Source organism: Lygodium microphyllum, chromosome 17, assembly GCF_053477565.2.
Source record: "Lygodium microphyllum isolate KBCC chromosome 17, Lygodium_microphyllum_v1.1.10, whole genome shotgun sequence".
In the NCBI taxonomy this organism is placed as follows: domain Eukaryota; kingdom Viridiplantae; phylum Streptophyta; class Polypodiopsida; order Schizaeales; family Lygodiaceae; genus Lygodium; species Lygodium microphyllum.
The window spans coordinates 116,494,866-116,783,223 of record NC_141151.1 but is presented as its reverse complement, the minus strand read 5'-3'; the positions used below and the strand labels follow the sequence as shown (position 1 = coordinate 116,783,223).

Genomic DNA, 288,358 nt, shown 5'->3' with positions numbered 1-288,358 from the left:
ATACTAAATTGATTATTAGGCACAAATTTTGTGCGTGCATCTTAGATTACCATTATATATAAGTATACAAGATTGTGTAGGATGATTGCATCCTTCAACCTCTTAAAGAGAATTAGCTTGCATTTACATTAGACATGATGAATTGATGTACCTCGCACTTAAAAACATAAGTCACAATTTATGATTTGCATAAACTCATTGAAATGAATTTTCAAAAATAGAAGCTCCGCAGTGTATCATCAACTTAGGAAAGGCTTGCATCTAGATTTGAGTGGCATCGTGAATAGTTTCTATTGCACTACATGATATAGATTCATCTTAAAATATAGATTTAAGATGCGCATGTGAATTATTAAACTTAATTACAATAGGTAGTTTGATAAATGAAACCCTCAATGATAAGTAAGGCTAGGGTTTAACTATAAATAAGCCAAACTAATGCTATGATCATAGATTGACTTAGAATCAAGTAAATACATTCATAGGTCTCTATCCTAGCAACTAGCCACGATAAGTCCAATAACACTCTTAGAGGTATCATTTTAAACCATGATACAACTTGATGTCAACACGAGGAAACTCGAATGTCATATCTGCAAGAAATGACCCTTTGCCATGTGACATTCGATGCTTGCAACTACTGAAGGATTGCAAAGAACTTAGTTTACTCTTGGCTTGCAGGAGGAAGAAACAAAAGTTTTTGTTATGAAATCTTGAGGGAATGAAACCCTAGGGTAAACTTAGGAACCCGATAAATTTCTAAGGAGAAAAATGGTTATCAAATGACCAATTTTGAATCCTAAATTGAAACATCTAGATCTTGTGATCTCAAGACAAGAAACCCTAGTCTAAAGGTTAGAAAATTAGGCAATTACCATCCATGAATTATTGGATATAAACCCAATTGAGTAAATGCTCGCTCCTATCGCATAAGAATGAGGGTCGGAATGAGGGTTAATCCCTACTTTTCAAAAGGCCATTGCAGTTGACACTAAGGCAAGAAAAAAAAATCCAAAGGGGGAATGCTAAGCATTCAAAATAGGAACTCCACCTTAGTCGATGTTCAAAGCACTCGTCTCCATTATTATTTGTGCTTGTAAATTTAGGATCACTGTCTGTGAAAGGATTGTATGACCCAAGCTCACATAAGAAATTGGTATAATGAATCAGGTTAAATTCATGGAGGGCGCACCAAATTACCCCCACTTGGCCGCCAAGCCTGTCCAAGGGGGTTCTAAATAGTTGTGATGGGAATATGGACGGAACCCACCATGAGAGGTCTCTCCATGGATTAGTTTGAACGTAGGAGGATGCTCGAATGCCAAGGGGGATCTGGTTGTAAATTCCTTGCCTCCGGGTCCTACTCAAGTAATTTACGTGAACTCAAGAAAGAATCTTGGAGCCCTTTTACTAATGCAAGGGCAGAACTTGGAGGAAAATAAGACGTGTCCTTATGGATGGTGGGAAACATCCTATGGACGAAACTTGTACCTCAACTGAAATTTTAATGTAAAGTTTACTTCCAAGTAACTTGTCCGAGTTGTTTTCATGTCCATGCCATAAGTTACACGAACAAACCATGTTCCCTAAAAGGCTTAATTAAGGAAGCTAATTTTAAATGTCACACATAAATGTGATACGACCTAATTAGATAGCTTAAAAATGCCTATTGAGGGAAGCGAGTGAGCAGAACCCCCGACGGGTGGATGGTCCTAGAGAACTGGAAGGCTTCTCACAAGGTTCTACCATTGTACGAGCTTTAGGTATTGTTAGGTTAAAACCCAATTCATGCCACTTTAGGGGACTATAATGGGACTATACCACCTATAGGTAGAGAGGTTGAGTGACGCATCCCTCTCGTTTTTTATTCTCTTTGCATCAAGTGCGGCATGGGTGAGCTTTGGCTTGGGTATCTCTACATAAAGTAGGATGCCCACAATCCATGTTGTAAGGAGACCTTGACCACGAAGGACCCAAGTTTCAGGTCAATCATAGTGGGTTTGGCCATGAACATTCCATTGTGAGACAAACTCGAGAAACCCTAGGCGACAAACCCCAAAACATTCCATAGTAATGCCGAGCAGCATCGCTTAGATTCGAATCACTAAAAATGTGCCTAGACATCCCGATAAGTGACACGTTACAATTGGTATCAAAGCCAAATCAACGAGTAAAACAATCAAGATATGAATAAATCAGGAATAGTGAAGTGATGTCTTCACTGGAGAACATTTTCTCTTTTACTCACTTGTGGATTGTTGATGCTTCCAGACCTACGAGGCATGGAGCAAGATCCTCATATTCCATATCATGTTCAGAACTGTTATGAACTCTTCAAGTTATCACAGAAGAACTGACATGATGGGGAACCTAGATTGGCTCTACAACCCTTCATCGATGTATGTGGAAAGGCGTTGGACTTGGAGTGCAGATTACTGCTACATGGATGCCAACCGGCTTGCCCATCTTCAAAACAATGTGAAGAGGTTTAAATGGTTGGAGGACTTGAAGGTTATCAAGTTATTCATCTTCCACGAGGCGCATTTGAACTCATTCCTATGCATCGGATGCTAGCAAGTAGAAGAGACTTGCTACATCTATGAGGAGGTGGTCAAAGTCTTGCCAGTAGATGGAATTAAAGTAATGGCGCAAAACGAACATCATGGCTATCAAAAACCGAGATTTCTTGAACTTCCCATGACTTACCGCTTCCTAAGAATCCATTCCCTAAACCCATATTATTATTCCATTCCCGTAGCTGAATCCAATAGGGAATTATTAACCTGGTGTTGATGTATCCCTAAAAAGAAAATCATCCCAGCCAATCTCTATCTTTTCGAGTAATTATACTTGAGGCTTATGCTTCTTTATGAATAAATAAGAATTTTATGGTTGTTTGATTTGTTGCATATTATTGATGAAAAATGATCTGCGCATTGAGATTAGTTGTGAAGATATGTGTAAATGTAATCTTAATGTGAAGGTTTAAATTGAAATCAGATACAACCCCAAACGCAAAATCTGAACTCTGCTCCCAGGCACTAAGCCTGGCAGAGGAACAGGAGAACCACTTTCTTCTCTAACAAATCAAACCTCTGGAATTTGATGGGAAAGGGAAGACTATTGAGGCCGATGCCGAAGTATAGATTGAATCCATGGAAGATTACTTCAATGTAGTAGGAACACCACCTACAAACCAGGCCATGATTGCCAAGCTCAAACCGACCAACAAAGCTAGACTCTGGTGGAAGCAATGGTGTAAAGACCAAGTAGTCACGGAAAGCACAGTAACTTGGGATAAGCTAAAAGAAGCAGTGCATGGAAGATACAAGCCACCTGTGTACAGAACTCAAAAGATGAATGAGTTTCTTAAGTTGAAATAGTTGGGCTTGTCTCTAGAGGCATACTACTCAAAACTTGTCTCCTTATTAAAATACGCCCTGACAATGAGTATTCCCCAACAAGTCTCAAAGTTATGTGATGGACTGAACACACCAATGAGCACTCGATTGGAATCAATGCATCCTTCGGATTTACAAGATGCATTGATAAGATTGGGACCCATTGCCCTAGAAGTCCATCCAAAGACCAAGATTAATAGACCTTGGTCTCACAAAGAGCAGAATCCAGGGACGTTGAAAGCTCAAATTAAAAGGGCACAAGCATAGAGTCAAGGTCAACGGAAGAAGTCGAGGGCAAATGCAATTAGTGACTTCGTCCCCACTCAAAGAAACGACCAAAATCTGCAATGTTTTTACTGCAAGGAACTTGGGCACTTCAAAAGGGAATGTTCCAAACTTGGTGAAGATCGTCATCAAGGAAAATTCAGTGGCCAACAAGCCAAGACCACTCCTAGCCATGGTTGTGCAACAACGGGAAGAGCAAAAACTTCCAATATCACCACTAAGGGAAATAACGAAGAAGAAGACCTGTCCATGGAAGCTAAGATTGAGAGGGCCTCAATTTATTCTACTCTCCAAAAAAATGGCCCAAATCGTCAATTTTTGGTGATCCAAACTCCATCGGATTACCAAGGTAAGAAATTGAAAACCCTGATTGACTGTGGAAATACTCATTCTTTCACTTCACCAGCCTGTGCGAGATGGTTAGAGATAGCCACCATAGCTGCACCTACTTTGCTTGTCAAACTAGCAAATGGGTGAGCAATTATTTGCACAAGACAAACTACTAAAGTGGAATTCTTGCTCGAAAATGAGCCCACATCTATTACGTTCAAGGTAATGAATCTAGATATCCATGAGTGCCTTCTTGATATGGATTGGCTAATCCCCAATGACACCCACATCCATTGTCGAAAAGGACAAGTCTCCTTTTGGAATCCTAAAGGTGAGCTAGTTACAACTCAAGGTGAAGCTGGTAAACCAAAGATCCAGGTAGCCAAGGCAATGTGAATAGCTCAAGGAATAACGAAAGGATTACTCGTCTATCTGATCAAGCTAAACAATCCGGAACAGGTGGAGGACTCCAATGAAGAACCTTCATGGTTAAAAGAGTATGTGGATGTATTCTCGGAAGAATTGACAAAATTACCACCGCCTAGGAAAGTTGACCATGAGATTAATCTGATACCATATGCTACACTAGTTGCAAAAAGGCCCTACAAGATGCCCATTCTTGAAGCTATTGAGTTAAAAGAACAACTCAAACAACTGTTGGACAAAGTGTACATATGGCCCAACAGTTCTCCTTGGGGGGCTCCAGTCTTGTTCCAAAAGAAGCTTGTTCCAAAAGAAGAAGGATGGTAAACTTTGCCTTTGCATTGATTATAGAGGCCTAAACCAAGTAACCATCAAAAATAAATATCATATTCCAAGGATAGACGTGTTACTTGATCGATTGCAGGGAGCAAAAATATTCTCAAAGATTGATTTGAGGTCAGGATACTACCATATCCGTGTCAAGGATGAGGATATTCCTAAGACAACGTTCAATGCTACATATGGTCATTTCGATTTTAGAGTAATGTCTTCTAGATTGACTAATGCCCATGCCACATTTAGTGGGCTAATGCATGAGATTTTTAGACCATATCTTGATGATTTTGTACTTGTATTCTTTGATGACACCTTGGTTTATTTCAAGGAAGAGGAGGATCATGAACCCCAAGTTCACATTGTCCTTGAGACCATGAGGATACATAAGCTCTATGGTAAGAAGAAAAAGTGTGCCTTACTCAACAAACAGATAGAATATCTTGGATTTATTGTGTCAAATTAAGGAATATCTGTAGACTCTACAAAGGTTAAGGATGTCCAAGAGTGGTCTCCACTAACCACCTTCAAAGAGGTGCATAGCTTTCAGGTTGGTACAGGATCTTCATTAAGGACTATGCCTTAATAGCAGCACCCCTCACAAATCTACTAAAAAAGCAGGTTGCCATAATGTACACGCCCACCAAACAATCAAGTTTTGATCAACTAAAGCATAGCTTAGTGATAGCACCAACTCTGAAACTCCTTCACTTGAGCAAGGAATTTGAAGTTTTCACGGATGCTAGCTCACTTGCACTAAGCTGTGTACTAATGCAAGAAGGCCATCCTATAGCATATTCTCCAAGGAAGCTAATAACCCATGAAAGGAATTATGCTACTCATGACCTCCAGCTCCTAGCGGTTATTCATGCCCTTAAACTTTGGCAACACTATTTGCCTGGCAATAAGTTCTCTTTGGTCACAGACCATAAGACCCTTAAATGGATCTTCACTGAGACCAAACCTCAATATGAGGCAACATCGTTGGATTGAAGTTCTATAGAAATATGACTTTGAGATTAGGTATCGACCTGGCAAAGAGAATGTGGTTGCTGATGCCTTAAGTTGCAAGTCATTCCTTAACTCTCTTATTATGGAGGAACCTTCAATGGTGGAATCATGGAATCATTAACAGCTATGGTGTCAATGCCTAGTAACCCTATCCTTGAATTAGCTAAGGAGGAAGCTAGTCATGACCCAGAATATCTGATGATGATAAAGGAGATTTGGAAAAGAACCAAAGCCCCAGGCTTAAGGGCAAGTATCAAGAATTTTCTGTCAATGGGGGACCAATCTATTCTAGGACAACATTATGCATACCCTCAAGCAAGAAACTCAAACAAAGAATACTTTGGGAAGCACATGACTCTCCCTTTTCATGCCATCCCAGATATGTCAAAATCCTCAACACGGTCAGGAAGAGCTACCATTGGAAAACACTTAAGGGAGATGTACTCAAATATGTCACAAAATGTTTCACTTGCCAGCGCATTAACACATAGCATGTCAAGATGGCTTGGAAGCCACAACCTCTTGGCATTCCCTATATTAAATGGGAATTTATCAACATGGATTTTGTTGTTGGGTTAACTTTAGTTCAAGGAGGTTACAATTCAATTATGGTTATATTAGATATGCTCACCAAGGTTGCACACCTCATTCCAGTCAAGACAAACTATAAAGCTTCAGATATTGCCAAATTATTCATCAAGGAGATATTTAGACTCCATGGGTTGCCTAGAAGGATCGTTAGTGACCACGACTCCCTCTTCACATCTCACTTCTGGAGAGGGATATTCGAGGCCATTGGGACTCAACTCTATTTCGGTACAACCTATCACCCTCAAACTTATGGCCAAATGGAGAGAGTCAACCAAGTCATCAAAGATATTCTTAGAGCTTATTGCTTCCACGAACCTAAGCAATGGATCCAATATCTACCTTGGTAGAATTTGTCTATAATGCTTCATACTAGCAAAGCATTCAAATAACACCTTTTCAAGCATTGTATGGGCATGATTGCTGTACTCCACTGAATTTTTTAGATCCTACCTTAAGACTAGCAAAGCATTCAAATAACACATTTTCAAGCATTGTATGGACATGATTGTCGTACTCCATTGAATTTTTTAGATCCTACCTTAAGAGTAGAAGCTTCCAAGAAAATGTTAGAGGAGATGGATGAGCAAGTCAAGGCCATCAAACAAGACATTAGAGCTACCAAGGATAGGCAGAAAGCCTATGCAAATCTAAATAGACAAGAGCGACTTTTCAAAGAAGGGGATATGGTTTTTATTCCTGTATGACCCAAGAAGAGTTCTTATCATTGGGAGAATTTAAGAAACTAAGTCCAAGGTATTGCGGGCCCTAGAGGATTCTCAAGTGCCTAGGGCCCAATGCCTACAAACTCCAACTTCCTGAGAACGTAAAGGTTCACAAGGTATTTCATGTTAGCCTACTAAAGAAATATGTATCCAATCCTAGTCATGTACTCAATGATTAATAAATTGTAATGCCAAGACAAGGAGTCCTTGAGCTCTAGCCAAATAGATTCCTAGACATTCGGGAAAAGAGATTGAGAAGTAGAACTCTCAAAGAGTACCTCATCCAATGGAAGGACTATCCAAAAGAAAATGCCACATGGATTAAGAAGAGTACGCTCAACCAACAATACCCCCAATTTCTTTCGAGATGAGGACATCTCGATTCCTTAAGGGGGGAAGGATGTAACAACCCATAAGACCCCCCCACATTTCAACATATTTAATCAATTTTTTTCCAAACGCCCCCTGTCAATGCTGCCAGCTGGCGGACGAAGGGGGAGCTGCAGTGAAGAAATGACTGTGATGGCAAAGTTGTAGTTGATGATGATGTCTAGGATACTGATGAAGATGAGAATGACAACAAGAGCGACAATGGGGAGGAGGGGCATGCATGTGCCACCCCCACCCCCCCCCACTATCTCTCTTTTTCCCCCAAAAATAGGCTACATGCCACCCAGATTTAAGTGGAGGAGAGAATCTCCATCATGCCTCTCCCTCCCCAATAATACCCTTCTCCCCCCTCTAGAAAACCCCCCTTAAGCAAAGGAGATCCACATGTCTTTGTTTGTCGGACTTAGGGAGAGAGAGACAGAGTGAGAGAGGATGAGAGAGTGTGTGTGTGAGTGAGTGAGACTGAGATAGAGAAAGGAAGAGAGAGAGTCTCAGAAGGAGGGAGATATATATATATATATATATAGAGAGAGAGAGAGAGAAGGCTCAATGAAATTCCTTCCCTTCCTTTCTTGAAAAGAAATCACAAGTACCCTCCCTCCCTCACTATTCTTGCAGTTTTTCTATCAACCACCCCTCTATTTGGCAAAAGGTTGTTGGAATCAAAGAAGAGCGTGCAAAATTCCAGCACAAAGTAGTGCACCGAGACAAGAGAAGAGAAGGCCCACATTCCAAGCTCCAAAATGGCCCCAAAAAAGCATAAATTCTCCCAAGTAACCAAAAACACCACAACACGGAAGGAGGATTGGGCAAAGATGCCGCTGCTAACATGAATGGGTTATTGGGCAAAAATGCCACTTCATCACTTGAAAACCAAATACCACTATGGTGTCTTGTCCTATGAACGGAATGGTAGATCGTAATTATCATAGAAAGGAATCATATTTTTGCATGGCATAGCTTGTATAACTGGAAAGGTAGATGCACATGTTTGAATCAAGTTTATGATGGTCATGATATGCTACGAGTTGATTAAGCATTTATGGATTGTCCACAATACTAAACTGATTATTAGGCACAAATTTTGTGAGTGCATCTTAGATTACCATTATACATAAATAAACAAGATCGTGTAAGACAATTGCATCCTACAAACCCTTAAAGAGAATCAGCTTGCATTTATATTAGGCATGATGAATTCATGTACCTTGCACTTAAAAACATACGTCACAATTTATGATTTCCATAAATTCATTGAAATCAATTTTCAAGAATAGAAGCTATACATTCTATCATCAACTCAAGAAAGACTTGCTTCTAGATTTGTGTGGCATCGTGAATAGTTTATGTTGCACTACATGATATAAATTCATTGTAAAGATAGATTTAAGATGCACATGTAAATTGTTTAACTTAATTGCAAGAGGAAGTTTGATAAACGAAACCATAGATGATAAGTAAGGCTAGGGTTTTAACTATAAATAAGCCAAACTAATGCTACGATCATAGATTGACTTAGAATCAAGTAAAGACACTCATAGGTCTCTATCCTAGCAACTAGCCACGATAAGTCCAATAACACTCTTAGAGGTATCATTTTAAACCATGATACAACTCAATGTCAACACAATGAAACTCGAATGTCATATCCGCAAGAAAGAACGATCATTCGCCACGTGACATTCGATGCTCGCAACTACTTAAGGATTGAAAAGGACTTAGTTTACTCTTGGCTTGCGGGAGGAAGAAACAAAAGTTTTCGTTATGAAATCTTGAGGGAATGAAACCCTAGGGTAAACTTAGGAACTCGATAAAGTTCTAAGGAGTAAAATGGTTACCAAATGACCAATTTTGAATCCTAGATTGAATCATCTAGATCTTGTGATCTCAAGATAAGAAACCCTGGTCTAAGGTTATCAAATTAGGGCAATTACCATCTAGGAATTATTGGATATAAAACCAATTGAGTAAATGCTCGCTCCTATCACATAAGAATGAGGGTTGGAATGAGGGTAATCCCTACCCCTCAGAGGGCCATTGCAGTTGACACCAAGGCAAGAAAAAAATCCAAAGGGGGAATGCTAAGCATCCAAAATAGGAACTCCACCTTAGTAGATGTTCTAAGCACTCACCTCCATTATTGTTTGTGCTTGTAAATTTAGGATCATTGTTTGTGAAAGGATTGTGTGACCCAAGCTCACATAAGAAATTGGTATAATGAATCAAGTTAACTTCATGGAGGGCATGCCAAACCACCCCTAGCTGGCCGCCAACCCTGTCCAAGGGGTTCTAAATAGCACTGATGGGAATATGGACCGAACCTGCCACAAGAGGTCTCTCCATGGATTAGTTTGAACGTAGGAGGATGCTCCGATGCCATGGGGGGCTTTGGTTGTAAATTCCATGCCTCCATGTCCTACTCAAGCAATTTTTGTAAACTTGAGATAGAATCTCAATGCCCTTTTACTAGTGCAAGGGCAAAACCTTGAGGAAAATAAGACACATCCTTACAGATTGTGGGAAACGTCCTATGGATGAAACTTGTACCTTAGCTAAAATGTTAACATAAAGTTTACTTTCAAGGAACTTGTTTGAGTTGTTTTCATGTCAGTGCCATAAGTTACGCGAATGAACCATGTTCCCTAAAAGGCTTGATTAAGGAAGAGTATTTTAATGTCATACATAAATGTGATACGACTTAATTAGATAACTAAAGAATGCCTATTGAGAAAAGTGGGTGGACGAAACCCCCGATGGGTCCATTCTATGGCAAGGTGGTCCCAGGGAACTAGGAGGCTTCTCACAATGTTCTATCGTCATACGATCTTTAGGTATTGTTAGGTTAGAACCCGATTCATGCCATTTTAGGGGATCGAAATGGGACTATACCCTATGGGTAGAAATGTTGAGCGACGCATCCCTCTTATTTCCCATTCTCTTTGAACGAAGTGTGGCATGGATCAGCTTCGGCTTGGGTATCTTTGCGTAAAGTAGGATGCCCATGACCACGCTAGAATGCTATCAGGAGACCTTGACCATGAGTGACCCAAGTTCTAGGTCGATCCTAGTGGGTTCGACCGTGAACATTCGGACTCAAGAAAACCTAGGCAATAAACCCCATAACATTCCATGGGAGTGCCAGGTGGTGTCGCTTAGATTCGTCTCTAGATGGTGGACCACTAAAAACATGCCTGCACAGCCGATAGGTGGCATGTTACAAGTAAGAAGAAACCAATAATGTCTTTTTCTTCTACCGAAGAAAAATACAAGGCGGCTGGTTTTGTTGCATGTGAAGTAATATGGTTAAGGAGGGTCTTATGGCATATGGGAATATAGGATAAAGATCTAATGTTGCGAAGATATGACAATCAAAGTCATATTCATTGCCAAAAATCTAATGTTTCATGTGTGTACTAAACATATTAAAATCCAACATCACTATGTGCATAATTTGATTTGAGTATAAGATAGTAGAATTGGTCTATTTTCCAATAGATGAGAATGAAGCAAATATGTTCACCAAAGCTCTTACAAAGAATTTCTTTGAATTTATCTTTAGAGACTCAATATTACCCCAATGATATAGTTGACCTACTACTAATGGACCTTAAGGGGGGGTGTTAAATATACTTGATGCCCCACCCTTATATGGTGCCACCAATGATCCATGGTACTCAAATATTTTAAAAAAAAGATGAAAGAGATGTAAATCAATCAAGAGCGTGCGCGCGCGCGCGCACACACACACACACACACAATGGAGACTTGAGCACATAGAGAAGTAGGGCTAAGGTCTTCTTCTTCTTCTTTCGTCTTCTTCCATAGAAAAGAACTTAGTCTACAACATGGTAAAGGACTAGAATGAAAGTAACTATAACATAGGTACATGGGGTTACTAAGTGTGAACCTATGAAGAATAGATCAAGTGACACAATGAATATACCATCACCAAGAGTAGACTACCTAGGTATAGTCCAACTACAAAATCATTGGCATATTTTGTATGTGTCACCTAACATGCCAATGAGTAAAGTCTTGCCACATCACCAAGGTGTATAGTGGATGTGAGCTCATATGGGGCTCAACATGGCAACATTCCCCCTCTAGGTCAACATGAGCTTATATACTCTAAGCATAGTCTTAAAGTGGTGGAGCTTCTTTGCTCCCAAGGCCTTGGTAAAAATATATGCAACATGATCCTATGTACTAACATAAATCAAGTCAATATTACCTACTAAAATTTTCCCTTGAATGAAATGGCACTGGACCTCTATGTGTTTGCTCTATGCATGATATACTAGGTTCTTGGCTAGCTGAATGTTACTAAGGTTATCATAGTAGATGATAACCTTTTTGTCCGCTTATAGCCTAAAATCATCAAGTATCTTATGTCTCCAACCTACCTTACATACTGCAATTGCAATACCCCTATGCCTCAGTACTAGATAGTGCAATTGTATATTGTTTCTTACTACTCCAAGTAATAGCACTACTCTCAAAGAAAAACATAAATCCATTTGAAGTTCTCCTATTTGAAATACTACCAACCCAATCTCCATTAATATAACCATGCAAGTCCTAGGTACACCTATTGTGCATAGAACAAAGCATAGTTAAGTGAAGACCTAACATAGTGCAATGTTCATCACATTGTATCCAAATGTGGCTTTTATGGAAGCTAAATGAACCAACTCTTTGAAACAATTGTATAGTTTAGATCTTGCCTAGTGATTGTCAAATAAATAATAATGCCACAATCTTTATATACATATATTGACATCATCAATCATGTGACCCTTATGTGCACTATGCTTAGGGTTAGTAATCTCGATATCTAAAGATGTCAAGATTGGCTTGCAAAAATTCATACCATACCTTTTTAGTATATCCAAAGTATATTGTTTATATGACAATCATATACCCTCTGGAGTCCAATTTATCTCTATGCCAAGAAAATAGTGCAACTCTACCAAATCCTTTATTTTAAACTCAATCTTGAAAAGATTCTACACATGGTCAATCTTTCTCTCACTATCACCCACGATAATCAAATTATCTACGTATATAGTGATGACCATAATATCCATATCATCCTCACATACATTAAATAAATTATCAAGCTATGCTCTAAAGAATCCAATGCTAACAAGTTATTTAGCAATTTTGTCATGCTATGCCCTTACTGCTTGCTTCAGCCCATATAAGGCCTTACGAAAAAGCTTGCATACATAATCAAGATAACTGTCATCCAAATAACCAAGTGGCTGCTCAATATAAACTTCTTCTTGCAACTCCCCATGCAAGAAGGTATTTTTAACATCCACCTAATGCAGAATCCAGCCCTTTGATGTAGCCACTACTGTGACAATCCTCACAATAGCCATTTTAGCTACTTGAGAAAATGTCTTCTCATTATCAATACCATGAGTCTACACATGCCCTTTGGCAACTAGCCTTGCCTTATAGTGCTCAACTAATCCATAAAACTTATTCTTCACTTTGTAAAACCATTTGCAACAAATAGCTTTCTTGCCTCCTAGTAAAGGTACTAAATCCCATGTGTCATTCACCTAAAGTGCAGCCATTTCTTTATCCATAGCATTGTCCCTATGCTCATTTTCCACACTGCATTCTCAAAACTAGTGGGCTCTATATCTTTGTGAAACCTTAGCCATGTATGCATAGTGATGAGTTACAAAGCTATCACATGTCAATCACTACATGCACTTTCTTATTCTTGTTGATTTGCATGGACCTGGATCACTACCAGGTGTCTTAAAATCCTATTGTGTCTTCCTTGCACCATGTGTCTTAATAGATAGAATCCCAAACTCTTCATCTAAACCTTCCTCAAAACCATCTAAATCTACATTAACAAGAGAGAAACTTGATGTTACATTAGTCTTAACACGTGAGTCCCCAATCTTCTCCTTACCTTTCCTTAACACTTTGACCAATGACCGTAATCTACTATTCCAATGTCAATCAACAAATCCGTGACTAGGAGACTCCTATTTCCCACTCAATATCTATGGCTATTGACCTATTTTTTTGCATAGTTACACTCTCATGGGCACATGAGCCCCAGCTATTTTTTGCACATTGGCATAGCAGCTACTCATTTATTAAAGAAAATATTCTTGTTAACACTCCTCACATTTAATAGGGTTATAACATATGTATCCCTTCTGCTTTAAGAGAATACCCCACAAATACATATTTTTCTACTTTGGGATCCAATTTACTATGCAACTTATCAAGAATATGCATAAGAAATACATCCAAATAATTTCAAGTGGGATAGATTTGGCTTGTTACATACATACTTCTCCTCGAGTGTCATACCATGTACAACAATCATAGACTATCCTATTCATAATATATGTAGCAATAGCAACTACTTTAGCTAAATAGTGGTGAGGAAAATCTCTTCCAGACATTAATGCTCAAGCCACCTTTACAATAAATCTATTTTTCCACTCGACAATTTGATTTTGCGATAAAGTGTATATATATGTAAAAACCTCTTAATACCATTTTTCTACAATAAATCCAAAAACTCATCGAAGAAGTACTCTACCCCTCCATTTGACCTTAGGCATTTAATACATAACCCTATCTGCTTCTCAACCAAACCTCTTTTGAAGTCAATAGACACCTCACTTCTCTTAGGTATAAAGTAGATCCATAGTTTTTTAGTATAATCATCAATGAAAGAGACATAATACTTGTAGCCACTCGAAGTTGCAAATTTTGTAGGATCCCACATATCAAAATGTATCAACTCAAGTAGATAGTTAAATACATGTTTTTCATGCACTTACTCTTACTTTGAGAATAAGAGGAATTCAAGCCAAGGTTTTTATCCTCAAGTATCAATATAGAAATCAGATCTGCAAAGTCAAGGATGTCATCCCTAGTATTCATAGATGACTTAAAGCTCTTGTACTCATCTCCAAGTCCATCTGCTTGCACAATAACATCATCATCATTTGCTACATTGATAGATTCAAGAGCTTTCACGATACCCTTGAACTTTAATACATGGTCATTTATGGGTAAATTTCCTCTTTTAACTTGATTCAACTCTAACTTAAGGTGTAACATTTGGCCATTGTGTTTATCCAAATGACTGATGCCAGGAGGCATATTCCATAGTGGATTCCATAAAACTAGAGGCATATTCCACAATGGATTCCGTAAAACTATATGTATTTCTTGGGGCTCGTACATAAGGTGGATTCCTTGTGCGAGAAGTTGATGGGGACGCCTGTCCTTTTCGGGTGTCAAAATAATTTAATGTGCATGTGGGTGATTCCACAGCGAGTGATTCTGCAAAATACATACTAAATTAATGGACATTTATGAGTTTAGAGTGCATTCATATTAAATTAAGGTTAGAACAAAGTCCCAACTTATTTAATTATTTTATACATGAAGACTGCTAGGTATTCACTTTTGTGGATTTTATCTTATTATTTTCTAACAATTGTGAATGCTTCAGTTGATGTGTAGAGCAGGCAGTGGTAGCATTGGGAAGCACTGGATGATAGTGTGTATTCAAATTACCTAAAATAATTATTAATTTTTATGGATGCATGTATTATCACTAAAGGCGTGGTGTCAATATTTATTTAGGCATAATTGGCAAACATTTATTATTTTTGTATACGCATAGGTGCTCGATAAAAATATTTCATTATTGGACATTGTATTTGGGCACAGCTCGACTTTTGGGACACCCAAATGCTTTACTCTTTATTTGGGCAAAAGCAAACACAAAAGCCAAAAGCATGCTAATTGTAAAGTGGGATATTTTTTATCTTGGAGATTAATAAATCTATAAATGCATGCCTTGTGAAGCGCTCACACAAGGCATGGGGGGAGATTGCACCCAATTGGTCTTATTGTCTCTTATCGTGCAAACTCTCTTCTTGCTTTTATGAAGCATTTGTAGAGTCCTTTGTTCTTGGGGACCTTTTGGCATTCACTATGCACGCATACAGCATCTGATTTGCGCACTACTGGTATCAGAGCGAAGTTGATATCAAGGGCTTCCAATTGCTTATCATCTTGCATGAAGGCAAAGCTCCTGGAATGACGAGCTTTGTAGGCTGTCTTGCGACGAACCGTCAATACCAGCGTGTTCCTGGCAGTGAAGAACCCCTTGATGTACTCTCAGATTGCAAAGGACCACTCTTAGGAGGTGGAGGACCACTTCTCAATCTCCTTTGTCAAGTCGTTTTCTTCTCATAGAAACATATAATAAATTTAATTAAGTTTGATTTTATAAAGCTTAATAAGCTTAAGAAGAGCTTAAGCTACAAAAAATTCAACAATCGATGGAGGCAAGATGTACTAAACGACAAAAAATCTGGCGTGAAGATACCACCATCTTGTTTGATTTCTCAAAATAAACATTAAGCTTTTTATAAAGCTTAAGGTTATTGAGCTTACAAAAGCTTAAAATTCTCAAGCTTTAATCTTCTTCCTATTGGGTGTTCACACCGAATTGCTCCCAAGCCAATTTCGTAGTCCCAGCAAGCCTCTGTTCACACCTGCAATTTGGCAGAGTTGATTCACAATGTGGGAGCTTTCGCTCAACCGCCAAGACCCATGGACCGCTTATTGATTCAAGCATTCCAAGCCGAGCACTAATGGCTACCTCTCACATAGCCGACGCGCAATGCATACCTTACGGGTGTAGTGAGCTTACCTTGATGCCGTTTGAGTTACCTCCTCTCCTGCGCACTCCGGTAGCTCCACGATCCAAGTGCAAGCTTCAAGCAAGCTCCATCCTCAAGCTCCACGCTCCAAGCTCCATTGCCGCGAGCAAGACAAGAGAAGAAGAGAGGAGACGATGGAGAGCTTCTCCTCCTCGGTCCCTCACCCTCACACACTCACTCCCTCACACTCTCACACTCCCTCTCTCAAGCACAAGCTCAAGCAAGCAAGAACAAGAAGAAGAAGAAGAAGAGGAGAGCTACTTTTGGCCATACACAAGAATGAGCTTCTCATTCACTTTTCAACTTTATATACAAAATCCTAAATCCCTTTCGGGCGGTCATCCTCTTTTCCCTTTTTTACATGGCCGGCCATAGCTTAGGCCCTTTTTCCCATTTACAAATTGCACGGGGCGCTCTTTTACAAGATTTCAGGGTGCGCCTTTTTATTTTAAAATGCACCTTTCCCCTTTTGCCTTTCCTTGGACTTTTAAGGTTGCCCTTGTGCTTTTGGCCTTTTCTCCTTTTCTTTCTTCAGTCGGGCTACCTTTTTTCCGCCTTTGCCCTGTGTCTTTCCCACTTCCTTTTGCTTTCTTTGTGTTGGGGTTAACATTATCCCCCTCCTAGACGAGTGCCAGTCCCATGGCACTCACCATCGTAGGTAGCAGGCTGTAGCATGCACCGAAGACGTGGGTGACAAGGACGCCTATGGTTTTCGTGGAGGAGTGTTGGTGGTGGTGTGGCAGAAGGTCCTGGGGGCCTGTTGGTGGGCAAGGTGGCTGGTGGAAGGTTGTTGGAGTTGATGGTAGGGCTATGTTGTGTTGGGGATTGCATTGATGGCCAGCACAAGTGTTGGTTTGTTGGGGATTCTGCACATGAAGATTCTTTGCGGGCTTGTCGAATGGTAAGGGACAAGCATTCAAAGTTGAGTATTGATGAAGAGCGAACAACACCTTATACCTACAATTGGAAAACCTCACATGTGGTCTCTCCTTAAGGGGTAGTGCTAGGCTTCTCATCGTGCCCAAGACATATTTTGATTAATTTGGGAGACAGGTCGAACTCTAAGCAAGCCTAGAGTATTGTCCTGTACTTGAGGACCCAAATTGTGGATATACTTCGGTGCAGATATTATGTGAGTGCTCGTGCATACTTAGATATTACATAGTTAGAAGACCGTGGGCTAGTTTCTCATAACAATGCGTGGATGAAGCAAAGTTGTCCATGTGGAGAATGAGTACATGTGAAGGTATATGAGACATCCTTTGCATTGCGAGTGCACGATGTAGCATAATTGAATGCAAGGACACCACACTTTCAATAGTTGGAAACTATTGGACTTGCTTGATGAGTACGGTGTACTTTCATGGCCAATTGTGCGGTGCTTATCACCACTGATTGCAATGGTACTAAGGCAGAGTGCAAAAGAAAATTGTGCAAGTGGGTCAGGGTGACAGGTCTAACCCTAGGCGAGACAAGCTCCCCAGGTATGTCCTACCCTTGATGTGCCCTGAACAATTGTGGGTGATTGTAAGGGGCTAGGGGACTAGGGACGAAGCCGGTCGACCAAGGTCACCAGACGTACCTAATTTGAGGACCCTAGGTGATGTGCTGTGATCCTGGGTGCTTCTTATCTTTCCATTCATTTCCTTTTATTTTCTTTTCTTCTTTTTTTTTTTTGCCTGAGTACAACCATTACAATATGTTGAGGCTATCAGCCTTTCAACGGGTTGGAATTTGTCAAGCTTCGAAGGCTCAGAAAATGGATAGTACGATGATGATTGTGCCGTAGCCTCGTTGTTAGAGAAGCAGTTGGCGAAAGGGGGAGATACACTTGAGACATTGCAACCCTCCTTGCGGCACATGCGATGTGGGTACAATTGAGGTAGCGACTGCCATAAGCCAACTATAGAGCTTGACCCAGAAAGGGGGCATGGCCCAGGAATGTGTTTTGGGCCATGCAATGTGGGTGGTTGGCAAGGGTGATTCGTGATTTCAGCAGCGTGGCTTTGCCACGGCTCCTTGGAGGATGGATGGTCTTGCGGTGATCGGGCATTGAACACTTTCGCCCAAAGATCTGTCTCATCCTGTATCCACTTGTCACATCATGAGAGTACATGCATGGCATATGCCGCAACTATAATAAACCGGTGCGATGCAAGGAGACATCACTGATCTGAATCCTATGGTGTTGACTTAGACAGTTATCACCTGCGCTTGATTAGCTTTTTCTTTTGCTAAAGGCGTGAAATATATTAAACGAAGATATGAAAAGTTCATACAAGTCGGGAACATGTCAACACTTAACAAGTCGGGAACACTTAACCATTTAAAAACAAAAAGTTATGGCCAGTTATCATTTGATAAACCCTTTATGCATCATGGGCTATTCGATTTGTACGAGGCGGGGCAAGTCTGGGTGGCCGGGTGATTGGGGCTCTGCTGGTGTGGGGCTCCCGTGGGGTTGAGCGGGGAACATGTCGGCCGAGACATGAATGGTGTAATCCCGGCCCGCTACCGTCTCCAAAATGTCTTTAAATAATTTATTAAATTCTTCTCTTTCCCGAGCTGCCCTTTCTGCCTTTGAGCATCTGGGGCCCGAGCGGGAGCTGGGATTTCGTGCCACTAGTGCTGCCACCTGTTGCACGTTTCGAGTCTCGACTTTCCTGACTCGAGGATTCTTCGGCCTTCGCCCTGGGCAATGTCGCTTAGGGTCTCGCTTCTTGGCATACCTCTTGATGGTGGGCACATAGCACTCCGATGGAGGGGCGCATGCCACATGCTTCCGCCTTCTGCGAAGAGCGTCTTTGCATGCTAGATCTCCATGATTCTCCATGCGTTCCGCTGCAAAAGGAAACCTGCAAAACGCAATCCAAGGGTTAGACCTGGATATAGGATACAACTATTTGCATGGAAGGGATTTTAGTGTGGTTCATGAAGTGCATATGACAAGGAGGGAAGGGGTGAGGCATGCGGTGTTTGTTGTAGAGGAATGGCCCCCATGCTGATGTTCGCCTTGCCCCCAATCATTAGCGGATATTAGTCTATGCTAAGTCGCGTGGACTGGTTGTCATGGAGTGGGATAGGGCACATCCTCGGAAGGGATGACCAAAACAGGAAGAAGGTGTATAGAAAGGCACTGCACCCTATCTACAACATTAGTGTTGTTGGTCAAGGCCTCCTATGGTGGTAATGTGGGTTGCATGCCCTTCACTTGGGGGTGGGAATGGTCACACAGCTTTTAAATGTGTGATGAGAAGAGGACTTGAGGAGCTTAGCCTGTCAGACCCAACTCTTCTGCCTGCACTTGACTATCATTGCTTGCATGTGTTGATATTGTTTATACAAGGTGACACAAGAATCAGTGTTTATTTATATACATATTCATGAATCCATGTCACTTCACGAGGATAAGAACCAAGTGTAGAACTCAGGGTTGTACCAAAGTGTGGCACACACATTTAGTATTCGTGGCAGCTGACTTAATACTGATAGATATTTTGCCACGTCGAGTAGCATGGAACCTTGACCGAGTCTACTGGCAATATGTAACTCCCCCTCAGTGAGAACCTTATCAATCAAAGGGCTCTGTAGCCTAGTCCCAGCTAAGTCCGTACCCCGAATGTCAATGAGCACTCGAAGGGAAGTTGGTGCCACGTAGGTTGGGTCTCTTTGTGACCGCCATTTGGCCAATCGCTCTTCTGAGACCGTCATGATCTGAGAGCCCCTAGTTCGGCCATTACAACGCGGCTTTCGCACCAACACTGCTCAAATTGACTCTGGCCTGCTGACAGTTGCTTTAGTAGCTCTATGTCTACGAGATTCGGTTGGCAGAGCACTTCATTGAACGTGATGGTTAAGCGCAGTTCGTCAACCTCCTCGTCACGGATGAGTAGCATATGTTCATGCAGGAGCCTGTCGTAGTGCCTGTTAAGATGTTCTCCTTCTTCCCATGATAGAGGAAAGGTCGAGTAATCTCCAAGCTGCTCCTTGGGGATCGTGCCCATGTCCGCAAGGATGTAGACATGTGCAACCACTTTAAGCTTAGCCTCCAACTCAGTTAAGCATTCTACGACACTTCTATGTTCAATGAGGGCCTGCTCGGTTGCTATCTCATGCAAAGTTCTAAGAGTTTCCTTAGGCTTTAGCATGGCTAGGGGCTCAGGCCTAGATGAGCAAGATTGGTCAATGCTAGGATTTCTTATGCTTTTGGGGTTCTCATGTTTCTCCTGAGGTTTTGCTGCTATTTCATCATGGTTCTTCTCGGATGTGACTGGTATAGAGTTGTCACCCTGTTGTGACAACGTTGTATCCACTCTTGATTGATCAATGTGAGTTCTATTGTCAGTGGATAGAGTGTTGCAAGCCATTGTTGATGGCAACTGTTGCTTTGGTTTGTCAGAGCACACAGATGTGTCTGAGGTTTCACCACTCTTAGGAGAGGCATCAGTGGGTTCATTGGTGGATGGACTCGATGCTTTATTCATCAGCTCTCCAGTGCCCTTCGTCTCAATGTTCTTGGGGTTCACAACCACCTGTAATAACTGATGCTGTTTTTTCTACTTTCTCCTCTTTTTCTTGGTCAACGAAGGTGCCTCTCTCAACGACTCAGGACCCTGGGCTATATCGACCGTTGATGTGCTTGGTCGGGCCTCAGCATTTCCCTTCTCTAGTGTGTCCTTATGGGACATAACCATGGTTTGCTGAATAGCCTTGCCCGGTTGTGAGGGCACAACTGCCGCTCTTTTATGAGAGTCTAGCTTTTCAACCAACTCCCTTGCGTTTAACTCCTCCATCCTAGGCTTTAGGCACTGTGAAAGTGTTGGACTTGTCGAGGGATTTGGTTGCGACACCTCCTCCACAGGTAAACTACTAAGGACACGTTCCATTAGGGGCATTGTTACAGCCAAGGGTTGTGACTGCTGTGATCCCTGATTGGAAGTAGTAGCAACTAGTTCAGTGGGCTGGCTACCCTTGGTGGATTGCGGTGTCAAGTCCCTAGGGCGATCAGAAGTGGTTGTGTCTTTTGTTGGTCTTTGAGTACTCATCTGTGTAGATCGAACATGAGCTAATCTAGTTGCATTAGGTGGCTCAGGCATATCCTTGGGTTGAGAGCTACAGATGGCATCATGTCCCACCTCTTTGACGGTTGGAAGCTTAGATGGGGATAGAGATTGGAATTGAGCAGTTGCCCTTGACAATTGCTGTAGCGCTTCCTATGTCTGTTTGGGAGAAGAGGGCGTAGGAGATCTAGGACTCCTAGGTGGATGTGGCACTAGCTGAATTATTTTCTCAAGGCTATTAGATGATTGTGCCATGTGCTTTGTTGAGCGAGTAGCCTTGCCATGAGCAATGTTGTGCCTATGATGTTTATTCTCCCCTTGGGAAATCCAAGGCTCATTGGGCACTAATAGCTTTTGTGCATGCTCAATGGTTACATATGACATCTGCTTATTAAGCATGCTAGGTTGAGGCTCTTTCCTTTGAACAATCATGTCTGGTTTCTTGCCTTGAGACCTAGAGTTTCTCTTAGATTTCCCCCTGTGTCATGCTTTTGAGGCACTCTGGCCTTCAGCTGATAGAGGCGGTTTAGCAGGGGATTTTGGTACCCAAATCCATTGGTTACCTGCGTAGTACCCTTGAGCACGTAGCAACGCTTTGGATATCCATCGCGGCGTTATGCTGACTCTCCATCGATGCCTTTGTCTATAAGGCTTGGGCTTCTTTTGGGGTCTTCTATGATATTTGTAAGTCCAAAGCCCGTCCTTGGCATTGTCTCTTAACCTTCTTGTTTCAGGCCTGGCCTCACTCACTGGTTCTCGTTGTTCAACCTATGCTTGTATTAACTCTTCCAACAAGTCCTTTCCCTCGCTTGCAGGCTTGACTGTTATGGCATCACCTTCCTTACCTTTCCCTTGAGGTTCGATGAGGTCACCCTTGCTAAAGGTGGTGACTATCCTCACACCCGGTAGTGTCAGGTGTATCCTCTGTGTTACATAGTCAGCCTCACATTTGGTCGCCCTTTTGAAGGGTCTTCCTAGGAGGGTTTCTTTCCTGCAACTAGCACTTTTTGGAGGAACGTGAAATAGGATAGGCAAGCTTTCCGTTTCAATTGTCGCAAGGATTTTGCACTTCCCTATGAGTGCTTGTGGGTGTCCCCCATAAGGGCTAAGAGTTGCACTAGTCAGTGTGAGCTCTGGTTGGCCCAGTAGGGTCCATGATTCATGTGTCAAGATATTAAAATCTGCTCCTTCATCAATTAGAGCATCAATAGTATGCTCTCTTTTCGCGGTGAGTTTGACCCTAAGATAAGGAGGTGGTACTATGTCTTCATCTTCCGGGTCTCGACTTGTAAATTTAAGCCTTCTGACAAATGCCCTTGAGTTCTCAACTGCACGACCAGATGTGGATTCTCCACTGCTATCTTGGATCATCAGTGTAGTGCTATTCAAGGTACATCTCTCATCAAGAGTGTCATGTCTAGTCATCTTCGCATTTGTAGCTTGCTGAAGTTGCATTTTTCTCTGACTAGTCACGGTTTGAACACAATGTCTTTGTGTTCTCGTGGTGTGGCCTTTTTGCCCTTGATGGCTAGATTGGCCAATTGATGTTCTAGGGTCTCTGTTTCTCTCTGTTTGGGTATGGGCTTTTGGTTGCTCTATTGCAAGTGAGACTCTATGCTGGTGTAGAGCCATCACTTTACTAGGGTCCAATTTGGAAGACCTGCCACTATGCGCGTTTTCTCTCCAACCTACTCGGGGGAAGTGAGGAGGGGGCACCTCTGTGGGGGTCCGGGGGGGGCAGCCCCTCCCCCCGGCTCGCAGGGCCGTTACGGTAAAAGCCATGCACAATTTGGAGGACCGTTTATAGCCAAATTTTGAACTACGTGCTCTAAATTTTAGCCCAATGATGGATCTGTGATGTGCTTTTAGCTCTACATAGCCTTTGGGATCAATCTCGGGGTTTAGATGTGTCAAAATTTATGTTCTAGATACCTCTCCGATTTTGACAGTTTTCTGTCCGATTCTCAGATGTCCGATTTTCAGGAGCCTGATTATCAGAATCGGACGTCCAATTTCGGGTTGGTCCGATCGGCCAGTGGTCCGATTTTGGCCACGTCCGATTCTAGGAATCCGATCGGACAGGGTAGTCTGATTCTGACTGGTCTGATTCTGACTGGTCCGATTCTGGGTGATCCGAGTGTCCGAGTGTCCGAGTCTGACGGGTTGGTCCGATCGGACGAGGTTGGTCCGATCGGAGCGTCCGAGTCCGAGTGGTCCGATTTCCAAAATCGGACGGGTTGGTCCAAGTCCGACTGTCCGAGTGGTCCGAACGTCCGATTCTTAAAATCGAACGGGTTGGTCCGATCGGACGGTTGTCCGAACGTCCAATTCTAGGACACGGACGGCCTTATCCGACGGCGCAGACGACGGCCTACGAGACAGAGAACCCTACTGTTTGTTTCATTTTCTTTGTTTTTTCCTATCCTAATGCATCCAATCACAAAGTAAATTCCTACACTACTTCATTCCACAACATAAATCTCAAGAAAGCAATACACCTACTTGCCAAGGAGATCGAATACCATCTTCAACCCCCTCGCTTCCTACCTATCTACCTCAAGCACCGGTTCAGGGAAAACCCTACTCCAGTGCTCGATTCGAAGCGCGCAAGCGCTCAAGACTTGAATCCGTTGGTCCCGGCAATGGAACCAAAATGTGGGAGCTTTTGCTCAACCGCCAAGACCCACTGACCGCTTATTGATTCAAGCGTTCCAAGCCGAGCACTAATGGCTACCTCTCACATAGCCGACGCGCAATGCATACCTTACGGGTGTAGTGAGCTTACCTTGATGCCGTTTGAGTTACCTCCTCTCCCGCGCACTCCGGTAGCTCCACGATCCAAGTGCAAGCTTCAAGCAAGCTCCATGCTTCAAGCTCCATTGCCGCGAGCAAGACAAGAGAAGAGAAGAAAAGGGAAGAAGAGAGGAGATGGTGGAGAGCTTCTCCTCCTCGGTCCCTCACCCTCACACACTCACTCCCTCACACTCTCACACTCCCTCTCTCAAGCACAAGCTCAAGCAAGCAAGAACAAGAAGAAGAAGAAGAAGAGGAGAGCTACTTTTGGCCACACACAAGAATGAGCTTCTCATTCACTTTTCAACTTTATATACAAAATCCTAAATCCCTTTTGGGCGGTCATCCCCTTTTCCCTTTTTTACATGGCCGGCCATAGCTTAGACCCTTTTTCCCATTGTCCTTCTATCTTCCTAGCTTCCTGTCCACCACCCATTTACATTTACAAATTGCACGGGTGAGAGCCCGACGCTCTTTTACAAGATTTCAGGGTGCGCCTTTTTATTTTAAAATGTGCCTTTCCCCTTTTGCCTTTGCCTTGGACTTTTAAGGTTGCCCTTGCGCTTTTGGCCTTTTCTCATTTTCTTTCTTCAGTGGGGCTACCTTTTTTCCACCTTTGCCCTGCGTCTTTTCCACTTCCTTTTGCTTTCTTCGTGTTGGGGTTAACACACAGCAAGGAGACTGTCATACACAATCTATATGGAAGAATTTTTTACTTGAAAGAAGATCGCCATCATCAATTTCCATACCCGCGAAAAAACAAGATCGTAAAAGAAAAAGTCAATTTTTTAAAACAGCAAGCCTTGTAAACCCAAATTTGAGCTATGCTCATCCTTCTAAAGAGATTTCAAGTGTATGAGGTTGTTTGAGATTTTTGCAAGATGTCCAATCAAAACTTCAAGAAAAGCAAAGAGCACGTCAAAATTTGCTAGCACAACTGGCTACACTTCAACGATCCACTATCGATCAAGACAGAGCGTAACCTAAAGATGTTATTTGACATACGATTGATGTAACACTCGATGCACAGTCTCTCAGGAAAGAAGCCAAGATAAGTAAAAGAAATTTTAAATTTCGTACTTTTAATGGACAACCTGGTGGAAAATTTATTCTTGATTTCATCATTCAGTTTGATAACTATTTTCATGAAGAGCAATATGCTGAAAAAAATAAACTCAAATGCGTCACTAACCATCTAGTAGATAAAGCATCGTTATGGTGGATTGTTGTTCGCAAGAGTGTTGATTGTCCCTCTACTTGGAAGGCCTTTCAAAAGAAATTTTTGCAGAATTTCCTTCCACCTCAGTTTCATGAAAAAGCTATCAAACAGTGGGATCTCCTGCAACAAAGAGATCATGAATCCATCCCGCAATACATTGAGCATTTCTAGAGTGCCTTACTACAACTTCAAATGCTTGAAGATGTTTCTGAGGTGATCCACAAGTGCAAGTATATGTCTGGTTTGCTCGGTCACTTCTATGCGGAATTGAATATGTTCAAGCCAAAGACTTTGGAGGATGTGATTTCTTTAGTGCATGATGCAGAAGATAAAATTCATGGACGAGACAAGTGACTGCAATAATTTTTTACTTATGGTAACTTTGGTACAAAGCAAATCAATTCTAACTTTCGAAGATTCAATCAAAATCGCTTTGTTCCTTCTTCTTTCCATAAACCTTGGACTCGACCTCTTGCTTTACCATCAAATACACTTTCAAACCCTAAGCGTTCTCTCTAGCCGAATCCCAACATACCCAAATTTCTAGCCCTTACCAATAATGTCTCCAAAGCAAAGCCTATAGTTTGCTACAAGTGTCATCAACCTGAACACTTAGCAGTGAACTGTCAATCCAAGAACCAAGCTGTTCAAATCAATCACTTGGGAGCGATTGAAGACGAAGACCATGAAGATATGCCAAACTTCACTAAAGATGATCATGATGATATCGGCGATGCTTCAAATACTTTACTAGGTATACCAAATCATCATTCATTATTAATGATGAAATGTTTTGTGCATGGTCAAGAAAAGATTGTTTTACATGATGATGGAAGCACGCATGATTTTATTTTCGCAAAGTTGGTAAAAGAATTGAATTTACCTACTGTTGGAACTCATTATGGCATAAAGGCTCCATTCTTAGGCACTAGATACAATGGTACACAAGAAGTTCATGATTTAGAAATTAAAATTGGTGATTATGTTGAGCGTAGAAATTTCTTGGTTGTGCCTTTGCAAGCTAGTAATATTATTTTAGGAATGCCTTGGTGTCATAAATATAATCACAACATAGATTATTCCACACATTCCATGAAAATTAATCTTAACGAAAAACAAATCACATTACATGGAACACACACCTTTGATCATTTTTCCCTATTTAGTCACACACATGCTAAACGTGCATTGAGAAAAGGTAGCAAATCATACTTAGTATGGATTAATGAAATTGAAGCTAAGAAAAATTAGATGCATCCTAGGCATGCACAATTTCTTTCACAATTTAAAGATTGTTTGGATATTGATTTACCACCTGGTTTACCACCTACACGTCCCAAAGACCATAAAATAGACTTAATCCCAGGTTCTCAACCACCATGTAAAGCACCTTATAGACACAATCTGATTGAGCAAAAATAAATCCAAAAACAAGTTGAAGAATTGTTGAACCGAGGACTCATTAGGCCCAATAGTTCTCTTTTTGGTGCACTTGTTCTATTAGTTAAGAAGAAAAATAATACCTACAGGATGTGCATTGACTATCGTGCCCTAAACAAGATCACTGTTAAGAATAGATATCCGATCCCTAGGGTAGACGACATCATGGATAAACTACAAGGGGCCACTATTTTTAGCAAGATAGATCTCAAATCTGGATATCATCAAGTACGATTGGATACACTTGACATTTTCAAAACTATATTTAGAACTCAGTTTGATCATTATGAATTTCTTGTTATGCCTTTCGGTTTGACCAATACACCAGCTACATTCCGTCGTATAATAAATCGTATATTTTTTAAGTATCAAAATTTTGTGATTGTTTTTTTTAATGATATATTGGTTTTCAGTAAGATTGAGAATGAGCATTGTGAACATCTATCTTTGGTTTTCAAATTATTGAAAGAGAATCATTGTATACTAACCCTGACAAGAGTGAATGTTTCCAAACCCAAATTGAATATTTAGGTCACATTGTTTCTTCTGATGGTATTCGTGTTGATCCTAAAAATATAGAGGTAATTTTGAACTAGTCAATCCCTAAAAATGTGCACGAGTTATGTTCTTTCTTAGGTCTTGCCAGGTTTTATAGAAAATTTGTAAGAAATTTTTCATTGCTTCCATTGCCTTTAATGAAATTGTTAAATAAAGGTGTTGTGTATCATTGGTCTGACAACTAACAAAAGTCTTTTGATTTATTGAAGCATGCTTTAAACATGCACCTGTTTTGCAATTACCTGATTTTTATCGACCATTCTTCCTAGTAGTCACTGAGGCTAGCGGATCAAGAATGGGAGCTGTCCTCATGCAAGATTCACATCCCATAGCCTATTCTAGTTGCAAACTTAAACCCTCTGAACTGAAGTATTTCACCTATGATAAAGAATTATTAGTTGTAGTTCAAGCCTTACAACAATGGAAACATTATCTAATGGTATCCGAATTTATGATCAAAACTGACCAACAAAGTATCAAACATCTCCTTAGTCAGCCACAAATTTCTGACCGTCATATTAAATGGGCTTCTTTCATTCAAAGTTTCCATCCACTTATCCAATATCAACCCGAAAGAGAGAATGTTGTTGCCGATGCATTGAGTAGAAGACCAAGTTTCTGACCGCCGTCATATTAAATGGGCTTCTTTCATTCAAAGTTTCCATCCACTTATCCAATATCAACCCAAAAGAGAGAATGTTGTTGCCGATACATTGAGTAGAAGACCAAGTTTCTGACCGCCGTCATATTAAATGGGCTTCTTTCATTCAAAGTTTCCATCCACTTATCCAATATCAACCCGAAAGAGAGAATGTTGTTGCCGATGCATTGAGTAAAAACCAAGTATCCATAATATTTCTGTTCTATCTTTTGATTCCCTTATTCTATGAAGAATACATATGACCATGACCCCAATTTTCAAGCTGATTGGAAAAAATTGGTTGCTAATAACTGAATTCCAATTGATTCTTTGTCTTATTCTGATGGATTTATGTTTTATGAGAAAAGATTGTGTGTCACTATCCAATTTAGATCATTTGTGTTGCACGAAATTCATTGTCCTCCATATCAAGGCTATAGAGATATTATTTCCACTTTAAGAACGTTGGTTGAAGATTTTTACTGGCCACAAATGGAATCTGATTTTTCTAACTTTGTTTATGAGTGTTTAATTTGCCGAAGAGTCAAGCGACACCATGGTAAGCAGCATGGTTTGTTAATGCCTTTACCAATTCCCGAACGTCCATGGAAACATATTTCAATGGATTTTATAACCGGTTTTCCTAACACACAAGCTAATCATGATATTATTTGGACTATAGTAGATCAATTTAGCAAACAAGAATATTTTCTACCATGCAAGAAAATATTAACTGCATCTCAAGCTGCACAATTGTTTTTGAAGACTATTTTCACTAATCATGGTTTGCTAAAAGTTATTATTTCTAATCGTGATTCTAGATTCTGTAACAATTTTGGACTACTTTATTTGCTAATTTGGGTGTACTAAGATTGATTTCTCATCTGCATTCCATCCTGAAACCAATGGACAAACAAAAGCTACTAACATTAAAATTCTAGATCTTTTGCATGCATACACAATTACAAAACTACAAACGTGGGATACACACTTGCATCTACTTCAATTTGTATACAATAATACACTATACAAACCTACTCAAAAAACACATTTTAAAATCATTTATGGACATAGATTGCCTACATCTGTTACATCATTGTTGAAAAAGTTAAAGTTGCTTATGATATTGCCAATACGCATGCTATTATTTTTGCTCAAGTTAAAGATATGATTGCGAAAGCCCAACAATCATATACTAAACAAGATAATAATAAAAGAAAGGCCATGAGTTCCAATGTTGATGATTATGTTTAGTTACACATTGAAAAGAGAATATTGCAAAGTGTTTAGAAGCACCCTATTGTTAAATTAGCACCTAGATTTTATGGACCTTTTAAAATAATTCATAAGATCAATGACAATGCATTTAAATTAGAACTACCCCAACATCGAAAGATACATAATACTTTTCATATCAATTTACTACGACCTTTTAGAGGCCAATTACTTGTCCACCCTATCTATGAAAACCTTCCTTTATTGTTAGAAGAAAAAACTGAAATCCTTGAACATGAAACTATTCTAGACATAGACTTTATGACCACTAGAACTGGTTGTAGATATTCTAGATATTTGGTTAAGTTTAAAAATAATCCTATTGAAGAGGCCCAATGGATGCACGCTCGCGACCTAAGTGCTTATCCCTCACTGCTTGCTCCACATTGAGCTAATAGCAATTGAGGACAATTGCTATCCCACCTCGGGGGTATGATGCCAGGAGGCATATTCCACGATGGATTTCTTAAGGTTTTTCAGTGGATTAGTCAAACTAGAGGCATATTCTACAGTGGATTCCATGAGTTTTTTGGTGGATTCTGTAAAACTATATGTATTTACCAAGGCTTATACACAAGGTGGATTCCTTGTGCGAGAATTTGATGGGAACACCTGTCCTTTTTGGGTGTCAAATTAATTTAATGTGCACATGGGTGATTCCACAAAAAAAATACTAAATTAATGGACATTTATGAGTTTAGAGTGCACTCGTATTAAATTAAGGTTAGGACAGAGTTCCAACCTACTTAATTATTTTGTACTTGAAGACTGCTAGGTATTCACTTTTGTGGGTTTTATCTTATTATTTTATAACAATCGTGAATGATTTAGTTGATGTGTAGAGCAGGCGGCGATGGCATTGGGAAGCACCGGGCGATGGCATGTATTCAGATTACCTAGAAGAATTATTATTTTTGATGGGTGTACGTCTTATCACTAAAGGCGTGGCGTCAATATTTATTTTGGCACGCTTATTTATTAAAGTGCTTGACAAAAAAATATTATTTTTGTATGTGCATAGGCGCTCTGTTTAAATATTTCATTATTGGACATTGTATTTGGGCACAACCCGACTTTTGGGACGCCCAAACACTTTACTCTTTATTTGGGCAAAAGCAAACACAAAAGTTAAAAGCATTCTAATTGTAAAGTGGCCTATTTTTTAGCTTGGAGATTAATAAATCTATAAATACATGCCTTCTGAAGCGCTCACACAAGGCATGGGGGAAATTGCACCCAATTGGTCTTCTTGTCTCTTGTTGTGTAAACTCTCTTCTTGCTTTTATGAAGCTTTTGTAGAGTTCTTTGTTCTTGGGGACCTTTCGGCGTTCACCACATGTGCATACAACATCCGATTTGTGCACTAGTGACCTTGCTAGATTTTTCTAAAAGGTGAATGGAAGATGGAAGTATTAGCAAAAGTAAGAAGGGAGCAAGAGCTATGGAGGTCCAAGTAAGAAGAGAGAGACTAATGTGTGAGAATTGCAGCACTCACAATGTGTGACCTACCTTCTCTTATTCTATTTGTCACTAAAAGAATAAAGAATAAAGTTATAATTATGGGTGTTTGCCACCTACTGTATATAGATATATGAGTTTATATATAAATAAATATAGATGGCTAGACTTTGACCCCTAACAATCTCCACTTAAATTTGAATGTGCCTCAATGATGAGTGAAAGAAAAAAGAGATAAGTACAACATGATTAGGAAAGATATCATCTCATCCTATGTCCATCAACCTCCCAAGAAAGGCACATCATTTAGCTAGGAAACTTTTAGTAAGAAGATTTGTAGGATTTGTATCCATAAGGATCTTAACAAGCTCAATGGACTTGTCCTCGACCACCTCTTTGATGATGTGATAGTACACCTCAATGTGTTTTATCTTTGCATGGAAGACTAGATTAGGGGACAACTGAATGGAACTCATCAAATCCAAATGCAGTGTAGCATTCATAGTCATACCAAGGTCTATAACCAGACTGTTAGATATGATCAATGCCCCGCCCTCATTAGGTGCTACCAATGATCCATGGTGCTCAAAGTTGTAAGGCCCCCATTATGAGGAGAAGCCAAATGTGAGCCCGGACATTGGTTGAGTCCTGACTTGTATATTAGATGAGGTCTATGTGACCGGATGGCAAAAAGGTGACTGTTGTGGGTCTAATCTTTGGGTTAGATGGAGTGGTTAAGCTGGTAGCAACTCGAGGTGCATTGCATCGAGTTGCGGTGTAAGGGAGTTAAAAGGGGCCCCTATTGTGGGGTCCGGGGTCCGCGGAAGCAGCCCCTGGCGGGGGTCCGGGGGCAGCGTCCCCCAGCTCGATGGTAAAGGAAATATTCCCTAGAATATTCCCTGGCCGACTAGTAGAGGCTCATATGGTAGGTCAGTCAGCAGGCCAACCTAACGACCTTCGCGGGCTATAAAAGCTAAACCCCTTCGCAGCCATCTTTCACTCATCTTTCACCCAGTCAGAGTTGTTGTTCCAGCTAGCCTTAAGCTTTTCACCTATCTTCTGTCTAGATCGCCATCTAAGCTTCACACAGTGGAAGTGCACGGGTGGACAAAGCCATCTTTGTATCAATTGTTTGGAGTTAAAGAATTTACTGATTCTCCTCTTATCTGTTGTGTACTCTCTATCTCTTTCTCAAATTCTGTTCACTGCGCCGTGTAATATTTTACATGGTATCAGAGCCCAGGGGGCTCTAGAGATTGGAGAGTGTGCAAGAGGCAAAGGCTTCAACAGCAAAGAGAAACTATGTCGACTCCGGGAAGCGGTTCTGGCGCATCAGGAAGCGGTGCAGGAGGTGGTGCTGCTGTACCGGCTATTCAAACACTGAGGATTCGTCCACCAACCTTCAGCGAAGGCAAGTTAGATGGTACAAACTACACCTTGTGGAAGTTCAAAATTACAACTATCCTTGATTCTTATGAGCTTCTGGAGATTGTGCTGGGGACTGACGCAGAACCACAGCCTACTCCCGACCCATCAAATCCTAGTGTGATAATTCCTCCGAATGCAGATCTTCTACGAGCTTGGAAACGAAGGAATGCAGATGCATTGTGTGCCTTAGTTACAAGCTGTTCTGATTGTGTTTTAACTCTGATTCAGCATACAACCAAAGCGTCAGATGCTTGGAATGTACTAAGGAGTCTGTATGAAACACAAAACCAAACAAGGATTTAAAACTTGGAGAATCAACTAGCAGCGGAGAAGTTTGCTGAAGGAGAGACGGTTGAATCATTCATCACTCGGATTAAGAATCTGCGCGACCAGATGGCTGGCGCTGGGATACAAAAGACTAGTGAAGAGCTAGCTCGGAGGTGTCTTCGGATTTGTCCACAAAAGTTTGATGGACTAGTAACTGCCCTTAATACTTAGGTGAGACCTCAAGCTTTGACTTTTGAGGAGTTTTGTGCATTATTAAAGGAGGAGGAGTTGAGGCTGAAAGCCTGAGAAGGAAGCAACAATGGAGATGCTGCATTCTCTGCCAATGCAAAAGGCAAAGGTGTTTCCTCCACCAAAAATGATGGTGACAAAAAGAAGAAGGGCGGCAAGAAGAAGTTTCAAGGAGAGTGCTTCTACTGTAAGAAGAAAGGACATGCAATTGCAGATTGTCGTGTCAAGAAGGCAGATGAAAAGAATGGTACCCTTAAAAGTAAAGGGAAAGAGACAGCCAATACGGCTGAAGCAGAGTTGGAATTATTCATGGCGACCATTAAGGAAGTGTGCTCCTCAGCGCAAGAAGAATCTACCACTGACTCATGGGTGTTGGATAGTGGGGCCTCCCGTCACATGACCAACAAGAAAGGTCTATACAGTTCTATGCAGCCTCTACAAGAATCCATCACTGTGACGGTTAGAAATGATGCTAAATGCCCTGCTGCGGGCACAGGTACTATTTCTTTTGTTGTTGCAAATGGTGAAGTCAAAAAGCTTTCAAATGTGTTGTACGTTCCGGAAATCAGGAGAAATCTCTTATCAGTTGCTGCCATAACTGATCTTAGTCATGAAGTGAGGTTCAAGAAGACAGGTGCAGAAATTATTGATAGTGCTAGCACAATTGTTGGCAAAGGAGAAAGAAGGAACAACCTATATGAGCTAAGTGCTCTTATAGCCACCGCTGGAGTGGGCACAAGTAAGCTTTGGCATGAAAGGTTTGGACACATCAGATTTGCAGTATTGAAGGAGATGCAAAAGCAAGGTATGGTTTCTCACCTACCTACAATAACTGAATTGAAGGAACCATGTGAAGCTTGTATGATGGGCAAGCAACAGAGAAAGGCATTTCCACAAGAAAGCAAGAATAGAGCACAGGCTCCTCTAGAGTTGGTGCATGCTGACTTGTGTGGTAAGATGCCTACACAGGCCTTAGGGGGATCTTCTTATTTTATGTTGATTGTCGACGACTACAGTAGGAAGATGTGGGTGTACTTCCTTCGTGATAAGGCTCAAGCTTTTGGTAAGTTTAAAGAATGGCTAATACTTGTTGAGAATGAAACAGGGAAAAGTGTGAAGAAATTTAGAACAGATGGTGGTGGTGAGTTTAACTCAAAGGAGTTTGAAGGCTTTTGCAAGAGCAAAGGGATCAAGCGTCAATTGACGACGCCTCACACACCTCAGCAGAACGGTGTTGTGGAACGCAGGAATTGCACCATTGTGGAGATGGCAAGTTGTATGCTAAAGGGCAAGGGATTGCCTAACCATTTTTGGGCTGAAGCTATTAATACTGCAGTCTACATTCTAAATCGGAGCTATACAAAGGCTCTCAAGGGAAAAACACCTCATGAGGCTTACACTGGTAAGAAACCATCTGTCTCACATTTCAGAATTTTTGGATGTGAATGTTATGCATATGTTCCAGATGAGAAGAGAAACAAGTTACAACCAAAAAGCAGAAAATGTATCTTCTTGGGTTATAGTGATGAGCAGAAGGCTTACAAATTATATGACCAAGAGGCAAAGAAGATCATCGTGAGCCGTGATGTGGTGTTCAAGGAGGAGCCGCATACAGTGGAGGAGGAGAAGGCAAGTTCTTCCACTTTATCATCAAGCGAAGAAGTAGTCCACTATGAACCTGTCCCGAGAGCTATCCCTATCCTTAAGGAGGAGAAAGCATCATCTTCAGATGATGAGGAAAAAGTTCACCAACCTAACATCACCCCACCGGAAAAGCCATTGCCGCGCTGGGTGAAGCAGCTCTATGACCACAATAATCCTTTGCATGCATCTGTTGAGGAGAAGGCAGACGGACCAAGGAGGTCTCAGAGAATAGAGGAGCAAAGGAGGGCTTCTAATCACATAGTCAATATGGCCTTGATGGTTGAGATTATGAGAGAAGTAAAGGAGCCAACTGACTTAGAAGAAGCACTTGCAGATCTATCATGAAAGGCTGCTATGCAGGCAGAGTATGACAGCATAATGAAGAATGACACTTGGGAGCTAGTGGATCGACCAGCAAAGCGGAAGGTTATTGGCACCAAGTGGATCTGGAAGGTAAAGTACAAGGCTGATGGTACCTTAGAAAAGTACAAAGCTAGACTGGTTGCCCAAGGATTTTCACAAGTTGAAGGGTTTGATTTTCAAGAGTCATTTGCCCCAACTGCCAGAATGACCACTATTCGCACAGTACTTGCAGTGGCTGCCCACAAGAAGTGGCCAGTGTACCAAATGGATGTTAAGTCAGCGTTCTTAAATTGTGACCTCAAGGAGGAGGTGTACGTGGCTCAGCCACCAGGATTTGAGGCCCCCCATTCTGAGAACAAAGTGTGTAAACTGAAGAAGGCATTGTATGGGCTTAAACAAGCCCCCATAGCATGGTACCAGCGGATAGATAGGTTCTTTTTAAACCTAAACTTCAAAAGATGTGCCTCAGATGCTAACTTGTATGTTTACAGGGATGGTAAAAACTCTGTAGTGATTGTCCTATATGTGGACGACCTTCTTATTACAGGTGACTATGAAGATATGATCAACCAAACTCGAAAGGCTTTGAGCTTTGAGTTTGAAATGACAGACTTAGGCTTGCTACACTATTGTTTGGGGATTGAAGTCTGGCAAGAGCCAAGAAAGATCTTCATCTCTCAGAAAAAGTATGCATGGGAGATCTTGAAGGCATTTGGCATGACCGAGTGCAAGGAGATAGCTACACCTATGGAGGTGAATGCAAAGTTATCCGTCGAGGATACATCAGCACTAGTAGACATTGGGAGGTATAGGAGGTTGGTCGGCAGTCTGATCTACTTGTGTAACACCAGACCAGATATCAGTTTTGTTGTTGGTGTTTTGAGCAGGTTCTCAAACAAACCTCATGAGAGTCATTGGAAGGCTGGGATGCGGGTGCTCAGATACTTGAAGAAAACTCTTGACTATGGTATCACATACAGTTTCGGAACTTCTCTTGTGGGGAACTGTGACTCAGATTGGGCAGGAGACATTGATTCCAGGAAGTCAGTTTCTGGTTATTGTTTCTCTTTGGGTTCAGGAATTTTCTCTTGGATTAGTAAGAAGCAACCAACTGTGGCATTATCTTCTACCGAAGCAGAGTACAAGGCAGCTTGTTTTGCTGCATGTGAGGCCGTATGGTTGAGAAGGATTCTATGGCATATGGGAGTGCAGGATGAAGAACCAACTGTGATGAGATGTGACAATCAGAGTTGCATCGCCATTGCCAAAAATCTAGTGTTTCATGCACGCACCAAACATATAGAGATCCAGTATCACTATGTGCGTGATTTGATGGAGGATGGGATAGTGGAATTGGTCTACTGTCCAACAGAGGAGAATGGAGCAGATATCTTCACCAAAGAACTTACGAAGGATCTGCTTCAAGTTCATCTTCAGAGACTCGGCATTGGGACGAGAAGATAGTTCACCTATGGGTGGACATTGAGGGGGGGTGTTAGATATGATCAATGCCCCACCCTCATTAGGTGCTACCAATGATCCATGGTGCTCAAAGTTGTAAGGCCCCCATTATGAGGAGAAGCCAAATGTGAGCCCGGACATTGGTTGAGTCCTGACTTGTATATCAGATGAGGTCTATGTGACCGGATGGCAAAAAGGTGACTATTGTGGGTCTAATCTTTGGGTTAGACAGAGTGGTTAAGCTGGTAGCAACTCAAGGCGCATTGCATCGAGTTGTGGTGTAAGGGAGTTAAAAGGGGCCCCTATTGTGGGGTCCAGGGGCAGCGCCCCCGGCCCGATGGTAAAGGGAATATTCGCTAAAATATTCCCTGGCCGACTAGTGGAGGCTCATATGCCGACCTAACGACCTTCGCGGGCTATAAAAGCTAAACCCCTTCGCAGCCACCTTTCACTCATCTTTCACCCAGTTAAAGTTGTTGTTCTAGCTAGCCTTAAGCTCTTCACCTATCTTCTGTCTAGATCGCCATCTAAGCTTCACATAGTGGAAGCGCACGGGTGGACAGAGCCATCTTTGTATCAGTTGTTTGGAGTTAAAGAATTTACTGATTCTCCTCTTATCTGTTGTGTACTCTCTATCTCTTTCTCAGATTCTGTTCGCTGCGCCGTGTAATATTTTACAAGACGACCTAACCATAGGGCCTCCTTGCAAGCCTTGGTGGCTATAATATACTCATTCTTGATAGTAGATAAATCTTTGTATTTATACACCCTTGACATCCAAGAGATAGTGCTTCCAACATAGGTAAAGACTACCTAAAGGTGGACTTCTTACTATCTGCATAACCTGCATAATCTGAGTAAGTGTAACCCAAAACTCTTGTATCTTGGATACTATAGCAAATGCACATATCTACACTACCTTTAAGGTATCTCATGATAACATACCAAGTATAGCCATATAACATACCACAACTCCTACTGCAAATTGCTATGTCAAAACGAGTGGCTATCATGGCATACATCCAATTGCCCATTGTAGATGCATATGGAACCTTGGCTATCTGATTCGTCTCATCATCTAACTATGGACAATTAGCTTAACTAACCTTCATATGATAAGGTAAAGGACATCCAATAGTCTTATCATCCTACATATGGAATAGTTCAAATACTCTGTGTATATCCTTCTTCTAGGACAAGTAGAAAAGACTCTTAGAGAGATTGCACTTAATATGCATACCAAATATATGTGAGGCATGTCCCATGTCGTTCATCTCAACTCTCTTCTTGAATTAAGTCTTTAAGGCATCCAGCTCAACATGAGTACTCCTAGCATAAGCATATTATCAACATATATAAGGCTACTATCATGGGCCTTCTTCATATGGAAACATGAAACCATATCATTACAAAAATATCCCTATGAATGCAAAAGTATCAAACTTATGGTACCACTCTCTAGGTTCCTATTAAGCCCATAAAGACTATACTTTAATTTGTTTACTAGATATTTCCTATCCCTTTTTACAAATCCCTTAGGCTATTGCATATAAATATCCTCACGCAAGTTCCCATGTAAAAACATTGTGTTAAGATCCATTTGATAAATATTCAGATCCAACTAGGAAACCAAAGCCTAGACCAAGAGTATGGTAGTCACCTTGACTAAAGAGAGAGGATCTCATCAAAATCAACTCTCTTTTATTGCTTTAAGCCCTTTTCAACCAATCTAGCCTTATATGATGGCTTGGGGTGACTAGGGATACTTCTCAACTTATATACCCACTTGCATAGCAATGTACGCTTTCCATCAAGCAAGGAAACTAGGTTCCATGTACGGTTCTTCCACAGCACTCAGATTAGGATGAGAATCATCTCCATGTATATCTCCTCATAGGTAAGTGGCTAACCAAAGTTTGACACCATGAGATAATCCATAGAGGGCTCATAGTGATTAGGAGTATGGGAAGCTCTAGCAAAGCATCTCAAAACTTATTGTGGTACTTGTACAACATGTCCTCTCTATCCAATATCATGATCCTATACAATAGTTGGATCTTGGGCCACTACATCATCAACAACTATAGCAAGCTATCTTAATAGGGCAGGGATGCACTATGATAGAACCTCTTTCTAAAATATCACCTTGCATATTGCAATCACATGCTCTGGTCTCATATGCATCTTATTCTCATGGAAGATAACATCTTGGTGGCTGCATATAATATTTTAAGAGTCTATGTATCCTAGAGACAATAGCACATCTCACCTACACCCCAAATGCAAGAAAGATACAATTAACAAAATTTGAACCCAACTTCTTGCACTTGTCTTTGGGTATATGGTAGAAAGCCTCACATCTAAAGAGTTGCAAGTGTGTATATGAGGGAGATTTGCAAGACCATACCTCCTCTACAACTCTACCATCACCAAGAGCAGTACATGGAGACCTACTAGTGAGATGCACAAAAATAGTAAATGCCTTAGCCCATAAGCCTATCTAACTAAGCATACTATAGACTCTTTCTTGAATAGTCCTATTTATACACCTTGTAATACCATTCTAGGGTGGAGTGTATGGGGCAGTCAACTAATGCTTAATACCCCACTTGCATCACATAGCTACTCATAAGCCTTAGAGACATATTTTTCCCCATTATTAAACCATAGGCATTTGAGAGATGATACCATTTCATGCCATGATCTAGACTTGTTCAACCATGGTGAGAAAGTGTTGAATTATAGACAAAATATCTAATTTCTACTTATTGATATGCCAAAAATAATTCATGCCATCTAAGGACTAACAAGGCATGGAGCCATGAACATCTAAATGCACAAGAGTCAAAGATTCTCCCACATGTATAGAACCAAACTTCTTTTGAAAATTATGAGTTTTCTTACCATAAAGACAATGATCGCATGAATCAAAACAAGAGTAATCCAAGAGCAATAGATACTACAAACGGTTCAATACTTTCATTCCTTTTTGAGACATATCCCAAGGTGATGGTGCCATAAAGATACATACGAAAGATTAATCACACAACCAATATATGGTCAACACGCCCATAAACAAGCAAAACCAAACAACCTTAAGACCTCTAGCGAAAATAAGACCGCCATGGGTAATCATCCATGAAGAATCACCAAAAGATATATGGTACCTATCATCATCTAATTGTCCAATTGAATTAAGGATTTTTATTAAAGCCTGGATGTAACATATATCATGAAGCACAAATAAAGCACCAATACCAAATTGTAATCTAACATGCAAAAACACTTGAAAGGAAGCCCTATACAAAAAGTTAACACTATTGAGAGTAAGTGGATGATGCATCGCTCAATGGGGTAGTATCAACAGATGTACATGTAAGAATATAATCATTAGAACTATATTGTAATGCATTTGTCTCCTCTATCTTCACACTAGACTTGGGTACAATATCAATGGGCTTTCCATTTTCCTATAATTTCCCCTTGCCTTTCTCATTGCGCATTTTTATGCCATTACAGTCTAATATGACCCTGTCGTCCATAATAGTGACATGTCAAAGAGGACTTACAACTATGAGACTTATTACAAGATTATCCACAAGACTAAGACTTGCCCCTGTTGGGCTGTGAGTCTCTACCACTATTGTTATTACCATTTCCACTATTTTTTCATCTAACAGTCAATGCATGAGAAGTGTGGCCTGCATCAATATCCTTCCCATTTGCTTTTTCTATTAATAGATTACTCTCTACATCACTACATTTAAAATTACCTTTAGGAGAATTAATAGTCATAGTAGTAAAGTATCCCATGACTCAAGCAATGTGACAAGCAAGAACAAAGACTTTACATTATCCTCAAACTTGATGTTATATGAAACAAGATGGCTAAAAATAGTGTGAAACTCATTCAAATGAGTAGACATAGGTGTGCCCTCCTTTATATGAAAGTTCACAAGCTTCTTCAACCAATATAACTAAGATGTAGGGCTCTACTTGTTATAAAGATCAAGGATCTTCTTCCATAAATCATATGCATCGCCCTCGGTAGAGATAACATTGAAATACAAATACATAGATAAAGACAGTATGATAGTGGACTTACATAACTCATCAAGTTCATCCCAATCATGTATATCCCAAACTTTTTGGCTTGATATCCTTTGTCTTCAATGGCATAGCATGCTTCTTTTCCACAAGTCCTGCCATATTTGCCTCTTCTAATATTAGAAGCAATTGCCATCAATCTTTTCAATGTTGAAATTCACACTATCGGTTGATGCATGAGAAGTACTTATCATCATGACTACAAATGACAAGAATATGGGCTGATATAATTATAGCAAAACAACCCCAAAACTTATCTAAAAGAATGGGCAAAAGGGTAGTAGAAAAAGAGGGTATAGTTGTCCATAAACTACAATCAATAGAATGCTAAAGCAAAATCCAAAAGAATATTCAAAAGAGTAATTACAACACTACTATAATAAATGTAACATTATAAGCCAAACCAACTTTGAATAAATAGACAAGATAGCAAGCTCCCACTTCCAAGGATAGGTGAGCAACAACTAGAATATACAAAATGCAACTAGCAATGAGGAGGCATAGACCACCAATATTAAAGACTATCACGAACTCAAAGTGTCAATAAACCATACATTTCATAAATATATATATCATGCATGCAAAAGATCTCAAAAGCAACTATAGAGATCTACCAAATGCACACTTGGTTAAGCAAAGAGTAATGACGCTCAGTACATGACCAATATGCCTTTATTCATCACTAATAAACTGCTAATAGAGGTAAATGACAATGTCCAAAGCATACAGAATCAAATTAATCGACTAGCAAAAGTAACTATATTAAGTAGCATATATGAGAGCATAGAGTCCCATATCTCAAAGAACCAAGGTCTACCACGTAGATACAAGTATCTCCCACTGGAAGCGAATCTGGAATGATAAATGAGAAAACCAAGCTCAATGCATGTACATCAAATCATCTGAGAAGGCCAAGTGTATCAAAGATACATCTCGGGAGCAATACATTAAATAAGCCTTCAAGATCTAAGTGAGTAATCACTGAAGCAATAGTCCAAATCTCAAGTACATCAAGTGTAGCTCAAATCCAAGCCTCAAAACATGTCATAAGCATATCATGATGCATACATCAATGTAAGCATCATTGTAGACATGATACCTAAAATATTACATCAATGAAAAGCCAATTAAAGTTGAGCCAATGCAAGCTCAAATGTGCCCCCAAAGCACCTCAATACATCCACAAATGATCCAGCATCAATATATGAGCATATGGGCATCAATATAGACACAATAGCGAGCTCCAATCTATAAGAAAAACAATATTTTGGACATGTAACAATAGGTTTGTTGTATATTCCAACAAATAATTGAGATCTTATGCCGCAAATAAGTACTCAATCACAAGATCTAAATACTAGGGAAGTTTCTAGTGTGTTTGCCCAATAGGCAAGAGCGCTAGGAGTTGTAGGAGAGATGTAGACTACTAAGAATAGGGCCTGGAAAGCCAAGTATAATTCATACTAATGTGATTGATGCTTCTACTACTACTATTGATTAGATATGGCTCAATGAAGCACTTCCTAAGGCTCAAAAAGATCCTTGGAAAGGCTCGAATAAGGCCAAAACAGGTTGGAGTGAAACAACAATCAATGGGACTAATGAATACCTCAAGGTGTAGCTACCATGAAAGCTTAAATTGAATCTTCTTCATGGGCTAAAGAAAATAATGGATAGCTTCTTGAATTCCCACTTTGATACCAGTTGAAAGGTGAATAGAATATGGAAGCACTAACAAAAGCAAGAAGGGAGCGAGAGCTATGGAGGTTCAAGCAGTAAGACAGAGACCAATGTGTGGGAGCTCCAATAGTCACAATGTGTGACTTGCCTTCCCTTATTCCATTTGTCACTAAAAGAACAAACAATAAAGTGACAATGATGAGCACCCACCACCTGCAGTGTACAGGTGTGTGGGTCTATATACAAGTAATTAAGTATGTATTTCTCTTTTTTTTTCACTTGAGCTTGAAAAAATGGTATTTTGGTAATTCAGAATATGAATTTTCATGTCTATATAAGTTTGCATAGGTTCCAAATAGTTCATATGTATATATGTGACTATTTTTGTACTGTAGACACATTGTTTGTTGTCTAAACTCATGTATGATGAACTTATTACATATGGGCTATATGTAGGCTAAGCCATAGTCTTAAGTCTTGGAATATATGTTGATATATATGTTATGTGCATGTTTTGGATACAAGCTTATATGCAATATTTATAAGCTGTAATTGGATTTTGAAACATATTGGTTCCCTATTGATGCATGTCTTTTATTCTCTCTTTCTTATCAACTTCTTCTATATTATCTATGAGACTCATAGAAAGCCAGTATATTAATTTACTCTATGTTTGCCTCCAATCCTTCTTAGCCTTTATTTGTTTAATAATAGCATTTTGCTAAGGGACTTTAGGTGCCACTACCATGTCTCTTTCAATGTAGTTCCAAATGCCTTTGCTTTTCAAGAAATTTTTCATTCTAAACTTCTATGAATGATAATTATTATTATCAAGCTTCTCATTGGAAATTTGGTTAAATTTGTAATGGATCTGCCTAAAGATACTAGTTTGGTAGTAAAAGAGGATATCATCTTGACTCTCTAGGAGGTTAACTAAGCTTTTCCTAACTTATGTATTCACTAAAGGCAAGGCACCTATATATGTATGACTAGCCCCATAATCACACCACTATCCTTGGCATACTTTTGCACACTTGGCATCAAGTCTATGATAGCTTCTTGGAGTTGTTGGCAACAATGAGATGGAAGCATTTGCGCTTAAAGACAAAACTTTTTGGGAGGTCACCCCTCCTGTTATTGTCTACACCCAAGCACGCTTAAGTGCAAATGCAACTAATAATCAAGTTAAGCCTTGGAGCTTCTCTAAATAATAGAGAAATTTTTCCTGCTTGGCAGGAGATAAAGAGCTCTTCAAGGACCTTTCAACTACCTCTTGACATACAATGCCTTAAGATTTCTACCACATCGCTCTTGTAGTTTCGTGAATTGTTTCACTATGAAGACATTAAGGATAAGAAATAATTTTCCTCTCTCTATTTCAAGCATTGTCCTCGCCTTCCACACTCATAGCATGATGAACATGTAAACATGAATGAGGATGAGAACATGAATGATTTTGATGCATTTGAACTAATGGACAAGGGAGAATTTGGTGCTTTACTAGCTCACACAACAATACTAGAGAAAAAAAATTCTACTCTCAATGAAAATGTTACAAGATCTTAGAATCTTAGAGCTTTTAAAGAAATTGGTATAACAATAAGCTTTGGGTATCTAGAATATGCCTCTTCAAGATGGGGTTGCTCCTAGCACCACTTTGTCAAACAAAATTACCTCAAGGCATCAATGCCTCTAGCTCTCTCATTACACATGAGGTTAATAAAATGTTAACAAAAATAAATCCACGCATTTCAAGGAGAGGAATGATCATAACAAGGATGCAATCAATACTTTTTTACAAAAGTGGAGGGACGTAGGGAATGGTTGTTGCATGATAGTGTGCATATATAAGGTGCCTAGGGGGGTTCCTCAAAGTAGTATGCCTCCGAATTCCTTGGCATTGTTCGTTTATGCAAAGAGGACCATGAAGGAAGATCTAGTGAAGAGGGGAGAGAAGTCAGGGAGGAAAGGGGGCATTGGGGAGAAGAGGGACAATGCTATAGAAAAGTTAGGCAAATAAGTCTAGGTGTCAACAATCTAAAGACAGAGATTTCTAGAAAGGGTGAAGTCTAGAGGTGGAAATTTTGGAGTCATAAAAGTCTAGGCAGAGGAGAGGTTTCGAGGCAATGAAGTTTGGAGTCAAAGACCAACAAGTCTAAGGAAGAGGAGAAGTTTGGGGAAGGAAGAAAGTCACGGGCCAAGGAGTTAGAGACGAGACAAAGAAAATTGGGGAAGAGAGAAATCTGAGAAAAGGGGAGAAGTGTGAGGTAGAGAAGTCTAAAGATGAGATGGAGAAGTCTAGAGGCAAGGGCTAGTTACAAGAAGTCCAAATGAAGAAGGAGAGAGAAGTGATCTTGGGTGAAGGGGAAGAGTGAAAAGAATTCTAGAGATATGCTGCAAAGAGAAAGATAGTGATGCCTAAGTGGTGAGAGACAGAAATACATAGATTTGCAAGAGCACACTTCTATTAGCATAAAATCATTGCTTGATAAACTAGTTTCCTTCCCTCTCTTTTGAGCTAAATAGAGGGGAGAGCAAAAGACCTTCAACTTGAGATAGAGTGGTGGAGGAGGTTTTTCCCAAAAAGTTGCCAAAAAATCTCTAGGTTGGGTGCTTGCAATCGGATCTAGTGTGCCTCCAAAAGTCTCCAAACAAAAAGTGTGGAGGAAAAAATCCCTAGTGGGGGTGGTTGTTGAGACGGCAATCTGATAGGGTCCAAGAAGTCTCCATAGGAAGTATGCCTAGTGGGGGCAATTGTTGAGACAAGTTGAGAGCCAGTCTGCCAAGGTCCAAGAAGTCTCCAGAGAAAGTCTATCTAGAAAAAAGCCTAAAACTCTCTCTCTAGAAAAAAAAGCATCAATCACTCAAGTAAAAAGTAACCTACTAAACTACCTTGTACATATGATAAAGATTATTCTTAGTCCACGAAGTGAGTGCAACTTAAACACTTGTTGATATATGAAAGTGTAAAATACAATTCAAAGACTTTTACAAAAGAGGTTAACTATGGTGTTCCCATGTAGTGTACAAGTTTCCCACCACTAGATAGCTCATTGTCCTTGTTGAGTATCAGTAATAACTTGAAAGAAATAATGGGCTTGTTGTGAGAAAGAGCTCTATCTCGATCATGATTAGCCTCTAGGGTGTGGATCCACTCTTGAAGCTTTGATCTCAAACATGTATTTGCTAATGATAGTTAGCAAGGTTGGCCTTCAAGGAATCCATATCCTGAGAGTTGTGTCATCCTGTGGTGGCAATGGCAAGGAGGTCCTGGAGCAAAATGTGACTAACGGAATGCACTCGCTCCATGTGTTGAATGAAACTAGATAGATGATGGGCAGTCACCTAGAGTAATGATGCTAACATGATGGGAGATCCACTAAGAGCTAGTGCAAGGGAGGTGGATGTCGATGCTACTAGAAAGAAGGCCAAATGATCTACATGAAGGAGTCCTATTGTGAAGGGTAGTGAAGGTGGTGGTGTCATGACAAGGGGATTGAGGGCCAAGAGGAAAAAATGGGTGCTAAGGATGCTTGTAAGTGGGGTGGGCCTGAAGAGGAGATTGGCATGGAAGATGGGGAAGGGATATTAGAGTTATGGATGAAGAATAAAAATGGAAAGTACATGGTGAGGGAGTGGTGGAGGTGAGGGAGGAGGTGGAAGGATGATCATGTGGAGTAGTGGAAGTAGTTGTGCTAGTTTGGGCCTTCTTTGCATGTTTGCACTAGCACTCACGTAAGTTAAGATGTTGAGATGATATTTGAACTTTCTCATTTTAGAAGAAGAGAGGCTAGGGACGAATGGTGGTATGGATGAGAGTCATTGAATAAGATAGGTTAAGAAGCGAGTAGAACAAAAGAGTTACTTTTTTTAATTTTGTTGAGCTAATTTGAGTCTGCCTCAGAGTGAGCATGTGAGAAAATCTACCCAAGGATAGCATTTGGCTGTTGAAAGATGATAGAAGGCTTATTATGCTTGGGTAGCTCTAAAGTTGTAGGAGGAGAAGGTGTGAGACGAAGATAAATGTAGTAGTGAAAGAAGTGGTAGAGTTTCAAAGAGGAAGAGGTGGGATTTTCATGACAATTTTGTACACAATTTTCATATTAATGTGGTGAAATCCATTAGCGACAACTAATTGTTCCCTAGGAAGGGTGAGTATGGCAGCAATGTGTCAGAATCAAGCTTCTAACATTTGGGAGTTGAAGACTCTTATGTGTGTAGGATTTGCAAAGATTTTCATCAAGAAGGGAAAGTTGAGGTGAGGATATCAAGTTGGGTGATTGAAAAAGGAGACGCATAGCAGGGATGGATGGAGGAAAGATAGGTGGGGGGTGATCCACAAACATGTAGGTGGATATTTTCTATGAAGAGGTTGGTTGATGTATTTGTAGTGAAGGGGCATTTTTCCGGGAGTCTAATAAAGATGATTGGCGAGACTATCAATGCGTCTCATCATGAATATCACCACTAGTACTCATAGAAGTATATCTGGAGGAGTTGTCCTCATCAACATCTTGATGGGATGAAGATCCTAGAACTATTGAAGTAATGGGCAGGAGTTTGGGAGAGGGAACCCAAGAGATTTTGTGTTGGGCCAATGGGACAAGGTGGAGGAATATCGGATAAGCATGAGTAGTACGAGGGAAAAGGGCCTATGTTGAGCATGCTCATAAAACAATCATGCTCAATTGTGGTGCACGTGTATGGAAAACTAGCAAAGACCATGTTACCTATGGAAGAGTTGGGAAGTGTGACCAAATGTGTAGGTTGAGGAGGTGGTAGTAGTCCTAAAGCGACAATTGGCAACACCATAGATGACATGGGAGTTGCATTGAGGTCACGCTCTTAGGACGGTTCTGTAGGTGGTGCGATGGGGCATATTGATGACTCCATGGCAATGTAGAGCAAGGCGATTGGGGAGAGGGCTGGTCTTGTGAGCGAATGCAGGGGGATAGGATGAGGGGTAGTATGGGTGGGGTTGGATGGGTGAACCCCCCCCCCCCCCCCATTTTCTTTTTCTTTTTGTCCTTTTTCCCCTTTTTTCTTCCCTTTTTTTCTTCTTCTCTTCTTTTTTTCTTTTTTATGTTGCTTTTTTTTTATCATTCTCTTTATTTTTCAAATAAATAAAGATGCATGCCCATGTATATATGGGGTAAAGTCATGAGCATACTTGCAAAAGCAAAGAGAGAGGTATGGCAAGGTAATTGTTCCTATGAGAGAGAGAGAGAGAGAGAGAGAGAGAGAGAGTATATTAATGTCTCTAAAAGGCCAATGTGGCCTATGAGACCAAAGTAGTACATACAATGATGGTGTATTTCTCATCTGGAACGAGAAAAAAGATGAAAAACATGCCTATAAGGCTGAAAAGGAAATGAAATAGTGTCCTATAAAAGGGAAACATGTCAGTGATCTGAAAGTGAGAGTAGAGAAAGGAAAAATCTCCACATCAATGATATGTCTATTCTCTAGGGAGGTGTATCTCCGCATGGCTGAGGTGTCTCGACATCTGTCTCCTGTGGCACTCAATGATGGCTTTAATTTGTCTGTGGTGTGGATGTCTAGGCCTTCGTCGGGGTGGACGTGGGCGTCTAGGCCGGCTAAGTGCCACTGCTCTATCCAAAGGGACACCTACAAAAGATGAGGTACAATGATGATGTACTCATGTAGGCTGTGTGGCAGTAGTAGTGGTATTTGCCATACTCTGTCGTGTATCAGTGAAAAAGTCAGTGACTGCTCTCTGTCTATGTGAGCTGAGCTGTGGGGGCCTCCTACTCCATAGAATTGTTGCTCTACGCCTCTGGAGCTCCAAGAGGAAAAATCCCAAGCATCTCTGATCCTCAAACTGCATGATCTGTCGTAGGGGTCCAAAACCCTCTCGAAATAGACAGTGGTATCTACCTCGTATGTCATAATATATAGTGCATCGGTAGATGCAGTGTTCCTCTGTCTCTGGCTCTCTGTCGCATAGTGAACATATGCATTCTTCTGTCTGTATACCCTCCCATCTGCCTGTCTCAATCCTCAGGTGGTGGGATAAGGTGCAGATCTAACCAAACTGTGCGTAGTCCATGAGGCAGCTATGTGTCCATGTAATTGGGTCGGGTGATGAAACCATCCTCAGATACCTGGAGGAAGTGGGTCTGGTAGTGTGCCATCCTTGTGCCATGGGGTGAGGGGGGTCAAATCCAGGTCTTGTCTGTATCTAACTTCAGTATGTCTACTCTGATCACATGGTTTTTCTCTGATCGGCTTAGGTCAAGTGTAGGGCAATCCAGGCTATAGTCAAAGGGGGGTAGTCTGTCAATCTGTAGCCCATGTAGACTCATCTATGTACTCATCTGAGCATACCAACAGTGTCTGTCACCGTCTGCTGCTAGTTGTCTAGAAGAGGCCAGGGCTAGCCATGGGTATCTATCTTGGGGGAGCTCCCATAGTCTATGTATGAAAGTCACTGCCTGAACCAAGGCCTTAGCCACCATGGGTGATGCTCCCAACTCAGCTCTGATAATCTCATGTGGGGTCGAGCTCTTCGCTCGTATCATGTGTGAGATCATCATGACTAGTGGTCTTTTCATATGCTCCCATCCATCATAGTATTCCTTCTCTGGTCCATCCTGGTCTCCCAAAGGCTGTCTCCTCGTGTGAAAGAGACTCGGACCCCAAATAGCTACCCCATATAGGAGTGTGGGTGTAAGCAGGGTGTCAAAAAGCCACAGTTTGGTGCGTGGCTCATGAAATTGTATGTGAGCACATTGCCTCTCTAATGCACCTAAGGATGCATATGCTTTTACCAAATGAGCCTCTAATGTCTCTCTCCAAGATAACTGTGGTCCCTTCACTGTGACCCCCAAATAAACATACTATCTAACCATCTCCACTGGCTCTCCTTCAAAAGTAAACTAGTGCTCAGCTCTTGTCACCCAAGCAGCTAAAGTGTTAAATACCATAATTTTAGTTTTTCCAAGGTTCACCTTAAGATCTCTATCTCTGCAAAAAGCTGATAATGCATCCAAGTGTCTATTTAGTCCCTCAGGTGAGCCAGATATAAGTACAATATCATCCGCATAAAGCAGTAATGGTATCAGCACTCCAACTAGGCTGGCTCTGGCCCCACCCGTCCTATCCACATATTCTGAAATTTCATCTATATACAGCCCAAAAAGTGTCGATGAAAGTGGACAGCCTTGTTTCACCCCAATGGTGCTATTGACTGTATCTGAGATGCCCTCAAGTGTTCGTACTCTGCCTGTCTCTGTCTCATACAGGGCATAGATACTCCACTGTATCTCTACAGGCACATCAATGTTTTGCATTCTTTTCATGAGTCTAGCACGTGGCACTATGTCAAAGGCCTTGCGAAAGTCCACAAAACAGCAATAGATATTTTTCTTGAATGCCTTGCCTTCTTCAATGATTTCCCTCGACGTAAAGATATGGTCTAGAGTTGTATATCCCCTCCTGAAGCCAGCCTGGCCTTTTGACCTCAGGCCATGCATCTCGGCCCATTGACTCAATGCTTGTTCCACGATAGAGCCATATATCTTGGCCAACATGTGTCCAATCATGATAGTTCGGTAGTTACTAGGTAGCGCGAGGTCTCCACTCTTAAAGAGTGGCACAATAATATGGTATGACCAACAGGTTGGAAATCCCTCACAAACTGCCCTATTAAATATGTGAGCCAGCGTTGGTGCCAAAATCTCACAATCATGCGTGAGGTGTTCAGCCACTAAACCCTGATGGTCTTGGGCTATTCCATTTTTCTCTGTGTGTGTGTGTGTGTGTGTTGGGGGGTGTATGCATGTGTGTAGTACATAGGGTATGAAGTGTGTGTGTGTGTGTGTGTGTGTGTGTGTGTGTGTGTGTGTGTGTGTGTGTGTGTGTGTGTGTGTGTGTGTGTGTGTGTGTGTGTGTGTGTGTGTGTGTGTGTGTGTGTGTGTGTGTGTGTGTGTGTGTGTGTGTGTGTGTGTGTGTGTGTGTGTGTGTGTGTGTGTGTGTGTGTGTGTGTGTGTGTGAAAGAGAGCAAGATTTTTACGGCTTGGGAATATACTTATTTACTCAATACCCATTTACCAAGAGTAGGAATGTGCCATTGAGTGTTTGCAATGCCACTATTCCATTAGAAAGTAAATCAATGACTTTGTATGGACCTTCCCATCTTGGAATTAGCTTAGACTTCTTGGCAAGGTAGTTAGCATTGTAGACGAGAACTAGATTTCCAATGTGAAAGCTCATCTTTCGGAGATGAAGATCATGCCAAGCCTTCTATTGTTCATGGATAGCCTTCATGGCTCTATCAGCATGGATATGTGTTTCTTCCAAAAGGTGCAAGTGTAAGGAGGGCTCGAAGAGGAGTGTCATGACTTCGAGATGCTAGAGGAGGCAAGATGTGAGGGTGGCAAAGTCAAAAGGCATTACTATCTCCATGCCAAACGCGAGATGAAAATGTGTATGGCTCATCATTGTTTTGTCTATTGTGCGATATACCCAAAGCAACCAAGCAAAGCCTCATCCCAAAGTTGGGGATGTGAGTGACATTTGTAGAGGAGAAGGTGACACAATGTTGTAGAAATTACATGTTACAATAGAAAAAATCTAAGTAAGGAGTAGAGAGCACACATAAAATATGAGAAAAACAGAGACTGCTTTAATTTCAAACGAACTAATATAAAGATGGCTCTATCCACCCATGCACTTCCACTATGAAGCTTAGATGGCGATCTAGACAAATGATAGGCAAATAACTTAGGGTAGTTGGAAGAACTCTAACTGGGTGAACAATAGATTGACGATAGCTTTATAGGTATTTTCCTTTTATAGCCCAGGAAGATAGTCTAGTTGGCAAGTTCGACCATATTATGAACCTTCCCTAGTCAACCAAGAAATATTCCCTTTGTTGTTAGGTCAAGGGCGCTACCCCCAGACCCCCATCAGGGGGGCCATTGGCCTCCCTAAGACCCCAGTCATTAGGGGTCACTTTTATGGCCCCCAAACCCCAAAATAGAGATCCTTGATAACTCCCACACCCCGCAACTTGATACATTGTGCCTACTACTCAATGTTGTGCCTCGAGTTGCTACATTTTTTCCATCTAGCCACATAGACCTCAAGTTAGAAAGTGGGTGAGGTCCCTTATACGTCCCCTTCCTAACAAATCGCCTATCCGAGTATTGTTCATGCCACTATGTACTTAACTAAAAGTTTTCCATAATTGGACTAGCCATCTAGCCCCAAAACCTTAAGGTGATGGATGACCTCCAATCTATCTAATCATGGAAATCTTCCTCCATTTGGCCTAGGATTCAAACCTAGTCTCAACATATCACCATTGCACCAATAGTGAGCTAGCTTTCTCTAGCAAGTGTGGATTGTATTTCCAACAAATATTTTATCGGTGCCTTCCGCTTGGCCATTGGAAAATGGATAATATGCACAAGATTACCAATGGAAAATCTTGTAACCACTAAGAACATCATTGATATGAGCATCATTAGTCCATCATGATACTGATGAATGAGGGGGCAACCATAGCCAAAGAACATGTGGGAGTAGAGAAAGGTTGCAATTGTAGAGTCTGTAGCATCTTTAGCGGAAACAACTTCAACCCACTCAGTAGAAAATTTGGTGGCAACCAAGATGTACTTGTTACCCTTCTTGATGGTTGGTGAGATTGGCTTGACAAGCCCACTCAACGAATGGGCACTAGCTAGTGGAGATGTGGGTGGTAAGTAGTTACTCCTTGTAGGCTTGGGTCCATATCTTTGACAAGTGTCACATCTTTCAACATATTTCTTGCAATCTTGGAACAAATTGGACCACCAAAGACCAAACTATAAGATTTTAAAAGCAATATCATGAGCTAAGTAGTGATTAAAGTATTTTAATCCAACTTCTATAGAAAATTCAAAATTTCTTCTCAAGGCTGCAATACAAGTATTATAAAGTAAATTAGCAAACATTATAGGTGCACCGGCATCCGGGATTAGAATGGATAGATGACATAAGATCTTCAACTTCATGGGGGTGCTCACATCTTTGAAGAACCATGTTTGGGTCTCGATGATAAAGTTGTTCTCCATGCAATTGATATGGGTAGCTCTTGAGTAGAAGATGATGCTTGTTCCTTGTGGAAATTTGGTGCAAAAATGAACCATGTGTCAATAAGTTTGTGATATCTTCATGCCAAGCTAATACTACATCCACTTGGAAAAGTGAGCAACTAATTCTAAAGAGCTTGGGGTCAAGACCTATAGACAGTGGTGCCTCTCTGATAATGATGTGACTAAGATGGTTAGCCACTATTATGGTGTTTTCTTGGATGGACCCATAACTCAAAATTGAATTCTTGCAAAAGTAGAAACCATCTCCAAACACAACTAGAAAGTTGAAATTTATTAAGTAAATATTTTAAAGCATGACAATCTAAAATAATGATAAAGCAGATTACTAAAAGACAATGTCAAAATTTCATACAAGCATAAACAATACCCAGTGCTTCTCGCTCTCACTTGTGGAGTAGTTTCATTCAGCCTTGTTGAGCGAATGACTAGCATACTAGATATACGATGATCAATGTTGGGCAAGGAATCAAGTTGTGTGAGAGCAACTCTACTACTAAAATGCTTAAATCTGTGTGGACATGGAATGTCTTGGTCCAATCAGGGGTAATTAAGATGAGTGCTTGAGTAAGGCATCATGTAAGATACTTGAAGGCTTCATTAGCCTCAAAAGACCATTTGAAGGGGTACAAAGGGCTAAGTAGTTGGGAAAGAGGATGGACAATGTGTGCATATAGGTTAATGAATCATTGGTGATATCCAGTGTGACCTAGAAATTAGTGTATTGCGTTGGTTGATGTTCGGGTAGGAATTTTTAATATGGCAATTATTTTATCCAGATCAGGGGTGAGGTCGTCAGTTGAAACAATGTGGCCAAGCAAGGTTCCCTTGGTTATAAGGAAATAACACTTACCTAGATTGAGTCTTAGTCTCATTTCTCTACATCGCTCAAATGCTTTCTCAAGATGATGATGTAACTCCAAGGTTTCGAGTGGTGTTATGTCACCGAAGAAAATAGAAAAAAACCATCCAAAAATATTCAAAGGAAATCATTAGGGAATGCTTGGAAGATTACTCTCATGTCCCATTCGTTAGAAGTATAGCACAAGAATCCTGAGTAAGCAAGGGTGCATGAGGGAAGGTGAGGTGTGAAAGAACTGAAAGTCAAGGGAAACCTAACCCTAGTCGATAGTGACACTATATAAACAACCTAGAGGTCACTCTCAAGTGTAGAGAGAGTATACCTTAGTTGTACCTACTAGGCAAGATTTCTTTCTTGTACTCTCTCTCTCTCTCTCTCTCTCTCTCTCTCTCTCTCTCTCTCTCTCTCTCTCTCTCTCTCTCTCTCTCTCTCTCTCTCGTGCACACAAATTTATGATCTCACTCTAATCTTTCAACATGGTATTAGAGTCATCTCTAGTCAACCACACTTCCCCTAACTCCATCCTGACCTAAGTGCACAAGGAGACCTCATTCTACTTATTTTATCTTCTTCTCCACCATAGCCATTTTTTCTGACCACCACAAGCTCTAGTGGAGGAGCTTAGGAGAGGAAAAGAGGCAATATATCAACAAGGTTTCTTCTAGGAACTTTCTTCCACCTTAGGACATAGCAACCTTGCATAACAAATCTCGACATTGGGCACACAGGAGGCTAGCATTGAAGAAATACCCAAATCTAGTGTGGTTTTTGTAGCTACAGCGGCATCCTGTAAATACTCTCTCTAGTAAACCCTATTGAAGGTGCTTTCATAGGGATATTTTTCCCCCCAAGCAGGCTATCTCTAACTCAAAGGGTTTTGGAAAATTCCCTCTCTACTACTGGCACAAACAATGAAACTCTAATTATGGGTCTGGCTTACAACCATAGTCAGCAAGTGCATCTTCATGAACCCATTATAAGTAAATCTATCAACTGGATACCTTACCCTTTCTGACCTTCTCAATTGAGGTGCACTACCATGTGTCTCATTTGATCTAGCATGTGGTGGCACGTACTTTCCTGCACTTCTAGTGCCATGTGTTTTAACATGCGGAATGCCATACTCGTCATCTATAGATTCATCTTCCAAACTTTCAGCCATAGGCCTCTTTCCTTTTGCAATTTCTGCACTCCTTTGTGCATTTCTCAACCTACCACTCCATGGACTGTAGCTACTACTGCTTTCCACATTCTCTTGAGGTCCTAAAGCATCTTCCACATGTTGATTTTCAGCCTTGTTGTTTGCTAAAATTTTCCTTCCATAGCCATCATCATCGTTGCTTTCATAGGAATCAACATCCACTGCAATTTTGGGCTTGTACCACGATTCATATTCACTGAATTGACATCCCTGCTTATGTATACTTCCTTATTCGCTGGATCATAGCATTTGTATCCCTTCTTCTCATCAGGATATCCAAGGAAAATGCATTTTGCAGCCTTAGTTTCTATCTTCTTTCTCAAATCATCCGAAACATGAACATAACAAACACATCCAAAGACTCTAAGGTATGCAACAGTGGGTGTCCTGCCATACATTCTCTCATATGGTGACATATTATGCATCAAGGCTGTAGGTGTTCTATTCATAATGTGAACTCCAGTATGAACTGCTTCTGCCCAATATGACAATGGCATGTTCATTTGGTTCATCATTTCCTTGCAACCTCTGCAATAATCCGATTCTTCCTTTCAGTTACACCATTTTGCTGAGGTGTGTAATTGCCTTTTGATACCATGATCTCTCAAGAAGTCACAAAACTCATATGTCATGTACTCTCCACCATTATCTGACCTCAGACATTTTAGGTAGCATCCAAACTGCTTTTCAGCCATAGATTTAAATTCCAATAACTTTTCAAATGCTTCACTTTTATGCTGCATAAAGTACACCCAAGTCATTCTGCTAAAATCATCAATGAAAGTGATATAGAATCTACATTTTCCGCTCATGGAAACATTCTGACATGGGCCCCAAATATCTAAGTGTATTATTTCCAAAGGATAGCTACTTATTCTCCCCCTCTTTGGAAATGGCAATCTGGACTACTTGCCAAATTGACAAGCTTCACATACCTTATCAAATTTCACATATCCAAAATGCGGTAGACCACAGACTATCTGTTTCGATTGCATTTGCTTCAATCTTTGCAAATTAACATGACCAATCCTTCTATGCCATAATTCCACATCCTTATCTTGCCCATGTCCTCTCTCAACATACATAGAGTTTTGAATCATTGGAGTACCTGCATCCAAAGCAAACAATCTCCCTTTCTTTCTACCATGAGCAATCACCCTGCCAGTTCTCCCATTATGGAACTCTTCAATGAAACTTCAAAACTTATTGAATCTTGCCTGCAATCCTTGATCTGTCATTTGACCAACTGATGCTAAGTTCTTAGTTATTGTGGGCACATAAAGTACATCACCAAGCTTGTTCTCAATCCTATCTTTAGTAACAAGTGGCACACTACCAATATGAGTAATTTTGTGTAAAGTATCATCACCAGTGGAAACATATTCATCATTCTGCATTTGCTCCTTGCTATCAAACCACTCAGCATGATGAGTCATGTGGTTTGTAGCTTTTGAATCTAAAAACCAGTCATGCTCACGAAGAGGGTGAGTCATGCTCCCAAGCACATGCTCCATAGCAAATAGGTGACCTCTAGGTGATCCACCTCTAGGTCCATACTGTACTACCATAAGTGCCTGCATAGTGGCCGTATTGGGTCCTTCCACAACATTTAGACATGGCATTCTGTTTCTGATAATAATCCCTCTCAAAGTGACCAAACTGCCCACAATAATGACAAGTGCCATCTCTTTGTGAAGAGAAGGACTAGACCATCCTCTACCTCTAGGGAAAGATCTCCCCCTGCCTGTATGCATGAAGTCACCATGACCAAAGTTACCTCTTCCATGAGCAAAACTATAATTACTGCGACCAAGTGAAGAGTCTCTAGCTCTAGATGAGCTGCCATGACCTCTCTGGTGATAGAAAACACTATCTCCACCTGCATTTTTGCCACTGCTAGATGCATTCAATCCCAACTTGATTTCTTCTGTAAGTAGCAATCCAATAAGCTCCTCAAAGTCAGGCATAGAGCCTCCTCTATTAGAAATAGAGGTATCCAAAGATTTGAAAGCTGGTCCAAGTCCATTTAGTGTCACTAACACTAAATAATCATCATCAACAGGTGCATTAATGGATGCAAGATCTTCTGCAATTTTCTTGATTTCTGCCACATAGTCACTGATTCTGTGATTGCCTCTCCATGCACCATGTAGTCTCTACTTGAGTTGCATCTTACAAGCCTCTGTACATGTTCCATACATTCTTTTTATGATTTTTCATGCCTCCTTACAAGTACTTGCCTTTTTTATATGAGGAATCAATGTTTCTAAAATACATATGGAGATCCAATGCAAAACCTTCATGTTCTTCCCTGTCCAATCCTTGTATAATTTCTTTTGCTCTTCAGTTGGATGTTCAGGAACTTCTGGACATTCATCGTCACCTGTTATGAGGTCCCATAGACCTCTACCCATCAAAAAATTATCCATCCTGTAAGACCAAACACTATAGTTGTCTTTGGTCAATTTGTCTCCATGATTTAAGTGATCTGTGCCGTGTCAGACATTATGACTGCTGCAAATTCAAAAGAAAATAACAATACAACCTGTCCAGAAATGGTATTCAGCAGTATGCCCCAATGACTATAGTTCAAGAGACTAAATCTTGTGATGGAAGCGCATCACACACTTCTCACACTTTTGCAAGCACAACACATGTAGTATACATGCTCAAAAATGTAGCACCTAGCACAATACTATGGTTTCCATTACTCCTAGATGCAAACTACATTTTAGGAAAGGCCCTCATCTTGATGAACTAAAACCAATTCAAAGCTTAATGACATGTACATGGTCACCATGTCCAACAATTAGCATGGTCCAAGAGACTAACACAGTGCTAGAAGCTCCTTGAACACCTTTGCTTTCTCCAAGTGCACCACACTTAGCATAGACTCTCCGCATGCATTTCCCAGCACAATACCATTTTCCTTTGCAAACTATGCCCCTTCTTTAGTACTCACAGCTCTTCTATGAGCAAGATCACACTTGTTGCCTATAAGCATAATAACCATGTTTGCAGTAGCGTGCTGCCGAGCATCCTCTTGCCAACTTGTGAGATGGTAAAATGTTTCTCTCCTGGTGATATCATAAACAAGCAATGCACCAGCAGCTCCTCTATACTAAGATCGTGTGATGGAATGAAATGATTCTTGTCCGACCATGTCCCAGATCTGCAATTTCCTAGGTTTTCTTGAGATGTTGATCATGCGAGCTCCAAACTCAACACCAATAGTAAAATCATGGATAGGCTGAAACCTCTTATCTGTAAACTGCAAAAGGAGGCAAGATTTTCCAACATCTATATCACCAATGATTATGTACTTGAACAGGTATTGATAAGACATGATAGCTCATAAACAGGCGAGGTAGACATGAGGAGCGAGAATTCCTCTGCGTTCCTTCCATCGTAATAGCATTATCGCACAGAGCAAGGCCAAAAACCCATTGCATCATCCTGGTCGTCATCATCATCAACCGTCTGCGGACCTGAAGACCCAGCAGTTTCATCCACTCTTCGCTTCCTTGAGATGGGCAAATCGGTGGATTACAACGATGGGCCTCTTCTATGAGACTACAGCCCTTTGTGGGTGAGATGATCAAGCCAGAATGATCATATAACAAGCTGCAAATTACAACTGGTTTCTGGTGAAGCAGCTATACGTTGATTGAATAAACCTTGGAGATGAATCCTTGTGTGGTGGATCGGATGATGAAACAACCTGACTGGTTATACAAGCAATAGATGATTAAGCCTGGCTGATTATACAAGCAACTGACTGACGATGCCTCGTTAGACAAGCAATTGACTGATAATATGCCGTCGGGAAAGCAACTCATTGCAGAGAATCATCATCAAATATGGCTCTCCATCAAGGAAAATGACCCATGGCGTAGGAACTGCTTCTTTCTTTTCTAATAAGATTGTTCCGCAGATAGAAGGAGAATTGCAGCCACAACATTTCAAAGCTCCATCACCATGTTCTAACCTTGCAGATCTGATTATCTCAGACTGGGAGATGTCGTTGCAGTCCATTTTCAAGCTCTCAATTCACTTGATCATCAATCCAACAGAGACTTAGGCTCTGATACCATAATAAAACCGAAGTGGAGGGAGTTTGTGAGGTCAATCAGATGAGAGCTCAGGAGCTCAATGTCTTCTTCTCCTCCATTATTCTTCTCTATTTCTCCCACAGTCCACACCCACAAAATGGTATCCTCAAAAGATAGATACCCCAAACTTAAGAACACTTTACATACGGTTGTACTTTAGATACATACAACCATAGGATATGACTTAGGATATGTCATATTTATCAATAGAGAGGAGAGAGAGAGATAGGGATAGAGGAAGGGAGAGGTAGAGATAGAGAGGAGGGAAGAATTTTGAGATAGACAAAAAGAAAAAGATTGAGCAAGTGGCAACTACTTCTCCAAGCTGACAAGTGGAGAATAAGCACATGCTTCAAGAAGAACGTACGGAGTTTGGGGATGCATGATGGCCCCCAAGAGGTTCATCTCGAATGCCAAGCACTCATTCGTGAGATGACAACTATGATGGCCATTCCACCTTCATCATAAGCTTTCCAAGCTCATGTATCCCATATATTTCTTGCTTTTGGTTATAAAACCAAGTTGGACATTATGGTTGTCATATGGTCCTAGTCTAATCTTATAACTTATATATTTAGTTTCTAGACCTCTTGCTATTGCATAGAAATAAAAGGGTGCTCATAAAGTTGAAGCATAAAGCGTCTATATAGAATTGCATTGTAAAGTAGCAACTCATATTGCTAAGTAGTATCATGATCTAGGGAAAAGTAAGATAGATATCACTCAATATAATAATGCAAGGATTGGGCATAATAGATATTAAATCATTTAAAGGAAATAATGTAACGTAAAGAAAAAGGTTGAAAAGCATGTTACTCCATTATGTAATTGGCATGTATCATCCTGAGAACTTTAATGGAAGGATAAGTCGTTACAGGCTGCATCCTCATTGCAAGGTATTTAAAGAAAAGTCATTGCATCTTCATTTATGAAGCATCATACACATACACGTGATGTGTTTTGGGTTGTTGAATTTAAATAAAAGACTAGTATTTTGTGAAAGAGAGTCTTGTTATTCAAGATAAGTGGCTAGTTTTTATGGAGTATTTCAAGTAATTGTCAAATTGAATTATGAAAAGGAAATGTATTCCTAGCTTTTGATCATAGGTTGATTGCATGGCCATTTATTTACACAAATGTCTGTGCCCTCATGGACGAATTTCTTTTATTATACACTAAACCTCCCCCAAGGTTAGTGGCGGGAGCCCTTCACCAAGGGGTTGTTTGACACTACTAGCATTAGGACACTAACCCCAAATGTGAGAGGTCTCTCATAGGGAGGACATTAGGCTAGGAGGTAACAAGGGTACCAAGGGACTCTAGCTACAAATGCCTTGGGTCTATCAAGGATTGGCTTATGACCTAGGATGGACTTCTTGGAAGGCCCTGATGCTAGATAAGGGAAAATTGGTAGATTGTGTGCTTGAGATTGGACATGAGTCCCAAGTGAAGAGACGAAATGCCAAATTGGCATTACACCTTGGAGAAGGTGTGAGACAAGTACATTGTTTTATATTTGCTTTCAAAAGATTGTGCTTTGATATTGTCTTGTATCCATAATATAATTTATGTGAAGGAACCAATGTTTGATTTCTAATTAAGAAAGCTGTCTTAGCATGTCAACCCTAAAAGTGTTAGGGTAATTAGATAACTAAAACAGACCCTTGAGGAAAGTGAGAGGGTGAGAGCCCTGATGGATTGACCCTAGGGATGGGTGGTCTTGATGGGATTTGGGAGCTTCTCGATCAACCTCCAAGACCCATGGACCACTTATTGTTTCAAGTATTTCAAGCCAAGTGTAATGGCTACCTCTCACATAGTCATATGCGCTCTTACACCTACGAGTGTAGTGAGCTTACCTAAATACTCGAATCAAGTTGCCTCCTCCCTCAAGCACTCCGATAGCTCCACGATCCAAGGTGCAAGGTCAATTCTCAAGCTCCATGCTCCAATGCCGTATGCAAGACAAGAGAAGAGAAGATAAGAAGGAGAAGAGAGGAGACATTGGAGAGCTTCTCCACCACAGTCCCTCACACACTCACTCCCTCATGCTCCCTCTCTCAATCACAAGCTCAAGCAAGCAAGAACAAGAAGAAGAAGAGAAGAGGAGCTTCTCCACCACAGTCCCTCACACACTTACTCTCTCACACTCCCTCTCTCAATCACAAGCTCAAGCAAGCAAGAACAAGAAGAAGAAGAGAAGAAGAGAGCTAGTTTTGGCCACACACAAGAATGATCTTCTTCATTCCCCTTTTGCCTTTTTATACATTCCCTCCTCCTGTTTGGGTGCCCATCCCTTTTTACATGACCGGCCATTTCAGCCAAGGTCTTCTTTCTTTATTTCTTTCCTGTTTTCATGGTTGTGCCCATCTGCATTTACAAATTATACCGAAGGGAGCCTGGAGCTTTTTTACAAAATGAATTACAATGCACCCAGTGCTTCTTTGCTAGAATATTCAGTGCACTCATTATTGTGTGCTTCCTTTTACATTAAGGTTTTTCCTACATTTTCCTGAGCTTGCCTTCCTCTTCCATTTTCTCGGCTTGGGTTGTCTTTCATTTTCAACTTTTTTGGGGCTTTTTGATCTTGGACTTCCTTTTGGGCTATAACATTTACCCCCTCCTAACCAAGTGCTAGTCCCATGGCACGTGTTGATAAGGGCACAAGTGGTTGAAAGTTTACCATGTGGATCAATGATGGGGTTTTGAGAAGATTGGCTATGAAGAAGAGACATATCAAAATTGATGGAGATTTGTGGAGGCCGAGGATGGATTGAACGGATGATGGGGGCCTCCGATGTTGATGGTTGATTGTGGTTTGTTGAATATACATAGAAAGAAAAGGAGGTGCACTGCCTGGGGGTGTGCCTATCTCACAGTGCAATGCATTGTGTTTGTGCCAGTGGAACTAGAAGTTGGGTCCAAACCTTAGGTACAAGACCGTGGTATTGTCCCACACTTGAGGACGCAATTTGTGTAGTTGTGGGTGTGACTTAGGGAGAGAGTTATAGGCACAGAGCTACCCAACTAAGGCCACCCAATGTATCTAACTTGAGAATCCCTAAGTGAAATGTTCATGGCACTCTAATATTACATGGGAAAGCTCTTTATTCCTTTCCTTTTGCTTTGTGTGGATTTTTTCCTCGTTTCCTCTTTCCTTTTTTCTTTTTTTTCCTTTTTCTTTTTCTTTGACTTTCCCCTCTCTTTTTTTGAGATACATTGGGAGGGAGCATGCTAGACATCATCCTGATTCTCTTCAGTAACTACATTTTGAGGAGGCCTAAGAGATTTGCTAAGGAATGCATGGCTTTGCATGTAGCCCTTTTCTCTTTTGACTATACTTATGGTTGCAGAGGGGGCTTCTTCGCTAGGTTTAGATGCAAATTCTTAGACTTTGCTAACTAAGTACTGCACCCAATTGCTTTTGTTAACCATCGAGCCCTTATTGGGCAAAATACCTACTTGTGGCGGTATCTAGGCTCTGTCTATGCAGTATTATGTAGGTGAGGATGTATCTCTTTATTTGAACTAAGTAGGAAATATCAATGTACTCACACTAGAGAGCTCATCGATCTCGTCTTTGATCATGGTTTTTTGTATCCTTTAGGTGTGCTTGGGCTTCTCTCACCCACTCCTTGACCTTATCCACTACTTCCAATCAGTGTCTCAGATCAGGATATTCTCCAACCTTAGCACTTTCCTTTTCTACTATCTTAGGAGCAGATGTCTCTACTTTTGCATCTACGACTTACTTCCCCTTTGGTAACATGGTGACACTAACTATCTTAAGCATAATCGTCATCTTACCCCTCTTTTTCCTTCTTCTATGTCATTTCCTCCCTATTGTAGTTGCGTCAATGTTGCTAAGCCCAGGTAATGAAATACCGGCCTACTTTGCTTATGCTCAGGTCATGACATTCAGCGAAATTGGTATGTCTTCTCCATCAAGTGTCTCAACTCCAAACAGGCCCAATGGTACAGATGGAATGATAGTTGAACTAGTGAAAGGTTTTCGCCTAGAGTGCTCGGCATACAAGTGTGTGATTCAACACTCAGGGCATCTCAAATTGGCCTTCTCTAGCTTACTCCCTTTTGGGGCTTTGAGATGAGATGTGTCCTGGGTGATGCAATGGGATCCTGGTTTTTTCCTCCTAGACCTCTACCTCTTCCCCTACCCATCTCCATCACCCACACTAGTCTAAATCCATCAAGATGGGATTACCCTCTTCGGCATAAGAGATGTAAGAGTTCACGTATGCTTCATCCTCATTCGGCTCCTTTATGTAATGTATTAGACCATTGCTCGGTGGATGGGTCACGATGGGTCCAAGTAGTCTAGGTATCCCTATGGGGTTGATATCCATCATAGGGATGGCTGGGTTTGAATCATTAGGCATAGGGAGAGCTAGTGGAGCTCCCCTTCTAAAGGTTCATGATCTATTCCCTAGGTAGTAAGGCTAATTGTATGGCTATGAGTATGAAAATCGCCTCGGTAATCAGCAATGCATTGTATCGTGGCCAAATCTACTGCAATTGGCACAAGGTCTGGATCTAGGATCCATGCCCTTGACCATAAGGTAGTTTGCTCTGCAATGCATGTATTGCATGTGAGGTCGTGTGGGCCTTCTCATCATCTCTTGCAGCCTAGCCAACTCTAGCTTCACTTCCACCAACTCCTAGCTCTAGTGGTCAATACTCTTTCCCTTGTCTTGGGTGCTTTGGTTGGATCTTTCACTAATGGTTGTAGCTCTTTCTGAGGTTCTAGAGGAAGTGTTATTATAATAGATGGCATTATGTTGGTGGTAGATTGGGTTCTTTAGACCAAAATCTTGATAATTTAGCAAAGATCCTATAGTGGATCTTGATATTTGGTTCAATGAGGGCATTATTGCAATCCTAAAGGTTAGATCATCATGTACACTACATCAAGTGAGGATGGATTTACAGAATGAAGATATTGAACTACCATGCTCATTTATGTTTCAACTCAATAATAAATGTGTAAGTTTTTATATCATATTATATCCACTTAGGTGAATATCTGATTTCGCTTCATGTGATTAATTAACATTTGTAACATGTTTTTTTAACAGATATCAAAGAGGAAATAGAAGATTATACAATGCAATGATATTGAAGAAAATATCTCTTTATGATCAATATAAAGTACATGTACAAATTTTGTGAAATTTTTTTAATGGCCATCTCCATGACTTATACACACAAGGGCTTACAAGCAATGAGACAAAGCTACTTCTTTTTTTGAGGACTTTTCTTAGAAGAAGAGACATCATTTCTAGGAGTCCTTTTGCCTTTCTTTAATGCTTTGGTTACCTTAGCTGTTGAAGGCATAGCTTCACTTGCCATAGTTACATGCACTTCATCTCCTTCAATGTCCAAGCTCCCACTATTATCCAATCTTTCCGATCGCATACAATTGACCATTATGTACTTCATGACATTTGCTCTTATATACCAAAATTTCTCACTTGTATAGCAATCCCTTGTAAATTGTCATACATTTGTAAGAAAATATTTTTACTTCATTGTTATTTTTTATAATGGATTGTTTTATTATAATCAATGAACTATTTTGCAACAAACCTCTATCTTAAAGTTTAGTATCTTTCACATTACCTTTATAAGTTTATCATCATTAAGATAAATAAACTTAACCAATCTTCTAGTATTTGCAATTACTCTCTAGCCACAAAAGTGACTATTATCCTGATGAGAACACTGCAATCAACAATATAAAGTAAAACTATGAAACTTGTTTATGGTAGTTTATAGAATAAATTTTCTTATTATGTTCCATCCATATTAATAAAGACCTTACCATAACTTTTCTATATTGCATTGTTGCAAGTAAATCACAAGGCATGGGAGGATTTTTCTCTAGCACTTCAATCAATCTTTTTACAGCTCTGTACGAAAAAGGTAATAAAATTTAGAGTATTTGCAAAAAAAGATCAAAATATTTAAAGTACTTGCAAAAAAATATCAAAATATTAAGGAGATCCTAGATTATATAACTTATAACTTGGCATTTCCATGGCTTACTTTCAATGAATTGATAAGGAAACATTGCCTCACCAGACAATCTATTCCAATTAGGCTCCAATGAGAACTGAAAACAATCATATTTCAATAATCTAGCAAAACAAGATCTCATAAAATCTAACAAAATATCAAATTACTTACTTTTCATTGTATGGAATTAGAAGAACCTCCAAAGTTTCAAGTCAATTAAATTGAACCAATGGTCAAATGCACTTGCATAAAGGTCACTCCTCAGATAGTATGAGATAGATAGATCAAGAACCTCAATTTTTTATTGTATATCAAAGGGGAGTTCATGCATTACACTGCTAGCAAAGAAATGGAGATACTAATTATATCAACATGAAAGTCTATTGCTAGATAAATATAGTGAGTAAAAACAAATTTTGGTATACTATACCTCATTCCAGTAAGAAGAATAGAGTCATTTATTTCTCTCATTTTATTCTTGAGGATTTGAACGCAATCAAAGTCAAAAAATACCATAGCAGATCTTTTGTTAATATCACCACGTAAAAAGTAACAAATATTGAGGCCCTTAGGGTCATCGCTTTCATGAAGGGTAGATAGATCTTATTCAAAAGATGGGAGTTGCTCTACTTTCTTTTCTTCTTCCTTATTTCTTTTATACTCCCTCCATTTATCTGCCTGCTCTTCTATGGCCTTTTCCTATTTCTCATGTAGTCTTATGTCCTTTTCATGTCACATCTTCAACCTTAAGACTTAGATCACATTTATTTTTTCTACATGGAGGCACATTTAAAATTTTGAAATCCTTCACATCATAAAGGGAGACTAGTTCAAGGACCTTTGAAAACCTGTATCTCAACCTCCTAAGAATTATCATGTCTTTATCCATAAGTTTAAACCTATGTGCATGAGTAGCACAGATATAGGAATCTTGGAAAAACTCAATCGAAAAATCTTCTACAGCCTCCTGAATACAATTAAGAACTGCTGCCCTGGTCCATCTAAAACTATTAAGACTATGATTATCACAAATTTCTCTAATAAGCCTTTGAAAAGGCAGTTTTGAAATTGCATTATCTAGAGCCTTCATTGCACTTCTAATCTCCTTTAGGCATCTAACATGCTGTGAAAGCCTTCTCCTTGGCTTTGATTTCCTTGTAAGTTTTGAAGGCTTGGAGGACTGATGAATCTTTGAAGCAAGACCTCTAGGATCAACTTTATGCTTCCTCGCATGCAATGGTCTTAGTTCTAGCCATCTGAAATATCCAAAAAAAAAACAAAAAATAGCTTAAAATTAGGACAGATATATAAATATATGATATAATGTCATTTGCAATCACTTAGTGGTAAAATACACTAATCACATAATCTTGATCCCACATCTTTAACAACATGCTATTTTATCAAATGATAAAACAAAATTTAAATGATTCATGAGAGTTGTGCTATCATTCTACCTCAATTTTTAATCAAACAATGTAGGTCCATGATGTATAAAATGCGAACTGCACCTTTTGGACAAGTGATACCTATGTCTTTTTGTGTTTTATATGTCACTTATTTTAATACAAATTTCATCAAAACCCATTTATATTAAATGTGTGCATTCAGTCACAAAAAATTTTGATACAGGAGACACAAAAAATATATGAGTCATGAAGTTTTATAAGTCTTATAATAGAACAATAGTCATCTTGTAGATCTTAAATCTTATTCTCAATGAGTTTAACCCTTGAGAGAAGATCTATTTGAATGTTGACATCAATACTATTTGGATCTTATCCACAATGAAATCAAACCTTATGGGACTTTCAATTTGAATGCCAACGACAATATGTAAACCTCAAACTGAATAATCCCATTACTAATATAGTTGATGCACTCATAATGATTATCATCATCAATGGAAGAAAAATTATCCTTCTATGTGATAACATTATCATGACTCAGGTGTCCTACAATAATCTAGCTCTATTGATCCATGCCTCTTTTTGAGAAAATTTGGATTCCTCCCAGACATACGAAACGCAAGATGAGTACTATCCATGGGGAGAGTCATGACTAATCACATTTCATGTGTCAAACTCTTTTGGGGAACATTTGGAAAGATTCCTTTTATCGATACTGAGCTAACTCAGATGTGTCAACAAAACTTACATTTTTGACACCTTAGTATGTATGCTGGTGTGGATGATGAAATCTTACCCAAGTCGCCTTGTGTTGTAGAATAATTTTGAGTTGTGAGACCAAGTCGCCTTGTGTTGGTGTTGTGGAGTCGAGAAAGAGCTTTGTCTCTGAAAAAACACTTTTGCATTTCAAAAATTGGGTTTAAAAGGATATTTGTTTACACATCTGGCTGCTATAATGCGTAGTTAACTTGACACATGTAGCAAGTAGACTGTTTTTGCATCGAAACTTGTGTCACATATCACTGACATTTTTGGCATGATGGTGATTTTATGGCAACTCTTTTTTAGTATAAGAGAATTTTTAGCCTCTTCTTTTTTATTTTAAACACAGCTCTTCCGAATGAGTGCATAGTACTCCTCTGAACAAAGGCATGGTGACCGTTGGCATATCTATACAACATAGGGTCGGGTTTATGTAAATTTTTTATCCATGTATTTTTTTTTTCCTTCCATGAACCATTTATCTTGTGTGGATTGCAAGCCCAAACTATGCATATTCCTACGAAAACCCATTTATTCTCAATAAGCAATACAATTCTCACGTACCAAACTTATATGTCACTTTTTCTTTGCAATCCTTAAAAAAAGAGTTGAATGAGCTATTTCAAGGCATTAAAGATGATCATATTTTATTTTATTTTTGCAAAACCATTGATTGGCATATAAAACGTGATTTTAACAATTGCAAGGGGTTTTAACTTTTAAATCATCGTTTGCTACATTTCATGAGACTTGAATGTAAAATAAAACTTGATCGATGAGACGTGAAATTGCATGCTTCCTCTACTACTCAAACAATCAACTCGCTTTTCATAAGGCACTACTATTGTATTTTTACCAATTTAACATGTGTGATATCTTAGGGATTTAGACATACAAGATGACTGAAGTAAAGTATCATTGTTGCACATTGTTCTATGTTTGTTGGTTTAAGAGGAGGAAGATAACATTGAATCCTTGCTCAAAATTTGTTAGTGAGGATGTCATACATTAGGAGGGTAAACTTTAAATCCAAGAGTGAGTTCTTCACAAAATATCAAGAAATAAAAAATCTTATGAAGGGTTTGACTAAATTTTATTTAGCAATCTTGCTTTAATATTATGCATATGGTAAATGATGTGGTTTTAATGTTCAAGATGCATTATCTTAGATAAATTTTTCTGATGTGAGTAAATGTGGATTTGTTTACATCTAGATTTTTTACGTATGAAACACGATTTTATCAACTACGAAGGGCTTTGGATCATTGTTGTCGTGTTTCATAAGTCCTGAATGTAAAATACAACTTGATAGATGAGATGCAAAATTGCATGCCTCCTCTGCTCCTCAAATAGTCAATTTGCTTTTCATAAGGCACTGCTATTGTATTTTAAATAATTTAACATGTATGATGTCTTAGGGATTTAGACATGCAAGATGAATGAAGTCAAGTGTCATTGTTACACATTGTTCTATGTTTATTGGTTTAAAAGAACGAAGATAACATTGAACCCTGCTCATGAAGGGTTTGACTAAATTTTTCTAGCAATCTTGCTTTAATTTGTACATATGTTAAATGATGTGGTTTTAATATTCTAGATGCATTATCTTAGACAATTTTTTTAGATGTGAGCAAATGTGGACTGGTATATTGTGTCCCTAAATTTACTTTATTATTTTCAAGATTTGATTTTGTAAGTAATTAGGATGACTAAAACGAAGTTTTCTTTAGAGGCAATAGAGGAAGAGGATCTGGAAGATACATTTGATGCAAAGCTCTTTAATTTTCTCCATGCAACTAGAAATTCATCTAGTACTAATACATTTCAATCATAGGATGTGAACCAAACTTCCAATCCTTATTCTACCATTTGACCAATAGAAACCAAATTTTTTGTAATATTTGGTACATGTAGCACATTAGCCAAGTACTTAGTTTTTCCATCATGCATACTCAAAGGAACATTTCCAACATGAGTATTGGGGTGAGATATATCATCCCCTATCTCCACATAGCCCGTGGACTCTTGACTGAGTATCTCTCTAAACCACTCTCCATGAGAATTTATGTGGTTAGAGGCACCTAAATCTACAAACCATACATCATTCTTTAATGAATCATCGATAGCCATAGTATTCATAAAGTGCTACAAAATAAACAACTATTCACATCTGTCATCAAATTTTCTACTATTGGATGCATAGTTACCTTACTACTTTCTTCCATTTCTAATTTTAGCTTTCTTTTTTAAGTAATTTTTAGAAATGTGGCCTTTCTGACCACAATGCTAGCATTTTGTGTTATCACCAAAGGTATATAGCCTATTGGAATATGCAATTTTTCATGGCTCCCTCTTCCTTAGGATTATCCTCCTCTATTTTATTGTGCATTATAACCTTCACCACGACCACCACCTTGGCCTCTACTATGATCCCTACCTCTACTAGTAGGCTAAAACACCTATTTAGACTTGTTCTTTCTTTGAGAAAAAGAGGAATCTAAGCCAAGATTCTTCTCCTCAAGTATTAATATAGATATCAAGTCTGCAAAATCAAGGATATCATCTCTTGTATTCATAGATAACTTGAAGCTCTTGTATTCATCTCCAAGTCTATCTAAGCATGCATGTACAACATCATCATCATCAACTACCACACTAATAGATTCAAGATCTTCCACAATACTCTTGATCTTTAAGGCAGAATCATTAATGCATAGGTTCCCACTTTTCACTTGATTTAGCTCTGACTTGAGCTATAGCTTTCTAGTCTTTGTATTTACTTTGAATAGTCTTGCCAAAATTTTCCATGCAATACTAGAGGTATCAAATTCTTGCAAATAGCCCATTATGCTATCTGTAACACTACCAAACAATCAATACATGACTTCACTTTGTGTCTACTCTTAATTTTTGTTAGCCTTTAATTGTTCTACAGTAGCATTTTGTGTAGGAACTTCAGGTGCTACTACCATGTCTCCTTCAATGTAATTCCAAACACCTTTGCTCTTCAAAAAATTTGTCATCATGAACTTCCATGCAAGTTATTTGTTCTTATTAAGCTTCTTGCTAACAATTTGGTTGAAGTTCTTAGACATTTTGACAAAATATAAAACCTTGCAAAAAAAAGTGCAATCTACAAAGCAAGTTATTACCAAGTGCACTGCAACTAAACACATATTCTTTTTCACTAATTGTACAACATATAATTGCAATCTACAATATATATGCAAATTCCTTTTGTCTCTATAACCTAGAAACTGCTTGAAAGCTTATGTATTTGAAATCTATAACTTGTGCATCTATTTATGGTAGACACAACTGAAACTACAATATATCCAAAAACTACAGTCGGTGGAACCACAACCATGTCCAAAAAAGAGGTTAAAATGATCTCAGATGGGAAAAATCATAGTGGAAAATCCTTATAGGGTTGAATCTACAGCATGTATACTCTTCTTCCTGCTTATCAAGTTTCACTACAATCGAAGACTATAGCCCTACTAGCCTCAAAAGCCTCCTATGGCTATAACCTAGGGCAAATCGAGCAAGGTGGAAGAGTTTATCGCCTATTACTTACTTGCTTACTTTCATACTCCAATGCCTTCATCTCAGTCTTCAATCGAGCTTTGCGCAATCGTGGAATGACTCTGATACCATGAAAACAAACAAGAGGGAAGAGAGGTGAAGCATCCAAGAGCACTCACACAGAGATAAACAATGGAGACTTGAGCATAGAGAGAGATATGGCTGAAATCTTCTTCTTCTTTTTCTCTCTTCTTCTTCCACACAAAAAAACTAAGTCTACAATATGATAAACAATAACATAAAATTACCACAACATATGTACATGTGGTCACTACATATGAACTCACTAGGAAAGAAGAGATGGCATAACAAATGTGGCATAGGACTATATGGGTATAGTCCAACTATAGAATTACTAGTATGTCCTCACATCAGTAACCTAATATACTAGTGCATTATATCATACCACATCATAAGGCATATAGTAGATACCAACTCATGTAAAACTCAACATCTTAACATGGTATGCTATATGGCTACACCCAACAAACAGCATTGGGATACCGTAAAGCAAATCTTGTAGGAAGTCCCACCTTTGGCAATGTGTTTCTTGGATGTCTAAGATGCAAAAATGCGCTGCCCTCTTTACTACCAAGGCTAAGTATATTACAACCACTAAGGCTTGTAAGGAGGCTCTTTGGCTAGGCCATTTAGTAGCAGATATTGGTATGACTGGTATGGTCCCTGTGTTGCATTTGAATTCAATGAGTGCTATTGAGTTAGCCAATAATGTGATAGGGTCTTCTATGCAAAGACAAAACAGAGGTATGTTACCTCTTCATCTGAGAGGTCATTGAGGACATGTCTATTGGCCTTTTCAAGATCTCAATTGACCAACATCTTGTAGATCTGACTCATGAAAATTCTCTTAATGGATCATTTTGCCTTCCTTAGAAAGTTGATTGGGTGTTGGATGAGATGACCTCTACTCCTTATCATGTTGTACTCTATGTACTTGATGTACATTTATTTTTTCTTTTCACTCCTCACTCAATGAACATTTAAATGCCTTTAAAGTGAGTGGTTGTTGAGGGTAAAGGTGCATGTGCCTAGCCACCCGTGTATTACTATACTAATAGTACCTACACACTTGCACACTCCAAGTGGCATGCACCCATTACTATTACTTTATTCTTTATTCTTTTAGTGACATTTGAATAAGGAAAGGTTGGCCACACTTTTTTCTGCCACCATAGCTCTTGCTTCCACTCATGTGCTTCCACTCAGGGCTCATTGCCTTCAAATCTCTATAAGCAAGATGCTCCTTAATTTTTATGTTAGTTATCTATAGGTCCATTTGGATCTCAATGTCTCTCGACGTTGCTAATGCTGCACTCAAAATGGTTGACTCCATCAAAGATTTATATATCTCTCTCTACATTGTCATGATTATACGTCCAAAGGGGCATAACATCCTCATGGTTGTCATTCTCAAAAATATGAAAGATCTAATTATTGCAATACATGTATATCAACTTCTCAACCCTGTTTGTCAATAGTCTATTTTGATTTGTTTACATTAGATATATGCTCAATGTTCCCTTTGATTTGCAAGAGCTCTTGAAGGATCTTGAAGAGAAACTAAAGGATTTTGGGGAGTTTTATGATAGACATGTGGGAGGCCTAGAGATTGAGGGATTTGTCCATTACAGTGATGTAATGGAAGCTACCAATGCTACTAGAACAACTTTGCTAACAAGGTTTAGTCTTATTGATGAGGAACTCAAGAAGTGGGAAGTAGATTTCCCTTTTCATCAAAATCATCATCAATGTCTTCTCGTACAAAAGGATGTTGGATTTATTGTATATCTTCAATATATTGATAGTTGTTCTTCAGATACAATACAAGAGAAGAAGATAGATAATATTTCAAGCAAAGATAAAGAGGTTGAAGAGAGGGAGAAATGTTACAGGAGGATATTGAGAACCAGTTAGTGCAGGGATTTGATGTTGCTTTGTTTAAAACCGAGAACATTACAAAAGTGGAAGAAAAGAGGATAGAGTTGAGTGCAGATATTGAAACAGATCCTCTTGAATGTGTCCCAATATTTTTCAGTTATCTCATCAAAAAGAGATATGTATTCCTAAATGATATTCAATACCTTTTTGATCGCAAGAAGATTACTGCTTAACAATCCTTGCAACATGGGGTTAAAATGATAAGAATTTTATAGGTATGAACAGGAACTGCTAGCAAGTCTTTATGTTAAGGGAGAGAATTTTCAAGACAACTTTTTAGCCTTGGATTCATGTACTAATTAGATTGTGGAATATAAAAAGAGAGGGATACCTACTTAGGAAGAGTTCTTATAAATTCAATAGAGATTTGGTATTGATGACATGGGGTATGAAGAGAAATCGAAGTCTCCATTAGAGAATAAACCAAAAAGTTCAATAAATATTTATGATGATAGTCTTCTTGAGGAAGATGAAAACCCTAAGGTGTAAAAGATAATTCTAAGATATCCATTATGTCTTATATTAGAGTATGCTATGCATTATAGATAAATATTATTGGATATTTATCTGCTGACATCTTACACAACTGTGGTTAATTGTGCAGATAGAAATTGAAGATACAGGCAACTTTCTTGGAAGAGCCAATGGCTCAAGGCCATTGAAGCAAGCCTTGGTCATGATATTGGAAGCTTAAATAATCAAATAGTTGCAATTTATCATAGTAGGTTGTCAGGCTCTCCAAGCTTGCCAATGATGGCTTTGAAAGCTATCTCCAAGGTGATTGGATCCCAAGTTTTCAGTAGAGTTTAAGATAAGATAATTTTGGTGGAGAACGAAGAAGCTGTAAGAGTTTTTGGCTTCATATCTGGATACAGTGGATCTAGGGCAGGATACTTTGGAGTTCTTGGCTCTTATTTGCTCTCCTATGTAGGAGATGCCAATAATTTAAAGCCCCTTCCAGGCTATAGAAAATACAAGTTTTTGAAATGTAGCGGTCTCATTGAGTGGGATGATACATAGTGAATTTCTTGAAACTAAAGACTCTTCTACAACATAGTCAGACTAAAAGATGTTAAGGATTTCTTGAAACCCATCTTTTTCCATCTCTTTGTTTAGTTTTTAACCATTCTAAAAATCTTTGCTTTGCACAAGAGTTTAAATATCCCTCTTTTCTTCTTTGGATAACAATGGATATAGTCCTTGCCAAAGATGGTGTATTACATTATGCGGTTGTCTTTGAGCTTGAATTTGTCCCAAATTTGTCTTTAGAACTATTGAAAAACCTCTAATAAATTGTTTGAAGTCTTAGAATTTGATTATTAAACATTGTAGGGTAGGCAAGTCAAGGAAAATATTGTTAAATTCATTGAATACAACTTTCTTTTTCTTGACCTTGAAGCTAGCCTTGATATAGAAAGGCTCATCTCCATTACTTTGTTACTCACTCTCTATCTGATAGTTTTAACCACAAATGGCCTTGGAAGTATGCAATTGTGTACTTATCCTTGCTTCATATTTGATTGTGAAAGCTAAAAAAGTTGTATATAAGCATCTCAACTAATGCCAATATTATCCAGTGTCTTCTGCACTAACTCAGTATCCAAAGAATAGTTCTTTATAAATGACTCCAAGCATTGTTTCTTTGCCTTTTTAAATTTTTTCTTCTCCAAAATATCTATTGAAAATACTGAATGAAGAATATGATAATAAAAATGAGTTGCTTTTAAAGAATCTCTTTCACCTACATTCGGTTGAAGAAGAGACCTACACAAAATCATCACAAATCAATACAATTAATTATACACAAAACCATATGTAATATTTTTAAGTGAAAAAAAAGTACCTTGCTACTTGGATTCTTTTACTACAACCACCTTCTCCTCGTCTAAGATTCTCAATATTTTTTAGAGCCTTTTGTCGATTTCAAAGGCCTAAAATAGTTTGCTTTCATTGATAAGATTTGATGTGTTTCTCCAGTGAATGAATCCTCAGTTGACATCCCTCTAGCTTCTGCAACAACTTGTTATTATCTTTTGATAAAAGATGGTTCTCCAATCTGATGATATCCTTTTCTACAACCAAGTTAAGTGTATAACCTAGAAACCCATTGTAACCATCACTAATGAATCTCATCAATAAAGAGCTATTATAGAAAGGCAAAGTGCTATTTTTGCTAGGATCTTCGAGATAAAGCCTACCATTTAACCAAAGATCAAGATTCTTATTTCCTTCAAACATGAGTATATGTTTCGTAGACTTTATAATAGGAATGGATTTTGTTCTCTTCCTTATTAGTTCATACTCACTATCCAACTCAATATGAAGATAATAGAGAGGTCTTTTACTAGAGCTATAGAGATCATTGGATGACTGATCCATAGCTAAGGATGTGATTAGAAGATTAGATTGAAAAGCTATGCGAAATAGAAATAAGAGGGAAAACAAAGAAGAAACTAGTAAGGATGGGAAAGAAAGAAGAGAGTGAGAATGAAGGGAAGTAATCAAATGTTGAACGAAATTCAAATTGAATATAAGTTTTCATTTTAATGTGGATGAGTATTATAACAATCTTTGTCACATTTCTTGTGTCTTAGATTTCTAATTTTAATGTGACGATAAGAATATCACAACAATGACTTATTAACAAATTTTTATATATTTACTTATCAAAAAATAAAACTTTTTAAAAATCTAAAAAATGATTTTATTTTCTAAAATGTTCCTCTCTAGGATTGCTTACAAGGCATTTTTGAGACCTCAAAAATCCACTAATGTTTTGCTTATTAACATAGTGGAGACAGCCCCTTCGCTAGGTCGCTCTGCAAGATCAAAATTCTCTTAAAGAGACTCCGCATATGGGTGATGTAGTCTTGGATATCTTCCTTGTCCTTTTGATTGATGTTCATCAACCTAACAATGAGGTTGTTCGAGTATCCTACCTCCTCATAGAATCTCTTGATGAAGAGACTCTTGAGGTTATCAAAGTTATTGCATTCAGCATTGTCTAGACTAGTGTACCATGTCTGTCTTTCATCTCCTAGGCATACTTCAAAATCTTGTGTGCGTTGAGCAGGGTTCGTGAGGCCGTTTGCCATGCATACTTTCTCAAACTACTCCACAAAGCTATACTAACCATTATCGCATTGATATTTGTGGAGTTGCTTAGCAACCATAGGTATCTTGGTTTGGCTCCTAGAATTCAGGGTGATTCCTAGTCCTACTAGCAAAACGAAGTTGCCAAGGCTGCTCCACTCTGCTTTGCAACCGTGTTGTCTAAGAGTCACTTCATGAGAAGCTCACTCAATGCAATATCAACTTCTAGTGCTCTCTCCCTCTGAGTGTTTGGTCATGTCCTATTTTTGTGGCGAGTGTTAAGATGCGTTAGACTTCATGCACTTCTATGTCTTGTCTCAAATTTTGAGCTCATTGCTCTTAGTGATGCACGGCTATGTTTCTCCAAATATATAGAAATCATTCTCAAACTTGGTGGCTTAGATGATTTTCAAAAGATTGAAGGATTCATTCGAGGCTTGAACAACAAGTACAAGGCCAATGTGAAAACTCAATATCCTAAAACACTAGAAAAAGACATCAAGAGTGCATAGGTTTTTAATGATATGTTAAATAGAAAACATCTACATGTTCAAAAACTGCATGAGCATTAGTAAGGAAGAGAAAGTTCAATGCTACATCCAAAGAAAAGAATACTAAGAAGCCCAAAGGGATTAGAGGGCCACTCTCAAGTGAATAGCTTGTGAGAGCGCTTAAGGAGAAGTTATGCTTCAATTACTTAGGCCCTCATTAAAAAAAGGATTGTCCAATACTCAAAGGTAACAAGCCTAATAAGAACAAGAACAAAGAAAAAGCAATGCACATGGTGCAAATGCTTCCTTTGGAAGCGTGTTCTAAATATCCGACTATATAAATTAGCCATCAAAGTTATGAGCACGAGTGTTACTTGACTCATGTACCATGGCAACCCACATTTGGTCCATGGTATGGCCAATGGACAATGAGTCTATATTGTCGTGGACAATGGATGGGTCAACTCACAACTTCATTAACTATATGTTGGTTAAGAAGCTACGTTTGCCCCAAGTACCTCGTACTTATACTTATGCCATCTCTCTCATGAATGGAGATGACAAGGATGTGTGGATACAAAAGTCAATCATATTGCATTGGAAGTCCATGGGTGTACCATGAAAATAAATTTTCAAGTTATGAACATGACTAGGGTAGATGTGGTACTAGGTCAAGAATGGTTATACAGTTTGGGTGACTCATTACAACATAGTTAACTGCATAATGCTATTGCATTTGAGGACAATGGTACGCATGTTTTGTTTTATGGTAAGGAGAATTTTCCACCATACCCTCTAATATATACAATTGAACTCCATTATTTGGTCAAGCATAATGAAACATAATATGTCTATTTTTGTGATGCATTGTCTTTTTTCGTTTCTTCACTAAAGTCTTTTTCTTCTATTATTGATGTTATGGATATTTCTTTACTAGAATCCAATTATAAATTAAGTACATGCTCTCTCTCTTTCTTCTTTCTCTTTAAAATATAATTCCTCATCATAACATTCTCTTACAAACTCTTCTCATCATTCTCTACCACATGCACATAATAAGATGCGCCTAACTGCTTAACAAATATGACAGCATATTTCCTCCTAATTTGCCTCTAGATTTACCCCCTGGATGTAATATAATGGATAGTATTGATGTTTTACTAGGAATAACCCATTATTGACCACTTGATTGACTTAGCACTAATGAAGCTAGCAAAGTGGAGAAGTAAGTGCATTATTATCTCCAACGAGGATTTATTCAATCTAGTTCTTTTCCATGAGCTTCTTCAATATTGTTGGTGAAGAAAAAGGATAGATCCATGTATATGTGCATAGATTACAGTGGTGTAAATGTGATTACAATAAAAATAAGTATCAACTTCCTTGGTTAGATGAGTTGTTGATCAACTAAAAGGAGTATGATACTTTACAAAGATTGACTTGAGGTCAGGGTACTATCAAGTGCAAATACACATGAAGGATTTATCTAAAATTGTCTTTTGAATACATTTTGGCCATTATGAGTTTTTTGGTTATGCCCTTTGGTCTAGCTAATGCTCGTGCCACATTTATGACACTTATGGATAGGGTCGTACATCCATATCTTGAAAATTTTATTGTTTTTTTCCTTGATGATATCCTTACTTATAGTCATTCTGAAGAAGAACATTGGGAACATCTTTGCTTAGTCTTTGAGTTGCTTAGGCAACACAAACTTTATGTTAAGAAAAGTAAATGCGAATTTTTAACAATAAAAGCTCACTACCTTGGCCATATCATATCTAAAGGTATTAGGATGGATCCAAAAAGATCCAAACTATCTTACAAAAGATCACTACCTTAGCCATATCACATTTGAAGAAGTTATAATAATGGATCCAGAAAAGATCCAAACTATCTTACAATGGTCACATCCTACAAAACTAGAGGAGGGAAAATCAAGTGGGTAAACCAAGTTCTAAAAGATATGCTACAAGTATATGTATGCAAAAAAAATCTAATTGGGAAGATTATACAAATTAGATCTCCCATCCTCCAATAGAATCCATACAGTCTTTCATGTTAGCCAATTGTGAAGGCAGGGGTAATGATAATAGTTTGGTGGACCAAGGAGTGTTAGTAGAAACTATTGAACCATAAATTCAACTTCATGAACCAAAATGGAACTTGGATCTCCATGACCATTGTACACATCATCGTGTTCAAAAATAAGTTTTGGTCAAGAGGAAATATAGACATGGAGAAGATTCTACTTGGGAGCAATTTATTGAACTTAAGAAGTGATTTTCCAGTTTTATTTTTGAGAAAAAAAACTCTTCCAAAAGGAATGAGTAATGTGAGGGAGAAGGGTTTTGAGTGGACACAGTCTATAGGATAGCTCGACCATAGTGCTAATAGCAAGTATTGGACCACTATGCTAAGGTGTTGATGGGGTTAAGTGGTTAAGATATTATCTACATTAGGGCATAGGGGTATATGGACCAAAGTGTCAAAGGATAGGTTTTCAAAGTAAATGGAGTTACTAAAAGTCGGTCAAAAAATAGTCCATGGATTTATCTATAGATACCAATGTGGTGCTAAAAGAAGCTATCATCTTGAGTAGTTGGGAGGTCAATTGAAATTTTCCTAACTTTAATATTCATTGAAGGTAAGGCACCTATGTGTGCATGACATATCCATTGCTTGCTTATTTACTTTCATGCTCTATTGCCTTCATCGTAGCCTTTAATTGAGCTCCATGTAGCTGTGGGACTACTTTGATACCATGCAAATAAGCAAGTTGAGAGAGAGGTGAAGCAACCAAGAGCACAAACACACAATGGAGACATGAGCACATAGAGAAGTAAGGTTGAAATATTCTTCTTCTTCCTTCTTCATCTTCTGCATAACCATGTTGCTATGGGACTACTTTGATACCATGTAAATAAGCAAGATGAGAGAGAGGTGAAGCAACCAAAAGCACACACACAATGGAGACTTGAGCACATAGAGAAGGTTGAAATCTTCTTATTCTTCCTTCAAGAAACCAAGAGCACACATACACGCAATGTAGACTTGATCACGTAGAGAAGCAAGGTTGCAATCTGCTTCTTCTTCATTCTTCATCTTCCACATAAGCATGTAGCCATGGGACTAATTTGATACCATGTAAATAAGAAAGATGAGAGCGAGGTGAAGAAACCAAGAGCACACGTGCACAATGGAGACTTGAGCACATAGAGAAGTAACGTTGAAATCTTATTCTTCTTCCTTCTTCATCTTCCACATAAAAGAACTTTGTTTACAGCATGATAAAGGACTAACATAAGTACTAGAATATGTATATATGTGCTCACTAAGTATGAATGCGCTAATGATAGATGACGTGACATAATGATTGTGCCATGACCAAGAGTGGACTGCATGGATGTAGCCTAGCTATAGAATCACTCGCGAATCCTCCATATCAATCACCTAACGCACCAACGAGTGAAGTCCTGCCACATCAGCAAAGCGTGTAGTAGATGCTAGAGCATGTGGAGCTCCACATCTCAACATCATGGTTGTAAAGCTCCCATTATGAGGAGAAGCCATGTTTGAGATCGAAGTCCTTACTTATATATCATATGAGGTCTATGTGATCAAATGGTAAAAAGGTAACCTTTGTGAGTCTAACCTTTGGGTTGGATAAAGTAGTTAAGCTGGTAGCAACTTGGGACACATTGCATTGAGTTGTAGGGTGTGGGGGTTACTAAGAACCAGTATTTTAGGGTTTAGGGCTATGAAAAGGTTGGAGGGTCTCAGGGTTGTAGTTCCCTTAATGAGGATTTGGGGCACACCCTTGGCATCATAATAAAGGGAATACTCATTGGCCAACTAGGGAAGGTTCATAATATGATAGATTAGGTAGGCTAATCTAGCCAAATTTCTAGCCTATAAAAGCTCCAAAGCCATAATTAATCTATCTTTCACTCACTTAGAGTTATTTTAACTAGCCTTAAGTCCTTCATCTATCATATGTCTAGATTGCCATCTAAGATTTATAGTAAAACTACATGAGTGGATAGAGCATCTTTGTATCAATTTATTTGGAATTAAAGAAGTTTCTATTATTATTGCAAAGGCAATAATTGACTTGTGCTACCCTTTTGTAGTAAAAAACTTAATTCTTATAGTAATGCTCAAAGCTCAAACTACTTTATCTTTGAAAGTAGTGGCATCATGTGGTGGGAGTTGCTTTGTAGTGTGTGCAGAAAAGATGATATCAAGGAGATCATGGATTTATTGGGACCTTGCGCATGCAAGAGAGATCCAAGATATGTGCGACACTTGATTGGTATATATGTCTTAAACAAGAGAATTAATGAGAGATGTACAAGGGTTAGTTAGTAAGTACACTTGTTTAACAAATGGACAAAAGTATTATGTAATGTGTAATGGAGAGAAGTTTAATGTAATGCATCAAATAGTAGCATAATGTGTATGCTGGAAAATTTCACTATTGTATATGTACTAAAGCAAGAGCTTAATGTTGTTAAAACCAAGCTGACAATTGCATGATTAGCTTTTTCAATTAATCTCCATTAATACATGTATATTCATTACATGATTGGCCTTTTCAATTATTCTCTATTGATATACTAACAATATGCATATTTCTTTCAGAGATGTTTTATAATGTTTTTTTTGTGAGTATTGGCAATATTTATTGATGGGTATAACACCCATAATTTGATGATTGCCTTGCTTGAGCATAAAAGGGGTAGAGGAGAATAGCAAATAAAGAATTCATTTCATAAGACCATTAACATTCAAAGGAAAAAGCAAGAGAAGATAAATCAAGTGAGTTACCATCAAGATTCTAACACAAAACTTTTGATTCAACTCTCACACATTGTAACATTGTGACTAGCATAAGGCAAAGTGTATAAAGAGAACTAGTTGCTATGCACCTAACTGTTGGACCTGATGCTTTGCATCAATGCCCATTGGGACATTTCACACTCACACTTCAAATAGTAAGAGAGTTCTCACATAAGCATTGTATTTTGGTATTGTGTATTGCATATTAAATCGGTTTTATAAATATAGTCAAATTATTACAAAATCGGTTTTTAAATTACAAAATAATATAGTCAAATCATTATTTTCAATCTGATATATTCATACAATGTATTTTTATGAGAATATGTTATACATTAGAATAAATAATAAGATAACATTAATGAATGTCATTTGAATTATATTGAAGTTACCTCACATTATGAAAATTTTACTATTAGTTAATTGTTAAGAGCTTCATATGTTTTGAGTCGTTCATTCTAAATGTTAATCTAGTCAATTTTGCATGCATGCATGCATATTCCTATCTATATGTATGCACATGTGTATGCCCACATATGTATGTGTGTGTCCATTTGTGCGGTCTCATATGCTCAGCATTTTTCTCTCCTCTCTCTCTCTCTCTCTCTCTCTCTCTCTCTCTCTCTCTCTCTCTCTCTCTCTCTCTCTCTCTCTCTCTCTCTCTCTCTCTCTCTCTCTCTCTCTCTCCTTTCTTTTTTGCTCTCTTGTCCCTCTTCTTCTTATCCCCCCCTACAGGTGGCCCCCTCTATGTTTATGTGTGCATGTGTGTTTTTTTTTCGGCCTTTTCTTGTCATTCCTATGCTCTCTCTCTCTCTCTTATCTCTTCTTTCTTTTTTGCTCTCTTATCCCTCTTCTTCTTATCCCCCCCTACAGGTGGCCCCCTCTATGTTTATGTGTGCATGTGTGTTTTTTTTTCGGCCTTTTCTTGTCATTCCTATGCTCTCTCTCTCTCTCTCTCTCTCTCTCTCTCTCTCTCTCTCTCTCTCTCTCTCTCTCTCTCTCTCTCTACATGTGCATGTATGTCTTTGTGTGTACATATATCGCAACATGTGTGTGCATTCATGCATGTAAATGCATGTTTATAAGTTTGTATCCATTCTCTCTCCTCTTCTTTATTTCCTCTCTTCTCTCTTTCATAGGGCACGTGTGCGCGCGCGTGCACACACACACACACACACACACACACACACACACACACACACACACACACACACACACACACACACACACACACACACACACACACACACACACACACACACACACACACACACACACACACACACACACACACATTGATTTTTCAAGTCGCCCTCCCCCCTCTCTCTCCATCTTTTCTCTTACTCATGCGTTTACATATGTAAGAGCATGTGTGCATATGTGCATGCATGTATGTGTTTACACATATGTGTGTAAGCATATATGCATATGTGTGCATATATTTTGTGTATGCATTTTTATAGTTTATGTACATTTGTGGGTGTTTGTAGAATATGTACATATTACATGCACATATTCAACCATTAAGGTACTATCTCATCTCTCAAAAAGAAAATTAATCTCTCTTTTTATAGTGTATGTGTATTTGTGGGTTTTTTAGAGTATTTACATATCACATGCACATGTTTTATTATTAAAATATATAATCTCACTCATCTCATATGTTCAATTAGAAAAGAAATTCCTATTTATATGAGAGAGAGAGAGAGAGAGAGAGAGAGAGAGAGAGAGAGAGAGAGAGAGAGAGAGAGAGAGAGAGAGAGAGAGAGAGAGAGTTTTCAAAGACTCATATTTCACCTTTTCATTGTCATATCACCCTTCCAAATTAATCCTCCTCCCCCCCCCCCCCCCCCCCCCCCCCCCCCCCCCCCGCCTTCCCCCTTCCCCTCTTTTAATATCAAACCTCTCCTGTTGTGCCATATAGGCTCTCTAAGCTTTTGGTTGGGTTGAGATCCTTAAGGCAAAGCTCTATTAATACCACCCTTCAAAAATACCCCTCTTTATTTCTTGTATACCAAACTCTCCTCCTTGTGCCACATAGGCTCAAGAACCTTCTAGTTGGTTCGAGATCCTAAGGCAAAGTTATAAATAATATATTTATTTGACGATACAAGCTATCATTTTCCACCATTATGAGACATTCTCTGAGACTCACCTTAAGGAATGCCATCATGGATATATTCAAATCCCTCCATAGTATCCCTATACTAGATACCTTAGGCAATCGGAGAGTAAGGAGTTCTTGTAAGTATATGTCACTCTACTTTCTTGTTATTTTTAATGTTATCCATGGTGAGACATACCATGGACTCATTATATCACCATTTTGGTCTCATAGGTCATTTTGGCCTATGGTAGATGTTAATATGAGCTCTCTCTTTCCCTCTCTCTCTCTCTCTCTCTCTCTCTCTCTCTCTCTCTCTCAAAGAGTCTCTCTCATCTCTCTCATCTCTCTCTCTCAAAGTCAAAGAGTCTCTCATCTCTCTCTTTCTCAAAGTCAAAGAGTCTCTCTCATCTCTATCTCTCTCAAAGTCAAAGAGTCTCTCTCCTCTCTCTCTCTCTCTCTCTCAAAGTCAAAGAGTCTCTCTCATCTCTCTCTCTCTCTAAAGAGAGAGAATTGGCACTTGGAATATGTTTAATGCATAGCATTTACAATTGTTACCTAACTAAAATCTCTATTATTCTATATGTGTGTAGACACATCTTTAATCAAGGAATGCATGCATATGCTATCCCACCTTCTCTATTTGCCTCATATATGAGAAAAAGAAAGAGTATGTAGGGATGGATGGAGGACTCTTGAATTATGTTCAAAATAAAGGCTACTTGTCACAATTAGTTTCACATAAGAGCATGCCAAGGAATATCTACATCTAGCATTTGCCAAGTCATCTTCACATGTTAAAAGATTGTGGCTTGTGATTTTAAATATAACTTTTACATGTACTTTGTTAATTGGTTACCTATGCTTTATGGTGAACAATTGGTGATATTGTTTTAGTTCATGTGAAACTCTTGGCACGATTGCAACTCATTTAAAAAGACACTATTGCAAAAAGAAAAGAAAAGAAAGAAAAGGCGCATTTAAGAGGCGGGAACCAAGTTGGTGATCTACTTTATGAACTTACTAGATGTGTGTGTGTGTGTGTGTGTGTGTGCGTGTGTGTGTGTGTGCGCATGTATATCTACATATGGAAGATATGTATTATATTATACATCACATTTATATATGATATGTATATCAATCAAACATATACGTGTATACTATATGCATATTGTATATCTATATTACATATGTATCACAAACATAGATGCACATAGGTTTAACTGTACTAGATGTAGCTCTATATATGTATATATACGCACAAAATATGTACACATATAGCTATGTATGTATAAGTAGATGCATATATGCCTATATATATTACATGTAGCTATATATATGTATATGTATACACATACACATTGTATTCTATCACTATTAATGGAAAAAGTCTATACTAGACATAAGGCTTTTACTAGAATTTGTACCAACTATTCTTCTCCCATTTTGAAGTTTAACTTACTTGTGATTATATGCGAAAAATATTGAGATGAATAATGGATATGTTTAAAGTTGAAGCAAGCTAAAGTCATGTCTTTTGGTATAAAAAGCACAAACACATACACTATATGTATGTATGTACACATAGATGCATATATACCTATATATACTAGATGTAGCTATAATATATATGTATACATACATACTATATAGTATGTATTACATATAACTGTAAATGTGTATATATAATATATATACATTTGTACATATATATTAAAAAATATATATATTATATGTGTATGTATATATATCATATATGTAAGTTGGGGCAGCATATGAAGAGGATGGACCCACAAGTGAATCTAGAGTGTTACTTGGCTGCAGCTCTTGTCGGCATCTGGCAGATGCGTTACAAAAATACTCATGAAGAAAAGGAAACAACAAAACGATCAACCGGGACGGCGGGACAGTTCTATCTTGGCGCAGACCCTCGAGTCTCGACGTATGCGATCGAGAGAGAGAGAGAGAGAGAGAGATCGAGAGAGAGCCCCGATTGGCTCATACAGCTCCTGCCTATCAGTGCCCGCCACAGAAGAATGGAACACGAAGCATGATCATTTCACATTAACTGTCGACATGGCCAGGCATCTCTGGTTCGCCCTGCGTCGAGTCGTCTCTCAATACAGGACATTCGGAACCGGCCGCGGTGATGCCTGCCGTCGGCGGCCTTGCCAGCATCAGCATTGGCTCAACGCTGCCGGCGTCTCGATTGGAAGCGCATTTTCATTTGCAGGATTGGGCTTGGCAATGCACGGCAGCAGTTTTGTTGATCATGAGGATTCATTACAGCGTATAGCACTGTGCTGCGGTGCCTCAATGGAGATTGACAATTCGACTGCTCAGACAAATCAGACAGGAGGCACATTCTTACTTTCAGGTCATACTCAGGATTCACAATCCATATGTCTATACACATGAGACGATCACAATCTATATGTTTATACCCATGGGATGACACACACATGCACGCACGCCTGCGCGTGCACACACACACACACACACACACACACAGAGAGAGAGAGAGAGAGAGAGAGAGAGAGAGAGAGAGAGAGAGAGAGAGAGTAAACATCACGGGGCTATATCTGCATAAGAATGGTGCCTCTTTCTGATCTGATAATATGCTGGGCATCTACATGCATGCAGTCCTCATTCCCCATGCTAGTCCTAGCTTGTATTGCTCGTTTTGTCTCAGTAATTGGAAAGAAAATATCCTCATCTGGTCGTGAAAATCAACCAACTAGCTTATTGGAAGGATATTAGAAGCATGCTTACTCTTGCAGTGTGCCATAGCTTGTGCCTACGATCCTAATCAGCATCATCAGCTGTATTCTTCTAGATATGTCCAGCTGTCTCATGTGGCAATGGCCCTTGGAGGCAGCAGTGATGAGAGAAACCCATGAAACAGAACATGCTACAATTGGTATGTACAATATCAACCTAGAAAGAAAACAAGGAGACTCAACACTAGGCCAGCTGAGAAGGCTTTCTAGTCACTCACTATGACACAGGCAGGGAGGGAATCAATCACAAGATCAATGATACTTGCCGTCTATTCAGCTGTCATTTGCTTCAAAAGCCAGAAGCATTGCCATGCCAGTTGTTGCCACTGAATTGAAGGGAGGATTGTTTCCTCTGTATGGTAGTTACTGGAGAAGTTTCATTATTGGCTATTTATCTTTCAACTTTTGAGTTACCCATTTCAAAAAACCTGGAATCTTGTAATTGCAGACTCTTATAGACGACGCATATTCTTCAAATATGAACGGAGACTCAGAATGTTGAGCCCTCCAGAAAAGGTCATTTTAACTGGTATCTCATACACTGAATATTCTTATTTGAAGGTCTGCTTGATTTTTAATAGAATATCTTCCCATGACATGAGATCCTATGTATGCAAGAGGTACTTACTACTGTTCATTATGCTCAGTTACAAGAAATATTATATTGATCTAATAGGTTCTGGTTGTTGTGCTCAGGTTTTTGATTATTTTGCTTCTATTAAGGCAGTGGATGGTCAACTATTTATGACAGCAAGCGATCTTATGCGTGCAGTAGTGCCCGTTTTCCCTCCTTCTGACTCACCCCTGGTTAGAGAAGGGTCATTGCGAGGTGAACGGCCACCTGGAGAGCTGCGATGTCCACCTTCAAAGTTCTTTATGCTTTTTGATACCAATGGGGATGGATTGATTTCATTTTCAGAGTAAGTTTAATATCATTTAAACCGTTTGGTTTTCTCTTTCAGCCAAATGATTGAGCTTGCCTAGTTTAAGCCAATATCTCATTTATGTCTTCAAGTTAAGCTGCAAGGCTCTATTTTTCACACACACACTTTATAAGGTAGGTGTTCTGGCATCGCCAGTGACTGTTGGACTCTCTTAAGAAAACACCAGTCAATTTTTATGCTCTCTGATTTGGTTGTTTAAATCCTATCAAACATGGAATAGGTCTTTACAAATGTATGTCCCCCTCCACAATATTGGCTGAAAGAGCAGGAAAAAGCCATGTTGGCATTTTTCCTATGCACAGATAGGATAGCTCACAAGCCAAATGAACAGTAGAGCTTGGTGACACTGGGACCTAAGGACCAACCAAGTGTTCAAAGTTAAATTGTCATGGACACACCATGTGAATTTTGGTGTCTCAACCAAGTGGTGTACCTAGCAAGGCTTCAACCCACAATGTCATGATTATGAGTCCAAGTTTCCACTTTGGTATCCTTGTTCTCTGCTATTATGTTGGTACTAGGCCATCACCTTTGGGGAAAAGATATGATTTTGGTACGTGTATATCTAACTGAGAAGCTTCCAAACGAATACTTTGCAATGTTGCTGTGTCCTTTCTGTATTGGTTTGGTTTATCAGAGTTGCGAATAAGATTGCTTTTCTGGAAGATCTTGATGTCTGTTTTCTGAGTGTCGCTCTATAAAATTATTCATCTGCTCATCTCTAGAATTGCTCTCATATGGTGGCAGCTGTACTCAGTTTGTGAATGTCTCGATTATAACTGCTGTCCTACAGAGTGGGAGCATGCTATTTCATCAATTTGGTTTTAGTATAGGAGGTCCAGTGAAGGAGGAGTGTTTGTGCTGTTCCCACGTGCAAGTCTCAACCTCTCTGGTCAAACATTATTCCTTTATCAAGTGTCTCCAGATTAAATTTTCTGAGATGAACTTGCCCAGATATTTATTCACTGGTTATTGAGTAGAATGATTTGGTTTGTGTTTTTGAAAGCATGTTTGAGTCATATTAAATGTAGATTTGCTCGAAGGCTTGGTAAAGAGATATGTGACATCCTATGAATCAGAGTAGTTTACCTGGAAATCTACAGAGCTTCTCAGTTGAGATTTTGTGCATTCTAAATGCGATGGAAAAATGCTGCATTTGGTTTTAAGATCCTTATCTGAGCAGAAATACTGCCATACTAAGTCAATAGCAAATCAGCCTTAGGCTTGGAAAAGTTGTCAGCATTTATAATACACATTTCTTTATGCGAACTGCAGTCTTATGGGGTTATGATGTGGCACTATGTAAGCAAAGTTTCATACATCTTTGACATTTCCTGTATTTTATAGAATGACTGTTTCTTGTTTAGTAGCTGCATATTGGTTGGTAAAATGATTTAGATCTACTGCTTGGAAATAATTATAGCATAATGTGGAATGTGAATTTTGAGGTTTTTGGTTGACAAGTGCACTAAACATCTTAAGAAAATCCTTTCTTCATTTTATCTTTGGGTGTACACCTTATTCTTGTCAAATGAACTTTTCACAGATACATCTTTCTTCATACATTGCTGAGCATTCCAGAGTCTAGCTTCAGCACTGCAGTACGGATGTTTGATATTGATGGTAATGGGTAAGGAATAAGTTTATTTTGTTTGCATTTTAGTGTGCATAATAAGATTACTTTGTGTCTAATTGTTAAGGATTGCGAGAGGGAGAGGAACGGGAGAAATTTCCAATGAAGTAGATAACACAAGATTGAGCACAATGCCCTAAACAAGTTGACAGTGAAAAAAAAGTTTCCTCTTCCTTGAATTGATGACCCATTATAACTTATCCATCTTATTAGGTGTGGCCATGATCTCTAATGGCATTAGAGTTCAAGTTCTTATACAACCTAGTGCTCATTGATCTAGAAAACATTTCACAAGATGATGCCTTGCATGCTCTTTGCAAATTGGGTTTGTGGCAATGCCCTTTTGTGTCACTAAGACCCTGGCCACCTTCAATGCGAGAATGAGACAGGATCTCTATCTGTATCGTGGCATTTTTGGTATTCTTCTTTGGGACGACCTGTTGCTATATAGCTCTTCTGAATAGAATAAAAGAAACATCTGGACTATGTCTGTCTATCCTTTCGGTAATGAACAAGCTCTATGTCAAACAGCTCGATGCAGTCTGGATCTCGATGCAGTCTATCCAGGGGCAACTTCATAGAGTTGTTAAAAGTGCAAAAAGCTGCCATTTTTGTCAAGGGAAATGCTTTGCAATGATGGACTTCTTTGTTGATGCAAGGTAGGGCACTGCCCAGTTGGGTTCATTTTAAGCAAGTGTTTGCTTCAGCTTGGTTGATAAGCACATTTGTAGGGGATGCACGTGGCATAAGTTGGATGCTTCACAATGTGAAAATTTGGAACAGTACATTAAGAAGTTCTGGGAAGCATTGTTTCCAGTTACTTCTTATCGTTCCGTGCCTCTACCAGAGTGACTAGGGAAGTACTGTTGTGAATTGCCTAAGGAAATACGTGACTTTTGTATAGAAACAACTATGTAACAACATGTCTCAATTGATGGACTACATGTACAGTGGATGCTTTGCGGTGTTGAAAGTCATCTAGCTTGAAGAATGATGAGGGGAAGTCATGTAAAAGGGTAGCAAAGGATGAAAAATGCAGCAAGCCTTCTTTTGATGTGAAAACAAGGCAAAAAGGGCAGGATAAAACTTGGAGAACTGGCGAAAAACATAAGGAACCATTTGTTGCAAATAAATGCTGTGCATGAGAATAGGAGGGACACATTGCATGAATTGTCCAAATGAACAGCAAGCTGAAAATGCTGATTATAAGGGAAAAAAGTCCAAAACCACCACTGGTTTGGTTTCTGGATGTACTTAGTGATGTAGCCAAATGATGATGGTGTGGGAGTGTGCACCAGAAGAACACAAACAATGAGAGTGAAGGGAAGAGAAAGACTGCAATAAGAGAAGAGAATGTGAGAAGAAAATTGTCACTTAACTCCAAAAGAATGCTGAATACAATGGGGTCAGTCCTTGCATGCATCCAAGGCATTAGTGAGGGCATTGGATCAGACTGATGAAAAATGGTAGTGCCGAGATGGAGAAGAGGCTGAAAGTTGGAGTGTGTTGAAGCGATCTGTAGAAGAACAACTTGTGAATGATAGCAACTAATCATCCTGCTACAAATAGCACAATGGGCTATGGTCAATTTGATGCTGAAAATGCTGGCCAACTGAATATCCAGCAATAAAATAATGTTGGTGGCCACAAGAAATACCAATCGCAGCCTGACTGGGCTGAAACCCTATAGCCACTGAAAAAGAAATGCAAAGGCTGGAAATTGACCTTTGGCAGTGTGAACACACCCAAAACTCACTGAAAAAGAAATGCACACAAAAGAATGGGCTGAAACAGTTAGAGCTCGTGTCTCTATTAGACTCTAACAAAGCCCACAACTAGGAGATGACGGATTGACAAAAGAAAAGCTAACACTCCCTCTCAAATCTTAGGGAGTCTCTGAAGACTCAAAAGACCTCATGTGATGAAGCCTAGAATGTGGGACAAAGGCTTTGTGAAGACTTTTATTACATTGTCCTTTGTGGAATAGTAGGCCACCGCTAACTCGGAATCTAGGATCCGCTCCTAAACAAACTGATACTGAACCAATGTGTTTCATGTGAGTATGAAGCATGGGGTTCTTTGCTAGAGGTAAGGCACCTTGGTTATCTCCAAGTAGCTGAGTGGATCTTGTTTATGGAAAGCCAAGCTTCGTAGACAACTAGTGGAGCCAAACTGCCTTATGTGTAGTAGAACAAAGAGCTCTTTTTTTTGCCTCCATAGAAGATAATACCATGATAGGTTGTGAAACCAGCCTTCCTTCCGTGTGTGGGTGGTAATTCCCTGATTACGAGTTAGTTACAACAGTAACATTTATTACAAAACTGAGGAATGCAAATTAACTTTCAAACTTGGACAATGGACACCTTGTTGGTCCCAAAATTGGCGGCTCTTTCAGTATTTATTTAACTTAATTGAAGAAGAAGTTGATGCACAATGGGATTCTCCTAATCCCTTTTGGTATTTCAACTCCCCTTGCTATCCAAAATGACTAGCAAGTCTTCAATCTGATTTGCCCCTTGATTCGGGCAGTCGATTGCCTTTACCCACTTTGATGGAGATGAAAAATGCCCCAAATTCATTGATGTGCTAGTTCCTCCATCTGAATTTGATTGGAAACAGCTTTTGTCGAGTTGAATCCAAGTTTTGGAGCTTTCAATTTTTGGCATGCTTTCTAAGGCTGTTGCTAAACCCTAATTTTTGCTTCTGCAGATTAGGATTTATAGTAGAGAAATCTAAAATTTCTCAATCTCTGGTGATCTCAATGCTATAATCTTCGGAGCAAGGCTGTGGAGAGGCTAGGAGATGAAAGAGAATGCTGAGGAGAGAGAAAATTCAGACTTTCTTTGCAAAGAATTGAAGAAAATCAGTCATTTACTGCTGGTGGCTTGTCTCAACAGCTTGTAGATGCAAAGGACTAAAGAAAATTAGTCATTTACTGTTGTTACCCTGTCTCAATAGCTTGTAGATGTTGTCACCTGCTGTTGACTAGTATTCTCTTGCCCCTGGCTGCCTCAAAAGGTTCTCCAATGGCTGCAAATCAGACTAGCATTATCTCCTCCCTCTCTCTTGTAGGTTGAATGCACAAAAAATGCCCCTCTCTATCCTTTAATGTGGCTCTCTCTGGCCTCTATAGGCGTTTTTTAGTCTTGCATGGGCATTTTTGACAAGTGACAGTGCTTCCAAATGGTTTTTCTAGCATTATTCATAACTAAACATTAATTTTCAGTCTTTAAATACTGAAAATTAATATAATTATTATTTTTGATGCCCAAAAAAAAATCTGATAGGCCAACAATTAAATTGGCTAGGCAACTTCCATTTCCAAGTGTCTTTGCGTAATCTTTGACCATCAAATTGGCGTTAGGTACTATTAAATGTCACTTCTCTAGTGTCACCAATTGATACTTATGGCCAAATGAATGACCTAGGCTAACAATTGGCACTAGATACTACCAAGTACATGTGTGGAATAACTTATAGCAACTTTTGCCTTGGACATCTCGTGATTTCCTCGGGTCTCGGGCTCGTAAATTTACTCTAACCCAGTTACATTGCATATGTGCAACATTTGCTGAACCATGTAATTAAAAATTAATCCACATGTTAAGTGAACTTTCAAAAATACATGTCCTCATGATAGGCCGCTTCTTATTGCTCCATGAGATAGCTCCCAATTTAAGGGAGAAGGCGAAGCTTGTAGTGGAGTGTTGAGACTTGACATCCCTTGCTTAGTTGGAGTTGCTCCATCCAACAAGAGTGGCCCTCTTTCCATACACGATCCCATAGGATACAGTTCCCTATAAATAGTGCATCATGCTCAAAGCGGGTCTTTAGTGAGCTTGAGCAAGAGTCTCTATGAAAGAAGACCAGAATGCCACCATAAAGAGAATATTTGACTGACTATGGATAAGCTTGATCAAGGAGCCAACAAGGCACCTATACCGAGTAGCATTATGTAGGGGATCTTTGGTAGTAACCATCTTGGACTCTAGGTAATAGGGCGATACTCAGCCATACCAAACTTTGATAGTAGCTTGGAAAATTGAAAGATATTTGTGTTTGGAGATAAAAATACCCTCTGTTAATTGATAGATCTCAAGACCGAGGAAGAAATGAAGGGATACCAAGGTCTTGTGAGAGTGCACAACTAAAAAAGAAACTCGGACACAGAGGAAGAGACAAAGACAATCTGCAAGATAAGAAGAAAAGAAACTTGCTCTGAACAAAGAACAAATGCTGAATACAGAAGGAGAACTGATTAGTTCTTGGACTTAGCCCATAGTGTCAGTGAGGGCACCAGATCAGGCTAATGATGATGGCAGCATCAGAGATAGAGAAAGATGATGGAGTGGGAGTGTGCACCTGCTAGAGAGGAAGAAAATTGAATGAGATAATCTACTAAGTGTAGGATGGGCAGGTTATCAATAGCAATAAATGCCCTAAATTGGCCGATCTGCTGCAATAAATGCCATAAATACTGGCTGACCAGTATTTAATGCTGGTTGCGCTGGGAAAGTGTGAGAAGAAAATGTTAGGTGACCATAGAAAAAATCTGACTGGCAAGGACAATGTTCGACATGTGTGGATAGCTTGGGAAATGCATAAACTTGTGATGGAAAATGCATTGAAACCCAACAAATAAAAGAAATGCACCTAGATAGCCACTTTGTGAAGAAATACCCTAACATAGAAACACAAATAACACTGTATCACAAAGCACAGACTAATAGAAGAACACAATCAAGGTTAGGGTAACTTAGAACAATGAACAGAGAGAATGAATGAAATGATATGACTATTGAATATACAATGCTCATGCAGCAAACACACTATGTAGTGAATGAACACTGTATCTTTACTTCTTGTATCTCAAGGATCAAGGTAGGGGTAATGAGCTAGAGAGTGTCTCGTACTTTGAACGGATCCCGAATCACAGCAAGGCAGCCTTCGAATGTTGAACACCCGCAAACATAGCCAAGGAAGGCTGAATCTGATGCAGATGGTAGTGCAAGAGAGAGAGAGACTAAAAATGCAAGTGAAGAAAGAGAAAGACTAAAACGCAAGTGAGGAGGAGAGAGAGAGAGACTAAAAACGTAGGAAAAACCAGCAGCAGCAGCGAGCATGCTGAAATCAGCTTTGAACAGTGTGTGGTAGGTTGGAAACAGGTGCCAGACTACTGTAGATAGCAATGGCTAGCTTAGACCTTGATGTCCACGTTCGGGGTGTGGACAACAATATGAAATACTTGAAATCTGCAAAAACGAGATTAAGGCTTAATGGAGGCATACCTATTTATAGAAAGTTTGGGCCCTCCCAAGTGGATTTTTGCTTATGGGATACAGACACTATCTAGGAATGCATTTCTTTTTAAATAAACAAGGTTTCTTCCTTAATTAAACATGTTTTGGGGCTGTTTAAGCGAACCTAATGCATTTTTAGCTCAACACACTCTAGAGTGAGTAGCCTTCCCTATCAAAACACATGACAGACCTGTTAGAGCTCCAAAAGTCCTTGTTCGACTTAGATTGAAGCTCATAGGTAGGGGATCACAAGGCATGATAAACAGGACTGCTAACATCCCCTCTTAGGCAAATGTCTTCTGATAATACAAAGAAGCAAGCTTTGTCCACACTTTCGTTGCTTTGCACAATCTACACACATGCATGAGGACAGAATCCTATAAGCTCATAAAGAGGAAAGATCGAGCTCTAGAGTTGGGCTGATCCCATAAGGCTGCACGATCCATCGATGATCCAATTTTGGGATCCTCCATTGGATGGAGAATAGGGTGCGTAACAAACTCCCAAAGATCGAAGGTATCAAGGATACACTCCACTTTACATGACCAAAGCGAGTAGTTGGAACCATCAAGTTGGTCTTCTTTGGGCAAAGAAGGGAGTATGGGCACTTGTATTGAGGGCGCCATGAATAGTATATGAAGACCACTAGAACGGGCCTTTTGTGAAACATGGAGAGAATGGGGAGGAGAGGGATCCCGTACAAATGGGTTAGGTGACCTCCAGTCATCGCATGAACTAGTACGAAAGTCTCTCGGTCTCTTAGAGGAAGGAAGAGAGACCACATCCCACAGTGATAGGAAATGGCCGGAATGGCCCCTGACATGCGGAATTGTTATCCCTAGCACGAAGCCGTTGTGGGATGCGCTGTGAATTGGTGAAACGTTTCGTGTCCCGTTTTAGACAGGGAATGCCATGTGGCATCCACTTATCTTTGGCCGGCCGTTGCTCCCGCCCGGATCGTTTGCGATTGCGCGTTTTGCCCGTCTCATGCATGTTGCTCCCGCCCGAGATTGTCTGCCCGTTTCTGCCCCCGTGACCAACCCGTAGTGCCCCTTGTTTCCTGTTTGCCGTGTCGGTCCTAGCCCCCACTCCCCCATCTCCTCCCGTCTCCAACCTCTCTTCTTTCTTCTTTCTTATCTTCCTTCTCTTTGTTAACCGGTAGACGAACAAGGTGGAAAATCTGGAAAAGCTAAAGTAAAAGACAAAGGCCAAGGCAAAGTGAAACTGAAGACAAAGGCGCACAAGGAAAATCTAGAAATACAAGAAGCACATAAAAGTCCTAAATAAGGGAGAAAACACACAAGGAAAAGCGCAAGTCAATACTTTTGTAAAAGAGCGCAAGCTCATCATGATTTAATTTAAGGAGCATCGGGCTCTCACCTGTGCAATTTGTAAAGGTAGATGGGCGGTAGGAAGGAAGCTAGGAAGATAGGAGGACAATGGGAAAAAGGGCCTAGGCCACGGCCGGCCATGTAAAAAAGAGGATAAGGGGATGACCGCCCAAAAAGGATTTAGGGTTTTGTATATAAAGTTAAAAAGTGAATGAGAAGTTCATTCTTGTATGTGGCCAAAGCTTCTTCTTCTTCTTCTCTTGTTTCTTACCTTCTTGCTTGTGCTTGAGTGAGGGATTGAGGGAGTGTGAGGGAGTGAGGGAGTGAGTGTGTGAGAGTGAGGGATCGCGGAGAAGTAGCTCCCCATCTTCTCTCTTCATCTTCTCTTTTTCTCTTCTCTTCTCTTTTCTCGCGCGGCTATGGAGGATGGAGCTTGATGGAGAGGGCTTGAGGTTGCTTGAGCTTTCCGCAAGGATCGTGGAGCTACTGGAGTGCAAGAGAGAGGAGAGAACTCGATCGAGCATCAAGGTAAGCTCACTACACCCGTAAGGTAGACATTGCGCGTCGGCTATGTGAGAGGTAGCTATGGCCGCTAGGCTTGAAACGCTTGATCAATAAGCGGTCCGTAGGTCTCAGGGTAGAGCTTTATAGCACCCCTTCATTTTGGTTCCGTTGCCGGGACCGACAGAATCAAGCCTCGAGCGCCGCGCGCATCGAATCGAGCATAGAAGTAGGGTTTGCAGTCCGAACCGGTGCTCGAGATAGTTGGGAGATTTAGGAGATTTTAATCCTTGGAGCAAGTAAGTATTTTGATTTGTTGTTGAATATTAGAGTAGGACCATCCATCTCTATCTCTGTTTTTGATTTTTGTTGCATTAGGTTAAGATTAGAATAGGAAAAAGAAGAAAAACAGAAAGGGTTTTGTTGCTGCTGGAAACGGAAAAATAGGGGCACAAATTCTGGGCTACTGTTCGATTCGAGCACCACAGTGATTCCAAGTATGTCTGGCATTTCCTTGTAGTATTTTGCACCTATTTGGAAGGCACTGGATGATTCCATGGAGTAGACGCTGAGCTTGAGCTATCGCGCGCAACCCGCTGGGCTGTCGTCTGTGCAGTCGGACCAAGTTGTCTGGGTCCGATTCCCAGAATCGGACCATCCGATTTCTGTAGTCGGACCGTTCGACTGCGAGAATCGGACCACCCTGTCCGATCCGATTCCAACAGTTGGACCCAGTGCCAAAATCGGACCACGTGTCCGAGTCTCAAAATCGGACCCCCCTGTCCGACTAGGGAAATCAGACCAAATTAGAAATCGGACTGTTCGATTCTCAAAATCGGACCACCCTGTCCGAGTCTCAAAATCCGACCACCCTGTCCGATTTTCACAATCGGAACACCCTGTCCGAGTCTCAAAATCGGACTAGCCCGTCCGAGTCTCAGAATCGGACCAGCCCGTTCGATTCCCAGAATCGGACCAGCCCGTTCGATTTCCAGAATCGGACGGTCCAATTCTGGGAATTAGACCACTTCACCAGAACTTAAAATAGAGGGTTTTTGAACCTGCCTGATAGTCCTGGCCACCCTGTTCACATCTCTGACTCCCCCTGGAAACCCAAATTAGCCCTTAGAAGCCAGAGACCAGACAGGATAACCAAGGATTCACCCCAAACAGAGACCAGCCAAGGTAGGGGAATACCCCCACCCCAAACGGCAACTCGAGGCTATAGACAAAGTCAAGGAGTGGGTTAAGGACGCCCAGGAACACCTCAAGGATGTAGAGCCCATACTGAAAGACCAAATCGAAGATCTCTCTAGCGTGAGTACACCCGTTTCACCGTCACGACCAGGAAGAAACATGTCAGCAAGCTAACCAAGACATATGGCCAAAGAGTGCTGACTAAGGAGGAAGGCAACCACCCAGCAACCTCCTCACCACTTTAGTAACCACGCTAATAACCTTGAGCCTAGGAGATCTGCTTCAGTAGTACCCTTCCTTATGGCAAGAATCAAAGCACTGGGTGGAGGGAAAAGAGGAGCATACTGCCGCTGACTTGCAAGAGCAGGATGCAGTCATGCAGATTCCAAGCCTAACGCTACACTCAGTTCCAAGGTCACTACACGTCAATGCTTTCTGGGAAGGCACTCATATGCATGTAGTCTTACCTATCTTAGCCTTGGGGGATGTAACACGAATTTAATCATAGACACAGGCGTTGGTGTCAGTGTCTTGAGCCACGCAGTTCTACAGGCCTGGGGAAACCCACCCGTGGAAACGGCTAGGTTCAATGTCACATTGGCCAACGGAATGAAGGTCAGACCATTCGGGTTCCTAAAGAACTGGCCAGTGAAGGTCGCAGGGGTGCAGTTTTCCGTGAACTTCATTGTCATGAAGGGAGTGGACTACGACATACTGCTAGGCCAACCCTGGATGAGGAATGCTCGAGTTATTGAAGATTGGGGTAACAATCTCATCTTCTTGGGGAATAGAATAGAAGCGGTGAGGTTTGGGATGGATACCTGGAGGACTACCCCAGCCAACCTTGATGCTATCTCAACCATGCTAAAAGGTGATGCACAGGCAAGCAAACCCTATGGGTCATTGACCAACTACATCCCTTGCCCTGAGGACGAGCGGGATTGGATGCACGTCTTGGCAACCATTGACCTACCGTTCTCAGATGAGGAAGAGCTATATAGGCAAGCTGCTAAATCCCCAAGCATGCCAGCAAGGGAGCCCATCGTGCCACTCTGCATGATGGCAGGAAGCTTATGTAACCCATGGGAACCGGTCTCGTTCCATATCCCCACCAACAAGCTCGAGCTTCAGGAAATCATAGAGTACCTGACCGATAAACTAAAGGGCAACATGGTTGCCAATCTAAAACCCCTAAGTGATCTTTTGGCTAAGCTTGAGTGGAAATGGACCAAAATTCACGATTTGAATCTATTATACAATTGGGAGATTGGAGAGGAAAGCTTGGGGGATGATGAGCAATCAGAGGGGCAAGACTCTGATGATGAGGAGTATGAGGACTGCCGCTCTATTGGAGACAAGAGTGAAGAAGAGTTAGACACGATAGAATATGACACTGAAGGGAGAACGATTGAATAGATCAAGGCAGACTCTAGGCCTAGAAGGGAAAGGGCAGGCTGGAATGAAAGAGTAGTCATGCGGATGGAGTGCGATAGATTCTGGTTGGAGCACATAGGAGCCATGGATTATGAGCATGCAGGAGTGGGGCAACCATTGGTAGTTCCAGTGCTTAAGATGGATACACCTACTGAATTACAACCCCGTGGCGAAACTCCTTCCTTAAGCGAGGGATGTGAGTTTAACTTGGAGTCAAAAGTCAGTACGGAGAGTGATCCCGAAATACCCCAACCCTCTAAGATCCGACACACCAAAGGGAACTTGCCAGTCTACCTAAGGCGCAGACGACTAAAGGAGAAGGCCAGGAAGCGAACTAAGGACTCAGAAGCAGAGAGGCAAAAGAAGCTGCAGGATCTCCCCAAACGCTTCACAAAGTTTAAAAAGGGTGATAGAGTGGTGATTCTGCTAGGAGCAAAGAGACAAGGGCAAACCAGTGAGCCAAATGAGGGACCCGCCAAGGTCAAGGAAGTCAACTTGGCAGGGGAAGTTGAGAAGCCTCGATCTGTGTTCATTGCTGACGACTTGACCAAGGATGAGGAGGCTAAACTTGTTGCTCTCCTACGAGAGTATCGACGTGTTTGCCTAGTCCTTGGAGGAACTTAAAGGAGTCGATCCTAGGGTTGTGACCCATAATATCCCAATGGTTCCAAATGCGGTGCCAACAAAGCAACGACCTTACTCTATGAATCCCAAACACGCCTATGCAGTGAAGGAGCAAATCGATAAGCTCCTGAAGGCGGGATTTATATATGAGATTGAGCATACGGATTGGGTATCACCTATAGTGATCTTTATGAAAAAGAATGGTAAAATTCGAGTATGCGTGAATTACAAGAAAGTTAATGCCGCTACGAAGAGGGATAACTACCTCTTACTGTATACCGAGCACATATTGGAGAGGGTAGCAAGCAAAGAAGTCTACAGTTTTTTGAATGGCTTCTCTGGCTATAATCAAGTGCAAGTGCACCCTGACGACAAGCACAAGACTGCCTTTGCCACAGAGTGGGGTGTATTCGCCTACATTGTTATGCCCTTTGGGCTAATGAATGTGCCTGCGAACTTTCAACGATTAATGTGCACCATCTTCAAGGATATGCTTAGACGCGAGCTAGAGGTGTTCGTAGACGACTTATGTGTACACTCTAGTTGGGCCGAACGCTTAGAAAAGTTAAGAGCTGTCTTTGAATGGTGTCGGTTATACAACCTCTCGTTGAACCCCTTAAAGTGCCAGTTCTAGGTGAAGCACGGATGTATCCTAGGGCACGTAGTGTCAAGGAATGGCATTGCCACTAACTTCTCAAATGTCAGGGTCATTGTCGACCTACCACCACCCATTAACTACAAGGGCGTTCAGTGTTTCTTAGGCCATACGGGATACTATCGACGCTTTGTACTGAATTACACACTGATTGCTAGACCATTGTACAAGCTGCTGATCGTATTTGAGTGGACTGAGGAATGCCAGCGTGTATATGAAGAGTTGAAGAAGGCTCTCACCACTGCACCAATCTTACGAGCCCTAGACTGAAGCATAATGTTTCATGTACACATAGATGCCTCTTAAGTTTGCTATTGGAGCTGTTCTATGTCAGCCTAGCGAGTATAACCTAGATTACCCCGTGAGTTTTGCCAGCAGGCAACTCACTGAAACGGAGATGAACTATTCCACTACAGAAAGGGAAGGGTTAGCCATGGTGTTTGCTATAAAGAAATTTAGGCATTATCTGTTGGCCATACCCTTCGTCTTTTTCGTTGACCATCAAGCGTATGGTGGAATAGCTGGAGGACACTTTAGTGGGGATACAACAGCCCGTAAGGTGCTACAATCCCAACTATGGTGGCCCACTCTATTCCGTGATGCTGCTAAATTTGTAAAACATTGCGATGAGTGTCAGAGAACTAAGGTGCCTGTGCGCAAGGATAAGATGGAGTTGACCCCTGTAATAGCACGACAGCCCTTCGAAAAATGAGGCGTTGACTTCATTGGATCTATAAGTCTTGCGGCACAGTACTCCCAGGCACGCTACATTATTATGGCAATTGATTACCTGACGAAGTGGGCAGAGGCAAGAGCCACTAGGAATAACGACGCTAGAACCACTGCGAAGTTCTTGTGGGAGCAAGTCATTTCACGTTTTGGTTGTCCAATTGAACTAGTAAGTGATCAGGGCACACACTTCATTAATGAAGTGATATTCCACCTGCTCTCGATTTTCCTAATCATTCATAGAAGATCCTCGCCCTACTACCCTCAAGCAAATGGCCAAGTAGAATCCACGAATAAAATCCTAGTCAACGTGCTTACGAAGGTGGTATCCACATCACAAAGTGATTGGGATAACAAATTAATGGCGGCCTTGTGGGTCTATCGTTCAACTTATAAGACGGCTGTAAGACTAACGTCCTTTAGGCTGACTTATGGAACGGAGGCCATTCTGCCCTTAGAGTTCTTTGTCCCTAGCTTAAGGATAGCAGCCCAGGAACGTTGGGAGGGAAGAGAGGCTTGGACCAACTGCTTAGTGGAGTTAGAGCATCTCACAGAGACTCGACTCTTAGCCACCCATGCTCTGATTTTTGAGAAGGCACGAAGAAAGATGTGGTTTGACAAGCATGTCAAACAACACAAGTTTGATCGGGGGGACCTCGTTCTACTATACTCTGTGAAGGGTCACAAACAAAAAATGAAATTTCGAGGACTAGGATCTTTCTGAGTACGTACAATTAGTAGAATAGGAAATGTTGAATTGGAGATGCTCGAAGGTGAAGGAATAGGCTTTTTTGATGGCAATCGCATGAAAAAGTACTATTCTCCTTCCCATCCGTTGCACAAGCCACCTATGCTTGAAGCCCTTGTCAACGTCTGCGTGACCACTATTACCGAATTGACAGATCAAGATGAAGAAGCAGTGGCACCCGCCTACCTACGAATTACGGTCACTGTAGAACAGACGTATTCTTTTGATGCCTTGATCGACGAAGGTGCCGACTATAATATCTTGACGCATGACCATTGGACACGCATTGGTCAACCTAAATTACAGTCCACAAATGCTAAACTCAGCCCATTTGGGGGCAACACTTACTCACTCTTAGGAAAATGCAAAGTGGCTGTCTCTATCAAGTTTGAAAGTATACCAGTCTTCTTTTATGTGTTGCCAAACACTAAAGGGACCGGTAATAAGTTACTACTAGGTCCCACTTTTAAAAAGTAGATGAACTACAATGTGGACTATAACCTAGATCGCATCCATCTTGCTATAGGCAATGTGCGCATTGTGACTACTTTCAGCAAGGGTTATCTTGATCCTTTTACAATTGCAAAGCCACCGATAGAGACCCCTACGACCACGCCTATGACCAAGCCTAGGGAGAAAGGTTGTGATACCTTACCCCACGCTCAAACTGCTAGAACCAAGCCCACCAAGGCCATTCACAAGGCCAAGGAGTCCACACTCGTATGGGTGCCAAAACGACAAGGGCCACCTCCTTGTAAACTGCAGAAACGTGCTTCTAAACGCAAAAACTATCAGTCACAGCCTAAGAGGCAGCTTAGACGCTATCGACGTAGGCGCACGACCATGCCGCGATGCATCCTCGAAGATCTCTTGCGAGCACAAGGATACTATGAGGGTAACCCCTGGATATGGGTGCCGAAGAGTGGACATTCAAGAGGCTTAACTCTAAGCAACCTCACTCCAACTAGAGAGGCTTGCACATACGGAGCCTAGGCTGCAAAGCAAGCTGGACCAGCACCGGTTGTGATTAATGAATCCCAACACATTTATCGTCCAAAGCTAGATGCCTCAGAATTATTCAAGTCAGAGGAGTTGAGTATTCCCATACCGGCTCAGATAGAATGCAGCACACCTCTATCTCAAAGTGCTTCAAAGTGCAAAGTCCCATCTGTGATGCAATCAATGGAGTCACCACTGTCCAGCCCAATTGCACCATCACCACCAGCAAGTCTTAGGTCTTCGTATGAAAGATGATCTTTTCTTTCAGTGGCCAAGGATCTTGTTGAGACCTCGGGAGATGACGTAGTGACATGCATCAAGGAGTTAGATAACACATTCACCACATTCGCTAGGAGCTATGAGAGGCTTGACCTAGGACTTCTCGATGAACCCCTTGCTTCTGATGTTCGTGCGTTGCCATGCACTTGGGAAGACTACGAATTTATGACCGTTAAATTTCTCAAAATTGCCTCCGAATTAATCGCTAATGGAGAAATCTCAAAGGAGCAAGCCATTCTCAGAAGACTAATTACCTCGTACCGCTCGCTCGCTCGCTCTGTACCTAAACAAAAACTGGAGGAGCTCACGCAGCTTGCCAGCTCTGATTCTTCGTTCTTACAACTATGGTATGCCTTGCGACTCCAATGGGAGAAAAAAGGCTGCCGCATCATGACCAATGCCGAGCAAAGAAGAGCAATCAAAACAATTGAACACGACCTTACTTATGTGGCACCTCTTTCGTTTAGAGTTTTGGCCATTACACGAAACATACACTTAGATGACCATGTGTTAGCCCACCATTGCATTGACCAATTTCTTATGGAAGAGAAACTGCACGTTGCTAGCCGCCTCAACTCCAGGGATATCTTTCATGATGTCTTGACCTATATCACCCAAGCTTCCATACGACCATGTGAACTTGATTGTCATGCCTAGCTTGAATATAACCCTAACCTCTATACTTGGCTGTTGGCCAAGTAACTCGCTCCACAAAGTCCATGTGAATTCTCCTTCTTCCTTTGCTAATCTTAGGAAGGATTCCTTCAAAACTTAAGGAAGGGGGGGGGGGGGGGAGCAAAGTGAGAGTCAAGTGATGTAGCAAGGTGTAGTGATTGTTGAGATATCGAGCTCCACTCGTGATATGCCAGGGTGACCGTTGTGCATTTATGTCACCGACTTGTTAGTTGCAGATGCGGTTGGTACACCGCCCATGAATAATAGCTAGATGACAGCTATCCTTATCTACTCTAGTTCGTGGCTCAGTTAGTATGCCACCTTAGTTATTTGAGTTTGGTTTGAGACCCATATATAGGGTTCTTCTATTTCTTTGTATAAGAGTTCTTTTTGGCTTACACAACTAAAAAGAAAAAAACTATTTTCAGCCTCCACCTTTGTGTGTATTCACCCATTGTGCAAGCAAGAAAGCTACAAGTGAGACTCCTTTCTTCTCTCCCACAATCTTGACATGGTATCAGAGCCTTGTTCGTGGTAAGGAGCTTAAGAAAGCAAGCCAAGTTCGCGGTGTTCTGGTAAGAAGACCAGTGTTGCTTTCATTTTTCTGGTGTGGGAGCAAGTCTCTGCAGGTAGCATAGCCGGAAAGTGTAGGAGTGCATTGTCTCAGGTTGAGACGCTCTTCCGGTGAAGCAAGAGGGCAATATATGCTGCGGGAAAAGGGCTTTAGCCCTTGGTGACCCTCTTTTTTTGATTTGAGGCCATTTCGGGGCCTTTTTTGGAGGCAGAAGTTTTCTGCACGCACTCAGGAAAAGGCCCTGTTTTATGCTGTGCGACCACTGTTCTACAGGTCGGTGAAAAGTTACAACAGAAATTGCATCGTATGCTTGTGTGCAGAGACATTGGGAGTTACAAAATCATCTTTGGTTCCTATTTATGCAAAATCGTCACTAGGAAGTGACTGTGTGGTCAAATACCACTTTCGCCAGTTTTGCAGATTTGCCCTTGTGAGGGTGAAGCTGTGTTTTTTGCAGTGATAGAATTTTTTTGCAGTGTTCTGTAATGGCGTCTGATTCTCTTTCACAGATTGTCACTGAAAAGCTTGACAAGAACAACTTCCAAGAATGAAAGTTTAAAATGACGAATTTCCTTATGGGAAAATGATATTGGGAATTTGTTGCAGGAAATGAAGAAGAACCAGTTCTTCCTGATGTTCCCAATCAACAGCAAATGCAGGCATTTAAAGCATGGCATGAGAGAGCCAGGAAAGTTATGTATTGGCTGTCTATCAGCATTTCAGACTCTATGATTGTGCATATTTAGAATGCAAGTACGCCAAAGGAGGCATGGGATACTTTGTCAAAAATGTATAGCACAAATACGCAAGCCAAGAAAATGCAGCTCAAGCAAGAGTTGCACAATGTGTAAAGAGAAAGTATGAGCATCAATGACTACCACATGAAGGTGAAGAAGATTGCAGATGCACTTGCTTCCATTGGATCGCCAGTGGAAGATGATGATTTAGTCTCAGTGACCTTGAATGGTCTAGGAAAGGATTATGCACAGTTCCGAACATCCATTTCCGTCCGTGAAAGATTTCTTGATTTTGAGGAGTTGATTGCTTTTCTAATTTCTGAGGGGCAGAGAAATGGTGGTGCATCTTCTTCAGGAGGAACTTCAAAAGAAGCTGTCTTCTACTCAAATGCTGGAAGAGGTAGAGACAGAGGTAGAGGAGGCCGATTTGGAGGCCGTGGTAGAAATCAGAACATGTAGCAAACTTAAGAAAACCAGTTCTATGGAGGAGGACGTGGTAACTCTAGAGGCAAGGGGAGTCAAAGAGGTCGTGGTGGATGGCAAAGAGGTCAAAATGCAAACAGTAATGTTGAATGCTACTACTGTGGTAAAATGGGTCATATGGCTAAACACTGCTATAAAAAGTAGAATGACATCATGAATGGAAAACTGCAACAAGGAAATTATGCATCTTCTAGTAGACAGGGTGATGACAGAAATGAGCATTTGTTTATGGTGCAATACATGAACAATTCTGTGACAAGTGCAAAAGAAAGCAACGAAGTGTGGTATGTTGACTCAGGTGCATCAAACCACATGACAGGTCATGCAGAATGGATGGAGGATGCAAGGAAAATGGAAAAACCAGGATTTGTGGAGACTGGTGATGATACTGCACATCCTATTGTGCAGATTGGAAAAATTCCTTTGTCTATGCAGGATGGGAAAAAGAAATATTTGTTCGATGTATTTCATGTTCCGAATATTACCAAGAATCTGGTTTCTGTTGGTCAAATGATTAAGCAGGGCTTGCAGGTCAGATTTAATCCTTATGGATGCTTTGTTGAGGATATGAAAAATAAAGGTCGCTTGATAGCAAAAGGAAAGAAGAAGGGCAGAATGTTTACATTGGATGCAGACATGCCTGAATTGAGTGCAACAATGTTTGCACATGGGATCGGTGTTGTTGCAGATATTGATATCTGGCATAAACGCATTGGTCATGTTAATGTACAACGACTTAAATCAATGCAGGCCTAAAATATTGTTGCAAGATTGCCTAAATTCAAGGTTGCAGAAATGCATAAGGTATGTGAAGCCTGCCAATTTGGAAAACAGGCAAGGAAACCATTTCCTAGACATGTTCAAGAGAGTAAGAAGCCATTGGAATTAATCCACTTTGATGTGTAGACTACTAAAGCTGCATCTCTTGGAGGTTGTCATTATTTTGTCACTTTTATTGATGACTATAGCAGAAAAGTTTGGGTGTATTTTATGAAAAAGAAAAGTGAAATTTTAAGGCATTTCAAAACTCTTAAAGCTATGGTTGAAAAAGAAACAGGCCTGCAAATAAAATGCCTAAGATCAGATGGAGGGCGAGAGTACCTCTTAAATGAGTTTGCAAGGTTCCTGCAGGAGCATGGCATAAAGCAGCAATATTCATGTAGTCATACCCCACAACAAAATGGAATTGTAGAAAGGAAAAACAGGCATATTGGAGAGGTGTCTCGTGCCATGCTCAACGAAAAATACTTTCCAGATTTTTACTGGGTTGAAGCAGTTGCTATAGCAGTCTACATAATGAACAGGACTCCCACTGCAGCAATACATGGGATGACTCCTGAGGAGAGATATACTGGTAGGAAACTAGATATTTCTCATTTGAAAATTTTTGGTTGCATTGCCTATGTTCATGTGCCAGATGAGTTGAGATCCAAGTTGGATCCAAAAGCTGAGAAGTGCATCTTTATTGGTTAATCTTTGCAGCAGAAAGGGTATAGATGCTATAACCCTTCTACTCGTAAGTTTACAATGAGCAGAGATGTTTTTGATGAGATGAGTAATTGGTATAAACCAGTAAATGTGATTGATGATGTAGATGCACAAAATGGTAATGCTGCACAGAATTCACAGTAGCAGTCACAAAATATTAGTGGACCTGGAGCGTCCTCTAGCAGTGGTTCACATTCTTCGCCATGGACAGGCAGATTGAGATCAGGAGAATCTTCTCAAAGCAATGGAGATAGTGGTATGCAGGTATCACGAAAAGGAAAAGAGAAGGTAGATTAGCTCATGTTTGATATGAATGCAGGTCACTCTTATGTGGATAGTGAATCCAGTGGCTCAGAACAGAGCATTGATGATGAGTTGGGTATTCCTTCTATTGTTACACCTGGAGTAAGGAAGACCAGGGATGTTTTGAGAGCACCTGGTAGTGAACCTACTTTGCACAGGTCTACCAGAGCTAGGTATCTTGTGGATAGGCTGAAATATGATGGATTTACAGCCATTCACTACACCTATATGGTCAAAGTGATACAGGAACCAAAACCCACTTCTTTTGAGCAAGCCATGGGAAAAGAAAAATGGGAGAAAGCCATGGATGAAGAAATGGATGCCTTGGAAGCAAATGTTACATGGGAATTGGTACCTTTGCCTAAAGGTAAGAATGCAATTGGCTGTAAGTGGGTTTATAATGTAAAGCACAATGGAGATGGTTCTGTGAACAGATACAAGGCAAGATTAGTAGTCAAGGGGTATGCACAAACATATGGCATTGATTATGAAGAAACATTCAGTCCAGTTGCAAGTATGACAACCGTAAGAGTAGTCATTACTATGGCTGCATCAAAGGAATGGTCTTTACATCAGATGGATGTAAAGAACGCCTTCTTGCATGGTGATTTGCAAGAAGAGGTCTATATGGAGTAGCCACCAGGTTATGTGCATGCTGTTCATCCTGAGTTTGTTTGCAGGTTGAAGAAAGCCTTGTATGGCTTGAAGCAAGCACCTAGAGCATGGTCTGACAAGATAGGACAGTATCTTGTCACTATTGGCTTTCAGATTTTCAAGGCAGATTTCTCACTTTATGTGAGGAAAATAGAGAAATGTATTATGCTACTTGTCATTTATGTTGATGACTTGATTATGATAGGTGATAGTGATGAAGATATCCTTCATGTAAAAATGCTATTGAAGTAGAAGTTTGAGATGAAGGATTTGGGAGAGCTGCGTTATTTCTTGGGCTTTGAGGTGATTAGATCACCAAGTAGGATACGACTCTTGCAGAGGCAGTATGGATTGGACATGCTGTCCAAATATGGGATGACAGGCTGTAAGCCTATTTCAGTTCCTTTGGAGCAGAATGTAAAGCTCAGCGCAGATGCAGGTGAGCTTCTGGAAGACCCTACTATGTACAGACGCATAGTAGGAAGTTTGATTTATATGACTATTACCAGGCCAGATTTGAGCTATGTTGCTGGATTGGTAAGCTAGTTTATGCAAGCTCCAAGGATACCGCATTTGGATGCGGCTAGACGCATACTCAGGTATGTGAAGTCCACATTGCAGTATGGACTACTTTATGAGACTGGGGTTCAGATACAGTTGCATGGATACATTGATGCTGATTGGGCTGGTAGTATTTCTGATAGACGATCTACCAGTGGATATGTGTTCTCTTTTGGGAGTGCTGCAGTCACTTGGAGCAGCAAGAAACAACCTATAGTTGCCTTGTCGAGCACAGAGGCTGAGTACAGGGGTGCAGCAATGGCTGCATGTGAGGTAGCTTGGTTGCATAAGCTACTTTATGATATGCATCAGCCTACAGATGGGCCAGTTGTCATTTATTATGACAACATGAGTAGTATACACTTGGCAAATAACCCAGTCTATCATGCTAGAACAAAGCACATTGAGGTGCATTATCACTATGTGCGGGAGAGGGTTTTACTAGGTCTTATTGATCTAGTTTATGTCAGCACAGAGGATCAGGTAGCTGACATATTTACGAAGGTATTGGGCGCAGAGAAGCTGCGCAAGTTCAGAGACCTGCTTGGTATGCAGGAATTGGGATTGAGCTCGAGGGGGAGTGTTGAGATATCAAGCTCCACTTGTGATATGCCAAGGTGACCATTGTGCATTTATGTCACCGACTTGTTAGTTGCAAATGCGGTTGGTACACCGCCCATGAATAATAGCTAGATGAAAGCTATCCTTATCTACTCTAGTTCGTGGCTCAGTTAGTATGCCACCTTAGTTAGTTGAGTTTGGTTTGAGACCCATATATAGGGTTCTTCAATTTCTTTGTATAAGAGTTCTTTTTGGCTTACACAACTAAAAAAAGGAAAACTGTTTTCAGCCTCCACCTTTGTGTGTATTCCCCCATTGTGCAAGCAAGAAAGCTACAAGTGAGACTCCTTCCTTCTCTCCTACAATCTTGACAGTGATGGATAAAAATGATCAACTGAATTTAAATAGGAAAGAATGCAAGGAGGAAATAGATGCCACTTTTGAATTATTTTCAAGTTTCATACCTTTGAAGCAGTACAACAAATTGTCACATGCATTCTTTCTTGGGTTTTTGTTAGTGATGAGTCAATTTATAACGCCAATATTGGCATGGTGTAATGACAGGCACCTACCATGGCAGGATAAGAAAAGGGGGATAAACTTCCATTCACTGAAGAAGAGCTAACAAAGTATGGGATCAATGTTGAGACACGTGGATTTAGCCAGTTCACGTTCAAATATACTCTGAATTTAGACGATGTCATCCTGGAAGAGCCGGCAGTGAAGGAGTTGGTAGATAAATGCAACCTCCGAACGTATTTGGAAAAGGTCGGATAGGTTGTAGATTACAGCATGTGCGGTGACTTTTTAAGGAGCTTTGATGAAGGTAGGAGCTGTGGCATGGTCACAGTAAGGACTAGTGACCAGGAAAGAAGGGTGAAGTGCCCCTTAATGCAGCTATCTTCGAGAAAGCCTTGGGGCTTGTGTCCAAGAGAGAGAGGCGCCCAAGAAGAGATGTATATACCATGATGGGAGTCAAAAAAGATGCCGTGCACACAGTGGATGGAATCAGTTTGGCTGATATTTCAAACCTCACAACAAAGATGCAAGCTAAAATGGTCCATACCCTTTTCTCAGGACAGAGATACAACGCTTTAATGAACAGAATCGGGGTGCCATTACTAGAGAGCATCGCTGTAGGAGTTAGAGAGGAGGTGGATTGGAACGGTTTTGTGCAGAAAACTATCAAGAGCTCAGCCGCGCTCCTGGCTTTAGCTGCAGCACCAGTTGGTGGGGAGTCTCTTGCTTCTACTGCACGATCCGCAAGGAAAAAGCTTGCCTCGAAAGCTTCCACAATCAGATATGGGGGCGTCCTGACAGCAATCATCCATGAGGCTATCAAGGATGCTGGTGTAGATGAAGAGCAAGCTATGCATCAAAGCTCACCTCACTGCGAGGAAGAAGGCTCGAGTGAAAGGACAATAAGCGACAAAGGAGAGCCGGAGGTACCACTACTCAAGCGGCTAAACCACGGGAGCAAAAAAAGAGTGACAAGAGCCACAAGGAGAAGAAAGAAAGATTGAGCAAAGAAGAGCGAGCCGAGATGAAGAGGGCTCAAAGAGACTCAAGAAGGGTGGAGGAGGAACGAAGGAAAAAAGAAGAGGAAGAACTCGAAAAAATTAGAGAAGAATCAAAGAGGGCAGAAGAAGAGAGGCAAAGAAGGGCAGAGGAGAAAGCCGAAGAACTAAGAATGAAAGAACTTGCTGAGTTGGCAGAGGCCACTCATAGATCTGTCGAAAAAACCCATGGGGGAGGAGAGATCGATCCTTTGAGTCCCTGCCATGAAGCTGAAGCAAGTGGCAGTGTGGAAACGGCCCCAGTAGTTGTAGGCAAGGGCAAGTTCCTGCTGCACCCCCTGCCTTCCTCCTTTGTGCCAATATGAACCGACACCACAACCACAACCACCCCGCAACCCACGCCCTCTCTAGGCACGGCCCAATTGATGAACATGATGCAGCTAATTGTCAGTAAAGTGGCTGAAATTGTACTAGAAGCCGGAGCAAAAAGGCCCGCTGCCGCAGATGCCGAGTCTAGGCGAGATCCAAAATGACAGAAGCTAGAGGCATCAACCACTATAGCCCCTACTCTTGTGCTATCTGGTGCCGACTATGATGCTTATGTGGGTGAGCTTCTAGCACAATTGGACAAGGCAAAAGAAGAAAAGAAGATAGTCTTGGTGGAGTTAGAGAAAGAAAAGGAAACTTGGGTAGCCTTAAGGCTAGAAGTTTCAAAGCAAGGAGCCAACCGAAGAAGGGAAGTGAAAACTCTACAAGATCAGATGGAAGCAAAGACCAAGGAAGCCCAGGAGAATGAGAGCCGCCTAAGACAAAGGCTGGAAGATGAAGAGCAAAACCTAGTGGCAGAACAACGAACCTTGAAGTTACTAGTGCAGCAGTATGCTAACTTGCAACAGAGAACTGCCGAACTGGAAAGGTACAGACAGATAGAAGCTTAGGAGGGCGAGCCAAGTGAGCAACAAGAAGATGCCATAGCTTTCCGACTATGGTATGAACTTGAAGAACAAGATAGATTGGAGAGGAAAATAGAGTTCCTAGAATAGAAAAGGCCAGGAGTTCCCGCAGCAGAAGCACAAAGGGTGCAGAATGAGGCACAACGATTGCAAGATGCATTGGAGATTACCAAGGGAGACATAGAGGCCCTCATGGCCATGGCCTCCACCCAAAGAAGATTGCACTTTGCAGAGATCCAAAGTCACGAGCAGCTTGTGCAAGAAAAGTCAGAGCTATTTATTGAGGGAGAAAAAAGATTCAGCATTGCAAATTAGGCAAAAGAAATTGCTGAAGAACAGCTGGCTCGAAAATCTAGAGAAAGGAATCAACTCTAGTTCTTAACGAATGAGCAGCAACAGGTTGTGACAACCTTGGCAAGTGAGCTAGAGGAGGAAAGAAAGAAGATGGACGAGAGAGCCAGTGAGTGGGACAGAAACAATTTTGAAAGAGTTAGGGATTTAACAGAACACTTGGTGGTGGCTGAGTGCGAGAGGGTGCTTGCGGAGTCTAGGGCAGAAGCTGCTGATGTATGTGCCAACACACAAAGGCAAGCCTTCCTCAGCACAGTACTACACGTCACCTAGGCGGAGGGCAATGATTCAGTGGAGAAGGTAAGAAGGAAGCTAGAATTGACCATCCGAGCATAAAGTATGGCCTTCAAGAGTGGGAGCTTCCAATAGGCACAGGAATCACAAAAGAGCAGCAATTTTACTACTTACGCCGTCCCGGTCTCTCCACTGTTGAGCTTAAGGAACTTGGGTTTGAAGAGCATGAGCACTCACCACCACCACCACAAGCGGTTCCATTAGTTGTTGACTAGAATGTCGAAGAGGGTCCGGACTTTGAGCATCATGCTGAAGAAAAGCAACAAAGAATGCCCAATCCGCCTCTACCAGACCTCCCGCCTGAAGAGCCCGAAGATGCCCATATGCCTGAGCGCATTGTGGCAGCTAGAAGAAGAAGACAAGAACTAGCAGAGGAAGCCCAACGCAGAGCACGATCATTGCCAAGACAATTCCCTGAAGAGCCTGTGCCACTACGGGGGGATTTCCATCCTATCGATTGGCCTCAGGAATTGGTCATATGGCGTCAACGAGAGTTCCAGATGAGGCCGTTTGAACTTTCATTTGCTTATCCACGCTCTTTGGATCGTGCTTTGCCTCTAGGTATTCTAGCCAAGATCAAGGATTTGGTTAATGATCTTGCAAACAGGTGGATAGAGGAAAGAAGCCTCATAATAACCAGATGGAGGCAAGAGCTTGAAGACTACTGGAAAGACAAGGTAAACAGGGTTCCTAAAACCGTCCAAGGCTAAGAGGCACAATTGAAGTGGCGGATGAGGATTTGGGATATCAATTTTGACTCCTGGACTGCCTTCTGCAGCTCGCTCCCTGAAGAACGTAATGATTCCATTTACATGCCCTACCCCCGTAGGCATGGAGTTGACTATGATTGAAATATTCATGGGGATTCTCTTTTCTCTCGCGACTATGGAGGATGGAGCTTGACGGAGAGGGCTTGAAGTTGCTTGAGCTTGCTGCAAGGATTGTGGAGCTACCGGAGTGCAAGAGAGAGGAGAGAACTTGATCGAGCATCAAGGTAAGCTCACTACACCCGTAAGGTAGGCATTGCGTGTCGGCTATGTGAGAGGTAGCCATGGCCGCTCGGCTTGAAACGCTTGATCAATAAGCGGTCCGTAGGTCGGTGCGACCTACGGACCGCTTATTGATCAAGCGTTTCAAGCCGAGCGGCCATGGCTACCTCTCACCGCACCGACCTACGGACCGCTTATTGATCAAGCGTTTCAAGCCGAGCGGCCATGGCTACCTCTCACATAGCCGACACGCAATGCCTACCTTACGGGTGTAGTGAGCTTATCTTGATGCTCGATTGAAGCTCTATCTCGAGACCTATGGACTGCTTATTGATCAAGCGTTTCAAGCCGAGCGGCCATGGCTACCTCTCACATAGCTGACACGCAATGCCTACCTTACGGGTGTTGTGAGCTTACCTTGATGCTCGATCGAGTTCCCTCCTTTCTCTTGCACTTTGGTAGCTTCACGATCCTTACGGCAAGCTCAAGCCCTCTTCGTCAAGCTCCATCCTCCATGGTCGCACGAGAAAAGGGAAGAGAAGAGAAGAGAAGAAGAGAAGATGAAGAGAGAAGATGGGGAGCTTCTTTTCCACGATCCCTCACTCTCATACACTCACTTCCTCACTCCCTCACACTTCCTCAATCCCTCACTCAAGCACAAGCAAGAAGGCAAGAAACAAGAGAAGAAGAAGAAGAAGCTTTGGCCACACACAAGAATGAGCTTCTCATTCACTTTTCAACTTTATATACAAAACCCTAAATCCCTTTTGGGCGGTCATCCCCTTATCCCCTTTTTTACATGGCCGCCTAGGCCATTTTTCCCATTGTCCTTCTATCTTCTTAGCTTCCTTCTTACCGCCTATCTACCTTTACAAATTGCACGGGTGAGAGCCCAGCGCTCCTTAAATTAAATCATGATGTGCTTGCACTCTTTTACAAAAGTATTGACTTGTGCTTTTCCTTGTGCGTCTTTCTCCCTTGTTTAGGACTTTTCTGCGCTTCTTATGTTTCTAGATTTTCCTTGTGCGCCTTTGTCTTCAGTTTCACTTTGCCTTGGCCTTTGTCTTCTGCTTTAGCTTTTCCAGAATTTCCACCTTGTTCGTCTACCGGTTAATACTCTTCCTTCTCCCTTCTTTTCTTCATTCTTCCTTCTCTTCACTTCTCTCTTCTCTTCTTCCTTCTTCCTTGGATCTTCTTCCTTCTCTTCCTCCTTCTCCTCTTCTCTTGAGTCTTCCTTCTTCTCCAAGTTCCAAGTTCTCCATTTTTCTCCTCTTCTCTTCTTCTTCTCCTCTCTCTCCTTTTCCCTTCTCTCTGGACTCTTGAGCCTTGGCCCTTCTCCCTTCTCTCGAGACTTGAGTTCTCACTTCTCTCGAGCTATTTTTATTTCAATTTTCAGCCTAAAATGGCTTCATCTTCCCGCTCCACTCGTCGGGTTGGTGGTCAAGGAAGAAGGTCCGATGATTGGTCATGGTGGGAAGAAGTAAATGTTGACCATTCATTGAGTGGTGGAGAATCTCGACCATGGACTTGCAAACTTTGCCCATACAAGCGAACTAGTGGAGCAAACAAGGTAATCCATTGAGCTGAGCATTTGTATTTCAAATTTTTATTGAATTTAATTTTTCAAAGTTAAATATTAGAATATGGAATACCAATTGCCACTTGTTCCGTTTTAATATTTACGCATAATTAGGTCCAAGATCATCTCCTACATGAGCCAAATTGAGAGGTACCGTTTTGTTCGAATGTGACCTTGGAGAAGCAAAGGGAGCTTCATGACCGTGTAGCAGGTCAACAAGCTTATCTTGCATCTAGACCATGATGTGTTACAGTTGACTCTGCAACTTTTGTGACACCATCTCCATCAGATATATCTAGAGCAGGGTCAGTATGAGTAAGTGGTACCTCCACACCTACTGCAGGCAGTGCATCGGCCATGGCATCAACAACACCACATGTTGCACGTAGACAGAGCACACTTGATGCTAGTTGGGATCCCAAGAAGAAGAAAGAGGTGGATACATCAGTGGCACGCTTTTTTTATCATGACCATATTCAATTTCGTGCAACCAGGTTAGAGTATTTTAAATTGATGTGTAAGAAGATTGGTGAGTATAGCCCTTTGTATGTACCTCCATCATCAGAGATCTACGCATCACTTTGCTCGACAAGGAAAAGCGCCTTGTTGAGCAAGCAGCAGAGACTAGAAAGAGTGTGTGGGCTAAAAATGAAGTTTCCTTGATTGTTGATGGTTGGGGTGATACACATAAGCGATCCATTCATGGTATGGTTGCTTATTCTCGTGGGGAAATGCATTTTATATCTTCACATGATGCATCGGGGATAGGAAAGTCAGTAGATGTACTTGCAGCAGAGTGGGTTACAGGTATTGAGCTTATTGGCCCAGAGCATGCTGTGGGATTTGTTGCAGACGGAGAGCCCGCAAATAGGACAGTAGGTGTTATTATCCAGGGATATTATCTGCATATCATAGTTTCATATTGTATGGTTCATTGCTTGAACAACCTACTAAACGATATTGGTAACCTGTCATGGATTGCATTTGTCATAGAGCAAGGAGCTCAAACGGTTAGCTTTGTTTTGAATCACCAGTTTCTTTGCCATCACTTCTCTTTGCAGTCGAAGAAGACACTTTTAAAATACTCTAATACCAAATTTTTCTTTAACTTCTTGATGCTAGGCAGGCTAAGAGAATGCAGTGGTGCCTTGAGGCAGTTATTTCTTATTGATGAGTTTACCTTATCAACATTGGTAGATACTCCTATAGGTATCTTATGCTTGTAGAAAGTAAATAACTCCACATTTTGGGATGATGTAAAGCAGATAGATGCTATGGTATCACCTATTGTACATTTATTGAGGGTTATGGATGCTATGCAACCTTGCATTGGCAAGGTATATAAGGCTATGGATAGGCTGAATGAAAAGTTGCAGGAGTTGGAACCAAATGATGAGGCGTATGAGGAGATACACCATTTAGTTGTGATAAGGTGGAATTCCTATAGCTCACCCATGCATGCAACTGGATTTGTTGTGGACCTGAGTTCTAGGGCAAGGGTCAAGAGAATGACATTGAGGTTATGGATGCATAGAGACTTATATTGTCTTGTCTAGTGCTTGATCATGGCACTAGACGAAAGATTAGAGATCAGCTTTCATGTTATAGGACATTTCGGGGTTCTTTTGGTTGTGGGGATGCACAGGAGGATTGCTGTAAGATTGGGACAACTTTGTGGTGGGAGGACTATAGTTCGGATGGTCCTGAGTTGCAGCAACTAGCTATCCGTATTTTGAGTCAGTCAGTTAGCTCCTCTTGTTTGGAGCAATTGCAGAGTACATACGCTCACATTGCTTCAAAGAAGAGGAACCGTCTTGGTGTGGAGAGGGCAAACGATCTAGTATTCGTTAGTGCTAATTTGAGGATGTTATATAACAATATGACAACAAAGCCCAATCCATTCACAGAGTGGGAGATGTAGCAAGAAGAGGAGACATATGCTGATGTTGAGGTAGATGTAGCAATTCATGGTACACATGATGATGAGGCTGGCACTTCAGGAGTAGCTAGAGCAGCCTCAGATCATGATGATGATCTTTGATTTAGTTTACTTATCATGAGTTTCATGATATACGACACATGTACATTGTATATGATATTATGATCATTGATGACAATGTGACACTTGGGCTGTCGACAGTTGTGCCATGCTGATATTATATTTGTACTTGAGTCTTGCAGTTGCCCTTTGGGCTATTTTGGTATGCCGTATTTTGCTTCAGTCTAGAGATTAGACTTTATATTTGTAGTCTTTTTTGGGGCAATGAGCATGTTCTTTCAAAGATTAGACTTCATATTTGTAATCTTTTAAGTTTTTCGGCAATGGGACCGTAGGCATATTCTTTTAGCTTAGACTTTAAAGTTTAGTTCATTGTTCATTGTTTTATCATTTATGGCATATGTATTATGTATTTTATTATTTATAATTGAATAGCTTACCTCTTGAGGCTTGTAAGTTGCAATTCAATTTCTAATGAGTAGTTTTAGAATGATGCATGATATCTTAAAGTTAAAACTTAAAATGATTTTTCCTTCTGGATTATATACCTTGGTTTTAAGTTTTAGCACTCTAGAGTCCACATGAATTATGAGTGAAATATTATTATTTTTTCATGAATTTTAATTTTTTAAATGTCGTTTCCATTCCCACGTCCCTGTTCCCTAGGTTTGGCGTCCCCGTCCCCGTCTCTATTCCCTGTTCCCGTTCCCCGTTTCATGTTTCTATGCCTCATCCTCCAAGTCAGCAAAGAATTGATGATAAGACATCTTCGATATCTTGCAAGACACCCATAACAAATCTGCATTTTGGTGGTAGATAGTCTCGAAACAAGAAGAAATAGCTACAAGATCACAAGGAAGTCGATGTAGAGGGTCTACTTGGGGAGATAGACTGTTGCTTGCAAAAGGACTGTGCATTTGTTGAGGAGAGCTGTCACCTAACCAATGAATAGTGCATTTGCAGAGCAGAAGATTGTCACTTGATTGATGAAGCCTGTCTCCTCCAACAGGAGAGGAAGTGGGCAGAAAAAAGAGTACCTGGCACAAGAAAAAGTGGATGTCTACAAGCAAAAAGATGTGTTTTCAGCAAAATGCTGATGTGGCAAAGCTGCTTGGTAGTCTGGGACCACCTGCGCAAGAAGTCAGCTCTGTGTCTCTCTTAGGCTCTGATGCCATTTGAGATTGCGTAATGGAAGAAGAAACTCGGACACATAGAGGAAGAGAGGGAGACAATCTGTAAGAGAAGAAGAAAAGAAGCCTCCACTGTGAACAAGGAACAAATGCTGAATAGAGAAGGAGGACCGATCAGTCTCTGCATGCAGCCCATGGCGTCAGTGAGGCACCTTAGACAAGTGATGATGGCGTTAGCACTAGTGACACAGGAAGATGACGGAGTTAGAGTGTACACTTGTTGGAGAGGAAGAAAATTGAATGAGATAATCTACTAAGTGTGGGGCAAGCTATAAATAGCCATAAATGCCCTAAACTGGCCAATCTGCTGCAATAAATGCCATAAATACTGGCTGACCTGCTGCAATAGATGCCATATATACTGGCCGACCAGCATTTAATTCTGGTTGCATTGGGAAAATCTGAATAAAAATTGATAGGTGGCCATAGAAAAAATCCAATTGGCAATGACAATCTTCAGCAGGTGTGGACAGCCTGGGAAATGCAGAAACTGCCCATGGAAAACACATTGGAACATGACAAACAAAAGAAATGCACCTAGATAGCCACTCTAGAATGAGTAGCCTCCCCCATTGAAATGCATGACAGACTTGTTAGAGTTGCAAAAGTCCTTGTTTGACTTAGATTGAGGCTCATAGGCAAGAGATGACAAGGCATGACAAACATGACTGCTAACAGGTCTATCATGTCAAAACCATTGTTGCAAAATTTGTCTAGTCCAATCCACTTGTTGTGAGTCACTTCTTGTAATAATCAAGTCATCTACATACGAGATGATTAAGATGCATCTATCACCCTCAACCTTATAATAAAGATTGGGGTCATTGTTTGATTGGTGGAAGCTACTCTGTAGAAAGAATTGATCGATTTGCTAGTACAAGACCTATGAGCTTGCTTTAGGCCCATAGAGGGCCTTTCATAGCTTGTAGACATGGTCCTCCTTCCCTTGCACATGGAAGGCGGGAGATTGATCAACATAAATCTCCTTCTCTAAAATGCCATTCCAAAAGGCAAACTTTACATTGATCACTATTGGGGAATGAAAACGGGCTCATCTCCCTGCAATGGAGATGTAGAGGCCTCCTATACATGCGATGGACTTGTTTGGTACAGGGACTCCCCCTCATTGGGTAAAAGTACAAAGAAGAGGGCTCAATCTTTGTTGGCTCAATATCCTTCGAAGAAACCTAGGGCATGGGGAAGGAGTAGGCATACTTCGTGAAGAAGAAGAAGGAGCGGGCAAAGGTGGAAGGGGAGGAGGAGGAGATGGAGGGGGAGGAGTTGTAGATAAAGAAGAGGTACCAAAAGGTATTTTGAAGGAAGGGGGAGGGACTGATGGTTGGGGGGGATATCAGTCCATGACAGAAAACCACCTGTAAAAGAATCACCATCGATAGGAACATTTGAGGCCACAACCTCATCAAAGATCACTTCCTTGCTCACATGTATCTTTATTTTCTTTGAGTCATAGAGCCTATAGCGCTTAGGGTCGTATTACAATCAACAAAGATAAGCTTCTTTGACATTATGCTGAGCTGGCCCCTTTTCTTCTTGACCACATGGACCTATGCATCACACCCAAAGATGCGAAAGTGAGATATGGACGGCTTCTTACCAAAGAAAGCCTCATAAGGAGTCATTTCCATCAAAGTTGATGTCAGAGACTTGCTACCGATTATAAACTGCTATAGCCTTGTGTCACTCCAAAGGGAATGAGGTAGACCATGTATCGATTAGGCAATCTCAAGCATGGTCCAATTGGCATGCTCGACCAAATCATTCTCTGATATAGTGTGTGGATGGGAATACTCCATTTTAATTTTGTGCTCCTTGCAAAACTTGTCTAAGACGCAAAACTTGTTGCTGTGGTTGGCTTGTACACCTCAAACCTTAAAAGTGGTTTGTTTTTCAGCAAACACCTTCTAATTGCAGTTGTAAATGCCTCACTTTGTGTTCCAAGAAATAGGGCCACACATACTTGCTAAAATCATCAACAATAAGCATAAGATACTTGGTCTTCCCAAGGGAGACCGTAGGCATAGGTCCGCATAAGTTGGTGTGAATCAACTCAAGTGGAGTAGAAGCTCTTTGAGAAGCAACCTGTGGATGAGGCTACCTATGTTGCTTACCTCGAATGCAGCGAGGGCACAAAGTGGTGATGGGGAGAAAATCTAGAAGCCTCTCCACCAATTTCTTTTGAGAAGTATGTTTGATGGAGTTGAAGTTTAGGTGCCCATAATGGGCACTCCAAAGTAGCCCAAGCTTGTGGAAAGACCTTCTGGCAAGGGCAATGCTGTCCAAAGAAGAACACCTGTGGAAGCATCCTCAATGGTAACATCATCTTGCATGAAGATGACTTGTGTACCTAGCTTTGTCATGCCATGGACAGAAAGAAGGTTAAAACCCAAATTTGGTACACAAAGAACATTGGTAGTAGAATCCGCATAATTTGGATAAAGGGGAATAATTTTAGCTTCTCAAACCAGAATAGAAGAGTTGTCACCAAAGTGACAGAGCCCCCTTATTCCCAAGGGTATAAATATCTTTGATCCAGATCTATCACTGGGCACCCACTAGCACCTATCCACAACTTCTTCTGCCAATGTACCCATTGCCCAAGCTAGTGTTCACCTATCATTGTGACTCACATTCAACTTAATCTCAAATCTGCACCACACATTTGCAAAACTTAATTATCCCAAGAGAATAAAGTTAAATTTTACAATCCTTCTTGGTCGCACTATCTCATTGGAGGACACGGTGATGATATCTTTTTCCTTCACCAATTTGCTTACCTCAAGGGTTCGTGACATTTCCTCTTTGGGAAGAGCTAGCTTCGCTTGTCTTAGAGCATGACGAGGGACTCAAAGAATAAGAGCTAGCGAATTCAACCCCACAAAGGCTTTTATTTGTTGTCATGGGGGTTAGAGAATTAAGACATTCCATGTCTTGGACCAAGGTTTGTGAAAGTTCCAACATTTACTGTCTTGGACCATGTGGTTAGAACTTTCAAGTCATTGCTTCTTATTAGGTTTTATCTAGGTCATGCATTGGCTAGTGAAGTGATTCATTAGGAATTTCATTTGGTTAGGTGGAGATGACAGCCTTGTGAGGGCCAAGATATTGGGATGTTATCATTCAGCCCATATGTAGGGGCAGTTTTGGATCATTGACCCAGACAATCAAAGCAGAGCATTGATGGTGAAGCTCATTGTGAGAGGCCGCCTTCTTGGCGGCGAGTCATGGAAGAACTTTCTACGGAGATTAGAGACCATTTCTTCTATTCATGGAGGACCATAGTAGCTTAGCACACATGGGATATTTCAACACATCCAAGCTACCAAGAGGCACAATTTTGAGGTCAAATTTGCTGCATCTATTATATGGGTATGGAGATTGGTATGTGCAAGACTTCATTAGATTGACCTAGCCTATTGAAGAGAAGTTGAGGCAAACACTTCTCTTAAACTAGCTTCTGAGGACAAAGAGAGGCCACACCATTGAAGAGAGAACCCTCTTATCTTTAGGGAGGTTCCCTTTGCAGGTAGCTTTTATAGTGGGGGAGTGGTTTGCCATTCTTGAGTTGCATGTTTATATATAGAGATAGAGATTTTGAGGCATTAGGGGGAATAGAGCCATTATAAAGAGCATTAGGGAGGTGGTTCCCTCGAATGGAGGATTGACACAAAGACTTCGCAAACATGTATGGGGGCAAACATGTATGGGGCTCTTCACTAGAGGAAAGATTCTTCTTGTAGTGGTAACTCCGTGTGACAGTCACTCATTTTTGTCAGGCAGCCACTTTCTCAGCTGGGCAGCAGGTATTCTGACCTGTTTACTGCATTTATTGCAGCTGTACCCTTCATACTACGTTTTGTAGATCTACTCCTGCGCTGCACTGAGTCACATCCACCACCTTGGATATTCTCCATCTTTCTCACTGTCCATCAGTCCTTTTTGATCAGCACACCGACGGATCCCATACAAGGAGGATATCCTAGTTGTAGCATCTTCTTGTTTTCTTGCAGATACTTTATTGAAGGACATCTATGGCCAGTGTGTATCCTTTGGGGGATCGTGTGGTTTGGCATAGTTCAAATCGATCACCATCCTATCTCTCTTTCTTGCTATATTCTTTCGCGGTTTCTAGTGCTTGATTGGCATTGATGGCATCTCTTGAGCATGTGCCATTCCTACGCTCTCTTCCCTCATTTGACAAGCTAGATGGGACAAACTACCTTCTATGGTGGTTACTCCTCAACGACTATGAATTTTGGGATTTTTTTATTGTCCCTATATGCCGATCTATTGTGGAGCCTCATGATGGTGTGACCATAGATATGCCAGCTTTATGGTATCGGTTGAATGCCAGATCCTGCTCTTTTCTCCTTTTCAGTTATACAGATTTTGTGCTCATGCATATAATATGTATCTCCACCACTGCAAAGGTTTGACAGAGATTGGCATTTCTCTTTTGGATCTAGATATTTGGGCATTGATTCTCCCTTGAGTTGAAGCTACGACAACTTTTTGTTGTAGATTTCCCTACAATGAGGGAGCATTTCTTGGTATGGACATTTTTTCAAAGGACCTAGCTATGACACTTCTCTCACACCTTTTGAAACTTCTCTCACACCTTTTGTCATTGGGATATGATGTGTTGTATGCTAGTATTCTCACTTCTAGTAGCTGGGAGACTCACTTGGGAGGAGCTAGTCCCATTGGTGCTTGAGTAGGATGCACGTCACAGTGATATAGATTCTTGCAGAGCCCATGCACATGGCCATGCTTATGCAGTTTTATCTCTAGGTACAAGACAGGCCAAACAAAAGAAAGGGAAGAGGAAGAAGTTGGAGTCATCTTCTGACTCTGATATAGATTTTGTGGGGAAGTGGAGAGCATATCCCACGTGTCCTCATTGTGGGAAGACCTCATACCTCGAGGAGAACTGTTGGAGAAAATACCCTCACATTCGTTCGGGAGTGAAGGGTGGATCTATATTGGAGCCTTCGTCTACCTCTTCTTAAGCATCCATCCATTATTATGACCGAGTCTATTTCTGCACATTTATCAAGTGGAGGATCCTTTTTTGATTGTCATGTCTTCTGAGTAGCCTTGGCTCATTGAAAGTGGTGCTTCGAGTCCTATGACTCCTTGAGGTGATTTGTTGTAGGATCTCCATCCGTCAAAGGATATCGTCAATGCGAGTGACCTCTCTTTGGTGCCTCTTAGTGGTCTTGGCACCTTGGCTCTATTGTCTGACCATCCATCAAGCTGTGTTTCTGAGGTCCTATATCTTCCAGACTTGGGCTTCCCTCTTCTCTCAATTTATGGCCTCCTAGACTCTAGACCCTTATTGTCTTCACTGAGCCGATTGTCTTTGTTGAGGATTCTTCCACAAGAGCCCCTTTTGTGATAGGTTGGTAGGAGAGTGGAACTATCTATGATCCATTCCCCTTCTATTGTGCAAGGTTCTCCAAGGAAACTTTTTATTGCCGCACCTATTCTTGATTGTGCACCATTTATCTTATACATTCCATTGCATCCCCCACCATTTCCTTTGGTGGTTTCCTCGTTCCTCCCATCCCTTTTAGAGGCGGACAATATTGGTCATGTGGCTATGGATTTCTTGGCCCTTTGTGTTTCGAAGGGGAACTTCCCAAGATCATGAGGAGTTTCTTCAAGGATTTTAGTTTACTTTGGGCCTTTTCTTTATGTGGCTACCTCTTTTCTTTGTCATGGAGCCACTATCCCTTATCTCTTGGCCTTTGGTCCCCATTGTTTCTATGTAGCTTATGGTACCTTTGATAGCTCCTCACTATTGTCTCATAATTGGGGTAGAGGCTCGGCTTACCCAGTTGGTGGAGTTTTCTAGAGTGATCCATTCGAGGCCTCTCCATTTCCATTGACCTTTGTTGGCCTTTTGTTTGATCATATTTTTTTATGGAGAGGGGTTTTTTCTCCTTGGTTGGATTTCTTCATCAATGGACTTCATCGGCATTGGCACCCTTGGATTCACATCTCGTTTGTCCTTCCGCCACATCTAGGATCTAACAGGGGGTGTTAGGAGTTGTGTGTGTCTTGTGTGGTCATCTCTTGGCTTGTGAGCCTCAATCTGAGTCAGACGAGGACATTAGGAGCTTTGACATTGTCTTTGTTTGTCATTTTATGTTTTCTAGGAAATTTAGATGGAGGGCATAGTGCATTTCTTTTTGGGTACTCTTGGCTGGGCTGGGCGCCCTATTTTGGGCCTAGCCACTTTATTACTAGTTGTAGCCCCAATTTGCCTATATATAGGTAGTGCCTCCTAGTCTCATTATCTAGCATTGATCCTTAATTGTCAGCCAGCCCTCCTCATTCTTTCATCCCCTTGCTACTGTTTGATGCCCACACTGATGCGTAGAGCTATGTGTTGGGGCTGAGTGTTGCAGCTGTGTACCTTTAGCCATTGCAGTCACATTGTTCCTTCTCTCTCCTACGTTCTCTCTTTGTCTCCTTCTCTTCGTGTTTACTTTCCTCTTTCTGTTGCACACTCTCACAAATACTTGGGGGGAAGGAAAATGTGACAAGAGTGTAATGACCATTTTCTCCTATGAGGAGGAAGGGGGGAAGGGGAATGTCAATGGATGGGTGATGGGTGGAAGATTGGTCATGGTCCACATCTATATCTGTGTCATGATCATGTTCGTCTTCACATTAATCCTTGCAATCCCCACAATCATGAAGGTCTTTGCAAAGATTATCCCACTCTGTCTATCTTCAAGATTGATCATGTTCATCTTTACATTGATCCTTGCAATCCTCACAATCATGAAGGTCTTTGCAAATTGTCACACTCTTGTCTGTCTTCAAGATAGTCCTGGAAGTCTGGACTATTGTCTTGATCCAATCGCTCTTGCCAGTCATAGTGGTCAGACATCCTTCAAATCTGCAAGAAGAGGACTGTGTTTGAAGATGAAGACTGTGTAGGAAAACACAGCTGGTTGAGAGAGTCTCTCCATGGAACACACTTGGTGACGAAACCATTTGAGTGCATAATATGGAAGCAAGTTGCCATATTGTTGAGGGTGCCGGACTGCAAAGCAGGATAGAGAAAATCTGACTGAGGAGGGAGGAGAGAAAAGATGGCAATGGATGGAAAGATGATCACAACAGCAGGGGGAAGAGGATAAGCTGATCGCAAGAATGAGGGGAGAGAAAAAGCTAAGGCTACAAGATGCTGGCCAATTGGCTGCTCAATATTTGGGCTGATTTTTCAAAACAGGTCTGACTGCCACAAAATGTACTGTCCCCAAAAGTGTCCATTTAGAAGATCCACCCTGCGGGAAATCTTGATGTAAGGATTCACTTGGGCTGCTGGACAGCGGCGGGCTGAGACCAAACCAGAAGCAGCCATGGCAGACCTGAGAAACCCTAATCTCCACCTGATGTGACTCAGGCCTGGTGTGCTAAAAAGGACTGACTGACAGAAAGAGTGCTAGAGCTCTGCATGTGATTGCCAAACTCTGGTGGCGGTTCACAACGAAGAGTTCATTTCCTTGGATGATGGGTTATAAGATGGCTTGGGCTACATAGGTACTTATATGTCCCATGCTATGAGGTTGCTATTGGTTAGATGAGAGTATTACCACACACTCTTGAGCTTGAGAGCATAGGTGGCTAGGACACCATGCAGAGGTAAGAGCCACAAGAGCATCATTGATGTAGATGATGGATATATTATGAGGCTAAGTGATATCGTTGCTTCTTTAGGAGGGTTCAACCTGCTCAGCTGAGAGAGAGATTTCCCTAGATAGAGATGCCTTTGTATTTTCCTCATGGAGCCACGTAGGCAGCAAGAGAGGCTTCTACATGTGTAGAGAGAAAGGTCCTAGCCCCAAATCATCAACTTCTTCAGCCCCACTAGTGCATTTAAGCACCTGTTCTAATATTGCTGCTAACTAGCTCTTCTCAAAGGTTAGAATATGTTTTACAGTGGTTGGGATTGCTGGATGAATTTGGTTTGTTCGAGTTGTGTAATGGTTCAGGCTGAGGAAGGGGGAGGGGCTTGAGAGAGAGGAAATTTATGGATGAAATTAATTAGAGAGCTAATATATAAAATTTGGCAAATTTTCTTCTATCCAGGACCATAGATAGAGAGGAGTTTCAAAAAGTGATGGGAGTGATGAAGTCTCGCACAAGAAAAGGAGCCCAACGTGATTCTATTAGAATGGGTTTAAGAGGTGAGAAAAGTCCAGAGAACTGTGGCCTAGTGGAGTTCTTCTTTGGAAGTGATGGTAAAAAGTCATTAAAGCATGATGACCTCATACTCTTCTTGAAAGAACTGCATGAGGAGGTTGGTGCTTTCTCTTAGCTCAAAAAGGTTTTTCTTATAGCTAAAGCACACCGATTGGCAAAGAAATATATTTGAAAAAGTTGCTATGAGAAGTTAAATTTATAAAAGCAGCAAGGTAGTGCTTTGAAAAAGTTTGGTGCAATTTCATATTTTTCTAGTTCTTTAAATATTTCTCTCTTTTGTGTATGTGTGCACTCACATGTGCATAGATATGAAAATAAGCAGGGATACATCCGTCCATACATGTATGTATGTATGTATGTATGTATTTGATAGATAGATAGATAGATAGAGAGGGGGGGGGGGGGGGGGGGGGGAGGGAGGGAGGGAGGGAGGAAAACATGGTGGATGTCACGTGCATGTTGTTGGTTGGCACCCCTGTTTGATCTGCTCCTAAGGTGACACAGACATAGGGCCGGTAGTTCATCCCATCACCTTCCTGTTCCTCATGCCCATTGTGCCCTTCTGCAGACAATGAGCCACGTGCTGCCATATATAGAAAGGATATGCCTGCTGTTGTCACATCAGCTGCTTGACCCTGCATCCTGCCTGCCAGTAGATCATTGCCTTTTGTGCCGCCAGGCCTGCGTGACAGGTGTGCTCCTTACCTGCACGCTACCCCACAAGCAGGTGCAGCCTTCAACACTGCTATCCTACCCTGCACCTAGACTTTGTACCTCCAGTACATGGAGACAACAAATCGTCAGCAGAGCTCTCTTCGAACAGAGACAGGAACAGAATGAGAGATAAAGAGAGCAAGACACAGAGAAAGAGAGAGCACAAGACCACAGGTTGCTGCCTGCACACTGTTGCACAGTGGGCGCGACACACACACACACACACACACACACACACACACACACACACACACAGATCTATTAACGTCTCTAAAAGGCCAGAGTGGCCTATGAGAACATAACCAATACAACTGGTATCATCATCTCTCATCAGAGAAGAAGAGATAATATGTGTAAGTCTACATGGTAGATTGGAATGAGAAGTATGGAAACTGAAAAAGCTGGAAAAAATAAGTTTAAAAAGATTAAAAAGAGTGTAGAGTATTTCCCCCTTAGTCTATGGAATCCACCAAGACTTTGCAAACTACCTCCGACTAAGTCAGCACGCCAATCTGCCTTTGTAACAAGCAATTGTGATGTGAATGTGATGCATATGGGCACGCCTATTTTGCCGAGTAGGTACTCTAGGGCGTCGTGCTCTGCATAACACTGTAGCTCTATCAACTGTGATGCTGCCTGATGTTGTACCTCAACAACACCTATCAATAGGAGATGTAGTGTCTGGGGTGGTAGCAGCTGGGGGCTCAGCTATGCTCAAGAAGTCTGTAACTACTCTTTGGAGGAGTGGATGACGTTGGGGTCGCCTCCTATCCCATAACAATAATGCTCTGCGGCGTTGGAGCTCCAATAAGAAAAGGCCCAAACATCTTTGATCCTCATAGTCCATCACCTGTGTCTTAGTGGTCCAAAGCCCTCCTTAAAGAGGCAATGATAGCAACCTTGGATGTTATAGTATACAGCACATCTACAAATGTAGTGCTCCTCCATATCTGGCTCCCATCCACAAAGCTGGCACATCCTCTCATTGGCTGCAATATGGGTCCATCGACCTGTCTCAATCATCAGCTAATGTGAACCAATAGTAACTTAGAGTCCATGGGAAAGTTGAGCATCCATGTATCTCGGTCTCACTATGAAACCATCATGAGAAAGTTGCATCATGAGAAAATGGCACATTGGTATTGTGCCATTTTCGTGCCTAATGGGAAAGGGGGCTTGGACCAAGTCCTTTCAGTCTCCACTTTAGTGATGTCTGCTCTAATCACACTATTCAGCTCTGCACGATTGAGGCTCAAAGTAGGGTAGTTGAGGCTGTAATTGAATAGTGGTAGTCTATCTGTACTCATGCCATGTAAGTTCAGCCATGTGTTCATATGCTACGATATCGGTCTTTAGGGAGTTGCCATATCCTCTGGACGAAAGTAATTGTTTGGAATAATGCCTCAACTACCATGGGTGCAGAGCCCAATTCTGCTTGGATGATCTTTTGTGGTACTGAGGCTATCATACATGCTATCATCATGACCAGTGGTCTTTGCATGTGTTCTCAGCCATCATAATGTTGTGCTTTTGGTCCATCACGGTCCATAAGTAGCATCCGTCTAGTATGATAAAGGCTTGGGCCCCAAATGGCTGCCCCATAGAGTAGTGTGGGCATAACTAAGGTGTCAAAAGCCACAATTTGGTACCAGGCTCTTGGAATTGTATGTGTACACACTGTTGCTTTAGAGTACCCAAAGCTGTATCTGCCCGTGCAAGCCTAACCTCTAAAGTCTCCTTTCATGAAAACTGTGGCCCTTTGAAAGTGACCTTGAGGTCCATATATTTTCTAACCATTTCCACAGGCTGATTGTCATACATAAAGTGGTGCTCTGAGCGTGTCACCCAAGCTGCTGAGGTGTTAAAGACCATAATTTTAGCCTTTCCAAGGTTAACCTTGAGACCTTTATCTTCATAGAGCACATGCAATGCATCCAAATGCCATTGTAGTCCCTCTGGTGAATTTGAGATAAGCACCATATCATCAGCATATAACAAAATTGGTATCAGTGCCATAGCCAAGCTGGCTCCCATACCACCCCATCTGTGCATGTAATCAGAAATCTTGTCAATGTACAGTCCAAACAACAAAGGAGAGAGGGGACAACCTTGCTTTACGCCCACCGTACTAGAGAGTGAGTCTGTTGTGCCTCCAGGCACTCATACTCTCCCTGTCACAGTTTCATACAATGCATAAATACACCACTACATATCTTGTGGGACCCCAATGGCTCGCAACCTTTGCATGAGTCTTGCACGTGGCACAATATCAAAGGCTTTGTGGAGGTCCACAAAACAATAGTAGATTCTTTGCCTCCGTGATCGTCCCTTCTCAATCAAGGCCCTTAGCGTGAATCTATGGTCTAGCGTATTTTATCTGTGGCGGAATCCAACTTGTCCTATAGACCGTATTTTCTTTGTTTCAGCCCACCAACTCAACTCATGCTCCACAATAGAGGCATATATCTTTGCTAGGATATGGCCAATCATAATAGTGTGGTAGTTGTTCTGGCGACCAATAAATCTCTACTCTTAAAAATTGGCACTATTGTGTAGTCACACCAACTTATTGGAAGCCCCTCACATACAGCTCTGTTGAAGAGATTCGCCAAGATAGGGGCCTGTGCAAAACATGCATGTGCAAAATGCTTTGCCACAAGGCCATCTGGATCATGTGCTGTCCCATTCTTCAACCTCCAAATGGCATATCTCACCATCTTTTCCATAAAGAAACCACTGTGTGTTGGCCTAGAGTTTGATGGATAGGGTATCTGATCTTATGATGGAACATCATATAGTGCCCTAGCATGTTCATGCCATACCATAGGTGATGTCAATTGAATTGGGGGTTGTCTCTTGTGAAATTTCCTCCATTCCTTCTTGTTGTCTTTGCTAAAAAAGAGTTGATACATCTCTGACTCTAGTTTGGCAAAATAATCTCTCTTATTTTTCTGCACAAGAGGACGAAGACATTGTGTGTCTGCTTATGTGTGCATGTTCCTAGTGTAACATCCCTCTGTAGGTGGGTCCTAGTCTATTTGCACTCATCATTATACCAAGCATTTTGAGGGGCAATACAGCTGCGTATTGCACTAGAACCCATCTTAGATGGGAATGTCTCTGAAGCTGCGGTATGTAAAACCTTTGCTAGAGATCTAGTGACATCTTCCAGTGGTTCATGTTGGTCTAGGTGACTTAAGCCATGTTGTATTGCACCACTATAGATATGCGACGTTTGCTTTAGAAATTCATAATGCGGGAATGTGTGCAACTGTGTGCATGCTTTCTGTTTTGCTAGAGCAAATTTTAGGATTGCATGGTCGGCCGCTATGCTGATCGGCTTATCACATATCTCAAAATCCTTAATTTCTAGAATTAACATTGGCGAGCCCATTACATAGTCCACCAAACTGGCCCCTTTTTTGCTGTTCCAACAAGTGAAAGCATCCACTCCCGGCCATCTTAATAGGTCATTGAATATAGCCAATCCATGAGCACTTCCCAAAGCCAGCAGATGGGATCCATATGCTGTCACCTTCTTATCTTGAGATGTCCTAACGTCCAATGCCAATTTCTTAAGCATTTCATATTCAGTATCATACAAGGTGGACTACTCGCTTCTTGTTTGGGCATTAAAGTTTTCCACTAGTATTTTGTCTCCAGTATTTGCATATCTCATAATATCTTCATATAGTACTTCAAATGGTGGTCCCTGTTACGTCACCTGCTACCCCCGTCTCCCTCATGCTCGAGCCCGCCCTGATGTTCGTCTACGCTGGTGCCCCCTCCTTCCCTGCCTGAGCCCTTGCCTTGCCTTGCCCGTCTTCCACTCTGCTCTACCTTGCCCGTCGCCCCGCCCTGTTGCCCGTCTTGTCCATCGTCCCGCCTTGCCCTGCCCATTGCCCCTGCCCCGCCCTACTCATTGCTCCACCTTGGCCATCATCTTGCTTGTTGTCCCCCCCCGGCCTAGCCTAAACAGTTCGCCCCCCCAAGGCTAGCCTTTGCTACAGATCCCCCCCACCTCTCCCCCCCCTTCCCCCCCCCAACCACCACCCCCCCCCGATGCGCTTCCCTCATCCGCAACCTTGGACCCATCCATAGCAAACACAGTAGTGTTCCCCTCCCTCACCATCGATTCCCCCACCCTCATGTTGCTCTCTCTATCTGCAGCAATCCCCCCGAAACCCCCAGGTAGCACCGTGACGTGATTATTAGTCCTCTCCAAACGTCGGCGCACTCAGTGAGTGCCCCCCAGTTAAACATGCTCGTTGTCCTCTCTGAGGAACAGCTCTTAGCCGTCCGGGCTAAGGAGATGGAAACAACGATCTATGGTCAGGTAGTAGGACATTCCTTAGCCAAGGCCCAGCTTCGAGATTGGCTACACTCCACGCTGCACACCGGGACAGCGCAGATCGAGGAGACGGTCCTATTGGGCCAAGGGATCTTCATGGTCCGGCTCAGCTTGGCAGATGCAGCTCGCGAGTTACTCGCCAGTTCACCATATGTGTCCACGAAGGGGATCATGCACATAGTCCCTTGGTACAGGGGCTTTACTGTGGAGGCATTTGCACTCCACAACAGGTTTCTTTGGTACCCGGTCACTCTTCTTTTCCTCGGCTTGGCAATTGAGTATCGCCAGTTGGTGGAAGACTTTGGAAGGCTTTTTGGCACTATTCTTTCCGCGTCCTTCGCGGATGCAGTGACAGTTGCAGGAGGTCCAAAGGTACGGGTGGTAGTGAAAGAGGTCAAGAATATCCCACAGTTCCTAGAGATTGAGGCGGGCGGGCACTCCTTTAGGCAACAGGTCATTGTGATGAGGCAGCCAAGGCAGTGCCTGCGCTGTCACGACTTTGGGCATTAAGCAGCAGGTTGCACGCGTTTCAGAGTCAAGGTGGCTCCGCCACAGGCCCACAGGTGGATGCTGATTGCTTCACACAGGTCCGGGGACGAGAGAGAGGGAGACGGCAGGGGGGGCGCAGCCTGCGTCTCAGAACCAGCCTCGGAAGCAGAGAGTAGGTAGGTGTGCGACGCCCCCTCGGCAGAGCACTCCACAGCCCCCTCCTGCCCTCCCCACCCGGTAGGACCGTAGCCCCCCACATCCACCACCCGCGCCACAGACTACCTCTCCTGAGTCCCCACACCCACCTCCCTGCACATCCTTGGCCGCCCCCCCCACACTGACCCTGGCCCATAACCCCCCCACTTCCAGGACCACCAGCCCCCCCCCCACACCTGCCATGTACTTCCGTCCACCCCACCATCCCTCGATCATTCTCCCCCCACCACCTCCCGTACTGAGCACCTTCCTTGATCTGCACTTGGTTCAGGCAATCCCCCCTAGACCCACCCCTCCGCCTCCCATAGGAGGTGATGAGCCACACACGCCTATATCCTCTTCACACCAGCAGTCCTCCCCCTCCTATACAGTCGCCAGCTCATCCACCCCTGCCGCCCGTCACACCTTCCCGAGATAGGTACACCTGTTGCCACAGGAGTTCTTTCGAAAAGGCCCATGGTCCTACTTGAGTGTTGCGGAGCGCGGAGAGTTTCCACTACCTCTAGAGGTGGGGATCTTTGTGGTTCGTTAGTCAAGGAGGGGCACGGTCCATCTACTAGTACCACCGGATGGACCAAACTACGCCTTTTTTCTTCAGTCCTCTCACTTAGGGGAGTGGAGGACGACACAGATAGAGGAAGAGTTGATAAGGCAGGTGGCAGATCACACCTCCCAGTGGATGGGAGAAGAAGGACTAGCACTGTTTGCAGAGCAGTGGCCTGGTTGCATGATGGACATTAACTGGTGGGCTGGTGCCGAGATCCCTCACCTGAGCATTATCTTTTGAGACCCTCCACAGTGGAGAGCTCTGAGGGATGTGATTGAGTGGCCCCTGGCACATGCGACCTATTTCTACCATTGCACAGAGTCTCGACTCTCAGCATGGTTGATAGATACATTGATAATACCACCTGGAATTTCTATCACCTCGTTGGTCCGGCCGAGGGCCACCATGGGGGAATGGAGCTCGCCGTCTAGACCGGCGGCAAAGCGTACCTGCATGCCTTATAGCTCCTCCTCATCATCAGCAGCCTCGACACCGAACAGATACCTGTTCGGGCAGTCATAGGTTTCCCCATGAGCTTACATCTTGCATCCTGGGATGTGAATAGCCTCCACTATAGTGGGGCACGTGGTTCTAGGAAATTGATTGTTTGGCAGGAGTTGCAGCCTGCCCTTGCCGGACGGATCAACATCTTACTTCTACAGGAGCACAAGCTCACCCCTACCTAGGCCCAACGTGTAGGGAAGGTACTTCCAGGCAGCTCGCACACTTATTGGGAGCACGCCATAAGTGCCCACGGTAGGAGTGGAGGCGTATGCACCTTTATTGGTCCGAGTCTTACCGCTTGTGTTCGAGACTACGGGACGATAGTGGTAGGGAGAGTGCTATGGATTAGATTGGATATTGGGGACTCGTACCTTGGAGTCCTAAATATCTATGCCCCTACGGAGGTTAGGGCATGCAGTAGGTTCTGGGTGGAGATCGTGGAAGGACTCCTAGAGGTGGACTCCTGGATTGTTGGAGGAGACTTCAACAACCTGGAGGCTTTGGAGGACCAGCAGGGCAGATGGAGAAACTACCAAGGCATGGCCGGGGAGGAGCAGGAGGCATGGGAGGTGTTTCTACTGGTAGTAGGAGCACGCGATGCCTGGAGAGACCCTGCCTTCCATAGGAGGGAGAGGTCGCTGGACTTCTCTTGGGGATACATGCGGCTAGGTGGAGTCCTGCTGGAGTGGTTGGACAGGTTTTATGTGGGAGAGTAGGGAGGCTCTCGAGGAGACTAGATCGCAATTGGCGGGCACCACGTTGTCCGATCATTGCCCGGCTCTCCTAACGCTAGATCCCCCAGCATCTGCCCTAGACTCACGATCTTGTTGGATCCCTAACTCGATCTACAGGAGGGAGGAGGCGATGAGACAGATAGAGCAGATTTGGACCAGAGAGTGGGGCAAGAGGGGCCAGATCGGAGAGGTGGTTGCAGAGGCCCCAGTTGAGTCGAGTAGAATCTGCCAAGAGGTAGCCATACAGGCCAGGCAGCAGAGCTGGGAGGAGGAGAGAGCACTCCGGCGGGACCTTGTAGCCATGCAGAGATTATTACAGGTGGCACCAGGGGATTCCACTCTCCACACACAGGAGGTGTGTGCGCGAGTAGCCATTGCTGGCTTAGAGAATAGGTGCTCCGAGTTCTCTTTCCACAGCCATTGCTGGCCTAGAGGACAGGCGCTCTGAGTTCTCTTTCCGCACCTCAACAGCTTTTTGGGCGCGGAAGGGGGACACGATGTACATTGAGTTTTTTCAGGTGCATCAGCCTCGCACCTCTGGAGAGTAGATACGCAGCTCTCGAGATCAATATGGGAGGACCCGTTCTAGCCCAGACGAGGTGATGGAGATTGCCACTGACTACTATAATCGCCTCTTTCAGCGCGAGACAGCCTCAGCTAGAGGACAACAATGTAGACAATAGGTCTAAAATAATATCCCGTCCCTCGTCACAAAGGTGATGGGATGCTCCCTCCTAGCCCCTTTTACAGAGAAGGAATTAGAGGAGGATTTCCATACACAGGATAGGCAGAAATGCCCGGGAGAGGATGGCCTCTCTAAGGCTTTCTTCACTACCTTTTGGGAAGTGGTGAAGGACCCCCTACTGTTGGCCTTTCAGGAGATTTTCACTTCAGGACAGATGCCAAGGAGTCTATCGGTAGGCCTTATCAGTCTTCTCCCCAAAGGGGGAGACCGGTTGGAGCTTTCCTAGTGGAGACCGATCACCTTATTGTCAGTGGCCTATAAGGCACTGGCAAAGATGATTGATAGGCGACTATGCCCCTTGCTTCCAGACATCATCCATGACACACAGACAGGATTTGTCTAGGATAGGAGCATCCTGGACAACGTATTCGCCTTCTTTGAGGCGACAGAGTGGGCCCAGTACAGTGGGCACAGACTGGCCGTACTACTCTTGGATTTTGAGAAAGCATATGACAGGGTTGACTGGGATTTCCTAGAGGGAACGATGGTGAGGTTGGGTTTCTTCCAGGCTTGGATTTTCGTGGTCTCTACACTTTACAGATCGGCCACCAGTAGGGTTCTCATAGCAAGGAGGCGAGGGGAGGAGTTTCGGTTGGAGAGATCGGTCCGATTGGGCTGCCCCCTGGCCCCGTACATGTTCCTTCTCTTTGTAGAGGCGATGTTTCACTTCCTCAGGTCACGTGTGAGTGGTTTACGTGGCCTTTGACTTCCAGTAAGAGAGGAAACCGAGCTGTTAGACTCAAAGTATGCAGATGACACAACGCTCTACATAGAGGACGGAAAATTGATGCTGGAGAGAGTGAGGTTGGCTCTTGAGGTGTTCTCTACTGCAGCGGGAGCAAAAATCAATTGGCAAAAGTCGGTTGGTTTTCTCACAAACCCGGTCTCTAGCACGGAGTGGGGTGTCCACCTGGGATTTAGATGGGTGAGCAGAGGAGAGACCGTTCGGTACCTAGGGTTCCAAGTGGGACTCGACATCACTCCCGCCCAGCATGGAAGCCCTCGATTCTATTCGGAAGAAGCTGACCTATTGGAGCACGGCTTGCCTCTCACTAGCCGGCCGAGCCCTGGTAGTTAACCAGGTCCTCCTAGCGCCGGCGTGGTACATCGCCTCTTGTTGATGCTTCTCCTCCTCTTGTGTAATACAGCTTCGCCGCCTAGTGCGGAATTTCCTTTGGTCTGGGTCAGACTGCTCCAGGGATTCCAGGGCCAAGGTGGTGTGGGCGACCATTATATGATATCGATCAGAGGGAGGGCTTGGGATCATAGACCCAGAGTATCAGAGTATGGCCCTCCTAGGCAAGCTAGTTGTTTGCAGCCTCACACCGGGAGGGCAGACTTGGAAGGTCATATTGCAGGAGGGTCTTCAGGACTGTAGACCGAGGCTTGGCGGTGAGGGTCCCTGAAATGGATCTTCACGACAGCCCAGATCACCCCCCTCAAACCACCTTTCTACGCAGCTTGCTTCGTGTGTGGCAGGGCCTTCATAAGGCCCTTATCTAGAGCCCTCCAAGCTGCCAGGAGGAGATAGACCGTTAGCCGGTGATTTAGAACCCCCAGGTTAGGGACCGGGAAGGGGCATAGATCGGCGAGCGCCCCCATATCCAGTGGGCTGGTTGGGAGGTTGGCCCGGCTCCTACAGTTAGGACATGGCGGGAGGTGTACAGGATGGCAGACGAGGAGATATTGAAGCAAGCATCAGGCTGCCAGTGAGGAGTGGAGCTGAGGAGAAGAGAGATAGACGCAGCGATACCTCAGGAGTGGCTTGCTCCCCCGATCCAAGAGCCGATAGAGCCTGGGGAGGTATGGGCCACTAGGTTTTCACCAGCAGGCATCCCCTTATAGATGGCAGGAAGAGTGGGCGGCGCTCCACCTGGGACCTTTTTCACAGCGCAGGAGGGGGGGCGTTTGGCTCTTGACAAAGGGCAGCAGGACGAGGGGATAGCTGTCCTTTCATGGAAGAGGATCCGGGTGGTTGGCCTTCAGGGGAAGACATGGCGGTTGGACCCTTTGGTCTTTTGGCAGGAGCTTAGGGAGTGGCGTCTCTGGATTTGGGAAGGAAGGCCACTTGATGAGCTGGAGTGGGATCCGGGAGAGTGGCTTTGGCCAGCCACTGCAGTCGCTAAGAAGCCACTTAGGTTCTTGGAGTACACTGCCAGGATTGGTAGACACGTACTGATGCAGGAGGATATGGATTGGGCGCCGTCACGTAGCAGGCACTGGGCGGAGCACAGCATCACGGAGCCGTTCCGATGGACCTTCTGGCGCTGGCTATGGGATAGTTGGAGGCCGAGGAGGGTTTTGTACTTTTTATGGCTGGTGGCACATGGAGGCTTGGCGGCAGAAAGCTGGCTTGCTCAGATGCAAAAGGAGGGAGTTTGTAAGTGCTGCACACAGCAGTCGATGGAAACCCCAAAGCACACTGCCTTTGGTCGTGTGAGACGGCACAGCTCGTGTGGAGAGGAGTATGCCGCATTGTGCATCCCATAGCACCCAGCCTTGGATGTATCTCTTGGGGTGCTTTTTGTTGGAAGGCAATCAGCTAGGGCCGTCACCTTCTGTATGAGGCCGGGATGCAGGACACGATATTCATGATCGAGGCAGGGTCGTGCGCAGTGGTGGGTTTAGAGGCTGTACCCATCTGCCAGGTACTGGAGGCCACATCAGACCGCTCTGAGGTATGGGAAATCATAGGGAGTCTTACTGGTTGGCATATTTGGAAGGTGCAGTGTCAGGTGGCCTTCAGCGGAGAGAGACCTTTAATACAGGCGACCCTAGCGGAGCTTTGGACCTCCATCATTCACTCTCTTCGAGGCCGATGGAATTAGGTGCAGGGCGAGTCCAGGGCTCGTCATGAGCTCCGAGGTCATTTCATGTGCACTTGGGGCGGCCAGGACCCGTTCTTCGTGATGCAAGCAAGCAGCCCCGGATGTCGATACGCCCCCCCTCCATGGCTTCTTGCCCCTATCCCACCCAGAACGACTTGAGAGGCTTGTATATATGATGTATATGTGACTTTTACCAGCTCCAACTTGGTCTGTTGAGCATGAGCACTTCTTTGTATTAAGGTTTTTTTCTGAAGTAATATAATTAGCCACACTTTATTTGCAAAAAAAAAAGGTGATCCCTCCCTAGGAGCAAATGTTGAAGATGAAGGTGGAAAGTAGCATACTGCAACATATAGATCCCTTGGGTGCTCTATCCTCGGCCTTACCCACATACATCTAGCATGCACATCTCGTGACACCACATGAATCATGTCTTGGAGGATCTCAGGATAAAGAATAGCCACCCCTCCTGATCCCCTGGTTCCTCTTGGTCTATGGGGTTAAGGTCAGTATACGCTCTCCCATTTGTATCCCACAACATCCGGTAATCTAGGTTTTGTATACTGATGTGTTTGTGTATACATAGCCATGTCTATTCCATGAAAAGTAACCTCAAAATAACTTGCATCAAGTCTCATTGAACCATTACAATTCCAAAGGGACATCTTTAATGTCTCATAGGCCTCGTACCGTCATTGTGACCTCCGTTTTGCTATGATTACTCTACCATCTCTATACATAGCATACTTGCCTTATTTTTGTGCCTCCAACACTTTTGGCATGCTAGCCCTTCTGTACTGTGCGGGTGTGAGATCCCCATCAAGGTAAATCTTTTCACCCTTCAAAGCCTTTCTTTTTGATAAGAAGACCCTTTTGCTATCCATGTCCCCAAATTTCAGCATGAGAATCCGACCTCTTTTGTCATTTGGATCACCTATCCTCCAAGCATTCATAATGCATGTCTCATTTGCACTCATCTTAGCACAAAGTGTTTTAGCATCCTCTTGGGGGTTTCCTTTTTAAGCCCACCCCACCACACGTACACGCAATGCATGGAGTTTCCTCTTTGCTTCCTCCTCTAGTGTTGTGTTCATCATTTCGTTCTGAGGCATCCCTTTGTTTCTTTTGGCTACCTCGATCCATTGTGCATTTTTGTTCATTGTTTGCTGAACATTTTCTACTTTCTTTTGAGCTCCCTCTACCACATTCACCCATGTGTGCATGTCTTTTTTTTTAACTTTCCACCTCTTTCTTTAATTCTGGTGCATCTAGCATTGCTGTGGTGCATCCATCATTGACTTTTATGTCATTAATTCATTCTTACATGACTCTAATTGCCTTTTGAGTTCAGCAATCTCCATTTCCTTGGCTGCTATGCCTGTATTTGTATCAGATTTCAATGCATCCATATCTGCTTTCCAAGCGTCCCTTACCTTGTTCAAGTTATCTATCGTATCCATTTGCAAGTCAGCCTCGATTTCTTTATATTTTGCATCATCCCAGCCATTAGAGCATGATTTCCTGTTTGCTTCTACAACATCACTTAGTTCTTCCCTGAATGTCTCCTGCAATTTTCCATACACATATTTTTGCTTTGTATCCATGTCATTCATGACTTTTTGCTGCATGTTGCCACACACCCTCGTTCACGCTTTCAGGTTTGCATCCATTTTAGCATTTAATTCCTTTCCCCATGTTTGATGCATCGCATTCATGTCACTTGTCACCTTGTCAAACACTGGCATACATATTGCTGCAATCTCAGCTGTTATGAGGGCTTTCATGTAATCCAAACCATTTGTTGCAATCAGCCTTTGCATCTTTGTCCATTAATGTCTCTAAAAGGCCAGAGTGGCCTACGAGACCATAACCAATACAACTGGTATCATCATCTCTCATTAGATAAGAAGAGAGAAAATTTATGTGTAAGTTTACATGGTATATTGGAATGAGAAGTAAGGAAACTTAGAAAGTTGTTAGAAAACTAAGTTTAAAAAGATCAAGAGTGTAGGGTATCTCCCCCTCAGTCTATGGAATCCACCAAGACTCTGCAAGCTACCTTTAACTGAGTCACCGCACCAATTTGCCTTTGTAATGAGCAATCGTGATGCGAATGTGGCGTATATGGGCACGCCTATGTTGCGGAGTAGGTACTCTAGGGCGTCGTGGTTTGTGTAGCGTTGTAGCTCTGTCATATGTGATGCCTCCTGATGTTGTATCTTGGCAACGCCTATCAGTAAGAAATGTAGTGTCTGGGGTGGTCATGAGGCTGGGGGTTTAGCTACGTTGAAGTAGTCTCTAATTGCTCTTTGGAGGAATGGATGATGCTAGGGTCCCCTCCTATCCTGTAACAATAATGCTCTGCATCATTGGAGCTCTAGTAAGAAAAGGCCCAAACATCTTTGGTCCTCATAGTCCATCACCGGTCTTAGTGATCCAAAGCCCTCCTTAAAGAGGCAATGATAGCGGCCTCGGATATCATAGTATACAATACATCTACAAATGTAGTGCTCCTCTATCTCTGGCTCCTATCCACAAAGCTAGCACATCCTCTCATTGGCTGCAATATGTCTCCATTGACTTGTCTTAATCATCAGTTGATGCAATGAGGTGCGGATCTGACCAATAGCAACTCGGAGTCTGTGGGAAAGTTGAGCATCCATGTATCTAGGCCTCACTATGAAACCGTCATGAGAAAGCTTCAAGAAGTGACATTGGTATTGTGTTGTTTTCTTCCCTAATGGGAAAGGGGGCTTGGACCAAGTCCTTTCTGTCTCCACTTTAGTGATGTCTGCCCTGATCACACTATTCAGCTCTGCACGAGTGAGGCTCAAAGTAGGGCAGACAAGGCTATAATCAAACGGTGGTAGTCTATCTGTACTCATGCCATGTAAATTCAGCCACATGCTCATATGTGCATACCAACACTGTCTATCTCCCTCTGCTACAAGCTGTCTTGAAGACTCCAGCGCTAGTCTAGGATATTAGTCTTTAGGGAGCTGCCATATCCTCTGGATGAAAGTAATTTCTTGGAATAATACCTCAACTACCATGGGTGTAGTGCCCAATTCTGCTCGAATGATCTCTTGTGGTGCTGAGGCTTTTGCCCTTATCATACGTGCTATCATCATGACCAACGGTCTTTCCATGTGTTCCCAGCCATCATAATGTTGTGCTTCCGGTCCATCACTGTCCATAAGCGACATTCGTCTATTATGATAAAGGCTTGGGCCCCAAATGGCTCCCCCATAGAGTAGTGTGGGCATAACTAAAGTGTCAAACGGCCACAATTTGGTACGAGGATCTTGAAACTGTGTGTGTACACACTGCCGCTCTAGAGTACCCAAAGCTGCATATGCCCATGCAAGCCTAGCCTTTGAAGTCTCCTTCCATGAAAACTGTGGCCCCTTGAAAGTGACCCCGAAGTATATATATTGTCTAACCATTTCCATAGACTGGCCGTCATACATAAAGTGGTGCTCTGAGCGTGTCACCCAAGCTGCTGAGGTGTTAAAGACCATAATTTTGGCCTTTTCAAGATTAACCTTGAGACCTTTATCTTCACAGAACACATGCAATGCATCCAGATGCCGTTGTAGACCCTTTGGTGAATTTGAGATAAGCACCATATCATCAGCATATAACAAAATTGGTATCAGTACCATAGCCAAGCTGGCTCCCATACCACCCCATTTGTGCATGTAATCAGAAATCTTGTGAATGTACAGTCCAAACAACAAAGGAGAGAGGGGATAGCCTTACTTTATGCCCACCGTACTAGAGAGTGAGTCTGTTGTGCCTCCAGGCACTCGTACTCTCCCTGTCATAGTTTCATACAATGCATAAATACACAACTGCATATCTTGTGGGACCCCAATGGCTCGCAACCTTTGCATAAGTCTTGCACGTGGCACAATATCAAAGGCTTTGTGGAGGTGTACTTCAAATGGTGATTTCTCCCTAGTAGCAAATGTTGAAGAGGCAGGTGGCAAGTAGCATACTGCAACATATAGATCCCTCGGGTGCCCTATCCTTATCCTTACCCACATGTATCTAGCAAGCACATCTCGTGACATCAAGTGAATCATGTCTTGGAGGATCTCACGATAAAGAATAGCCACCTCTCCTGATCCCATGGTTCCTCTTGGTATATGGGGTTGAGGTCAGTATAGGCTCTCCCATTTGTATCCCACAACATCTGGTAATCTAGAATTTGTACACTGATGTGTTTGTGTACACATAGCCATGTCTATCCCATGAAAATTATCCTCAAAATAACCTGCATCGAGTCTCATTGAACCATTACAATTCCAAAGGGACATCTTAAATGTCTCATAGGCCTCGTACCGTCATTGTGACCTCCGTTTTGCTATGATTACTCTACCATCTCTATACATAGCATAGTTTCCTTCTTTTTGTGCCTCCAACACTTTTGGCATGCTAGCCCTTCTGTACTCTAACTGTGCGGGTGTGAGATCGGAGGTAAATCTTTTCACCCTTCAAAGCCTTTCTTTTTGTTAAGAAGGCCCTTTTTCTATCCATGTCTCCAAATTTCAGCATGAGAATCCGACCTCTTTTGTCATTTGGATCACCTATCCTCCAAGCATTCATAATGCATGTCTCATTTGCACTCATCTTAGCACAAAGTGTTTTAGCATCCTCTTGGGGGTTTCCTTTTTAAGCCCACCCCACCACACGTACATGCAATGCATGGAGTTTCCTCTTTGCTTCCTCCTCTAGTGTTGTGTTCATCATTTCGTTCTGAGGCATCCCTTTGTTTCTTTTGGCTACCTCGATCCATTGTGCATTTTCGTTCACTGTTTGCTGAACATTTTCTACTTTCTTTTGAGCTCCCTCTACCACATTCACCCATGTGTGCATGTCTTTTTTTTGAACTTTCTACCTCTTTCTTTAATTCTGGTGCATCTAGCATTGCTGTTTGTGCATCCATCATTGACTTGTATGTCATTAATTCATTCTTACATGACTCTAATTGCCTTTTGAGTTCAGCAATCTCCATGTCCTTGGCTGCTATGCCTGTATTTGTATCAGATTTCAATGCATCCATATCTGCTTTCCAAGCGTCCCTTACCTTGTTCAAGTTATCTATCGTATCCATTTGCAAGTCAGCCTCGATTTCTTTATATTTTGCATCATCCCAGCCATTAGAGCATGATTTCCTGTTTGCTTCTACAACATCACTTAGTTCTTCCCTGAATGTCTCCTGCAATTTTCCATACACATATTTTTGCTTTGTATCCAGGTCATTCATGACTTTTTGCTGCATGTTGCCACACACCCTCGTTCACGCTTTCAGGTTTGCATCCATTTTAGCATTTAATTCCTTTCCCCATGTTTGATGCATCGCATTCATGTCACTTGTCACCTTGTCAAACACTGGCATACATATTGCTGCAATCTCAGCTGTTATGAGGGCTTTCATGTAATCCAAACCATTTGTTGCAATCAGCCTTTGCATCTTTGTCCATCGCTTAGCATTTGTGGGAGTGGCATTTTAACGAGCTCTTGTTTTGTTTTGTCTATAGTAGAACTTTTCATCCTTAGTAGGGGTCTTGTACCGTCCTTCTGATGTAGTGCCTCCTATGGTTGGCCCGATCTGTTGTGTATCAAGTTCGGTGTCATACCCATTGGTTTCTTTGTCAATAGTCTCTGCCATCTCGCAATTTAGGACAACTACTCAGTGTGCTTGCATTGACCCTACAGATCCTTCCTAAAAAACTGCCAGTATCTTTGTAGCTTCTAGGGTAGCCAAAGTCTCCCTGTGCGGAGACATGACTATCTCCTTGCACAGAGACGTGCCCCTGCAGAACAACGCCTTCGCGTCAGCACTCACGTCAGTGCCATCGGAGCTCACGCTAGCATGTCGGTACCCGGGACAGTCGTCCACGTCAACGTTCTCTCGCGAATGTCTTAGTAGTTGTCCTCATAGCACCCCATCATAGCCACACGATCAGAGAGAGAGTCTTCATAGTAGCCTGTCACGTCAAAGCTTCTCTCAGGTCACAAGATCCTATCCCAGCCATGCAATTAGAGCTTCCCTTACGTCACAACATCTTGTCACGATATTGTTAGTATTTTGTCAGTGATCACGATAGCTCAGGCGATCTTGTCATAGCATCATGTCAATATTTTGTCAGTGATTATGATAGCTTAGGCAATCCTGTCAGCATCCCAGTCGCAGCATCTTGTCAGTGATCATGATAGCTCAGGTGATCCCATTAGCATCCCAATCATAGCATCTTGTCAGTATTTCCCAGAGAGAGAGAAAGAAAGAAAGATCTATTAACGTCTCTAAGAGGCCAGAGTAACCTATGAGAAGTATGGAAATTGAAAAAGATGGAAAAAAACTAAGTTTAAAAAGATCAAGAGTGTAGGATATCTTCCCCTCAGTCTATGGAATCCACCAAGACTCTACAAGCTATCTCCAATTGAGTCATTCCGCTAATCTGCCTCTGTAACGAGCAATCGGGATGCCAATGTGGCGCATATGGGCATGCCTATGTTGCGGAGTAGGTACTCTAGGGCGTCATGCTCTACGTAGCGTTGTAGCTCTGTCAATTGTGATGCATTTTGATGTACCTCGGCAACACCTCCTGATGCTGGAGAGAGAGAGAGAGAGAGAGAGAGAGAGAGAGAGAGAGTATATTAATGTCTCTAAAAGGCCAATGTGGCCTATGAGACCAAAGCAATACATACAATGATGGTGTGTTTCTCTATAAGACTGAAAAAAAATGAAATAGTGTCCTATAAAAGGGAAATATGTCAGTGATCTGAAAGTGAGAATAGAGAAAGGAAAACTCTCCATCAATGATATGTCTGTTCTCTAAGAAGGTGTATCTCTGCATGGCTGAGGCGTCTCGGCATCTGTCTCCTGTGGTGCTCAATGATGGCTTTAATTTGTCTGTGGTGTGGATGTCTAGGCCTTCGTCTGGGTGGACGTGGGCGCCTAGACCGGCTAAGTGCCATTGCTCTATCCAAAGGGACACCGACAGAAGTTGAGGTCTAATGATGATGTACTCCTATAGGCTGTGTGGCAGTAGTAGTGGTATCTGCCATACTTTGTCGTGTATCAGTGAAAAAGTCAGTGACTGCTCTCTGTTTATGTGAGCCGAGCTGTGGGGGCCTCCTACTCCGTGGAATTGTTGCTCTGCGCCTCTGGAGCTCCAAGAGGAAGAATCCCAAGCATCTCTGATCCTCAAACTGCATGATCCGTCTCAGGGGTCCAAAACCCTCTCGAAACAGACAGTGGTATCTACCTCGTATGTCATAATATACAGTGCATCGGCAGATGTAGTGTTCCTCTGTCTCTGGCTCTCTGTCGCATAGTGGGCATATGCGTTCGTCTGTTTGTATACCCTCCCATTTGCCTATCTCAATCCTCAGGTGGTGGGGTGAGGTGCGGATTTGACCAATAACTGTGTGTAGTCCATGAGGCAGCTGTGTGTCCATATAATTGGGTCGGGTGATGAAACCATCCTTAGATACCTGAAGGAAGTGGGTTTGGTAGTGTGCCATCCTCGTGCCATGGGGGATGGGGGGTCGGATCCAGGTCTTCTCCGTATCTAACTTCAGTATGTCTACTCTGATCACATGGTTTAGCTCTGATCGGCTTAGGTCAAGTGTAGGGCAATCCAGGCTATAGTCAAAGGGGGGTAGTTTGTCAATCTGCAGCCCATGTAGACTCATCCATGTACTCATCTGAGCATACCAACAATGTCTGTAGTTGTCTAGAAGAGGCCAGGGCTAGCCATGGGTATCTATCTTGGGGGAGCTCCCACAGTCTATGTATGAAAGTCATTGCCTGGACCAAGGCCTCAGCCAGTATGGGTGATGCTCCCAACTCAGCTTGATAATCTCGTGTGGGGTCGAGCTCTTCGCTCGCATCATATGTGAGATCATCATGACCAGTGGTCTTTCCATATGCTTCCACTCGTCATAGTATTCCTTCTCTGGTCCATCCTGGTCTCCCAAAGGCTGTCTTCTCGTGTGAAAGAGACTCGGACCCCAAATAGCTGCCCCATATAGGAGTGTGGGTGTAACCAGGGTGTCAAAAAGCCACAGTTTGGTGCGCGGCTCATGAAATTGTATATGAGCACATTGCCTCTCCAATGCACCTAAGGCTGCATATGCTTTTGCCAAACGAGCCTCTGATGTCTCTCTCCAAGAGAACTGTGGTCCCTTCAATGTGACCCCCAAATAGACACACTGCCTAACCATCTCCACTGGCTCTCCATCAAAACTAAACTGGTGCTCAGCTGTTGTCACCCAAGCAGCTGAAGTGTTAAATACCATAACTTTAGTTTTCCCAAGGTTCACCTTAAGATCTCTATCTCTGCAAAAAGCTGATAATGCATCCAAGTGTCTATTTAGTCCCTCAGGTGAGTCAGATATAAGTACAATATCATCGGCATAAAGGAGTAATGGTATCAGCACTCCAGCTAGGTTGGCTCCGGCCCCACCTGTCCTATCCACATATTCTGAAATTTCATCTATATACAACCCAAATAGTGTCGGTGAAAGTGGACAGCCTTGTTTCACCCCAATGGTGCTATTGACTGTATCTAAGATGCCCTCAGGTGTTTGTACTCTGCTCGTCACTGTCTTATACAAGGCATAGATACTCCACTCTATCTCTACAAGCATATCAATGTTTTACATTCTTCTCATGAGTCTAGCACGTGGCAGTGTGTCAAAGGCCTTGCGAAAGTCCACAAAACAGTAATAGATCTTTTTCTTGAATGCCTTGCCTTCTTCGATGATTGCCCTCAATGTAAAGATATGGTCTAGAGTTGTATATCCCCTCGTGAAGCCAGCCTGGCCTTTTGATCTCAGGCCATGCATCTCAGCCCATTCACTTAATGCTTGTTCCACGATAGAGCCATATATCTTGGCCAGCATGTGTCCAATCATGATAGTTCGGTAGTTACTAGGGAGCGTAGAGTCTCCACTCTTAAAGAGCGGCACAATAATATGGTCTGACCAACAGGTTGGAAATCCCTCACAAACTGCCCTATTAAAGATGTGAGCTAGTATTGGTGCCAAAATATCACATGCATGTGCGAAGTGTTCAGCCACTAAACCATCATGATCTTGGGCTTTTCCATTTTTCAGTTTCGATATGGCATTCCTCACTTTTTTTTCTGTGAAAAATCTGCAATTTGCTGGTCTTGAGGTTGAGGGGAGTGGCATAGGCTCTTGGCCAGGAACATCATAGAGTGTGCAAGCATATCCATGCCAATCATCCGGTCTAGTAATTTGTAGGGGTGGCTAGTTCTCATGCATCTTTTTCCATGCTCTCATGCTGTCCTGCCCCAAGAACATGGAATACATTTCTGTTTCTAGTGTGCTCAGGTATTCCCACTTCTTTTTGCGTACCAACCATTTGAAGAGTGTTCGAGCATGCTTATGTGTACATATGCCAAGTGCCATCTCTCGCTGAAAACGTGTTCGTGTCTCTCTGCACTCATCGTCATACTAGCCATTCTGTGGGGCATTACCTCGTGGAGGTTTATCTGACGGTGTAGTTTGTGGGAAAGTGTATGCTGTTGAAGTGTCTATTATCTCGTCCAACTGTCCTGTAAACTCATCCAGAGAGGCCTATGTATCTAGCTCCCTCAATGCATCTTGCACAGTAGTGCTGTATATGTGTGAGGTCGCTTCCACAAAATCATAGCGTGGTAGTTTTGGTATGTGTGGCTGTGCTTCGTGTATATGCCCATATTGCATTGTGAAAGCTAGAATAGCATGGTCTGCTGCTAATCCAATTGGTCTGTCAGAGATTTCAAAGCTTTTTATGTCAGGTAGCAAGTTGGGTGATCCAATCAAATAGTCCACTGTGCTTGACCCTTTCTTATTATTCCAACATGTGAAACCATTAGATCTTGGCCACTGTGGCAGCCCGTTAAGGATGGCCAAACAATGTGCACTTCCCAATGCCAGTAGGTGTGTTCCATATTCTGTTATCTCTCTATCTTGGGCTGATCTAACTAATCCCACTTCATCTAATGCAATATCTCTGAACATCTCATCACTAGTGTCAAAGAAAGCAGATTGGTTGTTTCCTGTGCGTGCATTAAAGTCTCCTGCTAGTAGGACATCCCCAATTCTTATGTATCTCATTATGTCCTCAATAGTGGTGTATATGGGGATGCCCCTTTAGGAGAAAACTTAGAGTATGCAGGGGAAAAATAGCAAATTGGCAATATATATGTCTCGAGTTCTGCTTGTACGTAACCTGATCCACATGTATCTTGCCTCTACATCTCTATGTACCACTTGGACTGTATCTCGGAGCTCTTCCCTAAATAGAGTTGCCACACCTCCTGATCCCCTCGTCCCTCCAGGCCGCCTAGGCTGAGGGCGATATACACTTTCCCATCTATATCCATATACATTAGGTAGACGACTGTCTTTACATTGACGTGTCTCAATATACATAGCAATGTCTATCCCTTTGAAAGTATCCTCAAAATAACCTGCATTTGTCTTAAGGGAGCCATTGCAATTCCACAGTGTGAACTTCAGGGTCTTATAGGCCGCGCACCGTCATGCCGTTCTTTTCTCTGTGATGATGACTCTTCTATCTCTGTATACAGTCCATTTACCTGCTTTCCGTGCCTCTAGAACACGTGGCATATTTTCCCTCCTATGGGCTAATTGGGCTGGGGTGAGGTCTTCATCTAGGTAGATCTTTTGTCCTTTCAGAGCGATCCTCTTGGAGAGGAAGGCTCTCTTCTTTTCCAAGTCTCCAAACTTCAAGATGATGACTTTTGTTTTTGTGTCAGCTTTCCCGACTCGCCAAGCCCCAATGATGGGTACATCTGTAGACCCAATTTTGGTGGCAAGAGTTGTAGCATCTTCAATTGGGAAGCTTTTCTCATCTAGTCCAACCACTTTTACGTGGAGTGCGCGTGCCCGTCTTTTTGCCTCTTCTTCCAAGGTGGCATTCATAACTTCCAGTTTGTTGCCGTGCATTCCTTTGTTCTTTTTTGCCACATCTATCCATTCTGCATTTTCTTTGACGGTATTCTCAACATTCTCCATTTTCTTTTGTTTGCCTTCCACCACACTTGCATAGGTGTGCATATCCTTTTTTTAAACATCCATTTCTTTTTGTAGTTCCGGTGTGATTTGTGGTTCCTTTTGTGTGTCCAGTTTCTTTTTGCATTCCTCTAGTTCTTCTTGTAGATGAGAGATCATTGAGTCTTTCTCTGCCATGTGTGCATCCAATGTTTGTTGCATCTCCTTTTTTAGTTCTTCCATCATTTCAGCTCGAACCCGCTCTTGTATATCCTTTTCCGTTTCCTTCCTCATGGTACGCATTTCAGCACGGAGTATGGTCAACATCTCCTCATATAGTGTTTCATTAATTTTGCGGGATGTCTTTCCATATCTACTCGATCCTGGAGAGACATTCCAATCTAGGGTTTTACGCCCATAGGTTTTGTATCTCGTGTTCTTTGGCGGTGTATGAAACATTGTCTCCATGGTTGGTTTTGTGATTCCTTCATTGTCAGTTTCTTCCATCATGATTATAGTATGTGCTAGAGAGAGAGAGGTAAAAGTTTGTAGAAGGCCAAAATGACATATATGAGACCATGGGTTACAACTGTGCGTAGAATGATATAGTTGTCTACAAAAGCAACAATAAGTAAAATCTAAGACTTAGAAGCATAAAGCAAATCCTAATTGATACTATCATAGGTGATCAAGATATCAAGATGCCAGGGGGTCTATTATGAGGACATGTATTTTTGAAACCTCACTTAGCATGTGGATTAATTTGTAATAACATGATTAAGTAAATGTTGCACATGTGAGGTGCAACTGGGGTTAGAGTAAATTTACGAGCCCGGGACTCCAGAAAATCACGGGATGTCAAAGGCAAAAGTTGCTATAAGTTATGCCGCATAGGTACCTGGTAGTATCTAGTGCGAGTTGTTGGCCTAGGTTATTCATTTGGCCATAAGTGTTAGTTGGTGACACTAGAGAAGTGGTGTTTAATGGTACCTAATGCCAATCTGATGGTCAAAGATGGCGCAAAGACACTCGCGAATGAAAGTTGCCTAGCCAATTTAATTATTGGCCAGTCAAATTATTTTTCAGGGCATTGAAATAATTATTAGATTAATTTTCAATATTTAAAGACTGAAATTAATATTTAATTATGGCTAATGCTGGAAAAACCATTTGGAAAGGCTGTGACTTGTCAAAAATGCCCATCAAGGCTGAAAAACGTATTTAGAGTCAATATTGGCCCCAAAAATGGAAAAATACTGGTGACACTATGTGTTCTGTATGAATTTCTTGGAGAATGGTATGGACAAGCTTAATTTGTGCTCAATCTCTCAGAAAGTTTGGGGGAATCTTTCTCAAAGTACAGTTGAAGGTTTTACTCCTCCACCATCCAAATCTAACAACTGGATCTTTGATAAGAAGCCTTGGGGCAATGAAGGATATGAGCACCTGACCCTTTCCCATTTGCTCTATTGGTTGGTTGTGTTGCATCTCTGGTTGGTGAGGACCACTCTCATTTGAGACTCCTTTGGGCATCCAGGTCCGCACTGCTAGGGTTAGGAGCTGATTCTCTGGTAACTTGACCGATATGGAGACAGCAGGAATTGTTAGTCACTTTGTTAGGATGGTTGGAAATTTCAAAATGGGCTTTACATGCTGACGAAAAGGCCAACTAAACATCAGATTTTTTTCTAATACAATTACTCTGTGAAAAAGGGGGAGAGTGAAAATTTTAAATCTGGTTGGCAATAAATGCGCTTATTTTGGACTCTTCTTTGCACATCCACATCCATACTGGTAGGAATTAGGGGCTGATTTTGTAGCTTTACCAATATGGGGACAGCAGGGATTATAGATAAAGATAATCTTGTCACTTGGTTGAGGTGTTCAAATGTACTGAATCGTCTATGAAAACTTCATTTAGGGTCTCAATGAGTGTCAAAATGGGGTTACATGCTGGCCAGAAGTCCAATTCTAGATAAGATTTGTCTTTAGTACAAAATAAATTAATTTAAAAGAGGGAGGGATCCGAGGGAGTGAGATCTAACAAGCACTGGTTCTTGGATAGATTATTCGGCTGGAATTTTCACATTATGACTATTGGAACCAAGGCACCATTTCTGCTAAAGATTTTGGGCTATCAATGGTGGCAGCAGCAGACATGTTACATTTGAATCATTACCTTGATTGTGTAGATGCTCTTGGAAATGACTCTTCTTTCGAAGACTGCAGACTATCTTTTGAGGTCTCTGAACCTTGCACTCCTCTATATCTCTGTGCACTTTTTGGAGCCCTTCAAAACTGAGGAATCAAGCATGTGCTGTGATTGTAGAATGGATATAATTTGTGCTCTTAACTAAAATAGCGTTTTTAAAAAATTTCTGGCCTCATATGGTTTCACAGTTTTGATCTCCTGATTGGTTATTCACTAGGGCCTTGTAATGGATTTCCCCTCATATATATATCTTTGTTTTGGAATCCTGACAGGGCTAGTCTTGTGCTTTAGCATAGTTGTTCCGAAAAAAAGTTGTTGCCACATTATGCGAATATCATTGAGATTTAAGTGTCAATAAAGTTGCCATGCTTCTCTTTAATAATGTAACTCGTAATAGTATGTATCTCCAACAGAGATCATACAACCTACCATTTTTTTTGACGAAGAGGTTGAACTTCACTGCATGATTTGTGACATATCTGGACGATAAAGTCTACCAGATTGTGAGATTTCCTTCATGTTATTGGACTAGATTTATGATGAATGAGCACTGCGATGTACATTCGATAGATCTCTCCACACAGCCTGTGTGATGCAATGTGCTACTTTTATCCCAGTTCTGGAGTCACTCACTATTTATTCATCTCCTCGCAGGCTTCTTTTCTTACTAATTTGCAAGTTGCAATCTTTAGGCAAGTGTTTCCACTTACTGCCTATTTGAGCCTCTTCTTAAATTCTTTTTCTTAGAAGGCCTATCTGGCCTTGCAACCTTTTTCAACATTAGTTTTCATCCCTTCTGGTGGGAGTGCTAAGCTGTTCGGAAGATTTCCTTGTTTTGTGCTCCTCATTTTTGTGTATTTACTGGTCTGAGTTCGTTATCCTGAAACTAAACCATCCATCTACAAGACAGGTGGTTGGATCCAGGTCAATGTGTCACTTCCTCTCCAAGTGTGCCACAACTTAAATCCTTTGTCCAGAGCATCCTGTGAACTTTGTGGGGTCCAAGTCCTCTCATTGGAGGCATCCATCCTCCTCTACCAGAAAAGTGAATGCCTTGTCTTTGCGAGTCATAGTGACTACTAGAAGGATGTCCCCTCTAGAAAAGAGACCAATCCGGGTCTAAGAAGTGTGTATATCTGTTACATAAATAAGGTAAATTACGGGAAACAGGCACGAGGGATGACCGTCCGGGGGCCTTGGGCACCCGAACGGGGTTTAGGGGAGCCTAGAATTAAAGAGAGTCCAAGAATAGTAGGACTCACCGAGAATTGACGGGCTGGCAATCGGATCACGATGGGAGTTGCTAGCAAATAACTAGGCAAGGCTGGGAGGTGAAACGTATCTCGTGCCTCTGTTGAATCGATCTGTGTGGTATTCCTTTGGCCTCATCACATCAGTTATCGGACTGAATCACCCATCACGAATCCAACACTCGTATCAGAGCAGGCGTTGGATCCTCTTTCTTCAGAGTCGTCGGGTCATCCTTTCTTCAGAGCCTCCGGGTTATTTTGTCTTCAGGGCCGCCGGGCCTCTCTTCCATTTACACGTGAAGTTTTTTTTTTCCCCGACGCCCACATGACACGTCAAATGAAATTTGACGTGTCATCCGACGTGAAGACGCTGTCCCACACGTTTAACGCCCGTATCCTGGACAGCCTTTACTTCGTGAGGTGCAACCACATAAAAAACGGTACTACCGTTTGGTGTCTCAGTGACCAGCCCGTCTGCACGTTACTCTCTATTGTCTGGTGTCTCTGTCACCAGCTCCGATTGCACTTGTATGACAAGTACAGGTTGCGCACATAACAAATTCAGGAAAGGCATATTGATGGTTCATGTGACCATTAAGAAGGGGACTAAATACTAGCCGTTTCTGCCAATAAGCTTCATTTCCAGCATGACCGGCTCAACTCGGGAAAGATAAATTATCCCTCACTCTTCGGGGTTATTTTTAAAACCAGCAACAGTTGCCCTGTCACTATAACCAGGGAAGTACTTTACTTTGTATGCAAATTTCTTATATTTGCTTTCCAATTCCAGTGTATTAATGGAAGAAAAAGGGAAAGAGGGAGTAATGGAAGGTTCTAGTTCTGGGGACCACCCTATGGTAGATCCCCATGAAACGGAGATACAAGAAGAACAGTGGGAAGAATTTTTTGCCACACGAGAGCAATTTGATGATCTAACTGCTCGTGTGTAGGCACAGGGGGTTCAAATGGAATTTTTAACTCAAACACTCACCGAAATAAAATCTCAATTAACGTTATTACTAGAAAGGGATAAAAATAAGATAGAAACCTCGGATATCCCATCTTCATTGAAAGATTTGGATGTGACTATGCGAGATCCTAAGGAACCCCACCACAAGTTGAGGGATAATCCAGTTTTAAAATATATGAAACCCCCTTAGTTTCATGGGGAGGAAAAAGATCAAAATAAAGACACTATCTTTAATTTTCTCCAAAAATGGGAAGATTTACACAAACTTAAAAATACTCCACCACATCTCCAAGCACTGGAGGCCAGTTTAACTTTGGGGCCAAAGGCGTATAATGTTAGAGATTACAGCCTGATCAGGGGCAGCAGGGCAAGTATGGTGGCAGCAGTGCAGTCGGACTGCCATGTGGCAGTCCGACCAGTGCAGTCAGTCGGCCGACAGGCTATTTTCTGGCACCCTGTTTTGTCCAGATTTTGGCCATAAATAGCCGACATCCCCAGTAGTCTCCCACACTTCTCTGCTCGCAGATCACAGACCGGTGACACGTGCAGATTCCGTCTCTGTTCGCAGATTTCAGACAGGAGACAGTGCAGATTGCAGCGGACTTCAAGGTGAACAGCAGGCTGCATCGTCGAGGTGGAGACACGCAGTCCAGCGCACTGCGCCCGTGTATATATCTGCATATCTTTGTATTCAGCACACTTTATACAGCAGATCTTCATCTTCCACTGTCTCTTTCTCTCTCTTCTCTCTCTGCGTTTTCTCTCTCTCAGTCCTACGCTTCCGCACCGCTGCACTTTGACATGGTATTAGAGCAGTGTTAGAGGGCTGACTGAGCACAGAATCAACTTGAGGAGGAGTTTCTATCGCGACACAAATTTGCGTTTTTTGCGTTTGAGGGCAGACAGGAGGGCTGCGCCTTGAAACAAGGCTGAAGCGAGTGTGGGCGCACAGGAAAGGAGTCCAGGTGGTGGATTTGCTGCTGTTTACTGCTGTTTGACGCGGAGGAAGTTTGAGTTTTTAGCCTACAAGTGCAGGTTTTGCTTTTTCATCGCCTTCGGCGGGTGAAGAAGGTTCAGGACGCGGAAGAGCATTAGCAGGCTGAGTTTTCACAGTCAGAGGGGGCTGCTTTTGCGTTTGTGAAGGCATTACAGGTGAAGATGTCTACAGAGATTGACTTGGAGTTCCAATTGATTATGGACCGGAAGGTGTCCTACCGGCTCTTCCTGCAGATCAGAAGCTCGACGGCGACAACTACCGCATTTGGCGCGTCATGATGTTGGCCATCCTTGAGTCTTATGATTTGGCGGAGCTGGTACAGGAGGAGATCGACCGGCCCTTGGTAAGAGATGAGTCCAAACTCTCTTCCGATGCTCGTGCAGAGTTGGCCAAGGCTCAGTCTCATTGGGACAAACTGAATGCCAGGATTCGTTCTTTTCTCTTTCTATCATGTACTACAGCTGTGATCGCTCACATTGAGCACTTGACGGTGGCTTGGGAGATATGGCTGGAGCTTGATCAGATGTACAATCGGATGACCCTTATGAAGCGGGTTTCTTTGGAGGTACAGATGCGGACCTTGTCCGTAAACAAGTCTTCTTCGCTACGGGAGCACATTAACAAGCTAAGGCAGCTTCAGATGCAGATTCAGAATGCGGGAAAGACGATTTTCTCCGAAGACATGGCAATCACACTTTTGTCCCAGTTGCCGCCACGATTCGGTACATTTTACTCTGCCCTTATTGCTTCGGGGCGAGAGTCTGCTCTTCGGTGGAAAGAGTTGGTTTCTATGGTCTTGGACCAAGAGGAACAGTTAAAGGGACAGAATGCTTCCAAGTCAGAGGCGCTGACAGGTCAAGGCTCTCAGAAGAAGGGAAAGGACCAAAAGAAGAAGAAGGGGGATAACAAGTCCAAGAAGGACAATGACAAAGACTCCACATGCCATATTTGTGGAAATACTGGCCATTGGAAGAAGGATTGCCCTGACAAAGACAAGAAGGAAACCAACAAGAAGGACACCAAGGATTCTGGAGCGGTGGCTGCACCCTCATCAGCTGCATTTCTTCATCTAGCTATCATTAAGGATGCTTCACCGAATGCTTCTGATGCTGCGATGACGGCTCCCCAGGCTCGAGAGTGGATCGTTGATAGTGGTGCCTCACGGCACGTGACTCCTTCATCAGATGGTGTTGCCCAGTTGCGACCTTCGCGTGGGCAGATTCTCATTTGAGACAGCTCTTCAGTATCTATTGCAGGTCGTGGTAAGATGCAGCTTATTCCAGATGGACGAGGTGGTACCCATACCTCCGAGGTTTTGCATGTACCAGGCTTAGGGTACCATCTCCTTTCATTTCATAAGATTTGCTCCCTTGGCTTTTTGGTGGAGTTTGACAGTACTACGGTGCGAGTCCTTGATCGTGGATCGAGGAAGGTTCTATCATCCGGATATGAGGAGAACGGCATTTATAAACTGAAGTCTTCCACCGCCCTCTCTAATCTTCTTATTACCTCTCAGTCACAGTCAAAGTTATGGCATGCTCGGTTTGGTCACCTGAACTATGATTATCTTCGGAGGGCGTCACGTGGACAGCTTGTTCGAGGGTTGCCGGATATAGTGGTGAGCCAGCAGCCATGTGTCTCCTGCATTCGAGGGAAGCAGCATAGGGATGCCATTCCCCACACAGCTTCGCGGCGGTCTACTTCACCGATGGAACTTGTATCTACGGATCTATGTGGCCCTATGAGGAATGAGTCCTTGCGTGGGAGCTCGTACTTCATGCCGATTGTGGATGACTACAGCAAGATGACATGGGCCTATTTTTTTGCATTAAAGTTAGAAGCTTTCTCACACTTCAAGGATTGGCTTCTCTTTGAGGAGAACCGATCGGGCCGGAAATTGAAGACCTTGCGATCCGACAAGGGTGGTGAATTTCTTTCTAATGAGTTTGCTTGGTTTTGTGCAGATAAAGGAATTCACCAGGAGTTTGCCAATACCAACACTCCTCAAGAAAATGGCATTCTTGAACGGAAGAACCGCAGTGTGATCGAGATGGCGCGCACCATGATGGAGCACCGACAGACCCCTCAGGTTCTGTGGGCCGAGGCTGTGGCTACTACAGTCCACATCCTTAATCGATCCCCTACTTCGGCCGTGGAAGGGATGACCCCGTTTGAGGCTTATTTTGGGACGAAGCCAAATGTTTCTTACTTTTGGGTCTTTGGGTGTGATGCCTATGTTCAGATTTCCAAGGCTCACCGTGAAAAATTTGAAGCAACTTCCTGAAGACAGGTATTTGTTGGCTACAGCTCCCAATCCCAAGGCTATCGATTGTACGATCCTGTCAAGCGGGATGTGTACACTAGCCGCGATGTGTGGTTTGTGGAGGTTCCGGCTATCTCAACGGGTTAGGAGCATCCCGTTCTTGGAGATCCAGGGGAGAGTTGGGCTCCTACAGTTCCATTGGAGCCCGTGCCTTTTGATTATGATTCTATCTCTGACACAGAGTCTACTGTTCCACCGGTCCCCCCTGAGGAGTTACCACCGGTGGATATCCCAGAGTCTTCTGCTTATGGAGAGAGACGAGGGGAGGTTCGGCCTCCTCCTCACTGGGCCCGTAACACACTCTGTGATTCAGGGATTGAGGGGGTTCCTGAGGAGTGGGGACCGCAGGATGGTCCGCGGCGGTCACGGCGGCACCAGGCACATTCTACGGAGCTTGTTTGCTCTAACTATTGTTTGATGACCCGTGTTATGCAGGATCGAGAGCCCACCTCCGTAAAGGAGGCTTTACAGTCCGCACCATGGAAGAAAGCTATGGAAGCCGAGTTGGAGGCTATTGAGAGGAATGGTACTTGGTCACTCGTGCCCCGCCCCCCGAATAAGAAGGTGATTGGCGTCAAGTGGGTCTTCAAGACCAAATACCTTAGCGATGGTTCTTTGGATAACCACAAGGCTCGCCTTGTTGCTAAAGGTTTTGCACAGCGCCCAGGGATTGACTGTCATGACACTTTTGCCCCCACAGCTCGTATGAAAACCATTAGAGCTGTTCTTGCCTTGGCTGGCCATAGGAGATGGCCTGTTTACCAGTTGGATGTGAAGTTGGCGTTCCTCAATGGTGATTTGAAGGAGGAGATCTATGTTGAGCAGCCTCCTGGTTTTGGATCTTCAGATGGGAAAGTCTACAGGTTGAAGAAGGCCTTGTATGGCCTCAAGCAGGCTCCGCGTGCATGGAATGAGAAGATTGATTTGTTCCTCCAGTCTCAGTTGGGATATCAGCGTTCCAAGGCCGATCCGCAGCTTTATGTTCACACTTCCGAGGATGGTTGTGTGCTTTTTGTCTTATATGTTGATGATTTGATTGTCACAGGTGATGATGCACAGCAGATCCAAGAGACGAAGTCAGCTTTACATCGGACGTTCGAGATGACGGACTTGGGTCTACTCCATTTCTTTTTGGGCCATGAGATTTATCAGTCTCAGAGGGGGATCTTCATCTCTCAACAGAGATATGTACAGGAGCTCTTGGTGTCTTTTGAGATGGAGGATTGTCGGGCCCTTTCTACTCCTATGGATTCGAACTGGAAGGCTACTTCCCATTCAGCTTCTCCTTTGGCGGATGCTTTCCGCTATCGTCTGTTGATTGGGTCCTTGATTTGGCTTCTCAACACTAGGGTTGATCTATGTTTTGCTGTTGGGCTCTTGGCAGGGTTCATGAGTGAACCTAAGACGGTGCATTGGCTGGCTGCTCAGAGGATACTTCGGTATTTGAGGGGGACGTCTGATTTAGGGATTCATTACCCCGTAGGGACAGATGGTTCAGATCTTGTACTTGCAGGTTGGAGCGACTCGGATTGGGCCGGTGATGTGGACCACAAGCGGTCTACTACAGGTTATTGTTTTACCTTGGGTGCAGGTGTTATTTCATGGAGTAGCAAGAAGCAACCCACGGTAGCCCTTTCGTCTACTGAGGCGGAGTATCGGGCCGCGTCTTCCACCACATGTGAGGCTGTGTGGCTTCGGAGATTATTGGAGGAGCTTGGGTGCCCCCAGACTCGTCCTACTTTGCTGCAATGTGACAATGAGAGTTGCATTGCCTTGGCACGGAACCCTGTTTTTCATGCTCGGACGAAGCACATAGAGATCCAGTACCACTTCATCAGAGAGAAGCTTCTGGATGAGACCATCACTGTGGAGTACTGCAAGACAGAGGACAATCTTGCGGATTTGTTTACGAAGGCACTTCGCCAGGTTCTACTTCGAAGACATTCCAGATCCCTCAAGCTTTTGCCCTGCCCAGGCTCTGAGAGGGGGTGTTAGAGATCACAGCCTGATCAGGGGCAGCAGGGCAGGTACGGTGGCAGTAGTGCAGTCGGACAGGTGTGCAGTTGGACTGCACAGTCGGACTGCCACGTGGCAGTCCGACTAGTGCAGTTAGTCGGCTGCATTTAATGCAGCCGACAGGCTATTTTCTGGCGCCCTATTTTGTCCAGATTTTGGCCATAAATAGCCAACATCCCCAGCAGTCTCCCACACTTCTCTACTCGCAGATTACAGACCGGTGACATACGCAGATTCCGTCTCTATTCGCAGATTTCAAACAGGAGACAGTGCAGACTGCAGCGGACTTCGAGATGAACAGCAGGTTGCATCGTCGAGGTGGAGACACGCAGTCCAGCGCATTGCGCCCGTGTATATATCTGCATATCTTTGTATTCAGCACACTTTATACAGCAGATCTTCATCTTCCACTGTCTCTTTCTCTCTCTTCTCTCTCTGCGTTCTCTCTCTCTCAGTCCTACGCTTCCGCACCGCTGCACTCTGACATATAAATGGTGGCGAACTTTAAAGGAGGCAAATAAAATACCTGAAACTTGGGCTCAATGTGAATCCGTCTTTTTGAAAGAATTCCTTCCTGAAAATGAAATAGAAAGAAATTGGGAAGATTGGGATTATGTCAGACAAAAGGGAAGACCCTTGCTGACATATCTGGAGGAATATCGTGAGATAATCCTCAAATTGGAAGGAATAGATGAGTTTCAAAAGACAAGAGGATTCATTAGGAGACTAGATAAGGCTTGTAAAAAGGAAGTAAAAAGAAGTTCACCTAAGACGCTTGAAGAGGCAATTAAATTTGCATTAATCAATGAAGATAGTACGCGTCCAGGTACACTCATTAGTCTCATTGATATGGATCCCAAGACTAAGGAATTGGAAACCTCAAAATTTGTAGGCAAGTTTAAAAGGAAAATGCCATTTTTAAAGGGCAAGAAACAACCTTTTGAAAAGAAACAATATGTAAGGCCAAAGTTAAGTCCAGATGACTTTGATAAGGCCAAAAAAGAAAATTTGTGTTTCAATTGCCTATCCCCTAACCATGCTGCCTGGAATTGCTCTCAAAGGAAAAAGGGGGAAGATAAAGGAAAGGATAAGGACAAGGGTAAGGGAACAGAAAAACAAATCCATGTAGTGAAGACTCTAGAATTAAAGGGGCATGAAAAGTATAAATCTTTAGAGGTTTTGCACAAGGATGTATAACACAGGTGTTGTATGTCAACTTCTATGTGGCAGCCTACCTTTGGGCCACATGATTTAGTTAAAGTGCATGGATTGATAGCTGGAAAGAGGGTTAGAGTCATGATTGATGACTCTGCTACCCACAATTTCATAAATTATGCACTTGTCAAAAAATTGAAACTTCCCCAACAAAAAAGTGGGCATCAATATGTTGTTCGCATGATGCAAGGTCAAGAGAATAAAATATGGGATACAATGGTATCCAATTTGGGAATTGAGATCCAAGGATATAAAGATAAAATTGATTTCCAAATTATGAATATGGAAAGAGCCGATATTGCTTTAGGGAGGGAGTGGCTATGGGGATTGGAACCATCCTTAAAATGTAGTTATCATCATAATACACTGGAATTTGAAAGGGATGGTAAGACTTTTGTGATTCAGGGTGAACATGAAGTATTTGATAATCCTTTGTTGTGTTCCACTGAGGTTCAGAAGTTGATAAGGAAGGAAGCTTGTGAGGTATATATATTATGGTCTCTTCCTGTACAAAACACTTTTACTTTCTATAATATAAAGCAACAATTGTCTTATGTTTGTGAGTTGAATGTAAATAATGAATGAAGTGGTTTATTAGATGAATTTAAAGATGTGTTTCCTTCTGATTTACCAAGTGGCCTTCCACTAGATAGGGGTGATATAAATCACCCAATTGACACAAATAAGGATACACACCCTATTTCTAAGCCACCTTATAAGTTAAGTGAAACACATTACCAAGAAGTTGAAAGACAAATTAAGGATTACCTTGCTAAAGGGTTTATACAACCTAGTAATTCACCTTGGGCTTCGCCAATTTTATTAGTAAAGAAAAAAGATGGTTTTATGAGACTTTGTGTTGATTATAGAGCACTTAATAAAATAACAGTGAAGAATAAATTTCCTATGCCCAGAATGGAAGATCTTTTTGATCAATTACAAGGGGAAAAATTCTTCACAAAGATAGATTTAAGATCAGGCTATCACCAAGTAAGAATTAAGGCACAAGATGTTCATAAGACAACATTTCGTACTAGATACAGGCATTATGATTTTTTGGTGATGCCTTTTGGCCTCACTAATGCACTAGCTACCTTTATGAAGCTGATGAATAGTGTGTTACGGCCCTATCTAGGACATTTTGTAGTAGTCTTCTTGGATGATATCTTGATCTTTAGTAAATTAAGAGAAGAACATTTGGAACACTTACAGTTGGTATTCCAACTGTTAAGAACACATTTCCTTTATGCGAAGAAAACTAAACGTGAATTCTTCGCACAAGAGGTCAAATATTTGGGGCATATTATCTCGAAAGAGGGAATCAAGATGGATTCAGAAAAAGTAAGGGCAATTATTGAATGGCCATCTCCAAGGAATCTAGAAGAGCTGCAGATCTTCCTAGGTTTATTTGGATTTTATCGTAGATTCATTCGAGATTATGCCAAAATAGCTGTTCCAATGACAGACCAACTTAAAGGGAAAGGAAAGAGCTTTAATTGGGGAACAGACCAAAATGAAAGTTTTCAAAAACTTAAGGTAGCTATTGCTACAGCTCCAGTACTATTAATTGTGGATCCCAATAAACCATTTGTGGTTGAAGCCGATGCCAGTGATAAGGCGATAGGCGCGGTCTTATTACAAGAAGGTTGACCAGTTGCTTTTGAAAGCAAGAAATTAGACCGTGCAAAACAGAATTATTCTGTTTATGAGAGGGAGTTGTATGCAATAGTACATGCAATGAAGAAATGGAGACACTATTTGTACGGTGCTAAACTTTTGATCTTGTTGGACAATGAAAGCTTTAAGTGGCTTAATGACCAACCGGATCTACAAGGGTGTAAAGCCAGATGGGCCGAACTCCTCCAAGAGTTCGACTATGAAGAAATGGAGGCACTATTTGTACGGTGCCAAACTTTTGATCTTGTCGGATCATGAAAGCATTAAGTGGCTTAATGACCAACCGGATCTACAAGGGTGTAAAGCCAGATGGGCCGAACTCCTCCATGAAAGCATTAAGTGGCTTAATGACCAACCAAATCTACAAGGGTGTAAAGGCAGATGGGCCGAACTCCTCCAAGAGTTCGACTATGAGATAAGGTATAGAAAAGGAAAGTATAATATAGTGGCTGATGCACTTAGTAGAATGCCCATCATAAATGAATTGAGTTTTACTCAGTTCACTTCCGATCTGCTTGAATCTTTAAAAGAGAAATGCCAGGTTGATCCAGCATATTCCAACATATGGGAAATAATAGAAAATGGGGATCCAAATGGAAGAGCCTTCACTGAGGAAGGAATATCTGAGGGTGTTCAGCAAGGAAATGGAGCATCAGGGGTTGCTCAAACCGGATTCAAGTGGAAGAATTTTACCATTGATAATGGTTATTTACTCTACAAGGGTAGGGTATGTGTCACGAAAGATAAAGAAATAAGGTGCCAGATACTCTTTGAGTGTCATGATACCCCTAGCGCGGGACATCCAGGAGTTAATAAGACTTGTAGTCTTATTAAAAGGCAGTTCTATTGGCCTGGAATGAATAAGGACGTCCTTGACCATGTGGTCAAATGTAATAAATGCCAGGTTAATAAAGCTGAAAGATTGAAAATGGGAGGACTTCTCCATCCATTAGAGATTCCTTCGGGAAAATGGGAGAGTATCTCCATGGATTTTATTGTTGCATTACCCAGAACACGGAGGGGGCACGACTGTGTGTGGGTGATTGTGGATAGGTTAATCAAAATGGCTAGGTTCATTCCAACTTCAACTGATGTTAAAACACCAGCATTGGCTAGATTGTTCGTAGAGAACATATACCGATTTTATGGCCTTTCGGCAAATATAGTTTCTAATCGGGATAGAAAATTCGATAGTCAATTTTGACGTGCGGTATTTAGGAAGTTGGATACTAAACTTAGCATGAGTACGGCGGACCACTTGCAAACAGATGGGCAAACTGAAAGAGTTAACCAAATCCTTGAAGATATGCTCAGGGCATATGTAAGTAAAAGGCAAACTAATTGGGAAGAGTATCTATCGATAGCAGAGTTTGCATATAATAGTGCCAAGCACACTTCCACTGGATATAGTCCATTTATGTTAATGTATGGGTTTCAGCCCAGAGCTCCTCATGCAGTAGGACTGCATAAGGAAAAGATTCAGGCAACCAAGGATTTTTTGGAGGATACGAATAGTATGTTAAAATTTGCTCAAGAAAATATTAAGAAAGCTCAAAATCGAGCTAGAGCTTATGCAGATCCTCACCGAAGAGACATCTCCTTTGAAGAAGGAGAATTGGTCTATCTTAAAGTGCCTGAACAAACTAAAACCATGAAAACGGGACAATGTCCAAAACTTTCACCCAGGTATTGTGGTCCTTTCACAATACTTAAAAAAGTGGGAGAACAGGCTTACAAGCTCCAACTATCTTCTGGTAGTAAAATACATCCAGTTTTTCATGTAAGTAAGTTAAAGAAGAAGCTGGGTGATTTGGATAATCTAATCCTAAATGATAACATTGAGGAGTTATTAGATGACCGATCTAATCCACATGAACCAGAAAGAATATTAAATGTTCGTAACAGACGAACAAGGAATACTATTTATCAAGAATGTTTGGTCAAATGGAAAGATTGTTCAGAAGAAAGCTCAACATGGGAGCGAGTAAGTATCTTAAGGAAAAGGTTTCCCAATTTACAGTTAGACCTTCCAAGTATCGTTTTGGAGGACGAAACCGATTCTTAAGGGGAAGGAAATGTTACATAAATAAGGTAAATTACAAGAAACAGGCATGAGGGATGACCGTCCGGGGGCCTTGGGCACTCGAACGGGGTTTAGGGGAGCCTAGAATTAAAGAGAGTCCAAGAATAGGACTCACCAAGAATTGACGGCTGGCAATCGGATCACGATGGGAGTTGCCAGCAAATAACTAGGCAAGGCTGGGAGGTGAAACGTATCTCGTGCCTCTGTTGAATCAAACTGTGTGGTATTCCTTTGGCCTCATCACATCGGTTATCGGACTGAATTGCCCATCACGAATCCAACAATATCCATCTTCCATTGAGGAGATACTCCCTCTGTTCTTTGTCATAGCCTCAATCATAGGCCTGTCTCCCCTGAGATCCTGTAGTCTTCTTGAAACAAGGCCTTGTTTTGTGCAAAACGGCTTCAGTTAATGGAAGGAGGGATGCGAACAAGAGAGGGAGGGAGTGAAAGATGTACATACAAAATGGTGGGATATAGTTATGGAAGTCCAATATTACAAATCATGGTAAAGATTGTGTTTGGAGAGTCCTTAGTGGAAGATTCCCTGCTAGTGACATCATGTGGTGATGCAAGTTTGCTAGTGAAAATTGCTTCTTTTGTACTACACTTCTAGAGATTACATCTTATCATTGCCTTCTACTGAGTACAATATCTATAATGATCCTCACAAGTATCCCATACAATCTCAAGGAAGTTTTAATTTCAGTATGACATGCACATTTTTTTGTACTAGGATAGAGCTCATCATTAGTCTATATGGAACGATCCTGTTGAGAATGCAAGGGTAGATCAGGGTTTAGGAGATCAGTTTATGGTTCATGAGAACCTTAGTATCAAAGCATGGTTCATGAGAGCCTCAGTTTATGGTTCATGAGAACCTTAGTCTCAAAGCATTGCATGCCAAGCCAATTGTGCAAGAAGTGATGTAATTAATGAAAATTTTTAGTCAAAACAGGGCTCTATTAGCTAACAAGAAAGAGGTGGAGAGATATAGGGGTGCATCCTCCATTTCAGGGAGTTGGAAAGGTGATTGTGGGTTACCCTTTGGGATTACTGACAGATGTATCTATTGCATATTTGAAGGCACCCTCATCGATAGAATAAACATACAAGTGTGTGCATATTGCAGTTTGTCATGGCTTCTTTCTGACATGGCACCCTTTGCCAATGTTCATGGTAGCATTAGCATTTTGAACATGGAATCAGAGCCTATGGCATTCTCTCTATCTCTGTAACTATTCTCTCTATCTAAACATCTTTAGAGGCCACTGTAGATACTGTAACTGACCGTTGAGATCCCAAAGGGAAATAGAAACCTAAATTTGAAACACACTTGTTGAAGATAGTGACTCAGCAAGCAAAGCTACCTAATAGATGGGAGCTAGGATGCTCTTGCTTTGGCACATTGACATCAGTTGGGACCCAACCTTGGCACCGCTTGCCAGATTTCTTTACTTTGATGGAGAATATGCCTCTGTACTAAGTACAAATGCGTGCAGCCACTATTGCTTTTGGTTCAGATGCTCTCAGGCACCTGCAAATAACATAAAAAGCAAGCCAGTCTACAAACCCTGAATACACACCAGTGTAAAACCAACAAATTTGAGCCCAAAATGAAGGGCAAAATCCTCTGATCCCTGTCCAATATTGACCACTTGGCTCTGCCTTGCAATCCTCTCACAATCCAGGGCTTGTCTTGCAACAGAGTTGTCCAAAATCACTCTCTTCCCAAGAAACTTGTCTACAAAGCTTCTAAGTGAAGAGAGTGGTGAGCCCATAAAGAGAAACCAGTGTGGGACCGATGCAATCAGTCAAAAAACATAGAAGAAGATACAGCAAACATGTGCTGCTTTTTGTGATTAATTACTGCCCTACAGCTCTCAAATGCATCCCCAAGCAGTCTCCCTGCTGTTCAGCCCTGACTTACATGTTATACATGCATTGTCCATTGCTAAATCCTCTTCTTTGCTGTTGCAAAACCTGCAAGTCTTCCGTAAATGGACTCACGATGGCCCAAGAGGAAGAGAGAGAGGAGAATTAGCAAGAAAGTCATTCCAAAATGAAGTACCAGAACCAATACGCCACGTTTTGCCCTATTTATAGGTTTGGGACTGCCTCAAACTTTCAAATGGGCTGTCCACATCGGAAATATTAAGTGGCTCCCCATACTTTTGGCCAAGCTTAAATGGCATCCCAAACTTATGAGAGTGCACAATAGAGGAAAAAGCAACGGACACAAGACACAAACATGAACACAATGAACAGCGAGTCAGAATAGAAATCTTTGATAGAACCATGAACGGGCAATAGAATCCATCAAGGAAAGCATGAAAACAAAAGGACAATACTGCCAGGGTAACCAGCATTCAGCTAACCAGCAGCATGGTCCCCAGCTCCTCTTTCCAAGGAAGCAAGTGTGACACAAGATGGAGGATTAGGTGTGTCTATGAATAGGCAAGAGTGGAGGCAGCAAAGTGATCAGGTTATGCAGTCTCGAAGGAGGCCAGGAATCAACCAGGCCAAGTTGAAATGCAGCTGCCGATTCGCCTATGTGCGGTTGCTAGGAAGCCACATACCACAATAGGAAGTTTGCAATATACCCATAGCAACATAATACATCAAACAATGACAATAGATAGAACCATGGATATCCAAGCTGTCGGTGATCAAGCCAATATTAAGGTTATTTTGAAAAAGACACTGATGTTGATGTCTATCATACTCGTACCTAGATCATAGAAAGTAGAAATAGCCAAATCTGTTTCCTTTCATGGACAGCCTTGTAGAAGCACATCATGACATGGATTTCCCACCTTTTGCCATTTTTCCGAAAAAAGGGGGCCCCCATGTGAGAACCAACTAGGAGCAAAGCTCGCTCACTTGCTTGTGTATCTCCCATTGTGGACTTGAAGGCACATCAACTTCAGGTTTTCAAAATCGCAAGATAAATCGAGGTGTGCTGAAAGCCATGCTTAGGGAACCGTAGCACTAAAATATATGAGTGACACTTGGAGGACCCACTAGCACCATCCGCTCTCATTCCCTCTCTGGCTCAAGAATCGATGGGTGACAGCATCACTAGGCTAGAAAATGGCTTTTGTGGTCATAGCAGCCTTGGTTGCTCGATCAGAGTGAGAGTCTAAGTTGAACAAAGATGAAGAATCCAAGTCACACTTGCCCTTCTCTTTCTTCTTCTGCAAAGTTGCTAGCTTCTTGCAACTCTTTTTGGAGACGCCCCTTCTTGCTGTAGAAGTATAACTTCCCCTTCTTCTTCTTGATGTCCCTCTCTCCAACTATAAGTGTTGTCAGATATCCATTTGCAAGTCAAGAAGCCAATCACCCTTCATGTTCCAGCAACATGGAGGTTATATGTCGAAAAGAGCCTTGGAGCTTATCCTCTGTGTTAGTGCATTGGGGTGCCATTAGAGACAAAATCGAATATAGAAGAAATGAGGAATGTAGAGAGAGATACCTGGGGAAACTTAGTTGTCAAAGAGCTTGAAGATGAGTTCAACAGTTAAAGAAGTCACAATTAAATCACACACACAAAACACAAATTATGAACGAGACTAGGATCAATAGTGAACAGAGTTGAGTGTCAACAATGAATCAAACATTGAAGACCCTCCCTCAAGCACAACATGCAGATGTTAAGAGAGTATGAGTGTAAAATGCAGGTTGACAAAGATTAGGAACAGTAGCTGCTACCATATTCAGCCAAAACATCAATCAAATCAGCAAGATGTCAACATAGGAAACCAAAGAGTTATTCTAGACAGACCAATAAGCAAGGTTAGGAGAAGAGGAACAAGTGGAGAAGAGGAACAAGTGCCAAAGGCTATTTTCAGCCTCTAGACAGGCTGCCCAAAGTGTGGATAGGCCACAATGATGGAGACAAAGCAAGGAGATGAGGTGGTGATGCAGTTGTTAGCCTGTAGACAGACTGCCTAGGGTGGAAACAGGTCACAGAAGGAAGAACAGTCCAAAGAGGGCTGACCGTTACAAACGGCCAGCCTCCAAACTTGAAACGCAAATGAGAAGAGCTCCAAAACAGTGATGTAGTTGGTGTAAACCTGCAGTTAGTCCAAACACATCTAGCAAGCTAGATGTTTGATACCATGTGAGAGTGCATAACTGAAGAAAAAGCAATGAACACAAGGCATGACCATGAACACAATGAACAATAAATGAGAAGAACAAAGAACTCAAAGAATACCATCTGATTGATTTAAAAAGTGGATACCATCTGATACTCATAAGGCCACAAGATCTACCAAAGACAGCCTTTAGGACATCTTTTGGGCTTTTTGAGTTTCTTGTTATGCCATCTGGATTTGTTGGGTATTTCACTTATGCCTCACTTACGCTTACGCTCATATAGGAGTGTCGGTGATTAGTAGGACATTGGGGCACTTTTTACTCTTGGTACAAGAGGTTTTTTCCTCCAGACTTATGGTCTTATTTTGTATATGCTTATGTCACACACTTACGGACACTTATCGTGTTCGGATGTGAACACCCCCTACAACCCTAAGGTTTAAGGGTTGTACCTTGTACTTTTAGTTTACACTCTTTTAGTCTATTGCATTCTGTGTTGAGCTTCGATCCTATCTCCATCTTGCATTTGGTATCAGAGCATTGGCTCTGTTTAGCTTAGCTCCGCTCAACCTCTAGGAGCTTCTTGCTCTAGTCCAACTCTGCCTTGGCTTTGTTCAGTCTCAGAGTAGCTCCTGTCCTTACCTTGCCAGCCAGTGCTAGGTCATCCACCATCATGTTCGGGTGTGAACACCCCCTACAACCCTAAGGTTTAAGGGTTGTACCTTGTACTTTTGGTTTACACTCTTTCAGTCTACTGCATTCTGTGCTGACCTTCGATCCTATCTCCATCTCACATTTGGTATCAGAGCATTGGCTCTGTTTAGCTTAGCTCAGGTTCTGCTCAGCTCCGCTTAGCCTCCGGGAGCTTCTTGCTCTAGTCCAACTCTGCCTTGGCTCTGTTCAGCCTCAGCGGCAGCTCCTGTCCTTACCTTGCCAACTAGTGCCAGGTTGTCCACGAGAGCACCGCTAGATTCACGACCTACAGCCTGCCTGTGTCTATAGCCCGTCAGCTTTTGCCCTAACCCTGCTCGCTAGCGCCAGTGCTGCCCACCCTTGCAGCTCGTCTGTACTCCCGCTACCCCTTAGCAGCATCTCCTGCCTATACTAGAGCCGCCCCCTGCGCTGCCCATCGTTTGGGAACGCCTCCGCGTGCGCCTAAGAGAAGCGCTTGCCTTCCCTACGTCGCCTTTGGTCCATCCACCTCTAACGACACCTGCAGCCGCCAAGCACGCCTGTTCCTACTCTGTGTACTGCTACGCCGCCCCTGACCAGTGACCATGTTTCCCACCTCTGACATCGCCTACGACGTCCTGTCCACCTATACCCGCCAGCTTGCCAATGCCACGCTAGACGCCTGCGTCTAAGGAAGGTCTCGTCGGGTCTCTGACACGCATCCGGCCACCATTCTGACCCTGTGCCTGCGGTTGAATCTACGCCTGGGCCATGAACTTGTCTGGCACTTTCAAAGGTTTTTTTAAAATCAATTTTACATTTTTTACTCCAGAATTCATTTCTGGACAAAGGGGCTTCAGCTTGGGTAGACACATAAATGTGAATACGTGTCCCAGACACGGTTGATGCAAATTTCTGAGCAAAATTATCAGAAATTTTGGGGCTTGTGTGTTTTTTGAGGACATTGGTAAATGTACTGTAGTTTCTGTCATTGATAGATTGTTTTGGACAAATTTGTGGCAATAAATTTTGGGGATCTTGCTGATACAGTGTTACTAAACACTGAATGCACCTTAGACTGCGTGCATTACAGACAGTTTTGATAGAGTGCACCTAAGTGTATTCATTGCAGTAAGTTATTTGCTGTAATTTCTAGAAATTTTTGAGATTTCTAGTTTGGTCCAGCTTGGACATTGCTCTTTTTCTTCTTTTGGTAATTGATTATCATGGCAAATCAGGGAGGAGATGTCTTTATCTATGTATCCAGGGAGGAAAGACTGGATGGAAACAACTACTCACTTTGGTTCTTCATGATGAAGAATGTGCTTGTGGTGAAAAATCTTTGGGATTATGTTAGCGGAAAAGAAATTTGGCCAAGAGTTGTGGCTCCAGCTACTCCTCCTCCAGGAGGATGTGGACAACGGGCACCTCAGCCTGCTCCACGTTAGCCACTTCCCCAAAGATCAGCAACTCAAAAAGCATGGGATATAAGGGATGCACAGGCTTTGTCGCTGATTGCATTGGCAGTTCAGCGATCCATCATCCCCCACATTCGTTCAGTAACTTCTTTACAAGAAGCTTGGCTAACTTTGGAGCAAATTTTTGCAGGTAAGAAAGCGCTAGAGACATTGAAGATGGATGAGGTCACTTGAACAAAATTCAGGACTTGCGTGAGCAACTTATGAATGCTGATAAGTAGTATTTAGATGTACAGATGATATCTACTACATTGAACTCATTATCTCCTTTATACTGGGATTTTCATACGGCCTTAAACCTCACCATGAGGATTGCTGCACAACCGATCACTTTTCTTCAGTTAGTCAGTTTGCTTCTAGAGGAGGAGCAAACAAGAAGAAATAGTGGTGCGGATGCCATAGCCTCTGAGCAGGCTTTTATGGCTATATAGAATGGTAAAGGCAGCCAAGTAAAGAATGCTCCGCAAAGCTCTAGGACTTCTGGCACTTCATATAGGAAAGTAAAGAACAAGGGGGCACATAAGCCAAAAAGGGCAAATGCCATTATTGCAAGAAGCCAGGCCACTACATCATTGAGTGCAGAAAGCGCATTGCCAAGGAGGAGGAGTTAGGAATGTCTGTTTCTTGATGCTCCTTCCACTGCTACTGAGTTCACGTCCTTTATTGTAGACAGAGACTATTTCTTTTACACCTACAGTCATGACATTTCTTGGGCTGATCGAGCATTTAGCTCTACTGAGGATGCATGCACTTGGTTTTTTGACAGTGGTGCTTCTAGGCATATTGTATCTCAGAGAGATTTATTTGCTTCTGTTGGTGCAGCTCTAGTTGGCAAGTCTGTATAGTGTGCCAACAATGCATCATACCCTGTTAGAGGTATTAGGAAGATTATGCTCACAGCCATTGATGGCTCTATTCTCCGCCTACAGGATGCTTTGTTTGTGCCAACCATAAAGAAGAATCTGCTCTCTATTTCTTCTTTGGCACGTCACATTTGATGATGACAAATGCATGGTTAGAGATAAAGAACACATGAATTTGGTCTTGACTGGCACTTTATGTCATGGGTTATATGAGTTGGATGCTCTTTCAGTTGATGAGTCAGCATACTTGGCATCCACTCTTACTCCTGCTATGATACAGACAGAGTTATGGCATGCTAGGATGGGGCATGTAAACTTTGGTAGCTTGATGCTCTTACAGCGTACAGAGATGCTAGATGGCTTACCTCTTCTAGAGAGACATCCTGAGCACTTGTGTGAAGGATGTATTTTGGGGAAAATGCATCGATTTTCATTTCGCCGTGATGTTGCTTTCAGAGCAACAGTCAGGTTGCAGTTAATGTATTTAGATGTTTGTGGGCCTATGCAGACAAAGTCATTGGGAGGATGTTACTATTTTGTGACTTTTATTGATGACTTTACACGATTTTGTTGAGTCTATTCTTTGGTAAAAAAGTCAGAAGTGTATGATGCATTCTTGGCTTTCGTTGCACTTGTTGAGAACCAATCTGATTGTAAAATTAAGACTCTCCATTCGGACCGAGGGGGGGAATACATGTCCTCTATGTTGAATTCTTTTTTGAAGCAGAAGGGCATTGTCCATCAGTACACTATTGATTATACTCCACAACAGAATGAGGTTGCAGAGAGGAAGAATCGGTCACACATGGAGATGACCAGATGTATGCTGAAAGCAAAGAGCTTGCCACACAGTTTTTGGATGGAAGCCGTCATGTGTGCTTGCCATGTTTTGAACTGATACCCCACCAAAGTGTTAAAGAAAATTACACCTTTTGAGGCTTGGAATAGCTAGAAACCTTTTGTTGGACACTTTCGTACCTTTGGGTGTCTTGCATATACACACATTCCATAGGTACTCAGGAAAAAGTTGAATAACAAGGTTGTTAAATGCGTTTTTGTGGGATATAGTAGTGAAAGCAAAGGCTATAGACTATGTGATCTTGTCTCTAAAAAGGTGTTCATCAGTAGGGTTGTACTATTTGATGAAAAATCAAAATGGTCCCTTGCTGGTTTAGACACATATAAGGCTGCCCGTGATGTATTTGAAGGGCTGCTGCCCATTACATTTGGTGATTTAGCTGGAGTTTCAGCAACTGAACTCAATGTTCAGCCAGTTACTCCATTGGAAAATGCAGAAAATCGGCCATTGGCTGATCTGAATATTTAGCAAAGTGCTGAAATTGAAATTCAGCACGAGCTTATGCACAGTTAAGAGGCAAGACAAATGCCTAGATGGTATTTACAGACTATGAAAGATAGTCATCTGGATGCACCCATGGCTTGTCGTACTAGAAGGCAAGTTGGTATGCATGATACTTCACGTACCATGGAGTTTGTTATGGCAGCAAGTACACTTGATGATGAGGAGCCTAAATGTTTTGAGGAGGCACAACAATGTGTGCATTGGATTGCAACAATGCAATCTAAATTGGATTCTATCACTAAGAATCAAAGATGGGATTTAGTGTCTTTGCCCTTTGGGAAGAAAGCCATTGGAACAAAATGGGTCTACAAGCTGAAAAGAAATGCAAATGGATCCATTGACAAATACAAGGCAAGGCTTGTAGCTAAAGGCTATGCACAAAAGAAAGGCATTGACTATGAGGAGACATTTGCTCCTACTTTCTGTATGATGACCATCAGGTCTATGGTTGCTTTGGTGGCTCATTATGGATGGACTGTGCATCAGTTGGATATTAAAACTGCATTTTTACATGGGGAACTTCATGAGGAAGTATATGTACAGCAGTCCATTGGTTTTGCACTTGAGGGATCGGAACACTTAGTCTGCAAGCTGAAAAAGGCTTTATATGGTTTGAAATAAGCTCCTAGAGCTTCGTATGCAAAGACAAATGCTTTCTTGCTTAGCCAAGGGTTCATAAACAGCTCATGTGAGTCTACCCTTTACATATGTAAAGAGGGGGGATCCATGCTGATCATTTGTCTATATGTTGATGATCTCTTGCTTACAGGGACACATGCTGATCAGATTTCAGCATTCAAACAAAATTTGCAGCAAACTTTTGACATGTCAGACTTGGGGCCTTTGCATTATTACTTGGGCATTCAATTTATACATGATGCTAGAGGTATTAGTTTATCACAGTCAAGATACATTGGTAAACTTCTTGAGAAGTTTGGCTTACAGGATTGCAAGCCAGCCTGTACACCAATGGAACCTGGATTGAAGTGTCATTACATGATGACAGTGATTTGTTTGATATACACACATATGCTCCAGCAGTTGGATGTCTTATTTACCTAAGCAACACTAGGCGGGACATACAGTTTGCAATTTCAGCCCTAAGCAGATATATGCATCAGCCACGCATACATTGGCAAGTTGTTAAGTGCGTCTTCCGTTACTTGCAGGGTACTAGGTCTCTTGGATTGCTTTATGCCAAGGGGGGACCACTATAGTTACACGCTTACGGTGATTCTGATTGGGGTCTGGTGATTATGATTCACGTCACTCCACTAATGGCAATTGTTTCTTTCTTGGCTCATCCTGCATATCTTGGCTTAGCAAGAAACAATCCACTGTTGCGATATCGTTATGTAAAGCTGAATACAAGGCACCTTTCACTACCACAGTTGAATGCGTATGGATTAGACGCTTGCTAGCTGATCTGGATGTATCTGTTATGTAGCCTACTTCTTTGTTCACCGATAGTCAGAGTGCCATTGCAATAGCACGGAACCGATTATTTCATTCACGCACGAAACACATTGAGATACATTATCACTTTGTGAGAGAGAGGCTATATGCAAGTGATATCAGTCTTGTCTATTGTCCTACCACCAGGAATGTGGCAGACATCTTCACCAAAGCTCTTCCTCGCTACAAATTTAAAGCATTTCGCAATGTTTTAAATTTGATCTCCTTTGGTGGTGGATGATCCTTGTACTCTTGATGACTGTTCACTCTAGGGGGGTTTGTTGGGTATTTCACTTATGCCTCACTTATGCCTACGCTCACATGGGAGTGTCGGTGATCAGTATGAAACTGGGGTACTTTTTTACTCTCTGTACGAGAGGTTTTTTCCCCCAGACTTATGGTCTTATTTCGTATGTGCTTATGTTACACACTTACGGGCACTTATCGTGTTCATGTGTAAACATCTCCCAACAACCCTAAGGTTTAAGGGTTGTACCTTGTACTTTCAGTTTATACTCTTTTAGTGTACTGCATTCTGTGTTGAGCTTCGATCCTGTCTCCATCTCACAAGATTTATGAATGCTCCAACTACCTTCAATTGTACGATAGATAAGATTTTCAGACCGCATAGAGCATTTGTACAAACATTTTTCTAATGAGATAATTATGCATTCATAAAGGAGCATAGAAGGCACTTGGACATTGTGTTCAATGAGCTCTATGAGCATTATTTCATAATTAATGACAAGAAAAGTGAGTTCTTCTTGCATAAATCCACTTTTTGGGACATGTAGTGTCAGTTGATGGGATACATGGATCCTATAAAGGTCGAGGCAATACGATCATGGCCACATTTAAGAAATGTATATGAGATTCATAGGATTTTTGTCTTGTGTTCTTATTATAGGAGATACATCTATAACTTTGCTAAAATAGCATATCCAGTGCATGCTTTGCAAAACAAGGGTGTGTAGTTTAAGTGGATAGGAGTGGGAATTTTAACCTTTGAGAAGTTAAAGGAAAAGATGACTTTAGATCAAGTCCTTGTGTTGCTAGATCTGAGGAAGTCATTCTAGTACAGTGGGATGCTTGTAGAAACAACATTGAGGATGTTATAATGTAAAACAACCATATATTGGCCTATGAGAGTTGTGTTCTCCATGGTGCAGAGAAAAATTCGCAAGTCGAGAAGAAGGAACTACTAGCCATAATTCATGCACTTTCAACATGGTAACACTATCTCTTGGGGGTTGATTTTATCGTATAGACAGATCGTGAGACATTATGCTACTTTCTCCTTTGGACTAAGTTGTCAGAGAAACATATGAAATGGAAAGTTTACGTCTCTATATTTCATTTTTAAATTGTGCATATAGATTGGAAAAGGAATATAGTGGTTGATAAAATCTCATAAGCCTCAAATTTTGGCTGTTAGTATAGTTTACACATTGTGTTGGATGCCGTGAAGGATCACTATATTGCTGATTTTGATTTTGCTAATGTTTATGATCAACTATGCAATGGCCAAAGGCATGAGCATTATGTACTTAGAGATGGCTTTTTAGTGATGTATGGGTGATTGTGTGTCACAAAGAAGTTGAGGTCAAAGGTGATGACAGAGAGTCATGCTCCTTATGTAGGGCATAAAGGTATTGATGCTATAGTAAAGGCAATGTTGCACTTTTCCTATTGGCCAAGTTTGAGACACAATGTAGAGCAGCTTGTCTACACATGCATTGTGCCAGAAAGTTAAGTACGATATGCAAAAGGTGCCAAGCTTGGTGCAGCCCTTGCCCATACTTGATAGGCCTTGGCAAAGCATCGCTATGGATTTTACCTTTGATCCTGTGAGGAATCCTACTAGAGAAATGATGAGATTTGACTCCTATATGTAGACTTAGTAAGCAAGCCCACTTCATTTTTGTCAAGAAAATGTTTAAGGTTGTTTATATGGCATGATTGTTTATGTTGCACATATTCAAGTATCATGGCATGCCTAAGTGGATCATGAGTGATCGAGATCCATGGATGACCAATTTGTATTGGAAGAGGCTATTTGTAAGTTGTGGTACCATGCTGAAATTTTTTTCGTACTTCCATCCACAAACAAATGGTATGTCTGAAGAGGAAAACTCTATAATCTTGGATCTCTTGAGGTGGTATGTATGAGAGCATAAGACATAGTGGGAGTGGTACTTGCCTTTGGTTGAGTTTGTGTATAATAATACCATGCATAGTCACACTAGATAAAGTTGCACTTGAGATTGTGAAAGGTGGCAAGAAAGTGTCCCCTATTTTGCATACTAAGGATAAAATCTTTGAGGCCGATCATTATGTTGAGAACATGGATGTAGCGTATCAAAAGAATAAGCAGGCACTTTAGAGATTGCAAGAGAAGCAAAAGAGGCCCATTGACCTTGCCATAGGCGTTGGTAGGTGAATTGGGTAGTTGGCCTCTAACAACCCCCAAGACAACACCAGAGGATAAAGACTGAGGATCTTCCCTCAACAAAACCCACGAAACAACACCACTGAACACATGATTAAAAATTCCTGATCACTCACTCCTCACTGAGACTTCAACTCAACACTTAAGCATCTTAAACCTTCAAGCTCAGACTTTGACAACAAGAGCTTTCAGATTCACACAACTCCTATTTTTTAGGGATGGCAACTCCACGTAGTAAACTGCCCCACAAAGCGTGGTTGCCTCAATTAGTGTAAAACCAGTTGTAGATCCTTTCTGTTTATCTTTTCTCAGAGCACACATAAATACAATCCAAATACATAGGTAACCAAAGCTTTGTACAACAAAATTTCATGCCAATTCAACGACTACAAGTATTTCACTGCTGTAGACATTCCATTACTGCATCAAAACAGAGTTTGCACTGATATAGCAATGGAAAATCATGATGAATTTCATGGGAAACCAAGTTGGTGACGTAGATGCTGATGACTTCATCTGTTTCCTCATAGAGCATAGAAATCGCCTCATGGAGCATTACACAAAACAGTTAATAACTTTCTAACTAGATCTCGGATGGCCAAGCTTCAAAAAGGAAAGTTGTAGATCTCTTTCCAATCTATAATTCTTCAGAGCAACTTAGAGTCCAATTCCTTGATCTGCTGTCCTGAAACAGTTCTGCACAGTCTGTAGTCCTAAATTCCTGCATGCTCTGTACAGCAAATACAACTACTCTATTCCAAAAGCACAAACTTGCAAATGGAAAGACAAATTCTTTGACTTCGGATGATAATTTCAGCATACCAGCAGATACTTCTCAGCATATCTTGCATCGATGAAGAGTTGCGGGAGTTTCGAACTTTATGAAATCTGATTCATTATTTTATTGGCTGCAAATCCTCTCAGATTTCCACTAACTCGAATCCATGCATTCAACATCTGCCCATAACACATATTCTCTGCCAGATTTCATAAAGTTTGATTTTTCTCTACTGACGGGAAGCCTCACACAACAACTAACATACATCACTCTCAACATGATGAAGAATAGCCCTCTGCTGTCTTTCACTCATATCCATACATTAGAACTGATCTGCGAACTCTTTGCCTCACAAAGCAGTAGAAGAAAACAAGACAAAAGAAGACTCTTATTACCATCATTTGAAAACTGAGAACCCGCATCAGCCCATTGACTTCAGCAGCCCTATCATCCTGCTCCTTAGCTCCAATAACTTCAGCTTCACGGTCTCTTTCTTCTGACAATTTTTTCTTCTTCTTCTGAGCTTCAGATTTTTCCCTTCTTCAGCGTGCAAGATTCTTCTTCTCCCTCCCTCTCTCTCTCTCTCTCTCATGTTTGTTGTGTTGTGTCAAACACTTCTTTTCCCTTCTCTTTTTTCAAAAAACTCCTCACGTTTTTGCTTTTTTCCTCATTTTTCCAAGTTGCCCCTTACGTCCCCTTAGTTGTTAGATGGCAAACATGCCCCTTGCCATGTAGAATTCCACTCGGGGACTCAAAATTAGAAGTGAGAACACATTTTCTACTCTTCCTTCATGAGGCATGTGTCTCAAAAGTGAAATATCACAACCACGTGTCGAACATGCATGGTACCACTTGGGATTTATCCGACTCCCGCTACGGGTAAGTGTTAGAAAGACAAAAAAAGAGATATTTGCATGTGTTACTCCACTTGACTTCACGCAGCATCATGTCCCCGGTCGCTCATTTTCACCCACCATGATTAGCCACCCTCTTGGTTTGGAACACAAAGTGTGAACAAACCTTTATTAAAAGCTTTGAAAACATATGACAAACACAAACTCCTTTTTCTGAAAATCTGCCTCATCGAGCACAGCACAGAACAGCTCATAATTTTCTAACCAGATCTCGGATCGCCTAGCTTCAAAAAGGAAAATTGTATCTCTCTTTCCAATCTATAACTCTTTAGAAAATCTCAGAGCCAAATTCCTTAATTTTCTGCTCTGAAACAGCTCTGCACAGTCTGCAGTCCTAAATTTCTGCATGCAGTCCACTTCAGACATCGACCTTCCAGAGACGATAACTTTCACATTCTTGCTCGGATTAACACCAAACTTGACAGAGACCTTTACTAGGTGTCAAAGCACACTTTGAATATGCTGTCCACCATTTACAATCATCTGATCAACACCAGATTTCAGAAAATTGAATCTGCCCCAAACAGTAAACTGGAAGCAACCTACTTTATGTATAGTATGTACATTATCTACATCCCCCTTACTTACAGGATTCTGCAGATATATTTCTTTAGATGGAACCCATTGATTCTACTATTGTGAACAGTCCCATCTAAATCTTGTAGCAAGTAAGTACCATTCTCAAACTTCTGCTTGATGAGGAAAGGTCCTTCCCATCTAACTCGAAACTTGGTTTGAAAAGTAGAGTCCAAGCTACTATCACATCTCATAACCAGCATTCCCCCTGCAAGTTTCTTCTTCTTCAGCTGTATATTGAACCATTTTCTTCTCTTCCTAATTTGTTTTTCATAACAATTCGTTGCTTGTTGCCTATCCAATTGTAGGATATGCAAGTTTAGTCATCTGTCAATTTCCAATTATGTTTGATCTAATTGATGCTTTCTTATAAACTCCATCGTAGGGAACATGACATTCATAGGTAATAAAGGATCTTGATCATATACTAAGTGAAAAGGGGTGAACCCTGTACTTGTCTTCTGCATTGTTCTACAAGTCCACAAAGCTTGATGTAGATAATTGTCCCAATCTTTAGGATGATCTTTCACCAGCTCAAAGAGAATCTTCTGTAGCGTTCCATTGAATGCTTCCACCAGTCCATTATTGCACTGAGGGTAATAAGGAGTAGCAAATTTGTATTTCAAGTCTAGTTTCCGTGTTAATTCTCTCAATAGCTTATTTCTGAAATTAGGACCTTGATCTATCACTATTTCTAGTGATATTCCAAATCTGCAGCATATGTTCTCCATGAGGAACTGAGTTACATTCTCTTTCTTGCAATTCCTTGTAGCTTTAGCTTCAAGCCATTTGGTCATATAATCAAGTGCAGTAATGATGTAAAACTTTTCTATTTTTGTACCTGGCAAAGGTCCAATAAAATCCAAACCCCACTTCTCAAACGGTCCATAGGCAACAATGGCTTTAGCAGGTTCTGGAATTAGTACCCTTTTTGCATATGACTGGCAAGCATGACAAATTTTACTCCAATGAGCAACATCAGCACTTATACCAGGCCAAGTAAGTCTTGCTAAAATAATTTTTCTTTTGGTAAGCTTAAAACCAAAATGACCACCACATTCTTTCTCATGATAGGAAGATAAGCAAGCAGGAATCTTAGAACTATCCAGCACCCCTCTTAGTACATTATCAATCCCTTCATGTACAACTGATCATTATATAAGCACATATGCCTTGGCCTTTCTGACAATGGCATACCTTTTGTATTTATCAACCAATGACTTTAGCTCCCCAGTTTTTAGAAACTCTTCAATCACGTGAAGGCTCTTCTTGCCCTCATATCTAGGATTATCCACTCTCATGGCAACAACATATTTGGAAATAGCATTTTCAGCCAATTCATGAGCTCTACGGTTGTTCTCCTTGCCAATATGCCAAATTTGAAAAATTTTCAACTGCCTCATGTGGCCTTTTATCTTAAAGAGCTAGTCCTTCAAAACATCTTTATTGGCTTTCCAAACATTTTGAACTTGTCTGACCACCAACATAGCATCGCCTTTTGCAACTATCTTCTTGTATCCCAACTGAATACACTATTTTAGGCCAGCATGTAAACTTGCATATTCAGCTTCATTGTTACTTTTTATCTCATTCCTTTCTTGACTTCCATAAAAGACTTATCGATTTTCAGCATCCATAATGACAAAACCTAGTCCTTCCTTTTTCAGTATTCTTCTATAACTGCCATTAAAAAACAAAGTAGCATCTTTATCTTTCATCTCCTCATGAATTTGTGGATGTGGAATCAGTTTCCGTCTTATAATGGCTGCACTTTCAACAGGTTCTTTATAAGTCAAGATATCAACTAAGCTAGCTCTTACAATATCCTCTTTCAAACATGTAAATTTAAATTCTTGCAAAGCCAACAGCCACTTACTAACTTTTGGAGCATTTTCAGTAGATTGCAAAACCTATGGAAGTAGCTGGGAACTAGTAAGTACTACTAATGGTTTTTGAATCAAGTATGATTTCCATCTTTTAACTGTATATACTAGTCCCCATACCAACAATTCTTCTTCCATCCAAGCTTTTTCAGTCGCTCCAATGGATTTGCTTATATAAAACACTGGCCTCATATAAGACATCCCCTTTCCCTTCTGCATTAAAATGGCTTCCACTGCATTTTTCCCAATACTAACGCTAATGAAGAAAGGTTCATCCCAGCTTGGAGGCATGAGAACAAAGTGCTTAACTTTTCTTTAATCTGCAAGAATGCATCCTCTTCAACTTGCATCCAAACTAAAGGATCCCTTTGAGTTGTTTTCTATAAAGGATATACATATTCAGCCAGCATATGGAATGACCTTGATAGATACCTCAACTTTTGAACAAAACTCATCAGTTCTTTTACAGTTTTTGGAGAATCCATAATAAGTAAAGCCTCAACTTTACTAGGCTCAAGTGAAATATCATTAGTAGACACTTCATGACCCAAGAGTATTACTCTAGTTCTTGCTATCTTACATTTATCAGGGTTCAACTGACCACCATCCTCATCAAGTCTGCAAAAAACTTCATCAAGGTTTTTAGAGTGTAATGCCCTTGAGCTGTACACACAAAAGTCATCCATAAATGCCCGCAAATATTTCCCAATGAAAGGGGCAAATACCCAACTAACCCATCTTGAAAAGCTAGCGTATGCATTTATCAGACCAAAAGGCATTACTCTATAGCAGAAGCATCCCCATAGGGTAATGAACATTGTTTTCTTTTGATATTCTTTTGCTATTCTGATTTGGAAATATCCATAGTATCCATCACATACACTGTAAAATTCATGACCAGCCACTTGATCCAAGATCTCATCTTGAAATGAAAGAGGATAGTAGTCCCTCTTAGTAGCTGCATTAAGAGGCTTGAAATCAACACATACTCTCCACTTTCCATTCTTCTTTGGTCTGATTACAACAGGAGACACCCACTCTGTATCATCAACAGGATAGATAAATTGAGCATCAAGCGACTTTTTTCAGCTTTAAGTACATTTTCTTGAATTGTACCAAGTCTCCTAAGTTTTGGAGCCACTGGTTTATACCCTTCTTTCAATTTGATATGGTGCATAATGCTGTTAGTACCCCTCAGTAAGTGATATTCTGTAGCAAACACTTTCGTGTATTTTTGAAAAATGGCTGAATATTCATCTCTTTCATCATTAGTCAAGTCATTTCCCAGCATATTCATTAGCTTAGGTAGTCAAACATTCATTTCAGGTTGCTGATCACATGTTTTCTGTATGAAGTCTGTACTTCATGCAGCAATATTTATCACTTTTTCCTCTCTTTTTAAACCTTGGATTGACAACCCCAAGAGGTCAATATCCCTAGAGAGTAGGCTAGCTTCCCATTTTTTGGGTATTTCACTCACGCCTCACTTATGTCTACACTCACATAGGAGTGTCGGTGATCAGTAGGACACTGGGGCACTTTTTACTCTCTGTAGGAGAGGTTTTTCCCCCCAGACTTATGGTATTATTTTGTATGTGCTTATGACATACACTTACGGGTACTTACCGTGTTCGGGTGTGAACACCCTCTACAACCCTAAGGTTTAAGGGTTGTACCTTGTACTTTCAGTTTACACTCTTTCAATCTATTGCATTGGGTGTTGTGCTTCACTCTCTACTATCTATTGGTTTTCTGTGCTGAGCTTTGATCCTGTCCTCCCTCACATTTGGTATCAGAGCATTGACTCTGCTCTGCTCAGCTTGACACGCTTGTCTGCTGTACGGGCCACTGTGGCCACGTCATGACAGCATAGCTCGTCAGTCTCGCAGCATCCAGCTCGCTAGCTTGCCAGTGCTGCCTGCCTTAGCAACTCGTTTGAGGCAAAAGTCTCCAACGCCTCCCGTCAGACACAGCCTCTGCGCCACCCGCTAGACGTCATGCCCACCTGTGCTTGCTTGGACCAGTGCCCTCTTGGACCAACGCCCTTGTGTTGTGCTCGCCTGGCCGCTAGCTCACCTGCAATGTCCCGCTCGACAGTCCTCACATCATCAGTCGCACGCCCCGCTAGTTTGTCGCCAGTTGCTGTGCCCACCAATCGTCGCTAGATCAGTCCCACTGAAGCGCCCATTTAAAGTGCCGCTTGTACCTGACTGAACCCGCCTGACACCTGCCGTGAATTTGCGACAGTAGTCAACCCGTAATTTTTTTCTGGTAAACGTTTTTTTAAAATTTTAATTTCCAGCATCAATTTCTGGAAGAAGGGGTTTCTACGCCACTCGCAAAGCATTAAAAAACGTGTTTGGGACACATTGAATGCAATTTTTGGACACATTCATCAAAATTTTTTGGGGCTTTTATGTTTTTTGGGAACATTGGCATATGCACTGCAGTTAGAGTCACTGAAAGACTATTTTTAACAAACCCGAGGCAAGAAATTTTGGGGATTTTGCTGGTACAGTGTTGCTGAACACTGATTGCACGTTGGACTACGTGTATAACAGACAATTTCGACCGAGTGCACCTCTGTACACTAATTGCAGAAAGTTATTTCCTGCAATTTCTGGAAATTTTCAGATTTTCAGTGTAGTCTTGCTTTGACATTGCTCTTTTGCATTTTTTAGTAATTAAATGCCACTGGCAAAGCATTAAAAAACGTGTCTGGGACACATTGAATGCAATTTCTGGACACATTCACCAAAAAGTTTTGGGGTTTTAATGTTTTCTAGGAACATTGACATATGCGCTGTAGTTACAGTCACTGAAGACTATTTTTGACAAACCCGAGGCAAGAAATTTTGGGGATTTTGCTGGTATAGTGTTGCTGAATACTGATTGCACGTTGGACTACGTGCATAACAGACAGTTTTGACAGAGTGCACCTCTGTACACTAATTGCAGAAAGTTATTTCTTGCAATTTCTGAAAATTTTCAGATTTCCAGTGTATTCTTGCTTCGACATTGCTCTTTTGCAATTTTTGGTAATTGAAAATCATGGCAAATCAGTGAGGAGATGTTTTCACCTATGTATACAAGGAGGACAGATTGGATAGAAATAACTATTCACTTTGGTCCTTCATTATGAACAAATGTACTTGTGGCTAAAACTCTTTGGGATTATGTCAGTGGAGAAGAAGCTTGACTTGGAGTTGTGGCTCTAGCTACTCCTCCTCCAGGAGGACATGCACCACAGGTACCATAGCCTGCTTCACTTCAGCCACTTCCCCAAAGAACAGCAGCTTAAAAAGCATGGGATACATGGGATGCAGAGGCTTTGTCGCTAATTGCATTGGTAGTTCGGCGGCCAATCATCCCCCACATTCATTCAACAGCTTCTTCACGAGAAGCTTGGCTAACTTTGGAGCAGATGTTTGCAGGCAAGAATGAGACTCGCATCTTTCTTAAAGAAAGAGCTAGAGAATTACTTGAACAAAATTTAAGACTTGCACGAGCAACTCATGAATGTTGATGAGTACTATTCGGATGCACAAATGATATCTACCACTTTGAACTCATTACCTCCTTCGTACTTGGCTTTTCATATGGCCTTAAACCTCACCATGAGGATTGCCACACAGCCAATCACTTTTCTTCAGTTAGTTAGTTTGCTTCTAGAGGAGGAGCAAACACGAAGGAATAGTGGTCTGAATGCTATAGCCTTTGAGCAAGCTTTTATGTCTAAACAAAAGAGCAAAGACAGCCACGTAAAGAATGCTTCGCAGAGTTCTGGGACTTTTGGCACATCACAGGCAAACAAAAAACAAGGGGGTATGCAAGCCAGAAAGGGCAAATGCCATTATTGCAAGAAGCCAGGCCACTACATCAGTGAGTGCAGAAAGCGCATTGCCAAAGAGAAGAAAAAGAAGTCGGGAATGTCTGTTTCTGATACTCCTTCCACTGCTATTGAGTTTGTGTCCTTTGTTATAGACAGGGACTATTGTTTTTACACATGCAGTTATGACACCTCTTGGGCAGATCAAGCATTCAGCTCTACTGAGGATGCAGGGACTTGGTGTTGAGATGACAAGCTCAACACATGCGGACATTGATGATGGACCGCCTGGTTAGATAGGTCCACACATCTACACTTAGCACGTCGGTGGTCATTATGACTCTCACATGGCCACATACTCATTACTTGTTATATTCAAGTTGTTACACCTATTTACAGCTGGCATAGTTATAGCGCCAATCAACTAGTGTAGTCGGTTATGCATTGTTTGACTTAGTAGGCCACTTTCCTTTATGTTGTATTTTATCTATAATTTGTGTACATTGAAAAGAGTGTGGAAGAAGAAGAAGAAATCAGCAAGAAAACGTTTTGGGCTCCATCTCTCTTTTTGTCTCTTGAGTGAGCTTCTCCTTGTGCATTCTGTGTATGTTTGGCGCAGCATCTTGAGTAAGTCCCCCCACCATGCGATTCTTGACATGATATCAGAGCCGTGCCACTGAGAGAGGCTGATTTCGAAGGCTGAAGTGAAGGAGAAGAAGCAAGGTTCGAGCAAGCAAGCCACGGATAAGAAGCTCTCCCATCCTTCCACTCTTTCTCTTGGATAGTGTCCGTGGAGGTATCGGAAGTAGGGCAAAGCAAAAATCTCAGATTGCAGTGAGATTTGGTGTGCGCGAAGAGCACTGTGTATTCTGCCGATAAGCTCTTAAAGGCTTGCCCGCAGTTATTTTGGGCATTTGAGGCCGTTTTAGGCTCCGTTTTAGAGCCGCAAGGTTGCGGACAGTAGTTTCAGGGTACACTATGATTTTGGCTGTTTTAACCGAAAGTGGGTGCTCAAGTTATAGATTGCGAATTTATAATTCTTAAGGTGTTTACAGGACGTAAACATAAGGTTTATCTGCAAACAGGTTGCAAATTGCATGTATTGTTGAGCAGACAGTGTAAAAGGCTGTCTGGTGTATTGCCGTACACTACAGGTCGAGGGTTGTAGAATATTTGCTTGCTGTTTGGTATTAGTTTTGTGATAATGGCAGAGAACAGTGAAAGCCCCATCATTGAGAAGCTCGATAAGAACAACTACCCTTCATGGAAGTTCTATGTCACGAACTTCTTTATTGGAAAATGTTTCTATGAGTTTGTTTCAGGTGAAGAAAAGAAGCTGGAGATGAGTGATCCTCCAACTGCAGAAGAGACAAAGGCACGGAAGAAATGGAATGCAAAAGACAAGAAGGTCATGTATTGGCTGTCTGCAGTAATTGACAATAATATGTTGGGACATATTAGAAATGCAGAGAATTCATATGCAGCTTGGACCATACTTGAAAGTATATTTTCCGTAAATACAAAGGCACGAAAGATTCAACTCAAGCAAGAGTTGAATACATTGAAGCAAGGGAAAATGTCTATCAATGAGTATGCAGTGAAGGTAAGGAGCATTGCAGATGCATTGGCAGCGATTAATGCAATGCCCGATGATGATGATTTGGTGTCGTCTACCTTGGGTGGACTTAACAATGAAAAGACTTGGAAGTCTTTTGTAACTTCCGTATATGTCAGAAAGCCATTTCCAGATTTCGATGAGTTGGTCTACCTTATGATCACTGAAAATATCAACATGCAGAGTGAGACATTTGAAAGAAGTGGTGAACAGGTTCAAGCTTTCTACTCCAGTTCAGGAAGGAGACGTGGCAGGTTCTCTTCAAGAGGCCGTGGTAGTGATAACCAACAAAACAAATTGAATCAGCAATTTGGAGATACGCAGGTTTCAGGAGGACATGGTAACTTTAGAGGCAGGGGGAGCTTTAGAGGAAGAGGTGGATGGTAGAACAGAGGTTCTAACAACTTTGGTATTGTGTGTCACTACTGTGGCAAAACAGGTCATATTGTAGCCCAATGTTATGCTAAAAAAGATGATATTCGCAGTGGTAAGTTGCAGCAAGGAAACTATGCATCGTCTTCACGACAGAATGAAGACAAAAATGAACGTTTGTTTGTTATGCAGTATATGTTGAATGCTGTTACAGAAAAGGGAACACATGATGATGTTTGGTATGTTGATTCAGGTGCATCCAATCATATGACCAGCCATACAGCATGGTTTGGAGAGATGCAGGATTTGCAAAATGCAGGTTATGTACAAACACGTGATGATTCATGCCACCCAATTTCACATATTGAAAAAGTTCCCTTGTCCTTGCATGATGGTAAGACAAAGAGTCTTTCAGATGTATTACATGTGCCATCTATTACAAAGAATTTGGTGTCAGTCAGTCAAATGGTGGAGCAAGGGCTGCAAGTCAAATTTAATGCAAAGGGCTACTTTGTAGAAGGCTTTAATGAAAAGTGCAGGTTGGTAGCAAAGGAAAGTAGAGTTGGACGTATGTTTACTCTGGATGCTGGAATTCCTACTATGAATGCTGCTATGTATGCTAAAGGAAAAGGTGTTGTTACAGATATTGAAATTTGGCACAAACGCATTGGACATGCAAATGTACAAAGGCTGAAATTAATGCAGTCCAAAGGGTTAGTTACAGGTTTGCTACATTTAGAGTTGCAGAATTTCATAAGGTATGCGAAGTATGTCAGTTTGGTAAGCAGGCAAGACAACCTTTTTCACATGACAGAGATGTAAGCAAAAATATCCTTGATGTTGTGTATACTAACATTTGGGAGCCTACACAAAATGTATCTCTTGCAGGCAGATCATACTTTGTCACATTAATTGATGATTGTTCTAGAAAGCTGTGGGTATATTTTATGAAGGAAAAGAGTGAAGCGGTTGAGCACTTTAGAACTTTCGATCCCGAAAAAAGACCAAAAGCACCTGCAACAAAACTACCAAATAAAAGCAAAAGTACTAAAAGTAAGTACGTAATCAACGAATCCAAGGCTGCAGTTGAAAGAGAAACAGGCTTGAAAGTAAAGTGCTTGAGGTCAAATGGAGGGGGAGAGTACCTCTCGAATGAGTTCAGTGATTTTCTGAGGTCTCATGGGATAAAGAGATAGTTCACATGTAGATATACTCCACAGCAAAATGGGGTTGCAGAAAGGAAAAACAGGCATATTGCAGAAGTTGCACGTGCTTTGATGGCTGAAAAGAATATGTCTAAGCATTTTTGGTCTGAGGCTGTTCATACTGCTGTTTATATTATGAACAGAACTCCCACAGCTGCAATTCATGGGATGACTCCTGAAGAATGCTTTGCTGGCAAGAAGCCTGGTGTATCGCACTTGAAGGTATTTGGCTGTGTTGCATACGTTTATGTGCCAGATGAGCTATGGAAAAAGCTTGATCCAAAGGCAGAAAAATGTGTTTTTATTGAATACTCTTTAGAGCAGAAAGGGTATCGCTGTTATAACCCTGCCACATGTAAGTTCAGAGTGAGCAGGGATGTCATCTTTGATGAAATGAGCAGTTGGTATGCATCTAGTGGTGATGCATTGGATGATGATGATGATCATGATACTCATGTGCAGGCTGAAAAGTGAGAATCACACTCTTAGTGGACCAGAGATATCATGTGGTAGTCCTTGGTCTAGGAGACTAAGGAGTACCTCTACATCTTCAGGTGCATCTAGTAGCACTACAGGTAAAGACAAAGGAAAGAATAAAGTGTCAAATGGCATTGATGCAATTCTTGATGGAGACTTCAGTGGCTCAGAGAGCTTGTGATGATGAGCTTGGTATTCCTTTTGTCAGGACACCAGGTGTACAGAGAGCTCATAATAATGTAAAGGCTCCATTGAGTGATCCGGTGGTACGCAGATCTAGCAGGGTCAAATACTCTGTTAAAAGATTTGGTTTTGAAGGTTATGCAGCTTACCATTATACTTATATGGTGAAACTAGTTGAGGATGTTGAGCCCACATGTTTTGAGGAGGCTGTTGGTCATTCTCATTGGGATGCAGCAATGGATGAGGAGATGGTTGCATTAGAGGCCAATAAGACTTGGGATCTAGTATCATTGCCGAAGGGCAATAAAGCTATTGGATGTAAGTGGGTTTATAAGATTAAGCACAATGTAGATGGTTCTATTAGTAGGTACAAAGCTAGGTTGGTTGCAAAAGGCTATGCCCAGACATATGGCATAGATTATGAAGAAACCTTCAGTCCAGCTGCTAGGATGACAATTGTCAGATGTGTGATTGCTTTGGCAGCAGCCAAAGGTTGGAGGTTGCTGCAAATGGATATGAAGAATGCCTTCTTGTATGGTGATTTGCAGGAAGAAGTGTATATAGATCAACCAACAGGCTATGAAGATTTAGAGCATCCCACATATGTGTGCAGGTTTAAGAAGGCGCTCTATGGGCTCAAGCAAGCACCCAGAGCATAGTCTAACAAGATTAGAGAGTATCTTGTCAATATTGGCTTTTATGTTTCTGATGTTGATCACTCACTTTATGTGAGAAAGGGAGATGCAGGTTTGGTCATCATAGTCATCTATGTGGATGACTTGATTATTACAGGTGATAGTGATAGTGGGATTGCTGAAATCAGGGATTTTTTGAAGAAGTTTGAGATGAAGGATTTAGGTGAGCTAAGGTACTTCCTTGGCATTGAGGTGATCAGATGTGATGATGGTATATGGCTGTCCCAAAGACAGTATGGCTTGGATATGTTGTCCAAGTATGGTATGACAACATGCAAACCACTTTCAGTCTCGTTGGAGCAGAATGTAAAGTTGAGTGCTGATGTTGGGGATGAGATAGAAGACCCTACTATGTTCAGGAGGAGATAAAAGACCCTACTATGTTCAGGAGGATAGTGGGGAGTTTGATCTACATGACCATTATAAGGCCAGACTTGAGCTATGCTGTTGGTCTTGTGAGTCAGTTTATGCAAGTACTTAGAAAGCCACATTTGGATACAGTTAGATACATATTGAGATATATGAAGTCCACATTACATTATGGACTTTTCTATGAGGCATGTACAGATGTATAGGTGTTTGGATACACAGATGCAGATTGGGCTGGTAGTATGTATGATAGAAGATCTACCAGCGGATACATGTTCTCTCTTGGTAGTGCAGCAGTTGCTTGGAGCAGCAAAAAGCAATCTACAGTTGCTTTGTCGAGTACAGAGGCCGAGTATAGAGGTGCTGCTGTTGCAGCATGTGAGGTAGTATGGCTATAAAAGTTAATGGCTGATTTGGATGTGTAGGTGGAAGGTCCAGTTGTCATTTATTGTGACAACATGAGCAGTATATAGTTGGCTAGGAACCCTGTGTTTCATGCCAGGACAAAACATATTGAGGTACACTACCACTTTGTGAGAGAGAAGGTACTAGTAGGTGAGATTGACTTGGTGTATGTCAGCACACAGGATCACATAGTTGACATATTCACGAAGGCATTGGGTACAGAGAAGCTTCAAAAGTGTCGAAGCTTACTTGGAGTTATAGAGATGCAGTTGAGCTTGAGGGGGAGTGTTGAGACATGCCCCATCCTAGCTTGATGCGGACATTGATGATGGACCGCTTGGTTAGATGGGTCCACACGTCTACATTTAGCACGTCGGTGGTCATTATAACTCTCACATGGCCACTGACTCATTATTTATTATATTCAGGTTGTTGCACCTATTTACAGTTGACATAGTTATAGCACCAGTCGACTAGTGTAGTTGGTTATGCATTATTTGACTTAGTAGGCCACTTTCCTTTATGTTGTATCTTATCTATACTTTGTGTACATTGAAAAGAGTGTGGAAGAAGAAGAAGAAGAAATCAGCAAGAAAACGTTTTGGGCTCCATCTCTCTTCTTGTCTCTTGAGTGAGCTTCTCCTCGTGCATTCTGTGTGTGTTCGGCACAGCATCTTGAGTAAGTCCCCCCACCACGCGATTCTTGACACTTGGTTTTTTGACAACGGTTCTTCTAGGCATATTACATCTCGCAGAGTTTTATTTGCATTTGTTCGTGCAGCTCCAATTGGCAAGTCTATACAGTGTGTCAACAATGCATCATACCCTGCTAGAGGTATTGGGGAGATTGTGCTCATAGCCATTGATGGCTCTATTCTCCGTCTACACGATGCTTTATTTATGCCAGGCATAAAGAAGAATTTTCTTTCTATCTCTTCTTCTGCACGTTGTGGATGGTAGGTCACATTTGATGATGACCGATGCATGGTGAGAGACAAAGAACACATGACTTTGGTTTTGACTGGCACTTTATGTCATGGGTTATATGAGTTGGATGCTCTTTTAGTTGATCAGTCAGCGTATTTGACATCCACTCTTACTCCTGCTATGATACAGGCAGAGTTATGGCATGCTAGGATGGGGCATGTGGACTTTGGCAGCCTGATGCTCTTACAGCGTACGTAGATGCTAGATGGATTACCTCTACTTGAGAGACCTCTTGAGCACTTGAGGGAAGGATGTATTTTGGGAAAAATGCATCGTTTTTCGTTTCCCCATGATGTTGCTTTTAGAGCAGCAGCCAGGTTGCAGTTAGTGCATTTAGATGTATGTGGACCTATGCAGACAAAGTCATTGGGAGGATGTTACTATTTTGTGACTTTTATTGATGACTTTACTCTATTTTACTGGATCTCCTCTTTGGTCAAAAAGTCAGAAGTGTATGATGCATTCTTGGCTTTTATTGCACTTCTTGAAAACCAGTCTGGTTGTAAAATTAAGACTTTCGGACTGAGGGGGGGAATACATGTCCTCTATGCTGAATTCCTTTTTGAAGCAGAAGGGCATTGTCCATCAGTACACTACTGCTTATATTCCACAGCAAAATGGGGTTGCAGAGAGAAAGAATTGGTCACTCATGGAGATGGCCAGATGTATGCTGAATGCAAAGAGCTTGCCTCAGAGTTTTTGGATGGAAGCCGTCATGTGTGCTTGCCATGTTTTGAACAAATGCCCTACCAAAGCTTCGAAGAAAATAACACCTTTTGAGGCTTGGAACAGCCAAAAACCTTCTGTTGGGCACTGGGTGCCTTGCATATGCACATATTCCAAACGTACTCAGGAAAAAGTTGGACAACAAGGTTGTTAAATGCATTTTTATGGGATATACAATGAGAGCAAAGGCTACAGACTCTATGATCCTGTTTCTAAAAAGATGTTTGTAAGTAGGGATGTACTATTTGATGAAAAATCAGAATTGTCCCTGGCTGGTTTAGACACATATCAGTCTGCCCATGATGTATTTGAAGGGCTGCTGCCCATTACATTTGGTGATTCAGCTGGAGTTTCAGCAAGTGAACTCAATGTTCAGCGAACTGCTCTTTTGGAAAATGCAGAAAATCAACCATTGGCTGATGTGAATATTCAGCAAAGTACTGAAACTGAAATTCAGCAAGAGCTTATGCATAGTTAGGAGGCAAGACCTAGATGGTATTTACAGACTATGAAAGATAGTCATTTGGATGCACCCATGGCTGGTCGTACTAGAAGGCAAGCTCGTATGCATGATGCTGCACATACCATGGAGTTCGTTATTGTAGAAAGCACCTTTGATGATGAGGAGATTGAATGTTTTGAAGATGCACAACAGAATGTGTATTGGATGGCAGCAATGAAAGCTGAATTGGATTCTATCACTATGAATCAAACATGGGATTTGGTGTCTTTGCTATTTGGGAACAAAGCCATTGGAACAAAATGGGTCTACAAGCTTAAACGGAATGCAGATGGATCCATTGAAAAATACAAGGCAAGGCTTGTAGCTAAAGGCTATGCACAAAAAAAAGGCACTGACTATTGAGGAGACATTTGCTCCTACTTCCCGTATGACGACCATAAGGTCTATGGTTGATTTGGCTGCTCATTATGGATGGATTGTGCATCAGTTGGATATTAAAACTACATTTTTACATGGGGAACTTCATGAGGAAGTATATGTACAGCATCCCATTGGTTTTGTAGTTGAGGGCTGGAAACACTCGGTCTGCAAGCTGAAAAAAGTTTTGTATGGTTTGAAACAAGATTCTAGAGCTTGGTATGCAAAGATAGATACTTTCTTTCTTAGCCAAGGGTTCATAAACAACTCATCGGAGTCTATCCTTTACGTATATAAAGAGGGGGAATCCATGCTGATCATTTATCTTTATGTTGATGATCTCTTGCTTACAGGGACACATGCTGATCAGATTTCAACATTTAAACAAAATTTGCAGTAAACTTTTGGCATGTCAGACTTGGGGTCTTTGCATTATTACTTGGGTATTCAATTTATACATGATGCTAGAGGTATTGGGTTATCACAGTCAAGATACATTGGTAAACTTCTTGAGAAGTTTGGCTTATAAGATTGCAATTCAGTTTGTACACCAATGGAACTTGGACTTAAACTGTTATTACATGATGACAGTGATTTGTTTAATATACACACATGCTCCAGCAGTTGGATGTCTTATTTACTTATGCAACACTAGGCTAGATATACAGTTTGCAGTTTCAGCCCTGAGCAAATATATGCATCAGCCACGTATGTCACATTGGCAAGCTGTTAAGCATGTCTTCCGTTACTTGCAAGGTACTAGATCTCTTGGATTGCTTTATGCCAAGGGGAGACCACTGCAGTTATATGCTTACAGTGATTCTAATTGGGTTGGTGATTATGATTCATGTCACTTCACTGGTGGCAATTGTTTCTTTCTTGGCTCGTGTTGCATATCTTGACTTAGCAAGAAACAGTCCACTGTTGCCACATTGTCATGTGAAGCTGAATACAAGGCAGCTTTTACTACCACAATTGAATGCGTATGGATTAGATGCTTGCTTGCTGATCTGGATGTATTTGTTACGAAGCCTACTCCTTTGTTCACTGATAGTCAGAGTGCCATTGTAGTGGCACGGAACCTAGTGTTTCATACACGCACGAAACACATTGAGATACATTATCACTTTGTCAGAGAGGCTACATGCAGGTAATATCAGCCTTGTCTATTGTCCTACCACCAGAACTGTGGCAGACATCTTTACCAAAGCTCTTCGTTGTGAAAAATTTGAAGCATTTCGCCATGCTTTAGATTTGATCTCCTTTGGTGGCGGATGATCCTTGTACTCTTGATCGCTGTTCACTCCAGGGGGTTTTGTTGGGTATTTCACTCATGCCTCACGCCTACACTCACAGAGGACTGTTGGTGATCAGTAGGACACTGCGGCACTTTTTTCTCTCGGTAGGAGAGGTTTTTTTCCCTAGACTTATGGTATTATTTCGTATGTCCTTATGACACACACTTACGGGCACTTACCGTGTTCGGGTGTGAACACCCCCCTATAACCCTAAGGTTTAAGGGTTGTTCCTTATACTTTTAGTTTACACTCTTTCAGTCTATTGCATTGGGTATCCTGCTTTATTCTCTACTTTCTACTGGTTTTTTGTGCTGAGCTTCGATCCTGTCCTCCCTCACACCATTCTCTATCTTCCTCATCAAGGTTGGAATTTTCTGAATCATTACTTTCATCACCTCCAACATCACTTTCATGTCCATTTTGAATGACACACCCTGTTTTCATGTCAAAGATCACCCTCTTATGAGAACTGGCTTTTCTAGATAGAGTTCCAATTAACCTCTATACTAGTCTTGTCTGATGGCAAACATGCCCCTTGCCATGTAAAATTCCATTCGGGGACTCAAAATTAGAAGTGAGAATACATTTTCTACTCTTCCTACATGAGGCACGTGTCTCAAAACTGAAATATCACAACCGCGTGTTGAACATGCATGGTAGCACTTGGGATTTCCATTTACCAACCCGACTCCTGCTACGGATAAGTGTTAGAAAGACCAGAAAATGATATTTGCATGTGTTACCCCACTTGACTTCATGCAGCATCATGTCCTCGGTTGCTCATTTTTACCTACCACCGTGCATGACAGTATGCAAGGGTGATTATGTATTTGTTACTGTGGGCCCTTTTAAGTGTTGTAGAAGATCAATGATGTTGTGTATAGGTTGACATTGCTTCCACACTAGCGGGTACATAATACCTTTCATATGAACTTACTGAGGCCTTTCCATGGTGATGTGCTAGAGGATGTCTGCTGAAATTTAGTGTTAGGTTGAGGAGCTTGATAAGATTTTGATACTTCAGAAATTTTCGGCACATAAGAAAAGAAAGATTAGAGATAAAGTTTTCAGAAGGTATTTTGGTAAAGTTTCAAAACTATTCACCAATGGATGCTAAATAGGTGGAAGAGGGTGACTTGGTAAACCATCCTTACTTGTTGTAGCTAAACCTTGATACTTTTCAATTAAAGCCAACTTTAGATTTGTGTTCAGTTAGGCTTAGGAGAGTAGGAGTCCAAAGTATTTCTTGATGCTCAAGGGGGAGGTAGCACTTCTGCTCCTCAAGTGATGGATAGCTCTAGTGCATAATGGATCTTAGATGTATTTAGCATGCATCCAAGGTACTGTTGTTGATAGTATGTTTGCCATATTCAATGTACTAGTCAATACAGTTTGTATGCATATAGATATAGTTTTCATTGTAGCTCTCAGACTATACATATCCGTTAGTCATGAGTGGTACTTAGCTCAAATTAATTGGGACAACAGCATATTTTATGGTGACTGCATTGGAATTTTCATAAGGCACGATAATAGTAAAACAACATTGGCCACTCTTGCTCAAGCATGCTACTGCCAAACACTTGCTAAAAATTTCCAGCCATCATAACCAAAACATTTATAGCTGGAAACTTTTTTGGTAGGCTACAACTTGGCAAAACTTGTACATGCAAGTGGCAAAAACGTTTTTGGAGGCCGGAAAGAATCCAAAGCTTCTGCTAGAACCTCGTGAAATGCATCCATTACTAAATTAGCAGAAGTGTTTTGACCAATCAAACATAATAAGTTATAGATTGAGGAGAAACCATGGTTATACTATCAATGATCTCAAGGAGGAGGTCTGTCACTCTCGAGGATGTGTATTTTAAATGCTTTGCTTAGCATTTGGCTTAGGCATTAATCAAATGTGTACATGTGAGCTATAGATGTGATGTGCAATAGTAACCGAAAAATGCGGAGCTTACACCTATCACGTCACAAGTCCCCCCCCCCCCCTGTCACGTCCAATCGCTCCTGACAGATCCTCGCACTGCTACGTTAGCTGGCCCCTCCACGTCCTGATGGCTCGCGATAGCCCAATGTCTCACCTATCCGCCTTTTCCCCCCTCCCCCAACCAACGGACTCGGTCGCCTGCTCCACCTACTCCACCTTCCCCGCCATTCCGTCCCCCCCTTTCCTGTTGGCCCCCCGCCCGCCGTGCTGTCTCCCCCCTGCAGTTCCCCTCCCCCCCCCCCCCCCCAATCCAGTCCCCCCTTAGACGCGTTGCCTCCGTCTGCGATCGCGGTCCCGTTCACGGTATCCATCACCCCCCCAGTTGCTCTCTCTCCTGCAACAACTTTTCCTCTCAGGTAGCGTCGCGATGTGATTGGTAGTTTCCTCAGAAGGGTCGCACAATGGAAACCTCTGGTCAGATGCCATGCACTCAGCGAGTGTCCCCCAGTCAAAGACCTTGCGTGTTGTTCTCTCTGAGGAGCAGCTCTTAGACCTCTGAGCTAAGGAGGTGGAGCTAAAGGAAACAATGATTTATGGTCAGGTAGTAGGACATTCCCTAGCCAGGGCCCAGCTTCAGGATTGGCTTCACTCCACGATGTGCCTCGGCACAGCGCAGATTGTGGAGGTGGTCCTAATGGGCCAAGGGATCTTCATGGTCACGCTCAGTTTGGCAGAGACAGCTCGCGAGTTACTTGCTAGTTCACCATATGCGTCTACGAAAGGGGTCATATACATGGTACCTTGGTACAGTGGCTTTACTGTGGAGGCATTTGCACTCCACAACAGGTTTCTTCACACCCGGTCACCCTTTTTTTCCCCAACTTGGCGATAGAGTATCGCCAGTTGGTGGAAGACTTTGGATGGCTCTTTGGCACTATCCTTCCCGCAACTTTTGTGGATGTAGTGACAGCAGCAAGAGTCCCAAAGGTGCGGGTGGTAGTGAAAGAAGTCAAGAATATCCCACAATTCCTAGAGATTGAGGCGGGTGGGCTCGCCTTTAGGCAGCAGGTCATTGTGATGGGGCAGCCAGGGTAGTGGCTGCGCTGCCACGATTTTGGGCACCAGGTAGTACTATATGTACGCGTTTCGGAGCCAAGGTGGCTCCGCCGATAGGCCCATAGGTGGATGCTGACGGCTTCACATGGGTCCAAAGACGACAGAGAGGGAGACGGCAGGGAGGGGCCAGAGCCAGATCCTTAGACCTAGCCTTGTTGGCAAGGAGCACGTGGGCGAGTGACGCCCCCTTGGCAAAGCACTCCATATCCCCCCTACCCGCCCCACCCAGCATGACTGCAACCCTCCACATCCGCCATCTGCACCATAGACTACCTCACCATAGCCCCCATATCCAGACCCCCCCTCCCACTAACCCTGGTCCACAGCCCCCCCTCTCAGGAGCCACCAGCTTCCCCCTCCCCCTAAAACCCGCCATGCACCTCCATCCATCCCACCATCCCTCGATCCTTCTCCCCCCCACCACCCCCCCTACCGAGCACCCCCCTTGATCCACAACCGGTATAGGTGCTCCCCCCAGACCCACCCCCCCTCCTCCCACAGGAGATGATGATCCACACACGTCTACATCCTCCTCACACCAGCAGTCTTTTCTCTCCCAAACAGCCACTAGCTCATCCGCCCCTACTGCCCGTCACACTTTTCTGAGACAGGCACAGCTGTTGCCACAGGATTTCTTCTGCAGTGGCCCATGGTCCTATCTGAGAGTTGCGGAGCGTGGAGAGTTCCCACTACCTCTAGAGGTGGGGATCTTTGTGGTTTGTAAGTCAAGAAGAGGCAAGGCCCATCTACTAGCACCAGCGGATGGACCAAACTACGCCTTTTTTCTTTCAGTCCTCTTGCTCAGGGGTGTGGATGGCTATACAGGTAGAGGAAGAGTTGAAGAGTTAGGTAGCGGACCACATGTCCCAGTGGATGGGAGAAGGACTAGCACTGTTTGCATAGCAGTGGCCTGGTTGCATGATGGACATTAACTGGTGGGCTGCTGCCGAGGTCCCACATTTGAGCATTATCTTTCGAGCTCCTCCACAGTGGAGAGCTCCGAGGGATGTGATCGAGTGGCCCCTGGCACAGGCGGCCCGTTTCTACCAGTGTACAGAGTCACGACTCTCAGCATGGTTGATAGATGCATTGATAGTACCACCTGGAGCATCTATCACCCCTATGGTCCAGCCGAGAGCCACCATGGGGAACTAGAGCTCGCCATCCAGAGCGGTGGCAAAGCGTACTTGCATGCCTCATAGCTTTTTCTCCTCATCAGCAGCCTCCACACCGAACAGATGCCTGTTTGGCAAGTCACAGGTCTCCCCATGAGCTTGTACCTTGCATCTTGGAATGTGAATAGTCTCCACTATAGTTGGGCATGTGGTTCCAAGAAGTTGATTGTTCGGCAGGAGCTGTAGCTTGACCTTGCCGGAAGGATCAACATCTTACTTCTACAGGAGCACAAGCTCACTCCCACCTAGGCCTGACGGGTTGGGAAGGTACTTCTGGGCAGCTTGCACACTTATTGGGAGAACGCCATAGGTGCCCACAGCAGGAGTGGAGGCGTATGCACCTCTATTGGCCCAAGTCTCACCGCTTATGTACGAAACCATCGGACGATAGTGGCAGGGAGGGTTCTATGGATCAGATTGGATATTGGGGACTCATGCCTTGGAGTCCTCAATGTCTATGCCCCTATGGAGGCTAGGGCACAGAGCAAGTTCTGGGTGGAGATTATGGATGAACTCCCAGAGGTGGACTCTTGGATCGTTGGAGGATACTTCAACAACCTGGAGGCCTTGGAGGACTAGCAAGGCAGAGGTAGAAACTACCAGGGCATGGCTGGAGAGGAGCAGGAGGTATGGGAGGTCTTTCTACTAGTAGTAGGAGCACGCGATGCCTGGAGAGACCCTACCTTCCACAGGAGGGAGAGTTCATTGGACTTCTCTTGGGGATACAGGCATCTAGGTGGAGCACTGCTAGAGCGGTTGGATAGGTTTTACGTGGGAGAGTAGGAAGGCTCTTGTGGAGGCTAGATTGAGTAGTTGGCAGGCACCACGTTGTTTGATCATTGCCCGGTTCTCTTGACACTTGATCCCAGCATCCGTCCTTGACATACAATACTGTTGGATCCCTGACTCAATCTATAGGAGGGAGGAGGTGGCGAGACAAATAGAGTAGATTTGGACCAGAGAGTGGGACAGGAGGGACCCGATAGCAGAGGAGGTTGCAAAGGTCCTAGCTGAGTTGAGCAAAATCTGCCAAGAGGCAGCTATACAAGCTAGGCAGCAGAGTTGGGAGGAGGAGAGAGCACTCCGGCAGGACCTTGCAACCATGTTGAGATTATTACAGGAGGAACCAGGGGATTTCATCCTCCACGCATAGGTGTGCGTACGAGCAGCCATTGCTGGCCTAGAGGACAGGCACTTGGAGTTTTCTTTCTGAACCTCAGCAGCCTTCTGGGCGTCTAAGGGGGACACGATGTGCAGGGAGTTCTTCCACTAGGTACACCAGCCTCGGACCGTAGGAGAGCAGATACGCAGCCTTTGGGATCAGTATGGGAGGACTCGTTAGCCCAGATGAGGTGATGGAGATTGCCACCCACTATTACATGCGCCTCTTCTAGCAGGAGACAGCTTTAGCTAGAGGACAACGATGTAGACAGCAGGTTTGGGATCGCATCCCATCCCTCGTCACAGAGGAGATGGGAAGCTTCCTCCTAGCTCCCTTCACAGAGAAGGAACTAGAGGAGGCCTTCCATACATAGGATGGGCAGAAATGCCCTGGGGAGGATGGCCTATCTAAGGCCTTCTTCACTACCTACTAGGAAGTGGCGAAGGACCCCCTACTGATGGCCTTCCAGGAGATTTTCACCTCAAGAGAGATGCCAGGGAGTCTTTCGGCAGGCCTTATCTGTCTTCTTCCCAAAGGGGGAGACCGGTTGGAGCTTCCCCAGTGGAGACTGATCACCTTATTGTAAGTGGCCTATAAGGCACTAGCAAAGATGATTGGTAGGCGACTATGCTCCATGCTTCTAGATATCATCCATGACACATAGACATGCTTTGTCCAGGATAGGAGCATACTAGACAATGTATTTACCTTGTTTGAGGCAACAGAGTGGGTGCAGCACAGTGGGCATAGACTGGCCGTACTACTCTTGGACTTTGAGAAAGCTTATGAGAGGGTGGACTAGGACTTCCTAGAGGGCACCATGGTGAGGTTGGGATTCCCCCAAGTTTGGATTTTCCGGGTCTCCGCCTTGTATAGATCGGCTACCAGCAGGGTCCTCATAGGTGGAAGTCGAGGAGAGAAGTTTTGGCTAGAGAGATCGGTTCGACAGGGCTGCCCCTTGGCCCCATACTTGTTTCTACTCTTTTCCGAGGTGATGTCTCACTTGCTCAGGTCATGTGTGAGCGGATTACGCGGCCTCCGACTTCCAGTGAGAGAGGAGATTGAGTTGTTGGACTCAGAGTATGCAGATTATACAGCACTCTACATAGAGGACGATGAGTTGATGTTGGAGAGAGTCAGACTAGCTTTGGATGTGTTTTGTTCTGCAGTTGGAGAAAAATCAGCTGGCAAAAGTCGGTTGGGTTCCTCACAACTCCGCACTCTAGCACGGAGTGGGGCATCCACGTGGGATTTAGATGGATCAGACCGTCCGGTACCTAGGGTTCTCAACATCACTCCCGCCCAGCAGTTTCTTCCTGTCCTTGATTCTATTGCGAGGAAACTGACCTACTAGAGCATGGCTTACCTCACTAGCCGGCCGAGCCCTGGTGGTCAACCAGGTACTCCCAGCGACGGCCTGGTACATTGCCTCGTGTTGGTGTTTCTCCTCATCATGCGTAGTGCAGCTTCGCCGCCTAGTGCGGAACTTCTTTTGGTGCGGGTCAGATGGTTCGAGGAACTCCAGGGCCAAGGTGGCGTTGGCGACCATCATATCGCATCGGTTAGAGAGAGAGCTCGGGATCATAGACCTAGAGTATCAGAGTATGGCCCTCTTGGGCAAGCTAGTAGTCCACAGCCTCACACCAAGAGGGCAAACTTGGAAGGTCCTATTGCAGGAGGGTATTCAGGATTGTAGACCGAGGCTTTGCGTTGAGTGGAGGTCATCCCTGAGATGGATCTTCACGTTGGCCTAAATCACCACCCCGAGATCACCTTTCCTTCGTAGGGCCTCTGTAAGGCCCTAATCTAGAGCCCCCAGGCTGCCAGGAGGAGATAGACCGTCAGTCGGTGATTTGGAACCCCCAAGTTAAAGATAGGAAAGGGGTACAGATCGGCGAGCGCCCCCAAGTTAATGATAGTGATTTGGAACCGTCAGTCGGTGATTTGGAATCCCCAAGTTAAAGATAGTGATTTGGAACCGTCAATTGGTGATCTGGAACCCCCAAGTTAAAGATAGGGAAGGGGTACAGATCGGCGAGCGCCCCCATATCCAGTGGGCTGGTTGCAAGGCCGGCCTGGCTTATAACATCAGGACATGGCGGGAGGTGTACAGGATGGTTGACGAGGAGGTGTTGCAGCGTGTATCAGGTTGCCAGAGAGGAGTGGAGTTGAGAAGGGAGAGAGACGCAGCAATACCTCTGGAGTGGCTTGCCTCCCCGATACGAGAGCCTATTGAGCTTGGGGAGATATGGGCAGATAGGTTTTCACCAGCAAGCATTCCCCTACATGTGGGAGGTAGAGTGGGCGGTGCCCCATAGGGGACTTTCTTCGGCGGGCAAGAGGGGGGACGTTTGGCCCTTGACAGAGGGCAGCAGGATGAGGGGATAGCCCCCCTTTCGTGGAGGAGGATTCTAGGGGTGGCCCTTCAGGAGAAGACATGGCGACTGGACCCCTATGTTTTTTGGAAGAAGCTCATAGAGTGGCGCCTTTGGATATGGGAGGGCAGACCACTTGATGAGCTAGAGTGGAACCTAGGAGAGTGGCTATGGCCGGCCACTGTGATCCCCAAGAAGCCACCTAGATTCCTAGAGTACACTGCCAGGATTGGCAGACATGTACTGATGCAGGAGGATATGGATTGCGTGCCGTCACGCAGTAGGCACTGGGCGGAGCACAGCATTACAAAGCCTTTCCGACGGACCTTTTGGCATCGCCTATGGGATAGCTAGAGGCTGAGGAGGGTTTCGTATTTCTCATGGGTGGTGGCATATGGAGGCCTGGTGGTGGGAAGTTGGCTTGCCTAGATGCAGAAGGAAGGAGGTTGTAAGCGTTGCACACAGTAGCCTTTGGAAACCCCAAAGCACTGCCTTTGGTCGTGTGAGGAGGTGCAACTCGTGTGGAGAGGAGCATGCCGCATCCTTCGCTGTATAGCACCCAACCTTGAATGTATCTCATGAGGAGCTTTCTGTTGGCAGGCAGTTAGCCAGGGCCGTCACCTTCTATATGAGGCGGGGATGTAGGACACGATATTCATTATCGAGGAAGGGTCTACCCATCTACCAGATACTGGAGCCCACAGTAGACCGCTCGGAGGTATGGGAGATCATAGGGAGTTTTACTGGATGGCATATTTGGAAGGTGCGGTGTGAGGAGGCTTTCAACGGAGAGAGACTTTCAGCACATGCGGCATTGGTAGAGCTCTGGACCTCCATTATCTACTCTCTCTGCGGGCGATGGGATCAAGTGTAGGGCGAGTCTAGGGCTTGTTAGGAGCTCCGCTGTCATTTCATACACACTTGGGGCGGCCAAGATCTATTCTTCGTGAGGTAGGCATGCAGGCCCAGTTGGCGATATAACCCACCCCACCCCCCTCTCTCCCCCCTTCCCCCCCCCATCCCCAATGGCTTCTTGCTCCCATTCCCCCTAGACCGTCTTGAGAGGCTTGTATACATGATGTATTTGTGATTTTGCATCAGCTCCAGCTAGTCTGTTGAGTATGAGCACTCCAATGTAATCAGTTTTTTTGAGTAATATAATTAGCCACATTTTACTTGTAAAAAAAAAAAGATGTGATGTGCAAGTTAGTTAAGTCATGATGATGGTCCAAGGACCCCAAGTTTGAAGTGGATGTTAAAAGAAAAAGTTGTAATAAGTTATATTGGTCGCTAGGCGTTAATTAATTAATTAATTAATACAAGTCTCAAGATCAATTCATGCATAGGACCACTTGGGAGTCAAAATTGCCTAGCAAATCTAGTTGTGGATGGGTACTTAGAAATTTCTAGGTATGGACCAAGGGCTAGATTAAATTTTAGAATTATAGAGGTCTGTCACGGAGATATTGTATATCTAATGTTTTACTTAGCATTTGGCTTAGGCATTAATCAAATGTGTACATGTGATCTGTAAATTAGTTAAATCACAATGATAGGCCAAGGATCCTAAGTTTGTAGTGGGTATTAAAGGCAAAAGTTTTAATAAGTTATATTAGTTAGGTATTAGTGAGTACTTGATGTTAGATTTGCGCTAGGGCGTTTAATTGATAAATAAATATTAATGGTGACATTAGAAATGTTGAGAGTGAAAAAAGATTAAAATTTTTATTGATTTTTGTTGTTTTTGGTGGATTGAATGATTAATTTGACTTGATTTTTGATTGATTTTAGAATGATTTGGAATGATTTGGATAGGTTTGGATTTATTTTGATAGCTCATGATATGTTTTGATGAAGATATATTGATGTGATATGTTCTGATGATATTCTGATAGCTTCTATATGATCCTGTTTGAGCATGTTGAGCTTTTGTTTTCTTATGTTTTACTCAGTTTTGTTTGAGTAAGTGAGGTTGAGATATTGAATGATGAATTTTGAGGTTGTATGAGAGCTTATTGAGTGATTTATGATGGGTTTATTTGGTTTTAGTTGAGCTGAATGTTTGTTGTTTGGTTGGTATTAAACCTCTGTAGAGCTTGTGTAGAGCCTTTGTTCTTGCTCTGTTTTTGTTCTGTTTTGTAGATCTTTTGTATGTGTTCTGTGATATGAGGGTGTACTTTGGGAAAGTTTTTTAACTTTCGGAAAGGATGAATCTAAGTTCAAAAGAGCTAAAACAAATGGAAGAAGTAGCTGTTAAAGACTGAAGAGAAGACTAAAGTGAAGTGACAGTAGTGAGCTATGAAAAGACACTGTAGTGGCTCTGGTGACCTTTCATACCTCCCATACCTCTTGGAAGGGATATCCACGACCTAAGAAGGATTATTATGAGTGATTATTGAGTATTGTAGTGAGGCAATGATGCATTATTGAGAGAGGAAGATAGAGTTAGAGATAGCCAATTCTATCAAAACAATGTATCTATCTGCGAGAGGTTGAGAGAGAACTATGAAGACAATGAAGATGAATACTATGTGATTATTTCCATTAAAAAGTTGTGTCTTTTTTTGTGTTTCTTGTTCTATTGATGGATACTATGAAGATGTTGAAGATTATAGTTGATTCTATCAAATTCGTGCGAGATATTTACTTTGATGCTGCGTGAAGATTTGTTTTTTTCTTTGTTGTGGTTCTCAAAAGAATGAAATAAAAGCTTGTTGATGTTACAAGATAGGTTTTCTTGCAATAGAAATCCTTTTCTCTTGGTGTCTCTCTTGGGACTCCATGTTTTTGGTACGCAGTCGGGGAAACTTACCATCAACAAGCATTAGAAGAGGCTGAAAATGAAGGAAATGGCATTGCCAAGAATAAAAGAATTCAATGGATGCTTGTAAGGTTCCTTTTTCCACTAAAGAATTGGAGATTCTCATTGCCAAATCCACTTTCCACAAGAATTTCATCCCACAATGGTGGAAGCACATTACCATCATGATGTAAGCTCTATGTGGTGGACTATTTTCTCTTCCTATTGAAGCAACAGAGACATGCATCTTAGTGGCAAATTGTTTGGGAACAAACTGAAGTGCAGAAACAGAGAGAATGACCATCCATGGAAGATTTGACATTCATTGAGAAGTTTCCGGACATCATCAAGTGGAAGATCATGAAGAAGCTTCAGGAGTCGTGGTTAATGGAGGTTCATAAAAACAAGAAAGAAAAGAGTTGGAACTTTTTCGTGGATACTTAACAGCAGGACACGTGGGATGCTTGGTATTCTGACAATCTTTAGTTTGTCAAATTGGCAATCCGTTGGAAGTTGGTAGACAGTGTTTTTTACAACATACACTGTTAAAACCATTAGAAGCTGGCATTATTATAATGATGGCACAACAATGATTTAGAATAATGAGTTTTGATACTTACAGAACGGAATATCTCTCTCTCTGTAGTGGTTTGAAAGCTGAATTCAAAGACATAGAAAAGAAGAAAGTAGAAAAGACGTTGGTCAGAGAATCCTCTAGAGGCTGAAGCCCCCCTTGATTCTATTTTGTTGAGTACAGACCAACTGGTTGGAGCCAACCTCCTAATAAATGACGCAATCAAGAGGCCAGCACTAGAACGAGTCCAGAGGTATGCGAAAAGAGAGAATGCAAGAATCAAGGCCGAGAACAAGCTTGCAGCAGAAGCTTCCTTTGACGTCTTAAAAGCACTCTTTATAGAAGTTCCCATGGCGACTCAAGGTCCCCTTCCTAGTCAGATTCGTCCTAGAAATATTGATGACAGACCAGCAAATGTAGTTCCATTGCCAATTTTTAAGGGAGAGTACAATGAAGATCCTAATCTTCATGTAGCAGAGTTTATGGTAGCATGTGTAGCTAACAATGCCAGAACCCTCGAGCATTGGTTAGCAATATTTCCCGCCACTTTCAAGGGAGTGGTGCTTTAGTGGTATGAGAGACGAGCAGCAGGAACTTTTGTCACATGGGACAACCTGAAGTTGGCATTCCTCACTTAGTTTAGACGTGAAGGTTTTGAAGAGTAGATGCAAGAGGAGTTCATGAACCTAAGTCAGTCCTCTAGAGAAAGAGTAGAAGCTTATGTCTCGCGAATGGAATCCATTCTGAAGAGATGAACCAATCATCATTTGGATGAAGGCATCCAAAAAGAAGTGTTCCTTAAAGGTCTACAACCAGAAGTTCGCAAGTTTGTGAAATTGAGAAGGCCGGTCAATCTGCAAGCTGCAGTGGAAGGTGCAAGACTGCATGACGAAGTTGAAGCAAGGTTGTCAACGACTCCAAGAAGAGGAGTCTTACCTCCTCTCATGCCAGGAATGGTATACCCATCAAATGTAGTTTCAAGGATAGTCCTCTACTCCTACCCCCAGATGCAAACAGTGCCGCAATACAATGCACCTAATCCACAGTGGCCACAGACAATAATGCCTCAAATGATGATTCAACTACAACAACAATGGTCTCAAATAGTTCCTCCAATGGCGACTCAACAACAACAGTGAAATCCTACCCACTGGAATTAACAACCCCAAGTCTCAACAGGAGCTCTGAATCAGAACTAGAACAGAGGACCCTGTGGATCAACCCAACCAGTGTATATTGTAATTACAGAAGCTTTCCAAAACCCTACAACAAGTACTCCAAGAGGTGAAAATCTGAAGGACTAACTATCCAATTCAGTTGCAAGTATCAAGAAATAGCTTATGGATGTGTTTACAGAGTAGCTACAGATGTTAAAGGCGAATACCGCCAATATATCCACTCCTGTGGGAGGTGGGAGAGATGTGATGCGTTCTAATACATGGTGCGGAAAGTGCCATCAAGCAGGACATTTAATCACTGATTTTATTCGAAAACCAACCATTCCTGGAGCTTTCTGTTCATACTATTTGAGAAAAAACCATATAGAGAATATCTGCTCTCTGAAAGAGATGCACGAACAAAGAAAGAAAGATAGAGATGCAAGATTCAACTTGGTGGAATCCAAAATGACAACGCAGGACATTGGACCAAAGTCTAGGGAGTTTGATCCTAATTTCGGTCCAAGGAGGTTTTCCTCTCAAAGTTACAGAGGATGATAGTCTGTTGGCGATGGTCAAAGATCAGAGGTGGAATGTTACAGATGTGGAGAAAAGAGTCATATCTCACCGAATTGTCAAAATCCTAGAAGATATGTGGATTACAAGCCCTTATGCAGTTGATGCAAAGGAGAAGGCTATACTGCAAAAGATTGTCTAAGTCCAGCCCCTGTGAAATCTACTTCTAATACTCAACAGAAGACCCAAGGACATGCTTCCAATTTGGTGGAATTGGAAGTGGCTGCAATAACACGAGCAAAGAAAGGAGAATCCGTAATTCCAAAAGGGAACGTTCCTTTTGCCAAGACTGTGAAGTTTAACCTTCCTTGGAAAAAACAGAGCAATGTAGTACAAAGCACTACAAAGCCGCAGAGAGCTATAGAGATAGTTTCAAAGACAGGACTAGATATCCAAGAAATAGAGAATACAGAAGTACCTCCTTATGAAAAAGCAGTATAGATGTTGCCACTCCTGGAAGAAAAAGAGAAGATAAAAGTGGACGTGGCCCCATTTCCCAGTCGATTGGAAAAGCCTATGGATCCTATCAAAGAGTATGATTTGGTCAAAGACCTAGACACCTGTGACATTAATGTGACATTAAATGTGACATTAAGGTAAATCAAGGGAAACATGCACGAGGATGACCGTCCGAGGTCTTGGGCGCCCGAACGGGGTTTAGGGGAGCCTAGAACCAAAGAGAGTCCAAGAATAGTAGGACTCACCAAGGTTTGACGGCTGGCAATCGGATCACGATGGGTCTGGCCAGCAATAAACTAGGCAAGGCTGGGAGGTGAAAGGATTGCTCGTGCTCATTAGAATCAAATGACTTTTTCTCTATTCTAGATTGTCTTCTCGAGAGCCTCCTGTCAAGGTCGTGGCCTGCGTGGTCTTACAACACCTTTAAACCAAACCTAACCTTCCGACAGTTGCTAATGCTCTCTCCCAGTTGTTGAAAAAGATTTAAAAGCATCTTAACAAGAAGACGCGGCCTAAGGATTGCTCCCCCAGTAATAACAAAGTCTAACAAAGCCTCAGAACCCGTGAAGGAAGTAGATGTGGCCAACACCTTCTTGGATCTTGGAACCCCAGAGGTTGACGCATGGATAGAATGAGCTTTATTGCAGATGCATTGATTGATGGAGGCTCATCAGTAAACATAATGACGGATGTGACAATGAAGGATCTAGGCTTGTAAGGAATGCAACCTACACAGTGGCTTATCAAACCGTTGGGCATCCTTCCAGTCAAACCAAATTCCTACGGGACCTCATACCCTCTATTGTTGGGAAGACCTTGGCTTTTTGAAGTTAGAGCTAGGAGTTCAAATGAAACCTAACCCTAGGCAGAGGACCCAATAAAGTGGTGTTGAAGTTATATGAATCGCAAAAAGGTAACAGATTTACGTCCATCGAAGTCATAACAGACTTCTCTAATGAAGTAACATATGGTACATCAGGAGACAAAGAGACTGTTAAACAGATATTTCCCAAGAAAACGGAGGCATAATCCCTAATAGTGGGCATTGTAAGCCAACTATCAAAGGAAGCAAAATCTTTGTCCATCGGAGAATACCTCTTACCTAAACCCGAATTGACTTCTGAAATCACCTCTAACAGCGAAATAGAAGCATGGATGTACTGTTCTCCTTGTTACATGGCAGTCGCAGAGTCAGTGTCGGAGGCAGAAGCAGAAGCAAAGGACATAACAGAGAGCTTTTTCTTCTCTTACAGAATACCCACAGATGTAGAAACACAAACTGAAGAGGACGAAAGTGATAATGCGAACGAAGATTATGAAAGCGAGCTAGAAAGATCTATTCTACTCATAGAAGTTAGAGATGAGGAAGATGTTCCTAATGTTTTTGAAGCCTCAGAAGCAGAAGATCCCTTTCTGTTCAACAGAATGATTTTGATACCTTTTAGATTGATTTAGGAATTATGTCATAGGCAAAGCCTTTATAAGAAATGGATTAAGAAGAATAAGCTTTCCTTCAGCACTGGCCCTTGTTGTCCAAAGTTACCCTTCCTTAAAGAAGATGATGACAATGCACTCTGCCAACAAACCCCAGCCCTGTAGCTCAAACAGAACGCAGGAAATTCGTATTATGTGGCATTCTTAGATGCATCTTCAGAAGACGAATTCTTGAGCCAAGAAGTAACTTATCCCCAATCCAAACTCGAAATCTCAATGATATCCTTTCAGCCTTCCAAAGAGCGAGCTAAGCCTCCATTAAAAGACAATAGTAGTTCCAGTGCATCATTAGAAGATGAGACCACTCCCTTGAAGGAGTCAGATATTTACCCAGACGCTATTCGTGGGACATTTATCCGTGAAGTGGAAGGTAAAAAGCAATTGACGTTTCTAGATGTTAATGGTACTAAACGTCACTTGAAAGTGGGTCTAAATCTTCCAGAAGAAGAATTAGTGGTCTTGCGAGACCTAATAAAGGAGAACTTAGACGTGCTTGCATGGTCGTATAAAGATCTAAAGGAGATTGATCCCACAGTATGCCAATACCACATCGATTTGGAGCCTGGTGCCAAACCTGTGAGGCAAAGATAAAGGCCCATGAATCCCAATTATTCGGCTTTGGTGAAGGCAGAATTATTAAAGTTTCGTAAAGGTGAGTTTATTTATCCCATGGCTAACAATTAATGGTTTTCGCCCATTGTGGTCGTACCCAAAAAGAACGGGAAACTTTGAATATGTGTGGACTTTCAAAAGCTGAATTCCAAGACGAAGAAGGATCATTTCCCTATCCCATTCACAGACCAATTGTTAGACACAATGGCAAGCTATGAGCTCTATTTCCTCTTGGATGGATTCAATGGATACAACCAAGTCCAAATCGCAAAAGAGGACCAATCTAAAACAACCTTCAGAACAGAATGGGGAACCTATGCTTACAGAGTGATGTTGTTTGGGCTCTGCAACGCCTCCAGCTACTTTTCAGAGAGTAATGATGGTTGCCTTCCAGAACCATTTGCTTGATTTCATTGAGGTGTATCTCGCTGACTTTTGTATCTATAGCCTAATTCGTGAGCATTGGGGACACTTAGAGCAATGTTTTGACAGATGCCGAGAGTATGGGATTTCTCTCAACCCCGACAAATGTGTTTTTGGTGTCTCATCAAGAGTTCTTCTGGGCCACATTGTCTCTGCACAAGGAATCGCAACAGACCCTGCTAAGATTGAGAAGATTGCTGCCTTGACAGCCCCAACTAACCTTAAGCAATTGAGGGGATTTCTTGGCAATGTGGGCTATTACAAAAGGTTCACTGCACATTTTGCAACCAAGGTAGCTCCTCTGCACAAGCTTCTAAGGAAAGATGCAGATTTCCTTTGGACTAATGACTGCGAAGAAACCTTCAATCCCCTAAAACAGTGCCTTATTAGAGCACCTATCCTGCAGCCTCCTGACTGGACGAAGGAGTTTCATGTTCACACTGATACATCGGTTGAAGGCCTAGGTGCAAAAGGGTCCCTCTAAATTAGATCAACCAATCTATTATGCGAGTTGGAAAGTAACCGACAAAGAGCGGAACTATACAGTGATAGAACTTGAGTGTCTAGCAATGGTGCTTGCTTTGGATAAGTTCCGATATAATCTGTTGTTGACGCATTTCAAATTTTATGTGGACCATGAAGCCCTGTTTTTCTTGATGAACAAAACAGATGTCAAAGGACGAATGATGAGATGGTTGCTCCTATTCCAAGAGTTCGATTTTGAAGTGGTCACTAAACGTGGCCGTTCCCATGTCCTAACCGATCATCTGTTATGGATCTCTCAAACTGCAGAAGAGTAGGATGATCCGGACCTTTCTGAAGCTTCCTTATTTCTAGTCGAAATAGTTACCCCATGGTAGGCAGACATAGCCAATCTCCTGGCAACCCAACAATATCCCTCTGGCATCTCGACTCGTGAGAAGAAAAAGCTTCTATTGGAATCATCCCTCTACACCCTGTTAGGTGGCGCTCTATACAAGAAAGACAAGGACGAAGTCTTGCGAAAATGTATTGTAGGAGAAAAAATCGGCATAGTATTGAAAGCTTGCCATGACGAGCCATGTGGTGGATACTTCGTAGGAGAAACAACAACCAGAAAGGCCTTACTTGCAGGATATTGGTGGCCAACCCTCCATAAGGATGTGTATGATTACTGCAAGCGATGTGATACTTGTCAACGAATGGAAAGACCTACCAAATCGAGTGCCATGTCAGTGCAACCCATTCTTTTCCTAAAGCCGTTTGAGAAGTGGGAGATTGATTTCATGGGTCCCATTGATCCGCCAACCAAAAGGAAGCAGAATAGATATATCTTGGTCTATACAAACTACGTAACAAAGTGGTATGAAGCTAAAGCTTTGAAGCGGGATGATGGTAATAGCGTGGCCTTATTCCTGTACGAGAACATCATCATCCGTTTTGGCAGTCCCCCAAGAGCTTGTTAGTGATAGAGGTACCCACTTTCTTAACAAAATTATGAAAGAATTGACAGAATTGTATATGATCCGCCATTGCAAATCCACCCCCTATTACCCCAGAGCCAATGGCTAAGTTGAAGTCACCAATCACATCCTCTACTCGATCCTAACAAGGATGATTGGTGCACATCGTTGTGATTGGGGTGATTGACTTATAGAGGCCTTCTGGGAGTACTGAACCTCCCATAAGACAGCTACAGGACAAACTCCTTTCCAGTTGCTGGATGGAACAGAAGCCATCCTTCATGTTGAACTCAAGCTACCCTCTCTGCGTGTGACCATCAACGAATGCTTGGGAGATGACGAGTCCTTGCAACGCCGTCTTTTGCACTTGGAGTGTCTAAATGAGATCCGCAGGATAGCCCTACAGTGCTTGGAAGCCACACAAGCCCGTAGAAAGGTTTATCATGACAGCTTCATCAAGCATGAGTTCAAGGAAGGTGACTTAGTTTTCGCTTATGATTCCCGATTTGACAAGTTTCTAGGTAAGCTTCAATAACGATGGATGGGTCCTTATAAGGTACTTGCCGTTAATCCGAATGGCTTAGTCCAAGTCCAGATAGCTAATGTCTCTACTAATCCCTTTCTGATCAATGGCTATCGCCTGAAGAAGTACTTTCCTCCCTAGGGGTCATCCACCCTTTCTGATTAATGGCTATTACGTGAAGAAGTACTTCCCTCCCTAGGGATCTTGACAATCATAGTCGACCCACCCTTTCTCTTTTGGGCGTCGCACTGTCTTTCTCCTTGTGCTACTAATAGTTTTATGAGACGGCATCCTCTGCTACTCTTTCGTGACACTTTCCATCCTTACTCTGTTCTCTTCTCATCTGATTTCACAGTGGTGATGAGGATGGTCTTGACACATGGTATTTTTACCATTCTTTTTATTTTTAAAAAAATGAAGGAAAAAATGATATATCGGTCATAGGAGAAAAGGCCTTCGGTCCCTGTAATGCCGCCCTACTCTTCGAGAAACGGTGGAAACACCCTCGGGAGTAGGAAAAAAAATAAAAACGAGAAAAAGAAAATAAAAATAAATCTGCTATGGGAGAAAATAAAGAAATTCCCTATCATAGCAGGCCTCGTTCCAAGAAAAGGTGGTCAACACCCTTGGACGGGAAGCTGGTTGTGGAAAGGGTGGCAACACCTCACACTTCCGGATAGCTGACTCACCAATAGAACTTCTTCAAATACAATTTCAAGTCACCTCCCTTGGTGCATTGTCCCTATAACTTTATCAGTCCGCCTGACACTCTTTAATCGACGATCTTTCATACAAATCATTGAAGTATCAGATCTGTTGGCTACCTCCCTGGGTACGCCTCTTCATCGGCACCTTGTCGACAACCAACCAACGATCTTCATCGACAACTCATTGAGTGATGTGAGCTTTCATCCAAACCAGTTTGCGATTTGCCCTGCTATATCTATCAAATGAGCGTGAGACAAAGGGTGGGCGGAGTCCCTTTTCGAGTATGATTTTTCGATTTTTTCCATGTGAACGGATCTTATCTTCGTCGAAACTGTGTTTTGACATGCTAGGCCTGTCTGGTATAACTTTTCTTACATTTTTTCTTTTTCCCGCGCTTCATTTCAGCGAACTGATTTTCCGATATTAATTTTCGTATACGTTTTTTAACCCAATTTTCGTGTTTTTCCCATGTGAACACCCTGAATTGTTCTCGGACACCCCGTTGTAGTTTTTCATTGTCTTCCCCTTGATTTTTGGCAAAGTTTTCATTTTTACAGCATTTTGTTCTAGCGCACGATTTGGATTTTATGCATTTTTTTGTCCATTTGCATCTGTCGTGCCTCTCTCGTTGTGCGTGACTGCCCGTTTTTTTGATTTTTAATCATGGCGTCACGTTCGTTGCGTCATCTTGCACCTGTGCCGTCATCCTAACCCCCGTTGCTTCCCGCCCTTGCAAATTTTTTTACCCCTACCTCGCGCCTATGTGCGGGACGAGGGGGGGCTTCCTTGTTTTTCTTTTTCTTCTTTTTCTAATTATTTATCTTAATTTTTTAATTTTTTAATTAACAAATTTAAACCCCCCCTCCCCGACGGTTTCTTCCCCCCCTTCCTCCTTGTTCTCTCTCTTTTTCTTTCTCTCTTTCTCTCTCTCCCGACTCCATCTCCTCCCCTCTCCTCCTCCTCTCCTCCTCCTCTCCCCTCCTTTTCCTCCTCTTCCCTCCTCCCCTCCCACTTCCTTCTCCTCTCCTTCTCTTCTTCTTCTTCCCCTTTGCCTGCCACCTCCTCCCTCCTCGCCCACTGCTGTTGGGTTGTTGCCCGCGTGTTGGTCGGCCCTTTGCCCCGATTGCCGCCTATTGGCTTCCTGCCCGCTGGATGGCTGCCACTCACACCTACGGCCGTGGGCACCACTGTTGCCGCCCTTGCTGCCACCGAACCGTTTCGTCGCTCGATCCCGTGTCGCCTCGGTGCTCCTCAGCCTTTGCCAACCTGCAGGAAGCTGTTGCCTCTCTGGCCACTCTACCTCGCGCTTGGTTGCGCCATCTCCTCGATCCCCTCCTTGTTGTTGCCAGGTACCTTGCAGGCCGTTACCTCCCCATGGCACCGCTCCGTTGCCGTGCCATTTACCCTTTGTCACGCCAGCGCTACTGTTGGAGCCCGGTCGCTCCACCGACTGCGGCCATTGCGCCCCCCGCTGCTGGAACCTCCCCGGTCGCCTCCTTCCCCACATGGCCTGCCCGTGACTCTCCCTTGTGCCCTACCCAACCCCCTCTATCCCGCCCACCTCCCTCCTCTTCACCCTACTAACCTATCTCCCCTCTAACTAAACCCCTCAACCCCTCTCTCCCCCAAAAACCGAATTAAACTAACCCCACCCCCCTACCCTCTCCCTTAAGCCCTCCTTTCTACCACTGCACCCCCCCTAAAACCAACACCACCTCTTGGCCCTTGTTCTCCCGCAGAAACCCGCCGACACCCCGCTCACGACAATACCTCCATTTCTGTGCGACAACGGATCTGTCCCACTACCTCGTCCCACCACGCTGTTTGCGGATCTGCTCGTGTTGTATTCGGGAGCGGTCCCTATGGGTTCACGCGCGAAGACGCACGTCTGGCCTTGTTCGTGCGGCGGTGCGTGCGTGTCCATGCACAAGCTATTGTTCACACGTAGTCAGCGAGTATTCAATTTTTCATTTAAAAACTGTAAAAAACCCTACAAAGCACAAAAATCGAAAAAAATTACTAAAAATTTCTTAAAACTCATAAAAATTTACAATAAAATAGCTTAAAATTCCTTTGATCGACTAGAAAATTTCTTGATTATTTTTTAAAGCTGAAATTTCAAAAATTAATTGTAAAAAAATCAAAAACTTTAAAATTCATTTAAAACCAATTGAAAATTGGTTTAAAAAATAAGTAAATATGAAAAAAATAAAAATTCAATTCACATTTTTTTAAATTTTATTTTGGTTTTCAAAGTTTAACATTTTTTACAAAAATGTTAAATTTTTATTTTTGGACACAATTTTTGAATAAACATGCTAAATGCCAAACATAAACAGAAAAATGTTGGAAAAATCTAGCCATCTTGATGAAATTTGTTGGTTCAGTTTTCATTCATATTAGAGGGTTGAAACATCATACTTAAAATTTGAAACCTTTTTTATGTATCCAACCTTACACATTTTGTCACACAAAAAACTAACCTCCAAAGTGTTTTTAAATTGGATTCACATCTAAACATTTTCATTTGGGAGATGTCTTCATTAAAAACAATAAAACCAAAGTAAAATAAAAGTCAACACAAAACTAAAATACTAATCCCAACCAAATTAAATATACCCATCCTAATCCTATCAGTAACAGTACTGTCTTGTAAAAAATCTAACAAAACACCACATGTTTCTTGATTGTTTTTTTAATGAGGTGTTGGTTTGGTTTTTTATGAGCTTACTATGTTCAAATAGTTTTCAGTTGTTGGCTTTTCTCTTTTGAGACTCATTTTCATTGTGGGATTGATATATGCGTATTCAGTATCCTTGTATACACACACATAGACACTCTGGTAATTCTTTTTTCTTTCTTGTTTATTTTTTCCACTACCCTCAAAATTTACCTATTAATTCCTAAAATGAATCCTAATTACCACATGTGCATCTCCGCTCACACTTTCTTTTTAATTAAATAAAACTCAACCAGCCGTTCACTTTGCACGCGCTACGTGCGCTTTAGAGGTACGTTAATTTTAAATAAAATCAACCAATCGTCACAAAAATGCATGTGTTGAAAAAACAGAGTGCTTCATACACCTTAAATTCTTAATTCATGAATCTATATTTAGAGACCTCAGTTTGGGTATCAAAGTTCGAGATTCGTTAAAAGCATCGTTCCACCTTAATAAATTGTAAATAAAAATTTAAAAAGGTTTACAATCTAATAAAATTTTACACATTTTTAATAATTTATTAAAACTAACCCTTCAATAAAATCATTTCCCTCACTGCACTTTTTTTTTTTCATTTTTTAATAAACACACTTTGCAGGATGGGTATGTGTAATCTTCCAAATGGTCTTCTCTTGTTACTAATGGTTAATGATGTTTTGGTTATGTTGTGTGTGGTTATTGATTTGGTTGATTTATACGATTAAGGGTATGATCTAAATTTATTTTTCAATTTATCTGCCTGATACGGGGACTCGGGTGCATATTGCATATCACCAAGCTTTCGGTTACATTTGTTTAGAGGTCATGTGGAATTTTTTCTAGGATGTGCCTTGCTTGGGGAGAGTTGGTCGAGTCTCGTTTCAAAACCCTTGGTTGATATCTTATCTTTGATATTTTCTGCTGGTTTTACAAGCATCCCTTTTGTTTATGAGTTGTGTTGTGTATTCACTATTTGAATGACACCCCGTACACCTCCTCCTGTTCAGTACGTTTCATTGATCAGTAAGGATTATTCTTTCCTACTGACTTTTGAGCCTACTGTGAAAGCCGGCCTTGCATATTTTATGGCTGCTCCTCTCCCTCTGATTCTCGATGATTAAGACCCTTGTAATGAGTTTCTCGCGTCATACAGTAAGAAATCTGGCTTGGTTCGTGGTATTTCCATGGTCCTAACACCTAGGGGGTTAGGGAAGGCTTTGTCCATTCTCTACAAAGGGGAACCCTTTGTCACAGCTAGATAGTTATTCTCAAATGAAGAGATTCTCAAGCTGTTACAGAAGCAGACGAAAGAGATTCTTGATGTCAAAAAGGTGATTAACACTTCAGGAGTGTCTTTTTCAATGATCACTGATCCTCTCTAGAATCTAATTTGTCAATTTCTCCAGGACAGGTTCATGCCTGCGAAGACACCATCTCACTACTAGTCCAAAGAGCTCTTCAGAGCTTTCAAGATGGTTTCAAGAGGGGTTGCCATTGACTGGAGCACTTATCTTCTTACGAAGATGGATCAGCATTTTGTCAAGGTGACAAGAGGGAATGTTATCAATGTAATCTTTGGTTCATATTTATATGTTTTTCTGACATATTCTTAAGAAGGGTTTTTTACCTCCTCCTTCATTTGATCTGGTCCCTCCCTTTCCATATTCAGAAGATTCAAAACCCATTGACATAGAGGATACTGACTCCCCTCCTTTACTGGTCATTCAGCGGAAGCACTTGAAGCATGTAGCAGAGACAATTCCACCAGTCATTCTTTTAGTGTCAGTTCTTGCTACCTCTGGAAGTGGACTCCCTGCCTACCTCATATGCAACAACTTATTCAGGGCACATCGAGAGAGTTCTTTGGATATTTCAGTTCCTTTACTGAACACCGCTTAGTGAAAAAGGATGCCATCCCTTTTCTTTGCAAAGACATCTAGAGTTCTATTGAACTCTCAGTGACAGCTTGTGCTCAACAGTTATATTCTTCTTTCTATGAAGAATTGAGGCAATTCAAAGACCAGATGAATAAGGCAACCACAAAGCTAGCCTCTATCAAAGACACTCTTTCCGATTTGTTTAAGCAAATGGAGTAGCAAACCAAAATGATTGAGACCCAGAGAGAAGAAATATATTCTTTGAAAAATCAGTTAGTAGAAGCTCAGTCTGAGGTCACCAGGGTTTTTGAAGAGAGAGAGAAAATGTCCAAAGAAGCTCAAGAGTTCAAGAATCTTCTGGATACGAAACTGTCAGACTTGTAGACTGCTCACAATACAGTGGAATCCCAAGTCTCCCAAATTAAACAGTTGAAAGACCAACAGGCGCAGTTACGATCCATTTCCCCAAGTCCCAGTGTCCCTATGATTCTTTCTATGTCTCAGCAGGACTTGGCTGCTCTTTATCGGAATGCTACTTTATGTTTTTTATTTTGGGCCAAGGTTGAGAGATTGCAGTCTAGAATGGATATTTTATGGACTACTTTTGAGCAGTTTATTTCTCCCGTCCACTCTTTTTTTGTTCATTATCAACAAGAGAAGTTAGCCTTTTATTTAAACTTTCAACCATGGATTTATCTCCTTCAGAGGATAGCTGGAGTGAAACCTAGTCTGCGGATCTGTTGTTTGAAGTGGTCAGGATGGTATTTGAAGATTTGGTAGTCCCAGATTCAATGTTAATGTCCTATATGTACCTTAGAGGTGACTTGTTAATTTCAGATGATGAAGACCTCTCTTGGTATGTTGGAGATGTAGTCTTGCAAGCAGTACTCTATATACACCCGTTGGAGCTTAAGATTGATGAAATGTTTCAAAAGTATTCTTCTAGAGTAGCTAACTATCCACAGGATTCTTGGCATCCTATGCTGGATTCAGTGATCTTAAATCAAAGACAGTTAAAGGGTTCATCTCATGTGCAAAATGTCAACCAACTGAGGGTGGATGTGTTATCCCATCTTTCCAAGAAACCCCCTTTTGATAATTTATTTTTTGAGGCCTATGCTAGACGTTCCGCCTTAGGACCATCAGTTCCATCCTTGACCTACTATCAACACATGGCTCATAGGTATGACGCTTATCTGTCTCTTTTCCAAAATACCCTACATGTCATTTTTACCCTTCTATTTCAACCTAAAGATGCACCCTATATTCCTATTTTTACGCAATGTCCTTTCATCATTGATTGGATATTTTCTCCCCTTCTTCCTTGTCTTTTCCCATCTTCTCATTTCCTGTCTACGTTCCCATCACATTTTCTTACTCTCCTTTCTGCAACTGCTAAATTGCCGGATTCTCCTACCTTATCTTATTCTTCTTTTTATGACTTTGCTTATCCCTCTCTTTATCCTTTATCCCTTATTTCATTCCCATCTCTTTCATCTTTTATTTAGACTCTCCCTCAGTTGGTTATAGAATATGAAGGTTTTGATCAAACAATCCTAAGACGAAGAAGTTGGAGTACTGGAGATTCTTTGATGGGACCCCAAATTAGTTGGCCTGTGATTCCAGGAGAATGGAAGACTACAAATCAAGCCTTTCACAACTATTTACATTTTGCTCAACTTCATTCTTAATCTTTGAATCCATCAGTGAGACTGACTGCCCATTTTTGATGGTACCTAGTCTTTATGCAGTGTCACTCTCATGGAGATCAAAAGCAAGTGTCAAAGTTATATTTGGATGTCAATATAGATGTGGATACCCATCAGCTAGATGTGCTTTATTCTCATGCTTTGTGCTTACCAAGTAGATTTGTTATTCTACTAGAGAGAATGGGTTGTTTACAATTTTTGCAAAATCCTCCAAAAACCTTTGTGGATGAATCTTTATTTCTAGAAAGGTTTAAAAATCATCAATCATTTAAAAGGGATCATCTTCATTGATCCGTTATCCTTTGTAATATTGATGCTTGGTCAAAATACATCTATCTATATTTTTCCTTTCAAAGAGGTGTCATTCAAATATTGTTTGTGTAAGTGGTGTGAGTTATGGTATATGTGTATATTGTTTATCTTTGTTAAATGGAACTGAAGTTGAAGCTAGATTGATGAAGAAGATATTGGATTAAAAGCTAGTAGAAGATAATGCTAATTAAAATAAAACTCTTATATCCTATATGAGTTTGTATTGCTATCAATTTTTTTTTAAAAATAGAGATAATATCCAAAAGGGTATTTTTCTTTCATTGTAATATTATCAGATATATAGATTACTTGTTGGGATCGTGATTGGATGACTTATGAAGTGTTGTTGAAGACAAAAGATTACATTGAGCTCTTTACTGAACTTATATTCTTCTTTTTCTTAGGTCGCGAGGATGCTTCCTTTCTAAGTGTGGGGATATGTTGAGAGTGAAAAAAGACTGAATTGTTGATAGATTTTTGTTGTTTTTGGTAGACTGAATGATTGATTTGCTATGATTTTAGAATGATTTGAAATGATTTGGATAGGTTTGGATTGATTTTGATAGCTCATTATATTTTTTTATAAGGATATATTGATGTGATAAGTTCTGATGATGTTTTGATAGTTTTTGTATGATCCTGTTTGAGCCTATTGAGCTTCTGTTTTCTTCTGTATTACTCTGTTTTGTTTGAGTAAGTGAGGTTGGGATATTGAATCATGAATTTTGAGGTTATATGATAGCTTATTGAGTGATTTATGATGGGTTTATTTGGTTTTAGTTGAGCTGAATGTTTGTTGTTTAATTATTGTTGAACCTCTGTAGACCTTCTGTAGAGCCTCTATTCTTGCTCTGTTTCTGTTCTGTTTTGAAGATCTTCTGTATGTGTTCTGTGATATGAGGGTGTACTTTGGAAAAGTTTTCTAACTTTTAGAAAGGATGAATCTAAGTTCAAAAGAGCTAAAACAAATGGAAGAAGTAGTTGTTGAAGATTGAAGTGAAGTGATAGTAGTGAGCTATGAAGAGACATTGTAGTGGCTCTCGTGACCTTTCATACCTCCCATGTCTCTTGAAAGGGGTATCCATGACCTAAGAAGGATTATTATGAGTGATTATTGAGTATTGTAGTGAGGCAATAATGTATTATTGAGAGAGGAAGATAGAGTCAGAGATAGCCAATTCTATCAAAACAATGTATCTATCTATGATAGATTGAGAAAAATAATTATGAAGACAATGAGCTGTTGAAGACTGAAGTGAAGTGATAGTAGTGAGCTATGAAGAGACATTGTAGTGGCTCTCGTGACCTTTCGTACCTCCCATGCCTCTTGAAAGGAGCATCCATGACCTAAGAAGGATTATTATGAGTGATTATTGAGTATTGTAGTGAGGCAATGATGTATTATTGAGAGAGGAAGATAGAGTCAGAGATAGCCAATTCTATCAAAACAATGTATCTATCTATTAGAGATTGAGAGAAAGAATTATGAAGACAATGAAAATGAGTACTATGTGATTATTTCCATTCAAAAGTGGTGTCTTTCTTTGTGTTTCTTGTTCTATTGATGGATTCTATGAAGATGTTGAAGATTATAGTTGATTCTATCAAATCCGTGGGAGATATTTACTATGATGCTGCGTGAAGATTTGTTTTTTTTCTTGTTCTGGTTCTCAAAAGAATGAAACAAAAGCTTGTTGATGTTATAAGATAGATTTTCTTACAGTAGAAACCCTTTTTCCTTGGTGTCTCTCTTGGGGCTCCAAGGAACTAGGCACTAATTAATTAATTAATGCCAATTCAGGGACCAAGAAATGTATGGGACCACTTGGGAATCAAATGGCATAACCAATTTTCTAGGAAAGGACAAAGTGCTGAATTTATTCTGAAAACTAATTAAAATGGCTGAAAAATGCAATTATAAGACTTGTGGCAAAACCTTCCCATGCAAGTAAGAAGAGGTTGGAGAGACCATTCTGGGCTGTGGGAGAGAGGAGGAGAGTTGGTCAGCTGCTGTTCTTAGCCAATTTGAAGCATTTGCATCCAACTGAACATCCTAGGGCAGCAAGCGACCTGATAAGAAGGATCATTTGCTGCAAGCAATAGCCTAGGAAGGCTATTAACTACTGTGTGACAGCTTTGGGAGTAGGCCTCAATAGTTTTGAGTTCCCAGGCAGTAGGCGACAGCATTAGTGGCTATCACTAATCGAGCAACAACTTCTTGACAAGTTTTGGCATCAGCCATCAAACTTTTCTCGCTCCTCAGCATTCTCTTCTTTATTCCAGCCATTTACCACCAATTCTCAACAAATTTAAGCCATTCATAACAAAATTCAGTCATTGAATGTGGGCAAAAAAAGCATCTGCTGCTGTAAACCCTAATTTATGGCACAAATTAGGGTTTTCGAGCCACCTTAGGTCCCATGCCAAAGAATTGAAAGCCTAGCACTTGAAAAACAGCATCTGAAATTTGGGGATTTTTGGAGATTTCAAGAGGCCAGCCCATCCCAATTGAATTTGGCATTAAATTTGACTAATGAAGGATCAATTGGAGGCCAATCCCCTATCAAATCAAGTGACAAAGTGATTTGAAGGTTTGTTGTCTATTCATATAGAAAGAGGCATTGGATTTCGAAGGAGACTGGGGTAATCTCAATGTATTTCTTCCAATTGCAATAGAAATTAAAGACATACCACAAGGGGTGCGAATTTTGGGACCAATCAAGAGTTTATTGTCCAAGTTTAATCTATAACATTTGTGTTTTCAGTTTTTGTGAATTTGTTGCTTACAGTAATTAGCGAATAATCTGGTCATTCACTACCCTTTAGAGAAGGAATGTTGATTTCATGCATTGTCGTAGAGATGTGGAAGCAGATTAGCTTCTCTCTATCAAGTTTGGACATTCAAGCATCTGATGACTCTTGAGTTGAGCCTACAACGCCTCTTTGTTGCAAATTTCCCTATGATGGACCATATCAACAAGATGGAGAAGATTTTGATGAGTTTGCATCCCTACGTAAGATTGTAGCTTAGGAAGACCTTGTTGTGATGCATTGAACTATGATGTCTTTCACACTAGTCTTCCCACCTCTCGTACAAGGTATATTGTTGCTTGGATAAACTACTCTCTATGGTGCTAGAGTACGATGCATGTGACAAGGAGATAGATTATTGTGGAGCTAGTCCACAAAGTTGTGCTTTTGTGGCATCATCTTTGGGTAAAGGACAAGCCAAGCAGAAGAAAGGGAAGAAGAAGAGCCACTTTCTGACTTTGATATAGGTACACATAGGAAGTGCAAAGGATATCCCAAGTGCCCACAATGTGGATAGATCTCGCACCCCAAAGAGGAGTGCTGGAAGAAATACCCTTACCTTGGCTCGACAACAAAGAAAGGAGTGATGAGGGAGTCTTTTTCTCCCTCTACATCTAGTATTATCACTGGATTTGTGTTCCTTCATATCATTAGTTGGAGCATCTTTCTTTAGCTCTCTCATCTTCAAAGAGCCCCTGGCTCATTGACATTGGTGCATCGAGTCATATGACTCCTAGAGGAGATTGGCTCTAAAATCTCAATACTTCAGAGGGTATAGTCATTGTTTGGTGATCTTTGATCAATCTCTATTTGTGGTATTGGCACCTTGCCTTTATTTTTCAACCGTCCATCTTCAAGCACTGTATTTGAAGTCCGTGTTTCCAACTTGAGCTTCCATCTCCTCTCAATTCATGGCCTTATGACACTTGGTACTTGAGTTGTTTCAACCAAGCAGACCATCTTTATTAAGGACTATCAATTAGAAGCCATCCTTGCAATAGGTTGGTAGGAGGGGGCTATATGGGTTCCCTTCCCCTTCCAATGTGAAGGACCCTCCAAGGCATCTTCTCATTGCCACACCCATTCCCATTTGTGCATTGCACATCCTAGAGGTTCTACCCCATCTCCCACCATCTCCTTTGTCTAAACCAAGTAGGCCGTCTTTATTAAGGACTATCAATTAGGAGCCATCCTTGCAATAGGTTGGTAGGAGGGGGCTATATGGGTTCCCTTCCCCTTCCAATGTGAAGGACCCTCCAAGGCATCTTCTCATTGCCACACCCATTCCCATTCGTGCACCACACATCCTAGAGGTTCTACCCCATCCCCCACCATCTCCTTTGCTGGTTCCTTGTACCCATCATCCCTTTTTGAGGGAAACAATCTTAGAGATGAGGCAGTGGATTCCTTGGTTCTTTGTCTTCTAGATGGGGTTTCCAAAGATCGCTAAGAGCGTCTTTAGGGGTTTTAGTCTACTATGGGCCTTTCTTTCAAGCAATGGCCTTTTTCCTTCATCATAGAGCCATTATCCCCTACCACTTGCATGCCATTCCCATGGCCCTTGATTGTGGTTGCTCTTTTCTGGTAAGTTACAATGCCTACGATAGCTTCTCACTATTGTCTCTTAGTTGGCTTAGAGGCATGGCTCACCATTCCCGATTGGATATCCACGGAGTGATCCATTCGAGGCTTTTGCACCACCATTGGTCTATTGTGGCCTCTCATTAGATGAGGCTTTCTTTTGGAGAGGGAGTTATACTCTTGGGATGGCTTTCTCCATCAATTGACTTCATCAATAGTGGCACTCTTCCTATCACCCTCGGATTCATACCATCTACTTTGGCCTTCCGCCACATCTAGGATCTGAGAGGGGTGTTAGAACTTAGCAATCATGTGTGTCATGTTGTCATCTCTTGCCTGTGAGCCTTGGTTTGATTTAGAGCTCAAACAGTGTATTTGTTTGTCATTTCATTTGTCTAAGACACTTTAGGTGGAGATCCACTTTTTCATTTGTCTTGCAGCCTATTTCCCCTTTGTTCTAGGCAGGATTTTATTCTATACCCTATTGAATCTTCTTTTTCAACTTTGTTGCCTTTGGCAAGAGAAGAAAATCCTTAAAGTATGTGTCAGAGTCATCCAGATCTTGCTCACTCTCTTGTGGGAGAGCCACACCTTGCACCCATTGAGTGTCTTGGACTTGTGATGGAATTAGCTCGGAGAGCTTAGCCTAGTGGCTTGTGGACATTGGAGACATCTGTGCATCAGCATGGCAATGAGGGATTGCTGGAGTGTGGGGTTGTATTTTGGTTGCAAAGGATGTCTCATTTTGCTTCCTCTTTTGAACGAGCCATGTGTTTTTTTTTCCTGCAGGTCCTATGTTGACTATGCTGATGAATTTGTTTGCTTGTCTGTCTGCTTGTTTGTTTTCTTTATACCACACACAGGCGGTAGACATTTACTTAAGCCATAGATGCATTGATAGTCAGCACTTCTGCTTGGCAGAATCAGTCCCTGTTTTCCCTTGCAGGCTTACCAAAGTCCAAGATGCTCAAGCATGTTCCATTGCTTCGACCCTGTTATGCAGTTCCTAGTGAACATCCCAGAGCGCATGGTTGCTGGGTATCAACTTGCCTGCTCTGGCACACAGCATTGTCTTAACATGGATCCTAAAATCACACTTTCTTTTGACCAGTGCCGTAATCAGTACATTCAATTTTCTGCAAAGAGGAAGATACCATTGACTGAGCATGCCACATAAATTCCATATTCTACTCCTTTCCTTCTGTGCAACAAGGAGGGGGAGGAAATTTTCATCTACTTTCTTAGTAAGTTCTGCTCAGTGAGCCACGTCTCCTGAGGCTAAGCATCCTGTTCTGAATTCAATTGGAAAAGAAGCTATAAATTTTGAATTTTTGAATGATTTTCCACAAAACACAAACTGAGGTCTTGTTAATGCAGGAGTTTCACAATTTTTCTGAGCTTCGTAAGCAATTACAGCCATTGGCCCTGGCAATTAACAGCTATGGGGAAACTTATGGTTTACTTACGAAAGCTGATTTTCAGAGAGCTGCATCTCAGGTAGTGCTTGAACATGCACGAAGATTGTTATTAAAGTGATTTCAGCTTAATTCTAGCAGTTTGGATTAACTCTTTCCGATAATTGATCTGGAAACTGAATTATATTCTGAATGATTATTGAGACACACATGCAATTCATCAGCTAAACATGCCCTTTCTTATATCTCTCACGCTCGTTTAAAATTACCTAATTCAATGAATTGAGTCGGCTCTTGAGTGCTTTCATACCACTTTCTTGTGGTTGCTTATATAAAGCTTATTCCCGAACTGAGATATGTGAAGCATTAGTGAAGTGTCCATCTGTCTATACTTTCTAATGTTACTAACATAAGACACATATGCCTCGGTTCACTTACTGCAAAATTGGTTACAATTATGCCTAGCCCTCAAAACCAACATCTACAAACATTAGAGTTATTCATAATGTTTTGTTTGCCCAGGATTCAGTAAATAACTTTGTTTGCATATGATTCAAATTTATGCTTGTTTTTGTACACGATGATGTGGATTAGAATCAGTTCAGACTATTTTTTCAAGGTTTTTGACGTAGGCTATATTGACACTAAGCATAGCCTCATTGTAAATGCATAGATTATTAAAATTTTCTTTTTGGTGGGAGATAGATAGATAGATAGATCTATTAACGTCTCTAGAAGGCCAGAATGGCCTATGAGACCATAACTAATACAACTGGCATCATTATCTCTCATTAGACAAGAAAACAAAATTATGTCTAAGTCTTCATGATAAATTGAAATGGAAAACTGAGAACCTGAAAAGAATATAGAATATCTCCCTCTCAATGTAAGGAATCCACCAGGACTTTGCAAGCTACACCCGACTGACTCAACATGGTAATCTTCGTTTGTAATGAGCAATCATGATGCGAATGTGCCGCATAAGAGCATGCTTACGTTGCCAGATAGGTATCCTAGGGCATTGTACTCTACATAATGCAATAGCTCTATCTACTTTGATGCCACATGATGATGTCCATTGATGGCGCCTATCGGTAGGAGATGTAATGTCCTCCTAGTCCATCACCTGTCTCAGTGCTCCAAAGCCCTTCTTAAAGAGGCAATGGTAGTGGCCTCGGATATCATAGTATACAGTTCATCTACAAATGTAGTGTTCCTCTATCTCTGTTTCCCATCCACAGCTGGCACATCCTCTCATTTGCTGCAACATGGCTTCATCAACCTGTCTTCAATCACCAATTGTTGCTATTGTTGGTGTGATGAGGTGCAGATCTATCCAATAACAACTCAAAGCCCGTGAGAAAGTTGAACATCCATATATCTCAGCCTTGTGAGAGATTGAGAGGATCAAAGCTTAGCTAAAAGTGCAATAGACAGTGTGGAGAGTGAAGCAGGACACCCAATGCAATAGAATGAAAGAGTTTAAACTAAAAGTATAAAGTATAACCCTTAAACCTTAGGGTTGTATGGGGTGTTCACACCCGAATATGATAAGTGCCTGTAAATGTGTAACATAGGCACATACGAAAAAAAAAAATAAGTCTGGGGGAATAAGTGCCTGTAAATGTGTAACATAGGCACATACGAAAAAAAAGAATAAGTCTGGTGGAAAAAGCCTCTCATACCGAGAGTAAAAAGTCCCCTAGTGTCCTACTGATCACTGACACTCCTTTGTGAGTGTAGGTATGAGTGAAACCTAACAAACCCCCCTGGAGTGAAGAGTGATAAAAAATACAAGGATCATCCGCTACCAAAGGAGATTAAATTTAAAGTAGTGCGAAATGCTTCAAATTTGTCACGAGGAAGAGCTTTGGTGAAGATGTCTACCACATTATTGATGGTAGGATAATAGACAAGGCTGATATCACTTGCATGTAGTCTCTCTCTGACAAAGTGATAATGTATCTCAATGTGTTTTGTGTGTGCATGAAACACTGGGTTACGTGCCACTGCAATGGCATTGTGATTGTCGGTGAACAAAGGAGTAGGCTTTGTAACTGATACATTCAAATCAGCTAGCAAGTGTCTAATCCATACACATTCAACTATGGTAGTGAAAGTTGCTTTGTATTCAGCTTCACATGACGATGTGGCAATAGTGGATTGTTTCTTGCTAAGCCAAGATATACAAGATGAGCCAAGAAAGAAACAATTGCCACTAGTGGAGTAACTTGAATCATAATCACCAGCCCAATCAGAATCACTGTAAGCATATAAATGCAATGGTTCCTCCTTAGTATAAAGCAATCCAAGAGATCTAGTACCCTGCAAGTAACGAAAGACACGCTTAACAGCTTGCCAATGTGACATGCATGGCTAATGCATATATCTGCTCAGGGCTGAAAGTGCAAACTCTATGTCCGAACTAGTGTTGCATAGGTAAATAAGACATTCAACTGCTAGAGCATATATGTGTATCAAACAAATCATTGTCATCATATAATGACAGCTTTCGTCCAGGTTCCATTGGTGTACAGACTAGCTTGCAATCGTGTAAGCTAGAATTCTCAAGAAGTTTACCAATGTATATTGACTGTGATAAACCAATACCTCTAGCATCATGTATGAACTGAATGCCCAAGTAATAATGCAAAGACTCCAAGTTTGACATCTCAAAAGTATGCTGCAAATTTTGTTTAAATGCTGAAATCTGATAAGCATGTGTCCCTGTAAGCAAAAGGTCATCAACATATAGACAAATGATCAGCATGGCCTCTTTATATACGTAAAGGGTAGACTCAGATGAGTTGTTTATAAACCCTTGGCTGAGTGAAAAGGCATCAATCTTTGCATACCAAGCTCTAGGAGCTCGTTTCAAGCCATATAAAGCCTTTTTCAGCTTGCACACCAAGTGTTCGGATCCAACAACTGCAAAATCAATGGGCTGCTGTACATATACTTCTTCATGTTCCCCATGTAAAAATGCAGTTTTAATATCCAACTGATGCACAGTCCATCCACAATGGGCAGCCAAAGCAACTATAGACTTGATGGTAGTCATTCGGGAGGTAGGAGCAAATGTCTCCTCATAGTCAATGCCTTTTTTTTGTGCATAGCCCTTAGCTACAAGCCTTGCCTTATATTTGCCAATGGATCTATCTGCATTTATTTTCATCTTGTAGACTGATTTTGTTCCAATGGCTTTCTTCCCAATGGGCAAAGATACTAAATCCCATGTTTGATTCTTAATTATAGAATCGAATTCAGCTTGCATTGCTGCCATCCAATGCACATTATGTTGTGCATCCTCAAAACATTGAGGCTCCTCATCATCAAGTGTGCTTGTTGCCATAACAAACTCCATGGTATGTGTAGTATCATGCATACGAGCTTGCCTTCTAGTACGACCAGCCATGGGTGCATCCGGATGACTATCTTTCATAGTCTGTAAATACCATCTAGGCATTTGTCTTGCCTCCTGACTGTGCACAATTTCTTACTGAATTTCAGATTCAGCACTTTGCTGAATATTCAGATCAGCCAATGATTGATTTCTTGAATTTTCCAATGGAGCAGCTGGCCTAACATTAAGTTCACTTGTTGAAACTCCAGCTGAATCACCAAATGAAATGGGCAGCAACCCTTCAAATAGATCAGGGGCAGAATGATATGTGTCAAAACCAGCAAGGGATAATTCTGATTTTTCATCAAAGTGTACATCCCTACTGAATAATAGCTTTTTAGCGACAGGATCATAGAGTCTGTAGCCTTTGCTCTCACTACTATATCCCACAAAAATGCATTTGACAGCCTTGTTGTCCAACTTTTTTCTAAGTACCTGAGGAATGTGTGCATATGTAAGACACCCAAAGGTATGAAAGTGCCCAACATAAGGTTTCCGGCTATTCCAAGCCTCAAAAGGCGTAACATTCTTTAATGCTTTGGTAGGGCATCTGTTCAAAACATGGCAAGCACACATTACAGCTTCCATCCAAAAACTGTGTGGCAAGCTCTTTGCTTTCAACATACATCTGGCCATCTCCATTGGCCATCTCCATGAGTGACTGATTTTTCCTCTCTGCAACCCCATTTTGATGTGGAGTATAAGCAGTAGTGAACTGATGAACAATCCCCTTGTGCTTCAAAAAGGAATTTAGCATAGAGGACGTATATTCCCCCCCTCAGTTCGAACGGACAGTCTTTATTTTACAGCCAAATTGGTTCTCAACAAGTGCTACAAAAGCCAAAAATGCATGATATACTTCTAACTTTTTCACTAAAGAATAGACCCGGTAGAAGCGATTATAGTCATCGATAAAAGTCATAAAATAGTAACATCCACCCAATGACTTTGTCTGCAAAGGGCCACATATATCTGAGTGCACTAACGATAACCTGGTTGTGCCTTTAAAAGCAACATCATGGGAAAACGAAAACCCATGCAGTTTTACCAAAATACATCCTTCGCACAAGTGCTTAGGAGGTCTCTCCAAAAGAGGTAATCCATCTAGCATCTGTGTATGTTGTAAGAGCATCAAGCTACCATAGTTCACATGCCCCATGCGAGCATGCCATAGCTCTGCTTGTAACATAGCAGGAGTAAGAGTGGATGCTAAAAGTATGCTGATTGATCAACTGAAAGTGCATCTAGCTTATATAATCCATGACATAAAGTGCTAGTCAAGACCAAAGTCATGTGTTCCTTATCTCTTACCATGCATCTGTCATCATCAAACATGACCTGTAATCCACATCGTGCCAAAGAAGAAATAGAGAGTAAATTCTTCTTCATACCAAGCACAAACAAAGTATCCCCTAGGTGGAGAAGAGAGCCATTAATGGCTATGAGCACAATCTCCCCAATACCTCTAACAGGGTATAATGCATTGTTGGCACACTGTACAGACTTACCAACTGGAGCTGCACCAAGAGTAGCAAATAAATCTCTGTGAGATTGGATGTGCCTAGAAGCACCACTATCAAAAAACCAAGTGCCTACATCCTCATTAGAGCTAAATGCTCTATCAATCCAAAAAGAGTCATAACTGCATGTATAAAAGCAATAGTCCCTGTCTACAACAAAGGACGCTGACTTAGTAGCAATGGAAGGAGCATCAGAAACAGACATCCCCTGGCTCCTATTTCTTCTCCTTTTCAATGCGCTTTCTACACTCAGTGATGTAGTGGCCTGGCTTTTTGCAATAATGGCATTTTCCCTTCCTAGCTTGCATGCCCCCTTGTTTTTTATTGCCCTGTGAAGTGCCTGAAGTCCCAGAGCTATGCAGAGCATTTTTTACTTGGTTGCCTTTGCCCTTTTGTCTTGCCATAAAAGCCTGCTCAGAGGGTATGGCATCCACACCATTGCTTTTTCTTGTTTGCTCCTCCTCTAGAAGCAGACTAACTAACTGAAGAAAAGTAATCGGCTGTGGGGCAATCCTCATGTTGAGGTTTAGGGCCATATGAAAGGCCAAGTACCAAGGAGATAATGAGTTCAATGTAGTAGATATTAGGTGTGGATCTAAGTAGTACTCATCGACATTCATAAGCTGCTCACGCAAGTCCTGAATATTGTTCAAGCGATCCTGCATAGAATCACCCTCATCCATCTTCAGTGTCTCAAGCTCTTTCTTTAAGAAAGAGATGCGGGTCTCATTCTTACCAACAAACATCTGCTCCAAAGTTAGCCAGGCTTCTTGTGAAGAAGCTGCTACGGTGCTGTGTAGATCAAGGGCAGGGTGTCACACACCTGGCATCATAGACCAGGGCAGGGGCTACTGTGGGCATGGGCGTTGGTGCTGGAGTAGAACAGCGCCACATGGCCGCTGAGAGACAGGCGGGCGGGCTGGCTGAGACAGCGCAGGAGGCAGGCAGGCAATCATGCAGGCTCCCAGGCGAACAGGTGGTGCAGGACAGTGCTGCGCAGGCAAACAACAAGCACAGGGGCGTCACTGCCAGGCAGCGTTGTTGTTTCTGGAGGTGGGCGGTGGCGCTGCTGCAGGGAGGAGCTAAGGCAAGCAGCACTACTACAGGGAGGAGCTGCAGACCTTTGACAGGTGGGAGCTGGGATCTAACTGTTCCAGCTGAAAGGTTGAGCTGAACTGAGTTGTACTCTGTGAAAGGACTGAGCTGTACTTAGCTCTAATACCAAATGTGAGAGATTGAGGATTGAAGCTCAACTGAGAGTGTAGTAGACAATGTGGAGAGTGAACCAGGACACCTAATGCAATAGATTGAAAGTGTAAACTGAAAGTACAAAGTACAACCCTTAAACCTTAGGGTTGTAAGGGGTGTTCACACCCGAACATGATAAGTGCCCGTAAATGTGTACATATAGGCACATATGAAAAAAGAGAATAAGTTTGGGGAAAAAAACCTATCGTACCAAGAGTAAAAAGTGTGGGCCTATTCAACGAAAGCTTCGCTCGTCATGTCGTGCTGCTCCCCCCCCGTCCCGACTGCTCCATTGCACTAGCCCCACGCCTCTCCCACGTGCCCGCCCCCATTTTCACCTGCTCGTCACCATTGCGCCCCCTCCCCTATCCATCATCCTATGACGTACTATCCCCCGCCATCTCCCTCCCCTGTGGCGCGTCTGCCCTGCCAGCTCCCCTCCACGTGGAGCGTTACCCCCCTGCCTAGTCCCCCTTGCACTGCCATCCCCCGCCATACTCACCCCCGCCCTGTTGTCCCCTTCCCTTGCCAGGCTACCCTCTATGTTGGATCCTCCGCCCTCCCTGCCTGAGACACCCCCCCCCCCCCCCCCCCGCGCAATGTCTCCGCCTCCTCTCCCGTGTGGTCCCGACTCTGTCCGCCAGACCTACCACTCCCATGCGGTGCTTGTCGTAAGCCAGCCATCCGTGGCGTCCCAACACCTCCCTCATCATAAAAAATAGCAACTCCCCCTCCTTGCCATCGGTCCGCCCCTTCCCCCCGCCCTCCAGTTGCTCCCTCCATCTGTAGCAACTTCCCCCCCTCCGGTAGCACGGCAATGTGATTGGTAGTTTTTCAAAAGGGATGCGAAATGGAAACCTCTGGTTAGATGCCAGCGCATTCAGCGAGTGCCCCCCAATCAAACACCTTGCGTGTCATCCTCTTTGAGGAACAGCTCTTAGCCGTCCATGCTACAGAGCTCGAGCTAAAGGAAACAACGATCTATGGTCAGGTACTAGGACATTCCCCATCCAGGGCCTAGCTTCGGAATTGGCTTCACTCCACACTGCGCATTGGCACAGTGCAGATTGTAGAGGCGGTTCTAATGGGACAAGGGATATTCATGGTACGGCTCATCTTGGCAGATATAGCCCATGAGTTACTGGCCAGTTCACCCTATGCGTCCACGAAGGGGGTCATCTACATGGTCCCTTGGTATAGTGGCTTCACAGTGGAGGCATTTGCACTCCACAAGTTTCTTCGGCACCCGCTCATCCTTCTCTTTCCTGACCTGGCGATAGAGTATCGCCAGTTGGTGGAAGACCTTGGACGACTCTTCAGCACTATCCTTCCCGCCTCTTTTGTGGACGCAGTGACAACCGCAAGAGTTCCAAAGATACAGGTGGTAGTGAAAGAGGTCAAGAACATTCCACGGTTCCTAGAGAATGAGGCAGGCGGATGCTCCTTCACGCAGTAGGTCATTGTGACTGGGCAACGAAGGCAGTGCCTACGCTGCCATGACTTTGGTAACCAAGCAGTAGAGTGCACACGCTTTGGTGCTAGGGTGGCTTCGCCGACAGGCCCATAGGTGGATGCAAACAGTTTCACACAAGTATAGAGACGACAAAGAGGGAGACGGAAGGGGGAGCCATAGGGAGCTCCTCAGACACAGCCACGGTAGGGAGTAGGAGAGCAAGCATCCCCTCCTTCCCCGGGCAAAGCACCAGGCGGCCTCTCCCTCCTCGCCCTAGCCGACGACAGGTCCACAGATCTACACATCCACCCCTCACAGAGACATCACAGGCCACCTCACTCGAGGGCTCACAGTCCCCCACCCCCTCCCCACGGCCCTCCCTTGACCCCAATCTACACCCCCCTTCCCCCAGAGACATTGCCCCCCCCCTCCCCCCAACCATCACCCCGACCGACCAGTGCCCCCCCCGCCCCCGATCCCCACCCAGTATAGGTGACTTCCCCTCTACCCATCCCTGGCCCTCCGACAGGAGGTGAGGAGCCCTAGATGCCGACATCCTCCATCCACTGCAATCTAGCCCCCCCTCCCTCCCTCACACAACTACTAGTTCATCCGTCCATGCCGCCCACCACACTTACCTGAGATAGGCACAGCTGCTACCACATGAATTTTTTCGTAGTGGGCCGTGGTCTTATTTGAGAGTTGCGGAGCGCGGAGTGTTCCCACTATCCCTAGAGGTGGGAATCTTTGTGGTACGCAAGTCTAGGAGCGGCAAGGCCCATCTACTAGCACCACTGGATGGACCAAACTACTCCTTCTTCTATCAAACCTCTCACATAGGAGGCTAGACCATGACAGGTGAAGAGCCAGGTAGCAGACCACATTTCCCAGTGGATGGGAGGTGGACTGATACTTTTCTCCCAGCAGTGGTTGGGTTGTATGATGGACATCAATTGGTGGGCAGGGGCCGAGGTCCCGCATCTGAGCATTATCTTTCGAGCCCCTCCCGTAGTGGACTGATACTTTTCTCCCAGCAGTGGCCAGGCAGGGGCTGATGTTCGTCATCTGAGCATTATCTTTCGAGCCCCTCGGCAGTGGACTGAGACTTTTCTCTAAGTAGTGGCCGGGTTGCACGATGGACATCAACTGGTGGGCAGGGGCCGAGGTCCCTCATCTGAGCATTATCTTTCGAGCCCCCTCGTAGTGGAGTGTCGATAGATGTGATAGAGTGGCCCCTGGCACAGACGGCCCATTTCTACCAATGTACGGAGTATTGCCTCTCAAACTGGTTGATAGATGCCCTGGTGGTACCACTAGGCGCATCCATCACTCCCATGGTTCCGACTGAGGGCTACCATGGGGGAATGGAGTTCACCATCCAAGCCGGCAGCCAAGCGTATCTACATGCCTCATAGTTCCTTTTCTTCGTCAACAGCTTCCACATCGAACAGATGCTTGTTCAACAACCTGGAGGCTCTAAAGGACTAGCAGGGCAAAGGCAACAACTAGTAGGACATGGTTGGGGAGAAGCAGGAGGCATGGGAGGTCTTCCTACCTGCAGTAGGAGCACGCGATGCCTGGAGAGATTCTTCTTTCCACAGGAGGGAGAGGTCGTTGGATTTCTCTTGGGGATATAGGCGGCTAGGTGGAGTCTTGCTGGAGCGGTTGGACAAGTTCTATGTGGGAGAGTGGGGATGCTCTCGCGGAGGGCAGATTGGGCAGTTGGCACGTACTACACTGTCGATCATTGCCCGGTTCTCCTGACACTTGATCCCCCAACATCTGCCCTAGGCACACAATCTTGTTCGATCCCTAACTCGATCTATAGGAGGGAGGAGATGAAGAGAGAGATTAAGCAAATTTGGACCAGAGAGTGGGGCAGGAGGGACCGGATTGCAAAGGAGGCTGCAGAGGTCCTAGCCGAGTCGAGCAGTATATGCTAGGAGGCACCCATATAGGCCAGGTAGCACAGCTGGGAGGAGGAGAGAGCACTCGAGCGGGACCTTGCAGCCACGGAGAGATTATTACAGGAGGCACTAGGGGATCCCACCCTCTATACAAAAGAGGTGCACGCGTGAGCAGCCATCGCTGGCCTAGAGGACAGGCGCTCGGAGTTCTCTCTCCGCACCTTAGCAGCCTTCTGGGCGCGGAAGGGGGACACGATGTGCAAGGAGTTTTTTCAAGTGCACCAACCTCGCATCTCAGGAGAGCAAATATGTTGTCTTCGGGATCAGTATGGGAGAACTTGTTCTAGCCCAGACGAGATGATGGAGATAGCCACTGACTACTACATATGCCTTTTCCAGTAGAAGACAGCCTTAGCTAGAGGACATCAATGTAGGCAGTTGGTTTGGGACCATATTTCATCCCTAGTCACAAACATGGGACACTTCCTCCTAGCCCCTTCACGGAGAAGGAACCCTCTTCCTAACGCCATCACCGACACGGGGCGATAGTCCATGAGAACAGTGTTTCCCTCATCGTCATGCGAGACATAAGGGCATATGTAAGTTTCTTTCTCATTTGGTTCTTCCACGTAGTGGACTGGAGCATCGCTCGGTGGATGGGTCATGTAAGGACCAGGTGGTCTGGGTATCCCAGTAGGGTTTATGTCCATCCTAGGAATAGCTGGCTTAATGTCGTTAGGTGCAGGAAGGGCTAATGGGGCTCCCCTTCCGAAGAATGGCTGTGGCCTATTCGATAGGTAAAGTTGGCCGTAGGGTTGCGAGTACGGAAGTCTTCTTGGTAATCTACAATGCGCGATGTCATGACCGAACCTACCGCAGTTAGCACAAGGTCTTGACCTAGGGTCTTGACACTCGGCTGGCAAGTGGTTTCCACCACAGTACACGCATTGGACGTGTGGGTGCGTTGGTCGTCTCAACATGTCTTGCAACTTGGCTAACTCCATCTTTACATCAGCTAAGTCTTGGTTCGTCTCGGTGGCCTTCCCCTTATCTTGGGATGATGGGACTGATCGCTCACTAGAGGCTGACGCTATCTCTGAGCTTCGCGAGTTGGTCTCTTCTAGGTTCGAGCTCTTGGAGCTCCGCTCTTTCAGCTGATCATCGACTCTGATGGCTTCCTCAAACACTCTAGCTAGCGTGTCTCGCTGCAAGCTCAAATTGCCTGCCAAAGCCTTATATAACTCCTCGTCTCGAATTCCGCTGATGAATACAGTCGAAACTGCTCTTTCAGTCAGTTGCTTGCCCATAGGGATTCTCTTGAAGAGACTCCTCACGTGGGTTACGTAGTCGCGAATGTTCTCCTTCTCTTTGGATCTTCAACTTCTGTGGCCTCTGGTACTTCCTCCTCATTAGTATCCTCCTCTAGTTGGATAGATTCTTCCATGTCACTTTCATAATCTACATATTCACTTTCATCATCATCCTCTTTGGACTCTATCTCTGCATCTATAGGGGCTCTGTGTAGGACAAGAACAAGCTCTCTCTCTATGCTTCTTCTTCTATCTGTGGCTTTGCTATGTTCATATAACACTGGGAGTAGTACATCCATGCCTATATCTCACTGTTAGAGGTAATTTTAGAAGTCATTCCTAGATTTGATAGGAGGTATTTACCCATCGACAAAGACTATGCATCCTTCAAGAGTTGGTTTTTGGTGCCCAATATCAAGGACCATGCTATTGGTTTCCTTGAGAAAATTTGTTTGATAGTGTCATCTTTGACTGGTATTCCATCGTTTGCTTCATTGGGAGAGTTAGAGATACTTTTATGGAGGTGGATCCATGTCCCTTTTGAGCACCATATAGTTTCAACACTACTTTATTTGGTCCCTTGCCTAGAATTAGAATCCCTGTGAACCAGTCAATCCTTGCTCTTGCTTCAAATAGCCATGGTCTTTCCTACAATAGAGGGTAAGATGTATCATAAGAGTTTGGCTTCACTACCAAGTATGTCATCCAGTAATCTTTGCTAGCAATTATGGTCTTAATGTATGGGAGGATGCCTAAGGGCTTATTTCAGCTCTGGTCTGCTAGTCTGATGAGCCATTAAGTAGGTTGCATGCCTTATAGGCCTAGATATTTTATGTCACATCAATCATGATATTCACCTAAGAGCCTCCATCTATCAATGCACTTGTAATGAAACATCGTTCTATCTAGGCGCAAGTCTTTGGAGTGTAAGGATCCAAAAAGGCATTGGCCACCTCCACTTCTTTATGGACTCCTGGGGAACTATTGAGTTTTGTAACAATTGCAAGGTTGAAAATCTTTATGCCATGTCATCATTTGAAAATACTTTTAAACTATTTTTGGCAAGTGGGAGATAGCATTAGCAATTAGTAGAATGTTAAGTTAGGAAATAAGGTGTCTAGGTTCTTGACGTTCATCAAGCGTACTAGCAGATTATTAGAGTATCCAGGCTCAGCAAATCTCTTAATGAAGAGATCTTTGAGGCCATTGAAGTTGGCTCGTTCTGCGGCATCTGGGCTTGTATACCAAGTCCTTCCCTTGTCACCTAAGCAGAGCCCGAACGCTTGAGAGCGTTGAGTCAGGTCGTTAAGGCCGTTGGCTTCGTAGACTTGCTTGAACTGCTCTACAAAGCTGTATGGATCGTCGTGGGATTGGTATTTGTCGAGTTGCTTGGCAACAATAGGGATTTTAGACTGGCTCTTTGAGCCTTGATTCGCTCCTAATCCTGCGAGCAGTAATGTCGCTAGTGCCACGGCACTTTACTTTGCTGCCATGTAATCTAGCAGTCGCTTCATGATAAGCTCGCTCAACGTCAAGTCTCCTTCTAGGGCTTTCTCATGATCTGTTCAGTTTCTACCTGCTAAGTTCAGTACTCGCTGTACCTTACGCAACTCCTTGCTTTGCCGTTGGCTCCTAGCCTGCCAGTCCCTATTGTATTCGACTATGCTTTGCAAAGCCTTGTGGGCTAGTTTTCTCTCTTCCTCTAGGTCTGCGATGGTAGCGTCTGCCGTCTTACCGCGGTGCTCGTATCGGGCGTGTGCATCGTAGCTACTGACCAGATTGGTGAATAGCCTTCGGGAAGACGTTCAAGTCAAGTTCCTCATTAGACCTATGGTGTGAGCCTCCTTTTGCCATAGTCGTGTTGTCGTGCTCCACCAAGCTATCGATCAGGTTGAGTAGATTTGTCAAATCCACGTCGTTGATGCCACCTGCTTGGTCCTACTTCGTGCGTTGATGGTTTGTCTACGTCTTGGGTCCTCTCCTACTGGTGGGTTCCTTGAGTGGTTTATCTAAGTGAGTTCCTTCAGTTATTGAATACAATCCTCAATTTATGGTCACTTAGTGTGTGTGTCGCTTCTCGTGCACTTGTGCTCAATCAGGCTTTCAATTTCCTTAAGTGCATTCAAGTGCGGAAATTCAAGGTGAGTGCAGTAAACAATCTCGAAGCGTCTTACGCACTCTCGCTTTGTTTCGGGCCTGATAGGCTTGTTGGTCAATTTTCTGGCCACCTTGACAGGGTTCAGGGTTTTTCTAATATGTTGCCTCGTTTATTTTTTGCCAATCAGGTTTTAACTGCTCAGTGCTTTGCGTCTAGGTCTCTGGGTCTCGCTGGTGCCTACTTCAAGCTGCTAAGTGCTCCCTATGATTTCGTCTATTCCGTGTGCCAGAATCAAGTTCTGAGTGTCAAAAGGACTTTCGACAATTTGCGCTGTTGAGCTCTAGCCGGCCCGGGTCAGGTCAAATTTCTGAGAATTTGATAAAAATTTACACTCGGTCCAGCTGGTCTGAATCGCAGGGTCTAAGTGGGTCACTTGGATGGGCTGAGGTACATGGGCCGAGGGCTGAATTCGTGACTCGGACAGGGTAGACTCGGACGGACCGAGGCGCAGACTTGGATAAAGTCACTCGGACAGGTTGGCTCGGATGGGCCAAATGGTCAATTCGGACGAGGTTACTCGGACGGGCCGAGGCACTTGGGCCGAGGGCTGAATATGACATGTGGCCGAGGGCCAAATCCTATGGCTCGGACGGGCCGAGGGCCATGGCTTGAATAGTCGACTCAGACGAGCCGAGTAGGTTTGGGCCGAGGGTCGATTAGGGTTCCAGGCCGAGTGGGCCGAACAAAAGAGAGCCAAGGGCCAATTCTGGGGCTCGGCCCAGAAGCGACTGCTCGGACAGGCCGAATGCAGCGCGACGACGACAGCGAGAGGTCAATTTTGCTCGATTCTTGCGATTTAATCAATTATAGCAAGCATAAACCTCCAGATCCTATCTAGGGGGATAGGGAAAGGGATTCATATATATGAATAGAGCGGTAGGCTCGTCGATGGTGCGATTGGATCGAATCATGCGATGGCTCTCTCTCTCTCTCTCTCACTGAAATGGTCACAAATGAGCTTTCCCTTGGCCTCTTGGCTCTTATACCCCTTCCCGGGTATGGTGTTGATGTCCCCAATTACTCAATTGCCGATCTTAGGCATCAAAAGCGAGCTTTTTACCATTTTTTGCACGATTTTTGCATTGTTTTGCCCTGTTTTGCAACAGTAAACCCTACCCTTCTCTGGTACGATTTCCTAATCCTAACCTATGCTAAATGCAACAAGAATCGAAAGCAAAAAACTGAAATAATTTCTCCATGTTTCACAATCATCAAACAAACAAAATATCCCAAAATACCTACTTGTTTTGAAGATTAAAAACACCCAAACTTCCTACCTATCTCAAGCTCCGTTTCGGGGATGAATCCCTTAGTTCGATTCTCGATATGAGGCGCGCAAGTGCTCAAGCTTGAATCCGTTGGTCCCGGCAACGGAACCAAAATGTAGTGGGAGCTCACGCTCAACCTCCAAGACCCACGGACCGCTTATAGCTTCAAGCGTTTCAAGCGAGCTCTAATGGCTATCTCTCACCTAGCCGACGTGCCGTCGATCCTATGAGTGTCGTGAGCTTACCTTGATGCTGATACGAGTTGCCTCCTCTCTTCCACACCCCGGTAGCTCCACGATCCTAGATACGAGCTCAAGCATCCTCAAGCCTCTTCCATCTCCAAGCTCCATCCTCCATAGCCACGCGCGCGAGAAAAGGGAAGAAAAGAGAAGAAGAGAAGAGGAGATGGTGAAGAGCTTCACCCTCTTGATCCCTCACTCTCACACACATTCCCTCACATTCTCACACTCCTTCTCTCAAGAGCACACACAAGCAAGAAGATGAGGAGAAGAGAAGAAGAAGAGAGCTCTTGTTAGCCACACACCAAAGAATGAGCTTCCATTCACTTTTTGAAGTTTATATATACAAACCCTAAAAACCCCATAGGCGCCCATCCCTTTTTACATGACTGGCCATTGTGCAAGGTTTCTTTTTCTAATTTCCTCTCCTTGGTTCATGCCTCTAGCCTACACCCGTTTAATATTTTACAATTGATAGAGGAGGGAGCCTGGCGCTCTTTTATAAGAGTTTTCCAAGTTTTTTGAGGCGCCTTTTATTTAAAATTGCGCTTTTTGCCCCGGCTTAGCTTTAGAGGTCGCTTGCGTGCCTTTGCTCTTTTTCCATGTTTTTTTTCTGCTTTTTCCTTCCTTTTTCCGCCATCTCGACTTGGGGTTAACACCCAGATAGTCAAAGCAAAGCCTTATTGATCAAGCTTATTGTTAGGAGTCTGCTTGCAGGTGAGGAGCCTTGGAAGAAACTTCTGATGGGGAGGCTAGAGGACTTGACACCTACACATGGAGGACCATGGCAGCCCAGCATTCACTAGATATTTTAGGAGATCAACACTAGAGATTTTGGGAGGAGCTTCAAGGTCATATTTGCAACGGCCATTATTAGAGCTTGGAGATCTGTGTCTCCAGGGTTCCACCAGCTCCCCCCAACTACTAATGAAGAGTAGAGGAGACAACCTCTTCTCTTTAATCATTATTTGAGATCAGAGTCAGAGCACACCATTGGGCAGCGGGCACACTTATCATGGGGGAGATTCTCTTTACAAGTCGCTATATCAATGGGGGACTGGTTTGCATTTCAGGATTTACCACCTAAGACCCAAAGGCAGAGATTATATGGTCTTAGGTGTGCGAGGGCTATGATTGAGGCCGTGATGGAAGGAGTTCCACCAGATTGGTAAAATGAAACATCTTTCTCTCAGACCTGGATTGGTGTTTTCTCTAGAGGGGATATCCTTCTAGCAGTCATTGCATCTAGCAGAGATAGGACATTCACTTTCACAGTTGAGGAGGATGGCCACCTCTAGCGAGAGGACCTTGACCTTACAGCACTTGGTGGTTACTCCAAGTAGAGAATCAGAGTAGTGGCACACTTTGAAAGGAAATGGCATGTAGACCCAGACCCAACCACTTGTCTTATAGATGGATGGAGATATTGGGTATACCGGAGGAGGCCTCTAGAGAGACTTCAGTGGGATCCAGGAGAGTGGGTGTGGAGGGATCCCTTCCTTGATAGGCCATCCGACATCCCCTTCTTTGGCTACACTACTAGATTGGGACGGAGACAAATGAGCAAGATCAGAGCACACAGCCTGTAGCCACCCCTCATTGGCATAGAGAGGTAGTCTCAAATGAGTTCCTATATGACTTTTGGAGGTGGCTACATGACCGCTTTAGGCCCAAGAAGATATCTCTCTTTCTATGGCTTCTAGCCCATAGGAGCTTAGCAGTTGGCACTTGGCTTGGATATGGCAGGGACCCAATGGCATGCGCACGATGTGGTGAGCCAGAGGAGACACAAGGACATTGCCTATGGGACTGTCTAAGAGCCCAGGAGATTTGGAGGAGAGCTCAAAGTGTTGGCTACTTCTAGGCTGCTAGATTGGCCAAATTAAGACTTGCAACAATATAAATTTAATTAGATGGCTAGATTGGGGTTGTAGACAATACATGATGCTATCATTCTTTGGCAGTCCCGTATTTATTCTCTTTGTCACATACATCAATACTTCCAAGTGCTTAGAGGCTATAGCTAGATTTGGTTGACCTTGCAAGTTGTAGGAGTAGCTTCAATGGTATACTCCATTGCTTGCTTTTCATCCTTCTTTGTAACGTGTCCATTAGTATCATCCAGGACACGTCTTAGCAGTCCATCAGAAAGGATGCCTAGAAAACTCCGCCCGGCACTCCCATGGAATGTTACAGGTTTTGTGATCTAGGTCTTCCCGCGTCTGCCACGTAGCGGAAGTATCCTGGCTGTTCCCACTTAGGATCGACCGGAATTAGGGTTTTTATGATTGGTCATTAGCTAACAGCAACTAGCGTCAGACCTGAGCGAACTACTTTACGCAGAAACGGCAAGTCCGAAGCGGATTCACGATGCACTTGGTTCAAGGAGAATGGGAAACGAGAGGGATGCAAGGCTCAACCTCTCTGCCATAAGGCATAGTCCCATTCCGTTCCCCTAAAACAGCGTAAATCGGGTAAGACGTAACTCTACGTCATCGCTCTTGTCATTCGTTTTGATGATCATCCCGCTGTTCTTTGAGATTTTTGAGAAAAGTTCCCGGCTAACCGGGACCACCCAACCGTAGGATGGACCCATGGCCCATCCTCCGCACTTTCCTCGGTTTGTTTTAGTTATGTAATTATCTAACACATTAATTTGACATATAACAATCAGCTTCTTTAATTAATCCTGTTAAGCACTGGTTCCTTCACGTAATCTTATCACGTGACATAGAAAAACAATATCAAGCAAGTTCTTTTTTAACATTTCATCATTTTATCTTTGAAATACAAGGAGTTCCGCTCGTAGGCTTGCGCCCGAGGGCTATCCAATAATCCCCAGGGATCACTATTCCAAGCTTCCGCCCGTAAACTAGTATGCGGGCCTCGAGATCCAATCCCGAGTCACGTTAGCCTCTTGTGCAGAATTCGGAAAGCGAGGGATTTACGGCCAGAGCCCCCTCTGGCACCTAAGCGTCCTCCTACTCCAAGTAGAGCTCAACGGAGAGACCTCTCACGGCGGGTTCAGTCCATGTTTCCGGCGCGGTGAACAATCCCCTTGGTTAGGGTTAGGGAGGTAGTCGGAGGTAACTGAAACTGCCTCTTCCTTCAGCTTTTAACCTGAAGTATAGGTACTCATTTAATTTGTAATTCATAATTCAAACAGAGCCCTAAAATCTCTAGCAAGCACAAACATTTCCATTAATCAACCGTGTTGTTTGGCAAACTACTAAGGAAGTGTTCTTTCCTTTTGAGTGTATCAGCACTCGTTCCCAAAGTGTCTTGTAAATTGGCAAGATCCTTTACATTCCGGTGTAGGGCGTACCTTATTAACCCAACTTGGTCAACCCTAAAGTTCCTTAGATATGCTAGTTTCCGGTTTACAACTTTCCTTATTTAGAAGAATATCCAAAAATACGTTCTTTTGCAAGATAACTTGCATAGGGATCTGCCATCCTTATTGAGGGTTTTTACCATTTCTCCTTGTGAATCAATCACAAGACTAAATGATTTTGTACTTGCTGCGCAAGTCCTGCGATGGAATAATCCGTTTTAGATCCTTTAAGTTGACGTATGTCGGGCCTAGGGTTTCTTTTTAAGGATCTCGGGGACAGCCCTAGTTCTTTATCTTTACGAATTTTTTTTTGACCCTACAATAAGGGAAGTAGTCAAGTGCTTAGGGTATGAATATTTCTATGTTTAGATTGATTTGGATATCTTTTGGAAGGTAATATTAAGCGTCTTGTCATAGTTTTGCTATCCTTGTGACAATTTACTTTTCAGTAAATACAGTTCAATTTAAACTTCCTTTTCCCTTGCAGATGAAGTCATGCCGAATAACAAACATTTTCCTTGCTAAGATGTGCAATTAGCAATGATAACTTCCTAGTAATTTGAGCAACGAAAGAAATCTTTCATGAATTTAATCATTTACAATGATTCGTTGCGAAAGGAATAATACTAATGGTGCAAGATATAATTTCTATACCTTTAGGATTTAACTAAAATATACTACTATAGTAAATGGATAATCTTGCTCGTAATTTATAATGCTTGATGCAATTCGAAGGAAACTAAGTTCTATACATTATCATTCATTTAAATAAGCTAAACTCCTTCATTACAAATAACTCGGACAAATATATCCTATCCCTAACAATTTCTCTTTGCATGATCAACTTAAAACCGAATTAAAGCCAAGAAGAAAAACCTGGTTTTGGGGTGAGATATCCATATGGATACCGGGAGATGACCCTCCCGCGGCTACCCCTTGGACTTTCTTAGGAAGCATCGCAATTGTAGTTTTTTTGAACGTGGAAGCAGCTCTACAACTCCTAGGAATTCCACCGTCTCTTCCTTGCACCGCTTGTCGATAGTAGTTTTTGGAAGGCTCTCTTCTTGGAAGTCAGGGAAATTCGAAAGGGTGTTTCAGAGTCTTCTACGATTAAGACCCATTGAAGCCATGGGGAAGGCTTAATGGTCTTTTAATGATTCACTCAAATGAGGAACGAAAAGGGATGGAAAAAACACAAGGTGCAGGAGATAACTTCTAAGGGGATATAGTAACCGTAAAGGTTATAAATAAGGTCGAAGGATCCTTAAGTCAAACTTAAAAGGGGGTTTCAATACGCCACAAGGGGAGGGGCTAGGGAAGGTTTAAACACGCAGGAAAGAGGGGTGGTTCCAAAGAAAAGGGATAGGGGTTTAAGGGATTAACACGGGGGGTGTGGTTTCAGGATGTCCAAGGAAAGGGTTTAAGGGTTAATACACGGGGGGTGTGGTTCCAAGGAAAAGGGGGCTTGAGGATTTATAAAATATGAAAAAGGGGCTTAAGAAAAGGGGCTATGTGACTTTTAAAAGCACGGGGGGGGGGAGGGGGAGAGGAGTAATAATAGGACCTCTAAGCCCACTCTTTATTGTGGAAAGAGGGGCTTATGATCCTTTAAACAAGGGGGGGGGGGGGGAGGGGGGGGAGGTGAGGTTCCAGAAAACATAAGAAGGGGGCCTTGGGGGTTTTTAGGAAACGGGGGTAATAATAATGTTTTTGAAAGACACAACAAGGGGGTGAAAGGCCCTTAAGAGGATTAAAACCGGGGGGCAGGGGGGGTCTTGAAGGAAAAGGGGAAAGGGCTTTAGCATGGGGGTGAAAGGGGGCTAAGATGGCCCTTTAGAAGCTTCCACGTGGGAGGGGGTAATATGGTCGTTCGTCGATGGCAGACTGAGGTGGCAGGGGGTTTGGCGGCCTATGACTGGGAGCGACCAGCGGCTGGTTGGGGCGCGGGGACTAATGGGACGGCCTTGGTCCAAACGGAGTGGCGACGAGGCGGTAGCGCAGGATATTTGGCAGGCCTCCTCTTCACGTTCTCTCCACACAGCTCCACTTTTCTCTGTTTCCCCAACACGACGGCGTCCTCCCCTTCTTTTTTTTCACACGCGAATTCCTCCTTCTCACGGCAGCAGCCTGCTCCCCTCGTCCTTACGTATCTCCCTCTTCCTAGATGGCAACGTCTCCCCCTATTTAAATAGGGAAGGGAGGGGGATCCTCCCTCTCCTCGTGTCGGCATGCATGGCCGTGCCATACCCGCGAGCTCCACCGAGAAGCTTCTACTCCGTTACTATTCCCCTCCCCTTCCAGCGCAACAGTCGGCTGGGGAGGGGAAAAAATTTTTATATTATCCTTAAAAAAAATGTTTACTCAAACGTTACATTCTCTCCCCCTTAGAGGAATCGAGATGTCCTCATGTCGAGATAAACTGGGGATACTGATGGTTGAGAGTGCATTCATCTATCCAAGTGGCATCCTCTTCGGGATAATCTTTCCACTTGACGAGGCATTCTCTCAGGATTCTGGACCTTAATTGTCTCTCCCTAACATCTAAGATCCTATCAGGCCTTAGTTCAAGGACTCCTTGACTAGGCATTACAATTTGTTGATCATCAAGTACATGGTTAGGATTAGGTACATATTTTTTCAATAGGCTGATATGGAATACATTGTGAACCTTTAGGTTCTCAGGAAGTTGCAATTTATAAGCATTGGGTCCTAGGCATTTGAGGATTTTGTACGGCCCACAATACCTTGGACTTAGCTTCTTGCAATCTCCTAAGGATAGAGAACTCTTTTTAGGGCGTACGTGAATGAAGATCATGTCTCCTTCTTCGAAGACTCTTTCTTGACACTTCAAATCCGCGTATGCCTTCTGTCTATCCTTGGCCGCTTGGATGCCTTGTCTTATTGACTTTATTTGGTCATCCATCTCTTCCAACATCTGTCTTGACGCTTCAACCCTTAAGGTTGGATCTGAGAAGTTTTTAGGGGACTTCTGCAATCATGACCATATAATGCTTGAAAAGGGGTCATCTGAATGCTCTGTTGCATTGTAGGCAAATTCAACCAAAGGCAAGTATTGAATCCACCTCTTCGGCTCTTGACAGCAATATGCCCTAAGCATATCCTCGATGACTTGATTTACTCGCTCTGTTTGGCCATCCGTTTGGGGATGGTAGGCGGTGCTAAAACAGAGTTGAGTCCCAATAGCTTCAAAGATAGCTCTCCAGAAGTGTGATGTGAAGAGAGAATCTCGGTCACTAATGATTCTTCTGGGTAAACCATGTAGCTTGAATATCTCCTTGATAAACAATCTTGCAATGTCTGAGGCTTTATAGCTTGTCTTTACCGGTATCAGGTATGCAACCTTGGTAAGCATGTCAACCACAACCATAATGGAATTGTATCCTCCTTGGACTTGGGGTAGGCCCACAACAAAATCCATACTGATGAATTCCCATTTCATTTGGGGAATGTCAAGGGGTTGCAGTTTCCCTGGCATCATGACATGTTCGGCTTTGATACGTTGGCAAGATAAAGACTCAGTGACATATTTGAGAATGTCACCTTTAAGCCTCTCCCAATGGTAGCTTTTTCTAACTGCATTAAGAGTCTTAGCATAGCCAGGATGTCCTGCGAAAGGGGAATCATGAGCTTCCCATAATATCTTCTGCTTAAGTAACTGGCTTGCTGGCATACACAACCTTGTTCTGTAGTAGACAAGTCCATTATCAATGGAAAATTCCTGATACTTAGCTTGCCACTTCTGATTTTTCTCCTTGGTAGATATTTCCTTTATCATGTTTGGTAGGCCAAATCATGGCATGCTTCCTCTCTAGATAGTTCAAGTATAGGGTTGTTTGGCATAGATACTTTTGTAGCCAGAGATCTGGCCGTTGATGGATTCTGCAAGATTAGGGAATTTAGGAATGCCTTGCGACTGAGTGCATCCGCAACTACATTCTCCTTCCTTGGTCGGTACTTGATTTCAAAATCATATTCCTCCAATACTTCAATCCACCGACGTTGCCTCATGTTGAGCTCGTTCTAGGTAAAAATCCATTTGAGACTCTTATGATCGGTTACTAGAGTAAACTTGTTACCCAACAGGTAGTGTCTCCAAAGCTTTAGAGCATGGATGACAGCTAGTAATTCCAGATCATGCGTGGCATAATTCTTTTCATGATTCTTCAATTTCCTTGAAGAGTATGCTACTGGATGACCTTTCTGCAAAAGTACACACCCCAAGGCAAGAATGCTAGCATCAGTTACTACCTCGAACTTCTTATTGAGGTCAGGAAGCTTTAGAATAGGTGCTGATACCAAACTTTGCTTCAATTTATCGAAGCTATTTTGTTCGGAAGTTGACCATGTAATGGAAGTCTGCTTTTTTAGTAAGTCTGTAAGAGGTGCTGCAATCAAAGCAGAGTTTTTGATGAAGACCCTATACCATCCTGTCAATTCAAGAAAGCTACGTATCTCTTTGACGGATACTGGTATTGGCCATTCAAGCACATCTCTGACCTTGGCTGGGTCTACTGATATTCCTTCTGATGATACTATGAATCCCAGATATTCAATCTGACGCTTGAAGAATGCACACTTCTTCATTTTTGCATACAGCTTATGAGACCTCATTGTCTCAAGGACAATACGAAGTTGAGGTTCATGATCTTTTTCCTGTTTAGAATAGACTAAAGTGTCATCGAAGAAGACAAGCACGAAATCATCAAGATATGGTCTAAAGATATCTTGCATTAATCTATTGAAGGTGGCAGATACATTTGTAAGCCCGAATGACATAACCAGGAACTCAAAGTGCCCATATCTTGTATTGAAGGCCGTCTTTGGAATATCTTCTTCCTTGATCCTTATCTGATAGTAACCTGACCTGAGATCAATCTTGGAGAAGATCTTTGCACCTTGAAGACGATCAAGAAGCTCATCTATTCTAGGAATAGGATACTTGTTCTTGACTGTTGATTGATTCAACCCACGGTAATCAATACATAGTCGAAGTGTCCCATCTTTCTTTTTCTAGAATAGTACTGGAGCTCCCCACGGTGAGTTGCTAGGCCGGATGTAACCCTAATCTAACAGTTGCTTGAGTTGTTCCTTCAACTCAATTGCTTCCGGTATGGACATTCTATAAGGTCTCTTTGCAATTGGTGCAGCTCCAGGCACTAGCCTAATCTCATGATCTACTTCTCTTTGAGGCGGAAGTTCAATCAATTCCTCAGGGAATACGTCAGCGTATTTCTTTAGCCAAGAAGGTCCTTCATGAGACTCTTGCTTTTGATCTAACTTGTTGAGTTTGATCAGGTAAACGGGTAATCTTTTTCTGACTCCTTTTATGATCCGAGATACTTTGGCTAATTGGATTCTTGGCATTCCTGCCTTACCTTGAGTTGTGACAAATTCCCTTTCAGAGTTTCGAAAGGAAACTTGACCCTTTCCACAGTGGATGTGGGCGTCGTTGGGCTTAAGCCAATCCATCCCGAGTAGACACTCATGGATACCTAAATTCATGACTCTGAATTTGACTGAAGTCTTCTTTCCTCCTAGAAAGAATTCCACCTTAGCAGTTTGCCTGGTACAAGTTACCTCACGACCGTTTGCCAACTCCACAAGCAGGGTAGGTGCTTCTACTGTGATTATTCCTAAACTTTTTGCACATGCTGGTGAGATAAAGGAATGTGTATTGCTACAATCAATCAAGGTTTTGAAACCTTTACCTTGATAGTCCGACGGTGTCTGAATCACCGAGAATTGGCGATTCAGCCCTTTCTTGTGTAAAGCGGCATGGATTGTCGCTTTTTCGAATTCAGCTTCCATAGTTGGATCTTCCTCTTCTTCTTCTTCGCATCTTTGCCTATTGGCAATGCAAGCGATTCTTCCTCTTCCACGGGTAACGGCTCCTTGACTGCGGCTTGCACCTTGGAAAGCCGTTTGACGATGTCCTCCGCTGAGCTTGGGACATTGCCTCTTGAAGTGACCGGGTTCGTTGCAGTGGAAACAACGGAGGTTTCGGCCATTACTTTGAGTAGGAACAAAGTTGTTGACGTTATTTGTCCTTGCTTTCTTCCTTTGTCCCTGATTATGACCTTGAACTCTCTTCATTTGAGGTCTGAATGCTCCTCTGTTCGGGTCACTATAGGACCAAGTTTTGTTACCCCTTGGTCTAGCTTGCACCTCTTGAATTATAGGCGCCGCTCCAATGAGTGCATCCTGAAGATCTGATGGACGCATAGATTCGAGACGGGTATTTACGGGTGGATTTAAGCCCGCACAAAATTTGGATACTTGCTACGTCATGTCTATCTGTGGCGCATACTTTAAAAGTGAGACGAATTTAGAGTAGTATGCGTCAAGAGTGAGTCCTAGCTGTTTTAGCTCGTAGAACTCATTCATTTTCTGCGTACGATATGCAGGTGGTAAATATCTTCCCTGCACGGCTTTCTTCAACTTCTCCCAGGTAACGGACCCCTTTGAAATCCCTTGATCCCTGCACCATTGCTTCCACCAAAGTCTAGCTTCGCCGGTGAGCTTTAACTTGGAGAGCATGGTCTAATTGGTAGGTGCAGTACCAGCTGCTTCAAAGTAATCCTCCATGGATTCAATCCAAATTTCAGCATCAGCCTGGACGAATCTGCCTCTCCCGTCAAACTCGGGTGGCTTTATCTGCTTGAGGAGGAACTTCTTCTCCTGGGTCACAGCAGTACTTGATGTAGGAGGCGAATTTGGAACTTGTACCTGGGGTTGTGCCTGGATAAATGTTTTCTTAACGTTATTATATGATAATCGATGTTAGCTTATCTTTCATTTTTAGTTCAGCTATCTTGTAAACAATGTAGCTACTTAACTTTTTAACAACTCTTATGCACAGCCAGATATTGATAAAAAGAAGTCTTTATTTGTATTTACATGGGCATAGCCTTATACAACGTTTCATGTGATGATAAGCCAATCATTACATTTAGTTTGGGGAGAACAACGTTGTATTGCATTTGTCTACAAGAACTGTGTAATAGTAGGGTTTCAATCATTACATTCAGTTTGGGGAGAACAACGTTGTATTGCATTTGTCTATAGGAACTGTGTAATAGTAGGGTTTTGGGTCATGGATCTTTAGGAATCGATAATTCATTGGAAGTTCAGGATACCCTTTCCGTTGGAATCCATACTTCTCATGGCAGCCCAACACTTTAATCCTGTCGGCTGGGATTACACGGGTTACTTCCTCATATAGATATGAGTTCATTTCAACCCTCCGATCTTGAATATGTAAAGTCGAATTTACGTGAGTTTCCACAAAAATGAACAGCTTCACGACTTTCAAGTCTTCCAACCACTTGATCCTCTTTAGGTTGGTCTGTAGATAAGCAAACCGGTGGGCGGCTATATAGTAGATTCCTGAAGACCCTGTCCATCTTCGTTCTATGTATAAAGGTGATGGATTATAAATCTGCTCCAGGATGTTCATCATCCCAATTTTTTGTCTATAAAGAGGAGAATGCATTGCAGTCATAAACATGACCCGAAATACCAAAAACTTGTTCCACGCTTCATAATTCTGCAAGACAGCATTGAAGGTGAGAAAATGTTTGGATAGCAACAATTTCTTTACTTCATTTTATTGAGATCTCATAAAAACAATTACGTTGTTCGTCAGCTCTGATACCAACTGTAACATGTCCACTAGTATCATCCAGGACACGTCTTAGCAGTCCATCGGAAAGGATGTCTAGAAAACTCCGCCCGGCACTCCCATGGAATGTTATGGGTTTTGCGATCTAGGTCTTCCCGCATCTGCCACGTAGCGGAAGTATCCTGGCCGTTCCCACTTAGGATCGACCGGAATTAGGGTTTTCATGATTGGTCATTAGCTAACAGCAACTAGCGTCAGACCCGAGCGAACTACTTTACGCAGAAACGCCAGGTCCGAAGCGGATTCACACTGCACTTGGTTCAGGGAGAATGGGAAACGAGAGGGATGCAAGGCTCAACCTCTCTGCCATAAGGCATAGTCCCATTCCGTTCCCCTAAAACAGCGTAAATCGGGTAAGACGTAACTCTAGGTCATCGCTCTTGTCATTCGTTTTGATGATCATCCCGTTGTTCTTCGAGATTTTTGAGAAAAGTTCCCGGCTAACCGGGACCACCCAACCGTAGGACGGACCAATGGCCCATCCTCCGCACTTTTCTCGGTTTGTTTTAGTTATGTAATTATCTAACACATTAATTTGACATATAACAATCAGCTTCTTTAATTAATCCTGGTAAGCACTGGTTCCTTCATGTAATCTTATCACGTGACATAGAAAAACAATATCAAGCAAGTTCTTTTTTTAACATTTCATCATTTTATCTTTGAAATACAAGGAGTTCCGCCCGTAGGCTTGTCCATAATCCGCCCGAGGGCTATCCAGTAATCCCCAGGGATCACTATTCCAAGCTTCCGCCCGTAAACTAGTATGCAGGCCTCGAGATCCAATCCCAAGTCACGTTAGCCTCTTGTGTAGGATCCGAAAGGCGAGGGATTTACGGCTAGAGCACCCCCTGGCACCCAAGCGTCCTCCTACTCCAAGTAGAGCTCAACGGAGAGACCTCTCACGGCGGGTTCGGTCCACGTTCCCGGCGCGGTGAACAACCCCCTTGGTTAGGGTTAGGCAGGCAGGCGCGGTGAACAAACATTTTCCTTGCTAAGATGTGCAATTAGCAATGATAACTTCCTAGTAATTTGAGCAACGAAAGAAACCTTTCATGAATTTAATCATTTACAATGATTCGTTGCGAAAGGAATAAGACTAATGGTGCAAGATATAATTTCTATACCTTTAGGATTTAACTAAAATATACTACTATAGTAAATGGATAATCTTGCTCGTAATTTATAATGCTTGATGCAATTCAAAGGAAACTAAGTTCTATACATTATCATTCATTCAAATAAGCTAAACTCCTTCATTACAAATAACTCGGACAAATATATCCTATCCCTAACAATTTCTCTTTGCATGATCGACTTAAAACCGAATTAAAGCCAAGAAGAAAAACCTGGTTTTGGGGTGAGATATCCACATGGATACCGGGAGATGACCCTCCCGCGGCTACGCCTTGGACTTTCTTAGGAAGCATCACAATTGTAGTTTCTTTGAACGTGGAAGCAGCTCTACAACTCCTCCTAGGAATTCCACTGTCGCTTCCTTGCACCGCTTGTCGATAGTAGTTTTTGGAAGGCTCCCTCCTTGGAAGTTAGGGAAATTCGAAAGGGTGTTTCAGAGTCTTCTACGATTAAGACCCATTGAAGCCATGGGGAAGGCTTAATGGTCTTTTAATGATTTACTCAAACGAGGAACAAAAAGGGATGGAAAAAACACAAGGTGCAAGAGAGAACTTCTAAGGGGATATAGTAACCATAAAGGTTATAAATAAGGTCGAAGGATCCTTAAGTCAAACTTAAAAGGGGGTTTCAATACGCCACAAGGGGAGGGGCTAGGGAAGGTTTAAACACGGAGGAAAGAGGGGTGGTTCCAAAGAAAAGGGATTAACACGGGTGGTGTGGTTTCAAGATGTCCAAGGAAAGGGTTTAAGGGTTAATACACGGGGGGTGTGGTTCCAAGGAAAAGGGGGCTTGAGGATTTATAAAATATGAAAAAGGGGCTTAAGGAAAGGGGCTATGTGACTTTTAAAAGCACGGGGGGGCCGGGGGGGGGGGGGGGGTTGGTGAGGTTCCAAAAAACATAAGAAGGTGGCCTTGGGGGGGTCTCCAAGGAAAAGGGGAAAGGGCTTTAGCATGGGGGTGAAAGGGGGCTAAGATGGCCCTTTAGAAGCTTCCATGTGGGAGGGGGTAATATGGTCGTTCGTCGATGGCGGACTGAGGTGGCAGGGGTTTCGGCGGCCTATGACTGGAAGCGACCAGCGGCGACTGGTTGGGGCGCAAGGACTAATGGGACGGCCCTGGTCCAAACGGAGTGGCGACAAGGCGGTAGCGCAGGATATTTGGCAGGCCTTCTCTTCATGTTCTCTCCACATGGCTCCACTTTTCTCTGTTTCCCCAACACGACAGCGTCCTCCCCTCCTTTTTTTTCACAGGCGAATTCCTCCCTCTCACGGCAGCAGCCTGCTCCCCTCGTCCCCACGTATCTCACTCTTCCTAGATGGCAACGTCTCCCCCTATTTAAATAGGGAAGGGAGGGGGATCCTCCCTCTCCTCGTGTCGGCATGCATGGCCATGCCATACCCGCGAGCTCCACCGAGGAGCTTCTACTCCGTTGCTATTCCCCTCCCCTTCCAGCGCAACAATCGGCTGGGGAGGGGAAAAAAAAATTATATTATCCTTAAAAAAAATGTTTACTCAAACGTTACATTCTTCCCCTGGGCAAGATTGGAATTTAATGATGAGAACTTCGAAGAGGGCAAGGAGCTCATAGCTCGACTCATAAGCCACTCCATGGAACCTAGTGACAATCTTCAAAAGTAGGTGAGAAGCTGAAAGCTCAACTCAAGACAGCTTCATAAGCGACTCGATGATGGAAACTTCAATGTAGGTGAGGGGCTTAAAGTTGGACCTCAAGCCTTTTCTCTCGAGATCGATGGCAATCTTTGAAGAGGCGAGGAGCTTCTCATACATGGTCTTCATGGAGAGATCAAGAAGGGTGAGGCCTAAACTTCTCATACACCTCCTTGTATATAGATTTTCCTTTCACATGTTGAGGGGCTTCTTTTTTAACTCTAGTTTGTTTAAAGCTAGCTTGAAAAGCTTTAAGCATTTAAGAAAACAAATGATAGGCTTAATAATTTAAAGCTTTTAAGCTTTAAATGACTAAAGCTTTTTAAAGCTTTAATAGTATTCCTTTTCGCCACCTTCACGTCTGGGGCCTGTTCATTGTAAACAGCAAATGTACTGTTGATTTTCTGCTTGCCAAAGGGTGGTTGCATGTGTGGTAGTGCACTTGCAATGCATACTTCTTGTGGTATTGATATGGAGTTCCTTGACCAACACAATCCTAGGCTGAGGATTTTCATAATGATGCAGAAGGAGATGAAATAGGCAAGTGTTGTAGGCTGGTAGTCAATCCTTCGGACTTAGCCCAAAAAGAAGTAGAGAAAGACCAAGGAAGCTCAAGTCGAAAAGTGAATAGAGAAGCTCATTCTGCCCAAGCGAGAAAAGTGGTGGAGAATGCAAGCTTAGAAAAAACATGGGAGAGCACTAAATATTCTAGCAAAGTGCTCAGAGAAAATGTGGAACAACACCGAATATTCTAGCAAGGTACTCAGAGAAAATAGGAAAGTATCGAATATTCAAGCAAGGTACTCCGAACGTCCTAGCAAGGAAATCGTGGGGCGCAATGTAATTCATTTTATAAAAGAGTGCCAGGCTCCCTCTTATGCAAATTGTAAAGTCTAAATTGGCATAGGTGAAGGGATAAGGCAAACTAGTAGGGAGTAGGGAAAGAGAACCTTGGCAAGATGCCCGGTCATGTAAAAAAGAGGATGGGTGCCCAAAGGATTTAGGGCTTGTATATAAACTCAAAAAGTAAATAAGAAGCTCATTCTTTGGTATGTGGAAAAAGTGATATTTTCTTCTTCTCTTCTTCTCTCCCCTCTTGCTTGATTGTGTGTACTTGAGAGAGGGAGTGTGAGAGTGTAAGGAAGTGAGTGTGTGAGGGTGAGGGATCTTGGAGAAGAAGCTCTCCATTATCTCCTCTCTTATTTTCCTCTTCTCTTTTCTTGTCTCACGCATAGCTATGGAGGATGGAGCTTGGAGGTGGAGGCTTGAAGTTGCTTGAGCTCGCATCTCGAATCATGGAGCTACCGGGTTGCTTGAGAAAGAAGACTACTCATTTGGGCATTAAGGTAAGCTCACTACACCCCCTAGGATCAAAGGTGTATCGGCTAGGTGAGAGATAGCTATTTGTACTCACTTCAAACACTTGAAGGAATAAGCGGTCTGTGGATCTCGGCAGATGAGCATAACCTCCCACTATATTTTGGTTCTGTTGCCGGGACCAACGGATTCAAGCTTGAGCACTTGCGCGCCTCAAATCGAGTGTCGAAGTAGCGCCTCATCCCCGAACCGGTGCTTTATATAGGTAAGAGATTTTGGGGTTTTTAATCTTCAAAAAAAGTAAGTATTTTGGGTTTTTGATGAGTAGGCAAGTAGGATAAATTATTTCAATATTTGTATTTTGATTTTTGTTGCATTTAGAGTAGGATAGGATCGAGAGATTGAAGCAAAATGCTTTAGGGTTTCTGCTGTAAAACAGGCCCAAATAGGGCATAAACAAGGGAAATTTGGAGAAAAAGAGCACTTAAATGTGTTAATACCACAAGGGGAGCGATCCGAGAGGTCAAGGCTGAGCGGAACAAGGGTTTAAGACCCCAGAGAGCAAAGGGAAAGCTCATTTTTACCTTCAGCGGAAAGAGAGAGAGAGAGATAGAGAGAGCTTCAGCTTCAGGTGAATCAATCGGCCTCCACAGGAGTTTTTTGCGTGTACCAAATATATGGAGACCTTCCTCTATGTGTATTATTGTGTTCTGGAGTTTGTTGCGTGTTTGTGAGATCAAAATCTTTGCAGCACTAAAAGCGGACAGGACCCGTAGGGCTCGATTCCCAGAATCGGACACTCAGACGTTCAATTCCGGTCAATCGGATGCTCGGTTTGTCCAATTGGATGCTACTCTTATAATCCCGAAAATTGGACCACGCCCTGTCCGATTCGGACGATCGGACAACCCACAATTGGACACCTCCAAAATCGGACTCAAATGCTCAGCCATCGGTCACTCGAACAAACAACAATCGAACCAGCACAAAGCGGACACATCACAATTGAACGCTAGAATCAGACAAGTTTGAATTGGATGCACAGAAATTGGACAATTGAAAATCGTACAACCGATTCTTGCAATCGAATACCATAGAACCGGACCAAAAATCTAACAGGAGAAATTGACAAATTTAGCTCATCCCGAGCGAAGCATAACACATCCTGCAATTCAGAAAGGCTCTGAAAGCCTTACATTCGCAATTGGCCTTAGAAATTGCAGCCGGACGGCTAGACGTGACCACTGACAGTCATGTTAGCTTTTAGTCTCTTTTAGAGCCATACACTGATCTACAGGCTCCAATTGACCTTGATCAAGCTGAATAACGTAGCATAGACTCTAGAGACCAGTGATAGCAGCTAGTGACGGAACCTAAAGCCCTATCTGGCCGTGAACATAGATCGGAGCGTGGAAGCTGCATTCATTATCTCATGTTCGCACCCATATTGTTTTCAACACTTGAAGTATACTTTAAAAAAACTAAAAGCCCAATTTCGCATAGTGCACAAAAAAGAGCACCATGCACACACTGAGTGAACGTAAATTGAGAATTTTCTATAAATAAGAAGGAACATACTCAACAATAGACAGGTGATCAAGAATCCCAATTGGTAGGACCAAGTTAGAGACGCAACACAGAAAACCAAGCACATAGAAGGATCGACACCATTGGGAGCGCGACACCACCCAACTTGATCAACCTCATTGACAACTTGGTGAAGCAAGAGACCGCAAATATGGCAAAAACTAGTACAAACTGTGGAAACGAAGAGCTCAACCTGGGGGATTTCCTAGTTGAAATGCAACAGATGGTAAATAAATATGACGTGCAAACCAAGCTGGACCACCATGGCAGACCATCAGAAGATATCATAGCGGACCTCAAGGAGGAAAGGAAGCTAGCGTGGAAGGCTTTGCAAAGCACAACGGCATACAACCAGCAGTAGGAGACTAGGAGATTGCAGCAGGACATAGAAATGCAAGAAGTCCAACCCTAGCAAATAGAAACCGAACAGGACTGAACGCAAAGTGGGAAAGAGCGCTAGAGGCGGATTTAAAGCTGAGTGAGCTTCTGATAAAGCGGCTAATAGACAACACGTTAGCAAAAAAAAGCGCAGTAGCACTAGCAACATCATTGCTTGCAAAATTAGGAGTTACCTAGGGCTCCAAGAGCTAATCGAAAATCCCTGCAATTGCGAAACAACTAGACAAATGCCAGTCAAGCAACAATCCGTATAGTTTCGTAGAGCAATTCGAGCAAGTCTGTGAGGCTAATGGCCTTACTGATCTCGCTTAGCACTCGCAAGATTTCGGCTATGCTTGGGGGATAAGGGTAGGACATGGTACACAAGCTTAGATGCTGCGGAGCGCAACAATTTCAATAACCTCAAGAGTCTCTTTATTAAGAGATTCTCGGAGGCTGGGTACTCAGATAATCTTATAGTGCAGCTGATGAATGTCAAGCAGAGGGACGAAGAGGACATCAGGGACTACGCTACTCACGTGCGGAGTCTCTATAAGAGAATCCCAACTAACGAACGATCCACTAAAAAAGTGGTGTCCACCATATTTATCAATGGAATATGCAGTGAGGAGCTCTACAAGGCCTTGGCAGGCAACTCAAGCTTGCAGAGACGCACTAGCTAGGGTCTTTGAAGAGGCCATACGGATGGATAACTAGCTCAGGGACAGAAGCTCGAAGAGCTTAAATCGAGACGAAGCCAACTCTAGAACCTTGGAAAGGGCAACAACATCTAGCAAATAATCAGGCCCAAGCAACCAAGACAAAGGGAAGAATGCTGACCCAAGCCAGGAGCTAGCAGAAATGAAAATGGAGCTAGCCAAACTACAAGAGATGATGAAAAGACCTACATGCCCACATGTCGAATGCGTGTATTGTGGTGGAAACCACCTTCCAGCTGAGTGTCAAGGCCCTAGGTTCCGACCTTGCACCAACTACGGTAGGTTTGGCCATGATGCCATGCACTGCAGACTATCGAGGAGACTCTCATACTCACAACCTTACCTAGGGAATAGGCCTCCGAATTTCTTTGGGAGAGGAGCCCCATTGGCCCTTCCGGCACCTAACGATGCAAAGCTAGTCACCTCTAGGATGGAAATCAATCCCACAGGCATATCTAGACCACCTAGACCTTACGTAACCTATCTAACAAGTGATGCTCTAGTCCACTATGTGGAGGAGCCGAACGATGAGAAGCCTTATATGAACCCTTATATCTCGTACGAGGAAGAGGGAAATCCAATCCTCATGGACTATCGACCAATGCCGGTGATGGCGTTAGGAAGAGGGAGAGGTAGAGGCTTAGGAGAGCAAACCCAAGAGTCGATTTCTTGTTGGACTTGTAGTCACCTAAGACACATCTCTTCACGCTACCCCAAGAGGGAGCAAGCCAATCAAGATAAGACTGACCTCAGATGTGCAAAGTGTGGAATCACCCACCTTTTTACCAATTTTGCTAGGCGGAAACAATCCTCTAGTTTGGCAATTGTACCATCAGTTCCATTGGGGAGTACCCAAACCCGAAGTGCCAACTCGAAGCCATAAAAAAGATCGAGTGGGTGAGAAAAGCCCAGGAATACCTAAAGGATGTTGAGTCCATCTTGGAGGATGAGATTGATGATCTCTCTAGCATGAGCACACTAGTCTCTCCCACACGACCGAGAGATGCATCTACATCTCAAATTGTGCCGCCTACACAGAGCTTGAACGCCACAGGCCAACAAACCAATCGAAATTATTGGCCAAGGAGCACAGAATTATGAGAGAAGCGAGTAGTTAGTAATCTTCTTACAGCGCTAGTGACCAACCCTATAACTTTGAGCATAGGAGACTTGCTTAGGCAACATTCGACACTATGGCAGGAGCTGAAGCAATGGGTGGAAGAATCAATAGAGCGAGGTGTCGTTGGCTTGCAAGACCATGACATAGTAACACGAATACCAAGCCTAACTCTGTACTGAGTATCCAAGTCTTTGTATGTTAATGCTTTTTGGGAAGGCACAGAGATACACGCATTCTTGCCAGTCCTGGCTCTAGGTGATACCATAAGGAAAGGGATTGTAGACATAGGGACAGGAGTCAGTGTGCTTAGCCACACAGTACTCCAGGCTAGGGGTAACCCACCTATTGAGGATGCTAGATTCAACGTCACACTGGCTAACGGAATGAAAGTAAAGCCAACCGAAGTGCTGAAAAATTGGCCATTGAAGATCGCAGGAGCTCTCTGTGGACTTCATAGTCATGAAAGGAGTGGACTACGATGTCCTATTAGACCGACCCTGGATGCACAAGGCATGGGTCATAGCAGACTGGGAGAACAGTCTAATATTCTTGGGTAATCGGACGGAAGCGTTAAGAGTGGAGATGGATACTTGGAAAACTGCACCAGTCGACCTAGACACCATCTCAGCTATACTGAAGGGTGATGCATAAGTAAGAAAATCTTACGAGCCATTGACCAAGTATATCCCTTGCCTTGAGGATGAGCGAGATTGGATGCATGTGCTAGTTACAATTGATCTGTCATTCACGGATAACGAGGAATACGAGTAAGCTGCTAAGGTAGTCTGTGAGTCCAAAGACACGCCCTCAGTACCAATCTGCACGATAGCTAGAAGCTCGCATGGCAACCCACCTCTGTCACATTCCAAGTCCCAAACAATAAACGAGACCTCCACAAGATCTTAGAGCACTTGATGGACAAATTAGTTGCTAATCCATACGCAAATCTTAAATCGCTGAAGGGTCTCTTGGATGAATCGAAGTGGTGATGGAACAAGGTATACGACCTAAACTTGATGTACAATTGGGCCTTAATCACAAATGACAAGGAAACGCAATATCAAGACTTAGATGATGACGAGCAGTTGAATGAGAACAGTTCAGATGATGAGTATGAAGACTGTTGTTTCTCCAAGGAATAGAGTATGATGCTAAGGGACTTGTGATTGAACAAATACATGTAGACTCCAAATAGTAGAAGAAGAGCATCTTTAGAATAGAGAAAGTAGTCATGCGAATGGATTGTAATCGCACTTGGATAGAGCACATAGGACCAATTGATTATGAACAAGTGGGTCTTGTCCAACCAAGTGCCACACCAATACTCAAAACGGAATCACCATCAGAGCTACAACCTCCAAAAGAGACTCCCTCTTCTAGCGAAGATAGAGAGTTCTATTCCGAGTCAGAAGTAATTTCAGACACTGATCCTGAGATACCCCGACCACCTAAAACCAAACACACCAAAGGAGACCTACCAGTCCACCTAAGGCGCTAAAGGTTGAAGGGGGGAAGAAGGAAACAACCTAGGAATCCACAAAGCTGAGGAGCAAAGGAAGCCACAAGACTTGCCGAAACAATTCACGAGATTTAAAAAAGGCAATAAGGTGGTAGTCTTACTAGGAGCCAAGAGAAAAGGGCAAGTGAGTGAGCCTATGAAAGGACCCGCCAAAGTCAAGGAGGTCAATCTAGCTAAGGAAGGGGAGACGGCCCGACCTGTTTTCATGGCCGACGACTTGACCGAGGAAGAGGAGGCAACTTTTATTTCTCTCTTACGAGAGTACATAGATGTATTCGCTTGGTCCCTTGATGAGCTAAAAGAGATAAATCTGAGTGTAGTGACTCATAACATCTCGATGACACGTGATGCTACGCCGATCAAGCAACAACCGTATTGAATGAATCCCAAACATACTCACGTTTTCAAGGAGGAAATTGATAAGCTATTGAGAGCAAGATTCATTTATGAAATCGAGCACACGGGCTAGGTCTCACCCATAGTAATTGTAATGAAGAAGAATGGAAAGATTAGGGTATGTGTCAATTACAAGAAAGCCAACGCTGCCACAAAGAGAGACAATTATCCACTGCCGTACACTAAGCATATACTCGAGGGAATACAATCAGGTGTAAGTGCATCTGGATGATAGGCACAAGACCGCATTCGCTACCGAGTGGCGCATCTTTGCCTACATAGTCATGCCCTTCGAGTTGATGAACGCACCAGCCACATTCCAGAGGCTCATGTGTACCATTTTCAAAGACATGCTTAGGCGAGAGCTAGAGGTGTTCGTTGACAATTTATGTGTTCACTCTAATTTGAAGAAACACCTAGACAAGATCCGAGCAATCTTTGAAAGATGTAGACTATATTGTCTCTGGTTGAACCCCTTGAAGTGCCAATTCTGGGTAAAGATAGATGCATCCTAGGGCACGTGGTGTCAAAGAATGGCATTGCCACTGACTTCTCGAAAGTTAGGGTTATCGTTGATCTGCCACCACCAACCGATTACTAGGGAGTTTAGTGCTTCTTGGGCCATACATGGCATTATCAAAGATTTGTGTTGAACTATGTATTAATTGCTAGACCTCTATACAAATTGTTGGTAATATTTGAATGGACCGAGGAATGTCAACATGCATACGAAGAGTTGAAGAGGGCTCTAACCACAACACCAATCCTAAGAGCCCCAAACTAGACCATAACCTTCCACGTTCACATTGACACCTCGAAGTATGCCGTGGAAGTTGTGTTGTGCCAGCCTGATGAGAATACAATTTAGACTATCTAGTGAGCTTTGCTAACAGACGACTCATAGATACGGAAATGAACTACTCCGGCTACACCTTTTATCTTCTTTGTTGACTATCAAGCCTTGCTTTATCTTGTTAACAAACCTTGTACTATGAGATGCATTGCTCGATGGTTACTTCTACTTCTAGAGTTCTATTTCTTTGTGGTTGTACGGAAAGGGAAGCAACACTACATGGTCGACCATATGTCGCGCATACCCACAGGAGAAGCCGCTGGATAGAGCATCATTGACAACTTGCCTGACACGCATTTGTTTAACCTATCTAGCGAAAGGGACTTGTTTAGAGCTAGCTTGATGCCATACTGGGCAAACGATATAGTCCAAGTGCTTGAGCAGACTACCTAAAAGACCCATCGAGAAGGCCCGAATTAGGCGACTCATCCTTAAAATACAACCATATTAGGATAGCATGACAACTCTATAGGTTAGGGCAAGATGGCTTGCTACGTAGATGCATATGCAAACATGAGATGCATGATGCACTTGCAGAAGCAAACGGTGGAATTGCAAGAGGGCACTTCAATAGAGACACGACGGCTAGCAAGGTGTTACAATCTCAACTGTGGTAGCCTACTCTTTTTTGAGATGCAGTGTGATTTGTAAAGCACTGTGTGATGAGTGCTGACGGACCAAGGTACCCGTCCGCGAGGACAAAATGGAGCCAACTCCAATCCTTGCAAGATGACCATTCAAGAAATAGGGAGTTGACTTCATTGGGCTGATTAGCCCTGTGGCAAAGTATTTATAGAATAAGTACATCATCGTTGCTACAAACTATCTTACAAAATGGGCAAAAGCACGAGCCACAAGGAAAAACGATGCTAGAACCACTGCTAAGTTTCTTTGGGAGGAGGTGATCTCATGCTTCGGTTGCCCCATTAAACTAGTTAGTGATCAAGCTACACACTTCACTTCATTATGAAGTGATGACTCACCTTCTGTTGACCAATCTGATCATCCATAAAAAATCCTCACCCTACTACCCTCAAGCAAATGGCCAAGTTGAGTCTACTAATAAGGTTTTAGTGAACATCCTGACGAAAGTAGTCTTTGCCTCGTGCAGTGACTGGGACAATAAACTGATGGCAGCCTTATGGGCTTATCAAACAGCCTACAAAACAATGGTAGAACAAACTCCCTTCAAGTTAATCTACAAGATTGAAGCCATTCTAGTTGTAGAGTTCTTTGTCCCAAGCCTGAGAGTAGCCATCCAAAGAGATGGGACGGAATGAGGCATGGACGGAGTGTCTTATCGAGCTAGAACGCTTATCAGAAACTCAAGTTCTAGCCACCCATGCACTGTTTTGCGAAAAGACACACCGTAAGAGTTAGTTTGAAAAGCACATCAAGCACCGAGAATTCGAGCAGGGTGACTTAGTGTTGTTGTACTCAATAAAAGACCATAAATAGTAGATGAAGTTTAGGGAATTAGGTTGTTTTCGAGTCCGTACTACCAATTGAACCGGCAATGTAGAGCTCGAGACCCTAGATGGAGAGGGCATAGGATTCTTCAATGGTAGCCCCATAAAGAAGTATTATCCTCCCACACATCCATTGCATGAACCTCCCATGCTAGAGTCCCCTATGAAGGTCCGAGTTCCCAGAATAACAAAAATTAATGAGGATGAGAAAGAGGTAGTAGCACCTGCTTACCTACGCATAACGGTCACTGCCCAACAAACACATACCCTTGATGAATTGATCGATGAGGGAGCTGATTTTAATATCTTAGCTCATGATCATTGGACTCAAATTGGCTGCCCATAACTACAACCCACCAATACTAAACTTAGCCCATTTGGGAGCCGATCGTATGCCCTTTTAGGAAAGTGCAAGTTCACAGCCTTTATCGGGTTCGAAAGCATACCCATAATCTTTTATGTGTTGCCGAACACAAAATATACCGGTAGGAATCATTGTTAGGATGCTCATTTAAAAAGCAAGCACATTGTAATGTTGACTAGGAGTCACAGCATATTCACCTTACTATCTGCAATTATGAATAGTCACGCCTTTAAGCAAGGGTAGCACAACTCCATCAAAGCTCGCAAGGCCACCGGTAGAGAAACCCACCACCAAGTCTAATAAGGGGGGTCGAGCCTTGTCACAACTCCCCACGCCACACCGTCAGCACACCGCTGAGATCAAAGCTAAGGCCTCTGAACCACAGTTCAAGTGGGTGCCTAAACATCAAGGACTGCCACCTAGGAGCATGCAACCACGACCTCACAAGCCTAGGAACTCATGCTCGAAACCTAGGAGGCAACGAAGAAACTATAAACACCAACGAATGGTCAACCCAAGATGGGTCTCCAAAGCCTTATTGCAAGCGCAAGGCTATTACAAGTGCACTGCCTGGATATAGGTATCTAAAACCAAGAGGGCTAGCGGCACTATTCAAATGCCACCCTCAAACTTGACCACACAAAGTTGCACGACAAATCAGGCACCAAAGCCACAAAAAGCTCAAGCTGCAAAGCCCATAGAGCCCAATACCGTTAATCTTGCAGAACCTCAACGAGTCTATCGACCGAAACCGCAATTGCTAGCTCCGAACCAACCCAACCCAGCACTACTAGTGCTACTCAAGCCTCACAAACATTGGGTAGCACAACGCCAGAATCTCAAACCACGCTTAGTGCACGAGAAGCCAAATTGTACACTCAGGAGCAGCCGCAACCACAGACGTCAGCTGCTATTGAGCTGTCAAGTCCTATCAAACCCCAATCTCTGGCACGCCTAAAACCCTCTTACGAACGATGATCAATTCTTACATTGGCCGCAGACTTAGCTGAAAATACAGGGGATGACTTGGTTGGTTGCCTTCGGCGTTTGGATGCCATGTTTACCACACTTGCTAAAAGATATGACCGATTAGACGTAGGTCTTTTAGACAAGCCTTTAGCAACGGAGATATGCACGCTGCCTTGCTCATGGGAAGAATCGGAATTTATACTCATTAAGGCTCCCTAGGCAACTGAGGAACTAATTGCCACTGAGATTTCCCGCAAACAAGCATGCAAGCAACGCCTCATCATGTCTTACGACAAGGGCGTGGTCCTTGCCACCAACCAAGAAATTGCGAGGATAAAACTGTTGGCTGCCAATGACTCCTCTTTCTTGTGACAATGGTATGCACCGCGACTTAAATGGGAGCAAGAAGGCTACCAAATCATGACCAAAGCTGAGCAGAGACATGAAATCAAGACCTCGGAATACGACCCAACTTACGTAGACCCAAACTTCTATAGGGTATTGACCACCGTCCCTTGAAGAGCACATCGTGACTCACCCTTAGCTAGATCGCATTTTGACAAAGGAGTTACACATTGCGAGCAAAATAGGGTCTTGTGATTTCCTAATGGATGTCCTCACCTACACTCATGTAAGGATCCGACCTATCAATATGGACCACTATGCTAATATGGAGTACAATCCAAACTTCTACACTTGACTCATGTGAAAGTGAAACACCGTGAGCATGTGCTTAATGGTCTTAACCCTTCAACCTCTAATCTTAGAAAGGATTTCTCTCATTTCTAAAGGGGGAGGGGGTAAGATGAAAAAAGGGGTAAGGTGGAAAAACATACTTTAATTTTACTTAAAGAAATTTCTCATGGACTTTCATTGGATTGGACAAATTGTTTACTAGATTATGAGAATTGTGAAGAAAATTTTTCTTTCTGTACTTAAGTTTTTCATTTTTCTATAAGCGCCCAATCACTCTCTACTCGTTATCTTAAGAAAACCAATGGCGAGTTGTGGTGTTATAACAGGGATCCATAATGGTAGGTCAAGAGAAGAGCAGCAAACTTCCGTTCTCGGAGAGGAACAAGCTAAATATGGCCTCTCAATGGAGACGAGAGCCTTCAACCAGTTCATGTTAAGGCATGTCCTGAACTTGGAGGATGTGGCCGTGGAGGAACAAGTCGTAAAACAGATTGTGAAGCAATGCAAACTACAGAAGTATCTTGAGAAAGTCAACCAAGCCATGGACTATGAGAAGTGCACAGAATTTCTCCAAACTTTCAACAGGAACTACGGCACCGTAACAGTGCATCAAGAAAATGAAACCCGCCAGGAGCTGAGCCCCGAGTTGGTGCAGAGAGCGTTGGGTCTACTCAACAAGGTCGAGAGATGGCCCAAAAGAGACATATATGATATGCTGGGGATGGATAAGATTCTAGTCCACACCAACGACTGCATCAACCTCGCCGACATCCCGAATCTAGAAGTCCAGTTGCAAGCAAAGATGGTCCATGCGTTTTTCTTTAGTCATAGGTACAATGCATTGATGAGCGAGATCAATATGCCTATATTGGAGAGCATTGCAACCAAATCCCTGGACGAAGTAAACCTAAACAGCTTCGTGTGGAAGACAATAGAAACTTTAGTAAAAGCACTTGCCACAAGTGGAAGACCCACGGGTGGAGAATCGTTGGCCTTCAAAGCAAGGAAGAAGTCGTCATCAAAGGCCTCAACCATTGGGTTTGGAGGGGTATTGATGGCCATCATCAAGAGAGGCTTTGGGGCAAGCATAAGAAGACAAGGGAGTTGGTGAGACACCAGACAGGTCCCCTCCCCACCAAGAACAGGAACACTCCAGTGAGAAAACGGAGAGTGACGAACAAGAGAGCAAGAAGAAAGAGAGAACAAACCTGCAAAGAGTCCAAAGAGAGTCCAAAAGTGTTGAAGACAGAAGAAAAAGAAAAGAAAAGGAGGAGGCAAAAAGAATAAACGAGGAATCCAAGAGGGCTGAAAAGGAGAGGAGGAAAGCAAAGGAAGAAGCCAAGGAGTTGAGGAATGAAGAAGACATAGCCTTGGCCATCGGTCTATCAATGGAGCAGCCCTCAAGAGAAGAAGAGATGGCTGCCATGACCCCACCTAGATACGAAGGCCCCAATACTAACATCGAAGTGCTAGAGAATGCAGCATTGCCAGTTACGGAGGGCAAGGGTAAAGGCCTATTACACCCACTTTCAACCAATCTAGTACCGACCAACCCAGCAACCACCCAGGGCTCTACACCTAAAGTCGATGCCAGCAACATCATGGCCTAGGTGCAGTTTTTGGTTGGCAAAGAAATGACCCAGGAGAGAGATGAAGGAGTTCCTACCACCACAAGCAGCAAGAGTCAGCCTAAGCCTACAAGACCAGAGGAACTATTTGCTAAGGGCAGGTTTCACGATGCAAGAAATGGATGCCCTAGGATTCATGGAAGGAGCACCACAGGAAAACAGGGAGGAGAAGGAGGCAGAACACTTTGAAATGGGACAACAAGAGGAAGAGCTACTCCCGCAACCTTCTTCCCCACGACCTGAAGAGCAACAATAGGTGGACACCCCTACTACTAGGAAAGCCAAACTCAAAAAGAAGAGGAAGAAAATGCTAGAGCAAGCACGAAGAAGGCTGAATGCTCAACCGGCAGTAATACCAGTAGCAACGCCCTTCCCGCGAGAGAAGACTGCTTCCCAGTAAACTATAACGTTAAACTTATATTTTAGGAGCAAAGAGAGAATAACCGTGAACTATTCGACTTTGATTTCCGATTGCCCACCACATTGAGCAAGGTATTATCAACCAAGGTGGTGGAAGAGGTGATCAATGTCGCCAGGAGGTTGGGAGATAGGTGGACCTGTGACAAAGAGATGAATCCTACCCAATGGGGAACAGAGGCTCCAGACTACTAGGAGAACAAAGTCTATGAAGTGCCCAAAATAGTGAAGGGCTATAAGTGTCAACCAAAGTGGAGAAGGCACATTTGGAAAGGCAACACAAACGCGTGGATGTCGTTTTGTAACACCCTATCCTTCCAAAGAAATAACCCTACTTTCATGCCATATTCAAGAAGGGTAGGAGTGGATTATAATCCAGACATCCACAGTCAATATGACTTCCCTAGAATGTATAATGTCAACGCCACCAAGCCTGAGGAAGCCCTCACTTTCACGTTGCAAGATCTATACAACTCCATAGCCCACTTCCTTAACGAATTCACTTCATGCCCAAACCCAGCCTTCCTAATTACGTGTAATTATCTTAGATTAATTAGGGTACTATTAAAGCAAGAGCCTACATCACAAAAGTATTGCCCTCACTTTCACACTGCAAGATCTATACGACTCCATAGCCCACTTTCTTAACGAATTCACTTCATGCCCAGACCCAGCCTTCCTAATTACGTGTAATTATCTTAGATTAATTAAGATACTATTAAAGCAAGAGCCTACATCACAAAAGTATTGCCTACCACCACTCTTTTTTAATCCAAATGGTATAGACAGTTACGCTATGACCAAGTTAATGATATGAGCTACCCTCCCCTCTTTTTGCTTAGTTCTCTTAGAAAATATGAATGATAACCGCTTCACTCGTTGTAATCATCTATTTCTTTCCACTACTACTCTCCAGCCATGAATGAACCTCAAAGGATACATGCAAAGCTGGAGATTCCTTAACAAATCTCTTAAGCCCCTAACTCCTCCCTCTCATAACTCTGATGCTGAAGACTAGATTTTCGTCTTTTTTTTTAAGAAAGAAAGAAAAAGGAAAAAGAAAAGAAAAGAATAAGAATAAGAATAAGAGATCACGAGAAGAAAATCACAGGAGAAAGCAATCGAATCATCTCACTACATGTAGGCCACAGTCACTGCACCTAGGGGTCCTCAAGTTAGGTGCGTTTGATGGCTTCGATCCGGCCGGCTCCGCCCCTAACCCCCTAGCCCATTTTGATTCCCAACATCATGCTTATGGTATATCAAAGGCAATACATACTTAGGGAGGTCACCCTCACCTATGGTTAGACCTGTCTCCCTAAGCCACACTCACCGCACCCCCTTAGACAAGAGCTGGGTCTTGAAGTGTGGGGCAACACCCAGGCTCGACCCAACTCCCAGTTCCACTAGCACAAGCACAATAGGCAGTGCACCTTTTTATTTTTTGAGGTAAATACAAATAATGCAAACCACCAACTTCAAAGGCTGAATCATCCACTCAATCCACTCTCGGCCTCCACCGTTTTAATCTCGAGGACCAATCTCCACAAGGCCTCATCATCGACTCACACAACCACCCTTCACATCAACCCTCATCAGCTCAGACCTGCAAGTGCCATGGGACTAGCACTCGTCTAGGAGGGGGGTAATATTATAGACATGTTACAAACCACGCAAACTAAGGAAGAAAGTGGAGGAGAAGGCAAGCTCAGAAAAAATGTGGAAGAGCACCAAATATTCTAGCAAGGTGCTCAAATAAAATGTGAGAAAGCACCGAATATTCTAGCAAGGTATTCCGAACATCCTAGCAAGGAAAGCATAGGGCGCAATGTAATTCATTTTATAAAAGTGTGCTAGACTCTCTCCTGTGCAATTTGTAAAGTCTAAACAGGTAAAGGTAAAGAGATAAGGCAACTAGAAGGGAGTAGGGAAAGAAGACCTTGGCAAGATGCCTGGTCATGTAAAAAAGGGGATGGGTGCCCAAGGGTTTTAGGGCTTGTATATAAACTCAAAAAGTGAATGAGAAGCTCATTCTTTGGTGTGTGACTAAAGTGGTCTCTTCTTCTTTTCTTCTCTCCCTCTTGCTTTCTTATGTGTGCTTGAGAGAGGGAGTGTGAGTGTGAGGAAATGAGTGTGTGAGGGTGAGGGATCTTGGAGAAGAAGCTCTCCATCATCTCCTCTCTTCTTTTTCTTTTCTCTTCTCTTGTCTCACACACGGCTATGGAGGATGGAGCTTGGAGGAAGAGGCTAAGGTTGCTTGAGCTCGCATCTCGAATCGTGGAGCTACCGAGTTGCTTAAGGGAGGAGGCTACTCATTCGGGCATCAATGTAAGCTCACTACACCCCCGTAGGATCGAAAGTGTGTCGACTAGGTGAGAAATAGCTATTTGTGCTCACTTAAACGCTTGAAGTAATAAGCGGTCCGTGGTTGTTGACGGATGAGCGTGAGCTCCCACTACAACGGCCCGTGGAGGAATGCCAATATGTTATTAGGTAGGCTTGTTCCATTTGGGTGGAAGTGAACTTTCCTTCACATCTTTGGCAGTTTCTTCCTCTACTCTTGCGCTTTGTGGTGGAGGGACGGGTTTTAGTGGAGGCTTGCTTGGCATCTCAAAATAGAAATAGAGCTTGCTTGCTATGGGATACATGCAAACCTTGTCTCACCAAGATACATCTTGAAGCTACTGGTTTGCAAGCCTTGGTTTATGGGTTGAAATGGAGAACACTTGTTGGGCATTGTTTTAGGTGTGGCCAGTTGGATCACTTCATCTCATATCTCAAAATGCAACCATGATCTTGACTCTTGAGGCACTATAGCATCGACTGGGTTTTGAGGTAGATGTGCCTATGCAAGTGCATGAGCCTCAGGTTTTATCCTAGCAATAGTATGTGTCTCCTCTTGGGCCTCTTAGGAAAATTGGGCAAATAGATTTGCATGGCACTAGGTAGGAGGGTGAGCCCCATCTTACCTCTCAAGAACAAGCTCCAAAGGAAGTTCCTCAGGTGTTTGTAGTGAAGTTCCATGCACATCAAGAAACCCATTTGGCTTCATTGCATCCTTCTCCAACCAATGTTACTCACACTTTTCAGTGATGACACAAATGATTTTATTCTAAGACTCAATCATCTCTGACACCGTAGGTGGGAGTGGCCAATAAAAGTACTTCAAATTCTGCTTTGTGATAAGATGCTTAAGGAAGATTGGTTGCTTCAAGCGATGCTCTTCGTAATCAGCAGCTATAGTATCTTTCTCGGGTAACAATTGCTACTTTGTAGAGGGCTGATCTTGTGGATTCCATTCGAAATGAGATAGAGAGGTTCTAGGCAGGCAAATCTGCAGCTGCAAAAGGGAAAGCGCTGCAGCTATAGTTCAGATCACCTGCATTTTATGAAGCTAGCACTATGGAATGTTAAGGGCAATTCGTTTGGTAATAAACAATATAGGATGCGGAGGAGTATCTTTGCTGGTAATTGGGATGTATTCTGCAATGGAACATAAGCAAGTGACTGATGGTGAAATCATTCGTTTGGCTCTTCCTAGTGGGGCTAAGCTATTGGGAAAATCGCTAGTACATAATTTATTTATGTTTCTTAAGACTCAAAAGTCTAATCTTATGTGTGTAATATCATCCCTGGGCAGATATTGCTATGGTTTTAATTATTGATATTGGCATCTCACATGGTTGCACTACAACCTGAGCCTACTAGTGGCATGTTCTAAGTTCGACTCATGCGCTCAAAACACCTGTCTTTTCTTTCATTTTTGTGCTGCTTCCGGAGTGCACAATCACATTGCCCATTTGGAGACCATCTTTATTCGCACTTTAGCATCGTTCAACTTGCAAGCATCCTTCCCAGGGAAGATATGCTTTTTTTTGCAAGTAAAATGTGGCTGATTATATTACTCAAAGAGACTAATTACAACGAAATGCTCATGCTCGAGAGACTAGCTGGAGCTGGTGCAAGGTCATAAATAAATCATGTGTACAAGCCTCTCAAGGTGGTCTGGGTGGGATGGGAGCTAGAAGGGGGGGGGTTGTGTCACCATTTGCGGTTGCCTACTTGCATCATGAAGAACAGGTCCTAGCCGCCCCAAGTGCGCATGAAATGAAAACGGAGCTCCTGACGAGCTTGAGACTCACCTTACACATGGTCCCATTGGCCGTAGAGGGAGTGGATGATGGAGATCCAGAGCTCTGCCAAAGTCGCATGTACTGAAAGTCTCTCCCCACCAAAAGCCTCCTGACACCGTGCCTTCTAGATGTGCCATCCAGTAAGACTCCCTACGATCTCCCATACCTCAGAGTGGTCTGTTGTGGGCTCTAATACCTGAAAGATGGGTAGAGCCTCCAAGCCAACCACTGCGCAAGACCCAGCCTCAATGATGAAGATTGTGTCCTACATCTTGGTCTCATACAAAAGGTGACGGCCCTGGCTAACTGCATGCCAACAGAAAGCACCCCATGAGATGCATCCTAAGTTGGGTGCTATACAGCGGAGAATGCAGCATGCTTCTCTCCACACGAGCTGCGCTACCTCACACAACCAAAGGCAGTGCTTTGGAGTTTCCAGAAACTGTTGTGTGTAGCGTTTTGCATCTGAGCTAACCATCTCCCTACCGCCAAGCCTCCATGTGCCAACAGCCATAAGAAATACGAAACCCTCCTCGGCCTCCAACTGTCCCATAGGCGGCGCGAGAAAGTCTTCCGGAAAGCATCCATGATGTTGTGCTCCACCCAGTACCTACTACACGAAGGCGCACAGTCCATGTCCTCCTGCATTAGTACGTGTTTGCCAATCCTAGCTATGTACTCCAGGAACCTCGGTGGCTTCTTGGCAACCGCAATGGCCGGCCATAGCCACTCTCCTAAGTCCACTCCAGCTCATCAAGTGGCTCCTCCACGGAAGGACAAATAACCCCTTCTGTTGCTCTCTATCAAGGATCGGACACCTCCCCTCCTACATGGTGAAGAAAGTCCCATGTGGGGTGCCGCCCACTCTACCTGCCACCTGTAGGGGGATGCCTGTTGGTGAAAACCTAGCGGCCCATACATCATTGGGCTCTATCGGCTCTCATATTCGGGGGTCAAGCCACTCCTGAGATATTACTGCATCAATCTCCCTTCTCCTCAATTCAACTCCTCTCTGGCAACGTGATGCCCGTTGCAACACCTCTTGATTCACCATCCTGTACACCTCCCGCCATGTCCTAATGGTACGAACTAGGCCGGCCTCCCAACCAACCCACAGGATGAGGGGGCACTCGCCAATCTGTATCCCATCCCGATCTCTGACCTGGGGGTTCCAAATCACCGGCTAGCAGTCTATCTCCTCCTAGCAGACTAGGGGGCTCTGAATTAGGGCCTAATGGAGGCCCTGCCACACACGAAGTAAGCTGCGTAGGAAGGAGGATCTGGGGGGCATGATCTGGGCCATTGTGAAAATCCATCTCAAGGACAACCTCCAATCACCGCCAAGCCTCGGTCTACACTCCTGGAGACCCTCCTGTAATAGGACCTTCCATGTCTGCCCTCTTGGTGTGAGACCATAGACTACCAGCTTGCCCAAAAGGGCCAAACTCTGATACTCTGGATCTATGATCCCAAGCCCTCCCTCTAACCGATGCCAGATGATGGTTACCCCCGCCACCTTGGCCTGGGAGTCCCTGGAACTGTCTGACCCGGCCCAGAGAAAGTTTCGCACTAGGCGGCAAAGCTGAACTACACAGGACGAGGAGAAGCACCAACACAAGGCGATGTACCAAGCCATCGCTAGGAGGCCTTGGTTAACTACTAGGGCTCGGCCCGCTAGGGATAGGCAAGCTATACTCCAATAGGTGAGCTTCCTCCAAATAGAGTCGAGGACTGGAAGAAACTGTTAGGCAAGAGTGATGTCGCTAGGGAAGATATGATTTCCTGGCATGTTTCTTTAGTTTACTTCTGAGTCATATAGTTCAATTGTGACTCTTGTATTGTTGGTCATTTATTTACACTTGTGTTTGTGCTTAAAGGAGGAGGTCAACTACCGTAATCTGCATGTGCTTAGACTACCGTCCCCCACCCGTGCCCTATTTAGCAGAGGTTGGGAGGTGAGTCCACCTCTCTTCCTTATAAAATGACCATTAAGGAGGGACAGGTTATATGGACTCCCCACCCAATACCATTTTACCTTTAAGGAGGGGTTAATATGGCACCCCTGCAAAAATATTTTTTGTTAAAATAAACCATGGGCAGGGGGTCATTTGCATGGCTTCTATCACTTTTTGCACATGATGCTTTCAGCATTCAGGATGGGGCTTCAACAAGTCCATACTTCATCTAGTAGCTGTGAGGCTTTCTTGGTGATTTCTATAGCTGTGCACATGACTTTTGCATGTTGACTAGATGACCTAATCTTCTTTTTGTGTGTGTGTGTGTGTGTGTGTGTGTGTGTGTGAGAGAGAGAGAGAGAGAGAGAGAGAGTTCTGTGTTAAGAGTCTGTGTAGACTTTCCTTCATGACTGTTTTTTTCCATTTGTTCTAAGCCGACCTGATGGTCTGATGTAAAATATTTACTACTTAATTCAATTATCTTAACAAAAAAGAAAAGAAGAAAGAAAGATCTATTAACGTCTCTAGAAGGCCAGGAAGGCCAGGATGGCCTATGAGAGAGAGAGAGAGAGAGAGAGGATGATGATGATACTTGTATGTCTGTGCAGGTTTGCAATGTTTCCCTTACAGATAAAGTGGTAGATATTATATTCTATATTTTCGATATCAATAAAGATGGGAACCTTAGCACTGAGGAGTTTTTAGCAGTCTTGGAGCGGAGAGAAAGGGGAATGTCAGAGTGTTTGGATTCTGGAATTGTGAGCTATCTGAAGTGTTGGTGGAGGTGTGCATGCAGATGCCACATTTGATAAAGTCCATTGATCAAGTTAGTGTCTCTGAAGATCAATTGCAACAACCAAATACTGTGACAGATTCTTTTCTTCCCTGGGAATTTCCACTTTTTGAAGCCGCCCCTGAAAGAATCGACCAGCAAAGGGGATGCTCTTTGTAAATGTTCAAAGGTCTCCGTGGCTGTTTTTAAGTGTACTTTCCCTAGTTAAATTCCACTAACTACAGGATGATTACCTTCTTTCAAGACACAAGCAAATGACAGTGAATGAGATCCAAAGTAAATTTTGTAAAGCCGCTTCAGCTCTCACATTGTCAAATTCAATTGGTAGATAGCATTGGTGCTGCACTTCTCTTCACAATCGTTTGGTTTTAGAGTTTGCACCTCACATGCTGGCACTTAATAGTTTGATCAACTTATGTATACATCATCACCATGTATTTCTTACTCAATGGATGCTACATTCTTTCAATTTGATAAGTGGAAATATAGGCCTCTCCATTAACCTTGATGATACGCTTCCAATACAAAATGACAAGCAAACTGAAACTTGGTTTGCTTAGTTTCAATTGTTGGACAACTTGTATACTTTTAAGCAGCCTGGAGTGAGCAGCAAACAGTCCAAAAGCTAAAACTTGAACTACAGACAGCACCAACCACAACTGGGCCTGGACAGGGACTCCGAGTAGGAGAGAAGCTCATCTTTGCATTCACACACTTCAGACTGGCATCCACACCTGCAAATCGCAAGCAGGGGTAGCAAAATGAATGTCCATCTTCCGAGGAAACCTGCACAGAATTTGGCAGGCGCAGTTTGGCAGCAAAGTTGTGGCACTAGTGAAGCTGTAGCAAGCTGAAACTTGGCAGCTGAGGAATGATGGCAGCAAGCCTAAGTGGACTGGGAGCAGTCAAATTGTGGAGTTGTGTTACTGGACTAGGCAAAGAGATGGTGAATTGGAAAGCAGACTTGGTGCAGTCAAAATGCCACAGTGAGGCACTGATCTGGGTGCAAAACAGCACTGACTGAAAAGCAGGATTTGTGAACACACAAATGATGGCAAGTAGTAAACATGCACGAAGGGGAAGGAACAACATCCAGAAAACACAGCATTAGGCTGGATTCACATCAGGGCAAAATCCATGAACTCTTTTCTAAGTTTGCCCTCAGTCAGGGAAGATATGGTGGCCTAGATTGAATTCCTAAGTGCCAAATAATGAGCTGAATCATAGAATGATTAGGCTTACCAGATCTGTCCTTGTGCTTCATCCATGACTCTACCACCTTTGCACTTGTGTGCTTCATCCACAGTGTCTGTTCTGAAGATGCTTTAGATGTCATCTATGTACTCTGTGTCCTGGAGATGCTTTAGATGCTTCACCCCATCACTGCTTCTGGATACAGATTCCTTTGCAATTGTGATTCAATGGCAAGGGAGAAGGGGGTGGTGTGACCATGGCGATAACTATACTTCAGCTGGGGGGTAGCCTACCCATGACTATAGACCCAGAGTATGCAAGGACATCCATACTCAATGAAAAGTCTGATGTCACAGTTTTGGTGTGGTTCTGTGCTTGTGCTTCATCCAGGACTCCACCAGCTTTATACTTGTGTTACAGTTTTGGTGTGTGTTACAGTTTTGGTGTGGTTCTGTGCTTGTGCTTCATCCAGGACTCCACCAGCTTTATACTTGTGTGCTTCATCAATGAACTCTTTTCTGAATTTTCTCAGAGTCAGGGGAGATATGGTGCCCTGGATCAGTTCCAAATTATTAGCTGAATCAGAGAAGGATTAGGATTACCAGCTCTGTGTTTGTGCTTCATCCATGACTCTACCACCTTTGCACTTGTGTGCTTCATCCACAGTGTCTGTTCTGAAGATGCTTTAGATGCTTCATCATCCATGTACTGTGTCCTGGAGATGCTTTAGATGCTATACTTCACCAAATTGATGTCAACCTTCATTAAATACTTGACTGCTTTGAGTACATTCATCTTTCTTATCACTTGGATATACCATAATGATCAACCAGTGTCATGCACCGGTGTGGTGCCGTGCTTTGCCTTGCGGCAAGTGCCTAGTGGTAGTTATAGGAACCACCATGTAATCTGCATCAAAGTACAGACAATGCAACTCTTTACCCTTACGTTATAGAACAGAAATTTATGGACTCTATCTGGTTCCAAGATTCACTTTGCACCATCACTGCTTCTGGATACAGATTCCTTTGCAATTGTGATTCAATGGCAAGGGAGAAGGGGGTGGTGTGACCATGGCTATGACTATACTTCAACTGGGGGTTTATCACATGCTGGAGAGGCTTAACTGATCTATAGGCATGGCCATGACCATAGACCCAAACTATGCAAGGGCATCCAAACTCAATGAAAAAGTCTGATGTTTACAGTTTCAGCGTGGTTCTGTGCTTGTGCCTCATCCAGAACTCTACCAGCTTCGTACTTGCATGCTTCATCCATGACCCCTTTTCTGAGTTTTTCAGGGTAGATATGGTGGCCTGGATTGAATTCCTGAGTGCCATTCTTCTGGATAAAGATTCCTTTGCAATTGTGATCAATGGCAGGGGAGAAGGGGGTGCTGTGACCATGGCCATGACTATACTTCAGCTGGGGGTTTATCACATGCTGGAGAGGCTTAACTGACCTATGCACATGGGCATGACTATAGACCCAGAGTATGCAAGGATGTCCAGACTCAATGAAAAGTCTCCATATAAATCCAGTGATGATCACTGAAACAGAGCCATCAGACCAAGACCAACCCGCCATTTTATCACTAGAAGAAGACATCTTGATGTTTGAAAGAGATGACCTGATTCATGGCCTCAAAAACCACTTCGATGTTCCAAGGATTCACCCTTATGGGACCATTGAGAGATGGAGAACATCCTATAAATAAGCACCACTGGTAGATGGAGATGGCAATGCAGGATTGGGAAAACAATGTTTTAAATCTCTCACTGCAACTAACTCTGAAGGTAGAAGTAGCATCTTTACAGATGTTTGGGGCCCAACAGTTGGGACCTATTTCAAATGCTCTGGAACTCTTAAGCACATCTTTCTTGAAACTGAAAACCAATATGTTCTGTTGGTCTCCAGCTATCAGTTCACACAAGACCAATCTATTCTTGTGTGAAACACAGGACCAATCTATTATGGTGTGAAAACCAATGTCACATGTCAAACCTTGTTTGGATCTCTGAAAACCAGGTTGTGAAATATGTGAATCCTACTTGTTAAATATGGAAAGATGACCTGTTGAAAAAGCCATGGCAACTTTTTGAGTGTCCAATCCTACAAATCACCCTGATGGGGAACATGGAGAGCCATATCACAGGTCTGCATAAGCTACCAATTAGGCCGATAATGCAGGTCCAAACTCTTCACCCTGATGGGGAACATGGAGAGCCATATCACAGGTCTGCATAAGCTACCAATTAGGCCGATAATGCAGGTCCAAACTCTTCTTTGTCTGTGTGAAAACTGTATGACACTTTCATATAGCAAAACTACTTTTAAAAAATCAATTACAACATGTATCGAAAAACCAATTAGACTAAGGTGCTACAAAATTACTTGATAAAATGTGCACTCAGGAAAGAATCAAACTAAGATTGACCGAGCTCTCCATTTCAATGCCAATGGTTGATGCAGATACTAAAGGTTTTGTTTTACTTATGTCAAAGTCTTCTTGCACATGTTTCCCTTTCCCATGCCAAAGTCACCATTCATGCATTCTGATGCTGTTGCTGCTGCATGCCGTGCCACATGATTTGCCTATCTTTGGATGATATTGGCTTCCCATTGCCCAGTAGTTTTGATGTGAGATAATACTGTTAGATCAGCTTCTAAATGCCTTTTGATGCCATTTGCATTGGCATGTCATCTGTCTTTGCTATTCACTCTACTTCAATGCCCATCCAAAGGAGACAATGGACAGGTGAGCTTCTAGATGCCTTGTGATGCTACATTCCTCGCTTGTGTTTGGGCTCATGATTTGCCAAACTGGCTAAGTGTGCAGAGTCAAACCTTTTCACCACCTCAAGTCAGATGTGGCTACTCCGAGTCCCTTTTCAAGGTGGGGGGAGGGTTTAAGCAATGCATTTCATATACCCCCTTCCTCTGGCTCGATTGCAAATCACATGTTCATACAAAGTCCAAATGATTCATCAGATGAATATTGCAGGTTCACAAAGAAAAACTAGAGAAGACACATTGATTATAGAGAGACAACAGACATTAAACAGATTCTATAGATTTTGGTATTTGTATTACAAACGATTCAAAGATCAGTAAATAGAAAATTTTCCACATCAATCAAGGTCTTCATTATCACAATAATCTTCATTGTGGTCATCTTGTGTGCAATTGAGATGTAGATGAACTCCCTATATATGGACCATGTTACATTATCTCTTCTCTCGGACCCTATAGAGACAACTTGAATTTGAACAAGTTCATCCATTGAGCATCTTCTACAACTTGCACTCTTTGTACTATGTCACCGGCATCTTGCATTGTTACAAAATGCACTACATTCATAGTAGCACATTGGAGCCTCACTATTGATGCAAGAGTTATGCAATTCTAATGCCGCTTCTTGTGTCCAATTAGTCACAAATGAATCTGTGAGATCGAGACAGGATCAAAGCTCAGCACAGAAATCAATAGACAGTGTGAGAGTGAAGCACGACACCCAATGCAATAGATTGAAAGTGTAAACTTGAAAGTACAAAGTATAACCCTTGAACCTTAGGGTTGTAAGGGGTGTTCACACCCAAACACGATAAGTGCATGTAAGTGTGTGACATAATCATATACGAAATAAGACCATGATTCTGGGGGAAAAACCCTCTCCTATCGAGAGTAAAAAGTACCCTAGTGTCCTATTAATCATCGACACTCCTATGTGAGTGTAGGCGTTAGTGAGGCGTAAGTGAAATACCCAACAAACCTACCTAGAGTGAAGAGTGATCAAGAGTACAAGGATTATCCGCCACCAAAGGAGATCAAATTTAAAGCATTGCGAAATGCTTCAAACTTATCACGAGGAAGAGCTTTGATGAAGATATCTGCTACATTACTAGTGGTAGGACAATAGACAAGGCTGATATTACCTGCATGTAGCCTCTCACTGACAAAGTGATAATGTATTTCAATGTGTTTCGTGCGTGCATGAAACACTAGGTTCCGTGCCACTGCAATGGCACTCTGACTGTCAGTAAACAAAGGAGTAGGTTCCATAACAAATACATCCAGATCAACTAGCAAGTATCTAATCCATATACATTCAATTGTGGTAGTGAAAGCTGCCTTGTATTCAACTTCACATGACAATGTGGCAAGAATGGACTGTTTCTTGCTAAGCCAAGATATGCAAGACGAGCCAAGAAAGAAACAATTGTCACTAGTAGAGTGAAGTGAATCATAATCACCAACCCAATCAGAATCACTGTAAGTATGTAACTGCAGTGGTTCCGCCTTGGTATAAAGCAATCCAAGAGATCTAGTACCTTGCAAGTAACGGAAGACATGCTTAACAGCTTGCCAATGTGATATGCGTGGCTGATGCATATATCTGCTCAAGGCTAAAACTGCAAACAATATGTCCGGCCTAGTGTTGTATAGGTAAATAAGACATCTAACTGCTGGAGCATATGTGTGTATCAAACAAATCATTGTCATCATGTAATGACAGCTTTCGTCTAGGTTCCATTGGTGTACAGACTGGCTTGCAATCGTGTAAGCTAGAATTCTCAAGAAGTTTACCAATGTATATTGACTGTGATAAACCAATACCTCTAGCATCATGTATAAACTGAATGCCCAAGTAATAATGCAAAGACCCCAAGTCTGACATGTCAAAAGTTTGCTGCAAATTCTGTTTAAATAGTGAACTCTGATCATCATGTGTCCCTGTAAGCAAAAGATCATCAACATATAGACAAATGATTAGCATTGATCCCCCCTCTTTATATATGTAAAGGATAGACTCAGATGAGCTTTTTATGAACCCTTTTCTAAGCAAGAAAACATCTATCTTTGCATACCAAGCTCTAGGAGCTTGTTTCAAGCCATATAAAGCCTTTTTTAGCTTGCAAACCAAGTGTTTCGATCCAGCAACTGCAAAACCAATAGGTTGCTATTCATATACTTTTTTATGAAGTTCCCCATGTAAAAATGCAATTTTAATACCCAACTGATGCACAGTCCATCCATAATGGGCAGCCAAAGCAACCATAGACCTGATGGTCGTCATGCGAGAAGTAGAAGCAAATGTCTCTTCATAGTTAATGTCTTTTTTCTGTGCATAGCCTTTAGTTCTTGGCATCCACTCTTACTCCTGCTATGATACAGGCAGAGTTATGGCATGCTAGGATGGGGCATGTGATCTTTGGTAGCTTGATACTCTTACAACATACATAGATGCTAGATGGATTACCTCTTTCGGAGAGACCTCCTGAGCACTTATGTGAAGGATGTATTTTGGGGAAAATGCATCGGTTTTCGTTTCCCCGTGATGTTGCTTTTAGAGCAACAACCAGGTTGCAATTAGTGCATTCAAATGTATGTGGGCCTATGCAGACAAAGTCATTGGAAGGATGTTACTATTTTGTGACTTTTATTGATGAATTTACTCGATTTTGTTGGGTCTACTCTTTGGTCAAAAAGTCAGAAGTGTATGATGTCATCATCAAATGTAACCTGCAATCCACAACATGCCAAAGAAGAAATAGAGAGAAAATTCTTCTTTATGTTGGGCACAAACAAAGCATCCTGTAGGCGGAGAATAGAGCCATCAAGCACAATCTCCCCAATATCTCTAGCAGGGTATGATGCATTGTTGGCACACTGTACAGACTTGCCAACTGGAGCTGCACCAATAGAAGCAAATAAATCTTTGCGAGATGTAATATGCCTAGAAGTACCACTATCAAAAAACCAAGTGATTGCATCCTCAGTAGAGCTAAATGCTTGATCAGCCCAAGAAGTGCCATAACTGCATGTGTAAAAGCAATAGTCCATGTCTGCAACAAAGGACGCGGACTCAGTAGCAATGGAAGGAGCATCAGAAACAGACATTCCTGACTCCTTAGCGATGTGCTTTCTACACTCAGTGATGTAGTGGCATGGCTTCTTGCAATAATGGCATTTGCCCTTTTTGGCTTGCATGTCCCCTTTTTTTTTACTCGCCTGTGATGTGCCAGAAGTCCTAGAACTCTGTGAAGCATTCTTGACTTGGCTACCTTTGCCTTTTTGTCTAGCCATAAAAGCCTGTTCAGAGCCTATGGCATCCACACCACTATTTCTTCTTGTTTGCTCCTCCTCTAGAAGCAAACTGACTAACTGAAGAAAAGTGATTGGCTGTGTGGCAATCCTCATGATGAGGTTTAAGGCTGTATGAAAAGCCAAGTACGAAGGAGGTAATGAGTTCAAAGTGATAGATATCATCTGTGCATTCGAATAGTACTCATCAACATTCATGAGTTGCTCACATAAGTCTTGATTTTTTTTCAAGTGATCCTGAATAGAATCACCTTTACCCATTTTCAATGTCTCTAGCTCTTTCTTTAAGAAAGAGATGCGAGTCTCATTCTTACCTGCAAACATCTGCTCCAAAGTTAGCCAAGCTTCTCATGAAGAAGCTGCTGAACAAATGTGAGGGATAATGGACCGTTGAACTGCCAATACAATCAGCGACAAAGCCTGTGCATCCCATGTATCCCATGCTTTTTGAGTTATTGATCTTTGGGGAAGTGGCTGAAGTGAAGCAAGCTGAGGTGCCCGTTGTGCACATCCTCCTAGAGAAGGAGTAGCTGGAGCCACAACTCCAGGCCTAACTTCTGGTCCACTGACATAATTCCAAAGATTTTTCGCCACAAGCACATTCTTCATCATGAAGTACCAAAGTGAGTAGTTGTCTCTATCCAATCTGTCCTCCTTGGATACATAGGTAAAGACATCTCCTCCTTGATTTTCCATGATAATCAATTACCAAAAGAAGCAAAAGATCAATGTCTAAGCTGGACTACCCTAGAAATCTCAAAATTTTCAAAAATTGCAGGAAATAACTTTCTACAATTAGTACATTGAGGTGCACTCTGTCAAAACTGTCTATACTACATGTAGTCCAAGGTGCATTCAGTGTTCAGCAACCCTGTATCAGCAAAATCCCCAAATTTTTCCAAAACAGTCTATCAGTGACTGAAACTGTAGTACATGTGCCAATGTCCTCAAAAAACACAAAAGCCCGAAATGTTTGATGATTTTGCTCAGAAATTTGTATCAAATGTGTCTCTGACACATGTTCTGAATGTGTACCTGAAGTCCTCTTGTCCAGAGATGTATTCTGGAGTGAAAAGGTTTTTAAAAAAAGTTTTTAATACCTTGGAATTGTAGTCGACCAGGTACAGGTGCAGGCACTAGAGGAGGTGCAGGCGCAGGTGTAGGCAGAGCTTGGTGGCTGCAGGCGTCGTCAAGAGGTGCAGGCGGGCTTGGTGATTGCAGGCGTCGTCAAGAGGTGCAAGCGAGCTAAGTGGCTATAGGCATCGTTAGGGGCGGATGGACGTGTTTCTCTCAGGTGCAGGTGGTGTTTTCAAACGATGGGTGGCGCAAGGGCGGCGTTCCCTGATGCAGGTGACGTTTGCCATAGACGCAGGTGGCTAAAGACTGGTGGGGCACTGTCGGAACAAAGTATTGGACGCCGTTTTCAGAGGGCGGACATGGCCAGAACAGGGGCGACGCAGGCAACAGCCTGGCGGGCAACCTCCCAGGTGGACTGGCGAAATGTAGGGGGTAGCTGCATGAAGCAGGTTGAGTTGCTGCAGAACAAGGCGCAGGTCGAGTTGCAGTAGCACAAGGCACAGTTGTACAAAGCAGAGGGGCAGGGCATCTTTTTCTGAAGGTTGAGGCTGGACCCTACTGCTGAGCTGAGAAGCTAGAGCTTGGACTAAACAAGAAGCTCCTGGAGGCTGAGTGGAGCTTTGCAAAGCTTGAGCTGAGCTGAAGAGAGCCAATGCTCTGATACCAAATGTGAGATCGAGACTCGATCAAAGCTCAGCACAGAAATCAGTAGACAGTGTGAGAATGAAGCACGACACCCAATGCAATAGACTGAAAGAGTGTAAACTTGAAAGTACAAACTACAACCCTTAAACCTTAGGGTTGTAAGGGGTGTACACACCCGAAAATGATAAGTGCCCGTAATTGTGTGACATAAGCACATATGAAATAAGACCATAAGTCGGGGGGGAAAAAACCTCTCTTACCGAGAGTAAAAAGTGCCCCAATGTCCTACTGATCACCGACACTCCTATGTGAGCGTAGGCATAAGTGAGGCATAAGTGAAATACCCAACAAAATCTCCATGCACTATACACATGCTATGCAAAAGCAAATACATCAACCATTTGAGGGACATTATTGAGATCCATATCACACCTTTTGAGAAGAATTTTGAACCTACATTTTAGCATGCCAAATGCCCTCTCCATTGGCATACAAGAACTAGATTGTATGAAGTTCCAATGATATTTGGTTCTATTCAATCCACCTTTGGAGCCTTTGTAAGGAGGTAGCATGTAGTATCTTGTAGGATATGTGTAATTGCCAAGTAAACTATCTCTCTCCAACCCATCTGACATGGTTGTTTGCCCAAGTTTGCTTCCAAAGAACAAAATCAAGTCATATATAGCACTTGCCTAACTCACATCATGATCCTAAACATGGCAATCAACCATTACAATTATTTGAAGAAAAATGTAATGAAATTCCTTTCGATTGAAATAGCTAGCATGGAAAACTATCAGAGCAATGATAGGTATGTGTATGCCATCCATTGCCCCTACTACAAGAGGAAATCCCTAGATTGCCTCAAAATCTTTAACTATTCTTGCCTTTGCTTACTCGTTTGGCCATTTCATGTACAATGCATGTAAACTAGACTTCTTTATTGACATGCAGAACTCATTCACAATTGTACAAGCCATACTTGCAGTACATCCATACATGTCACCAATTACTTGCAAATTAGCCCTTGTTGTTTATGCAAAGCTGTGCACACATCTTTCTCAAGTGGTATTGATGATTGAAAACTCATGCTTTTGTGAGTCATTAACATAGCTAGTTTTCTACATATGAATTGAAATGTCCCTTTGTTGACTCACATGTGACACTTGAATAAATTGTCTGAGTAAGAGCCAAAGAGATTCCTCTCCATGACATTTTGAGATCGGAAATCATAGGCCCAATAAGCTTGTGACTCATGGTGTTGACCAAATCGTATACTATTATATAGTTGCACAATGGTTTGTGACGGAAGTTACTGCAAGATCTATGTTGAATGCATGTCTTCCTACATGTCACTTCCCTCTACATCTTCTTGCATAGGTTCCAAGGACAACTTCAACAAGAACCCTATCAATAAGACACAAATGGATGCATAGACCAAGGCTGCCTCCACAATCAGGGTCACTGCGATTGTTCGACTTCTTGATGAATAAGAGTTGTACATTATTCAGAATCCAAGAACAACTCATTATCTTCATGTCAACCACATTACATTAATTGAAGCAACTTTGAAGAAAGATATTGAATAAAAACATCCATACTACTATGGATAAAGATGAAGTCTCAAATTACAAGAATTCAAGCAACCCCACATTAGATGAACTCAATCGTGCAACTTTGCACTAAAATGTTGCACAAGAAAGAGAGAGCATAAAGTATTTTTCCAAGACCATTGGACACAAGCCTTCAAATGTGAATATGGTCAAATAACCCTAAATGAGAAATGTGTATATAAGTTTTTCATTGTTCTTTCACTTCATCCTAGAAGCGGACCAATGCAGAGCCTAAAGTCTCTGACATTGCCAATTTCTTTCCATTTGCCTCCCTTTGTGCAGTAGCAACATCCCCTCGAGCATCCATAGCCTCTCTCCTTTCAATAGCATATTGAAGGTGGATTAAATCTCCACGTCCTATTTCAGTTTTTTGTGTAATAAATCTTTCTAGTAGAGTATCACGTTTATCACATGCAACCAACCTCTAGCAGCTGTGAAGACTAAAGAGTTTCCTTGTAGCATATTTGATCCACTTTGTGCCATTGCCTCATCTAATATTGGGATTTGTCTTGTTGTAGATGTGTGGCTATGCACATGTACATGAACTCGATCATGCATGTACTCATCAACTATGTTGTACCATTTGCAAGACCATTGAAAATCATTGCTCAAAACATAATTATATAGTCTATCAGCTCTTACAACAAGCCTCACTGTCATTGTCAAAGTTAGGAAATGTGAAGACCAACCTATTTGCAATCTTTGACCACAAGTTTGTGCCTTGTTTCTACAACTTGTTGAATTCATCATTCAGAGCTCCATGCTCATGGCAAAGGCTAACAACCCAAAAACCCTTCCATTGTTGTTCTAGCCTCCAAAGTCTCTTGCTCTATCTCTTTGTCTTGTGATTTCTCCTTGTCCTTGGACCTTTTTTGGCTACTTTGAGTGCTTGTGGATTGCTAGCATCCAGTAATTTTTTGCCTCTCTTGGATCCTTTCTTGGATGTAGGTGACCGAGTATCAGCCAACTCAGTGCAATTAGAACTAGAGTCTTACTTTGTCTAGGAGGATTCCAATTGCAAGTTAACTGGCATGTGAATAGTTGGGGATTGGACAGGGAGTGTCCTTGTGGGAGCAAGGGTAGCTTGAACTCCATAAAACATGTGTGTTGCTGCACAATAAACACGATTGAAATGTCAAGACTAAATAGGGGGGAATGACTAAAAAAAGTGAGGAGAATTGCAAGCACGGGACTTGTGACATCTCAAGATCAATTGACTCCTCTTTAGCATGAGATTCAGTTAGTAAGTGTTTCATGGTCATAGTGCCTCCTCCTACCTATGCAAAGGACAAATTTGTCAAATCAATTCAACTAAAGAGGAAGAACACATAAGTAGCACAAGCAGCATTCAATCTTATTTGGACTACTCTTATTTTTGAATGTTTGATTACTATGATTTGAAATGCTCAAGTTTTCCTAACTGACATGGGGACTGTTATTTGACAAACATTTGGCATCCAACAGCTTTATCTATATCCATTGGGGGTCAGAATTGTAAGTCTGTTATCCTAGACTACTAGGCTAATGATGCTACAAAGACATTTTTGGATGCAATGGGTGGTAGCAAGAATAAACTCTCTTCATGTGCTTTAGCATTACACTGCTCTGCTTTGGTGCAAATGTCAAATATGGAATTACATATGCAACTGGGTGATGGTTGTAAAAAATATTCTCTTGATGCAGCCATTAATACTCATGAGAAAATAGAAACTCACATGCAACAAGATTGTAAACAATCAGGGAATAAAAAAACAATACGGTCAATTTCTAATAGTTGCATATTGTCAAAAGACACTACTACATGCATTAATTAACTATCACTAATTTCAAAAATATGATTATGACTATGCATATGATTCAAACTGTGCACAAAAGAATGATTGTGTATGATTGTCCATATATTTTAGACAACTAGATTATATAAATTCTATTTATACAGTCATAATTGTATTAAGTCTTGTTTTTTTAAAACATCGCTCACGATGAGATAGCACTTATGGTTTTAGACAAGATAATAATCATCCACATGCACATACAAGGAAGACCATTGCAATAGTTGTAACCTCCATCCACAAGCAACACATATCACCAAAAGACACTATTGCATGCATCGATTAACTATTACTAATTTTGAAACGATGATTATGATTGCATATGATTCAGATTGTGTAGAGAAGAATGATTATGCATATGATTTAGACAATGCACAAAGTAATGACACACACTTGGTTCTAGGAGAGGTTCAAGACGAAGGAAGAAATGAATATCTAGCATATGGAAAGTCACTACAAAGATGCATGAATTTACTCTGCTTTGCGTGGCATGCATCCATTAGTAGCTACAACTGATTTTGAAAGGACAATTATGACTACATATAATTCACAAACAAAAGATTGTGCATGACTCTACATATGATTCAGAGTGTGCATAGCCTCAACATATTCTGTGAAAAACCTTGGGAAATTACCACTATGGCCGTCTTATTAATGACAACTTGTTTCAAATCATGATGTATAAAAGACACCATACTTTATCCAACTAGTCCAAATGTTTGAGATTCATGGAGACATCAACCCTTTTTGTGTGGTGCATCAATGATGAACAAGGATCTTTTTAGTTACCACTATGGTAGCTTTATTGATGACAACAATTCTTGTTCCAAATCATGACATACAAAAGATACCATACTTCATCCAACTAGTTTGGATATTTCAGATTTATTTGGGGTAATGATGCATGTGCATAGCCGCCTGTGTATTAGTTATACTGGCTGTATACACATACCTGCACACATGTACATTGTAGGTGGCGAGTACCCATCAGTGTCACTTCATTCTTTATTCTTTCAATGACATTTGAATAAAGAGAAGCCCAGTTACTCATTGTGACTATTTAATTTTCCACATCCTCTCTCTTCTTTTTTTTTCGTAAAAGGTAATTGTATTAATTACAAAAAAAGAGTACAAGTTTTCATGATTACAAGATACACGAGGGCTCTAAGCCAACGTGTAAGATCCCAGTACTAAGCTACACAAAAGTTATACAAGTGATGGCAAAGACCCAGCGGAAATTGCCATATGCCAAGTAAGCAAGTCCTCCCGAGGGAGCAAGTCCGAGTGCCGAATGAGATCTAACTGCCAATGCAAGAGACCTTTAAGCCGGGCAATGTGTTTCGGTACATTAGAGGCGGAATAAAAAAGAAAGGCATTCCGAGTGGTCCAATTGTGCCAACATCCCCAGAATCTGAAGAAGTGAAACAAGATCTCTCTCTCTCTCTCTCTCTCTCTCTCTCTCTCTCTCTCTCTCTCTCTCTCTCTCTCTCTCTCTCTCTCTCTCTCTCTCTCAATGTAAGCATCTCTTTCTCTCTAGCATGACGACGGGATGCTGGCGTGACCTCTTTGGCGTGGCGACAGGATACTGGCGTGACGGAGGGAGTCTACGTCGTATCTCTCTCTCTCTCTCTCTGGCGTGACGAGATGCTGGCGTGAGCGACGGGATGCTGGCGTGAAGAGACATGTCTAGCGTGACGGACGTATCTAGCGTGATGGACGTACCTGGAGTGATGCTGGCGTGACGAGACGTACCTAGTGTGATGGACGTGTCTAGCGTGAGCGACGGGATGCTGGCGTGACGGACGTGTTTGGCGCGAGTGATAAGAGCTGACATGACTGTCATGTCTCCGTCCTACAAGAGGCGGCAGTCTAGTGGGAGCAACGGTAGTGACAATAGTCTAGCGGGATTGTCGTGAGTGTTGACCCGAAGGAGTTGCTCTGCAAGGTCACGTCTCTGCATAGGGAGACAACCATTGTCCTGCAGGGACACGAATGTACTTAGAATGACATGAATGCTGGCCTGTCTATTGTGTCCTGGGTGAATGTACTGTGGCAGCAGTGACGAATGCAGACACTCTCAGATTGCACTTACTCTCTCAGACTGACATAAATGCAGGCACTGTGAATGTACTGTGGCAGCAGTGACGAATGCAGACACTCTCTCAGATTGCAGACACTCTCTCAAACTGACATGAATGCAAATTGACATGAATGCAGACATTGTGAATGTACCGTGGCAGCAGTGACATATGCATACACTCTCCCAGATTGCAGACACTCTCTCAGACTCACATGAATGCAGACGTTGTGAATGCACTGAGATTGCAGATGTACTCAGATTGATGTGAACCTTGCATGTTGTGTGGACTGGAAACGTGCGTGATCTCAAACTTACGCACATTAACATTTCATGCTACAGTCATATCTTATGATGCAATCACATTGACAGTCTATGATATACTGTCTCTAGTTCATGCTAGAGTGATAGTTTATGTCATTGGTTTACTACTCTACTCAGACTGTAAACAGTTTTATGCTATAGCGCATACTATAATTACGATGGAAGAAACTGACAATGAAGGAATCACAAAACCAACCATGGAGACAATGTTTCATACACCGCCAAAGAACACGAGATACAAAACCTATGGGCGTAAAACCCGAGATTGGAATGTCTCTCCAGGGTCGAGTAGATATGGGAAGACGTCCCGCAAAATTAATGAAACACTATATGAGGAGATGTTGACCATACTCCGTGCTGAAATACGTACCATGAGGAAGGAAATGGAAAATGACATACAAGAGCAGGTTCGAGCTGAAATGATGGAAGAACTAAAAAAGGAGATGCAACAAACATTGGATGCACGTTTGGCAGAGAAAGACTCATTGATCTCTAATCTACAAGAAGAACTAGAGGAATGCAAAAAGAAACTGGACGCACAAAAGGAACCACAAACCACACTGGAACTACAAAAAGAAATGGATGTTTTAAAAAAGGACATGCACACCTATGCAAGTGTGGTGGAAGGCACCCAAAAGAAAATGGAGAATGTTGAGAATACCGTCAAAGAAAATGCAGAATGGATAGATGTGGCAAAAAAGAACAAAGGAATGCATGGCAACAAAGTGGAAGTCATGAATGCCACCTTGGAAGAAGAGGCAAAAAGACGGGTACGCGCACTCCACGTAAGAGTGGTTGGACTAGACGAGAAAAGCTCCCCAATTGAAGATGCTACAGCTCTTGCCACCAAAATTGGAGCTACAAATGTACCCATCATTGGGGCTTGGCGAGTCGGGAAGGCTGACACAAAAACAAAAGTCCTCATCTTGAAGTTTGGAGACCTGGAAAAGAAGAGAGCCTTCCTCTCTAAGAGGATCGCTCTCAAAGGAGAAAAGATCTACCTAGATAAAGACCTCACCCCAGCCGAGTTAGCCCACAAGAGGGAAAATATGCCACGTGTTCTAGAGGCACGAAAAGCAGGTAAATGGGCTATATACAGAGATGGAAGAGTCATCATCACAGAGAAAAGGACAGCATGACGGTGCGCGGCCTATGAGACCCTGAAGTTCACACTGTGGAATTGCAATGGCTCCCTTAAGACAGATGTAGGTTATTTTGAGGATACTTTCAAAGGCATAGACATTGCTATGTATACTGAGGCACATCAATGTAAATACAGCCGTTTACCTTATGTATATGGATATAGATGGGAAAGTGTATATCGCCCTCAGCCTAGACGGCCTGGAGGGACGAGGGGATCAGGAGGTGTGGCAATTCTATTTAGAGGAGAGCTCCGAGATACAGTCCAAGTGGTACATAGAGATGTAGAGGCAAGACACATGTGGATCAGGTTACGTACAAGCAAAACTCGAGACATGTATATTGCCATATGCTATTTTCCCCCTGCATACTCTAAGTTTGCCCCTAAAGAGGCATCCCCGTATACACCACTATATGAGGACATAATGGGATACATGAGAATTGGGGATGTTCTACTAGCAGGAGACTTTAATGCACGCACAGGAAACAACCAATCTGCTTTCTTTGACACTAGTGATGAGATGTTCAGAGATATTGCATTAGATGAAGTGGGATTAGTTAGATCAGCCCAAGATAGAGAGATAACAGAATATGGAACACACCTACTGGCACTAGGAAGTGCACATGGTTTGGCCATCCTTAACGGGCATCCACAGTGGCCAAGATCTCATGGCTTCACATGTTGGAATAACAAGAAAGGGTCAAGCACATTGGACTATTTGATTGGATCACCCAACTTGCTACCTGACATAAAAAGTTTTGAAATCTCAGACAGACCAATTGGATTAGTAGCAGACCATGCTATTCTAGCTTTCACAATGCAATATAGGCATATACATGAAGCACAGTCACACATACCAAAATTACCACGCTATGATTTTGTGGAAGCGACCTCACACATATACAGCATTACTATGCGAGATGCATTGAGGAAGCTAGACACACAGGCCTCTCTGGATGAGTTTACAGGATAGTTGGCCGAGATAATACACGCTTCAGCAGCATACGCTTTCCCACACACTACACCATCAAATAAACCTCCACGAGGTAATGCTCCACAGAATGGCTGGTATGATGATGAGTGCAGAGAGACACGAGCACATTTTCAGTGAGAGCTGGCACTTGGCATATGCACACATAAGCATGCTCGAACACTCTTCAGACGGTTGGTATGCAAAAAGAAGCAGGAATACCTGAGTAGACTAGAAACAGAAATGTATTCCATGTTCTTGGGGCAGGACAGCAAGAGAGCATGGAAAAAGATGCATGAGAGCCAGCCACCCCTACAAATTACTAGACCGATGATTGGCATGGATATGCTTGCACACTCTATGATATCCCTGGCCAAGAGCCTATGCCACTCCCCTCAACCTCAAGACCAGCAAATTGCAGATTTTTCACAGAAAAAAAAGTGAGGAATGCCATATGGAAACTGAAAAATGGAAGAGCCCAAGACCATGAGGGTTTAGTGGCTGAACACTTCATGCATGCCTGTGATATTCTCGCACCAACGCTGGCTCACATCTTTAATAGGGCAATTTGTGAGA

General features: G+C 42.6%; 1 protein-coding gene across 5 annotated transcripts; it reads left to right on the top strand.

The window, feature by feature from the left end:
* Positions 1–84,222: 84,222 nt before the first annotated feature.
* On the top strand, positions 84,223–271,290 carry LOC148022279 (calcium uptake protein, mitochondrial-like). Of its 5 annotated transcripts, XM_087697901.1 has the most exons (8): positions 84,223–84,802; positions 85,654–85,721; positions 85,902–86,125; positions 87,696–87,779; positions 124,612–124,822; positions 148,959–149,135; positions 222,107–222,226; positions 270,620–271,289. In XM_087697901.1, the coding sequence occupies exons 1-8, from the start codon at positions 84,289–84,291 to the stop codon at positions 270,818–270,820; spliced, it is 1,599 nt and encodes a 532-aa protein (XP_087554027.1). In that variant the 5' UTR covers positions 84,223–84,288; the 3' UTR covers positions 270,821–271,289. The 5 variants fall into 5 exon arrangements, with proteins under 5 accessions (XP_087554027.1, XP_087554029.1, XP_087554025.1 ...); XM_087697903.1 differs by lacking the exon at positions 85,654–85,721 and having other exon boundaries at positions 85,978–86,125; positions 270,620–271,290; XM_087697899.1 differs by having other exon boundaries at positions 85,654–86,125; positions 270,620–271,290.
* The last annotated feature ends 17,068 nt before the right edge of the window (positions 271,291–288,358 follow it).

What these genes read in the sequence shown, in the direction of transcription:
- LOC148022279 (XM_087697899.1), top strand. Translation starts at nt 84,289, where the DNA reads ATGAAGAAAAGGAAACAACAAAACGATCAACCGGGACGGCGGGACAGT. An exon ending in GGATTGATTTCATTTTCAGA is followed by an intron (nt 86,126 to 87,695) that starts GTAAGTTTAATA and finishes AACTTTTCACAG; the next exon opens with ATACATCTTTCTTCATACAT. An exon ending in TGAAAGAACTGCATGAGGAG is followed by an intron (nt 124,823 to 148,958) that starts GTTGGTGCTTTC and finishes GTTCTTGGATAG; the next exon opens with ATTATTCGGCTGGAATTTTC.